This window comes from Capra hircus, chromosome 29, assembly GCF_001704415.2.
Source record: "Capra hircus breed San Clemente chromosome 29, ASM170441v1, whole genome shotgun sequence".
Taxonomy (NCBI): domain Eukaryota; kingdom Metazoa; phylum Chordata; class Mammalia; order Artiodactyla; family Bovidae; genus Capra; species Capra hircus.
In genome coordinates, this window is record NC_030836.1 from 31,043,291 (window position 1) to 31,331,648 (window position 288,358).

The following is a 288,358-nucleotide window of genomic DNA, read 5'->3' on the forward strand; positions in this document are numbered from 1 at the left end:
GAGAAAAGAAAGAAAAGCAAGAACAGATTCTCAGGGAAGACTGGGCCTTGCCCGGAGGTGTACCAGTCACGCACTTAAACCCTTGAACATCAAACCCCTGTTTAACACATGCTAACGCCCAGCTGGATATGATTTTCAACTCCCCACTTAATTTTTCTCAGGTGCTGAACTTGTAAGGACCCAACTGCATGGAGCTCTTGTCATGGTTAAACCGTCCAACTCTATGCTGAATCACAGAGGCATTTATTGCAATGGTGAATTATGAAGGACACCGTCTTACTTTGGTTAGGGACAGCAGGCAGCTTGCATTATTGGGGGGAAATGTACTGGAATGAGTGATGATCAGCCTTCCAGCATTCACAAACTAGCTGTGCCGCCCAACAGGGCACCCCGATTCTCTAGACTTCACCGATAAAGGGGGAGCTTGGACCTGGTAAGCTCTGAAGTGATGAGTCTGTGCTGTTTTCCTGAAATGAAGATGCTGCAAAACTACCAGACAGCTTCTTTTCTATTTGTATTCTTAGGTGGCTCTGTGAGAAAGAGAGAAGGAAAAAAAAAAAGCAAAACCCCAGAAATCTTTAATTGATATGGAAGAAGTTACAGAATCAGCAGAGAAAGGCAAAAAGATGAATCTATTCTCAAATTACTTTTTACTAAACCTGCTTCTGGGAGCTGTGGAAAAGGAGCATCATTTTAAGAGTTTATTTTTACTTCTTGCTGAGATCTGTGTGACTGAAATTCAGCCTTGTGTTTTTTTTAATCCTCCTGCTGTTTTTCTGTTTATTCAGAACTAAGCATTTGAGAGATATTTCAACTCAAAAAAATAATAATAATAATAAACAAAATACAGAGTAAAGTTCCATGTCTGGACATTTTTCTTATAAATTCTTCTCTCTTCTTTTTTTTGTGTGCATATTTGAGGAACTTCAAAGCATGTGTTGTTAATCAGTCTATCAGCATTTCATTATGTTTGTAATTCTGACTTATTAAATCTAAATGAAATCCTTATTGTAGACATTTAGTATATAGCTCAATATGCTATGAGTAGAGTAAGATTTCCAAAAGGATGGAGAAAATTAATTTCCATGAGTGTCTTTCAGAGTAACTTTCTTTTCCAGAAGATCCTCCAAGAGTAGAAAACACCATTATTAGTTGTTTGTTTTTCCACAACATAGATACTTCCCCTGTAATTAACTTGTTTGGAGATAAGGTTGTTTTGATTAGAGATACTGTTGTTGTTTAATCAAAATCTGACTCTTTCGCGACCCCATGAACTGTAGCCTTCCAGGTTCCTCTGCCCATGGGATTTCCCAGACAAGAATACTGGAGTGGGTTGCCGTTTCCTTCTCCACAGGATCTTCCTGATACAGGGATTAAACCCAGGTCTCCTGCATTGGCAGGCAAGTTCTTTACCAATGAACCACCAGGGAAGCCTGATTAGAGATACTAAATGGGCCATAAAATGACTGCTCAATCCTCACTGTCCAGAAAGGAAAGCTGAACAATCAAGGGTATGTGATTGCCAAAGGTCACACAGGTGGTAAATGCCATAGTCATACATTCTGATTTCTGGCCCTTGGTTCATCCACTACATAAACTAAATGATAATGACTTTTGAAAGTTCCACCCTGGATTTTCAGTGTTGCCTTAGGCCCCACAACCATTTGATCATCACCGTTTTTCTGTTTGTTTTGTGTCTTAATTTTCCAATAACTTGGAGCTTCCCAGGTGGTGCTAGTGGTAAAGAATCTGCCTACCAATGTGGGAAACGCAAGAGACATAGGTTCAATCCCTAGATTGGGAAGACCCGCTGGAGTAGGAAATGGCAAAAGTCTATTTTGGGTGCTAGTCTCCATATATGTATGCAGAGCATATGTTTCTGTATCAGAAAAGAAGAAATCACATTGACTTTCTCAGAGGGCATTGCAGGGAAATTTTTTCTAAGAACTGAAAGTCTTTTTGGAAGAAATTCTTTCCAAAAGTTTCATAGCCTATATCCAGAAGTATTTCTGCACTTGGAGCATACACTTATGAAAATTCATAAACCAATGGTACTCAGTACATACAACAGAGTTAACAATTACACTAGTGAAAAATTTCCCAAATGTTGTTCCATGGAAAACAGTACTGAGATGGAAAAGAAGATTGTGGCTCAAAATGCTTAAAGTGAAGTCGCTCGGTCGTGTCCGACTCTTTGTGACCCCATAGACTGTAGCCCACCAGGCTCCTTCCTCCATGGGACTCTCCAGGCAAGAGTACTGGAGTGGGTTGCCATTTCCTTCTCCAGGGGATCTTCCCAACCCAGGGATCGAACCCGGGTCTCCCGCATTCCAGGCAGACGCTTTAACCTCGGAAGCCTCAAATCCTGTATCCTTCCTTTGGAAACTGGCTGTATATAAAAACCTATTATATAATCTGGAGGGGCTTCCCCAGTGGCCCAGTAGTAAAGAATCCACTTGCAATGCAGGAATCACAGGAGATGCAAGTTTGATTCCTGGGTCAGGAAGATCCCCTGGAAAAGGAAATGGCAACCCACTCCAGTATTCTTGCCTGAATCCCATGGCCAAAGGACACTGGCAAGCTATAGTCCATGGGGTCACAAAGAGTTGGACACGACTGAAGCAACTTAGCATGCAAATACTCTGGAAAATCCTACGAAAGCAATAACAACAAGCAATAGCTGTTTAGTTCATTTGACCACAAAAGTCTTCATTTCCAAAAATACCTTATCATGTCTTGAAGTACACTAACGTTTCCATAAAACAAACACTGAAAAATTTACTCACTGCTTGTTGAACATTACCAGTAATTCTGAATTCTCTGGCATACCCAAACTGGATGACAGATGGAGAAGGTCAAATAACACCAGGTTATGTAGGAAAGTTTATAGGCACTTGATTGGGGAGATTAGTCTGGAAAAGAGAAGACCTGGAATCTTTTGATCCCTCACTGATTGCTGTCTTCAAAGGTTTCCATTACTATCACAAGAGCTAGAGGTATCAAAAGAGTTCCTTTAGGTAAAACTTTCTGATTGGCTTATTTCAGCTGAAACACATTTTTTAAAATTATGGTGAAAATTCACATAACATTTACCATCTTGACCATTTTTAAGTGAACAGTTCAACGGCATTAAGCACTCTCACACTGCTATGTAGCCATCACCATTATCACCAGAAAATTTTTATCTTCCCAAGCTGAAACGCCAAACCCGTTAAACAATAACTCCCCACCCCTTCCTTCCCCAGCCCCTGGAAACCACCATTCTACTTTTTGTCTCTATGAATTTGACTACACCAGGGTACCTCATGTACTCCAAATCATACATGTGCCTTTTGTGACTGGCTTACCTCACTCACCATAATGTCCCTAATTTCATCTACACTGTTGTTCAATTTCTAAGTTGTGTCCAACTCTTTTCGACCCCATGGACTGCAGCATGCCAAGCTTCCTTGTCCTTCACTACCTCCTGGAGCTTGATCAGACTCATGTCCGTTGAGTCGGTGATGCCATCCAATCATCTTGTGCTCTGTCAGCCCCTTTTCCTGCCTTCAATCTTTCCCAGCACCAGGGTCTTTTCCAATGAGTCAGCTCTACGCATCAGTTAGCCAAAGTATTGGAGCCTTAGCTTCAGCATCAGTCCTTTCAGTGAATATTCAGGGTTGATTTCCTTTAGGATGGACTGGTTGGATCTCCTTGCAGTCCAAGGGACTCTCAAGAGTCTTCTCCAATACCACAGTTCAAAAGCATCAATTCTTTGGCACTCAGCTTTCTTTATGGTAGAACTCACATTCGTACATGTGCAAAAACCACAGCTTTGACTAGAATGGACCTTTGTTGGCAAAATGATGTCTCTGCTTTTTAATACAGTGTTTAACTTTGGACTCTACTGACTTAAGCTCCAGATGTAAACATCCAGCTGCCCTCTCGACATGCCATGGATGTCCCAGAGGATGTCAGGTCAGAAGCTGACTTCCCTGATCACACCCCAACCCCCACCACCCCATCCCATATGGAGAAGGCGATGGCACCCCACTCCAGTGCTCTTGCCTGGAAAAGCCCATGGACGGAGGAGCCTGGTGGGCTGCAGTCCATGGGGTTGCGAAGAGTTGGACACGACTGAGTGACTTCACTTTCATTTTTCACTTTCCACTTTCCTGCACTGGAGAAGGAAATGGCAACCCACTCCAGTGTTCTTGCCTGGAGAATTCCAGGGACGAGAGAGCCTGGTGGGCTGCCATCTATGGGGTCGCACAAAGTCAGACACGACTGAAGCAACTTAGCAGCAGCAACAGCAGCCACCTCATATTTATTGCTGATCCCACTATCCCTGTCTTAACAAACAACACTATAATTCAAACCATCATGCAGCAGGCCAGACAGAAAGTTGTTCAGAGAAAGACTCTTTTTTAAAAAATTAAAGTGTAGGTGATTTACAACATTGTGTGAATTACTGCTGTACAGCACAGTGATTCAGTTATATATATATACACATACGTATATATATATATATATATATATATACACATTCTTTTTCATAATCTTTTCATCATGGTTTATCACAGGATATTAAATATATTTCCCTATGCTATAGAGTAGGACCTTGTTGTTTATCCATCCTATAAAACCTTACATCTGCTAACCCCAACCTCCCACTCCATTCTTCCCCCAATCCCATCCCCCTTGGCAACCACCAGTGTGTGAAAGAAAGAATCTTGCAACAACTAAAACATTACTGGAAACAGAGAAAATCCACATCCAACAGATTCCCCAGACAGAGATGTCAAACACACCTTTTTGAGTAGAAGGTAAGGTAAGTTCTCCAAACAAAACTAGTCGAAAAAGATGCTCACAGAATGTCCTTCCAAAGAGGGATAGTTGCTTAATAGCTGTCTTTTTTTTCTTAGTTTGGCTGGGATAAAATGGTTTGAAGCCATAAGTGACCTGCTTAGGACAGTAGAGGAAAAGCATTCATGAGGTTCCCTACTTCTCCACTCAGTGCAGAGTTGTGTAAATAAATTACAACTGTTGGTCGCTCAGTCAGTCTCTCCCATCAGGAAGCTTCCATAAGCTTCTTATCCTTCTCCATCAGAGGGCAGACCGACTGGAAACCACAATCACAGAAAACTAACCAATCTAATCACATGGACCACAGCCTTGTCTAACTCAATGAAACTATGAGCCATGCCATGTAGGGCCACCCAAGACGGATAGGACATGGTGGAGAGTTCTGACAAAATGTGGTCCACTGGAGAAGGAACTGGCAAACCACTTCAGTGTTCTTGCCTTAAGAACCCCATGAATAGTATGAAAAGGCAAAAAGATAGGACACTGAAAGATGAACTCCCCAGGTCAGTAGGTGCCCAACATGTTATTGGAGATCAGTGGAGAAATAACTCCAGAAAGAATGAAGAGACAGAGCCAAAGCAAAAACTACACCCAGTTGTGCATGTGACTGGTGATGGAAGCAAGGTCCGATGCTATAAAGAGCAATATTGCATAGGAACCTGGAATGTTAGGTCCCTGAATCAAAGCAAATTGGAAGTGGTCAAACAGGAGATGGCAAGAGTGAACGTTGACATTTTAGGAATCAGCAAACTAAAATGGACTGGAATGGGTGAATTTAATTCAGATGACCGTTATATTTACTACCATTATATCTACTACAGGGGGCAAGAATCCCTTAGAAGAAATGGAGCAGCCATCATAGTCAATAAAAGAACCCAAAATGCAGTTCTTGGATGCAATCTCAAAAATGACAGAATGATCTCTGTTCATTTACAAAGCAAACCATTCAATATCATAGTAATCCAAATCTATGCCCCAACCAGTAATGCTGAAGAAGTTGAAGTTGAATGGTTCTATGAAGACCTACAAGACCTGTTAGAACTAACATCCAAAAAAGATGTCCTTTTCATTATAGGGGACTGGAATGCAAAAGTAGGAAATCAAGAAACACCTGGAGTAACAGGCAAACTTGGCCTTGGAGTATAGAATGAAGCAGGGCAAAGACTAACAGAGTTTTATGCAGTGGTCATAGCAAACACCCTCTTCCAACAACACAAAAGAAGACTCTACACATGGACATCACCACATGGTCAATATCCAAATCAGATTGATAATATTCTTTGCAGCCAAATATGGAGAAGCTCTATACAGTCAGCAAAAACAAGACTGGGAGCTGACTGTGGCTCAGATCATGAACTCCTTATAGCCAAACTGAGGCTTAAAGAAAGTAGGGAAAACCTCTAGACCATTCAGGTATGACCTAAATCAAATCCCTTATGATTATACAGTGGAAGTGAGAAATAGATTTAAGGGACTAGATCTGATAGACAGAGTGCCTGATGAACTATGGATGGAGGTTTGTGACATTGTACAGGAAACAGGGACCAAAACTATCCCCAAGAAAAAGAACTGCAAAAAAAGCAAAATGGCTGTTTTAGGGTGCCCTACAAATAGCTGTGAAAAGAAGTGAAAAGCAAAGGAGAAAAGGGAAGATATACTCATCTGAGTGCAGAGTTCCAAAAAATACCAAGGAGAGATGAGAAAGCCTTCCTCAGTGATCAGTGCAAAGAAATAGAGGGAAACAACAGAATGGGAAAGACTAGAGATCTCTTCAAGAAAATTAGAGGTACCAAGGGAACATTTCATGCAAAGATGGGCACAATAAAGGACAGAAATGGTATGGACCTAACAGAAGCAGAAGATATTAAGAAGAGGTGGCAAGAATACACAGAAGAACTGTACAAAAAAGATCTTCATGACCCAGATAATCATGATGGTGTGATCACTCACCTAGAACCAGACATCCTGGAATGTGAAGTCAAGTGGGCCTTAGAAAGCATCTCTATGAACAAAGCTAGTGGAGGTGTAGGAATTCCAGTGGAGCTATTTCAAATCCTAAAAGATGATACTGTGAGTGTTGCACTCAATATGCCAGCAAATTTGGAAAACTCAGCAGTGGCCACAGGCCTAGAAACGGTCAGTTTTCACTCCAACCCCAAAGAAAGGCAATGCCAAAGAATGCTCAAACTACCACACAATTGCACTCATCTCACATGCTAGTAAAGTAATGCTCAAAATTCTCCAAGCCAGGCTTCAGCAATACGTGAACTGTGAACTTCCAGATGTTCAAGCTAGTTTTAGAAATGGCAGAGGAACCAAAGATCAAATTGCCAACATCCGCTGGATCATGGAAAAAGCAAGAGAGTTCCAGAAAAACATCTATTTCTGCTTCATTGACTATGTTAAAGCCTTTGACTGTGGATCACAGTCAACTGCGGAAAATTCTTTCAGAGATGGGAATACCAGACCACCTGACCTCCCTCTTGAGAAATCTGTATGCAGGTCAGGAAGCAACAGTTAGAACTGGACATGGAACAAGAGACTGGTTCCAAATAGGAAAAGGAGTACGTTAAGGTTGTATATTGTTACCCTGCTTATTTAACTTACATGCAGAGTACATCATGAGGAATGCTGGGCTGGATGAAGCACAAGGTAGAATCAAGATTGCTGGGAGAAATATCAATAACCTCAGATATGCAGATGACACCCCCCTTATGGCAGAAAGCATGAAGAACTAAACAGCCTCTTGATGAAGGTCAAAGAGGAGAGTGAAAAAGTTGGCTTCAAGTTCAACATTCAGAAAACTAAGATCATGGCATCTGGTCCCATCACTTCATGGGAAATAGATGGGTGAACAGTGGAAATAGTGTCAGACTTTATTTTGGGGGCTCCAAAATCACTGCAGATGGTGACTGCAGCTATGAAATTAAGAGACACTTACTCCTTGGAAGGAAAGTTATGACCAACCTAAACAGCATATTAAAAAGCAGAGACATTGCTTTGCCAACAAAGGTATATCTAGTCAAGGCTATGGTTTTTCCAATAGTCATATACGGATAGGAGAATTGGACTATAAAGAAAGCTGAGCATCAAAGAATTGATGCTTTTGAACTGTGGTGTTGGAGAAGACTCTTGAGAGTCCCTCAGACTGCAAGGAGATCCAACCAGTCCATCCTAAAGGAGATCAGTCCTGGGTGTTCATTGGAAGGACTGATGTTGAAGCTGAAACTCCAATATTTTGGCCACCTCATGCGAAGAGCTGACTCATTGGAAAAGACCCTGATTCTGGGAAAGATTGAAGGTGGGAGGAGAAGGGGACAACAGAGGATGAGATGGTTGGATGGCATCACTGACTCAATGGACATGAGTTTGAGTAAACTCTGGGAGTTGGTGATAGACAGGGAGGCCTGGCATGCTGCAGTCCATGGAGTCACAAAGAGTCAGACACGACTGAGTGACTTAACTGACTGATCGAATTGAACTGCTGGTTACTCAGGGGTGTCCGACTTTTTGCAAACCTATGAACTGTACCTCGCCAGGCTCCTCTGTCTGTGGAATCATCCAGGCAAGAATACTGAAGTGGGCAGCCATTCCCTTCTCCAGGGGATTGTCCCAACCCAGGCATCAAACCTGGGTCTCCTGCATTGCAGGCAGATTCTTTACAATCTGAGCCACCAGGGAAGCCCCCCCCACCAATAAATACCAAAAAATTGATCTGTTTGACAGGGTGCTATCTTATTCAGCACTGGAGACATCCAGTTATAACAGTCTGAATTCAGTTCAGTTCAGTTCAGTTGCTCAGTCATTTCCAACTCTTTGTGACCCCGTGGACTTCAGCATGCCAGGCCTCTCTGTCCATCACCAACTCCCAGAGTTTACTCAAACTCATGTCCATTGAGTCAGTGATGCCATCCAACCATCTCATCCTCTGTTGTCCCCTTCTCCTCCCACCTTCAATCTTTCCCAGCATCAGGGTCTTTTCCAATGAGTCAGCTCTTCGCATGAGGTGGCCAAAGTATTGGAGTTTCAGCTTCAACATCAGTCCTTCCAATGAACACCCAGGACTGATCTCCTTTAGGATGGACTGGTTGGATCTCCTTGCAGTCTGAGGGACTCTCAAGAGTCTTCTCCAACACCACAGTTCAAAAGCATCAATTCTTCAGTGTTCAGCTTTCTTTATAGTCCAACTCTCACATCCATACATGACTACTGGAAAAACCATAGCTTTGACTAGACAGACCTTTGTTGGCAAAATAATGTCTCTGCTTTTTAATATGCTGTCTAGGTTGGTCACAGTTTTTCTTCCAAGGAGTAAGTTTCTTTTAATTTCATAGCTGCAGTCACCATCTGCAGTGATTTTAGAGCCCCCCAAAATAAAGTCTGCCAGTGTTTCCACTGTTTCCCAATTTATTTGCCATTTACCATTTACCATTTACCATTACCCAGTCACCTAAATAATAGACCTGAGAATGATCTTTTGTCCCCAGTCTGTCAGTCACAACTAAGTCCACCTTTTCAATCTCTTCTAATCCACCCATCAACTCTTCTATCCCCTTAACATGATTTTAGAGCCTCTGTTTCCTGCTTATCTTTCCTACAGACCTTTTGGTAATTCCTTAATCAATTTTCTTTGCCATCAGTATTTTCCCAGTCTCATCTCCTTGCCATCCATACTTCATATAGGAAATGGATTTGGGTGTTCACCCAACCCCACTGCCTTCAAATGCTGTTCTCACTTACACCTGCCCCAGGTAACTCTTTCCTGATCCAAGGGACCCACAAAACTGTCATGTCTAGAAAACCTTCCTTGCACCCCCAGCCTGTATAAGCTGTTGCTCTTCTGTGCATTCACAATTCCGTGTAGCTATCACTATCTTGGAGAAGGCAATGGCACCCCACTCCAGTACTCTTGCCTGGACAATCCCATGGATGGAGGAGCCTGTCGGGCTGCCATCTATGAGGTCACACAGAGTCAAATACGACTGAAGCGACTTAGCAGCAGCAGCAGCATTACTATCTTATGCGCTTCCCAGGTGGCTCAGTGGTAAAGAATCCACCAGCCAATACAGGGGACACAGGAGACAAGGGTTCAATCCCTGGGTTAGGAAGATCTCCTAGAGAAGGAAATGGCGACCTACTTCAGATAGTGTTGCCTGGGTAATCCCATGAACACAGGCGCCTGGCAGGCTACACTCCATGGAACTGCAAAGAGTCGGATACAATTAAACCACCACCATCACGATCTTAAACCCTGTCACATGGTCTTGCAATCTTTTTGTTTGCTTGTTTTCTGTCTTCTCCACTAGACTAAGCTCCTTGAAAGCCAAGGTCACTTCACATTCCTAGAGCCTCAAACAGAGCAATTAAATTAATTAAAATACATCAAGAGGATAGTTGTTCTCACTTTGCGGTATATGTAAAAAGTATTCAATATATTTAAACACTTTAATTTGGAAGATAAGCAAACTGAGTCCTGAAGGGTGATGGGAGCTAAGAGTCAAAGTGAAAGAACAGAAATTGAGGAAATTAAAGGACTCATTGAGATGTTGCTGCGTGTCAGGGGCTGTTGTAGACGTTGACAGAAGAAAACCAACAAAATCTCCTTCCTACTACCTTCATGGAGCTTGCATTCTGGAGAACCTCAAGATTTCTGTGCTTCTAAGATTTTGCACTGTGATACTCTAACTCAGGGATGACACACCTCCAAGTTGCAGAAAGAACAAAAGAAATATATCTTCCAGAGTTATGGAAATGGGAGAATCGAGGAAAAGCTTACTTTGTTTTGGAGAAGCTAAAGGACTTAGGCTTCCTGAATCTGCAGGTTTGTGTTGGTCAGTGAGCCACAGTTCAGAAGAATGAAACACACACCCAAAAACCACAGAGTCCCAGAGATGTTTCTACCAGGACCCCCTGCTCCCTGCTATCCTCTTGGAAGCTTGCCACATTTATGCTGGCATCAGGGCTTTTGTTTATGATTTCTATGTCTCTCTTTTCTATCCAGTCTTCAAAGCTTAGCTCACACCACACCTTCTAGGCAACACCCAAGTCATTCTGAAGCCTCAGTGATGAACTAATTTTTCTCAAAATTCAACACCAAAAATTGCTTTAATGATCTGAGTCCATCACGAACAGGACTCTCTTGCCAAATAACGCTGACGTGTTCTAAAGGAATAAATCATAGCTTCTGCTTCCTTAGAATCTACTACCACCTGGAAGTGTGCGTGGCATATGGAGATGACTATACATGCACTGAATGAATGAATGATTGATGGCTGTATTGCCAGCCATTCCCCATCTGATGCTCTCCCAAGAGAGACGTAAATGCCTCCCCAGGAAAGGGCCACTCTCAGGACCATGGGTGTGGAGAGCACTCAGCCCCAAAGCTGTTGGCCACAAATCGGTTCTTCTGAAGGGAACTTCAAAGGGGAAGGTAAGACAGGCCTGGCACACAGAAGCCAGCCTCTCACTTGCTCCCAGTTCCTTAGACAGCAAAGTGCCAGAATGAGTCTCTCTGCTGAGCCATGAGGTTAATGTGGCCATTTATAGATAGAAGGGGGAGATTAGGTTTGTTGAAAGGGGAAGGTTTTTATGCTTTGCTTTTGATCCTGTCTGGCATGCCCCAGAACTGCCATGTGCCCCACACCTGATAAATACTGGTTTATAACAGCAGAGAAGAGACCTAAAGTCATAAATCTATCCCCACCCCCCACCCCCAATTGTGTATGGAGCTAAAGGATAATTGAAGCCATGCCCTTGCTTTGCAAATGAAGCTTCGTCTTTCTGGCAGCCCCCATTACAAATGAACTTGAGGCAGTGTCAGGACAAAGGGCAGCTGTGGGTTGAGGCTGTCCAGTCTGCCAGGGAGCACCCTCTGGCCATGCAGGTCTCAGGGGGTGTGTGCATTCCTCCAGGGCCACTGCTGTGAGTGAGGAGTGCTGCACAGTTCTGCCCAGGCTTTGAACTTGGTTAATGCACCAAGGCTAATGGGGGTCAGTTTACATTTTCATTCTTTTCAGAGGAGGAAAAAGAAAACAAAAACCCTCTCTTCTTTGGGTATCAGCTGCTTCCCCCAAGTTTCAACTTCATTTGATTCTTCATAGACACAGAGTGACTGAGAGAATAAGAATGAATGGATCCGGACTTCCAAAGAAATAATGCAAAATATTATATATAGCCATTAATTGAGTCATTATGAAGGCTATGTAATATCAAAGAAAATGTTTAGGTGGCAGCAGTAGGTGGAAAACACGTAATACAAAGTGTATCTAGACTATGGCAGAAAATTTAAAAACTCATTTCTATGATACATTTTCAGCGCAGCGATCATATGATGAGGGCTTCCCAGGTGGCTCAGTGGTAAAGAATTCGACTGCCAATGAAGGAACCACAGGTGACTCGGGTCCAATCCCTAGGTTGGGAAGATCCCCTGGAGGAAAAAATGGCAACCCACTCCAGTATTCTTGCCTGAAAAATTCCATGGACAGAGAATCCTGGTAGGCTACACAATGGGTTGAAAAGAGTCAGGCAGGACTGAGCACGCACACTGAGCTGATCACATGATAATGTGTGTGCAAGATTGAAATAAAGACATGATAAAAAGGGCTTACAAGGAGAGGCCTCTATTCCATGCACTAGCCCCCTTCTCCGTCCTGGAGCAAACGCTTTTAACTCTTGGGCTGTTTTCTCTTGGGAGTTGGTGCCTTATCTCTAGATAATGTGTTTTACCTCTACTTACTCTTTCTGTACATTATCTTTTGAATTCCAGATACAATAAATTAGCATCTAGCTCACATAATCTCACCCTATCTTCCCCAGCATCCCAATATCTTAATAAATCATGGTATGCCCTAAATTCTTTACCTTTCAAAAAAATTCCTCTTTTTAAAAAATATTATTCGCTTTTACTTTTGACCATGTTGGGTCTTCACTGTGGCGTGGGCTTACCTCCAGTTGTGAAGAGAGAGGGTTACTCTCTAGTTCTGGTGAGAGGGCTTCTCATTACAGTGGCTTCTCTTGTTCCGGAGCACAGGCTTCAGTAGTTGCAGAACATCGGCTCAGTAGTTGCGGTTCCTGGGCTCTAGAGAACAAGCTCAGCAGCTGTGAAGCCCGGGCTTAGGTGTTCCTCAGCAAGTGGGATTCTCCCAGATCAGAGATTGAACCCGTGTCTCCTGCACTGACAGGCAGATTCTTCACCACTGATCCACTAGTGAAGCCCTATTTTTATCTATTTATAACTACTTGCTATTCTTCTCTTGTTTCTTGTTCCACTAACTAAAAGAGAGCATCTATGATTGCTTATCTGGTCCCTCTGTCAGTAAGAATATTAGCATCCCTGATCTTTCCTTGAGCTCTCAGATCTCTACTCCGTCTGCCTTTCCCCCCTTCTCACACGCACACTTCTTTTATACCGTCCGAAGTGATGCTGTTACCTTTCTTCTATAACCAGCTCTCACCGATGGATTGATTCTGGAAGTGAAAGCAACCAACAGTGTATATCTGCGTTTATGACCATGCCAATCCTGGGCACAGCAGAACTAAGCAGCATTTTATGGTTGAAGTCCTTTCTTATAACACTTTTTCTAGAATTTCAAATGCCTATTTTTGCCTTTATCCCAAGAATTTTTATCAAAAATATATGAGGAATCTAAAAAAATGGTATAGATGAAGTTATCTGCAAAGTAGAAATAGAGACACAGATGTAGAAAACAAACATCAGTATCAAGAGGAGATGAGGGGTGGGGTGAGTTGGGAGACTGAGACTGGAATCTGTAGGCTACTACAGATAAAGTAGATAACTAGTGAGAACCAACTGTAGAGCACAGGGGACTCTACTCTTTGTTCTGTGGTGGCCTAAATGGGAAGGGAATCCGAGAAAGAGGGGATATATATATATATATATGCATGGCTGATTCACTTTGCTGTACAGCAAAAACAGACCCAATGTTGTAAAGTAACAATACTCCAATAAAAAAATTAATTTCTCCTTTTATATGGATCTCTCCTACCTAACTCCCTTGGTCATTCTGATCCAATCTAAACCCATGCTCTCTGGACCTTGTGCATTGTTCTTCCTAGGATTTCTCATTTCCTGGATCAGTTCCACCACAACTGTATCCTATCTTCTTTGTTCTTTTAACCTCTGATTTGCTGCTGTTACAATAAACACACATCCCTCCATCTTTCTAATGAAATCTTATTTTTATTCCCACCCTCCTCTTACTAATTCCTATACTTTGTTGAGTTAATCATGTTACTACTTCTCACCTTGCTAATAATCAGTTTAAGAGTGAGCATATACTCCATTCTGCACAATGCAACATGAGGGAAAACTTGCTGAGAGATTTCCAGTGACATCTTTAATTAAAAAACAAAAACAAAAAACCACAGGATAGAATGCTCTTTCTTCCTGTCCTGCATCCATTGTCATGTCCATATGCAATATCTAGAGGCAGAAGTTATCATCTAACACGAAAGGAGCTATCTGAGGACTATGCAGCTCATTGAGCACAACAGAATAGAAAGACATGAAGAACTTATAACTTTGGTAATATATCTGTGAAACAGAGAAGGACCCTCTGGGCCCTTCCCAGGACAGAACCCCCTTCTACCCCATGTCCTCAGCTTGCCTTTTACCCATAGAAAAAAACTTTAGTTGAAGAATAAATTTAGGCAGAGAAATGAGAAAATACATAAATAAAAGCTGTCAAGCAGGACAAAATAATCACAGTTCAGTTATTAAGCAAAGTCAAGGACAGTCAGTTGCTTCTCAGGGGCCATAGATAATATTCTGAACTATATCATCTGGGTTGCTTTACAGATACTGAAACCCCCCTCATCAGGAAGAAGTTAACTACATGATGACCAGACTGTAGCCAGGACATTAGCTGTCACGATTCTAGGAACTGGCCTCAAGGAAATGGGAACAAATCAACCCCAGAACTGAAGATTCTGCGCTGCTGCCAAGTCAGTTCAGTCGTGTCCGACTCTGTGCGACCCCATAGACAACAGCCCACCAGGCTCCCCCGTCCCTGGGATTCTCCAGGCAAGAACACTGGAGTGGGTTGCCATTTGCTTCTCCAATGCATGAAAATGAAAAGTGAAAGTGAGATCGCTCAGTCGTGTCCGACTCTTCGCTATCCCGTGGACTGCAGCCTACCAGGCTTTTCCATCCATGGGATTTTCCAGGCAAGAGTACTGGAGTGGGATGCCACTGCCTTCTCTGGAACTGAAGATTAACTGTACTGAAAACAATCAAGATGTTTGCTGGTCAGACCACCACATGACTAATTTCGAGATGACTGTCAGAGCCAACTGTGCTATTCTGCATGTAGTCTCCTCCCTCCACCTATACAAACTCCCTTTTAAAAGCTTTTGTCCACTGATCAACAGGGGGAAGTTGGCCTTAGGACAGGAGTCCATCTTCTCTCCCAGTTGCTGGTCACTGGAATAAAGCAAATTTTCCTTTCTACCAAAACTTGTCTTTCAAGTACCGAGCAGTCAGACCTTAGTTCTACAACAGTTCAGTTGAGTCAGCATCCACATCTAGATTTCTTGTTATTTGAGATAATACATGTCTTTCTGTATAAGCCAGTTGATTTGGATTTCTTTGATCTGGCACTAAAAGACATTTTATCCAGTAGAAGCATTTCTTCAAGAAACTTCCTAAAAATGAGTGTGTGTGATACATTTTCTTCCTTAAACTGAAAAATTATCTTTATTTTATCAGAACAATTTAGTGTTAGTTTGGTTGGGTATAGAATTCTAGGTTGAAAACTCATTTTCCCTAAGAAGTATACTGCTATTAATGCTATTGCTCCAATATCTTCTATATTGTTTCTATATTGTGAGCTAAATTATTCATTCATTTTCTCTCTTTCCTCTTAAAATCTCTCCTTTTGAACTCATGTTCTGTGATTTCACACGGACATGTTGAAGTACTGCCATCTCTCCATTGATTCTGCTAGATGTTCAGCTGTCATTGTAATTGAGATATATCCTTTAGATCTGGATAGTTAAATGAATTCTTTGATAATTTCCCCTTTATGCATGCAGTTCTCTCTTTCAGGAAACTTGTTCATCAGATGCTGACTTCCTGGATTTATCTGCTACATCTCTGACCTTTTGTCCTCATATTTTCTGTCCCTGCATTTTATTACACACTCTTGAGATTTCTTAGACTTTACTTTCCAATGTGTTTTAAACTTGTTATATAAAATGATATTTTTAAGTAAGGAGAGTTCTTTATTTTCTTTTATCACAGCACTTGTTCTTGTATTGTGCTACATGTCCTCAAGTACTTGCTTTTCCCTATTTAATTTTTAAAAGCCATTTACAAATAACTCTGGGACTTCCATGGAAGTGCACTGGTTAAGACTGTGTCTTCCAATGCAGGGGGTGTGGTTTCCATCCCTGGTTGAAGAGCTAAGAGCCCACATGCCTCATGAGCAAAAAAAAAACACCCTGAAAACAGAAGCAATATTGTAACAAATTCAATAAACAGTTAAAAACAGTCCACATGAAGAACAATCTTTAAAAATAATGATAACCCTGATTGAATGTTCTGAAGACTGCTGATATTCGTATTTGGTTATCAAGCACAAACTGGACATTCCACTGGGGGTCTCCCAAGTTAAAGGATGTTGAAGTCATTTTCATCAGGAATAATTTGCCCTGAAAGGGACATTTGGCAGTGTCTGGAGATGTGCTTCAGTGTCAAGACTGATGAGGAATAAATGTCACTGACATCAGCGGACAAGGCCACGGATGCTACTAATGCATAGGACAACCTGCTGCAAAGAACTCTCCAGCCCTAAGTGCCAAAAGTGCTGAGTTAAGAACTCCTGCAGTAGGTCCATTAACTTTCTTTAGAAAGAAACCCTCCCCACATTTGTTTATTGGTTCTCGTGGAGAAGAAAGCACCTCACTTATATAGGTTACATTCATCTGAGAAGAGAAGAAATTATTCTATACACAAACTGTAAGTTAATTTCTCTGTTGAGCCAGTGTTTCACTCTTGCTCACCACATTTCTAACACCTGAGATCCTCTGTGATCTAAATGGGCCAATAACTGTATCCTCATGCATTTTCACACATATGTATATTCACAGTGGCTCTCTTCCCTGACTCCATCAGTTCTTCCCCTGACATATGCTTTCCATCTTCCAGAGGTTTGGAAGAATCCCTGAAACTTTATTTCTGTTCTCTATCCTTTAAAGTGTTTTATCCTAAGTTTCATATACCCTGATGAAATCAAAGAGACAATCCATGCAACTGGGCCTCTATATTTAAACAAAAGGCTTTCCCTGCTTTAGAAGCTTCCCAAGTGGCACAGTGGTAAAGAATCCACTTACCAGTGCAGGAGACGAAAGAGACACAGGTTCAGTCCCTGGGTCAGGAAGATCTCCTAGAGTAGGAAATGGCAACCCACTCTATTATTCTTGCCTGGGAAAAATAATGGACAAAGGAGCCTGGTGGGCTACAGTCCATGGGGGTAGGTAATAATAACTTTATTTTACAGATGAGTAAACAGGCTTAGAAAGACTAAATGTTTCCAAATTCACACAGCTGGAAAGTAAGAGCCCAGATATTTCTGACTCTGAAGATTTTACTAGTTAGCGCTGCTTCCCTGCCTCCCTCACTTATTTACCCGTGTGTATCCATCCATTCAACAAAGATGTCTTTCCTGCAGCACATCTACTGCCAAACATTCCCTACCAATCTCTCCATTAGCACTTTTGTACTGGTCCACGTGTCCTCACATTTAGTTTAGGACAAATAGCCTACTTGAAAGCAGCTCTAATCAAAGCTTTGGTGTACTCTGATTGGGGTTTTTTTAATTTTTAAATTCAGATTTACTTCTTACGCCAGAACAAGACGATTTCTAGAAGGAGAATCAATTATGACCTATTTTTGAACTCCAATTCCTCATCCTTTATCCATCTGAATATTCTTAAGAAATCAGTTTTTCTACCTTTCTGCTTATTTCTTCATTTACCTCTTTGTCATCACTCTCCCCAGTAAACTATAAGCTCTGTAAGAACAGAGTTCATGGCTCAGATACAATCACCAAGGTACAGATATGCAAGCCATCATATAATAGACCCTCAATAAACATTTATGGTATAAACAAACAGACACATGTATAGTCTCAAAGGGCAACAGGGATATTCTGGTGTTTATTCTGAACCTCACACACAGGACAGAATTTTCCACAGATTTCTACACTTACCAGAGGAGCAACACTGTTAAGGACAGCCTGTCATTCTGGCTCAGCAGGTGCCACCTTTTCAAAGGCCCCTCCCTCCCGTTTTACAGCTTTGTTTGGGTTTGATTTTGTGGGTGTGAAAGGTCTAAATCATTTGGCTTTGCTCACAACAGAGGCCTATCTCAGTGACCCCTGGTGCTCCCCTGCACTCACCCCACCCCCTTATCTGCAGCTCCATGTTTTTGATCTCTGTGATATCGGCTACACTTTCCCAAAACCCACTGGAAAACAGGCTGAGAAAGTGAAAAGTGATCTGAGTGTAGCATGTATCACCCTGATGAACATGGTCGGTGACATCAGACAGCCTGGACTTTCCCTGCCAATTAGCAAGGGTTTACTTTCTGCTCCCCTCACCCTTTCTATGCAGTCTGATTCCCACTCACTCGACACCTTGTCACTGGGTTCCAAACATGTCATGCTCAACTCCATGTTTACATCATCCTCCACTTCGTCTTTTCTTCTCTTGCCAGTGCATTAATTCACACAAAATGTTTATTGATCACCTATGAGTTGCCAGTCACTATACTGGATGCTGAAGTTTTAATAAAAACACACATGGCATCCTTACAGATCTGCCTCAAGCTCCATCTCCTTCAAGCAGCCTCCTCAGATCTCCACAGCCTCTGGCATCTCTAATTACTAAGTGCCACATAGCATTTAATAATAATCTCTTTGACATGGTTAGCCACGGTCTTCATAACTGGATTATCAATTACTTGAGGTCACAGAGTACCTCCCTTATTCCACCGTGTCTCCTTAATAACCACTCATGTAACTGCGGTGGGCTGCCTTATCCCTCCACCCAGTAAGTTTTTGCAGTGAACATGATTTGTTTGTTTCTTTGAAAGCCCTTTGGGGATGAAGTATGAACTGCAGAGTAGGACCAGGAGATGGAAGGAGACTCTCTGCCTCCCTCTCTTTTTATTTTAAACAATTCACCCCTATATATAGGCATGTACCCTCAACCATGACCCAAATGATTAAGTGGGAGGATTAGGGTAACAATTTTGGAAAACGCAGCAGATACAATGCTGGTGTCAAGAAACCTCCCTGGGTTATGACTGCTTGAAGACCTAATGTTTCTAGCAGATTGGATTCCTTGGCTGCCTGTGCATGCTGACATTCCAAGACCCAAAGGTCAGGATGAGCACATGTGGGTAGCAAACAGGCTCTCATTGAGCTACAAGAATGGGCCCGGCCTGGTAAAAGCTAAACGTTCTGGTGCAGGGAGACAGCCTCAGACTCTGATCACAGGACAACTGACAGGGACCCGCAGAGTGTGGATAGAGATGAGAGAGAGGCCTCGGAGGCTGGGAAGAGAAGAGGAGGTCTCCCTGTCTTGACCTGGTGTGGGAACCAAGGTGAAAGGGGAGATTGCTGGGTCAAAGCAGTGACCCAGAAGGTTTAGCCAGAAGTAAAAACACGTGTGAAACAGAAGCTGTCAGTGTCCTGTGGGCCACAGGAGTCAGCCCTGAAGGAGATGACCCCAATGAAGATGCTTCACTGAGTCAGCTTCACTGAGCCAGCACTTGGCAATTAGGCTGGAGAGCCATGGGCTTGAAGAACCGACCAGAACACACAAGACACTTTGTCTTTCTCAATCAGCAGGGAGGGGAAGATACCCTATATGAGCCTGGAAGAGCAACCTCCTTCCCAGTAACTCATTCATTTGACATATATATGCTGTGCTTATTATTGGTTCAAGATCACGGGGACTCTGGAATTATAAGACATGGTATTTATCCTCAGGTTATTTATTAATCAGCCATGCCAGTGACAATAGAAGAACTCAAAACTGCTGCCTCTTGCCTGAGAATAATATAGAAAACTGCATCTGAGGGGTGTGAGGGCTGTGCAGGGGAGAATTGGTGAGGTCTGACCACAGATCTAGAAGGTCCTATAATTTATATAGCTTGATCACAGATCAGAAACTCAGTCTTATTTCTAGGTGTAGTAAAGCATTGGCTTACATCTTTAAAAAAAAATTGAACACAACCCTTCCATTCCTGATTTTCCTCCTACACCAACCCTGGGCCAGCTCACTCTGGACCCAAAGTTCCGTCTATAAGAAAATCCAGAGATCCTGACTTTCTGTTGGTGACCTGCATTTTCTCTCTGGAAAGTGTTAGAATCTTTTATTCATTTCTAAGTTCTAAATTTCTTAGTGTTGAGCTTTGGAGTGGATCTATTTTCATTCAGTCATGCTGAGTACTTGTGAAAAACCTTTCAATCTAGAAACTCAGATCTATCAGTCCTTGGAACATTTAATGTCAATTTTTTTTTTAAGTAATGAACTCATTTTCTGCCTGTTTCCCCCACGGACTACCTATTAGACCTCTTAAGCTATTAGACTTCCTAGACTGAGCCTCTAATTTCTTATTTATTGTCTCGTATGCTTATCTCTGTTGTAATCTACTTTTCAGAAGACTATTTCAAGTTTATACCAACTGACACATTGGACACAAGGTGAGAGAGAAAGAGGGGTTGTGATGGCTTTGAACATCAGGGAGAAGGAGCCCACCTTTTCCTGATGTGAGGGACTGGGGGGGAGGAAAAGCTGCAAGGGCGAGCCCCACCTTAGTCACAGCTGAAATGGTGGTAGACATGTACGTGAATATGCAGTGAGTCTGAAGTTCCTAGGAAACTTAGGATACTATAAAAATGGATATATTCAGAAAATGAGATTGCAGCATACGGTACTTCGTAAACTGCTTTTTTTTAACTTAACAATATATTGTGGAAAAAAAAAAGAAAGGCCAGAGATTACTACAATTACTCTCAGGATGCATGCCAACAGGACCCCCAGGAGACATCCCAACTCTCAGGCCAAAATCCGCCAAATACTCTCCATCTGGGATTTAGAGGAATTTAGGGCTGAAGTCCCACTTTCAGCAATCATTAAGATTTAATGAGTGCTTTATTTAGAATTTTAAATATGTGTTTCAAATCCACTATTTCACATGATGGTCATGCTATGGTATTACTATCCCTGTTACACAGAAGAGGAAACTAAAGTAAAGGAAAGTAAAACAATGTACCCCATAAAGAGGTGGCAAAGTTAATTCTAAAATCTAGATCAAAGGTCCTTCTAGGCCTCCATTCTTCTGCACAAATCATTCCCTCCAGTCATGGTTTCCTCTTTTGTCCTAGCTGACACTGGCTAATCCCAGCTTGAATACCCAGGGTAAATGTCACCTTTGCAAAAACTTGCTCAACTTTTCCTCCAAAGACCTGTTTCTACTTTTAGATCTGCACCCTTATTGGTTTAAAGTATACTGGCTAATTTGCAGATGACATGATTTTATATATAGAAAACCCTAAAGACTCCACAAAAAAAAAAAAAAAGAACTATTAAAGTGACAGGATGCAAAAATCAATGTACAAAAATCTGCTTTATTTCTATATACTAACAATGTGCTAGCAGAAAGAGAAACTTTAAAAAAAAAAACACCTCATATACAATCACAACAAGAGAATAATATACTGAGGAATAAGTTTAACCAAGAAGGCAGAAGAACCTGTACACTAAAAACTGTAAGACATTATTGAAAGAAATTGAAGAAGACACAAATAAATGGAAAAATATTCCACACTCGTGAACTGGAAGGATTAACACTGTCAAAATGTCCATATTATCTAAAGCAATCTACAGATACAAGGTAATCTCAAAATCCCAAGGAAATTTTTCACAGAAATAGAAAAAAAAAAGTCAAAAATGTACATGGAACAACAAAAGACCCCAAACAGAAAAAGTAATCCCGAGAAGAAATAACAAAGCTGGAAGCATCATAATTCCTGGCTTGAAATTATATTACAAAGACATAGTAATCAAAACAGTATGGTATTGGCAGAAAAACAAATACATAGACCAATGGAACAGAACTGAGAGTCCAGAAATAAACCCACACATATACGGACAATTGATTTATGACAAAGGAGCAAAGAACTTACAACTGAGACAGGATGGTCACTTCAGGAGATAGTGTTTGGAAACTGGGTAGTTTTATGCCAAAAAAAAAAAAAATTGAAACTAGACGACTATCTCACATAACATTCACAAAAATGAACTCAAAATGGATTAGAGAACTGAATTGTTAGGCCTGAAACCATAAAACTCCTAGGAGGAGTAAAAAAAAAAAGAACACAGGCAGTGTGTCTTGGACATCAGTCTTAGCAACATCATTCTGGATGTGTCTCCTCAAGCAAGAGAAATAAGGGAAAAATAAATGGAGTGAAATTAAATCAAACTTAAAAATGTCTCCATAGCAAAAGAAACCATCAGTAAAATGAAAAGGCAACCTACCAAATGGGAGAAGATTTTTATCAGATAAGGGGTTAATATCTGAAATGTATCAGATAAGGGGTTAATATCCAAAATACACAAATAATTCATATAACTCAACAAAAGTGAAAGTGTCAGTCATTCAATAGTGTCTGACTCTTTTCGACCCCATGCGCTGTAGCCCGACAGGCTCCTCTGTCCATGGGATTCTCCAGGCAAGAATACTAGAGTGGGTAGACATTCCCTTCTCCGGGGATCTTTCCAACCCAGGGATTGAACTTGGGTCTCCTGCATTGCAGGTAGATTCTTTACCATCTGAGCCACCAGGGAAGCCCTAACTCAACAACAAAAAACACATAATCTTAGTGCAAAAAGGGCGGAGGAGTCGATTAGCTATTTTCCCAAAGAAGACATGCAGAAGGCCAACAGACACATGAAAAGATGCTCAACATCACTAATTGTGAGGGGAGTTCAAATCAAAACCACAATGAAAGGTCACCTCACACCTGTCAGGATGGCTATGATCATAAAGACAAGAAATAACAAGTGTTAATGAGGATGCGGAGAAAATGGAAACCTCATACATGATTAGTAGGAATGTAAATTGGTGCAGCCACTATGGAAAACAGTATGGAGACTGTTCAGAAATTAACAGTAGAACTACCATATGATCCTGCAATCCCACTTCTGCATGTTTGTTTAAGGAAGAAAACAATAATTTGAAAAGAAATATGCATCCCTATGTTCATTGCAGCATTGTTTACATTTGTCAAGATATGGAGACAACCTAAGTGCCCATCAATGAATGAATGAATGAATAAGATGTGGGAAACGGAATACTACTTATCATAAAAAATGTGAAATCTTGCCATTTGTCACAACACGAACGGAACTTAAGGGTACTATGCTAAGTGAGATAAGTCAGATGGAGAAAGACAAGCATCTTAAGATTTCACTCATACATAGAAAATAAAAACCTAATAAACAAACAAAAGAAACAGATAAACAAAATAAATAAATGAACCAAACCAAACAAAAACACATTGATACAAAGAACAAACACATAGATAGAGAGAACAGAGTTCTGGTTACCAGAGAGGAAGGCTGAAAAGTGAAAGCGTTAGTCGATCCGTCTATCTGTCTCCTTTCCACATTCCTTTCCACCCCCTGGACTGTTGCCCTTCTGGCTCCTCTGTCCATGGAATCCCCAGGCAAGAATACTGAAGTGATAGCCATTCCCTTCTCCAAGGTATTTTCCTGACCCAGGGATGGAACTAGGGATGCATTGCAGGCAGATTCTTTACCATCCAAACCACCAGGGAAGCCAGAGGAGAGCTGGAGGGAGGGCAAAACCCGAGCTTAGAGTGACATATGGAAATGAAATTTTTGAAGGTGAGCCCTCTGTAAGGTACACAGTAGAAATGTAATACTGTATACTCGAAACACATAATGTTATAAATCAATTTTTTCACACAATCATGCATTTTCCTGCTGTAAATTTTCTGAGAATTTTGGCTTCATTTTATCTATCCTGGTGTCTACCTCTGGTTGACACATAATAGGTGCTTAATACGTGTTTGTTGAATCCACATCTTTCTGGCTCCAAATTCCAGGTTCTTTTCACAACAGAAAACTCTGTCCCTACTCCTGAAGGGAAAGCAGAGAGAGTTTCACCCAGAGAGTATATTCAACCTATTCCTTCTAATCAGCTCAACAGATTAAGGGGCCTGAGTAATAACCTCCCCCAGGCTCTCTTTTACCATTTGGGGACCTTGGGCAATCATGTAAATATAGAGCAACACATCATAAATTTAAATATTCAGACGTAAGGCATCGAACGAACTGATGGCCCATCCTTCTATCCATCACATTTACCCTCATAACAGCCTACAAAAGCTGGATTAGCTTGAGTTCTCAGCTTCCTCGAACGTCTGCACCCGGACCTGGAAGCAGGAATAGAGTCCACCTCCGGTTCACGCAGGAATTCCCAGGTGGCTCAGTGGTTAAAGAATCCGCCTTTAACCACTGGGAGTCCCATCTCTCATCTGGATCACGCGGGTTCCATCCCTGGGTTGGGAAGAGCCCCTGCAGGAGGAAATGGCCACCAACTCCAGTTTTCTTGCCTGGAGAATCTCATGGACACGGGGTCTGGCAGGGTACAGCCTGGGCGGTCACAGAGAGGATTGAATGAGCACGTGCACAGCACAGCACGCTCATGCATACGCTGGTTCACACCCTTCTTTTCCCTCCCCTTTCTCTATCCTCTGGCAAGGAAGCTCAGCCTCCATCTGCATCGCCACAAAGGGCTACACATTGCTTGCTTAAGATATACACGACGTCCATCTTTCAGAGAACACAGCCAAGCAAGAGGCCCAGAAAAAACCTCTTCTAAGCAAGCTAAAGGCTATTTTGGCAAGGAATCCCAGGGCTGTGAATATTCCAAGTGTAGCCCAGAGAGGTAGTGTGAGTTCAAGGTACAGGGCCAGAGCAGAAGTCTTCTAAACAGGTCCTAGAGTCTACACTGGAGTGATGCTGAGTTCCCTTTCCCATGAATGTATTAATATATCCCCCAAAAGTCCATTTCTCTTGGAAATGATCCACACAGAGTATGGATCACATTCCTGCTCCATTTCGGGCAGAGCTGAATTCCTGGAAAAGTCCTGTTTCTGCCCCAAATTGGAGGGAGAGCTCCCCTCCTTGTCCTGGGGGCAGGCTGAAATGAATTCTGGTTAGTGAAGTCGCTCACTCATGTCTGACTCTTTGCGACCCCATGGACTGTAGCCTACAGGCTCCTCCGTCCGTGAGATTTTCCAGGCAAGCATACTGGAGTGGGTTGCCATTTCCTTCTCCAGGAATTCTGGTTAGGTTTACGTTATCTAAACCATTTTTGTTGCTGTGATAATAGGTCTGAATAGAGAGGGAATGTCAAGAGCTAACAGCCTGGGCATACAATCTGTTTTTCCAGTGTTTTTCCTGATTTAAAAAAAAAAAAAAAAAGACGTGGAAAAAGAATAAATGCTTCATGTCATTGCCAGTGACTTTCCATTGGATTTGGGGAGCAGGGGGGAGGCAAAGAAAAGTTGATGAACTCAATCAGCAATGTGGTAAAAACCAGCTGTCTACTGCCTTAGAGGCACTTTAGAGTTGCTACCAATTAAAAAAAAAAAAGAAAAGCGAAAAAATTAATAAAGGGCCGAAAGTAAGTCATGATAGAAATTGAAATGCTGGAGAACAAGCCTGCAGGCACCCTGCCCCCGCCTACACTTCTCAGGGGTAAACGGGGTCAACCAGGGCAGGGAGGGGACGTGGGTGGCCTGAGTACAACTCAGCTTTATCAGAAACCGAGCGAGAATTTGAACCATACTCTTGGCTCCCCCCAAAAAGTGTGTTTCCTGAACAATTCTCTATAAATACCAGAACACCCTACTGAATTTCAGTGGTTCTGTTGGACTCACTTGAATTTTGAGAATATTTTGAAGGACTCATCGCCAAGCTCCAAAGCCTTGCCAGGCCATGAGTCACTTCTGGTTATATTATCATTATCCATATTTTAGAGATCATAACTATTATAGAGAAGAGGAAGAGACTGAATGTTTACTACAGTTTCCTGGTGGCTAATATAGAATTCGCCTGCAATACAGGAGACCCAGTTTCAATCCCTGGGTCAGGAAGATCCTTTGGAGAAAAGAATGGCAACCCACTCCTGTATTCTTGCCTAGAGAATTCCATGGAAGAGGAGCTGGTGGACTACAGCCCAAGGGGTTGCAAAGAGCTGGACATGACTGAGCGACTAAGCATGCATTTCACAGTATCTACCAACTCCCAAAATCCTTTAAATCAGTTCAGACGTCACAAGAGAAAAGCAGCATGATTAATTACTTGGCAGAATAGTTTTAGTTTTTTTTCATTTTTTCCGTTTTCAGTTATTTGGTTTGTTGTCCTGTTGTTATAAGGGGCTTCTCTGGTGATTCAGTAGTAAAGAACCCACCTGCGATGCAGAAGATGCAGGTTTGATCCCTTGGTCAGGAAGATCCTCTGGAGTAAGAAATGGCAACCCACTCCAGTATTCCAGAATTCTTGCCTGGGAAATCTCATGGACAGAGGAGCCTGGCAGGCTACAGTCCATGGGGTCACGAAAAGTTGGACACAATGACTTAACCAGTAAGCAACAATAACAACAATAAACCTGTTGGCACAAAATGAGTGAATTCTCACTTGTCAGTTCCCTGTGAAAGAGGCCAATGGTGGGACTCCATATATTTTAACACTTTGTTCTTCACATTCTTTTTTTTTTTCCCAGCTTTTTACTTTATATTGGAGTATAGTTGATTAACAATGTTGTGATAGTTTCAGACGGACAGTAAAGGTACTCACCCATACATATACATGTATCTTCATGTCCTTCTCTAATTTACCTGTCTGGGGCTTCCTTGGTCACTCAGATGGTAAAGAATCTGCCTGCAACATGGGAGACCTGGGTTCAGTCCCTGCGTCGGAAAGATCCCCTGAAGAAGGGAATGGCTACACACTTCAGTATTATTGCCTAGACAATACACGGACAGAGGAGCCTAGTGGGTTACAGTCCATGGGGTCGCAAAGAGTCAGGCACGACTGAGCGACTAACACTCTCACTGCCATTTGCACTGCTGATCCGTATGGTACCAATGGGCTTGTTGAGAGAGGGCCATGTGTCACAAACACATACTGTTCTGCTTTTTTCTTCTGCTTGTTCGGTTGATACTCAAGAGATGCTAATAGCAGAGAAGGCTTCATGCTTCCATCAAAGCTTTCACTCTCTGACTTGATAAGAAGAAGGACAAGGGAGAAAATGATAGAAGAACCCAGAGTGGGGTTATTGGCAAGTTATGAAAGGTCTCAAGCCAGTTTGGGGGTCAGTGGAATATTTTTGACAGAAATTAACTTCCAGAACCATTTATAAGACTGATTTCATTCACTCCTAAAATATGTATCATGACTACATTAGGTAATAGAGCTACAAAAGGAGAGAAGGCTTGAGAGAGGATCTTTGAGCTGGGAGTGGACGTGTGAGTCAGATTTCTAAAGTTGGAAGAGAGAATTCCAGCCAGAAGAAATAGCTGAAGCCTGGAGGCATGGAGGCTCCAATGTTCTTGGCATTTAAAGAAATATTGAATAGCATTAAGAGGGGAATTACCTGGGTAGTTGTGAAATTCAGAGGCCCCTGACTTTGGTTCAGAAAGAAGAATAGTTATAGGGGTGATATTTTTGCTCCTTGTAGAGCCCCTCTCATCCCAGCCAAGAAAATAAAGAAGTCCCTTTTCATTCCTTCAGCCCTTGTGGATTATCTCCCTTCCAAAACTGTTTATGTGCAACGTGTGTGTGTGCGTGCCTAAATACACGCACGTACACACATCACCATGTACTATTAACCTGCCCGACGTACAAAGCTTTGTTGTTGTGTAAGAGAGACGTTCTGGAAGACAGAAGCCAGTAACCATCTCTCATTCAACTGTAAACTCTACAGTCCCAAGCAGCTTGAAGCACAAGCATACACTTCATAAATATTTGGTGAGTTGAAGTGAATGAGATCAGCTGGCAGGATAAGATGTTGTATATGCAGAGCCGTCCCTCGGGCTTCCTATATTTGTATTCATGACTTTGTTCCCAAATACACAGAAGATGGGTGGGAAGCCTGTGTAATCTTTTGTCTTAGTTCAAAGGCAAAAGAAGGAAACTAATAAATATTGAGTGTCTTCTAAATATTTTACTTGCACTCGTTTCACTTTATTTACCTAGAATTTTCCCCTTGTGATAGTCCAGAAAACTGAAGTTCATGAAGATAAAGCCACATTAAGGCTGCACAGCTGGTCTGCAACAGAAAAAGGATTTACATGCACATCTGCAGGATTCCAAGGACCCTTGTTGCCTTGGGCTTTGCACCTTCCTCCAGGGCTTCTTGGGAACCTAAGCAGCCTTTCATTTTACTAAAATGAAATTCCTATAGTTCCCTTTTCCAATGAGCATTTTTTATCTCCATTCACAAAAAGGAAAAAAAAAAAGAAAGAAAGAAAACTTCCTCTGACCAATGGAAAAAATAATCCATTGCTTTGCTTACTGGCATAAAGCCTGATCATTTGGGCCAGGCTGTGAAAGAGAGGGACGGCGATTCTCATGGAAAGGGAGCACTCCACCCACTCATGTTTGTGTTTCTCTGAGGTTAACCCAGCCCCCCACCCCCACCCCCACTGCCCGGTACATCCCTCTGGTGACGGTTCCCACCACCAACATCCAGATAGCATGGAGCGCTGAGGCATTAGAATCTTATCGTCCCTATTAAAAGATAAACCTGAAAATTCAATCCTTATCACTCTAAGCTTCACACACTCTGCCCAGCGCTTTCAAGGAAAACGGACAAAACATTTCTGTTTGCAGTTCAAGTTAGACCAGGCAGCATCTGCATTGCCTAGTGCAGCCTTGAAAAGGGTAATTAAAAACAGAGTAGAGTGCTTTGTTTTGATACTGGCCAGGCCTTCTCTTTAGGAAATATATGGTAATAAAATGGATGAAATAGGGAGTTGAGAGAATGAAATCAACATCCTCTCTCAAAGTCAACCAAATGCTGTGTGAAAATCCATGTTTCTTCCACGTGGATTGTTCAGTTAAGTTTGATTCCAGCCCCGTGGAGCTCTTCAGTCCACGCAGCTTCATCCATCTCTCCAGTGTTCTTGCTGCACTCCTCATGGAAACAGAAATAGGAATAAAGCAAGAGTTTTCTCTTAGAGGAGCAGATAAGTGATATAAGCAAATAATTATTTTGGAGTGAATCTCAGTCAGCCTCTCCAGCTTTAACCCATAACACAATGAGCTTGTGCTCAGTCGCGTCAGACTCTCTGCGACCCCATGGACTATAGCCCGCCAGACTCCTCTGTCCATGGGGGTTCTTCAGGCAAGAATACTGGAGTGGGTTGCTATTCCCTTCTCTAGGGGATCTTCCTGACCCAGGGATCAAACCCACATCTCCTGCATTGCAGGCTGATTCTTTACCCGTGAGCTACCTGGGAACCCCTTGTTTATTCATATTTCTGCTTAGTTCCAACAACATAGGTAATGATGGAATTTATTTTTTTAGCTTTGTTTAGGCTCCACCCTGAAGCAGATCAAGAGATATGCATGCTTCAAAAAAATCTTCAGAGGTATTTCCATGCAGAGAAAAGGATCTTCACACATAATTCCACACAAGAAAACAGAACTACCTAAGTAAATTGGGTCCATGAGAACACACTTTCTGAATCCATCGTCCTCTCATTTGTCTTCACAGATGTGTTAGTTACTTTAAAAGGATGGGTCTTGGGTCTTGCAAAATGACAGCTTTTTCTCTTGCTTACTCTTTGTTCTCCAGCTGGGCTTTAACACAACCTATTTGATATTTTAAGAGGCTGAGAGAGACAGACTACCAAGGTCAGAGCAAGCAAATGTCATCTTGGGAACTGAAAGATGGATGCATGTCCAAGGCAGATGTGATTCTTTTTCTCGTGTTGGGGAAGAGCCGCTAGACAAACAAACCTTCAGAGCAAGTGCAGAGGTGCTGGACTGGGCACCTTCTGCTAATGTGCTGATCACTGATGGACATCAGCCAGCTGGCAGGCAAACGCTGCAGTCTAAAGGGAATATCTTACACTCCGTCCTTCTCAACAGAGACTGCCAGCCTCTTGTACAGTCAAGGATTCAGCTAATTAAATTTTCCTCTGCAGATTAAAGCTAAGCTTTAAACAAATCTCTCACTATCACTTATTCACCCAACCCACACTTAGGACTGTGTGATAAACTTGTGTGTCATGCTCAGTCGCTCAGTCGTGTCTGACTGTGACCCCGTCAACTGTAGCCCACTATGCTGCTCTGTCCATGGGATTTTCCAGGCAAGAATACTGGAGTGGGTTGCCATTTCTTCCCTTAGGGGATCTTCCCAACCAGGGATCAATCCCCATGTCCTGCATCTCCTGCAATGGCAAGCAGATTCTTTACCACTGAGCCACCTGGGAAGCTCTTGATATACTTGTAATTGTCCATAATTCTTAACTTCAATGAGGACAAATGATTGTAGGGGTTTACTAAGAATTAAACTGAGGAGACTCCGATGCCTTGGTTGCAAACCAAAACCTAAGCCTGAGCCAATTCCTATAAGTGCCCTTCTATCTGAAAAATTGAAATTTAAACAATGACCAATAACAAACAGCCAAATAAGACAACCATTTAAGCTGCAGCCAATCAGACGATCTCCTTGCTTTGCTTCCGCTCTGCTCTGTAAAGGCTTCCCTTAGCTCCTGTTGGTGGAGTGCTACTAACTACCCCTGGTTAGGCACTACCCAATTCAAATCGATGTTTTCTCAAATAAGCCTCGAAGATTTTAATGTACCTCAATTTATCTTTACTGTATAATATTCTTTACAGGGACCATCAGAGAAATGCCAATCAAAACCTCGATGAGATACCTCTTCACACCTACTAGCATGGCTAGAGTCAAAACTACAGATAACTATCCAGTGCTGGTGAGAATGTAGAGAAGATGTATCCTTTGTCCATTGCTGACAAGAGTGTAAAATTGTATAGCTGCTTTGAAAAACTCTGAAAGGTCCTTAGAAGTTTAAATGTAGTTAACGAACTACCCAGAAATTCTACTCCTAGGCATATAACTACAGAAACAAGAACAAGTGTCCACACAAAAACTTGTACAAGAATATTCATAGAAGCATGATCCACAATGACCAGAAAGTACCTAAATGTTTCATCAACTGAAGAATGGGTACATATAATGTGATATATCCATAGAATGGAACATTATGCAGATATAAGATAAATGAAGTACTGATGAAACTTGAAAACATTATGCTAAGTGAAAGAAACTAGTCACAGAAGACCACGTAAGATTCCATATACAGGAAAGTTCAGTATAGGCAAATTTGTGATGACAGAGGTTACGTTACTAACTGCCTAGCCTGAGGGGAGAGAGTATATGGGAAGTGATTGCCAATATATACAGGGTTTCTGCAGTGGGGGATCATAAAAATGCTTTAAAACTGATTGGCATGATGGTTGTACAACTCGGTGAATATACTGAAAAAACACTGAACTGTAGACTTAAAAAAATAAATTAAATGAGTTATGAATCAAAAAATAATAAAAAGGTTGCTGCTGCTGCTAAGTCACTTCAGTCGTGCCTGACTCTGTGCGACCCCACAGACGGCAGCCCACCAGGCTCCTCCGTCCATGGGATTCTCCAGGCAAGAACACTGGAGTGGGTTGCCATTTCCTTCTCCAATGCATGAAAGTGAAAAGTGAAAGTGAAGTCGCTCAGCCGTGTGTCTGACTCTTTGAGACCCCATGGACTGCAGCCTATCAGGCTCTTCCGTCCATGGGAGTTTCCAGGCATGAGTACTAAAGTGGGGTGCCATTGCCTTCTCCGAAAAAAGTAGCAACAGAATATTTAAGTTCAGCTCGGTGGATAAAGCAAGGCTCATAGAGAATCATGACAATGATATTGACCCCTACCCCCGCCCTCCCCCTTTTGGTCAGCCTTCACGATGCAACATCAGATCTCAACAGCACTGCCTCCAGCCAGATGTTTCTTCAACAATACACACAAGAAGAGGAAAAACTTTTCATTTTGAGAAAACTCAGTGATAATAGTCCAACAGCCACCTGTCAATCAGCACAGATTCCATGCAATTAGAATTGAAACCCAACCAATCAAAACTTCCATGTTGTCAAGTGCATGGCCGCTAAATATCAGTTCTGGAAATAAGATTGATTTCTCATCAAGAGTGGACATTTTTAGAGTAAATGCTATTTATCTCTTGGAACAATATTCATCTTTTATGCACCTTGAGATTATTAAGAATATTTGAAATTGTATTCCTTTGTATTGTTAACTTGCCACTACGGAGTTATGGCAAGTGATCCACAGTGGAGACCAGATGAATAGATAAAGTAGATGTGGTATACATATATGTATATGCACACACACACGCGCACACACACATACAACGCACACACACATACACAATGAAATACTTCTTAGCCATAAAAAATGAAATGTTGCCTTTGTGGTAACATAAATGGGCTTGGAGGGTATTACGCTAAGTGACATAAGTCAGAGAAAGACAAATGATACCACTTATATGTGAAATCTAAAAAATAAAACGAATGTAACAACAAAAAAGCAGACTCACAGATATAAATAACAAACTAGTAGTTACCAGAGGAAAGAGGAAGGGAGGGGGTCAACAGAGATACGGGATTAAGTACAAACAATTATATATAAAATAAATAAACTGCAAGAATGTATTGTACAATGCAGAGAATATAGTCAATATTTTAATAACTATAAATGGAATATAACCTTTAAAAGTTGTGAATCACTATGTTAAACACCTGTAACTTATATAATGTTGTATATAAACTGTATCTCAATTTTTAAAAAATGTTCTGCTTTGGATAGTGGATTACAAAATAGTTGTCCTAGCCATACGGAGTATATTTACTCATTTACAGTCAGCATTTAGAGAGCCACTTTCACACATGGCCCTGTGGTCAGGGCTTATCAGAAGTTATTAGCTACAGTTAGCTTCATTTTATCAGTCATTGTATTCTAGAAGAACTCAAAACCTGTCAGCATCCTCAGATTAACTACAAAGTAGACACTGGGTGGCTTCTGGAATTATTTAGCCTCCCTCCTTTACTCACATTATCTATGAAATGGGAATAATTGCTTCAATCCTGCTACACCAGGTAACAAATAATAGTCTAGCAAATAATGAGGCTTAGGAACTGGGTAGAAATTGAACAAAATGCTTAAGTGCTAATTAGCAATATAGATTAGCAGATTGTAGTTGATGGAAGTCCAAATCCATACAAAGTGAATGTCAGCTTGTTGCTCAACTTGTTTTAATTGTATATATGTATATATACATATGATATATTATATATAATACATAAATGCATATATATATATATTTATTTAATGAGGAGGGCATGGCAACCCACTCCATATTCTTGCCTGGAGAATCCCATGGATAGAGAAGCCTGGCAAGCTACAGTCCATAGAGTCACAAAGAGTTGGACAGGACTGAAACAGCTTAGCACATGCATATATTTAATCATAAATATATATATCTTCTAAGCATCTTCTCTTTAGAAATGACCAATGCTGAATCAGCTGGGCCAGATGCTGTATTTTTTCCATGCTTTGCTGGGTGGGCATCTGTTGACCTTAAAATTAAAAAGTGTTAGAATGGACAAAGTGATTTCATACCATTGTGAATATGATTTTGTCTATGTGAAATACCATAGAAAGCCCCTAAACTTTTAAATCAAATATGTTTATGCATGAGGTTTGAGCGAAGAACAGTTATTGTGTTCTTGGGTTGTGTCAAGCAGGCTTCATGCTTCTGACGTGTTTTCCAAATAAGATGTAGAATCAGCCCGCGTTTGTCAAGTGCCTGCTCTGTTTCAGAGTATGGACTAGACAAATGGTTATGTCTTTAAATCCTCATTAAAATTCTGTGTGGTGAATATTCTGATTCTATTTTTGCAGATGAGCCTGATAAAACTTAACAAGAAGGTAAATACTTCACCTAAAGTTACAGAAATAAAAAAGGATATATAAATTTAAACTCAGATCTTTCTTCTAACTTCAAGACTCCTCTACAACATGCGGCTGACAACAGTGTTGCCAAGAGGAGCAGATGACTGAGGATGGAGATGTATATTTTCCATGTTGAAATAGTTAAACCTCTTGCTACAAGAATGGCATATAAATAATAAAAAGCTTTTTCTCGGCATACTCCTCTAGTGCAGATCCTTAGAAGTCCAGATTCTATTTTTAATTCTTATGTTTTTCTGGTTACTGAATTCCTGTGCAATTAAAAAAAGAAAAGCAAAGGGGTGGGGATGGGGGAAGGAAAAAATGCTTTGGAATTTCTTTCATGCTCTGTTCCCAGCCGGCGTGTGTATTTCTTAGTGTGTTTTTAAAAGGTTGCATTGACTCAGCAACAGGATAGCCAGCTACATGACAGTTCATCTCTGGTTTCTATTACCCTTGATTAATGCCAGGGATCGTGTTTATACTCGGAGTCTACACACCAGTTAGGGGCTTGGGGAATTTAGTTCCAGCTCTGATAAAAAAAAAAAAAATGTGCCGAGGTGGGGTGTGTGGGCAGTATGGGGCCGAGCAGCTAGACAGAGAGCTGCAGGCCTTTCACTGGCCTTGGGGGTGAGAGGTGATGGGCATAGGAAGGAGCAACCCACGGATCCTGGATTCTCAATGACACCGGCCTGTTTTTGATGACTGCCAGACTCTATTCAGGGACACTCTTAGGGGAAGATGATGGAAGTCAGAGTTGAAAGCTGTGTCCTTGTCAGATTAGAGGAGTTGTAACCACTGTGCCATTAATGAAGGAGCCCCTCCACCAGCCAGGAGTTCATTACAGCCAAAACTCAGGAGTCAGGGCGGGGCACTGGGGGATAAATGAATTGTTGAGAGGCTCATGTTTGTTCTCTGGGCACCGGCTCTTTCGCTGGTTATAGAATAACCCTACCTCAGGGTTGATACAGACCGTGAAGGTCACCTAGCCCAGTCTGCACTTCATGCCTGAATGTATCATGTCTCACCAAAGATCGTATCTGGATAGTTCCAGAAACAAAGAAGCCCAGCCCCATTTTGAGGCACTCTTACTGCTTTAAAAACCATTATTCATATTCATTTAACACATATTTATTGAGACAACTGCGTGTTCAAGTTCTATTTTAGACACTAGAGAAAACCTGTAAACAAGCAAACAAACCAAAATAAAGTCTCAACCCCAGTGGACTTGGCTTTCCTTACATTAAGTCATAAATTGGTTAAACCTCTTTCCCACTGGGCTGCTTATAACCCTCGAGGTCCTCTTTTTTTGGATAGAAAAAGTTTAATTATTTCTCTTTTAAATATTTAAAGACAATGATAGTATCTCCATTTGGTTGTTTTTTAATATATAATTTTATTTATTTGTTTTTGACTGTGCCGGGTCTTCACTGCTGCCTGGGCCTTCTCCAGTTGCAGAGAGCAGGGGCTACTCTCTAGTTGTGGTGGGCAAGCTTCTCATTGTGGTGACTTCTCTTGTTGCAGAGCATAGGGCTCTAGGGCACATGAGCTTCAGCAGTTGCAGTTCCCTGGCTCTAAAACACAGGCTCCATAGCTGTGGCACACCAGCTTACTTGCTCCTGGGCATGGGGGATCTTCCCAGGCCAGGCACCGAACCCATGTCTCCTGTATTGGGAGGCAGATTCTTTACCACTGAGTCACGAGAGAAGCCCTCCATTTGGTTTTGTCCACTTCTCTCAACTATCCCTAGTTATGGAGTTCCAAGATTCTTTGCTATCTGGTTCCAAATTTCTGAACTGGTTCTGGTTTGTCAACGGTCCTTTTAAAGTGTGGTGCTCAGAAATAATTAAGATACTCGCTTGGAGTTCTGACCAGCATGGGATGTAGCAAGCACAGCACTTCTTTGTTCTAGTTCCCAGATGCCCATCATTATGATGAGTTTACATTGCCATTTTTGATACCATATCTTACTTCTGACTCATATGAAACTCAGCTAATTTTTTAAACCCTGTTATTACGCCAGGGTACTTATCTGCATTGGAAATTGGTCCTGTTTTCATTACTAACCAGCAGAGATCAACCCACACAATGAGATGTGCCTAAAAAACAAGATTGAGGCCCGTCAAAGATGTCTACACTAGATTTTCAGGAAGTCTGAGAACCGCAACGATGCCCTGGTGCCAGAATTCTCCTCTACTGAGTGAGAAGTTGCAGATCCTACTTATAAACGTCAAGTCTAAACCTCAGCTGAAGTGTCTGGAAGTGATGGAGCAAGAGTGGCTGTAACTTGGCATAGCTTTTATGATAATGCAAGTTAATGCACTTTGAGCCCAGCAAGTATCATTTCATTTAATCGTCACAACTACCTTTTGAGGGGGGTACTGATTTTACCAATACCCTGATTTATAGATGAGAAAACTGAGACACTGAAATTAATAACTTGCCCCAAGTTTAGACAAATTTTAAGGGAGAAAAAACACAGACTGTTTGACTCCAAAACTCATCCACCTGATTGCTATAATCACGTGCCTTCTCAAGTCCATTGCTGGCTGCCCAGGAATGTTCCTTGAGAAGGAAAAAGATATATCTGCCCTAACACATTATTCTTAAATTCTCCTGTAAAAATTAATCATCGAAAAGAGAAAGAGTGAGAGAAATAAAGAAAGAGAGGGGAGGGAGAGAGAGGAAGAAAGAGGGAGAGAAGAAGGCAAGGAAGGAAGAAAAAAGGGATGGATGAGAAAGAAAGAAAAAGAGGGAAAAGATTAACTTCTCCCACAGGATCAGATTAGCAGGGACATTCTCTGGGATCCTTTTATGAAAATCCTGATCCCAACCTGATAAATCACTACAATCTCCATTTCAGATGTCAAATAGGGACTGTGCTTGGCAATAAATAGCACTTTGTTTGTTTCTGCATCTTTTCCCATCCTTCCCAACAGGAGTTCACTACATTTTATCTGATGGTCTGACTCAGAGGATGAGCTCTAGGTTATGTGGTTCACACCCAGACAGTGAGCTGGCAGAAAAGTTCTGCATGGCAGTCTGCTGGGCTGGACCACACAGCCTGACTGTGTCTTGCCCAGGCAGCAGTAAGGCTGTTACTCTCGCCACCTTCAGGAATCCCAGGCCTCGAGGAGGGACCTGTCATAGACTGGAAAGAAACCTGCATTAATCAGTGGTGAGGAAGAGACTATCTCGGATTCTAGCCCAGTGAGGACACAATTCCCTAGTGTAAAGAATCCTTTCTCCCATGCTCTCCCCTCTTGTTTCATAAGGAAATTTGTTTTTTTTTATGTTTCCACCTATATAAAAGGATTCATTTTTTTCTTTTTATTTTGTCTGTGTTGCTTCTCTCTGTGTGCCTTCTTTCTGTATTCACTATGTACCTCCGAAGGAAATAACCAAACCATGTAACAATAAAATTGGAATTATTAGTTTGCTGGAACTTTCCTGTTTCATTTACCGAGATGACTGATGGTCAAATAATTGAGAAGCAATCTATGTAATAACAAAAGTAGGAAACAACAGTACATCTCTTATTTTTATTTGTTTCTGGCCTTTCCGCCTGTGGGATCCTAGTTCCTGGACAAAGAATCAAACCCATGCCCCCTGTATTGGGAATTTGGAGTCTTAACCTCTGGACTGCCAGGGAAATTCAACAGTACACTTCTTAAGCATTTAGAGAGAGTTTAGATGTAATTTTCACCTCATTTTTCTTCCATTTAAACTGGAATTCAAGGTCTTTTCTCACAAAAGAGCCCCAGTTTGCTAAACTTTGTTACCAGTTGAGATCCCAAAGTGTTGATACCACATAGACTGACTTGTTCTTTCAATAACTTTGCTTTTGTTCCTATACAGAAGTTACTAGATAAAATGTCCTAATCTTACAGATTCAGTATAGCGTAAAGTCAGATAAAAATAAACGGGTTAAATACAGTCCTTACAAAGATTTCCAATCACAGACCCAAAATTGCACTCAGAGAAAACTGAAGTATCTTTTCCCTTGAAAATCCTTCCAACTTATTTGGTAAAAATTCTATGAATATCTAAAACAGCAATGTTGGGACTTCCCTGGCCATCCAGTGGTCAAGACCCTGTGCTTCTAATGCAGGGGGTGCAGGTTCGGTCCCTGGTTGGGGAACTAAGATCCCACATGCCAAAGAGAAGAAAAAAGAAATTAAAATAGCGTGCTTTAAGTCATCTTTTCCGGTACTGATCACAGAGTAGTATTTCCCTGTGAGGGGAGATTCCTCATGGGGGATGAGAAAGTCACAGGGAACTCTTTTCAGACTCTAAAACCTAGCTAGTTCTTGGAAGGACCTTTTCATCCCAGAGGTATTGCAGCTGACATAAGAGTTTTCCTACTTTAGGGGTGGGTAGTTCTAACAACCCCAGTGGAATGCAAGATGTTGCAGGAAAATATGGTCCACGGTGACAGCAGTGAGGAGTGAGAAGGCAAACGACCTATGTGAGATTCTTCAGTCTCAATCTTTGCTATTTGACCCTTGATCCAAAGACACAGGGTTTGTGCCACTTGATCCAGGAGATAAATTTGTTCAACTCCAGTCTGTGTTCTATTAGCCCCTGAATTTGGTTCCTTAGAAATGCTGCTGACTGTCACTTTATAGATGCTTCGGCTCATTCAAATGGTGGATTGATGGTCTCTGAGCTTTGGGTGACTCTGTTCATAGAATGTGCTCAGACTCACAAATAACCCTGATGGTGATGGAGATAAAATAATCTGAGTGCAGCTTATGTATGAACCCCACTCTCCAGAGCCAGCAACAAGATATCTCTGATCTCAGGTGTGGCTTCACCCTTCATCCCGAGGAGGATTCTCCCATAGCTGCTTAACTCCTAATCCATGACGGCACGGGCTCCTTTGTACACTTTTCCTGTGTCTCAATGGTTTTAAAAGATCTTTAGTTAATTTAATCAGAGAAAGGGGGCAAACAAGAAAAACAGATCCAGTGGAAGAGAATTCTCAGGAGGGAAATGCCAAAAGCTGCTTCAAATGTCAAAAGAGAAGCAGTTCAGATTTATATTTGTATATTCTTTCATTCGATCTATCCAGCGGGCCTGAAACAAATTATTCTTCTATAGATGAGAAAATGGATGTTCAAAGTAAACAAACAACTTCTGACCCTCAAACCAGTATCTTTCCACTGACTTTCCCATCCGCTGAAGAACTGACAAGGAAGATGTGAGCGTGGCATTGATCTCTCCAGACTCTTTTCTGGGGGATGCAAAGGGCTGATTTCTCTTTGTCGGTCCTCTCTGATTTTCTCCATCTTTATACTCTCCTCCTACCTTCCCCACTCCCCACTAGATATTGGCTCAGAAACACGTTATCAAGGGAGCATAGCATTTCTACTGCGTAATCGGCTTCCTAAGCAAGTACTGCAGATGGTGACTGCAGCCATGAAATTAAAAGACGCTTACTCCTTGGAAGAAAAGTTATGACCAACCTAGATAGCATATTCAAAAGCAGAGACATTACTTTGCCGACTAAGGTCCGTCTAGTCAAGGCTATGGTTTTTCCTGTGGTCATGTATGGATGTGAGAGTTGGACTGTGAAGAAGGCTGAGCACCAAGGAATTGATGCGTTTGAACTGTGGTGTTGGAGAAGACTCTTGAGGGTCCCTTGGACTGCAAGGAGATCCAACCAGTCCATTCTGAAGGAGCTCAACCCTGGGATTTCTTTGGAAGGAATGATGCTAAAGCTGAAGCTCCAATACTTTGGACACCTCATGCAAAGAGTTGACTCATTGGAAAAGACTCTGATGCTGGGAGAGATTGGGGGCAGGAGGAGAAGGGGACGGCCCAGGATGAGATGGCTGGATGGCATCACGGACTTGATGGACGTGAGTCTGAGTGAACTCCGGGAGATGGTGGTGGACAGGGAGGCCTGGTGTGCTGTGATTCATGGGGTCGCAAAGAGTCGGACACGACTGAGTGACTGAACTGAACTGAACTGAACTGAACTGAAGCAAGTACCCTAAGAAACACTCTATACTGTTGCACTTTGGCTCCTTTGTACTTTCTAGTTGTTCTTTCTTTCTTTCTTTTTTAGTTTTTTATTTTTTTAATTTTAAAATCTCTAATTCTTACATGCGTTCCCAAACATGAACCCCCTTCCCACCTCCCTCCCCATAACATCTCTGTGGGTCATCCCCATGCACCAGCCCCAAGCATGCTGTATCCTGCGTCAGACATAGACTGACGATTCAATTCTTACATGATAGTATACATGTTAGAATGCCATTCTCCCAAATCATCCCACCCTCTCGCTCTCCCTCCGAGTCCAAAAGTCCGTTATACACATCTGTGTCTTTTTTTCCTGTCTTGCATACAGGGTCGTCATTGCCATCTTTCTAAATTCCATATATATGTGTTAGTACACTGTATTGATGTTTTTCTTTCTGGCTTACTTCACTCTGTATAATCGGCTCCAGTTTCATCCATCTCATCAGAACTGATTCAAATGAATTCTTTTTAATGGCTGAGTAATACTCCATTGTGTATATGTACCACAGCTTTCTTATCCATTCATCTGCTGATGGACATCTAGGTTGTTTCCATGTCCTGGCTATTATAAACAGTGCTGCGATGAACATTGGGGTACATGTGTCTCTTTCAATTCTGGTTTCCTTGGTGTGTATGCCCAGCAGTGGGATTGCAAATAGAACTACCTTATGACCTAGCTGTTCTTTCAATCAACAAACATGAATGAAACCAGTATTTACTGGATAAAAAAAAAAAACCTTGTGCTACATGTGACAAGGATGCAATGATATCATCCCAGCCTAAGGTAATATCAGCCTACCAAGGTAGATTTAGTAATCCATTCCACAACCTTGCATTGAGCATGTTATTGACTTCTTAATCTAGGCACTGCCAGCTGCTGAGTTAGAAAGAATAAGCATCTGAAATGGATCTTGACTGTATAGCACAGGGAACTCTTCTCAGTGCTCCGTGGTGACCTAAACGAGAAGGAAATCCAAAAAAGAGGGGATGTATGTATATGTATTGTTGATTCACTTTGCTGTACAGCAGAAACCAACACAATGTTGTAAAGCAACTAAACTCCAATAAAAAAAATTTTTATAAGTTGATGAAATGGATCCTGAAGGATAAGCTGGATGTCAACATAGGGTGTGATATACTCCATATGGAAAGTGACTAGAATCAGGAACTTGGGGACTTTTCAGGGCATCTAAGATGATCTATGCAATTGAAACATGTGTAGATGAGGAAGGGGAGTAAGAAGATGATGGAACCGAGGAAAGAACCACTTTGGACATCAAGTTAAAGTATTTGGATTATGTAAGTGTGATTTTTGAAGATCTTCCTGTATAAGTAAATAAAAGGATCAGACATTTATTTCTTATGCCTCTTACTAGATTATAAGCTACCAGAATAAAGTGAGTGGCTCAGATAGCTAAGCCACTTCTCCCACGCCTGCCAGTCACTAAGAGAAAGAGACCCCTGTGCAATGTCTAATGTTATCTGGTCCCTTTAAAAAATGAGCCTAGAATAACCACGACTCCTCCCTCCTAGGGAAGCCCTCCTGGCACTATTTTAACCGGGTAATGAATTAAGCCCTGCTGAACTGCTCTCATAAATCAACTTGGAACTTTGGGACAGAATATGGAGTCAGACATGGGGGCTCTGAAAGTCACCTAAAAAGACAAGAGGGGAAAGAAAGAGGAATCAGTGTTGAGCCTCAGAAAGGATTCAGAGTTGAGTTGGCCACAAAAATGGAAGAAGCATAGAAGCTTCTCTCTCTTGGAGCCTAGTTATTGTTGGCAAGCACTAGAGATTCTGCTGCAAGGACCTCCCATGGTGTCCAGCACAAAAAATAAAAAAAGATGAGTCTGTGCTGGTGTTTTCCTTTTAATTAGGGTTATTTATAGAGCAGAGAATGCTGTGCTTATGCATTGCATGTTTTCTTTCTCAGTGCTCATCGTCAGCTTTTTCTGGACTTCTCACTACAGGAACAGAGAGGCAACCGACCGCTTCTGGTTAGTGCCCATCTGAGACTTGGTCGGCACATGGAGGGGAGAGTCCAGAAACCTCTGCTGAGTCAGGTGGAGATTGAGCTGAGTCTTAAGAAGCGCAAGTTCTTGAGGTCCTGCCGCTTCTGTTCCAGAGAAGATGGGAACTGCTGACATGCACTGGATGCCCCTGGGAAGGGACTCTCTGGGATTAGCCGGGGCTATGACCCAGGAACCTCAGGAGACAAGGAGAAGAAATTGCAGATAAATTCCCCATGAAGAAGCTGACGGCTCTGAGAACTGAAGGAAACAACTGGCATATCTGTCCCCCGACAGCTCCAGGGTTTACAGAAGGGGGTGAGTGGCCCTAAGTGTATTGCTGTTGACTGAAAAGAGTCCTGGACAAGGAATCAGGAATTAAAATGCTAGTCCTGGCTCTACCATTAAAAAGGAATCCTGGATCAGTCACTTGCCCATCACTTCTGGTCCTCAATTTCTCTTTCTGTAAAACGAAGAGGCTTAGAAACTATGACCTATGGGAGTCTGAGCTACTTTCACATCTTATGCATCTGGAAGTTCTCTGAGAGGAGGTCAGATTCACTCCCTATCTCTTCAAAGCATCTTGGCCAGAGCATTGCATTTCCCAGCATGCACTTGCCCAGAAGCGTGTGAAATGGTACCTACTTCAGACAAAAGGGAAAGAGACATAGTGGATGAGAACTGCCCGCGTGACACCGGGTATATAGAGATGCGTTAACAGATATGTCATGAATACACACCCCTGGAATGCCTTACCCTATTGTTTGATATGAATAATTCTTTATCTCTCTGAAGAGAGAAGTGCGTGTGCTTCCAAAGGTAAGAAAAGTAACATAATTACCCAGTAAACAATCACACAAATGTAAGAGCATAACGGCAAAAAACTGAAAGGAAAGTTGATGTCCACCAAGCCCCTCGTGGTCTCCACGTCATGGTGGTGTTCCGTTGCCTCCCCACACCACATCCCAACTCTCCTGCTCATTAAATGGCCTCTACGCACACTTTGCCTTTGCCTCGGGCACTGGTGGGGAAAAGAACAAAGGTAAAAGGTCACAGGAGAAGATTCTTGAGAATGAATGACCAGCTAAACAAGAAGGGGAGGAGAAAGAAGGGAAGGGGAGGAGAGACAAGAGACCAGAGGGAATATTGCCTAAGGTGGACAGGACAGAAGAGGTAAGCTTGGCCTGTGCAGACTACCTTTGATGTGCAGGCTGAGCTCAGCAACAGCCCTTCCCTCCTTTCCCCGAGCAGAGGAACCCACCCTTGGTACCCTTCCTTCCTGCTCCCATGGCTGTCCCATAACCTCCACCCGCATCTCATATTCTGTTTCTGAGCAGCCACTCTCGGAAGTGAATAGCATCGTTCCCATATTCTCACACAGATGTAAACAGTTCTCACTGTCATGCTGACTGTGGGCAGACCTCCTTCTGTCTGCCTCCTTCAGTCTCTGCTGAAGATAAAGACCAAAAGAACGGTGGGAAACTGTTTTTCCAGGGACCCAGGCACCAAAGACCAAATCTCCGATTTGGAGCACGGCTGAGAAAGGTAGAAGAAAGATTGGCAAGGCTGTAAATGAGCTTAGAGAATCTGGTAGATACGCTTGCTTATAGGAGAGTTCCAGCGATTCACTGTGTTTTACCTAGGAGCTTGCTCCTGCCGGTCAGTCTGCTTTAAGACCTTTGTAACTTCTGTAGCTATCCTTTAAGAGGGAACTGCGAGCCTTTCCTCAAATTGTACTATCATCGATTTGCAAAACCGAAGCCCATCTCTGCTCAACCAAGTTTCATCTGACCCCAAACAATTTAGGGACTGCTGCTGGTCACCGGCATGGCATTTAGAATTCCCAAAAGAAATATGAAAAGAAGTACTCATCCTTGAAAGACTGGTTCCAACAACCTCACAGCAATTTTTCAATTCTGTTAGCCCACAGAAGGCTTACAGATCTCTTCTGACACTAGAACACAAACCAGGATTGATATATGTGATAGAAATGGCCCGAAGGAGTTCAGTATCGAAGCTCTGGAATTTCACCCGAATTCAAAAACATCACAGCCTGATTTCTTTGTAGTCAAGTCTAATGTTTTTCTATCTCTTCTTCTTACCAACTTTGAAACAATAGGCCTGACGGTAGAATAGTTTCTTTGTTTAGCTCACAAGTGGGGAGAGGGCATAGCCTTACCACAAGAAGCAAAGACACTTACAGTACAGCAACAGGTTTAGACACACCTGTTCTCACACCAAGGCTCTGCTGCTGCTGCTGCTGCTGCTGCTGCTAAGTCGCGTCAGTCGTATCCAACTCTGTGCGACCCCATAGATGGCAGCCCACACAACCCTAAAGTCTAAACCCTTCCATAACTTCCTCACCAGAAACATTCTGAACTGGAGACTTTTGCACACAGAAGAGCAAGGATCATCTGTACATTTCTCTCCACGTGGACCAGCACTAAGGGGCCTCTCATCTAGGCCTTCTTACATCTCTTAAGATTTCCAACTTACATTTTCTACATTTTTGATTCTTAGGAAGCTGGGGCTCCATTCAACCTCTTCCTACTCCTGAGAAACACATCTATCCATTAATACACATTCTTTCCTTTTTTTTTTTTTCTTAGTCCAAAACGTCCTATATTTCTGAATCAGCAGCTATACACAGTTGGCATACCTGAGACTTTTTTTTTTTTTTCATTTGACAATTCCTAGCTTTTTTCTCCAGTTTTACTGAGATACAATTTACATATAGCATTCTATTAGTGGGCTTCCCTGGTGGCTCAGACAGTAAAGAATCTGCCTGCAATGCGGGAGACTCCGGTTCGATCTCTGGGTCACGAAGATCCCCTAGAAAAGGGAATGGCAACCCACTCCAGTAAATTTGCCTGGGAAATCCCATGGACAGAGGAGCCTGGCAGGCTATATAGTCCATGGGGTCACAAAAAGTCAACATGACTAAGCAACTCTGAGAGAGATTCTGTTAGTACAAGATGCGAAACGCAATGACTTGTTATGTGTATATATTTGTAAAATGATCACAGTAAGTACAGTTAATACCCATCATCTCACATAACTATATTTTTTTCTGTGAGATGACAGATTCTGCCAGTTAGAGCCTTACCCCTAATTTTTTTCTGCCATTGCTCCAGTAAAGAAAAGCTTAGGAAGGTATTGTGAAGTCACCATTGCTAATCCTGATTCAGTAGAAGATCCACTCTATGGTTTAAACTCCTTCCAGCCTCTCCCTGTAACACTTCTTTCTGATTCTTCAGTTTCCCTTAGAAAGGAGTCTTTAGTTTCATCTCGATGTTGTTGGGATACTAATATTTTTCAGTCGTTAACTTTCTCCCTACAATGTCAGCTGCAAAAGTTCTTGATTTGTACCCTTATCTCCACGGTAGGTTTTGATCTGTTAATAATCTGGAAAATGGTGAGGTGAAAAGACTTGACAGCAAGGCGCTTCCCTGGTGGCTCAGTGGTAAAGAATCCAGCAGTCAGTGCAAGGCACGTGGGTTTGATCCCTGATCCAGGAAGATCCCACATGCCTCGGAGCAACGAAGCACATGGGCCACAACTATTGAGCCTATGCTCTGGATCCCATGGGCCACAACAAAAAAAGCCACCATAGTGAGAAGTCCACACACCGCAACTAGAGCAAAAGCCCACGCAGTGACAAAGACCCAGCACAGCCAAGAATAAATAAATAAGTAACAGAGCACCTTAAAAAAAAAAAAAATACTTGACAGCAAAATGAAGAGAATTCGCAGGCTGGTATTTGTATTGCCTTCTGTTCGTTAAAACATTTCTGTCTTCCAAGGAATCTTGATGGCCAAGGAGAATGCAGCCAGGCACCCTGACCTATGATTCAGCAACCCCCCCAACCCCACCCCATGTTTGGTGAAATTACAGCTGAGCTGAGACACTGCACACACATTCTCCTGTTCTTAGTATTATTACATGACTGTTGCTTAGAACTGACCTGACTCCCACCATTGAAAGATAAAAAGTTATTTGAAGAAGAGTGAGTCCGAACCAAAATGAATGGTGATAGTCTTGTTTTGCAGTATGTTAAGTCACAGCCGTTCCCACTAAGCATCAGTTTATCAAACATCTCTGGTGAGCACAGTGATTTCTAATGCCTGCCTAAGGAACCACTTATTTTAAGAAGTATTAAATACATCTACATTCAAGGACATTGTAAAAAACGGACAGACCTTTGAGTTTGTAACGGAATGTTGTCCAAGGGATATATAGTAATCCAGGTAAATTTCCTTTCTTTCTTCTTTCCTTCCTTCCTCAGCTCCTTTCTTCCTTCCTTTCTCTTCTTTCTTTTTCCCTTTGTCTACCATCCCTTGATCCAAATGGCTAGCTTAAAACCAAAAGAATAAAGGCTCTGCTATGACCTACAAGACCTGAAATAATCTGATTCCTGTTACATTTCCAACCTACTCTCCTGTCTCTGTCTCCCCCTCCCCTTAATCAATTTTTTTGATCATATGGCCTGAAATATATCATTTCCTTCCCTGCCAATCTTTCACACACTGTCCCCTCAACTTGGAATGCTCTTTGCCATCTGTAAACTATAACTGACAACCATACAATCTTCAGATCACAAAGATACCATGTCTTTTGAAGAGAAGCCTTCTCTGTTGTCGCCGGACTAATTCATGGTAAACATCGTTGGCTTTTGTGCCCCTGCGTCCATTCAACCTTCTAATAATAAGCCTATCCCATCCTTTTGGGGGCCTAGGCTCTCCTTCAATCATAGACCCCACATCTTATTCTGATGGGGCTCCAACGAGCACAGGCCAAGGCCAAAGCCTAAGCAGTTGCCATGGAAATGGGTTAATTACCCAATCAGACTTTTTTCTGAGAATGTTACTATAAATATCCTCAGCCTTTTCCACTGGCCTTGAAGTTGAGATGTAAGATCTAGAGCCTTCGTATCTACAAGAGCCTTGCATAAGCTGTGCATGGTATGCAGACGATAGAAGCAGAGCTGAGAAACCACATTCGATGGCTTTGGAAACCCTACTGCCTGATATGTCTAAAGACTTCAACTGTTTAATCATGTAAGCAAACAGAATTCTTTTTTTTCCTTAAGCCAACTTGATTTGGACTTTCATTTTCAAGAGAAAGTCCTGTGTTTTCTTGCATTTTGGCAGCTGTGACATGGGCCAGCATTTGTTCAGTGTCTTCCATCAAAATTAGAAATTCTAAGAGAGTTGAAACCCTCTGAATCTTATTTATTGTTGTTTTCCAGTTTCTAGTATGATATGGAGCACACATTCGAGTATCAACATTTTTGATATTGTAAATCAACTATACTTCAATAATAGTTAAATGAATACCAAAAAATAAATTTTTTAAAAGCCCAAGCTTTCCACTTGGGCTACAGAACATTATGATATGATATGCTAAGCTTTAACTTTTCAAACCAGAAATAATTAGTCGTAGATCAAGTACTCATAATTTTGTTCATCTTTCCATGTTGTTTCGAAGCTCTTTTAGAGCCAAAAGAGGAAAATGTTGAAGAAATAGCTTATCCAGAAGTGCAAGAGCTACTCTAGGGTAAATGGCATAACTTAGTTAATCATGTATTTTTAGAAAGAAACTTTAGACGTTGGAGTCTTAAGCTAACAATTTCTCCAACAGAATACTAGACTGTTTTAGGAAATGAAGAAAAAGGAAGGAGAGGTTTTATTATTAAAAGAATATACCATTATTTTAGGAGGACATAAAGAGAAAAACAAAAACAATGGAATCATTGTAAACAGAAATGCTAGTAGAGAATTTGAAATATCTATGTCTCAAAGAGTTGATCTCTAGCAATCCGGCCTGCCTAGGAAATTCAAAAGCAAATGGAATCTTTTGCAAAATGAAAATGCTTTTGAGTCACACAAACAGAATGGGGCAATCAAATATTAATCAAAATTGCCCAAAACCTGGAAAAAATTAGAAGGAAGAGTAGTATTTTCTTTCAATTGTTATTGACTAGGTCTGCTCAAGGACACGTTCATTGCCTTGGGGGAATTTGTGCATATCTGACTTTCCTATTACAATTTGATTAGAGCCCAGATGCTATAAAGTTTCAGGTTAACTAGCACATTTCTGTCTAGTAGAGAAGAAAATCTGAAAGATTACAGTTTTATCGTCCTGGTGGACATTAACTGATTTGGGCCCCATCCTAGAAAGCTTATTCTAACATTCTTTTTTGTTTGTTTGTTTATAAAACATCCAGTTCCTTGAAGCTGTCCCCTCTGAAGCAGCACTACCGTCATACTGATTCTCTCACCGATGAAAACTTACGAATAATGTTGGAGAGGTAATCTTTTTGTATGTGAATGAGACTCATGTTTTTAACATTTTTTTTGAAACTTTGTTATTTAATATTGTTCAAAATGTCTTGTGTGTATGTGCTCAGTCGCTCAGTCATGTCTGACTCTTTGCAATCTCATGGACGATAATCCACCAGGCTCCTCTGTCCATGGGATTTCCCAGGCGAGAATACTGGGGTGGGTTGCCATTTTCTCCTCCAGGGGACCTTCCCCACCCAGGGATTGAACCCAAATCTCCTTCATCTCCTACACTGGCAGGCAGATTCTTCGCCACTAAGAAGAGATTGTTTTTAACTTTTTGAAAATTATTCTTTAACCGTTGTGGAGGTTCCAATGAGATGCCTGCTGCTGCTAAGTCGCTTCAGTCGTGTCCGACTCTGTGCGACCCCATAGACGGCAGCCCACCAGGCTCCCTCCCATCCCTGGGATTCTCCAGGTAAGAACACTGGAGTGGGTTGCCATTTCCTTCTCCAATGCATGAAAGTGAAAAGTGATGCCTACAGAGCTAATTAAACAGAATTGTCTAAATATTCATTTCATGAATTAAGTCCAGGAATGAATTTAAAGTTCATTTCATGGATTAAACTGTCTTTTCTTGGTTCTTAGAGTGATTCTCAAGGGGAATGGCAACTTAACCTGTCCTGACTCCTTTTCTGATCTTTTACCCCTAGATTTTGTGGTTTTTTTGTTTCTATACTTAGTCAGGTTTGGTTGTGGGTCTGTTCTGTGCATGGCTAATGAGTTATTCCCTATAGATGGCTGCAAGATTGGGCATCTAATTTTATCATCTGACCATTTGGTGATTTCCCTTGGATGATGGACACCTATTCTAAGGTGAGAACAGCAGAGAATGTGGTTTGCTAATTTTTGTGTCTTTCTGTCTACTTTTGAGTTCAAATAAAAATTACATATCCTCTGAGAAAGAAAACTAATCTTTTAGATCTAAGGTGGTGAGTTTTTCTGTTTACTTTGACCCATGGCTAAAGCTGTAAAACGGAAGCCAGGGCATCTCTGTGTATAAGGGAGGAAACTATTTACTTCTCAGTGTGTGAATGTAAAATATCTTTCTACCTATAAAATCTATTAAGAAATTAGATAATAATGTATTTTAATTAAAAGAGCTTAAGTTTAGAGAGAATAAATGCTTATATATATCTAACATTTTCCCAGAATTCAGAATATTTTCCTAGAAAATAAAGAAACTCAGCACCTAATATTTTACATATATATATAAATGGAATATAAAGTTATTTTCATAGAAACAGCTAGCCCAGAAGTATTTTTATGTAAAAGTCTAAGTTTACATAATTAGAGTGAATACCATCCTGGTTTGGTCATTTTGTTTGAAAATAACCATATTTTCAAATCCTGGTTTTGTTAGTGTTAGACATATAATATAAGCATATACTTTATTTTTATAAAATTTGACTTTTAACTAAATTAAAATATAATTCCAATAAAGTTTTAACATGTTCTATAATGTTTCAGTTCAAAAATTAGCTGCAAGATTCTTAGTTAACTTTAACTAGACCTGTTATTAAATTAATGATTAATCTCTGTTCCCCTAAATAGCTTCAAAGTAAAATACAATATTAAAACATTGATGATAATATGTATCATAACCTGTATACTTTTGTTTCTGTTATGGAATGACTGTACCTTTGGGTCATATTAATGAATATGTTCATTTTGCCACTGTAAGAAGTTGTAGGACTTCCCTGGAGTTCCAGTGCTTAAGAATCTACCTGCCAATGAAGGGGACACAGGTTCCAACTCTGCTCTGAGAAGATTCCGCATGTGGTGGGGCAGCTAAGCCCATGGGCCACAACCACTGAAGCCTGCATGCCTAGCGTCTGTGCTCTGTGATGAGAGGAGCCACCACAAAGAGAAGCCGGAGAGCCGCAACTAGAGAAATCCCACGTGCAGCAACGAAGACCCAGTGCAGCCAAAAACAATAAATAAAATAAAATAAAAACAACTTTTGAAAAAGTTGTAAAATGGGTGTGTGTGACTGCAAGCAGTTGTACCATGTATATCCTATCCTTGCAATTCTGCTTAAATGCTTGAGAATGGACAAATAATTATCAATCACTTCCCTCCCAGTTTTTCTCCTATGAACCCAGAAGTTAGTTAATTTAGTTACAAGTTGCAGTAAATATGGGTGCTCAATACCGCACCAGCAGAGAGAGAGGCGGGAGAATACAACTGTGTTTGCGTATTGATGGAATGTATTTTGGTTTATCAAGAACATGAGGGTAGGCCAGCAGTGCAGACACCCAGGGAAGAGCCGATGCTGCAGTTCAATCCCACCTATTGGCAGAATTCCCTCTTGTTGAAAAGAGGTCAGGCTTCTGTTCTATTCAAGCCTGCAGCTGATTGGGTACAGCCCACCTCCCATGGTAGAGTGCAATCTGCTTTCCTCAAAATCCACCAATTTAAATGTTAATCTCATCCAGAAACACCCTCACCAGAATATTCAGAATAGCATCTGTCTGGTTATCTGGGCACCTTGGCCCAGCCATTTCTCAGGTACATGTTTTCACACTTGATTCTCAGGTACCTGCGATCCTAGGATAACCCACCGAATCTCCTTTTAGAACTTGTTTGAATTTAAAGAGTATATCCCAAATTTGAGAAAAAGAGAGAAATAACAATTTATTGTACATGCAAAATTATTTTTGAGGTTTCCCAGAAAGGGCTGGCCAGTCACAAAGGTCTGTCCTTTCACCTTCTATAACTACAAATACTATAAATGATTAGATACACTTGGTATGATCTGTACTTCTTAATTAGTTCAGGGATATTTCCCAAGCTATCGGGGAAGAGTTGTTAAGCCAAAGGATAATTTTATGTAGGTAAAATGTCATTAATATAAACGCTTCTGAGATTGCTTAAATTTAATGTTAATTGCTCAGTGGTGTCCAATTCTTTGGGATCCTGTGGACAATAGCCCCCCAGGCTCTGCTGTCCATGAGATTCTCCAGGCAAGATACTGTAGTGGATTGTCATTTCCTTCTCCAGGGGATCTTCCTGACCCAGAGATTGAACCCAGGTCTCCTGCATTACAGGCAGATTCTTTACCATCTGAGCCACCAGGGAAACTATACACTTTATGAATTAGAAATAACCTGGAGATTTATTAATGCCTTCACTCCATATAACATATTCTTATCCTCAGGAGAAACATTTGTCAGACTCTTATGATATGGTTATGTGTTGCCCCCAGTAGAGAATTTTGCACTTCTCCATTTGGCTATTATTGATGACTGTAATGAATTAAGGACACTAACTATTGTTAATTTCATACACACATACTTCCTGCTTTCCTCAGATACTTACATAAAAGCTCACAGCTTTTTGTGTGTGTTCAACAAAGAACAATCTTAGAACTTCAAGCAAATGACTCTACCAAATACTTTTAACTATTGATATTTCAAGGGATAGAAATCCTTACAGACAAGCTTCAGAGCTTAAAGCTGATAATGCTGAGTCAATTGTCACATTATATCTTGGGACTGAGGAGGTTTTTAGTTCAAAAGCAGATGAATTCAGGAACATAGACTGCTGTCCAAAATCCGGCAGCCCTAGAATTAATTTCATGAACAGAATAAATTGATGAGGGATGTTTAGCAATGGCTATTTATTTGGCAGGTGATTTATCTCTGAATGCTTATATTTTGATGGAAATAATGAGGAAAGTCATTCCTTTGCCTTTATAATCTACCTCCAACTTTAAATTTAGTAAGCTACACTCTTGTAAACTAAAATAAAAACATGTTGTAAATGGTAACTGATCCCCAGTGACCACTCAGAACTCAGAAATAGTTTGCAAATGGCTTTGCAGGCCATATGGTCTTGGTTGCAACTACCCAGTTCTGATGAATATATCTAAATAAATAAAGTGATGAATATATCTAAATACTGAAGCATAGATTATATGTAAATAAATAGTGCATTCCACCCATTCATGGATCACAGCCTTGTCTTGGGGAAGGGGTTTGCGTAACCCAATGAAGCTATGAGTCATGCTGTGCAGGGCCACCCAAGACGGACGGGTCATAGTGGAGAGCTCTGACAAAACGTGGTCCACTGGAGGAGGGAATGGCAAACCACCCCAGCTTTTGCCTGGAGAACCCCATGCGCAGTATGAAAAGGCAAAAAGATATGACACTGGAAGATGAGCACCCCCAGATCGGAAGGTGTCCAATTTTCTACTGGGGAAGAGCAGAGGGTAATTACTAATAGCTCCAGAAAGAATGAAGCGGCTGGGCCAAAGCGGAAATGACGCTCAGTTGTGGATGCGTCTGCTAGTGTTGAGCAAACTCCCCAGGAGATAGTGAAGGACGGGGCATCTGGCGTGCTGCAGTCCCTGGAATCCCAGAATGGAATCACAGTCATGAAATCACAGACTTCGCACTGAATGACAACAACAAATTGTGTTCCAATAAAAGTTTGTCTACAAAAACGGGTGATGGACCTGATCTAACCCAGTGAGCTGTAGTTTGTCAACACCTGATCTGGAGTGTCCTCGGATTTCTCCACCCAGGGATCTTAACTATTCCAGTGCCAACCTAATTTTTAAGTCTAAAGTGTTTCAAGCATAAGCTTTCTTTGGTGAATCTCTTTTAGGGCCTTTGTGTTGGTAAGGCTTTTCCTCCACCTCTGTCTAAATGGATGTTTTTATCTCCAATGTGGCAGAAGCTAATAAGTACCAGCACTCTTTCACCCAAGTTGGAATTAATTAAGAGAGAAACACAGGAGTTAGGTAAGGATAAAATCTATTTTGGAGAATGCAGGTGGGGTTTGCAGCCAAGTGAACATGCTAATATCTCATTCTGAATTAGACAGTGACTAACCCAATCACAAGCACATCTGGACACAGACTTCTCCATGGGGACCTATTCCTGCAAAAGTCAGAGTGTAAGTAGCAAAGATGTACACTCTTCAGGGATATCTCTGGAGAGGAGTAAGGAAGGGGCTAAATAATAAATACCCAGGTGTGTATTCCAAATCCTCAATCAGAAAGGTAATTCTTCAGACTTCCTTGGCAGTCCCATGGTCAAGACTCTGCACTTCCACTGCAGAAAGCATGGGCTTGATCCCTGGTTGGGGAATGAAGATCCTGCATCCCAGGTGGTGGGGCAAAAAAAAAAAGAGAAAGAATTTTTCTTTCCCTAATGTTGTCTGTATTAGGGGATTCAGAGACCACGAGTATTTCTGTACTAGAGATTTATCCACAATGAGATAAAAGTGAAAGTGAAAGAGCTTGTCACTCAGTTGTGTCCAACTCTTTTGTGACCCCATGGAGTGTAGCCTGCCAGGCTTCTCTGTCCATGGGATTTCCCAGGCAAGAACACTGGAGTGGGTTGCCATTTCCTTCTCCAGGAGATCTTCCTGACCCAGGGATTGAACCCAGGCCTCCTACATTACAGGTGAATTCTTTACCATCTGAGCCACCACATATAAACTAAAAAGGTTTATTTTAAAAAAGAGTAAACAAACAAAAGTTTTCTCCCATTACCTAAATAACCTTTTATCCTTTCACTTTCTTGATCAAAATGTTCAATGACCCATCTTGCCTTAGAGTGCCAAGACTGAGATCTTGCTCTGGTATGAGAGATGATTAGCTCTCTGGTTATAAGTTGCTGTGGTAATATCACTATTAGCTACCGTCTAGAATCACTCCAGCCAGATTCATCTATTCACAGTTTCTAGAAGATGACATTCATGTTGCTGTCTCCTTTTGTCTCCCTGCGCCATTGCTTCCACCAGTAATGCCCTTTTTGGTCTTCTCTAGCCTCTGAAAATTTCCTTGATGACTGGTTATCAATGACCTCTTTGCCCTTGAGCTCCAAAAGCCTTTAGTGCCTGTCCTGCTCATCCAACATTTGCCTTTATATTGTCAATAAATTTTTCACAGTTATATCCTAGCTCCAAATTTAGACTTTTGGTTCCTTAAAGATCAGGAACATTTAGGGAACAGTCATGAGTTGCAAAGAGTCAGACACAGCTAAGCGGCTAAAACTGCCTTGTCCAAGTAGCCAGCACAGTGATTTCCCCTAGTGTTTATCCTCAGTCGTTTAGTCGTGTCAGACTCTTTGCCACCCATGCACTGTAGCCCACCAGGCTCCTCTGTCCATGGGATTTTCCAGGGAAGAATACGGAAGTGGACTGCCATTTCCTTCTCCAAGAGATATTCCCTAACCAGGGATCAAACCTATGTCTCTTGCATCTTGTGCCTTGGCAGGTGGGTTCTTTACTACTGTGCCACCTGGGAAGCCCCTTTCACCTAATGGAGGTGTTTGAATATTTGCTCATTGATTAAGTACCCTTAAAAATTATTTGTTAAATGTTAAACAGATGTCTAACAGTTAGGATTCTTCACTAATCCAAACTACTTCCATCAGTAAAAATTAATGAGGACTAGCTCTATTCAGAATAAAGTCTCCAGGAAATTTCACAGGTTTTATGCTGATACTGCTGACAAGGCAATGGCACCCCACTCCAGTACTCTTGCCTGGAAAATCCCATGGACCAAGGAGCCTGGTAGGCTGCAGTCCATGGGGTTGTGAAGAGTCAGACACAACTGAGCGACTTCACTTTCACTTTTCACTTTCATGCATTGGAGAAAGAAACGGCAACCCACTCCAGTGTTCTTGCCTGGAGAATCCCAGGACGGGGGCGGCCTGGTAGCGTCTATGGGGTCGCACAGAGTCGGACACGACTGAAGCGACTTAGCAGCATCAGCATCAGCATGCTGATACTGACCGAGAGTCATGAAATGAGTTTTTAGCTGGGCTGTTCCCACTACTGTGGAAATGTGGGCTTGCTGGGCTTCCTGACCACATCCTTCTTGAGAATGGCACAGATACTAAGAGTAGTTGCTTCCAGCGATAGAAATGGTGTATTCAGATTCTTTCTTCTTCAAGAAATCTGTTGAATCCTCTTTTACAATTATACCAATGTAATTTGAAAGTGTTAGAACACTTGTGCAGAAAGCATAGGCCTTTCAAATAACACTGTTTCATGAAACATGAATGTGAATTAGTCAAAGCAATTTTTTTTACACCGGTAGTTCAGTGCAGCTGTGGCTCCACACTGGGGGGAAATAAACAGCCTTAGAAATTGAAAATGAACTTTGCGTTGTCACACTATTGGGAAGAGACAATACTGCCATTTAGTGAGAAAGGGCTAGGGGAGCTAGGTACCCTCCAATACATACAGAGGACATTCTCAGGCCAGGAAAAGTGACCCCACATTCCACATGGTTGGTTTTCAGATGTCCCTTCAGACATTCATGTGGGTGAAAACCTATTTATAATTACCTGAGTCTAATACTTTATTTCATTTACATTTAATACAGAGGACCTGATTTTAGTACAGTTTTAAAACATACTTTGTGCAGTTTGCATTTTCTGTAAGTGCAACTACTATGTAAATCAAGGGAAGACAGTCTTTTTTGTCTTGTATGAAAAATTAACAAATGTTTTAATCATTCTGAAAAGTCACATTGCTAAGGGCAGCACCACCTATAGCATCTGAATATCTGTTGCTACACACTCATCAGATAGAGAACCATCCTCTCAAATATTTTCATACAGCATTTTCCAGAAACTATTTTTTCTCTAGATGTATTTGACTCATTGCTCCTTTTTTCTCTATATGTATTCATTTCTCTAGATGTACTTTACCTTTCTCTCAATAACATTTAAACATCCTCAATTATACTTTTTGATTTGGGCTACAATGTTTTTACATATTCATGTCCCAGCCTTTAAACCGGGAACCATAAGAGCAAAGATTTTCATTCTTACATCTTTAAAATTTTGCATAGTACCCAATATGTAGAAGGCGCTATAAATGTTGAGTGGATATATTGATTGATTTTACATGTTTATAATAAATATTTGCTTAGCATTTACTATGTACAAAACAGGACTAGATGATAAGATTATTTCAGGGGATAAATCAGATATGGTCTCTGACCTCATGGATCTTAAACTCTAATCTGAGGGAAAAAATTATTAACTTCATAATTTTTAACTCTGATACAGTTATCATAAATGCTGCAGTTGGGTAGAAGGTGCTATAAGTATGGGCAAATGGGAGAAGCAGATCTGGGCTAGAAGAGAAACAGGAAGTAATATTGAATTATGGGCTATTTATTGCTACATAACAAAGCAACCCAAAACTTAGTGGCTTAAAGCACCACCATTTATTATTGCTCACAAGTCTGTGGATCAGTTGGAAAGTTCTGTAGATCTGGGCCAGGCTCTGATCTTAACTGGGCCTCCAGCTGAGTTTGTGGTCCCCTTCCAGGTTAGCTGATCTAAGACGGCCTCAGCTGGGATCCGCATGCAGACCGGACCCGGCTCGTTCATACGGTGACAGTGGGCTTCTGAGAGAGCAAGCAGAGGCCTGCAAGGGTGCTGAGGCTCAGGCTCCTCCCTTCTGCAGCATCCTACTGACAGAAGCAAGTTTCAGCTTAGCTAGGATTCCAGAGGTGGGCAAAGAGACTCTGCCCCTCGACGGGAAGTTTCATGGCAAAATGTGCACATGGGGGAGGGGTGGAGAAGGGTAACTATTTGTAATCAGCTGCATCATGTTAAGACCTAAAGAAGTAAGTAGATGTCAATCAGACAAACAGGGAAGAGAACTGTGGTCAGCATGAAAAGACCTTGAGGCAGCAAGAAGCCTGGAACATTCCAGGAAATCCAGAAAAATGTTTAAAGCAGAAGAGGGCATGATCAGAATTTAGTGTGTGTGTGTGTGTGTGTGTGTGTGTGTGTGTGTGTGTGTGTGTGCGGTGGTGGTGGTGGTGGTGGCCCAGCATTAAAGAATCCAACTGCAATGGAGGAGATGTGGGTGGGGAAGATCCCTGGAGAGGGGAACAGCTACAAACTCTAGTATTCTTGCCTGGGAAATCCCATGAACAGAACCAGTGGGCTATAGTCCATGGGCTCGCAAAAGAGTCTGACATGATTGAGTGACTAAACAACAACATATACTGTATATACCTAGCTTCTGCCTGGACCATATCTCAGACAAGTAAAATGAGCCTCTCTGAGACTAGGCACCCGTAGTGGTGAAGTTTTCACAGATGAAACCAAGGTACAGCCAAGCTTGAACCTCTGTCTATCAGAGAAATCAGACTTAAAAAGTTATTATTGCCTGTTGTCCAGGTGAGAGACGACAGTAGCTCAAATTAGTGTGCGTGTTTGTGAATGAATGAATTTGAACCTCAAGGGAGAGGTTTAGGATTTAGAGTAAAACTTCCTTGTCTTAAAGCACAGCTCCGCCACCAATGAGCAAGGTGACCTTGGGCATCTTATTTACTCTCTGAGGCTCAGCATCTTCATTTCCACAAGGAGGGCAGCAGTAACATCTACCTGCACAGTGAGGTGCATAGTGAGGACTCATGAGGTCCTCTTCCCAGGGCACTGAGAACCATGCCTGGCAAATAAGGGGCACTCAGTAGATTTCAGTTGCTGCTACCATCATTGTTACCAGGATGATGTCGTTGGCCACAGCACAGTATCTCATACAGCAGTAGCTTTATCCCCATCAGTCTCCCAAAGGAGACTGGCCTCTAATCGCAGCTCCACTCTGCAGCCCTGACTTAGTTCATGTGATGACGATTAAGTTGAAGGCCGAGTGGGGACCAGATACTGTCCGCCTCTGCTAGGCTTGCCATCCATCCTCCAGCTGCCTCTCCTCGGGTCTGTCTCAGGCACTCTCATCTGGCTTCGTCTCCTCTGGGGGAGGAGAGGGAGAAGCCAGACGGCCGTGAATCTTGCTGTCTGCTGGCGAGTGTCCGCCACCTAGAGAGGACAAACAGGAGTGCCTTGTCAGGGAAACGTATAGCTCAGTAGCAGGGCCATATGCCCTTTAGCTGTACCAGAACTCAGAGTCAGTGGAAATTCTTCCAGAGACCTCAGTGCCCAGCCAGGAAACTGGCTGTACGTAGACTCCTAAGGAACTCATAGGTGATGGGAAGAGGGGAGCCTGAACCCCAGCTGTTCCATGTGTGGAGCTGGGGTCCCAGACAGAGTTCCATTCACAGAAGGAGGTGATCTTGCATCATCAGATGTAAAGAATTTTTCAGCGAAGTTACATATTTTAAGGAGGCCTAGAAAGAAGCCAGATAGCAGAATGGTAATGGTGATTCTCTTGAAGTGGTCAGATTAGCGATGCTGTTATTTCACTTCACTCTTTTCTGCATGCTTTCATTTATTACCCATAAGCCAATATTTTAAGATTGATATTTTGTTATCCCTCCCCATCTTAGTTTTCTTTTTTTGGCCACACTGCACCACATGCGGTATCTTAGTTCCCCAACCAAGGATAGGACCCTTGCCTCCTGCAGTGGAAGCCCAGTCTTAACCACTGCACTGCCAGGGAAGTTCCAGGCCTATATTTTAATAAGTAGAAGAAAAGGAAATTAAAAAGTCAAATGCTAAGTATGTCAAGAATCTCCCCCATGTTCTTAGTGAGTTCGTACATTTTTTGTCATTATTCTATAGTATAGTTCTAGACACAAAAGCTTTCACTTAGAGCTGATCCCAATTTACTCCACTTGGGTGTATTAGATAAACATGAAGCCTAACAAAGTAGACCCACAGTCTGCTCTGCCTATTGCCCTTAAGCCTCCTTTCATCAGCTCTTGCCACTTAAGATTTCTTTCACCCATTCCTCAGGACCTCAGAGCTCAGTTTACGGTGTGAGGTGAGTTGAAGCCGAGTCTGACCCTTCTCTTAGTCTTGTAACCTTGGCTGGGTTACACAACCCAAGCTCATCATCTGTGGAATGAAGATAAAGGTAGAACCTGTATTATAGGCTTTTTGTGAAAGTTCGGTGAGATACCAGATATGAAGTACTTAGCATAGAGCCTGGCCTATGGTGGTGACACTCACAGAAATGTTATCATCACTATTCCAGTCTCTCTGGCCACAGCGTGCTGGGTGTAGATTGCAATCTTTGGGCTCTGGTGTTTTGCCTGATGTGACATATAACAGGAAATAAAAAGGAAGTCAAATAATAAAAAGACAGGCCACTGCTTTTATTACGCCTGCCTTGTCTTGTTGAAATCTGTTAAGCAAGATTGGCAAACACCAAATGTTTCTTAAGGCATCTAAGGAAAGAGGACCCTGCCCCCAAACCTCCACACCTGATAAGATGCCTCTTGGCCTGATATTGGGAGTGGTTAAAAGCAGAGCTTTGACGACAGACCTTGGTCTGCACCCTGTCTTCCCTGCTCAGAGCAGTGGGGCTCGGGCAAGCTGGTCAGAGTGTTTCTCATCTCTCACTGGGGTAACAGTATCAACCTTGGGGAGAACTGGGGTGCAGACCCTAAGATGTGATGTCATCCAGTGCACACCCAGGAGCCACCAGGAGGGCTCACTTCCTCACTTCTTACAGACTATGCTCCAATGGGAACTTACTGAAAGGCTTTCTCTTATCAATCTGTATAGACAGGGGCTCTACTCCTTCAACACAGGCACACCTGGCTCTTTCCAGCCTCCAGTCCTGCATCACTTCCTCCAGTCTTCTCTTTTTTGCATTTATTTTTTAACTGGAGTATAATTGCTTCACAATGTTGTGTTAGTTTCAGCTGTATAGCAACGTGAATACTTATAGCTGTATAAGTATACACATATCCCCTTCTTCTTGTGCCTCCCATTCCCACACTTCCCACCCTCTAGGTCATCACAGAGCACAGGGCTGAGCACTGAAGCTTATGTAGCAGCTTTCCACTAGCTGTTTTACACATGGCGTTGCTGTTGTGAAGTCGAGTCCGACTCTCTGCGACCACGGACTGCAGCACAGCAGGCTTCCCTGTCCTTCACCGTCTACTGGAGTTTGCTGAGACTCATGTCCACTGAGTGGGTGACGCCAATGCTACTCTCAGTTCGTCCCCCTCTCCTTGCCCACTTGGGTCCCTGAGCCTGTCCTCTACATCTGCTTCTGTCCTCCTACTCTGCAAATAGGTCCATCCGTACCATTTTTCTAGATTCCATATATATCCATCGATATACTATATTTGCTTTTCTCTTTCTGACTTACTTCTCTCCAGTCTTCTTACCCCCCTCAACATCTTGCATGTATTTTTTTCTGTCTCCTCTCAGAATTTAGATGCCACAGGACAGGGTGGTTGCATGTTTTCTTCACTGCTTTATGGATACCCGTCAGATAAGTGGCACTCTGCAGCATTTGTAAGATGAACAAGTAAGTGACTGGATTAACTAGCTTGTATTTCAAGCTACAGCAGAGTCCTTGGGAAAGGACATATGAATGACTCAGCTTAATGTGATAAAAAGCCCTAAGACTGGTCTCAGTCAATACTGTATTCGCCAAAGTGACCCTTGGCTAGTAAATTTCTCCCTGAGCCTCAGTTTCCCCATCTCTAAAATGGAGACAGTACTTATTTACTTCAAACAGTGTGTGGGATGATCAGTTTCAACTGTGGAAATATATCCCTCTTGAACACTGTCCATCACCATGTAAAAATGTGATGCATCATTTTTTCAAGTAGCCCATCAGTTCATTTCCTGGGGGGGGCACCTGAAAAGCAAACATCCCAAGCAGAACCGGACGAGGGAGAAGGCATCACTTGAGACCCATGTCTGACTTTAAGCCTTAGTGCCCCTACCTGAGTCCCCCCAGCCCCCGCCACGCCCTCACTGCCCTGGCCCAAGCTCCCAGCCCCCTAGCTCTGCGGAGGGTACGGCTGGAACTGTCCTGGCCAACCTGACCAGCAACACGCCTATGGCACACCCACAGCCCTGGAGCCAGCCCGGCTCAGTAACGGACACCACGCTTGTCGCTGGGCAGAGCAGGGTTTGCGTCAGGAGCTGCCGCTTTCTGTGGTTGCCTGGTGACCCTAATGGAAAATGAACTGTGGGGACTGAACCACAGGAACCACTCCCTGGGCTGGCTGGCGGGCCCGTCGGAAAGCCCGAGTGCTTTGGCAGAGGGAGGGGCCCTCCAGAAGAGCTGTGCCCGGTGTGTAGGTGGGGGCGGGGATGGGCAGAGAAGCATGGAACCGAGGCAAGGCTTGGACCAGGGCCTAGATCTCTTCACAGCCTGGGTTGTTGCTGCCCATAAAGCACAGTCATCAGTGCTGGTCCTGGGCCTGATTTTAGGCAAAAAGCACAGCAAAAATACCCTCCCAACTTCTACACCCACAGCTCCCAAAACTCACAAAGTTCTGAAGTTTCTGCAAGGCACTCACTCAGACTCATTGCATCATTGATTGTAAGAACCATCGAGAGAAGACTTCGGACGCCCAGGGAAGGTGACCCTCACAGAGAAGCAGCTCACACGCACAAGAGAGGCTTGCTGCTCTGGGCTTAAAAGAAAAAACAGTGAGAGGAGAGTGGACCCGGGCTGATCGGAGGATACTTGCTGATCTCCACCTGTGGGAAAGCCAACCAACAGCCTGGTACGCTTAAAAGAAATTGAAGGGAGTGGGAGGAATTGGGAGATTGGGATTGTCACATACATACCAATGATGCTTTGTATGAAACAGACAACTAATGAGAACATCGTGTCTAACACAGGGAGCTCTACTTAATGCACTATAGTGACCTAAATGGGAAGGAAGTCCAAAAGGGAGGGGGTATATGCATATGCATAGCTGGTTCACTTTGCAGTACAGTAAAAACTGATACATTGTGAAGCAGCTATGCGCCAACAGATTGAATACAGAAAGAGAGCCACAGAGTAGCCAGACCTGCTGAAATGCCACCTTGTAAAGTGTGTATAAAGTGTAAAGATGTTTGCTCCTTGGAAGAAAAATTATAACCAACCTAGACAGCATATTAAAAAGCAGAGACATTACTTTCCCAACAAAGGTCCATGTAGTCAAAGCTATGGTTTTTCCGGTAGTCAGGTATGGATGTGAGAGTTGGACTATAAAGAAAGCTGAACACTGAAGAATTAATGCTTTTGAATTATGGTGTTGGAGAAGACTCTTGAGAATCCCTTGGACAGCAAAGAGATCCAACCAGTCCATCCTAAAGGAAATCAGTCCTGAATGTTCATTGGAAGGACTGATGCTGAAGCTGAAACTCCAATACTTTGGCCACCTGATGCAAAGAGTTGACTCATTTGAAAAACCCTGATGCTGGGAAAGATTGAGGGCGGGAGGAGAAGGGGACGACAGAGGATAAGATGGTTGGATGGCATCACTGACTCAATGGACATGGGTTTGGGTGGACTCCGGGAGTTGGTGATGGATAGGGAGGCCTGGTATGCTGCGGTTAATGGGGTCACAAAGAGTTGGACACAACTGAGCGACTGAACTGAGCAACTGATGTGAAGAACTGACTCATTTGAAAAGACCCTGATGCTGGGAAAGATTGAAGTCAGGAGGAGAAGGGGACAACAGAGGATGAGATGGCTGGATAGCATCACTGACTCAATGGACATTAGTTTGAATAAACTCCAGGAGTTGGTAATAGAAAGGGAGGCCTGGCGTGCTGCAGTCCGTGGAGTCACAAAGAGTCGGACATGGCTGAGCAACTGAACTGAACTGAAAGTGTGTGCAGAGGCCCTGGGCTGGACACTATGAGGCTCTGTCCATCCATGCCTCATTTCATCTCAATGTTGCTGTCATATTTGTAGATACTAAAAGTCTTGTTATACATCCTTCTTGGTCATCTGTTTTGTATATACCAATATGTATATGTTAGGGGCTTGCCAGGCAGTGCAGTGGTGAAGACTCTACATGCTAATGCAAAAGACAGGGGTTCAACCCTTTGCTGGGAAGATCCCCTGAAGAAGAGAATGGCAATCCACTCCAGTATTCTTGCCTGGGAAATACCGTGGAAGAGGAACCTGGTGGGCTACAGCCCACGGGGTCTCAAACAGTTGGACATGACTGAGCATGCCTGCACGTGCGTATGTTAATCCTAAACTCTTGATTTGTACCCTCCCCAGCTTTCCCCTTTAGTAACAAGTTTGTTTTCTATGTCTGTGAGTCTCTGTTTTGTAAATAAAGTCATATATATATATATATATATATATATATATATATTTAGATTCTACTTATAAGTGATATTCTATGATACTTGCCTTTCTCTGTCTGGCTTACCTATTTCACTTTGCATGATAAACTCTGGATCCATCAGATATTGTCTTGATTCATGCATTTCGTTTCAGGGGTGAAAAAGATTTTGCTGAAACTATTTCAGTGAATGTGCTCCCAGCACTTGCAGACAGAAGGGGCTGAGTGCAAGGAAGAATGGCTGAGACACAGCTGAGATCCATTCCATTCATGACAGAATGAAACAGAGACTGGCCAGGAGTTCACCCCTCCCTGTCTGCCTCCAGGCCTCTGAGTTTGGAGCAGTCCTCAGGTTTCTGGGTGCTTCAGTTCATCTGTACTTGGCTGAGGACAGTTTCCTGTTTCTAAGAAAAGACTGCTCAGATGACAGCTTGGATGTCTTATGAGGTCCCTCGGACAGTGAGTCCTCCTGGGCCAGCCGGCCGAGGGGTAGAAACAGAGGACAGGGACAGTCCCTGAGGAGTGGTTGTTCCCATTAACCCCCTCCAGTCCTGAGGTGTCCTGGGACTCAGAGAATGAGGCTAGTACAAGTATTTGTCATATTGGCTGAAAAAGGAAGCGACGTTTACGATGGGGCCAAATATGCCTGAGCTCTCCAAAGAACATCTGGGTTTGCTAAGCCTGACCCAGGAGACAGGACATGACAGGGCCCACGGGAGGCCCATGTGTGTAACACCTTTGAGCCCTGGTGTGCAAGCTGCCCCTCCACCTCCCCTGGAGCTCCTTCCAGCCCCCTCGCCTCCCTCCATCCTGCTCGGTAGCCCCGCAAATCGCTTTTCCAGGGACATCACAGGCTGTTGCTATGGAGGCAGCTGTTATGGCAAAACAGAAGTGGCCGATCCTCACCCCATGGCTCAAACCCTGAGGCAGAGCATGGAGGGCAGCTGTCCCGTGACCACAGGCCTCGGTGGAACGCTTGGTACAAACACAGACAGAAGCCCGGGACCGGCTCTGATGGGAAAGGAGACCCTGTGATGAGATGAGAACTCTCCCTGCCCCCACCTGGGAGCATGGAGGGAGCCCCAAGCTGTGGCCAGACTGGCCATCTAGGCCAAATGCGAGGAACAGCTGCCTGGTCTCTTCCACCACCAGCTCAGCCCCGCCCCGGCTGGACCGTTCTCCACATCCCCTCTTCCTGCATCCACTGGTCAGTCACAATGAACAGCATCGCTCAGAGTGGCTGACAAAGCCTTTGGGGAAGAAAAGCAGTCTCCTGAAGGTTGATGAAGCTTCCCAGGCTCCTTTCCTGGCCTTCCACTCACCATTGTAGGACCTGGCAAAAGTCACTCAATGTCCCCAAAAGCCTCAGTTTCCCAATTAAGATGATAACCCATCATCTGTCACCAAGTTGTTATGATAATCAGTTGAGATAATAGTTTCTTTCTAACAGATCTCCTGATTCCTCTCTTGCCTCATTCTGATGCTTATCAACCAGCGGCCAGTGCTCTCTCTTGTGAAAAGATGCATCAGATACCAATGCTTTGCTTCCAAAGCCTCTATGGGTTTCCAACAGGATCTTCATCGTGGTCCACAAGGCCACAACCACTGGAGGCCTCACGAAGCTCATCTCCTGCCCCAGACCCATGCCCAGACCACCTCCAACCTCTCAGCCCTCTTCTGGTCCTTACATTCGCTTCTGCCTCAGTGTACCCGAGCAGGATCTCAGAGGGCCTTCCCTCATACCCTCTGCTTTACCTCCCCTCTGAAGTATCTAGCTAATAGTATTTGATGCACATTTCCTGAGTTGTTTTGCAGATGTAAGCCGCCTCCTTGCCATGGAAGATATTAACTACCAAAGGACCATGAGCACACAGCCCCGGGCCTCCAGGAGCCTAAGAACTGCTAATGTTCACCCTGTGATACCACCCTGTTCCCTCACCATCAACGGGTCAGAATTATGCACAATCTGATCACAGACCCTGTGAACCCCCTCCTTCACGTGGCTTTCAAAAATGCCTTCCCAAAACCCTTCCGGGAGCTCCAGGCTTTCTAAGGCATGAGCCACCTCATCTCTCTGTGCATGGCATAGCAATAAACCTTTCTCTCCAAACCCCGATCTTTCCATTTGTGTGGCTTCACTATGCATCAGGCACATGAACTTGAATTAACATCAGGACCTTTATACATGGCTGTTCTCTCCCAGGAACAACTGCCCCCCATAAGATACCCCCACTCATATAGCTGGCTCCATCCTCACCTTTCCCAGATCCAGCACATCCATCAATTCTTCGGAAGGCAACCATCCATATGAAACTGTTATATGTGTCCTCAGAGACTCCCTGTCCCATTTCCTATATTATTCACTTCATAGTGCTCATTAACGTCCAAAACGGTCATTACCTTCGTATAATTGTTTACCGTCTGTCTTTACTAAGAGAACACAAACCCCGGGAGAGCTAGGATCTCATTTTCAACTGAATTGCCAGTTCCTAGGACAATGCCTGGCACTTCTTGCTTCTGCGAGCTCCGCGGCCTCTTCCCTGGCCTCCTTTCTGGCCTCCACAGAAGCCACCACAGCCTTTCATTCCAGGGCCCCTGGGGCCCCTGGGCCCTCCCACAGCACTGGCATCAGCTGCCATTTGGTGTTTTTATGGAGAAGACGAGGCTTGGCATCTAAATGCCCAAAATAAATATGTGTTTTACTAAAATGAATAAAAATATTTAACGCAGTGTCTGTTAGATAAATACTAACTGCTTATATTATGAACTGATAACAGAATGAACACATATCTTTAACTAATAATATACCGCTTATTTGGGTAGTCATAACAGTCATCTCTTACTCAGTAATAGTCCTAATGGATGGTCAGGACCTGTTGGCACTCGGGCCTCATTTGAGTCTCAGCTAAACTATGACACGGCCAGCACTGCTCTTGCTTATAGATGGGCTTTGAGAAGACTTGGCCACTTGTTAGACTCAAAACCTAGGGCTCTGAACTGCAAGAGAGAAGTTGTTTGAACCACTAAATGAGCAGCCTTCAGATAACATGCGTCTCAAACCAGGCAGCGGGAAGACCCTGAGGCCATCTCTGGAGCTCCAGCTGTGCTGTCTTCTTGGCAGACAAGCCTCCCAGCACCCATTGTCCGAGGCGGATTCCCTCCAGGCCCCAGATCCTGCCTCCCACCCATGTTCTAGTGAAGGCAGTTGAAAGAGATGCAAATCACACGTGGAGAGAGCCTCCTGTGGGCTCCAGGCAGAGAATACAGAGCTTGTGTAAAGGTCACAGCAGCGGGAAAAGGGCTTGCAACCCACCCACTCACTCACTTCCTTATCCTCTCCCCAAAATGTCAACAGGGGCTTCGCCATCAAAGTGTGGAGCATCAGGGCCAAAGGAAGAGAGGAGGCCCAGGGGCCACAGCTTCTGTGCAGACTGTGGAAAGGGAGCACCTCCTTGTCCAAAGTGTGGGAGGATCCAAGTGCCTCTGGCTGAGCTGGCTGATCTCAGCACATTCCCCTTGGTCAGTCCAGACCTGGCACATCCATCACCATTTTCCATCATGGGAGCGTTTTCCTTCTCTCCATCACATCAAACTACTAGGGAAAAGTGGGAGAGATGGAATCACCTGTCTGCTTCTCACCTTTGCTTTGGATTTGCTCAAAGAATGTTGCAGTCTGACATTTCCAGGAATGCTGATATTCCTTCCCACATTTCCAGTGGGTACCAATAACCATGTCCACCCTTTTCCCTTCTCACTCATATTCAGACACCGAAATGGAATTAGCATGAGTATTAGAACCACAGACATTGTCAGTAGTGATTCCCAGGAAGAGGGAAGGAGAGAGGTACTTTACATCCCAGTCCTGGAGACCTGTCTGCTTAGCACTCCGAGTATCAGTTGTGTTGACTATTTAGATCAGCCAAGGGATGTTAAGTGACGCTCTAAGCATGTGCTGGGATACATGTTGATTTAAGCCCAAGCTCCCAGTTCCCAGAGAATCAGCAGACACAATAAAGGAAAATATAGAATCTGCAGTCAGTCAGCCTAGGTACAAATAATCAGCACCTATCAGTTGTATGAAGGGCTTTCCAGGTGGTACAGAGGTAAAGAATCTGCCTGCCAATGCACTAGGTGCAAGAGATACACGTTCGATCCCTGGGTCTCTAAGATCCCCTGGAATAGGAAATGACAAACTGCTCCGGTATCCTTGCCTGGGAAATCCTATGGACAGAGAAGCCTGGCAGGCTACAGTCCATGGAGTCACAAAGAGTCGGACACCACGGAGCACACACATCAGTTGTGTGAATTTGGGCAGGTGGTTTAACATCTCTCCCTGAGTCTCAGTTTTCTCATATGCAAAGTGGAGTAATAAGAGTAATTTCCTCAGCATTGTTGTGACAGATAATATGGGTTAGGCCGAGTGACTGGCACAGTGCCTGGAACATAGTAAGAACTCAACTAATAGGCTGCATTCTCTGCTGAATCCAAACATGCTTGTGCATTTCTGCCCAATTCATAGTTGAGGTCATCTAAAAAAAATCTTTCATTTTACTAGCTCTGTGGAGTCTCTGGGAAAGAATTCATTCTAAGAAAAGCTGAAGCTAGGTACAGGTATTGTGAACTGTCCCAGGAGCAAAGCTTTAGCTAAACAAACTGTGGGGAAATTCCCAGATGTTGCTATAAACAGAATCAGGAAGGTCTCTTGAATGGAATTTTGTGCTGTTGTTTATAGAAGGGAGTGGGTTATCTGTTCAGCTCAGTTCAGATACTCAAACTCTCTCCCTATTGCTCTTGGGCTGTGATATTAGTCATGTCCCTCTTAGCATGAATTCCACCAGACTATTGCCTCTCCTTAGTAGGAGCATTGAAAAAAAAATTTAAATGGAGGTCTGTGGTAAACACTGAGGAAAGCCAGAGGTTCTTCTCAGAGTCCTAAAAAATTAAATTAGAATGGTATTTGTGCAATGGGAACCTTTTGTCCTAGGTTGTCAGGAATGGTCTCAATTTTAAATCATCTTATCTATTATTCTCATAAACCAGCCACATTTTCTGGAAACTACATTTCCCAGGCTTTTTTTCACACCTGAATATGTTACAGGTATCCTTTTTCATGCATGTGAGTCTCAAATTAGGCTGTTTAAGTGGGCTGAGTCACTCAAGGGAAGAACCCTAGACAGAGGACCAGTCACTCTAGGACTTTGATGGACTGGTAAGTGGAAGAGACCACAGATAATGCTGAATGAAGGGACTTCTCTGGTGGTCCAGGGATTAACATTTCACCTTCCACTGCAGGGAGTGAAGGTTCAATCCCTGGTTGGAGAGCTAAGATCCCATATGCCCTTTGGCCAAAAAACTAAGACATCAAACAGAAGTGATACTCTAGCAAATTCAATAAAGACTCTAAAAATGATCCATGACCAAAAAATCTTTTTAAAAAAATATTAAATCAAACATTATATCACAAAGGCCCACCCCAGATGATTTCAAGGCCTTCAGAAGTCCTGAAGTTCCAAGGAAAACCTACCCCATGAATGATGGAGCTCATAATAGAGAATTATTATTAACGCCATCTCTTGAGAATCTCCAAGTAAAATCAAATTATTTCTAATACAGCATCACCTGAATTCTCAAGGCTCATGAAACCAAGGCCTGGAGGCTAAATGACCTACACGAAGTTTCCGTGTCTGTGAGAGAGGTCAGACCAGAACCTGATTATCTTCATATGTTCATCTGTGACTTTCTTAGCCTATGGAGACTTATGTCCTAACCTGGCTTTCATTGAATATGGATGCAAAATAGCTTAATTGTAGAAAGCAGCTTAAATGTTAAAGGCAACACTGTTCTAGAGAGACTAAGAGATTCCAGCCCTCAAGAGATCCCAGGAGCTGGCATTTCCTACTACTTAATTTTTATGGGCTCACAGTCTCCCTTGCCTTGCTCTGTTCCCACTTGGCCACAATTCCCTCGTCATCTGGGCGTGATCTCCCTCCCCCCCCCCCGTTCACTTCCCTGTGAAGTCTGTGGGCGGCAAGTGAAGAGCAGGAGCTTGGGCTCAGACCAGGCTCCGCAGAGACTTTCTCATGGAAGGACACCCTTGTCCTTAGCTATACGGGGCCAGGGAGTGTGGACAAGACTGCCGAGCTTCAGCCAATTAGAGGTTTTGCCTGCCGAAAGTGGCAAGCAAGGGTCTGAGCCGTCCCTGGATGCATGCACACACATGAACACCACCCTCTGCCCCTCACTCCCTACTCACTATGCAGAGAAGCAACAGGACACAGAGACATCCCAGGCCAGCTTTCTTTACCAGTCCTCGCCACCCTCCCTGGATTGGGCTTTTTCCAGTGAAAAATGAGCCCCAAAGCCCTGGAGCCTTCTCGGTGATTTACCGAGAACCTTACCTCTGCATGGGCTTTCCGGCTGCAGCCAACCCCAAGAGTCAGAGGGAGGAAGAGGGAGAAAATCATAAATGGATAGAAAGATGAGAAACAGATGTCTGGAGCCTTCACTGGCTGGGAACTCTCCCCCTCGACCCCCTCTCTTCGTGAGATTAGAAGGGCTTAGTCCCTGAAAGCAGACTCTTCCACTACCCGCTTTGACCTCCCTCCCTCCGTACCCCACCAACCCCTCCCATCTGTCAAGGCTCACCCTGGAGACCTGCCACATGGGTGTCTACCTTGTTGGTCATTTCTTCCTAACTTTAGCCAAAATAAATGAGTAGGCTAGACAGAACACAGACAAAACTCAAAAGATAACAAGTGTTGGCAAGGATGTGAAGGAATTGGAACCCTGGTACACTGTTGGTGGGACTCTATAATGATGTTCAGTTCAGTTCAGTCTCTCAGTCATGTCCAACTCTTTGAACCCCATGAATTGCAGCACACCAGGCCTCCCTGTCCATCACCAACTCCTGGAGTTCACTCAAACTCACGTCCATCGAGTCAGTGATGCCACCCAGCCATCTCATCCTCTGTCGTCCCCTTCTCCTCCTGCCCCCAATCCCTCCCAGCATCAGAGTCTTTTCCAATGAGTCAACCTTTGTGCAAAACTGTAGGGAGTTTCCTCAGAACTTAAAAATAGAACACCCATATGACCTAACAATCCCATTTTTAGGTATATATTCAAAAGAATTGAAATCAGTGTCTCAAAGAGGTAACTACAACCTCATGTTCATTGTAGCATTGTTTACAACCAAAATGTGGAAACAACACAGATATCCGTTGACAGACAAATAGATTAAAAAAATATAGTGTATACGTATTATGGGATATTACTCAGCCTTAAAAAAGAAGGAAATTCTACTGTTTATGACAATGTGGATGGATCTGAAAGACATCATACTAAGTGAAATAGCTCATTCCCAGAAGAACATATACAGCACATGGGTCTGAAAGAGATTTTAAAAAGTATTTATTTATTTTTATTTATTTGGTTGTGCTGGGTCTTAGCTATGACTCCTGGGATCTAGTTCCCTGACCAGGGATTGAACCCAGGCCTCCTGCATTAGGAGTGCAGAGTCTTAGCCACTGGACCACCAGGGAAGTCCCTGAAAAAAATTTTTAAATGACCCCCCCAAAAAAGTAGATGGAACAGAATACCAAAATATTACCCGTATTACTGATAAAGCTGACTTAATAGTGAGGGGCTTGCACCTATGGATAGATAAGTGGACAAAAAGCTTCCTAAAGACTCAGAATTTAGCTAACTTACCCTCTGACACACAGGCTCAGATGGACGGGTCAGACTTCCCCATTGGAAGATTTGTGGGATGGGGTAAGAGAAGAGAATATGAATCCCTTATGAACAGGACTAATAAATTCTTTCAAAATTTACCAATCAAATATATCACTCCTTAGCACAGAGCTTGTAAGGCTCAGAGAAAGGCTCAGAGTGTTAGGCTAATGGAACTCCTTCCACATTAAAGGAAACACCAGGAGGAGAGAAGAAAATGGCCTGTTCCTTTCCTTATGCACACATTATAACTCTCCATCCATTTATATGATGTTTTATTTTCTTTTTTGCCTCTCCATGAGATTAAATATACTCGTAGTCAAGAAATATGCCTTTTCATCCTATACTTTCAATCTGTACAAGTCAAACACTCATGGTTAGCACCAAATAAGTTCAACCTATTTGTTAAAAGTCCTTGAAGAGAGAAGAGCCAAAGTGTCACAGGTTCACTTATGAAAGAATAGCTGTCACAGCAGAAGAGGAAGAGAAGGGAAAATTGAGGCAGGAGACTCCAAAATAGAGGAGGGACTTCCCTGGTGGTCCAGTGGGTAAGAATCCGCCTTCCAATGCAGGGGACTCAGGTTCTGCCCCTGAGAGGGGAACTAAGATCCTGCATGCTGCACGGCAACTGAACCCACGTGCTACAATTACTGAGCATGTGTGCTCTAGAGCTCTAGCTTGTAAACATGCTCCTCAACATGCTTCTCTTTCCTAGAGAAAGCCCATGAAGCACAAGGAAGACCCAGCAGAGCCAAATGGATTAATGAATTAATTTTTAATAAAAGAGGAAATAATAGAGCTGGACTTTGGGGAACGAGCAGACTCCAACTACACAGAAAAGTCAAAGGCAACAGTTGCATAAACCCAGAGGCATGAGATGGTACAGCAAATCCCTGGATGTAAAAAAAAACCCTTCACAAATGTAGCACAGAATATGGGAGATGAGAGAGGAGGGAGATGAGGCAGTCCTTCACTCTGGAATACTTAATAGAAAGACCCAAATACCTAACAGCCGAAAGAGTGACTCTCTCCTTGAGTTCACTGTTTTTCTTTGAGTTGAACTTTAGCCATTGGCGCAGTGTGTATGCTCAGCCATGTCCGACTCTTCATGGCTCCGTGAACTGTAGCACACCAGACTCCTCTCTGTCTATGGAATTTTTCCAGGTGAGAATACTAGAGTGGGTTGCCATTTCCTCCTCCAGGGGATCTTCCTGATCCAGGGTTAGAACCCTCGGCTCTTGCGTCTCCTGTATCGGCCGGCAGATTCTTTAGCAGTGCGCCACCTGGGAAACCCCAGTGGTTCGTGCACTAAGGGACAGCATCCTAAGCCATAGGGAAGTCTCCTCTAGACCTGTCGGCTTACTCTGTGGCATCCAAAATCAACACGTTTTAAGGGAAATAAGAGGCTCTGGGCTCACGTCTGGGAAAGCCCAGAATGCTGATATCACCCCAATGGCATGGAGCAGCAAGGAATTGAAGGCCAGCAACCTTGGCATCAGGGGAATTCCATGCCACACGCCTGGATAATGAAAAATGAGGGTCTGAAAAGGCTGCTGTTGGCTGGTGCTGTGAGTTTTCTACTTAAATGAAAACCAAGAAAATGGGACGATGTTTCCTTTCATTGCACATTCAGTACTTTTTATTTTTTTCATGAAAATAATTATAGAAATATATCCAGCTTAATGTTAAGGAGACCCATATCTGAACCTAACTTCACTGACAATGTATGGAACATATCCCAAATTCTGACTTTAGATAACACTTAAAGCTCTTTCCATAAAATTTCACGGACTCATGTGAAGGCCAGCTATAGAATTTTCCTCCCAGACTGTTTTCTGGGAACAACACCCCCCACCCCTAGGGCTGATAACCTCTCATATTTCTGCTGTGTGACTCTGACCTCTAGCTGTATGTAACTGTTCAGAAATAGGAACGCGATCCACTCAGACTTTGGAATTGGGACTGAAATATATAGTCCATCCTCCTATGGGCCTTAGACTGTAAAATCTAAACTTGGGGGGCTGAGAATCTGCCATTTATTGCCTTCATATGGTCTGAATAACAGAGATAGATAGGTGGGCAGATCAGAAAGAAAGATGTCAACACGGATGGCCAAAAACTTGGCAAAAGATTGGATACAGCAAAAGAGGGAAAACAAGTCCAGGTTGATGTCTCCAGTTCCGGCCACAAATATTATGACTTAGAAGAACAGTTAGGAAGAGGCAGTAGATGTTGAAGATTGTTCTTACAAAAGTACTAAATGAAATCATGAAAGTTTGTGAACTCCCTAAGAGGGGTCGCTCCTAAGATCCTAAGTTTAGATCCTTAAGCCCTCCCCAAAATTAAGGGCAGAAGCAAAGAAGACTCCGGTAAAGGATTGAGTTGAAAATACAAGAGACATGCTCCATGTTCAGGAAAAGACTTAACATTAGATATTCCCTCTCCAATATTTTATTTACCTAAGTTGAATGTTATATTTGCAAAACTTAGATGCTGTGGAACAGACAAATGAGTGGTTCACTTATTTATTTTTATGGCTCATATTTTACATTTTTATTTGATTGGAGTCTAGTTGGCTTACAATGTTGTGTTAGGTTCAGGTGTGCAGTAAAGTGTTTCAGTGATGCATAGATTCATTTTTTCCAGGTCTTCATCCATGTAGGTTACTAAAGAGTATTGAGCAGAGCTCCCTCTGCTACACAGTCCACCCTTCTTTGGTTATCTATTTTATGTATGGTAATGTGTATATGTCAATCCCAAGCTCTTAATTTATACCCCCCTTCTTCCTCATTGGTAGTCATAAATTCGTTTTTGAAATCTCTGAGTCTGTTTCTGTTCTACAAATAAATTCATTTGTATCATTTTTCAATTAGATTCCACATGTGACTGACATATGGTGCTTGTCTTTCTCTGACTTACTTCACTTAGTGGGATAATAGCTAGGTCCATCCACGCAAATGGTGTTATTCCATTCTGTTAATTTGATTCAGAGAGTGTTGCTCATATACATGGAGAAGGCAATGGCCCCCCACTCCAGCACTCTTGCCTGGAAAATCCCATGGACGGAGGAGCCTGGGGGGCTGCAGTCCATGTGGTCGCGAAGAGTCGGATACCACTGAGCGATTTCACTTTCAATGTTCACTTTCATGCATTAGAGAAGGAAATGGCAACCCACTCTAGTGTTCTTGGCTGGAGAATCCCAGGGACGGGGGAGCCTGGTGGGCTGCTGTCTATGGGGTCGCACAGAGTCGGACACGACTGAAGCGACTTAGAGCAGCAGCAGCAGCAGCAGCAGCTCATATATACTCTTTGTGGGAATGTAAGCTGTTTGAAGGAATTAAAATAGTCACATACACAAACTTTGACCCAGTAAAGTGGAAACACTGAGTTGCCTGCTCATTGGACCCGCCCACCCTAGCGGAGGTCCCAGCTAGAGGGAGACTTAGCCATTGTGTAGCTAATGTTCAGGGGATAAGCGTGTGACTCATGCTGGGCCACCTCTCTCATTATAGGGTTATTGAGTTTAACAGTCATTTCAAAGAACCATCTCTTTATTTCATGGATTTTCTTTATTGCTTTTCTGCTTCTAATTTGTTGACTTTGACTTATCTTCTTGCATCTGTTTTACTTTCTTTACTTTTATTTGCTTTTCTTTTCTAGTTCATTAAGGCGGAAGTAGAGTTCATTGATTTAGACCTTTTTTTCTTTTCTACTGTAAGGCATTTGGGGCTATAGATGTTCTCTTAAGTACTGCTTGAAACCACTTATTTTAGTGTTGGGTTTTCATTTTCATTCAGTTTATGTGTGTGCTACGTCACTTCAGTTGTGTCCCACTCTGTGCAACCCTACAGACTGTAGTCTGCCAGGCTCCTCTGTCCATAAGCTTCCACAGGCAAGAATACTGGAGTGGATTGCCGTGGCCTCCTCCAGAGAATCTTCTTGACCTAGGGATGGAATTTGGGTCTCCCTCATTGCAGGCAGATTCTTTATGGTCTGAGCCACTGAGGAAGCCCCTTTATTCAGTTTAACAATTTAAAATTTTCTCTTTGGATTTATCTATAACCTATGAGTTATTTATGAATATTAGCTTGGAGTGCTTAGAGGTTTCCAGCTATTTTCCTGATATTAATTTATAATTTAATACCATGTAGTTATAGAACTGATTTTATATGACTTGACTCTTTTACGTTTATTAGGATTTGTTTTATTATAATACATCATCTACCTTGGTAAATGTTTCATTGATTTTTGAAAGTGTATTCTGCCATTGTTGGATATAGTATTCTAAAATTGTCAATTAAGTTAATTTGATTAACAGTGTTATGCAAATCTTCTAGATACTTTCTGTCCACATTTTCTATCAATTATTAAAATCTCTGACTTTATAATAAGTGTGGATTTGTTTTTCTCCTCTCACCTTATCACTTTTTGTCTCATGTATAATGAAGCTCAATTATCTGTTACATAAACATTTAAGATTGTTATATTGGTGAATTGACCACTTTATCACTTGGTGAATTGACCACTTTATCATTATTAAATGACTCTCCCTATGACTGGTAGTATTTTTTTGTTATAAAATCTACATTTTCTGATATTAATATAGCCATTCTAACTTAATCTTCACTAACCCTAACTAATTAACATTGTATATAATTTTCCATTTTAATTTCACCGATTTGTTTGATACATATTCTTATAGCTGGGTATGATCTTCTCATATCAGCTCAGCTGATAAAGAATCCACCCACAATGCAGGAGACCCCAGTTCGATTCCTGGGTTGGGAAGATTCCCTGGAGCAGGGATAGGCTACCCACTCCAGTATTCTGGCCTGGAGAATTCCATGTACTGTATAGTCCACAGGGTCACAAAGAGCCGGACACGACTGAACCACTTTCACTTCACTTCATTTCATAGCTGGGTATATGATGTATATTCATACAGCTGGATTTTTCTCTTTATCACCATAATAGTGCTATCTTTTAATTGGGATAATTAAACTATTTCTAATTTGTATGGTGATTTAAAATTTACCAGCTGACTTTTTTATTTATTCCATCCATCTTTTGTTCTCTTTCCCCTTTCTTTATGCTCTCTTTTGAATTAATTGCATATCTTTTTATTTTTCCATTTTATCTCTTTTGTTGTATTATTTTAATGGTTGAATTAGGTTCATAAACTATGCCTTTGACTTATCGTAATCAGTATTCAAGTAATATTATACCACTTTACATATATTAAAAGACTTTTACAACAATATACTTCCATTATCTGCCTCCTGAATTTTAACTACTGTTATCACACAGTTTATTTCTACCCGTGTAATAAGCCTCACATTACGCTGCTCGTTTGCTTGCTTTAAACAATAAATTTTCTTCCAAAGAAATTTAAATAATAAGAAAAAAATATATTTTCCATTTCTCCACATAGTTACCATTTCTAGGCTCTTAATTCCATTGTGAGATCCAGATCTCCACCTGGTATTGTTTTCCTTCTTCTTGAGGAATATTCTTTACAATTTCTTATAGTGCTATTCTGTTGGTAACAAAAATCCTTCAGTATTTTATATCTGAAAAAGTCCTTGCTTTGCCTTTGCTTTTTAAAGATGTATTCACTAAGTATAGAATTCTAGATTGATTGATTTTTTTCCTTTCAGTACGTTAAAGATGTTGTATACTGTGTTATTGCTTACATTGCTTTTGATGAGAAATATGCTATTATTCTCGCTTTTGTCCTTTTTTTGGTAATGTGTCTTTCTTTTCTAATTAATTTTAAGGTTTCTTTGGTATCACTGGTTGTAAATAATTTGATCCTGATGTGCTTTACTGTATTTTTTTCAATTTTCATGTGCATAGAGTTTGTTGGGCTTCTGTGTCTTACAGCTGTACATTGATAGTTTTAATCAAATTTGGAACAATTTCAGTCATTAATCCTTCTTTTAAAAATGTATTTTTTAATCACACTTCCTGGCCATTTGGAGACTCTGGTTGCATGTTTACACAGACGCTTAGATTTGTCCAACAGCTCGCTAACAGTCTGTTCATTTTCTTTTCAGTCTTTCTTTCCTATATGCTTAGTTTGACATAGTTTCTATTGCTATGATTTTAAGTTCATCATTTTTTCCTTCTGCAGTGTTAAGTGTGTCATTAATACCATCCACAGTATCTTTCATCTCGTACATTATAGCCATCTCAAGAAGCTTAACTTGGGTCATTTTAAAAATATGTTTCATATCTCTGTGTATCATGTTCTCATAGCTCTTTGAACATGTGAAATCATTACTCTCTTTTAATATCTTTGTGTACTAATTCTAATATCTGTGTCATTCCTGGGAAATATTCAACTGATTTTTTTCCTCATTTGGGGTCATATTTTCTTGTGTTTTTGAATGCCTGGTAATTTTTTATTGGATGCCAGACATTGTGGATTTGCTGGGTATTTTTGTATTCCTAAAAATATTCTTGAGCTAAGTGACTTGGAAATAGTTTCACCCTTTTGAGTCTTACTTTTCAGCTTTATTAGGCAGAAGTACAACAGTATTTAGTCAAGGGCTAATTTTATTTCAGGGCTGATGCAAAACCTTTCTCAGTACTCCACCTAATGCCCCATGAATTATGAAGTTCAAGAACTGGCAAAACCAACTTATGGTAATAGAAACTAGAATAGTGAACACCCACAGGGTATAGAGATGGGAACTTTCTGGATGTGCTGCTTATACAAATTTGTCAAAGAGACAATTAAGATCTGCGCCCATCACTGTAGATAAATTTTTCGTGAATAAAAAAGCATGTTTAGTATCAAATGCATGTGCATATGTATAAATTCTGAAAGAATATACACCAAAATTTCAATAGTGAAGACTCTGAGGTGTTTTTAAGTTATCTTCCGAGTATTTTTCAGTTATCTGAATTTTTAATAAATATACTACCTTTTTAGAAAATGTAAAATTAATATCAAAAAAGAATGAAAGTATTCTGGGGGAATTCTCTACCTTACAGAATGAATGAAGGAAAGGAAACTAATGCTTATTGAGTACTTGCTATATGTCAGGTCTCTTAAAAGTTACTTTATTATATTATTCCATTTGATTGATATAATAACTCTATTGTGTGCTAAGTTGCTTCAATCATGTCTGACTCTTTGTGACCCTATGAATTGCAGCCTGACAAGCTCCTCTGTCCATGGGATTCTCCAGGCAAGAGTACTGGAGTGGGTTGCCATGCCCTCCTCCAGAGAATCTTCCAGACCCAGGAATCAAACCCAAGTCTCTTACATCTCCTGCGTTGGCAGGCAGGTTCTTTAAGTTGGTATTATCCAATTTGCCTCCCTGGTGGCTCAGAGGTTAAAGCGTCTGCCTGCAACGCGGGAGACCTGGGTTCGATCCCTGGGTTGGGAAGATCCCCTGGAGAAGGAAATGGCAACCCACTCCAGTATTCTTGCTTGGAGAATCCCATGGACGGAGGAGCCTGGTGGGCTACAGTCCACGGGTCTCCCAGAGTCAGACAGGACTGAGCGACTTCACTTTCACTTTCTTTATCCAATTTGCAAAAGAAGAAATGATGCTGCAGAAGGGTTGTCATGTGTCAAATGTCCCACTTGATCTTAAGGCTGCCTACTTCTGAAGTCCTTGTTTTGGACTTTAGAGAATTAAGCTGCTGAGATGGATTTTTTGAAATTCAGAAAGTAAAGAGTACTGAGAAGGATAGAAAAGTCCCAGAAGTTTATCACTGACTGCAGGCTTGGGAGCTGACACAGTAGCCTCTAGGAGTTCCCTTTTAAAAAGACAAAGCAAATTTTTTCATGAAGGCAGAGTTACAAATCAAGCATAGTTCATCTGAAACTCAAGAAAGTTTGGCCTGAGAAAGAAAAAGAAGTGGGTGGCTCAGGGAAAATCCATGAGCTCCAGATCCTGGGTGGCAGGCAGAAGGAGAGGGAAGGAAGGAGTTCTTCCTTCCAACCTATGGGCAGCTTAGTAGGACAAAGGCAGCTTTGTCCCCAGATGAAGTACTGCCCACCGCACCCCCCGCAAGAGGCCAAGGGTCATGGCTGTCAGGTTACAGGAAGAGGTGTATTCTCTGTATCAGCTGCCTCCTGCCCAGGCAAGCCTGACTCACAGGTTGGTCACCTGTCTGGAATGGATGGCAGGAGAGCTCACTGCTGAGGTCACCCACAGAGCAGTGGACCGGAACAGCTTCTGTGTCAACCGCTCAGGTCACAGCAGCTCCCTCCACCTTTGGTTGGAGGCTGTTTCTGTGTGAAGTGAATCTCTTCCAATATCTACATCACACTTGGAACGCTGGCCTTGAATCACCTCATTTGCTCTTTCTTGCATCACCCGGTTTAGGATTGTGAATGAAACACTCACGGATCATTCTCTGAGACTTTGACATGGAGTCTCTGACTCCTCGTAAAGTTCTCCCAGGTTCAGTTACAATGGGATGGAAGAGCTGGGACTCAGACTTGAGCGTGAAGCTCTTTGAGAATGGGGGTCTGAGGGGGTAAGAGGTGTCCATGTGTCCATGTTGGTCAATGTTCTCTCAAAGCTGGCATTTGGCTTTTATGTGCTCATCCAGATCCTAGTTCAAGAAACAGTTATGGGTGGAGAGGAAGATGGCGGCTCTCACCCTTTTATGGCTCCACCATCCTTCATCTTGCATCCTCATGTGCTAAATGAGAGCTGGGAAAATGAACCAGGACTGAGCCTCACTCCCCACCCTACCCCCACTCCCTGCCGCTTCTGTAACACAGCTGGGTGGTGCCTGATCCTCCGCCAAAGGCCAGGGGCCCAGGCTAGGTGGGGTTTTCTCCATATCCATGGCTCACTCACTTTTGAGATCTGTGGCTGAGCTGCATCATGGGGGGCTAATTACTGCCAATTACAGCACTGTTGAGCTCTATTTTCTGATGTAGAGAAATGGTCTGCTGGGAACTCAACTAAAACCAATAGAGGACCACTTATTGCACACTTGTTAGGAAGCCACCAGGAAGGGCCTCCCCAGGCTTGTTTTTAAACACAGACACACTCAAATCTCTCCTCTTACAGCCAAGAACAGCCAGTCATGTATTGAAAACCGCAAGCTCACTTTCTCAGTCACAAGCAAATGTTCCCTGAGGGTCAGAGTGGGATTTTGGAAAGTGAGCTCCATTTCATTATGAACTCTCTGATCTTCCCCAGCTCTAGAAGAAGCAAGGGGAAGACCAAGGAAAGGAGAAGCATCCCTGAGCGCTTCTTATATGTTAAGTACTTCTGAGGAAGAGGCAGCAGGTGGCTCTAGTGGTAAAGAATCCACCTGCCAATGCAGGAGACGAGACCTGGGTCCGATCCTTGGATTGGGAAGATCCCCTGGAGAAGGGAATGGCTACCCACACCAGTTCCTTGCCAGGGAAATCCCATGGACAGAGGAACCTGTTGGGCTACAGTCCAGGGGGGCCAAAAAGAGCCGGACACTACTGAGAGACACACACACACAAACTTGTGCAATTAATATAAATTATTATATTGACCCTCAAAATGGACCTGCAAGATGACTGGCATTATTATGATTTTGTGGAAACTGAGACTCAAAGATACTGAGGAGTTTATTGAGTCATGGAGTCAGAATTTAAACCCTGATTTTAACTGATTGCAAATGAGCTTTCTCCATCAAAAGCAGAAAAATTGCCAGCTCACAGAAAATACTCCTTTATAGCCGTTATCTCAAAAATTTTCTGACCCTATACCCCCATCAGCAAAGATTCTTTGAGCAGCACTGCCAACATACGCATATTTATTTATGGATTAGATGTACTAGCTAATGTCTATTAGTATTGATTGATAATAATATGAGTGCCCAGGCACTGTTTATTAACGACAATGGATTTACATCTATATTTAATATAGTGTTGATAATTTGGAAAACATTTTTGCCAAATATAATTAAATTATTGTCTTAACCTCGGCATATGCCTAACAAATAATTTGTTCCAGGAGTTAAAGACATAATCCCTTTTTTTTTTTTTTTTGTCTTTGTGTGCCTGACCTGTTCCTATCATCTAGAATCCAGTTTCATTGCAGGAAACATTTTAAGCCACTTGTCTCTTTTGTGAGGGCTGTTTGGTTAAAATTAGATATTCTGGGTTGTAAATTTGCTCACTGCGTTCATGTAAACCTTAAAACATTATAATTTTCTGGAAGCAAAAAAAGAAAGAACAGTAGTGGTGTAGACCCCCTTCTGTGTTACATGATCCATGCTTGGCCTACAGTGCTTTTTAAAAAATATTTATTTGTTTATTTGGCTGCATCGAGTCTTAGGTTCTGCCTGAAGGATCTTTGCTGCCTCACGTGGGATCTTTTGTGGCAGGGCACCAACCCTCCAATTGTGGTGAGCAGGCTCAGCTGCTCCATGGCACGCGGGATCTTAGTTCTGGGAACAGGGATTGAACCTCAGTCCCCTGAGTTGCCAAATGGATTCTTAACCACTGGACCACCAGGGACGTCCCCTTACAGTGCTTTGAGTACATGCCCAGGAGCGGAAGAAGGCTGACCAAAAGCACTGAGATGGATAAGGGTATTCCATAGTAATAAATAAAAATGTGTCTCCTGTTTTTAGAGTGAAAATAAATGGGAGTCAAAGTCCTCCCATAGTCCATGTCTTATTGTGTGATCCCCAGAGTGTGCACATCCGCCCATGAGATAGTCCTGAGTCGGGCCCCGCTGAAGGCCGAGGGCCTGGAGGAGAGAAGCAGCCGGTGAAGACCGGGGGGCGCGGGCGGTGGGGGAACGGGAAGGCACCCACTCTGGACGAGCGAGTCAGTGCTCAGTCACTTGTAGGAGGAAAGCTCCAGGGCTTGAAGTTCATAGATTCGGGACCAAGCCTGGAAGACCCCATCCTGGGAGGGCCCCGTGGGCCCTGGCAGCCTGGGGTTTAAACTGCATCCTTTCAGAAGCCTCCCTGGTGAACTTGACTCCTGGGACAAATGGAGACGCTCTCTGCAGCTCAGAGATCCTTTAAGGTTTGTTTTCCGAGCTGGAAAACAAAGGTATTTCAGCCTTTCCACAGATAAAAATAACTCGCCGTTGATTTTGAAATCCCTTGCATTTGTCTCCCACAGACCGCCCTGTACAATGGCACTTTGTGAGCAAGAGAGCCTTGTGCAGGGGCTGCCAGCCCGGGGCCCTCCGCTGCCAACGGGAGGGCTCAGAGCGGGCCCAGCGTTGCTGTTGGACGTCATTCAGGAGCCCCTACTCGGCATGGGGAGCTCAGCGAGGAAAACAAACAGAGCGAGGAGTAGTGGAAAACGCTGAGTCCTGGAGCTGGCCGGAACAACGTCCGCCTTTCCAAGCCCGGAGCCAGCGCTCTGCCCACCTGCAGCTGCGGCAGCGAGCTGGCTGTGCCAGGCAGGGGGCCTTGGCACCAGAACCTTCCCTTCCGAGGCCTGGGAGGGCGGAGCAGACACTCCAGGCTCTGCAGACAGACCCTTCAGAGACTTTACCCTAAAAGCCCAAGACTTCTCCTTGTCCCATGAATCCAGGGGGAAAAATGGTTCTCCCAGGAGGGAAAGAAAAGCTTTCTTGAGCTGTAGCTTCTCATTTATTACTAGCTCTAGTGGCTCAGTGGTAAACAATCTGCCTGCCAAGCAGGACACTCGGGTTCAATCCCTGGAGAAGGAGATGGCAACCCATGCCAGTATTCTTGCCTGGAGAATTCCATAGACAGAGGAGCCTGGCAGGCTACAGTCCATGGGGTCACAAAAAAGTTGGACACGACTTAGCAACTAAACAAACAAAAAACCCTTACATATCACTTACTATGTGTCAAGTTTCAAGATATATTAAACAGTAAACACTACATCAATCCTGTGAGGTTATTTCATGGATGAAGAAATTGAGATACAGAGAGGTTATTCATCTTTGTTTCATGGATGAAGAAATTGAGACACAGAGAGGTTAATTAACTTGCCCAAAGTCACACAGCCCCAAAGTGGCATCAGAGTCCATACTCTTTAAATGTCGCACTGCCTTTCATCTCCAGTCTATGACATTTCCCCTCTAGATATGTAAGATAAGAGAGACAGAGAGAGGAAATTCAGATGGAGAATAAAGGGAACAGGTGAGAAAAAGAGGGAGTCACAAAGAACTGGGATAATCGATTTTTTTCAAAAAAGCAGGAGGCTGTCAATCTCAGAGGAGAGGTGTGAGACCAAGATTTAGAGATGGCAAGAAGTGCTGGCTGGGGAAGGGAAGCTGTCACAGAGCTGATCCAAGAGATACCAGCTCTTTCTTCTGCCCCAAACAAGGTCCTGGGAATAATGCTAAGTGATGCTCAGCAAGTGGGGCTGAGACAGTTCCCGGGGGCGTGGGGAGGGAGGTGAGTGGTTGGGGAGGGGGGGAGGCCCGAGAGGGACTGCTGGAGCAGAGGAAGTAACACCTCCTCTTTCTCTTCAATTACAGCCTGGGATGGAGGCCCGTGTCCTGGGCTCCATGGAGACTGCCATGATGAGAGGAGACAGTCTCTGTCAGTCACACAGGGAGACCTGTCATAGCCATCTGAAAGCTGAATAGCTCTTGTTTCCAGCTGGAAGGGAGGGTAGGAAGGAGAGAAGGAAAGGAGTTAGGGAGGGAGGGAAGAGATGGACTATTTCTCACCTGTGTTGGAGGGACAGACCTTCATTGGATACATAGGTATGGCCTTAGAATCAGCAGAGCTAAGACCTGTCACCTCTGTCACCAGTTAGCTATGTGACCTCACACAAGTCAACTACACGATGCAGGAACTGGACTTTATCGCTAAGGTTCTTTCCAGACCTAACATGCGTGCCCTGGGGACATGCTGACTGAGCACAAGGACTGTGATAGTCATCCTTGGGCACCACCCAAACCCCAGTGCTCGCACAACGGCCCTACTCCCCTGGCCCATCCACACCAACCAACCACCTGGTCCTGGAAATTTCATCTCTTAAGCACCTTGCTGATCCACTCATGGCTGACTCTCTGGAAGGCTTCTCTCCCAAACAAATGAAACTGTTTTCCGGCTGGTCTCTCTGACCCCGTCCTTGTCCCCTCTGATCCCTCCTTACTCTACAGCCAGAATAATCTTTCTGAGCGTAGATCGGGTCAAATGACTTGGCCTTGGGAAGATCTTTGGGGCCCCACCTTACTCTTACCTGGCCCACAAGGCCCTGAGCCGTCTCCTCTGTTTCCCCATCCTCACCTGTCACCACAACTTCTCTCATCCTGCACTATGGGGTCCCAGAACAACTTCCAGACTCTATAGGTCCATGCACTTTCTCCCTTCTAGACCTGAATGTCCTTCGCTCTCCACCCAGCTAACTGCTACTCCCCATTAGGACATAAATTCTTCCAGGTTCGGTGTTTCTCCTGACATCAAAGCACCCCATTATTCCACTGGATAGGAATTCTTCCAGTTACTTGTCTACAACCTGTCATTCACTAGAAGCAGAGCAAAGGGGAAACTGCATCTATATTTCCCTTCTGGTTTCCCTAATACTGGGCACACTGAGAACTACACAACAGTGGTTCAGTGACCGTCTTTTACCTGAATAAATTTGGGTGGTAGTGTCATCATGTAGGGGTACCTTCCAGATAGAACATCCTGTAACCCCATGAACTGTGATCTACAAGACCCCGTGTTTTTAGTTTCTGAAAACCAGGAGATAAAAGCCTTCTGCCACCCCAGAACCCAACCTGAACATCAGCACTGAGCAGACTGTTGGAATCCATTAGAACTAATAGAAATTGTGTGTGTGTGTGCTTAGTCACTCAGTCGTGTCCTACTCTTTGGGACCCCATGGACCATAGCCCGTCAGGCTTCTCTGTCCATGAGGATTCTCCAGGTAAGAATGCAGGAGTGGGTTGCCATGGTCTCCTCCAAGGGATCTTCCCAACCCAGGGATTGAACCCGGGTCTCCAGCACTGCAGGGAGATTCTTTACCGTCTGAGCCACCAGGGAGTCAACTGGCATCAACTTTAAACTAGGATGTGTTACTTGGGAAATGGATGAGAGTCAGAGTAGAGAAAGGGGACTGGAGCTGGGAGGAAAGGGCATAAGAGTCATGATTAAATTTCAGGATTTGCCTGTAGAAAAGTTAAAGACAGCCTGCTCCTGGCAGGGCAGTGTCTTGGGCTGGCAATGTGGAATGGGCAGGGAGAAAGTGGCTGTCAAATGACTGCTGTAGGTCCCCTAAGTGGCTGCTGACAGCCTCGTTTCTCCACGTGCTGTCACATGGCAGGACCAGAGCTGACCTGACATCATAGCTCTGAAAGATGCTATGGCTGAGAGCCCACTAGAACCCGGATGGCAGGAAAGGTGAGATGCAGGACTAGGCTTTGGGGATTGCCCAGCAGGTGCTGAGCCCCCAGGGCTGCTCCAGGCAGACGGTCATCACTGTCATCACCTTGGGCGTCAGCACATTGAGGTACACCCGGCAATCAAATGAAACCGGCTTTTCCAGGATAGAAATATTTTCCAGGAAAATGGGGGGAAAAAAAGAAAAGGTCTGGGACATTCAGTAAAGCAGGAAATGTCACTGACCAAGAGGCAGAGAAGCCACAGCCCCCCTCCTCAGCTAATTTGGAGTTCTCAATTCCCAATCAATGTTCTATTTCCCCCTCAATTTCAAGCCTTTTAACATTTTCACTGGTCAATCAACAGCTGCTTTTATCAGACTTTGTTAAACCCCTGCCTCCTTGCAAGAGGAGCCTTAAAAAGACCTTTTCTCTTCTGCTACTCATTGTTCTTTGGGGAGGATTCTCCTAACTGGGAGTAATCTCAAGGACCAGAAGATAATCTGCGGTATGCTGAGCAATAAACCCATTAAAGGGCAGAGGCCAGTCCTTGGAGGGTCAAGAAGCCCTGCATCTGAGCTACAGAAAGGTTTCTGTGCAACTGGCATTTCCACCACAAACCACAGCCCAGAGAAGCGCTGGGGAGAAGCGGGGCTTGGGAAGGGTGTGGGACTGGAAAAGCTTCCTTACTGAAAGAAGACTGTCCTTGTCCCCTTTGGGTGTATGAAGCATCTCTCTTAGTAACCAGGGCTGTGGTTCCCAGGGAGGGTGAGCCACCAGCAGCAGCATCAAAAGGGACCTTTCAGAGTTCCTGGGTGGCAACATGGCTTCACAGAAACAACAAGGGCTTAGAAGCAGCTGGTTCTGATGAACTCGATGACCTCTTGTGCTCTTCCACGGTAGGTTTCCAGAATAACGTGAAGTTTCACGCCAAGAACGCATGGGAGATGGAGAGATGGTCACAGGGCTGGCAAACTCAAATTCTACAGGGACGAGGCAGGAGTGTAATGTGGGGCTGAGCCACTGGAGACAAGACAGGAGATTCATTTGCATTTTGAAGGGGCAGCCTCCACTCAGCCAGTTCATGGGCTGGGCGGGCGGGGGGGGGGGGGGTGTGGGGTGGGGTGGGGCAGGTGTTACTCTGCAGGATTCCGAGACAAGCCCATGGTCTTACTGCCAGACACCTGAGCTGCAGAGGCGAGTCCTGACACCGTCAAGGACACGCTGAGCAACTCTGCGCTATAGACCCAGCCCACAGACAACCTGTGTGTGCTCTGTAGTCCCCACTGCCTGGCTCATTTCACTCACAATCCTCTTCCTTCTTTAGGTTAAAATAGTTACACTTCATTATACGGGTAAGCTCTTTCGCTCAATTTTTGGTCACGAGGTATTCATTTATTTTTGGCATGGGTGCTGTAGGTTGCCCCAAGGTCATAGCAGTGTGGAGCTAGACTAGCCTTGGGCAATAACTCTATCTTACAACTGCCCAAAGCCTGTCAAAACCTGTAGATGTCTGACCATCAGCTTCGTTTTTCAAAATTTTTCATATATGGTTTATTTTAAAATTATCTTTATTAAAAAAGCAAACAAAACATTTGTAAATAATGTGAAAAGAAAAGAAATGAAAAATCATTGCAACCCAGAGACTGCCATGTTTAACACTGTTATAGGCAGCTCTTGCTGTATAATACCCACTCTAACACTGGGAAGTTTAAAAGAATCATTTAAACTCACTATATGCCCCTCAGCCAGCTTGGGATGAAATGATCTAGGGTGAACCAGGCTGAGTTTGATTCCAAACTCAGGATGGTGGTTTGGATGGACAGTGCTCCTCTCATTCTCACTGGAGCAGGGGGGAAATTGAGGCACAATCTTCTCATTGCATGTGCAGAGGTGCAAGAGAACACACGATCAGGCAAGCACAATTCAAGTCTTTGCTTGTATTATTTCTTCTAACAACTCATGGGTCAAAGTTAATCATATGGCCAACTCTAAACTCAACGTGACAGTGAAATAAACATACTAGGTCCATAGAGGGAAGGGTAGGAGAAGTGAAGATACCAGGTGTTTTTAAATGATTCCTTTTTCCCCTGTACCACCTTCTATTCTATCCAGACCCGGTTCCCCCAAGTCTGGAGGGAGTTTTAGAAGATACTGTCCCTCCCCCATCACCCCAGCTTCTATATGGTGGTCTCAGCAGGATCATCGAGATGACTAAAGCCTAGGTGTCTGAGAATTCCCCAGCCAAACGCCAGCTCTTAGTTTGAGCAATAGAGGTCTAAGCTGATTCATTCAAGTGTATCTGGTATCTTTTAACCTAGCCAGCATGAAATAACATACTCTGTAGGAATAACAGCATCTTGACAGTGATGGAAAGCTCTCTGACCAGATCCCTGACTGAGATGAAGTCCTGGTGTCTATATTCTGTGGATTCAGGGGGAGAAGAGCTCAGATGTGGCCTTAGGTTGGCTCTGGAGTTGTGGTTTTGCCCACGTTGGCAACTGAAAGACTAAAACATATAAGGACCTCCAGCCATCTCACCACGGTCCCCCAGTGAGTGGTGATGGCTTAACTGGGAGGTAGACCTGGAACCCTCCTCTCGGCAAGTCGGGCTCCCTGACCACTGGACCACACAGTCAGTGTTTAATGTGCACGCAGGAAACCTCAAGCTCCAGGCTGGAAGAAACCGATTTTCCAAAAACAGAGCTCTCTTTGTGACCAATTCAGCAAAAATTCTCTTTCCAGCTGTGAGTCGGGATTCATGTTGTGAATGCTGGTGTTAATTAAAAACATCCACCTTCTGCAGTTTTAACAAGAGAAGAGGCACCATGCAGCATGTGTTCCTAAATACGGTTGCATTTATGACTGCTGAGGGCTTGGATGCTACCATTCCCCATTTTCAGCCCCCCCCCAAAAGAGTTGGGGCCAACATTCATGCGATGGGTCTGAATCAGCACAGGACAAAATGAGTGTAAGAAGGAGGGGGAAGAGTGCTGTTCCCAAGTGTGGACCAAAGATATTCAACGTCCTGTGTCAGTATCAGGAACTTTACCTAGCTGAAATCAAATGCTTATCTGTTGAGTCATTAAAATGTTTCTTCATGTGCCTCTTAGTCCTCAGACACGATCAAAATGCGGTATGATGAGGTGGGGACATTCCACAAAGGATGACTCCATCTTCAGTAACAAGGATGTCAGATGACACTTCCCCATATCCCTATGTTAGTTCTCACTTTATTAGGAAATCTTTATCTGAAATGGTGCAGAGCTCGTGAGATCAGATGAAGTTGCATTCCTTCCTGTGCTTGTCTCTGGTTGGCTAATGTGTCCTCCTTTCACACATGAACCAGACAGGAAAGAACGGAGCCAAACCCACATCGTTATGAATGAATTTCTTTGCTTTTAATCTCACACAGTTTAAAATACAATATGAAATCAGGCTACAGTATATAAAAAATTCTCCAGCAAAATGATGTGCCAGCATCAGCTACTAAAATAAACGAACAAAAAACTCCCCCATAAGAAATTTTTTTTGCATTAAAAAAAAAAAAACACATAGACACTTACATCGCTACATCTCTAAGCTACCTCAGTTCTGATTTTTTAAAAAGCACCTGCTTTTCCTTTTTTTTATCTTGCTTTTAAATTTTCAGCTCTTAAAAAATATAAATTATATGAAAATACAAGTTGGAAAATAGTCAAACACAATATAACATCTTTTTCACCCCTATACTTCTCATCTTAAAAAAAAAGTATTCTAAAAAAAAGTTCAATAACTGAGGCAGTATTCCTGATAGAGATAAATTTCATTTTAATATATATATTTAATATATGTATATGTATACATATATTTATGGTTCCTCGAAACTTCTTTGGAATGTAGATTAAGAGTTCAACCCATTTATATAGACCCCAACAGAGACAGCAGCATGCACAGCATGACGAGGATAGAGAAGGTGTCGTTTTCACCATGAAGATTAGGCAGGTTAATGCTCTAAAACCCAGAGTGTTCAGCCCCAAAGTGAGGAAAAGCATATCTGATCTCTGAATGTTACCTCTAATCTCCATAGCCAAAAAACCAGGGCTTTGTGTAGGGAAGTCCCTCCCCTGAAAGCGAAAGGGGACCAAAGTGACTCTGAACCCTACAGCCCAAACCAACATGGGTTAACAGATGCATCTCCAGGAAAACAGAGTTTCACCCAACTCAACCAGATTTGCCCATCCTTCCTCTGAAGTTAACATGTGTTTTTTTGTTTTTTTTTAAAGCAGAAATCCAACAATTCTGCTCCATTTCCAGTGTATAAACCACCCACCACTCTTCCTGGGATGGTCTCTGGACAGAAGGAGGAAAAAAAAAAAAGCATCTGGCCAGATTGACGAAGCTGTTTGAACTAACACGCTATCTACAAATACTGGAAACAGTGGACTGGGAGAGAGAGCAGGGCGGGGGAGGGGGGTGCATCTTGGCAAACAAGCGGCTGAAGAGCGTGAGGAGGCACTTGTTTACGTGAATTATGGCAGGAGTCAGACATACACAGGGAGGGCGTCTCAGCATCGATTGAAACGGAAAGGGCTGTTGAGCTGAGAAAGTGATATGCCTGGTGGCAAAGAAGCAAGGACCGGAGTCTGGCCTTGGTTCTACTCTCACCCATCACTGAAATGTGGAAAGACATCATGAGAAAGCCCCAGCATTCTCTCAGCTGCAGTTCTGCACGTCTGCAAACACACACAGAGACACACACGCGCACGCGCACACACATCTTTGCCAGTGCCCAACAAAGATCACATAATCTAAGAGAAGACAATGTAGTCCAAACAGTTCTGCCTAACACTCCCTGAGCAGCTCCTAAAATATGTCGAGAGCTTCATTAAGGCACCTGCGTCCGGAAGAAGATCGCAATACACAGCTGGGCGAAATGCTGCCTCTGCTTTCCAAGCGGATGCTCCGATTTCTCGGTATGAGGAAGCGCGTGAATCACAGAGTTAAGTTCCTGATAATCCGGGGTCTGCAAGAAGACCTGGGAGAAAACAATCCACTTTCTTGAAGCTATGCTAGAAGGTAGTTAGTAGACTTCCAGTTTCTCAGCTGAAGCCCAACAAGGGCCAACCCCGAGAAGCCCGTCCTGAGGGTTTCTTCCCCTTCCTCGCTGAAAGCCATCCCTCTGTCACCCTCCTTTTCAAATCCGGCACCTGTTGAGCTGAGGAAGAGAGGATTCTAATTGTATTAGGCACTTTTCCTTAGTAGTCAGATGTTGGTCCCCTCTCCCCAAACTCCATTTTCAGATGACCCTTGACAATGACCTCGGTTGATGATGTTTGTAGTTCAACTCCAGGAGAAGTAAAAGTAGATTTGAATCTCATGGACCACCTTATTGCTACACCCAAGCTCCTTTCCTTATAGTTCCTATGCCTTCAAGCTTCCTTCCTTTGCAATTACCAACCTTCCCTTATCCTGCGCCAGGACAACAGATCCAAGCCCGGGACCCTTATAGCATCTGCTCTGTGCACCTCTGCCTGCCCACCCAGTCTCACCTGACACCCGACACAGCTGCCTTAAACCCTTCAAAGGAAAGCCTTGCACTTTTCCCAAAGACAGCCGAGCCACATTTTATTCCTAGGCTCCCTCAGTTTCCATGGCTTCTAAAACCCAGGACATCTAAATGGCTTTTATCAGACACTCTCCAACTCATGACACGTCTGCGGCTACTCTTTCACTCACCCAAGAGAAAGCTGTACATTTCCTTCTACTGAACAACAGAGTGGGGAAAAGTGATAAATGTGGGATGCTAGGAAAATAAGACACAAAGGACAAAGTACAGAGTGTTAGTTGGGAAGGACATGCATTCAGGACTTATTTCCTAAGACCTGAGGGGTAATGCCCGTGCATACAGATTTTATTCCAAGTCATGTATGTTACAAGTCTAAAAAACCAGTAGAGAACCAGGTCAATCTTCTCCCTTCACTCCCTCTTTCATAAGACTTCTACAGTGCTCCTACATTTACTATTGTCCAAAGCAGGGCTGCAAAATACATTCAGTTCAAAGACTTAATGCTTCTTAGCTCAATGTTAAGTCCAAACTCTGAGAATACACTCATGACAAATAAGTAGAGGGGTGCGATCATAATTTTTAAAAATTAAAGGAGAAATTCACATGCACAGTTCCCTTGTACCCAAATTAGCATCATTTTTTCCCTTCACACATCAGTCACATGAACTTGGGATCCCCAAATCTCAGTGATGGCGCTTTGTCTTTCCAGTGGGGTCTATATAAACAGTTTCCTTTCACTGTGTCAGAATCCTCAGTTGGCAAATAAAAACAAAATTGCATGATACCGCAATACTGAGACCACCTTAGAGCTTAAGACGATTTTTAAGGAAAAAAAAAAAATACTGGCACAAAATTTAATAGAATAAATTTTAACACAAAAACAGTTTCAGCCCCTCCCCACTGAAGTCCATCTTTGTTTCAAAAGTAGAACAAAAAGGTCAATAGTCCGTGATTTTCTATTGCACCCCCAAACTAAAGGCTTTATCCTACCTCCCTCTTTTTTGCCCTCCCAGACCTAAAGACAAAAGGAAATTAATTGCCTTTCATTAGTTTCAAGACTCCTGGCGCATCAATTTCTTTTGCTAATAGGTCCATAACTCAAGACATTTTTTTTGTGGATGACTTTTTTTTTTTAATAACTGGACGTGTTAGTCTCTTCCTCCCTTAAGCCAGATTCTTCAAGCTTCTAAGAAGGCCCTTGTCTCCTGAAAATCCACTCCAGAATTTCTTGTCCCACCCACCCCACCAGTCCTGGCTCTCCTTCAACGGCACACAATGGATTATAGCTGCAGCTCACTTAGCTCCCACCCCTGAATGTAAAAAAAATGAGTTCTGGAAAATTAAAAATAGAATAACAATTAAAAAATTAAGAGTCCGACCGACATGGTTGTTCTCTGAAATGTCTCAGCAGGGTTTCCCCGGCCCCTCAGCGTCCATCACTCGTCGGCGTCGGGCTTGACATCCAGCATGGCATGGAGCTCCTCGGGCGTGTACCCCAGCAGGCTTTGCAGGTCACACACAAAACGGTACACGTAGCGTTTACCCGCTGTCTTGTGGATGATGTTTTTGTCATAATAGTAGCGAAGGCCACGGCTCAGTTTCTCATAATTCATCTTAGGCTTGTTTTTCCTTTTTCCCCATCTCCTGGCCACCTGAAATTTAATTTTTAAAAAAGAAGAGGGGTGAACACTTCCAGAATAAGCCCACGATACATGTTAATATGCCTGCACTCACTGGTGATGACCCATGATGTTCAAAAGATGGCTAGAGATTCATCGACAAAGAAGTTACTTTTCTGAATTCCAAGTTTTGAGGGCTAGGCCAGGTTGGCAGTGAAGTTGACTCTTTAAGCTGATGAAAATGCAGTGACCCTGAACTTCTATGGAATGGGAGTTAAAGCATTTGATATTTAAAAAAGTCTTTTTTAACAGGAGACACTATAGAGTCTCCTCTTACCCTGTATTATTAATAGAACATCTTTGCTTTGAAAGCATGAAATCTGATGTGAGGGATGATGGACTGAGTTACAGTCACACCTGTCTTTCATCAACAGGAAGCATCTTTTTTTTTTTTTTTTGAGGCCCAGGGTTTCTCACTTCAGCCGGAACAGAGGGCCTCTCTCTTGTTCATTGCTCTGCATCCTCCGAATTTGGGCGTGTCACAGAGCAACCACTCCCTATTTGTGTTTTTGTTTTCTTATTGGTGTATAATTGATTTACAATGTTGTGTTAGTTTCCGGTGTATAGCAACGTGATTCACTTCTACATACATATATTTTCAGATCTTTTCCCCTTATAGATTATCACAGAATATTGACTAGAGTTCCCTGTGCTAGACGGTAGGTCCTTGCTGGTTGTCGACTCTCTGTGACCCCATGGACTATACACATCCATGGAATTCTCCAGGCCAGAATACTGGAGTGGGTATCTTTTCCCTTCTCCAAGGGATCTTTGCAACCCAGGGATCAAACCAAGGTCTCCTGCATTACAGGCAGATTCTTTACCAGCTGAGCCACAAGGGAAGGCCAAGAATACTGGAGTGGGTAGCCTATCCCTTCTCCAGTGGATCTTCCCAATCCAGTGATTGAACCGGGGTCTCCTGCATTGCAGGTGGATTCTTTACCAACTGAGCAATCAGGGAAGCCCACGGGCAATGTGTACATGTTCATCTCAGACTCAGTGCATTCCTCCTCCCCTCACTGTTTGTTGATGGAAAAACAAAATGATGAGCAAATCTCACCAAACGCTGCAGGCCTCTCAAATTGTCAGATGCCTTCCATATTCACAGAGCCACAAGGCCAACAAGGGAACAAAGTCAGAGAAGGCAACTTCTGTTTTTGTTGCTAAGTCGTTTCCAACACTTTTTGCAACCCCATGGACTGCAGCCCACCAGGTTCTGGTCCATAGCATTTTCTAGGCAAGAATATAGGAGTGGGTTGCCATTTCCTTCTCCAGGGGATCTTCCCAACCAAGGGACTGAACCTGAGTATCCTGTACTGGCAGGTGGGTTCTTTACCACTGAGCCACCAGGGAAGCCCAACTTGTGTTTACAAAAGGCCTAGCAATGTGACAGGCACTGTAGGCATGTCCTATCCATTAAGCTGAAAAACAAACGGGCAACCTAGGTCTTTTCTGTGTTTTCCAAATGATGCAACTCAGGCTCAGAAGAGGTCCCCCAAGTAGCAGGTGGCAGAGCTGGGATTCAAACCCTAGAAAACACCATCAAGCCCCACACAACCCATCCCCAGAGCTCTCTCACCATCCCTGGACACAACACTCTCAAGTCACTCCCTCCTTACCTCATCTGGGTCAGAAAGCTTGAATTCCCAGCCATCTCCTGTCCAGCTGATGAAAGACTGACAGGACTTATCCGTGAGTAATTCCAGAAGAAACTGCCACAGCTGGATCGGTCCGCTGCCTGGAGACACAAGCCACAGTGAATCACTGTCCCAGATGTGCCACACGCTCAGCAGCGAACCCCAGCCCCTTCCCTCCCAGCCCATCCGCCAGGGGAAAACAAGGAATACCCAGAGCACAAGAGTCACAGGAACTGGTGGAACAGACCGGAACGGTGAAGAATCCCCACCAAAACTGCCTTTAGGATGGAGTATCAATTGCCTTATTTAGATCGATTTAAAAGTCAGTCCATCTTTTATGGCTAAGCAAATTCTAGAAAGAAAATCCTGGATTGCTCCTTTGAGATATTCTAAGGCAACATGGTCAGCTTGGCCTTCAAAAACAAAGTCATTATTTCTGCCTTATGAAGTACTCAAGGTATGAACCGAGGAGTGTCTTTGTCAGCTCCAAGCAGAAGTCAAAAGCCCATAAACAAAGTCTACAGTAAGGACCCTTTGGTCCCTGGTTTTCGAGGGAGAAGAATCATTACCTTAGGGCGATCTAACAAGGGAAGAGAAGTTAGATGTTCTCTTGGTCGTAATAGTCCTCTCTACCACAATCCAGTCCCCCAAGATGCCTACAGGCAAGCATCCAAACTAAGAAAGGGAGGAAATTAACTTGCCAGCTATGAAATCCTCAAAGGTCAGGTTAGCACTGTCTCAGAAATTCACCACAGTAAAGCAAACTCTAATTCACATACATACATACATACACACACACACACACACACACACACACACACACTTCTCATCTTAGTCATTAACACTGCCAACGTCTTAGTTCTGGAAGCCCTGACATACTCTGTTTGTTAGTTTATCTTATACTAAAAGAGTCTGTGCTACATAGATTTCCTTCTAGGATAGTTTTCTATTCAGAAATGACAATGATGCCAGAGATTCCTATCTGATTTATGGGTGTAGCTAGAGAGACAGATATGGGCTCAATAGTCCACACTGCTTGTTACACATCTACGCTGTGTAGATGTGTAGGCCTTGTTAACACCATCTCAGAAGCGATCTGGACACAGTGCAGCTGGAGACAGCCAGTCCGTGTAGACAAAGAAAGCCTGGCATGCTCTGACTCAGGTAAGAAAACTTGAGTTTGTTAGGCTCTAATCCTTAACCTGAGTTCCACATGTGTCTGATCCTAAGTAAACTGAGATGCAGTAGGAAACAAGCTTGCCTTGCCTCTCGATCTAATAAGGAAATGCCCTTCAAGATCTAGGAAGGCAATCTCTTGTCATGTCTTGGACACACCTACAAGACATTTTCACGTTCATCATTTTGCTTATTCCTAAAACCCACTCCCCAATCTCCTTAAAGGCTTGGCAGACTGGGCTGACTGCCTCCATTCTACTGGTGCAGAGTAAGGTGCTCAGGAAAAATGACGTCACGTTGGTCTAGGCACAGTTAGAAAACAGTGGGCCAATCCCCAGACCTTCACTCCAGGCCCCAGGGTAATCCTGATGGACGCCTATGAGCAAACAGCAGCTGGTGCTCGTCATCACTGGTGGGACACCCCAAGGAAGCCTTGGCTATAGTAATAGCATCCCAGTGGTCCCTCCTCAGCCCAGCCCAAGCTCAGCAAGGAAAATGAAATACCTCTACCTCACCCTTCTATGAATGAACCCCGAGTAGTTTAAAACCATCTTGCAAGAAATACCTTACACATATTCTAGAATTAAACAATTCAGCCAATGCCTGCAAAGTATATTAACATTTGAAGAAACAGTCCCAGGAATGACACTGGTAAAGGCTTACCCACTTCTCTGTTTCTACCCCAATGGAAAAAAAAAAAAAATTTCTAGACAGCTCAGACACATTTGCAGTTTCCTTGACAGCCAAGTAGTCACCAGCTACCACCCTCGGCCAGAAGGAATGTCCTGTTGTGATTTCCTATGAGGAATCCATTGAGAAGCCATCCGGATGGGCAGGAGGAAGAAAACAAATTTCTATTAAGAAATGCTATAGAATTAGTTACAATAGCTCTTGTGACATAATAGGTATCCTGAAGAAGTATAGAATAGATACCCACTGAACCACTGAAATGAGACATGAAAGGAAAAACCAACTATCCCAAAATTATGAAAATAAGCCAGGGAGTTCGTGGTCCTCTTTTGGGTCAAGACCACAGACCATAGACATGGTGGAGAGAGGTCTGCTTTCAGACACCTGGTAAAGGAAAACAGTAACAGAAGCCAGGATTTATTGTGCACCTACTATGTACCACAGTAATATGTCATGTTTTAGAGCATCTTATTGGGTTCCCCAAAATGTTCATTCGGGTTTTTCTGTAACATAGGGAAAAATCCGAATGATCTTTTTGCCCAACCCAGTATTTATCCCTCACAATAACTCCCTGAGTAGATACTACTGTTATCACATTTGTTTCTCCCACTGTACGGCAAAGAAAACTGACCCACTGTGTGTCCTGTCCAAGGTTGTGCAGGTCAGAAGTGGTATGGCTAGAACCCAGGCAGCCTGCCTGACCCCCTAAATCTCTCTCTCAAGCCATGGACTTGCCCCCAGGCAAGTCCAACCCAGAGCTGGCATTTAACCTGCCCGCTGGCTGCAATGGTCCTTGGGGTAAAAGGACCTTGCATTTGAAATATAGCTCTTCCTCATGGCTCAAAGCAAGCAGTCCAGGACACCAGATGGCCAGTGGTTCCCCAGTCAGTCTGACCACTGGGGACCTTGGTGTCCTCTACACAGGTGACACTTCCAGCTCCATCTGCACCCCTCATGGTCACCATTAGGCCATGTAATTTCATTACTTCTCACCCCCACTGTGTGTGTGTGCACACGTGTGCACGCACGCTCAGTCATGGCCAACTCTTCGTGATCCTATGAAGCCTGCTAGGCTCCCCGTCCATGGGATTTTTCAGGCAAGAACACTGGAGTGGGTTGCCATTTCCTTCTCCAAGGGAGCTTTCTGGCCCAGGGAGCGAACCTGAGTCTTCTGCATCTCCTGCATTGGCAGCCAGATTTTTCACCGCTGAGCCACGGGGTATGCCCCTCTTTCATTCCACTTGTCTTAAAGTCCCTTTACGGATAAGGGCTCTAATCATACCAGGTTGAGGAAAGAGGCAGAATTATGGTGATTCTTTGCCCTGGGAAGTTGTGGTCAATGGCAGGGAGAAGCAAGCACCTCCAGATTCCCAGGGAGGGGGGTGCAAGAGCCACCTCGGGCCCCCACCCTTCAGATGTGCAGCCATAGAGTGGGGACGGGGCTTGGATTAGCATCACAGGGACCAGCTCATGAGGGAGGAACGTCAGACAGAACTATTCCCACTGCTCCTGCTGCCACTTCAGAGCCGCACCCCACTGTCTGTGTACATCTGATCCCTGGGGTCTGTGGATGTGGCCCGAGACGGGGTGAGTCCTTGCATGTGGGTGTTTTTTCCCCCTCCGTGTGAGCTGTCCTTTGTTCATAAGGAACACAAAACTGAAATTCGGGAACTGGGAACCCAAGTCCTAGGTGTGGTGCCTCTTTTTTTCCCTATTTACTGAAGGGAAGAGGGAGGGTAAATAGGAAAACCAGATGCCGAGAGAAAGGACAGGGCGCAGGATGGGGAGGCAGGGAGGAACGTGTCTCCAGGGCTGCACAAGAACGAAGTCATAGCAGCAGTGATGTCAGCGCGAATTTCCTTCCCTTATTCTTGAGGAGAGATCCTGCCAGCCTAGCCCCGCCAACGGCACACACGGCGCTCCCACCTGGGGCATTCTGGAAGCCGCTGCTAGCCTTTCAGAAAGCCCGCAATGTGACCCTGAATAAAAAGGATCCATGACGCTTCCCAGAAATTCCTCTCTTGTACATTTCTGCTGACACCCCAACCCTCTTTTAGGTTGTGCGGGCATCAGAGATAGAACAGACATGGGTTTCTTTTCCCTGCCAGACAGTCCGGAATGTGGGCGTCGGGGTGGCTGGTGCCCAGGCTGGACCAGTGGAGAGTCCCACGCTGGAGCCTGTTTCCATGACAATGTATCCATCCTCCCCTTGGGTCTGGGAGGGAAGATGGGGACCTCTCAGGGTGGCCCACTCCCAAAGGTGGCTCTGGGGTCACTGGCAACTCTGACCTGCTGGTAGCACCCAAGTCCAGACCCAAAGGAAGTTCTCAAGCCCCAGACTTGCCCACATGCTGGCTGAGGCTGGCCTGCTCGATCTGAGTTCTCGCAGAGGCTGTTTCTGCATCACTCGGGGTCAGTCTGCCCAAATCTGCCGGGCCAGGGCTCCGTCCCTGCCCCCCTCCCTCCAGCGCATCTTCATGTGGAAAAGCCTTCTCTCGCCTCCATTCCACTCACACCTCCTCTCGGCCCTGGGCCCAGCCCCCGCCACCCACCCAACCGGACTCTGGTCCCAGTGACCTTTGTCCCAGGAGCAGAGAATGGTACTAATAATAGTGCCAGTCATGGGCAGGGGAGCTCACACACCGAGTGTGACTCACAATGCTGTCCCTGTCCAGGGGCCCAGGGCAGTCAACGGAGGCCTTCACCAGGCCGCCCCGGGGTGTCAGACGTCAGGAATCCAGTGGCATCACTGGGAAACTATGCTTCTCAAGTCGAAGCTCTGAGCTACAACAACAGAGGGTCCCTGTTTGAAGGAAGTCTCTCTCGCAGGCGGGGCGGGGAGGTGGGGGGGACGCCCCCCCTCCGCGGCTGCAGTGGGGAATTTCCTCTGACTGCTTTGTTCTTCTCGGCTTCTGGGGAAGAGGAAAATTCTCAGTACCACACTGACAGCCCCAATCTGAAAATGGTGACAAGGCCTCCGGACCAACAACATAGGGTGGGTACCTGGAGGGACCCCAGGATAGCAAAGCAAGTCGCAGGAGGATACCTCCCTCCAGGGGGACCCCTAAAGCCTGTCAAATCCAAGGCTATAATCTCTCTCTCTTTTTTCTTTTTAGGCAAAACTTCAAGTGAATTTCTACTCATTGAGTTGATTACACCCCTTCTCTTTGTCTAGGGACTAGAAGGTCCCCATCTATCTAGATGAGAGGTAGTTATTTAAAAGCCCTGCTTTTTTTTCCCCTCCGTTATTCTGAGGCTAAGATGGGAGCTACTTAGGTAAAAGGAAAGGCACAGGCTAGGACGGGAGGTTATTTAGCAAGGTGTTCCCGATGCTCTGGATCATAATCCCTCTCCATGTGGCCACATGTGGGTATCTTTTCTTCCCATTTTCTAGACGTGGGGGTTGCCAGCCATAGCAATGATCTCACTGCTCGCGAACCGCGGTCAGAGGGGGACTTCAGCTTTTCTAGTTCAGCTGCACGTTCTCGCTCCGTCACCTGTGCCCAGCGCAAGGCTAACACAGAAGAGTCAGGGCCCGGGTAGCCAGCGTCTCGTCTCGGGCAGCCTCCCGTCATGCTCTGCTCTCAGCAGGGCCAGCCCTGACAACTGGCTCTCCCTGCGTCTCTCTCATCCCTAGAACACATGCTCCAGGGGCAGGGCCCGTGTGTTTCTACTGCTATAACCCAAAGCCTGGGATGGTGCCTCACCAACAAACACCAGCTATCAAAAAACCTGCTTGCTGTTAAATGATCCAGCTGTCAGCTCCCTGGGAGCCTGGGTTGCATCTGATTGACCCTTACAGGCATAGTCAGTGCCTGGCCTGGGACCCGGTCTTGGACAGATGAGCTCTGTAAACATTTACTGAACTGTCTTACTCAAACAATCCTCCTGTGCGGAAAGGTATCAGGGTTTTGAAAAGGTGACCCAAACTGCTTCTCTCTATTAAACTATATTTGGGGCCAAACAATATGGGGGACTCCCAGGCTACATTTCATCAACATGCACCCCAAAATAAAAACGACCACACCTCAGGTCCTTTGGGGATTCATCTGCTACTTTGAGAATCTAATCTCTGTAGCTCGACTCTCAAAGTCAAATCAAACACCTCAGTGTGGGCAGGACACCGCATTTATTTTAACCTATGAAACTCTCATGGTTGGTCACCCTTGCAGCAGGGTTTACTTGGCTCCAACAGCACACATCTGACAGGTGGTCCTAAAACAGAGGAACGGGACCAAGCGGCCCCGCCCTCTCACCCAGGTGTCTCTACCCACAGCCAAACGATGGTGGCAAAAACAGAACACTCGAATCCAGAAATGACCCATCTGTTCACAAGTCTATCTTTCTTACAAACTACTGCAGGATGGCATCACTGACTCAGTGGACATGAGGTTGAGCAAACTCCGGGAGAGGGTGAAGGACAGGGCGCCTGGCGTGCGGTAGGTAGACCATGAGGTTGCAGAGAGCTGGACAAGACTGAACGACTGAACACAGCAACTGCAGGAGCGCCCACCTCTGGGGGCTGGTGGGCGACCCCAGCATCTAAACGTCACCCGCTTCTTGTCAACCCCATTCTAAATTATCATTCATAGATGATCCCAAAGTCCCTCTTTCTCCTTTCAGTTCTTGTGACATGACGTTTAATGAGAAACTGAACAGAAAGCATCCTGACAGTGTCTTGACCTCTGGGCCAAATTCAACAGGAAGCTGCACTGTCCTCTGCCTAAGGATGAAGGAGTCGGTACCAGGGCACCAGGAAGATTTTCAAAAGATGGAAGAGCGGAGACTGCATGGTACTTTGGCTTGTTTTTATACCTGAAAGAGCCTTTCCCCGTTTCTTCTGAGTTATGTCCCTCCTTTTCTCCCAACTCAACCCAATCTCATCTCATCTCCACCACAATCCACACACAATCCATTCTGTAACTGGCTGAGATGCCTTGGTTCAACAAATCACTCTAAACCATTATGTTCTAGACACTTGTTCTCTATCAATGGCTAGCAACTCAAGGGCAGCAATCCAGGATCTAAGTTCCTATAACTCAACGCATAACCACAAACAACATTCTAGCAGGTGCTTGAAAAACATCCCTCGTGAATATCATGAAAGACCACAGGTTCATGCCCTTGCATTTATGGATGCTGGAATAGCCAGTATCGAGCAATGGAAACAATTAAGAAAACAAAACCAGCCTTTAATGTCAAGTCCACGTCTCTGAAACAGTAGACCAAAAGAAAGGAGGAAGCGTTTCAAAAAATTTAAACGAACAAATATGTCGGACATTGGGCATACTGACTGAGATGACAGCAGATGGTATCCTATAAAATGAAAATATATACATGATGGTGGGAAATGCCCAAAATAGGGAGTCAAGTGTCTAGAGCCTTGACCCCACTTCTTCCCTGATTCATTGAGTGATCTCATACAGCTCATTTAACCTCTCTGGGTTTTAGTTTATCCATCTCTAAAATGCAAGTAGTTATCACAGCTCCTTCCTGCTTAAGAGCTGACTACAGTGTAGAACAGTTTGGGAACATAAACCATAACAGTAGAATTAAACAGAAGAATTTGACAACAGAAAAAATATTTTTAAAAGCAGACTTTTCTGAAGAAAAACAAGGAAAAATAAGATGGAATAGAAAAACAAAATAGCAAAAGCACTAAATAAAATTCAATTATTCTTCCAAGAATTCAATTGGCCTTTTATACGGCAATTTTGAAAGAGGACAAAGTTAGAAGGAAAAGCAAAATGATTAACATATATAAACGTAAAATGTTTTAAACACTGTAGATGAAAAGATAGTTAAGGTTTTTTCAAGTGAAGGATAACTCTGAAGTTCCTGCTCTAATTCAAAGTAGGCAGGCACAGAAAGAGCAGATGCAAACTGCTTTGCAAGTGAAAGTATAGCCGACATTTCTGGTTTGGGGAAATCTTGGCCACAGACAGACTTAGATCCTCTTTCCCCCAATGTACTTTTTTTTTTTCCCTAATCATTTATACTCCACAGCAAGCCCACTCCACCTAATAATTACATAGGGCTGAGCTACAGTGAGTCCAGCATTCCCCACAAATGTCTGCAGTTTGGCCCAAGAGACAGATCCCATTAGTATTAATCGAAGGAAGAGCAGAAAGTCTTGTCCAGAGATCAATGTCCAAGACCGTCCTGGCAGGAAGCCTCGTTGGAGGGCCTTAGCTCAGCCAGACTCCCCTATTTGGGGCAGACTTAACTGAGACTCACTTGGGTCTGCCTGGGGCCTGAGCACAAGACAGTTACACACTTGAGTGTCTGGAGGAAAGGCCCTTGTTTTTGCTTGCGCTCCTCACACCTGCAAGTGTTCAAGGACACACGTGTAGGGGTGGCTGCAGGGAAAAGAGACGGTTCCTCTCTTAAAGGGGCAGCCTGTCCTCCAAGACAGGCACCTTCCCTCCAAACTCAAGAACTCTGTCTAATCAAGTTCACCCTGCCACTCAGACACACTCCTGGACAGCAAGCTGGCAAAGCGCAAGCCAGGAAGTGGCTTTCTTCAGAGCTTTTCCTCCCAATGTCTTCTAGGTAACTGATTGTTTTAAGAAGTCACCAGAAATGAGTGAGGTCTGGATTTGAGGGTATAGAGTGAAAACTGATGCTGAAGCTCCAATACTTTGGCCACCTGATGAGAAAAGTAGACTCTCTGGAAAAGACCCCAATGCTGGGAAAGACTCAGGGCAGGAGGAGAAGGGGGTGACAGAGGATGAGATGGTTGGATGGCATCACCAACTCAATGGACATGAGCTTAAGCAAACTCCAGGAAATGGTGAAGGACAGGGAAGGTGGCGTGCTGCAGTCCATGGGGTTGCAAAGAGTCAGACATGACTGGGTGACTGAACAGTAACAGTGCAAACTGTGTTCAGAAATAAAAGATGCTTTAGATAGTTAATACAAATATCCAAAGGATGTACGTATATTCACGGCTGATTCCCATTGCTATATGGCAGAAACCAACACTGTAAAAATTAGGAAAACAATACTTTTTTTAAAAGATGAATATATATATATATATATATATCCTCAGTTCAGTCGCTCAGTCGTATCCGACTCTTTGTGACCCCATGAACTGCAGCACGCCAGGCCTCTCTGTCCATCACCAACTCCCAGAGTTCACCCAAACTCATGTCCATCGAGTCGGTGCAAGCCATCCAGCCATGCCTACAGGCAATTAGAAAAAAAAAAAAAAGGAAATGCCTCCTTAAGCATCTAGGTCATAAGAAGAAAGATGGCTGCACTGCTTAGGACTAGAGAATAAGACTTGAGAGCTCTGAAGCCTGGACCTTTCCTAGTAGATTTTCCATGCAATCTCTGAGCTTTATTTTATCCTAGGAGTAAAGTTTCCCCCTTGTACCAAAGCTGAGAGAAATGACTAGTTAACGTATTCAAATTCTTGGGGTGGTGAACTATATCTTAAACCATCATTGGAGCACACAACTTTTCAAGCCTTTATCCAATAAATAATTTCTGAGCACCCCTCAGATGTAAAGCGTGGTAGCCAGCCTGGGTGGAATAAGAGAAGAGAGTATTAAGAGCAGCAAGGAGGCAGCAGAAGAAAACACGTCTGTTCCACTGTAATGGGATAAGCTGAAAAGGGACTGCCCACGCCTTTAAAGAAGAAAGGACCGAGAATCCAGCCTGGAGGGGCCCTCACGAGAAATTGCACCCATCTTGGCTCTGAAGGTCAACACCCCCTCAGAGCCCAGCCTTGAGAGCACCTCTCTGGCAAAGCAGGTCCCAGCCTCCACACCGAGTGCAAACTTTCACATTCACCCACCTTAGGACAACTTTCACTCTCATTATCGCTCAAGGAGAGGTGAGTCACAGAGCAAACAAATGCAGTTGGGTAAGTCAATGTCAACAGCAGGCACTGAATCCAGAAGCCAGTCCCGGGCCACCAGGAGCGTTGGGATCGTGGTCCAGCGCCCTGCTGTATGACCCGCCGGACACCACACTGATCAGTCAGGGCTGCCGGGGCCACGGCCACATGAGGCTCCACCCTCTGGCCACAGGGAGCATCTGTGATTCCATCCACAGGTCCCCACCAAGAACATGTTTCCTGGGGCTGCTGCGGCCAGGGACTGGGCATGGAGGTCACACGGGGCCACTCCTGCCAGGCGGGGAGCTCCCCCACTGGGCAACTTTGACTGAAATTCCCAGGAGCCTGGACACCCCCTTCCTTGGAGCTGCTGTGCCCTTGGAGTTTCTTCTCACAAGTCTCTTTCCTTCCTGTCTGCCATCGGGCCTGAAAGGTCCCCGCCTTCTCTTTGAAAGCCCTCCACCTTCTCTCGCTCTCTGCCACCCTGTACTTCAGACGTCCCCCCGCCGCCCTGGGACATTTCTTACAAGTCCAATCATGTCTCGACATCTGCTGCTCAGCAGACCCAAACCAACATGCTACTAATGTTGGCTATTTTCCTCCCAATTGTCTGACGTTGTGCAAAACTGTGAAAGGCCTCTTCTTTGTTGTCTGCTGTGTGACTCCGAGCTAGACCTCTTCCCTCCCTGGGAACCTTAATTCCCTCCTTCATAAAGTGAGGATAACAGATTTTTCTTCATGTGGTTGTTGGTGACAGTTTTCAAAAATATGAACGCATATGAAAGAATCTGGCACACAGTGAGAGCTCAGCACACATGTGGGTTGAGCTGAAAAGCTGAAGTGACCTAGGTGGTAGTGGTGCGCGCATGCTGGGTTGCGTCTGCCTCTTTGCGACCCCATGGACTGTAGCCCGCCAGGTTCCTCTGTCCATGGAATTCTCCAGACAAGAATAATGGAGTGGGTTGCCATTTTCTCCTCCAGGATATCTTCCCAACCCAGGGATCGAACCCACGTCTCCTGTATTGGCTGGCAGGTATTTCACACAGCTGAGCCACCAGGGAGACTTTATGAAGTGACCTAAACTGAAATTAAGTATCAGCTGTGCTCCCCAAGGCACTGCCAGGAATGACTGGAATTCTCTAAGTTAAACCCATCACCCTCTGACCAGAAGGAATGTAGAACTGTACTGGAAAAACAAAAGATCTGGAGAATAATATGAAACAGAGGTAACAGTTAGCACCTAAAGAGGGTTTCCTATGGACCTAGCACTGTGCTGAGTGCCTTCCATAAGCTATTCATGCAATTCCTACCACAATCCGAGGAGACAGAAACTGCTATTGTGACCATTTTGCAGATAAGAATACCAAGGCACAGTGAGGTCAGCTTGCCCACAGCCATGCAGCTCTGGTCAGTGGCAAAACCAGGACACACTTTGGCTGCCTGGCTCCAGAGCCCCCACTCTCAACTCTGACACAATGAAGCCTCTGCCACGTAGCCCAAGGTCAAACAGCCTCTCACCTCTCATGTGTTTAAGCTGAACCTAAACCTGAAGGCATAAGAATAGCAGGTGGGGTGATTATCATCTGTAAGCATCCCAAGAAAGTCGCTTTAGGGGGAAGAGGACAGGGAGAGATACACAGAGGCCCTTGAACAACACAGGTTTGAGCTTCACAGATCTACTTATACATGGATTTCTTTTTAATATAAACATATTAAAAAATCCTTTTTATAGATTTGCAGCAATTTGAAAAAAGAAAAAAAAATCAGACAAACTGCGTAGCCTAGAAATACGAAAACATTAAGAGAAAAAAAGGGAGGTCAGGAATGCATAAAATACATATAGATGTACATAAAACACAGAATATGTGTAAGTGGACTGTTTATGCTAGCAGGTCAACAGTAGGCTAGTAGCTAAGTTTGGGGATTATACTCAGATTTCTGACTGCACAGGGGTCGGTGCCCCTCACCACGTGTGTTCAAGGGTGGACTGTAGCGTCTATTCAGTGGAAGGAGTCTCCATGCATCTGCTGAATGGAATGAGTCTCCATGCTGAGGACCCACTCACTGGTCTGACAGCACCCAAGCTGGGAAGGCAACTGGGAAACCAGGAGATGTCAAGGGGCGCAATCAAGGGACCGACTGGAAGAGCCCTTGGCAGCTGAGGCCATGGGATTTTCCAGGCCAGCTGCTCGCGACCAACAGGACCTGCGTGGTTGCCTCAGCAACACACGGGCTGGATTCTGCTCAGGGGAAACATCGGCTTCAAAGACACAAAGGTGGTGCTTCCAAGAGGAGACAGAGTGGCATTCCAGCAGGGTCACCACCCAGTTCCACCACATGGAGTTAAGAGTTTGTTAAAGAAACAGCCACCCAGAAAATGGAAGAACCAGAGACGCCTCGAAAGCAGGTGGTTGGCAGGGGAAGGGGGGTGCTGTGTCCCCTAAAAAGATGGGCCCCTTGTGAGTTTCCTGACTCCAAATCCAGGCACCCGCAGGCTTCAGGTGGTTTAAACACCAGGATCTGCTATCTGTTTTGAACAGCATAAAGGGGTCTCTCTGCCCTAAAGGCAGCTTCCTGGAGCTACTGGAGCTGCGTCCAGTCCCCAGGGTGGCTCAACCAGCTGCGGTCTTCAAAGGCGACTGACAAAAACAGGGAACCTCCCTGTCCACACCTTCAAAGCCGTTTAGAAGGGAAAAAACGAACAACGAGGCCGAGTCCTCCCACTATGTGATTTTTTCCACGGGTGGCAGATGTCTAAGACCAACTGTTCCCATGCAAACCAGTCAGGAGGCAGAGGCAGTGGAACCTCCATGCAGGCAACAATACTAAGGGGCTTCTGATCCCTCCAGCTCGGAGCTGCCGGGGACCCCCGCCCCCTGAGCTCCAACGTACTTCCCCAGCAGTCTCGTAACTGAGGAGCGTGTCAACTCACTGTTCCACTGAGATCCCACTCACATTCCATGCGCGCCCTGAGGACCCACCGCCAAACACAGCGCAGAGAATGAGAATTCCCCGGCTTCTGAGATGCTGGCTGGTAGCTAGGCTCCATGTAGGCTGAGGGGGTTTGTCTGGTTTCCTACAACCCGTCACGCACAGGGGCCTCTGAGGAGGAAAGGGCAGATGCTGTTTCTGCCTCTCTCACTGCCAAACTTTTCTCCTCCCAGCCATCCAGGCGCTACCCACGGACGCTCTACCCTGAGACAGTGATGCTCCCTGTAAGCCTGAGGCCAAGTCCAGCTTTGCCTGGGCTGAAAACCTCAGGACTCTTGTAAATGGCAGGACTGCACGAAAAGAGCACTAGGGTTGTACGCTTATGTCAGGAAAGACTGTAGTCAACTCACAACCTTACAGCCACAGTACTGACATGGAGAGACTGTATTCCAGAACCTGGCTTAGGGAATATTCCCTCCACCCTCAACTATAAAACTCCAAGTTGTTCCTAATAACATCTCCATGGGCGTGTAGGCTAGAATTAGAATCTCCTGCACCAATTCACACCACAGTCTTCTCCTGCTCTGGGGACCCCCTCTCCTTTCCTCATCAGTGACTGAGGCTCACATGAGAAGCTTCCCCTGGGGGTCGTACCTGAGAACACTTAGATGATTTTGCAATCCAGCTTTCCTTCAGAAAACCATGATTTCAGGTGATGCCGCCCAAGCTCACGTTTCATTCTGAAATGAAGGGCTTGGAAGCCCTTCCTTTTGCAGGGACGTTGTTTATTTTCAAAAACATGTCTTAGCAGTACCTTTATGTTTCTGAACCCTACAACTCAATGACCAGTCAAACGCCCAGGTTTTGGGTGTGGCCCTTGGACTTTGTTACTGTGTGAGGGTAGACGGGCTCCAATTTATCCACAAAATGAGAAGAAAGTTTATCTCGGGCAAAAACCAATGGATGCTAAAGCATCTATTTCTGCTTTACTGACTATGCCAAAGCCTTTGACTGTGTGGATCACAATAAACTGTGGAAAATTCTGAAAGAGATGGGAATACCAGACCACCTGACCTGCCTCTTGAGAAACCTATATGCAGGTCAGGAAGCAACAGTTAGAACTGGACATGGAACAACACACTGGTTCCAAATAGGAAAAGGAGTACATTAAGGCTGTATATTGTCACCTTGCTTGTTTAACTTATATGCAGAGTACATCATGAGAAACGCTGGGCTGGAGGAAGCACAAGCTGGAATCAAGATTGCTGGGAGAAATATCAATAACCTCAGATATGCAGATGACACCATCCTTATGGCAGAAAGTGAAGAGGAACTAAAAAGACTCTTGATGAAAGTGAAAAAGTTGGCTTAAAGCTCAACATTCAGAAAACGAGGATCATGGCATCTGGTCCCATCACTTCATGGGAAATAGATGGGCAAATAGTGGAAACAGTGTCAGACTTTATTTCTGGGGGCTCCAAAATCACCGCAGATGGTGACTGCAGCCATGAAATTAAAAGACGCTTACTCCTTGGAAGGAAAGTTATGACAAACCTAGATAGCATATTAAAAGGCAGAGACATTACTTTGCCAACAAAGGTCCGTCTAGTCAAGGCTATGGTTTTTCCAGTGGTCACGTATGGATGTGAGAGTTGGACTGTGAAGAAAGCTGAGCACCGAAGGATTGATGCTTTTGAACTGCGGCGTTGGAGAAGACTCTTGAGAGTCCCTTGGACTGCAAGGAGATCCAACTAGTCCATTTTAAAGGAGATCAGTCCTGGGTGTTCACTGGAAGGGCTGATGCTAAAGCTGAAACTCCAACACTTTGGCCACCTCATGCAAAGAGTTGACTCACTGGAAAAGACCCTGATGCTGGGAGGGATTGGGGGCAGGAGGAGAAGGGGACGACAGAGGATGAGATGGCTGGATGGCATCACCGACTCGATGGATATGAGTTTGGGTAAACTCCAGGAGTTGGTGATAGACAGGGAGGCCTGGCGTGCTGCGATTCATGGGGTCGCAAAGAGTCGGACATGGCTGAACAACTGAACCGACTCAACTGAAAAGCAATGGGGGATTGTCTAGGGCTTCCGTTTCTACAAGGCTGGTACCCCTTTGTGCAATGTCTCACTCAAAAATACTTGCAAGTTGAATTCCTGATGATCTCAAATGTAGTCTTTCAGAGGCTGAAGGATCAGCTATTCGTAAGTCTACACAGCATAGTAAATCATAATTTCATTACAGGTAATGAATCGCTTGGAGCTTAGCCTTTTCCCAGGCTCCATGATAAAGAGGAGACCCTGAGCACTTCATACAACAATTGCAACACAAAGCTGGGGCCACACCTACACACTGACAACACAACTATTACCAGCAGGACTGCTCCACACCAACTGCAGGAGTGACAGGAAAGAATTCCTTATCTGTATCAACTAAAGTCTGGCAATCTGGAGTGAAGCTATATGAAGGCTGTTTAGAGACCATAGCTCCACCCCCTCCAGCATGTCACGCCCCATCCCCCTGCATAGTGTTAATGAGTGACAAGCAAGGCACAAGGCCCTGAATGTACTCTAATGGGAGTAACTGAGATAACCAATGAGTGTTCTCATTCTTTAAGAGAGAAAGATTTCATACTCAGGTGAGACATCCAGCACTTAAGGTTCAGTTCAAGAGCCACCTTCCTGCAGAAGGCTTGGAATAAGTCATTTTTTTGTGTCTCAGTTTTGTCATTGATAAAAGGAGCCTGAAGGGACAGAGAAGGGAAAGGATCAGCACTCTGAAAATAGAGCATATTACTCTACACCTACTGAAATGGGGGAAAAAAAAAAACCAGGGATGCCTATGTTTGTCAAGGATCTAGAGAGCATTTTGTTTAGGTCCATCAAATACACAGAAAACACTGGGCCACTTCTCTCAGATGGTTTTGTAATCAGATGGGGTTCATAAGGTATCTTCAAACAAAAGAAAATGGAGCTTTCTGATTGTATCAGTTTGATAATCATAAGCAGTCCCAGCAAGGTAAGAAGGTGCATTCTGGCGGAAGCCAGTGTTGCATTTGATGTATTCTCAACTCAGCTAACAGGCAGGCTTTCAAGCCATGTTATCTGCCCCCACATCTTGACCTAATTTAACAAGTTGCCATGGGAGCCCAATGAAGGTTGATGCAATTTTCTTATCTTGGGAGGAAGAATGCAACTGTGCAACAGAATGTGAAAATTCAGTTTCTAACTGATTTCCACACTTACAGTGCAGTAATTAAGACAGCATCAGAAGTAAAATGTATTCCTTTGAGGGTGTAATGGACAGAGAACTGGGCTCCCAGAGACAGGAAAATGGATTCACGTCCCAGTTCAGGGAATCTATACAGACATCCTTTAGTTCAGGTGACATAAAAGGTATACATGTGCTCCTACTGTGTGGCCACACATACCCTGGAGGTAAGCAAATATAAAGGAAACAGATTTTTTTTTTTAAAAAAGAGCATATAACTTGAGATGGAAAATAGGTGTGATGTTTATGAGCAATGAAGAGTTTTGCCAACACTTATACAATGATTTCCACTTTCCAAAGTACTTTTCTGTTTTCTGGGCTATTGAACTTCAGGTCATCTTGGCATGTCTGCATAGACTCAGAGACTCATTTATAAGAACTCCAGTCACTGCACACTTCCCAGGTGGTGGAAGGGCCTAGGGAAGCATGTTCCGCTCGCTGGCCCGTTCCCCAGGATGTATCTGAGATGATGAGGGGTCATAATGAGGGGCAAGATATAGTTTTCACTGTGGACAAGAGATATTTACCAGACAGTGAACATGGGCCGGGGTGGGGGGGGCGGGGCGGAGGTGGGAGGGCCTGGGGGTTGGGGAAGAAAGCCACCCAAATTTGGACCACTCCCCATACACCAACTATGGGGTGGCAGGGAGTCGGACATGACTGAGGGACTAACACCACATGCCAAATAAATCCTGACTTTCATCAAACCACAGCAGTAAGAAAATCCAGTTCAAGTCTAAGGACAATGACAATATCTTGAATTCGTCAAGATAGTGAACCTTCCAGGCCTACGAGCACTTATCTGTACTCAACATGTGCTCAGAAACATCTGCTGAAATAATTGATTTGTTACGATTGAGCTTTCTCTCCTGCGTCTAGCAACTTGTCTGGCACTCATTTGTCTCATTAACTGAGTTAGTTCAATTACATGCTCACAGATCTCCTACCAAGAGAGGGAGGGACACTTCCACTTCGCTAAAAGTAGAAGAGGGTACAAGGTAAATTTGCCTAAAATCACACAGTGTGTGAGGGCTGGGCGGGGAGCATGGAGGACTTCTGTTTTCTGGGCTATTGTTTGCACCTCTATTTGAGATGGCTTGAAAAGTAAAATCCCCAGTTACAAAGAAGAAAAAGCTGAATGGTAAGATACTTTAAAAATTGTATTTTAGTTCAAATGACCACTGGAGTTTTTGAGATCATTAACTGATAATCATCTTCTCCTCTGTCCCATTCAATGAATATTCTACTCCCTTAGAGACAGAGAGAGAGAGAGAGAGGAAACAAGAGCAAGGAAAAAAAGGATGGAAGGAATGATGGAGGAAGAAGCAATCATTAGAACAATCCACCCAAAGAAGTCTATGCGTGCTCAGTCGTGTCCAACGCCTCTGCAACCCCATGGACTGAATCCCTCTGTCCATGGGATTCTCCAGGCAAAAACATTGGAGTGGGTACCCATTTCCTTCTCCAGGGGATCTTCCTGATCCAGGGATCGAACCCACATCTCCTCACTGGCAGGTGAATTCTTTACCACTGAGCCACCACTGGGAAGCCCGAATAAGGGATGACATCAAACATAACTCAGACTTCCAGGACATTCCTGGAAGAAAAGTTGTCCTGAAAAGAGCTTTAGATGTTCTGATCTGTTTGGCTTTGGATGAGGTGTGGGCTCTCCTGATGGCTGTCTTCATGTCCAAATTCGTACTCCTAGGTCTTAACATTCCACTTCATCCTTTTCCTTCTCTCCTTGAAACTACGACACTTGGAGACATTTCCAATTCTCAGATGACTCTTGTTAAGATCATCTTAGCTGAGACTCTTCAAATCACTCATAGAGTATGAGCTCTGCAGGCTTCTCCCATCAGGGACTCCAATAACTTATACAAAGTGCCCTTTTCAGAAGAGTTTCTATTTGAGGTAGAGATCAGGCTTTCACCATTTCTAGAAACTTCTAAACTTTGTGTAGAGTAGCCACGATTCCTTACCAGAATCTTACCCCCTGCAGGTTGACCTAAATCATAAGGCTTTCTCTGGCCATAACCCAAACTTTAGAACTTAAAAGTCACTATACTTAATGTGATTATCCACAAAACCACCTTAAACTAGCAAAATTTTCAGAACTGCACACCAAACGAAAAGAAAATGATGAAAACTGTTAAAGGAGAAGAATTATGATCATGCCTGCTGACAGTGGTCATGGTAGAGATTATGTCAGAGGGAATAAGGCAAGACTTTTAATAAGGAGAAGCTACATTGAGGATTTGGTCCTGAAAGTCCGGGTGGCAGGGGGAGGAGAGGTGGCAGCCTTTACTCTTGGGCAAATGACAGCACTTGCATCACAAGAAGAGAGGCAAACACAGCCACTCAGAGATGCCTGCCACCTCCACAGCCCAAATTCACTTCATAGCCACCTCTGCCTCTCCCCCTCCTAACTACGCAATCTCTTCCTCCTCCTCCATCGGTGTACCCAGCTGGAGTCCAGTTCTCAAAATACCTAAGTGTTACTATATGGGGTTTTCCAGGGGTCGCAGGGGTAAAGAACCCTCCTGCCAATGCAGGAGATGCAAAAGATGCAGGTTCGATCCCTGGGTCGGGAAGATCCCCTGAAGAAGGAAATGATGGCCCACTCCAGGATTCTTGGCTGGAAAATCCCATGGGCAGAGGCGCTTGGCAGGCTACAAGTCCATGGGGTCGCAAAGAGTCGGACACGACTGAGTACACACAGCACTCTCATACATCCTGAAAGACACTTTACATACTTTCTGTATTCCAAATGTCATTAATAGAAAGGCACAAACTTTCTACTGTCTGCTGCCCAGAGGGAAGGGACTGACCCCCTTGCAGAACAGCGATTTCCCAATACTCATGATGCTCAAGCAAGGACTTGGGGAATATTGTAGAAAGAAAAAAGTAGGTGACTATTAAGCTCCTTTCTGGCCCACGACTCTGTATATAGTTCTGGTTACTACTTCAAAATCCAAACATGACTCCTGAGCACCTATGCATGCACTGAACTACACAACAAGCTGGAGAGATGCAACGTAAGGGACACAACCCTGATCCATGGAGGAGGAGGAACTTTTCCAAGCATGTGAGTTGTTCTCAAAGGTCAGCTGAGTTTCCTTGAGTTTTCCCTCACACGAAAACAGGGATAGAGCTCAGTCTTAAGATCAGATAGACACCTCTCTAGAAATGCAGATTGAGGTGTCTGTCTTCATCCACACAAAGGGTCTTCACATAATGACTCGCCCAGGGTGGATAAATTGCAAGAGGCCAAGACCACCGCTGCGCATTCGAAGCTTAAAACAAGCTCCACTCACAACACAATTTCTGAATTTTAGAAAACACTATGATCTTACAGGCTTCCCTGGTGGCTCTGCAGTAAAGAATCTGCCTGCAATGCAGGAGCTGCAGGAGACGTGGGTTTGATTCCTGGGTCAGGAAGTCCCCCTGAAGGAGGGCATAGCAACCCACTCTGGTATTCTTGCCTGGAGAATCCCATGGACAGAGGAGCCAGGTGGGCTACAGTCCATGGGTTGCAAAGTGCTGGACTGAAGAAATTGAGCAGGCACAACCTTACAGAAAAGATCTGATCATTAATATATTCCTACTCCTCACGTAGATCTCAGATACACTCTTCAAACCTTCCCAAGGACAATGAATTCAGATTCTTGGACCAGATTCTCAATCAAAGCCCAAGCTCTCAACATACACCTTCCTTTCCCTATGATCTTTCTTTTGTTCAACATGACTACAAGTTTCACTCCTGGGGGGAAAAAGGCAATAATAAAGCTCAGTGAGAAGAAAGGTTTCCTCTAGAGGCCAGGATCTAGCCTGAGTGTAGGGTGACTGAGGGCACTTTTCCCACTTCCACTCCTGCCTGATAATGAGGATTCTACTGCCGATGAGTCCAGGGAGTAGACCCAATCAGTGATGGCTTTCCGCATCGCTGCTGCTGGCTCTGTGTTCAAAGAGCCCTCCAAGAGCAGGTAAGAAGCAGCCCCTTGATGCTAGGCCGGGAAGGCAGAATTTCCAGAAGTACCAGATGGACAGAATTCCCTTCCCCTAGTTACAGATTCAAAATATCAGTTTTCCTACCACTCTTGGAAAGAATCCCTTGAAACAGAATGATACAATTTGCTTCCAAAACCCAATGGCTATCTGCAGAGTGACCTGAGAGGCTAACCCAACCTCTCAAGAGTCTAGTTGTCCCCTAGAAAGGGGGTAACCTTAGGGGCTGGGGACAGCACAGAAGTGTCCAAGGAGCCCACCCCAGAGGGCGGGAGGAGGCCAGGCGTCCTACCTGTGTAGCCGGCCAGGGCCGCAGCAGGAATGACGGGCTTGTCCTTATTGAGGTCAGCGCGGTCACGCACATAGTCCTTGAAGGTGCCCTTGGGCTTGTGGTTGGGCAAGGCGGCTGGATAGTCCTCGGAGTCGAAGCTGTCGTAGGAAGGGACGCGCTGCAGGCTGTTGAAAGACGACTGGCTGCTCCAGGACTGGGTGAGGCGGTCACAGCTGTCGTAGCTCTCTATGCTCTCGAAGGAGTCCTGGCCCCCGAGCTTACCTGGAGGAGGAGGAGGAGGAGGAGGAGGGCGGGGAGGAGGGATGGGAAGAGACACTGTGAAACCCTCTCGGTGAGGATGTGCAGGAGGGATACAGAGAGGGAGCGGCCAGCGGGGATGGAGGTGCGTGCATTTGCTCCAGGGAAGAGGGGCTGCCTGGACCCAGCCTGAGAGCCCCCTGCATGGTTCGATCTTGCTCCAGAGCCCCTAGGGCCAATACTCAGAGTCGGGTGCTGCTACTCATCTCTGCCAGGGGGAGACAGCAGTGTTTGGAATAACAAGAATTCCACAACCAGAAACCTACAGGCTGAGAAACACGTCTGTTATGACGACATTTCTGGCCGATGAGTTAGACCCAATGAGTGGATGAAGAAATCTGAGCTGCATCAGGCTCAACTCACCCTCTACCCTAACTCAAGCCAGGGAGATGATTTCAAAAGGCCCCATTTGGCAAAATATTTTGGTCATAAGAAAAAAAAATTCCATTACACTAGGAGAGGATTGACCTTCCTTGACCTTGGAACTAAAACACTATTTTTTAGCCTTTTTTCCAAACACTCTTTGAAATGTACATCGTACCGCCTCTATGCCTTCTCAAATAGAAAAAGAAGTCATGAGATGTTTTTTTTGCCAGGAGGTTAAAAAAGAAAACATTATCATTCTTCTAAATAGAAATCCATATTCTTTACCGAGCACTATCTGTACTTGAAATTTGTGCTTTATTAGGGAAACGAAGGCAATTAAAAAAAAAAACAAAGAAGTTGATTAAAGAGTTAAGGTCCGTAGCAATGGCAGAAATCCTTTACTCTGTGAGTTGCTTAAGGCATTCTTAACTGACCACAAGATCATGCAAGTTCATTAATTTTCCAAACCAGGTTATAAACAGCTGCTATGATTGCACAATAGCTCCTAGAGAAATTTCCATTGGCAAAAAATGCCATTTAAAAGGAGGCTGAAAACGGGGGGTGGGGGAGGGGACAGAACCAAATGCAGCTAACTGCTGAAAAGGCTCACAGGAATATTTCTTATGTTTTATTTCCAGATACTTTCCAGGCAACCTCAATTAAATCACGGGAGATTAAATGGCTGATTGAGTCCAGCAAAGTCAAGAGGCCAGAGGCTGTGACAGACGTGCAGGCAGAAATACCTGCGAGTCAAGGCTGGCCAGCCTACTCTGACGTCTAAATCCCAGAGGAAAGTTGGTATATACAAAGTAACGCTAGTGAGTTTCTGGTGTATCCTCCCCTTCACAACAGAGGAAATTCGTTAAGACAATGAAATTCAAATATTTAATGTTGGTGTCCAAACCAACATTAAATATACAGTAATTAGGAAGGAAGATATATCGCTTCCAAAAAAGATTTTTAACCCCAGATAAAAGAAGTTAAATATGTAATTTCTGCATTATCTACTCTTGTAAATTTCCTGAGCCTCTTATCCCTTCCAACACTGCTTGGAACAAAAATACAGTTAGTTATCTGCTTCGTCTCATTCCTTCTTCCAACTACTCATTCAAAGAACGGCAATCCCCAGAAAGCCTTGGAGCTGTCGGCCCCATCTGCCAAGTCCACGGTCACATTTGCAACTTTTTATTATTATCATTATTATCATCTAGTTAATACTCTGTAACGACCTACATGGGAAAAGAATAAGAGTGGATATATGTATATATAAACTGATTCTCTTTGCTGTACACCTGAAACTCACACAACATTATAAAACACTACACTCCCCCAAAATGTTGTAAATAAAAAAACTTTAAAAAGAAGGGACTGTCCCTTCCAGAAATTCACATTAAAAGTCTCAAGAAAACAGACCCCAACCAAGAACGCAGCAGCCTCTTTTCAACAGAACAGGAAATTTTGTGGCCTCCCATAAAAAGGTGTTTGCCCATTCCAGCTGTCCATCTTAAACATACCAAAAGCCTAAGAAAGAGTTTATATTTTCATGAGGACACCCCACCAAGTCCCTTGCATTTACACTCAGAAGTCCCTGAGATGATTCCGTCAGTCATTTTTATACTGGGAGGGCGTGGAGACTGGAATTTCCACTCGCTGGACAGCTGAGGTTCCAAGGAACCCCAGTAAGCAGGGACACTGAACGAGGCCATAACCGCCCCCTGGCAGCCTCTCAAACATAAGCCAAATGCAACTCTGTTGAGAGCTGTGGTTTATAGCAGGAGGCTGCTTTCATTTCAGCTCTCTTTCACAATCCTAGAGCTGGGAACCTTCATTTACGGGTATTTTTCTCCCAAAATGGGTTGGTTCCAACTAGATGAGTCGCTCAGTTAGGCTACTGTGTTCAGGGGCGGGGAAGCTCGTGTCCTCTAAGACATCCATCAACTGGCTTTCCTGAGAAACATCTCGGCGAGGTCCTTGCAAAGCTCCCTGACCCCACCACACAGACCTCAGGGCACCCAAAGCAAGAGGTGGGGGAGCCCCATGGCAGCCCACTCAACAGACCAGCACAAAGAAGACAGCTCTCTGAGTCCAAGGAAGTGGAATAGAAACACACTGTCTACCCTAATGCAGTCCGGGAACACTGCGATTATTGTTCATCATCTTCAACTAACAGTGATGCCTTCAGTCTACCCCAACCCTGCCATGGCAGAGTCAATCACCCCGCTGGAATACGTCCTGTTTGCAGCACTTCTCACTCGTAAAAAAGCAACCATGAACAAAACAGTCTGCCCCCAAGTTTGTGTGGTGAGATGCTTGGTGTGAGCAAAGGAGAACGAGGCCAGAGAGCAAGCCTTCCTGTTTCTCTGTGCAGTTCACCGTGTGGCCCACCATCATTCTTCTGGGGTCGCAGGAACCAAGAGAAGGAGAGGGAAGAGGCCAGCTACACAAAGCAAAGCCAGACGCAAGTGGAAAACAAACGGCAACAGTCCTGCCCAAAGTGACAGCACGCTGGGCCCCCCCCACCACACACGCGCGCGCACGCGCATGCACAGCCTCACTGCACACTCACAGAAAACCCCGTGAGAAAGACAGGCGTTCTGTTGCTGTGACCCGCCTGAGAAAAAAGGTACACATGTGAGTGTAAGTATTTAAATAGACCTGCATCCAAAAATAAAGAAGGGGAAGGTAACGCTGGTCCCACCCATCCCCTTCTGTCTGAAACACAAACACCCCGTGGCCCCAAGGAGGCAGATTACAGGCTCCGATTCTGCTGGGACTTTCCCTCCGCAGGCCTGCTGGGAGGAAGTGGGAGCCTGGACACTCGAAGGAGCTGACAGTGTGAGGCCCATGAGGCCGTGGCCTCAGGACAGGGAGCGGGGTCAGCACTGAGCAGACATCACTGCGAGGCTGGCCACTTGGAAAGACTCCCTCCTGCTCCTTTCCTGTCTGTAACTCTTTCCAGTTTATCCATCAGAAGAGTCAAGCTAGTTCTCCTGTTGAGTGATCTGTAGCATCATTTCAAATATTTGGCAGGAAAGTAGATTATAGGACTGGCAGGAACCTGGGTAAGCTTGGATTAGAAAATTTCAGGACACTTAAACTCAAAAAAATAATAATAATAATAATGTGTCACCTAACATTTCTGGGCTTCTGTTCCCTTTTCTCTGAAACCTAATTTACTCTCATTTTAGGAAGAGTTCTATAATATCTGAAATCATGTCTTATTTCTGTTTCATTTTGCATAAAAGGTAACATCCAGAATATTTAAAAAAAAAAAAAATCAGCTAGTTCCTCTCCCATGAGCAAGTCTGTCTTTATACAGGACTGTCCTTCTATCAGAGCGAAGAGTCTGGACAGGTCACAAGATGGGTTGTGTCTCTGAGTGTTTAGGTCCTGATCTTTAAAGTTGAGGGTATTTAACCTTTTTTGGCTTTGTAAGGTCAGTCAGCTCTATTCAGAACCATGCAGTTCACTGTCAGTGAATATGTTACCTTTGTCCTAAGAGTCACGGCAATGTGAGAGAGTATCTAGTTTTGGAAGCTTCTGGCCACCTCTTTCCCTGGTCCTCTAGCTAAATACACACTTAGACCACACTGCTGATGACTGGTTCCAAATAAGCTGTTGGTTAACCATCTTCTATCTTCCCAAACCAAAGAAGTCACAGGAGCTTGGGAAGCCCAGGCTGAGAAGCAGAGGTCATCAGACACCAAGCCAGGAGGGGCAGTCCGACTCGGGAATATTCAAACACCAGGACGACGTGGAGATCCATTCTCTCCGGGAGGGTTATCAGAATCATTTTTATGTGACTGTGTCCTCCTTAAGCAAAATCCTCTCAAGGAAAATAAAGCACGCATGCACCTAAAATTATTATCTGGTGAAATATCGTACCTAACTAAGAAACACGACTGGTCTTCCTGCCGGATTTCAATTCCACCGTGGATCCACAGTCTCGGTCATCATGAAAGCCTCGGCTAAGACTTCATGATACAAAGTTCTTAACAGCTAGCCATTTTAAGACGGAAAAGCAAAAACTCAGGAATGCCCATGGCTAAGAGTGAGGAGGGAAAAAAAAATGGAACCTAGGAAATGCACCAAGCAAGGCAATTCTTAGAAACTTCTAGAGCAGAAATGTGACCTACCACGACTGGCCCTCCCCATGCACATGTTGTCTGGGGTCACCACTTCTTGTTTGATGGCAAAGTAGTCAGTCTGCAAGGCGTCCGTCTGCAGAGGGTCCCGGAGGATGACCGAGGGGTAGTCGTTCTCATATTTGAGGGAGAGGAGCTCCTCCGAGCTGATGGGGTGGAGAGTCTGGTAGGACTCTGTGATGAAGCTGGGCTCGGAGAACTCCGAGGGAGGGACGCACTGGGCGTGCTCGATACCATAGCCTGGAAACGGAGTGTGCGATTGGAGAGAGGAGAGGTGAGTACTGAAAATAGGCTATTCCCTCCCCATTTACAACAGCCCCATGATGTTAACCAAGCTGACTACCTCAGGGAATAAAAGACAAACACTTGAAGTCAAAAGGGCCTGGGTTTTCAAGCTTGCTCCTCTACTTAAGGGCCATGGCCCTTGACAGGCACTTCCCTTTTCTGACTGAATTCTCTCATCTCTAAAACAGGGATGATGGCAATCTTCCCCAGGGCATTGTGACGAAGATCCAAGGACAGCACACAACCAACCTTTCTAGCACACAATAAACTCACTGTTGCTGTGAGTATACAGATCATAATAAAGTAACACGATAAAGCGAAAACAAACCTACTTAAGATACCCTTTGAAAGCAAAGCCATCAGGTAAGCACAGCCCTACACTAATTCTCTTCCTCCGGCCATTCCTGCAACCTGGTGAGGGATCAGGCACCAGGAGGACAAGGCTTTCTGCTCAGAGACAGAACCCGAAGCTGCAGAGCATGCCCTGAAGGAAAGATTTCAAAGGGAATGCTGTTGCATGTACTAGCAAAAAGGAAAGAACAAGATCAAAATCCCTGACCTGAACCTCTGTTGGCCACCACATGGCCCAGGGTCAAACAGGACCACTGGAGGGAAGCAAACAGCAGTCTCTCTGTGACTATCTGTCACGCTGAGGATATCAGCGAGACCCCAGTGTAGAAGCACGCAGGTGAATAAAACATGCAAGAGGTTGAAACCTTGTGCTTTGCAGGAATAACAAAGCAAATAAGCAAGTGTCTACATGTTTTCTAAGTTTTTTTAAAAAAAAATATGGGCCTTCAAGACTTTATTGAATTTGTTACAATATTTCTTCTGCTTTATGTTTTGGTTTTCTGGCCACGAGGCACATGGCATCTTAGCTTCCCAACCGGGCATCAAACCTGCACCCCCTGCATTGGATGGTGATGAAGTCTTAACCTTTGGGCCACCAGGGAAGTCCCCAAGAGTCTACATGTCCAAAGCTATTATTTTCTGTAGAATTGCCAGGCAGGAGCCTGAGATGGCCTAGGACAGGGTTCCTTTCCTAAGTGAGCAGGAAGTTCCATCACAGTGAGCAGGAAGAGAGAAGAGGAGCCAAAAGGAACTTACTAATGAAGTAATCCGAGGTATAGCGGGACTCTGGGTAGGGAGGGTTGACTCCATTAACTTGGTATGGCTTCACATCCTCTGCAACAGACCAGGAAGGAAGGGAACAAAGAGGTCAGCATGCAAGCAGTGCTCAGCAGAAGAGGACCCTGGAGGCGAGGACCACAGTGATCTCAGTCCCGCTGAGAGAAAATCTGCATGTTCCCTAACTGAGCTAGTGTCTGAGCCTCCCCTGACTGGAGCCTTGTCTACGGATGAGCTCACCAAAGTATGGCTAAGTTTATGATTTCAGTAGCTGGAAAAGGGGATTTAATATCTTGGAAAGCACGCCCATGAGTAATCTCGAAGGGCTGGGAAGGCATCCACCCTCTTTCTGATGCAAGCGTGTGCCGCCAGCCTCCAGGGCTTGAAGACATCTTATTGTTGTTGTTGTTTAGTCACTCAGTCGTGTCCGACTCTTTGCGACCCCATGGACTGGAGCCCGTCAAGCTCTTCTGTCCATGGGATTTCCCAGGCAAGAATACTGGAGTGGGTTGCGATTTCTTTCTCCAGTGGATCTTCCCGACACCTTGGGAGTTTACCAAAATCAGTCGCCAACATTCAAACAGATCAGGTCCAAAGTTTTTCAGAAACATAGGACAATCTTTTTAGGCAGGAAGATTTTAATTTTCTTATTATTATTGCTATTTTATTTATTTCTGGCCATGCTGTACCGCACGGGGGATCTCAGTTCCCTAACCAGGGACTGAATCCCTGCTCCCTGCACCAGAAGTGTGGAGTCCCAACCACTGAGCCACCAGGGAAGTGTAAGCGGGTAGATTTCAGAGCCTCCACTTCTTCCAGCAGATATTTGGTGTTTGGTGTTTTTTCCGTTGCCCTCAGATTTCAAGTTCAGGCCCAGATAAGACACTAGTAAGGTGATTCTACTTGGTGAAATATGACAGAAGAGCCACATAACCAAAGTTCTGTCCTGGTGCCAAGCTCCATAGGAATAAGAGTAGGACGCAGATGAAAGTAACCAAGCAGAGAAACTTCTCCACTGAACCAAAGTGAACCTGTAGATCTCCTGATGACCCTGGAATCTGGTGGTAGCCCCTGACTGCTGTATGCAACAGTCGGATTACATTTCACTGTAAGAATCAGATGTAGACAGAGGGGGCTGGTTTGGGTTTTTCCTCAGGTATCTGATAGCTTGTTGGGAGCAGAGACTGCTGGGAAAACAAGTTCATGCCTGCACAGAAAAACAGTTCCCAGCTGAGATAAAATGATTAAACTCTGCTTCAGCAGCTTATCAGATTGAAACATCCCCTGTACCTTTGGCCTGCCACCCCACCCAGAACAGCTATGTTTTTTTCAGCACTGGGTTGCCTTACTTTAATCACAGAACAAAAGCTGTAGCCTCAATACAAACATCTCGCTCAGCTCTTGGAGGATCTGAAGAAGCACAGTCCTCCATCTCCCTTGAAAATGGGTGAGATGTTCTCAAACTCACTCCATTACTCTCTCATTTTCCTAAATTCACTGGTATGATTCCTCTGCAGGAACGTAAACAGCCGATTCACTGGAAAAGACCCTGATGCTGGGAGAGATTGAAGGCAGAAGGAGAAGGAGACGACAGAGGATGAGATGGTTGGATGGCTTCACCGATTCAATGACAGGAACTTGGGCAAGCTCTGGGAGGTGATGCGGGGCAGGGAAACCTGGCGTGCTGCAGTCCATGGGGTCACAAAGAGTCGGACGTTACTTGGTGGCTGAATAACAACAAAGCCAGAAGCTCCCCGCCATGAGTCCATATCACTACACAAAGAACATAGGACGGGAAGTTTGGCTGAAAAGACCCAGGTGTAAGGAAACAAGTGATGTTGAAGAACCACCTGACCTGTCCTCATTTTACAGAAAGGACTCACTGTAAGAGGACATGCCCTTCCTGTGTCCCACGGTTGCTTTGAGAATCCAAATGGACTGGTTCACAGTGCAAACTTTTCTGTCTATTCATCCTATTAATTTTTGAGAGTTTGATATTGAAACTCCAACTAAAAATCTTAATTTATCTACTTAAAAAATAATTATGTAATGGAGCTATATGTACCTTTGTTCTATATTTTCCAAAACTTCTGTAAATGTGTTACCATAATTTCATAATTTAAAAAAAGGAAAACTTATTTCCAGGCCCTTCGGAAACAAGGAAATGCTGTATAGATGAGATGTAACCGATCAGAGCCGACTGACACTGCAGACCACCTGGCTGCCCTGGGGTGCTTTGGCAGCATATATCTGGGTGACACAGTCTGATAGAGTCCACTGCCGTGTTTATAAGCCAATGCTTGCATCAGACCTGCTCTGAGCCTGCCGTATCCTTTCCCTCTATAAACAGGCGCTCACGTCAACACGTTATGAGTGGTTTGTGTGCAGTTATACAGAGATCACGGCGTGGCTTCGGGGAAGCCGGTACCACCTCCCAGCAGTCCTGGGCCAGATTCACCTACTTCTCAATTCTGCTTATTTATTTATTTTTCAGCTATAGCTGAGGAGAAAGGGGGAGAGAAAAAAAAGTAACACTTCTGTGCCCAGAGGAGTCTAATTTGGGTCTCTCCTGGGCATTGCAGAATGGAAAATATCCTTAAACAAAGGAAGGTATTATATGGAATAAAAAGTGCTAAGCCTGAGCTCTGCTCCCTGCCTCCCGCGTCTGCACCAGGGGTTGGAGCTGGTGACCACAGGGAAAGGGTGGGCCTGGGTCAGAGAGGGCAACGGGCTTCTAGGCTTACAGTCAGCTGGAGGGCACTGCTGACTGCTGGTAACTGCAATTTATTTTAAGAAGAAATTCAGAAAAATAAGCGCAAAAACACCCAAGTTTGCCGCCTGCTGCTGTTTCTATACTCAGCCCGGACTGTGGTGCATGAGTCACTCGATCAGAAAAGGTTGGAAGAGGCTGGTAGGAGAGGCCATGTCATTACAAGGTTGCAACACGACGTCCCGACATAACCCTGGCTTCTGCTTCAGATGGAAAAGGTGTACCTTGCGACTGCAATTCCAGTCCCGTTAGTGGGCAGAGAAGACTGCTTATTAAGAAGCTCTGAAACACTGAGCTTGGATGTGGCCATGGGTCAAGGGGGTGTGTTTCACGATTGCAAAAAAAAAAAAAAAAAAAAAAGAGAGGAAAGAAATACTCTTTTGCTAGTTGTGGGCACTGCTTGTTCAAGCAGTATATGAGTTTAAGATAAGGACTGAGATTAGAACTTTGCAAACCAAGAAGCTTTAGGAGGTAAAGATGAAAAGTGGAGCCATACATATATACACTAACATATGTAAATAGATAGCCAATGGGAATTTGCTATAGGATTCTGGGAACTCAAACTGGGGCTCTGGAATAATCTAGAGGGGTGGGAATGGGCGGGAGGTGGGAGGGAGACTCAAGAGGGAGGGGACGTGTGTACATCTAGGGTTAATTCATGTTGATGTGTGACAAAAATCAAGCCAATATTGTAAACCAAGAATCAATCAATTAAAAATAAATAAACATTAAAAAAAAAAAGGTAGAGTATCCAGTACATAGAAGACAAAGAAACTAATGTTTATGGAGCACCCGCTCCCTACCAGGCACCATACGGCAAGTCTCTGCAGACCGTATGTGCTGTGGCTGGACACTCAGATGACGACCTCAATGTGGCACCCCGCTCCCCAGTCGACTCTGGAAGCTGCCCCGTGCAGGCCCCACCTCCCTCACCCCACCCCGTCCTCAGGCATTTACCTTTCTGCAGGATCTCCAGGTGTTCCCACAAGATGTCCCCAACGAAGTCTGGGGCCAGCTCGAGAAAGCAGTCTTTCCCCAGTGCGCAGAGGGCTGCCCCGTTCATACAGAACTTCTGGAAGTCCACACCCTTCAGGCTGAACTCATTGACAGCCCACATCACCCAGTCCCGAACGTGGGTCTCTGTCCACTGCCGGGGGTCTGCAGGGAGAGATCAGATGATGTCCCAGCAGATCAGGGTCTCAACTCTTCCCCGAGCCTCGGAGACTACACAAAAGCACCTGATCTTCGCTGAGACATTCTCAGATTCACGGAATGAGGAAGGCCTAATGGAGTATCTTCCATAACCCTCCTCCCTGCATCCAGGTCAGCCCCATCTTCTCCCTCCCACCAGTCAGCTGATCACTGCCATCAGCCAAAAAGTAACAAAGAGTATTCTCCACCCATGGAACCTTCCAACAGGTTCCAAGAGTCTCCTCTCTCACTGCCTTATTTCCATCAGACTTTATTAAAGCCTGGGACCAGGGAACAAATGACTCCTTTAACGGCAATAATGACAAAGTCAAGTGTGCTCTGGACGTTGCACTCACCTCTCCCTGCACTTACTCATGTAATTTACTTGTGGCCATTATGCTTAATTATTCTTATCTTAGTTAATGATGGTTAGTATAATTGTCCTTGCATATCTAATGTGATTGGTTTCAGGACCCCCCCAGATACCAAAATCTGGGGAGATACATGTTCCCTTATATATACAAAAGGGTGGGGCACACTCAGCCCTCTGTGTATGTGGGTTCTCGCATCCCCAGATTCAGCCAACAGAATCAGATCTGTGGTTGTCTGAATCTGCCAATATGGAACCCTTGGATGAGGAGGGCCAACTATAGTAATCACAGCAATTAGTAGCAGTACGCCATTCAAGTGATACTTAGTAGTAACATTATTGTGTGTGTGTCAGTCTGACTGCTCAGTCGTGTCCAACTGTTTGCAATCCCATGGACTATAGCCCACCAGGGTCCTCTGCCCATGGGATTTCCCAGGCAAGAATACTGGAGTGGGTAGCCATTTCCTTCTCCAGGGGATCTTCTCAACCCAGGGACTGAACCCAGGTCTCTTGCATTGCAGGCAGATTCTTTACCACTGAGCCACCAGGGAAGTCCAACAATGTTATTAGGTACCTGTATTATACCAGATAACCTGCAAAACGAATACATAAGACAGGCCCTGCATTGAGGAGCCATGTAGAACAGACGATACATAACCTTCATGTGCGGCCCTGGTTTAACATGACTACACCAGCTCATGACACTGACCGAGCTCAGGTGATAGCAGGGTGTGGTGCCTACAGCCCACCTCCTACCTCCTCTCAGTGTTATCCCCTTCGGTCTAGAAGATGACTTTATAAGATGATGGAAAAGTGGATGGTCAGAACTCACTTTATTCTGCTTTATGACTGGGCTCTGCTGTCAGCGGAGGTTTGTGGAAAAGCAGAGTATGTGAAAAGGTAGCCAGATTCATTCACGGAATCTCCCTGAGGCCTGCGTCTGGCAGGGTGGCAGCCGCTCGCTCCCGTAGCAGTAGCACTGGCTGGGTGCAAAGGCAGCCTCTATTTCTCTTACTCAACAGAAACGTGTTCCTTCCGCTCTCAGTTCTCGGGAAGTGCCGCCTGGTCAAGGCTTAAGTCTTCCCCAGTCATTTTTCCTTTCTGACCACTCAAGTCACTTCCCTTTACATTCCCGAATAAACCCTTTCAGAGGAGAATGCGTGTGTGCTAAGTCGCTTCAGTTATGTCTGACTCTTTGCAGACTGACTCTGCAGACCACAGCCCACCGGGCTTCTCTGTCCATGGGATTCTCCAAGACAAGAATATTGGAGTGGGTTGCCATGCCCTCCTCCGACCCAGGGACGTCTCCTGCATTGGCAAGCACGTTCTCTACCACTAGCGTCACCTGGAATGCCCTCAGAGGAGAATACCCAAGTATAAACACATTTCACCAAAGGACGTGGAAAAGAGTAAATCCCAGAACTGTAGCTCATGGAGTTCATCTAATGGCAGCCCAGAACGATACCAAGACCATGCCTTCCAAACTTGTCTGTACAACAGAGTCACTTGAGCTTTACAATTACTGATGCTACAGGCAATTGTGACTTAATTGGTCTGGGATCTGGCCTGGACTGTGGAATTTTCTAACGATCCACTGTTTAATGTTCGAACAAGTTTGGGCACCACTGCCCTAAGACCAAGATGGCAGGGACAAGCCTGGAAGATGAGGGAGCATCAGCATGTGTCTACGCTTGTTCCAACAGACGTCTGTCCCAATCTGTGGCTGCTGATTGAGGGTGGTGAGTAAGTCAATCTCCACCAGCAGGTGAGAAAACCAACTATATCTCAAAGTCTGGTCCATCCTCTCTCCTTCCAACTACAAAACCTACCTTTTGGAATTCCCAGACGTTGCTGCTCTTTAGAGAAACCACTGAAAGTAGCTTTCAAGGCTTGAGACATCATTTCTTTGCTGCTAGGAGTTAAGAGCGGGACATCTGCACATTCCATATCTGCAAGGCAAAAAATATCATATGAATACAAACAAAAATGAAAAAGGTGACGGAGGTCAGCTAGACTGATGGCGGTGATCGTTTGCAATATACGCAAATATCAAATCATTATGCTGTGCACCTGAAAGTAATAAATACATGTCAGTTATACCTCAATTTTAAAAATGAAACTAAATAGGTAATTAACCACCCATAAAATATAATAAGAGCATGAATGGGCTGAAGGAGGCAAGCTGAGAAATAACTGTAGTAGCATCATCACCAGGGCAGGTAAAATTTGGGGGGCTTTCCATAGTGTGGTAGGGTCTGTAAAAAAAAAAAAAAAAATTCCCGACTCTTGCCTTGAATGTCTGTATCTCTGACAAAACATGTCAATTCTTTCTGAATAGCTCTACCAGTTCCCCACAGACTCTATTCATCCTTCACATTCACTGAAAACATTCATGTTTCTGCACACTTGCTGTTACCTCTGAAAAGGAAATAACAGCATTCATTCAATAAGTAATTATTTAGCCCTTGCTACATGCAAGAGATTACAGAAAGAACCGTGAACAAGACAGAAACGATTCCCACCCTGATGGAGCTGGGTATCAGGTTCCAGCAGGGAAATCAGTTAGTAAAAATCTATTTGCACAATTAAACTTCAAATATAACGTCAACAAGGGCTTCACAGGAGTAGGAGATGAAGTGTTAACCTATAATAGAGTGTCCTATAGGTCTGGAGGAATCAGCAAAAGCCTCCTTCAGAAGACAGATGTTCGACCTGAGATCTGAAGGACAGAGGATACGGGAGTTTAAGGAAATTACTCCAGACCAGTGGTTCTCAACGTGTGGTCCCCAGACCAGCCATACCAGCATCACCTGGGAACTCAGCCCCACCCAGACCTCCTGAATTACAACCTCTGAGGGGGCGGAGCCCAGAAATCCATTTTCAACACAGAATCCAGGTAACCCTTATGAGCACTGATATTAGAGGACGGATATCCTAAGTGAAGGGACTAGCATAGCTGGAGATTCTGAGATGGGCGGAGAGGAGAACCTCGGTTGCTTTAGTATCGAAATGGTCAGCGCAGCTGCGGCGCAGTGACTGGGGGACAGCAGCTTGAGAGGAGGCTGGAGAGGTAAGTAAGGAGGGTGTGCAGGAATTTATAACAGTACCCTAAGCAAGACAGACAGGCACTGAGGGTTGCTTGCAGAGGAATGACATGATTATATTTTGTCTGAAGATCACCTTGCAGTAATTGCTCTTTTTTTCCCCCCCGTCTCACTGTACAGCACACGGGATCTTAGTTTCCCAACCAGGGATTGAACCTGCTCCCCATGCACTCGAAGTACGGAGTCTTTATCACTGGACCACCAGGGAACTCCCTATGGTCATTCTATTTTTCATTTTTCAAGGAGCTGCCATCCTGTTTTCCTCACAGTGGCTGTTATGATTTTACCCCACCACAGTGCACATCGGGCTTCCCAGGTGGTCTGGTGGGTGGTAAAGAAGCCACCTACCAGTGCAGGAGACGCAAGAGTTACAGGTTCAATCCCTGGGTTTGGAAGACTCCCTGGAGGAGGAAATGACAACCCATTCCAGTATTCTTGCCTGGAGAATTCCATGCACAGAGGAGCCTGGCGGGCTACAGTCCATGGGGTCACAGAGAGTCAGACACGACTGAGCAACTAAGCAATAATCCAGCACACAACAGTTCCGCCTCCCTGCCAGCCCTCAGCAGCCAGTGCATACACCCAGTGGCATCACACGGTAGCTGTGATGTGCGTCTCCTTAATGACTAGTGGTGTTGAGCATCTTTCCATCCGCTTACTGGCCATCTGTGTATCTTCTTTGGAGAAATGTCTATTCAAGCATTTTGATCATTTTTAATGGAGTTATTTGCCCTTTTTTGTCGAGTTTTAGGCATTCTCTATATCCCTCGTAACTCAGTCAGTAAAGAATCTGCCTGCAGTGAAGGAGACTCAAGTTCGATTCCTGGGTGAGGAAGATCCCCTGGAGATGGAAATGGCAACCCACTCCAGTATTTTTGCCTAGAAAATCCCATGGACAGAGGAGCCTGGCAGGCTACAGTCCATGGGGTTGCAGGAGTCAGATACAACTTAGCAACTAAACCATCATATACCTAGAAAAGTTGACAGCAGAGTCTTGAAGACATATTTGTATACCTATGTTCATAGCAGCATTATTCACAAGAACTAAAATGTGGAGGCAGTCAGCTGTCCATCAACAGATGAAAGGATAAGCAAAATGCACCAATAGTATATACATATGATGCGATATGATTCCGCCTTAGAAAGGAAGGAAATTCTAACACACATTGCAACATGGATGAGACTTCCCATTATGGTAAATGAAATAAGTCAGTCATGAAAAAGACATATTATATGAGGTACAAATTTAAAGAGTCAACAAGCAGGTTGATTGGTAGCTGCCAGGGCCTGGGAGGAGGAGGGAATGGGGTGGGGCGGGGTGGGGAGTTGTGTCTTGGGAACAGAGTTTCAGTTCTATGGATGAAAACAGTTCTGGAGGTGGATTGTGGTGATGGCAACATGGATGTATTTAATTCCACTAAACTGGAATTTGGGCTTCCCAGATGGCGCTAGTGGTAAAGAACCCACCTGCCAATGCAAGAGACGTAAGAGACATGGGTTTGATTCCTTGGTCAGAAGATCCCCTGGAAGAGGGCCTGGCAACCCACTTTAGCATTCTCGCCTGGAGAATGCCATGGCCAGAGGAGCCTGGCGGGCTCCAGTCCATGGGGTCTCAAAAAATCAGACACAAATGAAGTGACTTAGCAAGCACCCACAAACTGTAACTTAAAAATGGTTGAGTTGGTTTAAGTTTTACGTTATATTCATTTTTACCACAATTTTTTAAAATGGGGGAAAAAGCTCATTTTTAGCTGCCCTATATGGTTTAGGAGGTATTTCTGAATGGGTGAAGGAAGACTTGTTAAAAAAGCTCTTGCATTAGTTGTGGTGAGAAGTGATGGTGGCTTTGCCTAGGAAGGTGGCTCTGCAGAAAAATTCAAGTGGGCAGATGTGAAGTGCAGAGAAGAGACAATAGCTATAAACCTGATTTGTGTAGGTGGTGCAGAAGAGTGAGATGTCAATATCTGTAGAGTCACAAAGGGGTCCTCGGCCACTGTCGCAGGTACCTCCATCTCTGCTGTATCCAATCCCTCTTGTACCTGCAGACCATGTTCAAAGCCAAGACATGTAGCTATGGTTCAAGTGAAAAGTCCTCCAAATCCACCTCAGGCACAATTTCCAACAAAAAGTGAAAAAGAAATGACTTCAGAATTCCTACGAGCTGTCCTGTGACCGTTAGACATCAATGCACTTCACTGCAGTCATTTACAGAAGCCCTCCTACTCCCCCATGTTTCATGTGAAACAGACAAAAAATGGCTGAGTTCCAGGCCGGGCCACTGAGAAGTTCCTCCACCAGCCATCTCTAAAACCTGATGGTTAAAAAGTTCCCAATGGGCTAAGTCACTTCAGTCGTGTCTTTGCAACCCCATGGACTGTAGCCCACCAAGCTCCTCTGTCCATGGGATTCTCCAGGCAAGAATACTGGAGGGGGTTGCCATGCCCTCCTCCAGGGGATCTTCCCCATCCAGGGATCGAACCTGTGACTCTTAGGTCTCCTGCACTGGTAGGCAAGTTCTTTACCACTAGAGCCACCTGGGAAGTCCAAAAGTTCCCTGGATATACACAATGTGTTATTGGCTGAATAAAATGGAAACAAAGGAGGGACAAAAAAATGAAAACTGACGACCTCTGAAAAAAGAAGCAAGTCTACTGCTTCTGAATGCCAAAATGAATGGAACTTGTGAGGTGAGAAAAAAGGGCAGGCAGCACTTTCCCATAGTTTGCTCTGAGCCAGGCTGTCAGGAAACCGCCCAGTGTCAGCCCTCTTGCCCTGGAAGAACAGGAGGGTTCTCAGCCGTGGCTCTCCCAGGCCCTGCACCGAGGGGGATCTGAAGTTCCAGGGAGTAGAGAGTTTGGGTTGCTTTGGGCCATGCCCAAAAAAACCTAGTGGAAAAATCAACATGCCTCCAGGAAGACTGACAAAATGATGGAAAATCCCAGATTGTTACAGGGGGAAAAGTGGGGGGAGGGGATAAAATGTTGATTACATAACATCCAGCCCTTTGAACAATGGAGTAATCATCAAATGAGTCACTAAGAAAGACATTAGTGCCTCCCCCAGCCCCTACTCTCCTCACCCCAGAACAGCTATGGGACAGGCCAGGAATTCTCCCCTCAAGAGTGGAAGTCAGTCTGATTCAGAGAAAAGGACGCTTTATTTAACCAAGAGTATGGCTTCTGACTGAAACACAGGAGTCAATCAACAAAGGCTGGATGAATTCAGTGTCTTCCGAATATGAATCGACTCTCCTTTCCTTCGCCCCCATCCAACATGAATTCATGAACTTGAACTGTGTGGGCTCTGCTGCGTGTGTCTGCTCCTGCTACTGGATTTATAACTCGATGAAAAGGATTCTACGGACGGCAGAAACTGGCCAGGACAGCACATGTGGAAGATGAGAGCCAGGCCAAATGGATGGGCAGTGATGATTCTGTGAACTGCAACTGAAGGATGGGACTGGCGAGAAGGCCCCAGGCAACTTCTAAACAGGAAAGCCTGGGCAGTCAGATGCCAGTATGATGTGCATGCCTCTAGGCTGACAACACCCCACACAGGTTTCTGCTTCCTGTCTGGGAGCTGGCACTTCTGGATTCTGGCTTAATTCTCTCCAAGGGAAGCAGCTGGACTTACTTAGGCCTGCCCACCTTGATGCCATCTTCAAAAGCCTGATCTACATGCCATCAGCTGCAGGTGCACGGCACTCAAGGGCTGCGCCCCTGGGTGGGGATTCAAAGTGCTAGATCTCTTGAAAAGGTGCTCACAGCCCAGCTGGGGAAAGTCAACCCCACACATTCAGGACACCTGCACTTGATGAGCTCAGAGGAAGGTGTATCACTGTACTTGGGCCCAAAGGACTCAAAACAGAAATGTCAGAACTTCATCTATTTTCTTAAAAGTGCAGAATTTGGGGTTAAAAAAAAAATCTAAACTCCTCTGTAAGGGAATGGACAATGCAATGGACAATCAGGCAGGATTGCATTTTTCAGTAGCACAGGGGTTCCATTTAAACGATGATGAATAATCACATTCAAAAGTGGATATTAATATACAATATTAAACTCTTTATTGTGTAGAATATGAATGCAAAAAAGTCCTCTATATTGCTCATTTATGTCCGTGCCAGTTCTGTCAATGATAATCATCAACAATAAAAAGAGCATTACAGGTGGAGAAGGTGACATGGTTTAGCCCAAGCAGGCACCTTTGTTATGCTTACCATACTTTGTCTCATTACCTATTACAATACATTTGCATTAGGTACCAAAAATATTTCTAATGTTAGTAATAGCACCCAGAAAGTAATCAAGGCTCCACAGAAGTTAACTAAATGTATTTTATGGACAAGTACTAAAATTGCCTCTGTGCTGATAATTGTAATTGTGGTGGTGGTTGTTTAGTCACTAAGTCGTGTCTGTTTACAACCTCATGGCCTGTAGGCCACCAGGCTCCTCTGTCCGTGGGATTTCCCAGGCAAGAATACTGGAGTGGGCTGACATTTCCTTCTCTGGGGGATCTTCCTAACCCAAGGATCAAACTCCTGTCCCTTGAATTGGCAGGTGGACTCTTCACCACTAAGTCACCAGAGAAGCCCAATAACTGCAATGTGTGTTGGTTGCTTAGTTGTGTCCAACTTTTTGCAACTCCATGGGCTACAGCCTGCCAGGCTTTTCTGTCCATGGAATTCTCCAGGCAAGAATACTGGAATGGTTTGCCATCTCCTTCTCCAATGGCAAAATCTTAAATTGCAATAACACGTTTGTCTCAAAATGTTAAATGCTTGACCTGGAAATATATATAATAAGATGATACAGTGGAGACTCTAAATACACTTATGAAACAACCATATTACAAGTATATTATATTTCTGCTGTTGTTCAGTCACTAAGTTGTGTCCGACTCTGCAAGTCCATGGACTGCAACAGGCCAAGCTTCCCGGTCCTATATAATCTCCTGGAATTTGCTCAAGCTCATGTACACTGAGGCGATGATGCCATCCAACCATCTCATATCTGTCATCTCCTTCTCCTCCTGTCCTTGATCTTTCTCAGCATCAAGGTTTTTTCCAATGAGCCCCCTCTTCACATTAGGTGGCCGAAATATTGGAGCTTCAGCTTCTGTTCTTCCAATGAATATTCAGGACTGATTTCCTTTAGGATTGACTGGTTTGATCTCCCTGCTGTCCAAGGGACTTGCAAGAGTCTTCTTCAACACCACAGTTTGAAAGCATCAGTTCTTCAGTGTTCAGCCTTCTTTCTGACCCAGGGAATATTCCCTAGGACCCCAAATCTGAGCTAATGTTGGTAAGAATCACCCATGTTTCTGAGAGTAGAGTTGTACAGAAGACGGACAGTAAATAACTGTCCCAAACTCTGTCCAATCAAGACTGCAGAGTACTGGAGTAGAAATGAACAGACAGCTTTCAGTGAATCAGGAGGGACACAAGGAGCTGTGGCCTTTTCAACACGACATCTGCTTGTCGTTCACTGTGACCTTGTCCTAAACAAAAGCTTACACATCTCAAGGAGGTTTTAAGTCAAACAAGGGTTTCATCACTCATACGGAACTCAAAGTTAAGGCCTGCTTAATGTCAAGAACCCAACTCACTTGACTTTTCATATCATTCTTTAAAGTTGCTTGAAACTGAATGGCTCGTATCAACAGTGGTACCCACAATCTAAGCTTGAAGTGGTCTTGATTCCAGAAGTTCAAGACAAATGGCCTTACTGACCTGAGAGGGTCCTCCTCTCCCCCTCCTCACATAAATGGCAGGAAGATGGGAACATCTGGGACCTGAGGGTTAGGTGATGAGTAGAAATCCAAGGTGCATGTTCCATTCGTATGCAGCCACTGGACTGGCCAAAGCAAGGTGGACTACCATGACTACACCACCCATGGGAGGTGGGTACTGTCCCCATCAATAGCAGCAGGAGAGAAACGCTGAGAATGAATGATACGCCTTACATCGGAAAACTGCTACAGTCCACCAGACCCTTCCCTCAGACTATTCCCCAATATCCTTGCCACATGAAGTGGCAAGGGGTGGGGGTAGGGTGGGAAGGAGCAGGGCTAGGAAAGTTTATTACAGGACCTCCACTTCACAGATGAGGAAACCAGGACTGCAGGAGATCAAGATCTTGGCTTAAACTTTCATCTTTAGACTCACATCTACAGTCTTTTCATTCTGTTCTGCTGCTGCTGGAAACTGGAATGAGTGTGGGGTCAGTAGTTGTAGCTTATGGGCTTTAGTTGCTCCAGAAATCCAAGAGAAAATTTTCTGCAGCTAAGACAAAGAAAATGGGACTTCTATTCCTCAATTTGAAAATCTGATACATTGAGGCAGTGGTTAGAAACTCTGCTTTTACCACCAAGGACCTAAGTTCAATCCTTGATCAGGGACTAACAGCCTGCAAGCTGAGGCACAAGCAAGTAAAAAAGAAACTCTGGGGAAGGGAGTAAACTAGGAGACTGGGATGGACATATACACACTACTATATATAAAGCAGCTTACTAATAAGGACCTACTATATAGCACAGGGAAGTCTCCTACCGATACTGTGTAATGACCTATATGGAGAAAGAATCTAAAGGAGAGTGGATGTAACTACAGTGTAACTGATTCACTCTGCTGTATAGCAGAAATCAACCCAACAGTGTCAGCCAACTATATACTAATAAAAGCTCAAAAAAAATTAAATAAAACCATTCCCAGATCAAAGAAATCCTAGATTTCGTATGGCTCACCCCATAAAGACATAAGTAAAAGCTATTTCCAGAACTGTCTGTAATCCTGTCCTTTCTTGGAACTAAGGGTTGTGAGGCTCCCTCCTTTCATACAAAGTGACACACGATAGACGACAACCCGGCCTCCTTCCCTGTCTGCACTCACCCCCTAAGTCACCCTGATGTGCAACTGTGCACATAATATAAGGTTAATTCGTTACACAAAGTCTGGTTGAAAGAGGTTTCTTAAAGTGAAAGGACCAAGAAGAAACCTCATTCAACAGGAGAAGAAAAAAGGACAATTGTCACAAATGGAAAGAAGATCCTTAAGACGGAGAACAGACATGGTAGGACATGCACCGGGCTTGCCTTGGCTTGTTGGTCAAAATCTATGGGTTCTCAGTTTTGCCACTGGTATAATCACACTGGGTAAAGTCACTCAACTGATGCACTGCTCAAAAGAGGTCTGTGGGTAGGGAGTGTCTACCCCTCATAGCGTTTATTTGTTTTTAATTTTTATTCATTTTTGGCTGTGCTGGGTCTTCATTGCTGCACAGATTTTTCTCTAGCTGTGACAAGCAGGGGCTGCTTGCCAGGTATGGGGCACAGGCTTCTCATTGCGGCGGCTTCTCTTGTTGTAAAGCATGGGCTCTAGGGTGCGTGGGCTCAGAAGTCGTGGCTCACGGCTTTAGTTGCTCCAAGGCATGTGGGATCTTCCCAGACCAGGGATAGAACCCACGTCTCCTGCCATCGTGGCAGGCGAATTCTATCAATGAGCCATTAGGGAAGCCCCTACGGTTTATTTTTAAACATAGACCAAGGCAGAGAGAATAGTGTAATAAATCCCTATTGAAAATCCATCAACACTATCAAGTTTTTACTTCATCTCCCCTACACACACACACACACACACACACACACACAGGAGAACTGTAAGGCTAATCCTAGGCAACATGCCATTTCACCCACAAATATTTTATCATCATGAGGATATTTCTGAGATAAAGGAGGATCATACTATGAAAGCTTACAAGAAACAGATAAGCTCACGGAAAAAGAAAAGAAGGCTTCAGATTACTTTCCACAGTGCTTAAATCCAGGTCTACATTTCATCATTGGCCCACTAGAACCACAGGGCTTCTTTTAAAAAGCAACCCAACCATGATCTGGAGAGTGATGAGGCTGGATCAGAGAGGGATGGCTGCAAAGTTCAGCGGGCAGCCATCACCTTTTCCACCCCCCGTCCTCCAAGCAGAAGACTGCAGAGATAATCTTTCCTGACTGCTAATGTCCTCACGAACGTACTAGGAGTGACTAGGAGTGGGCAGAAAAGGCTGAGGATTCTGGCCAGCACCCAAAGGGCAGATGTCAGACTGCCTGGAACAACAGAGGAGGAGCCTTTAGTCCTTCAGGGTAACAGAGACAGCAAAATAGGGTTGCTAGTGACTATCTCTGGAGTCACTTGTCCCTGGAAAATCCTTACTGGCCCCTAAGAAAACTTACCCTATCAAGATGCTAATATCTCAGAAGACTTGAACAAGGTATCTTGCTCAAATTCTCTCTCATTGATGGAAGGATGGGTTGGAGCTAGGAAGGAAGGGTCCCCTTTGTCCTATACTCCTAATTGTTACAGGCACTAGAAACTTGGCAAGCCAGGACTTCCTGCTGAGGGAGTCGGTAGAATCCACAAAGCTGCTGGCTGAGGTTAATGCAAAGAAGGGAACCATGTCCCGCCTCTGTCCCTCGGCCCCATTTTCACAAGCCTAATGAAGTGACAAAGCAATGAGAGACAGGCGGGATTCCTGGCTACAGCAAAAAGCAAGAAGAGCCTGGCGTGTCCCGGGGATGGGCCGACGATCCCAACCAGGCAGTCCATCACTGTCCCAAACAATGGGACACCCTGTCCCCAAAACAGTTTCCTTATCAGTTAGAAAAAAATCAACTGGGCTTTTATCAACACCCTTGAAGCCACCAACTAGTTTTTTTTGTTTTTTTTTTTTTAAAGGAAGGAAGAAAGCAGCTGCACAGAAAATTCCCAATTCATCCTCCAATGACCTGACTGAACAAAACTGTCCTGCCGCCTCAGGGAATACTGACACTGCTAGGGTGCAGTGCGCCAACCCCAAAGGCCGATGCCTTTTCCTGGAGAGACGCTATCCTAGGACAAGAGGGCTGGTCCTCTGAGAGGCGAAGCAGCCTGCAGACTGCACTGGGGAAGCCCGGCCTGGGAACCAAGGCTGCAGAGACAGCCAAGCATCAGAACATCTGTAGGAAGTGACTTCAGTCCCTCCCTTCTCCCCTCGCCCACTCCCACCCTCCCCATCCCCCAAAAGGAGTTTTAACACATGATTACCGCTGAAGTCCTGAGGATCTGGTGACTCACCAGACTCACACATGGTTCCAATGAGCCCTTGACCATTACATGGTAGGAGAGCAGGGAAGACAAATGAAGCGGTTGTAATTCGGCAGCGCGGAGCTCAGACCTGCCAGACAAAAGGGACTGCGGGCGTGTTCCCCAATTCGTTCAGGCACCTGACACACACAAGCTATTTTTAATCACTGGATTTACTCCCCCCACCCCACCCCCACTCCCCTTCTCCGTCCTCCACCTCAGCAAATGTTTCCATGTCAAAGCAAACCCCAAATCAATCCCAGGTGTTCAGGGAAACCCAGAGAGGCACTTCCGCTCCAGGAGCTGGGCCAGAAAGCTGAACCATCCCCTGGGTCCCGCAGCTACGTTTTCTTGTTCTTTCCTTACTTAGCACAGTTCAGATCGCCCACCCCAAACACTGGGCACAGGGCCTGAAAGGAGAAATACTTGAATGAGCGTGCCCTGCTGGAACGGCTCCTGATTCTGTGCTTTCTCCAGCAGCCCTGGAGAGAGAGGGTGCCTGGGACAGGCCTCAAGGATCACTAAGAGCTCAAGAGCATCCTTTACTCGTTAGGATTCTCCACCTGCCTGGCAGCAAGGAGTAAATTAAACGTGTGAAAATTCCAAAGCCTGTTGTTTAGTCGCTCAGTCCTTTCCAACTCTTTGTGACTCCATGGGGCTATAGCCCACCAGGCTTTTCTGTCCATGGAATTCTCCAAGCAAATATATCGGAGTAGGTTGCCCTTTCCTTCTCCAGGGGATTGTCTCAACCCAGCAATCACACCTGCGTCTCCTGCATTGGCAGATGGATTCTTTACCACTTGAGCCATTGGGTGTGCAAAGCCCAGTAAGTGCTCAATAAATTACTGGTGACTTACACTGAACTGAAACGTGTCTTATAAAATAGAAAGACATACACACACACACACACACACACACACACACACACATATATATGGTAAAATAGAAATGGCCTTGTAAAATAGAAAAACACATACATATACACATACGGTTCAGATGGTAAAGAATCTGCCTGTAGTGCGGGAGACCTGAGTTCAATCGTTGGGTTGGAAAGATCCCCTGGCGAAGGGCATGGCAACCCACTCCAGTATTCTTGCCTGAAGAATCCCCATGGACAATGGAGTCTGGCCTCTACAGTGTATGGGGTTGCAAAGAGTCAGACATGACTGAGCAACTACGTACACACATACACAATTTTATTTCCCAAAGCTTAGAGAGGCAGCCAGGAGGAGGAGCATGGAGATTTCCCCAAGTACAACCAAGCAACTGAGAAAATGAAGGCAAAAATCAGATTCTGAGATATACGTGGAAACTGACAACCCCCGAATCTTTATCTCAAAAAAACTCCTTACCTATTCTGCATCCTCCCATCTGCTAGGGGGAAATATTTTTTGTAGCAATCATCATCTATGTATTTTGCCATGACAACACCTCATGGCTCCAGGAGCCAGAAGACCTAAGGCATCTTTTGGTTTTAAAAACTTCCTACGAATGCCAGCTTAGAGTCAGTAAGGCACAAAACAAAACTAATCTTGTGCTAAAAACTTTTTTCCATGTTTGTCATTTGCCAGAACCCAAACTGCATTTTACCCGAGTCATGCATGCGCCCTTAAATGAACAGCATGCTCACAATTTAAAAGAATGTTTTCATTATTGAGATTAAGATTCCTGCATAGAAGGAAGGCTGCCTAACCCAGGCCTCCTGCATTGCAGCCAGATTCTTTACCATCTGAGCCACCAGGGAACCCTACTTTAAAGAATACATTTCCTAAACAATCATTCAAAGCCATTTACAGAGCAGATCACAGGTTCAAATCATTTCCTATATAGACAGTTACACTTGACTCCACACCAGGCATTTTATAAGCCCTAAACGTCTCAGAATAGAGTCACTCCTTTTGTCACGGAAAACACATGAGGCGAGGTCTCCATATTACTCAGGAGGAAAGCCCTCATTGGGCCCTTTGAGCTCCAAAGTTTGCAGACAGCCAAACTGGTGCAACACAGGGCTTCCCTGGTGGCTCAGAGGGTAAAGAATCCGCCTGCAAAGCAGGAGACCTGGGTTTCATCCCTGGGTCAAAAAGATGCCTTGGAGAAGGGAACCGTAACAACAAGTATTCTTGCCTGGAGAATTCCACGGACAGAGGAGGCTGGCAGGCTACAGTCCATGGGGTCACAAACAGTCAGACATGACTGGGTGACTAACACTTTCGCTTCACTTTCACATGGTGCATGCACCCCACTAGTTCTTACCTATCTTAGACTTCTGGGCCAGTGCAAACTCCTGCCCTGCCTTCAACTAAATAAAATACTCATGACAAGGTCAGAAGGCTTTGGCAACAACGTGGCAAAGGTTAACCCCACTCAAGAAGACAAGGGAAAATATTGGAGATCCTACATCTCGCTATTGTCCCAGCTTGCGCTCTTTCAGTGTACACACGACTCTGATGCTCCACTCTGGGAGGCCCTTGAGATGCTGGCTCATCAGGCTGCCCAATTCGTTTCCACATCACCTGATTCCCACCTATCATTTTCGGTGCTGCTATCTGAGAAGAGGTTTACATTTTGGAAAATGTATTCTTCCCTATGCTACTATGAGCCTGAAAACAATCAAGTGTCCAGTATTCTCTGCACTACATAGGTGAGAGGGTGGAGGCTCACAAAGGGTCCTTAAGTGACTGAACCAGGGTGACCAGCCCAGTCGAGTGACTTCACCAGCACTCAGACTCCATGTTCAGACACAAAAGCTGGGTACTTTCCACCTATTAATAAAAGTTAAGAGCAGGGGAGGCAGACATGATGGACACAAGAACATCTCCTTTCATTTTCTCCATCATTCTCATTACAGAGGAAGTTCTTTCTGGAAGTGCCTCAATTCCTGGGCCACTCGGACGACAGCAGCTGCAACACCAGAGCTTGAGTCTCCAAGACCCATCCCACCCAGAACCCCTAGTCAGAGGCTCAAGACTTCTCTATACGTGGTCTGGGGAAAAGATGGGCACGGAGGGGCTATCTGAGCATCACCGGAAGTCTGGGCTGGTCAAGGTGGAAGACGGGCAGTTTTCTCCGTGGGCAAAGGAAAAATCTGGACAAACAACGGAGTGGGGCCCATTTATTTAGGCTGGAAGAGGTAGAGTTTTTCTGCACTTTTGAACTGTTTTCTCAAGGCCGGCCTCTCCCTCCCACGCAGGAAACAAACACAGAGACAGGCTTATTCCAGTGAGGGCTCCGGTCACTGAGAGCTACCCGGGCAAAGCAGAAGGAAGAGGGGCTGGGGAGCAAGGCAGGAGGAGTCGGGGGCAGGGGGCAGACAGGGAGGAGCTGGGAGAGGAGAGGAGAGACAGTGCGGGCCGTGAAGACGGGGAAGGATGGATGGCGGAGAAGGGAGCAGAGGGCAAGAAAGGGAAAAGCAGGAGAAGCCAATACTGAAACATTTTAAACCAGAATAAAGGGACAGATGGCTGAGTGGAACTGGGCTGGGAAGAGTCAGAGACTTAGTCCCAATTAATGATGTTCAAAAAAACAGCATTTTTCCATAAATTTCGAAAGGAAATTCTCTCTTTCTTATTTATTTATACATTATATAAATACATTTTCAAACCAAAAAAAAAGGACGGGGGCTGTTTTTTTCCAATGGGAAAAAAAAAAGCCTTGTTGGAGATGAAAGCCAGTCTTCAAAAACCCCTCGGAGGAAGCTAAAACCCCACATGTCTCGGTGCTGCAGAAAGAAAAACAAAGTGGACATTCTTCCTGTGTTCTAAGGCTTTTTTATGCAGATGTGTTTTTCTTTTAATAAATAAATCTGGACAGAGAAGGGAAAAGCATACTCCTAGACATTCACACAGTGCAACTGTCTGTTTTCAACCCAGAGAAACCACAATGAAAAAATAAGAATATTTAAGTCCATTTTCCCAGTGCAGAGACAAATGGTCTCAAAATGCCAACCGTTCTCAAAATGCCAACCACAGGCACTGAGGCAATAAGCCCTGTGTGCACCCCCAAGCTTCCCAACCAAAAAGGCTTATCTGCAATGAGTAATGACAAGCAGAGAAAGGCAGGACCTGGGGCAGGGTGGCCATACTCCCTAGAAAGGCCCAGCGCGGTTCTCACAACATTCAGCCACTCCACACTTTTTGAGCCATTGCATTTCACTTTAGGACTGCAATAATTATTTTAAAACACATGTACACGCTGAGTTTAAAATCTGCCTTCTTATGTCCACCCATCGGCCTGAGCACTGTTGGTTGAAATGACACAGTACAATTTTCATCTTTTTTCATCTATCAGCTTTTCAGTACTTTTACTCACCCCTGTGTCATCAGTTCCACCCAGGTATTAAAATTCCTTGGCTCCTTCATCCACTGGTGATGTCCTGGTTTGGCCATGCCCCCACCGGAAGCCTTCCTGTATGCCCACATCCCTTTAGAGCATTGCAAACATTCTCGGGGGAACCAGACTTCTCAGGAGACAAATGAGAAGGTGGAGATGACCAGCCTACTCCTGCAATTCTGTTGGTGCAGACCAACCTCAATCATTCTAAAGGCCACACTGCAAAAACCGCTCTAAGTGCCCTGCGAGACCTCCTCCCCATAGGTTCCGAGGCTGAGCCCGTTCTGCACCTGTTGCATCCGTGTATGTTAAGTCGCTTCAGCTGTGTCCGCCTCTTTGTGACCCCATTTCCTTCTCCAGGGGAATCTTCCCGACCCACGGGTTGAACCCACGTCTCTTTAGTCTCCTGCACTAGCAGGCAGATTCTTTATCATTAGCATCACCTGAGAAGCCCCTGCATCTGTTGACTAAGTTTTATTAACCTCAGGCAAAGATTACGTTTATCCATACTAAACTTCACCTTGTTCAGATCCACATTTCCATACACAGAGCTCTTTTTTAGACCATGAATCTGTCCTCATCCTATTCGAATTGGCCCATTTGAAATTTATTAAGTAGACTTTCTGCATCTTTCTCTCATCTGAGCCCCCAATATAAATGTTGGAAAGTCAACAACCAAGTTCTGTGACCCATAGCATAACACCAGAGATAACGCCAGTTTGATACTGACGTGCTGATCAAACACCCTTTGGGTCTAGCTGCTCAACCAATTACACATCCTCTTGCCTTTACTGTCATTGGATCCACAGGTACTCATTCTGGCCACAAATATATAACAGAAAGAGCTGGACAAAATCTTCAGTGGACTCTGTTTATCTACCCATTGGGGAGCTTCAGACAAGTTCAAAGGCAGCTGAGGAAATGCAGAAGCTGGGACTCAGACACCTGCACAATGAAAGAAAGATGGAAAATGGGAGGAAGGGGGTGGGGAGGGAGACAGGAGGGGGAGGGAAAGGAGGAGAGAGAGAGAGAGAGCAGAGCCTAAGACTGCAGTGCTCCCGCCACTCTGCTTCCAGAAACAATGGGCACTTAGAGAACAATGGCTGCAGACAAAGTCTTGGTCTATTTTTATCTGCCACTGTGAGTCCCAGACAGGAGGAACTGGATTTCTGCCCTGTGCACGCAGCTCCAACTGGATCTGGGCTGGGAGGAAGATGAGGTCACCGAGAACGCTGCCTGCTTAGAAATAGGCTCCGTTGTTTTGTTTTGTTTTTTTTTTTTTTTTTGCTCGCAGAGTAGTTCCTTCTTAGCCTAAAGGCTCTCTTTAGCCAAGTGAAGAAGTGTGCGTGCCCACTGCTAAAAGCACAGCCATGTGGAGAAGGGGTGGGTCCAGACTGCAACTGCCGCTCAGCCCAGCCCAGAGCAAGGAAGGGAAGTGGGGAGGATGCCCCGGGAAGCCTGACCACTGGACAGTCAGCTCTACCGTTCCTAAGGTGACAGCCCCGACAGGCTTGCTCACCACACCTGGCTGGAGTCCTCCTAAGAGAGACGCTCCAGGGCAAAGCTCCCTCCTCGATTCTCTGGAGCATAAAGAAGTTGAGGGCTGATCTTCATGGATACGTGTACCTCATGTCTCAATAAAGGCCTCAGACTGCCCTTTGCTTCATCCTCTTTGAACAGTTTCTCTCTTTTCTGGAAATGCCATCTTCAGCTCTGACAGAGCTTTGGAGTGACAATTTTAATCCTTCCCATCTGTGTTACTTATAGTCTTAATCCTTCAAGAGGCTTTCTAACAAGGACCAGCAATGGTGGTATAAGCCTGTGACAGACACCAGACTGAAGAAAACCAGCCGAGTCTGGGCCAGGGAGTCCCAGGAGTGAGTCCCAGGAGTGAGTCCCAGGAGTGAGTCCGGTCGGCAGCCCTCCTGTAACCCACAGAATCGGTAACTGCTCCCTTGGATCCAGTCCAGCCCTACAGCCTTCTGAATCCTAAATGCAAAGATGGAACGTCCCAAAGGCAAGAATTCGTCTTGCCATGGATTCATCTAGTTGCGCTCCCCCCAAGGAAAAACCTCCCCTACTCATGCCTCCAAGTTCTTGCCACCAACCTTCTTGCTCCTGAAAAACCAACAGGTAGAAAAGAAGCTGAATAAGATCGTTTTCCTTTCATTTAAATAGCTCAGGGTGTTTTTCATGGAGAATATCCCAAGTAATGTCACCGCGGGCTTCCTTGGTGGCTCAGAGGTAAAGAACCCACCTCCCAATGAAGGAGACAGGTTCAATCCCTGGGTCAAGAAGATCTCCTGGAGAAGGGAGTGGCAACCCACTCCAGTATTCTTGCCTGGGAAATCCCGTGGACAGAGCACCCTGGCTCCATGGGCTACAGTCCACGCGGTTGCAAGAGCTGAATATGACTTAGCAACTAAACGACAACAAGGTCACAGAAGGCAGAGGGAGCTGGAGGTAGGCACTTAAATGTCTTATCATTTAAAAGCTTAAGCACAGAGCAGACAAGTAGTGCCCAGGGCTAGGGCCAGTGAGCTCAGGGCTGGGGCCACTATAACCACAGAATGGTTAGAAGTCATGCACTGGGTTACTTCCCTGGCCCACACTCTCTCTGTTGACTTCAGAAGTACCAGGCGCATTATTGCATTCAGCATAGTAAACATCTGTGATAAACTGAGTATTAGTTCTAATCTTCCTTTTGACTTTGGGAGCCCAAAATAAAGGAAGTGATACTTTTTTTTAAAAAGTCCAGGGGTCCAGACGTTCATGTCAGACCATCTGTAGAGTGGTCTCATGAACTTGAAATACCAGCACCACCTATAAGGCCATGACATGCAAACATTTCTGTCTTAAGCAGATGGTGGAGACTGAAACCAAGGTGAAACATCTGACCCCCTAAAATGCACTAAACTAAACTAAGAGGGTGCCAGGGTCACTGAAGCTGGTCCAGAACTCATTCATGGATAGTCCGTGGAATTCTTCAGGCCAGAATACTGGAGTAGGTAGCCTTTCCCTTCTCCAGGGATCGTCCCAACCCTGGGATCAAACCCCAGATCTCCTGCACTGCAGGCGGATTCTTTACCAGCTGAACCACAAGGGAAACTCCTTCTCCTCCAAGGGCCCTGCTGAATCATCCCAGTGTCATTCAAGAGAACCACGTGGGAGCCACGTGGCAGGAACAGGAAGAAGGCAGAGGACCGCCTGTTCCCACCCCGAAGAGACTGATATCAGAGAAGAGGCAGAACTTCCCACCCATAGTGTATCTGGCAAGCGTGTGAGACAGCCCTTCTCTGGACCTATCACATCTTCCAAGATGCCTGCTAAAGCCACCAAAACGCACATCAGCTAAATGCACCCCAAACCCACAGGAAAGCCCAGCGTGGAGTATCTGGAATTCACAGCATCAGGCTTTATGATGTTCAACCACTCATGAAATAATGGCCCCGGTCAGCTCAGGAAATCTAAATGTCTGTCCCTAATGAGGAATCAGAAATCATGTTGCTTTAAGGGGTTTAGGGACTAATCTCAGCGTCCCGGCTCAGGTTTCCTGAGCTGCTAAGAAGCTACTTAGGACCCTGAGAGAGAGCTTTAAGGAATCTGGGTCCTCTCCCTAAACCACCAGGTTCCCTGTTAGACCCAGCATCTCAGGCTGCTCCCAGGTCTGTTTATTCCTGATTTAGAATTTCGGCCCTGAGATCTATTCTGCTTTGGCCTTCTCCACAGCCCTGGGCAGGAACGGGCACCCCATGCACCCTACTGGCAGCTTCACACTTTTCCTCACCTCTGTTTCCTCTCTCTTGCCCTCCCTGTGGTTATCTGATGCTCACAGCTCATCCAGGAACAAAAAGGGACAAGAGGAATTCACAGAATTCGCTATAAAGCTTTAACAAGCCCTTGGAGGGATGTTCCCCCTTCCAGGGAACTCAACGTAATTATAAGATGAATGAAAGGAAGCAGTTGGAGGCATCAGGGGCGGGTGAGCACAGGCATTGGTCAGGAGGCCCACAAGACCCAGTTCCCAGAACACGCTGGGATAGAGGGGGCTTCAGACATCACCCGGGGAAAACAAAGCTCAGGAAGGTGACATGGTCACGTCGTTACTAACTCTAGCCCTCCTGGCTTCCTGGCCAGCATTTTCCATCCTCTGCTCTGTTCGCTTTGCACAGTGGATTGGGAGGGAGACCCTGGTCATCATTCTCAACAAACTCTCCTCCTCCCCAGGTTTACACTGACCACAGAGGAACAAGCCACTCAAAAGTCTAACAGATGTGACTTGGGATATAACTGGCCCCTGATGGGATCGGCTCCTCCTGCGTGTTATGTTTTCAGCCACAATGGTCAGACTCCCCTGGAAAAGATCTCCCTTCCAGCAGGGATCTCAGCTGAATGCCCGGGACCACAAAGCAAGAATCTCCAACACCCAACTTCAGCTACACCAAATCTCTACGCACAACAGTTCTAAAATCTGCAGTCCTATTCCTATCGATCCAGAAGGAGTGAAGGTGGCAGTTAACTTCAGTGATCCAGAGACCTCCTTCTAAAAAGCACTGAATGAAGAGATCACCACCTGGTCCATTCCAGTCCCGATGGTACAGGAAGGAAGGCATGGTGACAGCGTTGAGATGCTACAACCCATCTCCACTGAAAAGGCAGAGCATAAAATCAGGGGCGTTAAGCCTCAACGTTGAACCTGATGCTTCTATTTAATGAGGCCATAGGTCTAACTCAAAAAGGCCAGGACCCGGAGCAATACAAGCATGTCGCTTTCTAACGGAAAATGCACTCAGTGCAGAGAGCTAAGGGTTGTGCTGTGGTCTCTTGTAACCTCTACATTTTTTTTTTCTCTCCTTTGAGAATGAGGCCCCAAACACCCAGCCCTGGGCGTTCTGACAGCCCCTCGGTGGCCCTGGAGGCCCATGTCGGCCCAGAGCAGAAAACCTCTGAGGCCTCTCGCAGGGGCAAACCCAAGAGGTTGAAAAGTCGCCAGGCAGACCTCCATCTCCAGATCAATGGGCCCAATAGGCCAATGGATGGAGAGCAGAGGAGCTGGGATCAATGCGAAGGGGAGGGAGCAGAAGCTGCTCTCCATCCGAGGCCTCAGGTGGGACAGAGAGAGATGGAAGTGGGACGAGGGATGCGCAGCCTTCTTCCGCTCCTGGTAAGTGGCTCGGCCGCATCAGGAAGCCATTAGGAAACTGCAGCCACCACAGCCCCAAGTCGGACAATGGAAGCAGCCCTGCTGCTAGTGAAAGGGCTCACTATCTGCCCAGACACCAGCTCCCTGCCTGGCGGAGCCACAGCCGGCAAGCTCCTAGCTCTCCTGGGCGTGTGGCTGTGTGCTTGCTCGCAGGATCAGGGAAAAACAGCAGGGGCTCTCAACAGGAGACGCGGGGCCACATTCCCCTGGGCCCTGCTGGCCAGCATGGCCAGCACACCTTTATTCCAAGAGTCACTGACAGTTGATGGGCATGGGGCTTCTATCAGGGTGATGATCGGCGACGGCTGCCCAACTCTGTGAATGGAATAAAACCCCCTGGGCTGTACACCTGCACATGAAGAATCTCATATTATGCGAATTATTAAAAAAACAGTATTTCTCAATTTAAAACAGTTTTTTTTTTTTCAAAGAGCTAACAATCCGCCTGCTATGAGCCAAGCAGTGGGAATAACTTGATGACGGGGAGACAGGGATGCTGCCCTGGGAGCTTCCCTGCAGTGGGAATACCTCAATAATGGGGAGACAGGGACCCTCCCCCAGGAGTTTCCCTGCAGTGGGAATACCTTGATGATGGGGAGACGGGGACCCTCCCCCAGGAGTTTCCCTGCAGTGGGAATACCTTGATGATGGGGAGATGGGGACCCTCCCCCAGGAGTTTCCCTGCAGTGGGAATACCTCGATAATGGGGAGACAGGGACCCTCCCCCAGGAGCTTCCCTGCAGTGGGAATACCTCGGGGACCGGGAGACAGGCACCCTGCCCTGGGAGCTTCCCTGCAGTGGGAATACCTCGGGGACCGGGAGACAGGCACCCTGCCCTGGGAGCTTCCCTCTAGTGGGATAAGCAAACCCCACAGAAGCACACAGAAAGCAGCTCCACACTTACTGCTCAGGACGAGCTGTGGGGGTGACAGAGGGTGTGTAGGGGGCGACGAAGGAGAGGGGGCCAACGTGTCAAGGGCAACTCCAAGGCTGGGTGGGTGGCATCCATGAGAGCGACAAACGTGGATGTGACCTCAGCCCCAGGAAAGCCTCAGGAGACGGCAGACGGGCCCACTCACGGGAGACAGGAGACACTCAGGAGGCGGACGCCTGGGGTCTACAACTCCTGGGAGCATTTACACGAGGACCAAGAGAGAGGCCACAGCCTCCAGGAGATAAGCAGAGATCCCCCCAAGTTCTCCTCACCCCAAGCTATCTCCAGAAGAGGCTGCCTGAGTGCTCACTGAAGGTGACAGGAGCATTTGTACATTTAAGGCTTTCAGGAGATGTCTCCATCAGACTGGCTCTTTCTGGAGGTTTCTCTCCCAATCCCAAGAAGGGTAGGGGGGTGAGAAAAGGAAGGGCAGATAGAAAAGGGTTCAGGCAAACAAACACGGGACCAGGCTCCCAAACCAAGAGACATGCAGTCACAACAATTGTGACCAAAAGGGACCTTTTGGAAAATTCTTTTCCAGGAGGGATCTTGAGTTTGGGCCCCTGGAATGCCCCAGAGCAATTCTGATTGGTTCCCTGGACCCTGACTCAGACTGCGCACCGGCTCCGCTCCACCCTCGGCTCCACCCTCGGATGAGTAAATAAACTGACCCAGGGACTGACTGGAGGGAGGGAGCCAGGAGGGGAGGGAGGGGGCAGGAGCAGCATGGGAACCGAGAGAACGCAAGAGCTGACTCTGGTGCAGGGGACAGACAGATGAGAAGTCCAGTCTGCTCCAGAGACTGGTGGGGTGGCGGAATTCAAGAAATAATGCTCTGAGCCTTACACACCACTCCAGTTGGATCCAGCCCTGCCCTGGCAGCCTGCTCTTTGCTGCTTTATAATACACTGAATTAGTCACTGGCTTAGCAAGCACATTTAAACACACTGCAGCCCAGCTGTTTAAAGACACAGGATTCCTCTTCCAGCTGCCAGATTCTGCCTGTAAATCAACCATGACAATTGGCAACGGGCAGACTCCAGAGGTGCAGGGTACTGAAGGCATCTTCAAGGGCAAAGCGCTTTAGTGGAAAAGACTCCTAGTGCTGGCGGAGGGGTGAGGTCTGCCGGGCATTTGCTGGGGGACAGTGGGGACATGGGTATGGAGAAGAAAGCACAGCCAGTGGGGCTTTTTCTGATCTGATATTTATTAGCTTTAGGAGGCTGCCAAGTGGATTCACTGACCTGGCCCTTCCCAACAGCAGGCTCACCCCTGGAGGGCAGCCTGGAGGAGGCAGTTCTACTCTGGGCCGCCTACACTGACAGGTTTGTAGAGGTTTCCTCCTAAACCTCACATACTTACTCACTCCCGGGAAAGAGGAGGAGGACAATTAAAATAATTCAATATCCTGATAACGACAATTCCAAGAACCGGCCCTGCAGACCTGGCCAGGGCCTGAACATGCTGCTTTAGAGCTGGACCCGTGGGACCTGAGGCCTGGCTCGAGTTTGGTTAAGTGTGCGTGAGAGAAAGAAAACACTACCAGCAGCCACAGGGACTGCTCTGGCCCCCCTCGGTTATGGGGGTGTCGAGTGGAAAATTTTCTGTAACCAGGTTCTCAGTAACCACAGTCCTAACAACCACCAAAGCAGCAACAGCACTGTCAGCAAAGAACATCTGAACGGACAGGGCAGCCTGAGAGACAGAGGATAACACCACCATTCACGAGACCCTCTGTCAGCGGACAGGCGTCCTACAGGAATTCTCTCAAACCCTTACAAGAGCCCTGAAAGCTCCTTAGGATGACCTCCTTTGTAAGGTTTATAAAAGGAAGGCTCCGGGAAGTTAAACACTTTCCCTAAGGGCACATTAGCAAGCAGAAAATTCGAACACAGGGCTGTCTCACCTCCAAACCCTGCTCTTTCCAGGGCAGGGCAGTGGCTGCAGGGAGAAACCACATCACAACCAACGTCATGTGTGAAAGGCCGTGGGATTCACGGATGAAGAAGACTTTCTGTGGAGCCACCCAACGATAGGTCCCTCCCCTGCAACGATCAGGTCTCCTCTACCAAATGGGAACAGAATGCATCTGTATCTTAAGACGATGCTAAGAAACCTTCGGCCTAAACAGACCATCTGGTGAATATAAGAACCGAACACGTGACTAAAAGGGTGGACTGCATGTAGACTCCGTTACAACAGGAATTTGCAGAAGATTCTCAAATAGAGTCGTGGGGTTGTTTGTGTGGGAGGGGTCTCCTGTGTATCGTGCACCATCTTTTGGAAATTCAAACACTAATTCCTTAAAACTGATTTGCCCATAAAAACACTGATAGTCTTTTCTTACAAAGCAGGTGGCTGGGGACCCGGGACACTGGACTCACCTGTGGTCTCCCCTTGCTGTCTGCAGTCAATGCCTGTGAGCAACGCAGGCTGGACCCAACCCTGTGAAGCCAGAAACAAGTTGCCAGGACCCCATCTCATCTAAAACATGAAACTGCTGTTTTGTTCATCCAAGGCTGCAAACCGTTCAGAGACACTGCAGCCAGCCTGGACATTTCACATTTCTCCTATCAGTCCATCCATCACAGGTGAGGGCATGGAAAAGCCACAAGGCTTCCCTAAGAGAGGCCTTCAGAAATCCAGAAATAAAGAGATACTTTATTTTTAAAAAAATCTCCAACTGAATCAGAGGTGAACGCCAGGTCCATCATGTAGACACTGATTCATTCCATGCATGTGTTTATTCTTTTTACAAACATTCCTGTTGCATCAAGTGCACTCAAGAGTTAGACGTGTGCCTCTGAATATCCGCTGCCTTGAGGATTCTCAGGCGCGGGGGTGGGGGGGGGGGCTATCTTTATTCCTTGGTTTCCCAATCTGGAAAATGGAGGCCGATGCCCCATCTCTCCTTATACAGGTTCAGTAAATTTAGGTACCCACGCTTCATTTGTCCACTTTTGAAAATGCACGTGGAAGTGATGGGCACTATGTTTTTGGCTTCCTCTCTATTTCACAGCCCAGAGGTCTATATTTATAGATAGATTGGATGTTTTCTTCCTTAGCCTGAGCTTAATGAGGAGCCCAAAAGAGCACACGGCTGAGAAGGATGCGTCAAGAATCAAAGCCTCTGATGAGAATGTTAGGAAATTTTCTCTCCAAACAGATTCTAAGTTGGTAGAACTTTGTAATTAGGAAGATCTAAGTTTAAATGTATGACTTGAAAGCTCTATGGGCTTGGGGAAATTATGACAGCCTTTCTGGAGCTCCATTTCTTACCTTCATAAAGGAGGTTAAACCACCAATCTTGGTACAAACTCTTATGTATAAAACAAGGGACGAGGAGATACTGTACACAGAGCATACAGCCCACCTTTTATAATTATCAATGACTTTTGACCTTAAAAAATTATGAACCACTATGCTGTGCACCCATAACTTATATAATATTGTACATCAACCATACTTCAATAAAAACAATTTTCAAGAAAAATTTTTAAAAAATAAAAATAAGATACTAACTTCCTAGGGTTATTTAAAGAATGTAGCTATTTGTGCAAACATTTTGCAAGTGCCTGACACATAGTAGGTACTGCAAAACTGTTAGTTTCACTTCTCTCATGCCCCCAAACTGAGGCACAGATACATACAGAGACCAAAAACAAGCATCTGGCAGCACGTTTGGTTCCCATTAGGAGGGCAAGGCAGGCGTAAGACTGACCTCGTGATCTGATGTGAAATCAAGGATGCACTTCCTGTACACACACACGATTCACCCTCAGAGAGTTCCTAGGTATTCAGCATGGCCACGCCGTATCAACTCTTCTAGTGATTTAATATGTTCCTTGCATCACCCATGCCTCCAGAGTCTGTAAACGTGAGCTCATTAATGCTCCCAGTCTCTCCAAGCAAAGGCAGCTCGCTCCCCAGGAACGCCCTGCTTCCAGGGAACGAGGAGCTGATAGCTAACACAGACAGGAGGCTCAACCCTGCAGCTCAAAGCAAATCGGGTGTCCTGACTCTCATGCCAGGCAGTAAAAGGTAAAAGAGGATGAGCCCCTATCTGGGTACACCTGTCAGGTTGTCAGCACAGAAAATGCTCAACCAGGGAAAGGGATGACTGAGGATTCCGCAGGTCTAGCCAAAATGACTCAGAAGTGGAGGCCTGTACCCCATTTGGAAGAGGTGACACCCTCGGCAGTCACACGAACATTTGCTTTGCAAGACTAAACCTTCCTGACAAGACTGAAGTTAGCACCCAAGTTCAAAAATGCCAAATAACCCCACTGTTTCCTACAATCAGGTATACCAGGCTCTACATCCACTGCCCGCTCCTCGTCCCTGAGAATCCAGACCCTGCCTCAAACCCTGGCCAGCTGGCCATTCAGGATTAAACTCACTCCCAAGGAAACAGCAACATGCCAAGGGGCTATTTTCCCCGCGTAGTATCTGGTCTTGGAATGCTCTGGCTTCCAGAATGACCAAAACAGGGAGAGAGAGATCACTTATTTTTCTTGCTAAGGAACAACACTTTGCTTTAAGGGGACAATCTAATATAACTTCAGTCAACTCCAAGTGTATATATACCTAGTGCCAGAGCAAATGACCCTGTCCCAAGTAGAAACTAATGGGGAAGAAAATCGAAAATGTAAATCTTGTACGTCTCTTTGGCACAGTTCTTTGCCTCTCCTACTGTGTGTTGTGGGAAAGTGTTATTTTTTATTTTTTATCTTGAAGTGTTCCTCTGGCTACCTGAAATTCATGCCCGTCATTAAAATGGACCTAATTTGCTAAAAAGGGTAAACTGAGGCTTAGAAGACCAAAGCAATTGTGCATATATTTCAACCTAGCGAAACAGAGGTTGGACAGAAATTCTTTCCCAACTCCTTAGACTTAAAAAAAAAAGTCTATTTCTCAAAGTCCAAGGTTCACACTACCCCTAGAGGAGAACTGCATATTTGTCTAGAAGTCTGTGAGGTAACTCACCTTTTTTTTTTTAACTTCTTGAGAAAGAACTAACTAACCTACCATCCTACTTAGTTTGTCCAGTGTTTGCATCATGGAAAGCTGGGCAAATTTTCCAGATCCCAAGACAGTAATCTGTGCCACCTACTCAAAGCTCAGTAATTAGCCGACTATGGACAGCCGATCCACTAAGCACATAGAAAATACACAATGAAATTTCTCTAGCAAAAGAGCAGAGAATGTTCTCTTAACATCTCTACCTCCAGCTAATCTTTAGCAGCCGTAGCAGTAATGTGAATATTATTATATCATGTTCTCATCAATTCAAGAAAAGATTTAAAATGCGTGTGGCCAAATGGAAATGTCAAGGGGTTTGGACTGTGCCCCTTACTCACCAAGTCACCTTGGGAAAGAAACCTGCCATCACAAATGGGCATCAGTTTCCCCACTTGCAACACAATGGTAACTCCAGGGATGACCTGAACCTCAAAGAGGGTGAAGTCACGTGTCAAACTGCAAAATGCTATGGGATCAGGACCAAGGAAGAAGTGAAATAGTAAATAATATGCACAAACAGACCTTAGCATCTCCCCAAAGTAAACAAACACCCAAATATTTTTGAGAAGGGTGACCTCTGGCATGAACTCCAGCTGGGCTTAAATCTAAACTCCACTCACCCACTGTATGGCTGTGGGCACATTGTTTAGCCTCACAGATGCTTCATCTAGGAGACAGGAATAATACTCAGCTATTAGAGATGCCATAAAAGAATGAGATTCTTGGCACATTAGTAAGCTGGCATCCAACAACTAACAGAAAAGAAAAAAAGAAATAGATAAAAACGAGATGAGAGATGCCTACACAAGTACACATGGATCAACTCTGCCCTCTTATCAGTTTTTCCCCCAAACTTGCACACTGATCTAAGGTCCCTGCTCCTGAAAGAAAAGGGCACCTGGATCAGGCCCAAAATGCAGCAATAACATCAAGAACTTGATTTTCAGATAACAGCTATATACAGGCGCCATTCCTCCACTGCCATTGAAAGGCCAGCAGCCTACGCTCACCACACCCCAGCACATACTCGCAGCTTCCTGGACCTGGGGAAACCAGAGCAGCTGGGATCCCCAGGCAGCCAGCCCTGTAGGAAGGCCAGACCCCCATCCCTGAGCGCCCAGCAGCCAGGGACCAGGCCCCTCCTGGGTACAAACAGGAGACTGGGGCCTCACTGGAGTGGCTTTGAACAGAACACGTTCCTGCTGCAGGAGGCGACTGTTTATACCCAGAGCAGTGCTCTGAGAAGGGCAGCCGAGATAAAGCAGCTCTGGCTCAGTTCACAGTCTCAGTTAGCCCTGGGGATGCAGCTGGGACCATGGACCTGCAGAGGACCCACCTTCCTCCAGAGCAGACCACACCCCCACCCCACACCCGCCAGACTGGAGCTGCTTCCCGCTGCAGAGGTAGCAAAGGTTGATGGAAATAGGAAGCTGTTTCATGAATGGGGACCAAGAGGGAGGCGTCATGCCTGGTCCAGCATCACCCCAGACATGCGTTTCTTCAACTGTAAGCAAGGCCTGGGACAACCCCCAATGCCTCTCTCGGTGAACGGTAATCTTTGCAGATGTATTCAAACTCATCTCAAGGACGGAACTGTGATTAACAGAATCTGGGGATCCAGAGAAAAATATCCCCGTTTTTGCTCACCTCTTGAATGACATTTCATGCTCTCTCACAGCCTGAGTTATTTCAAATACTATTTAGAGTCATAAACTATCTGGGTTAAGAGAAACCTTACAGGTCGTCTTCTCCATTGAGTTTTATTTCACCAGTGAAGAGTCTGAGGTCCAGAGAAAGGAAATTACTTGCTCAAGGCCATATAGACAAATGGTTGCAAAACCCTAGCTAGAATCCAGGCTTCCTGGCTCTCCAGGCAGTGATGGGTCCCCCAGAGTGGACATGTGACTTAGTTAGAACACAAAATGTAATCCTAGGAGGCTGAGAGGTCTCCCTTTATCATTCATAAATCCTCATTGCATTCCAGGCATTTAATTAGCATTGTAATGAAATAAGATAACCAATGCATAATGTATAAAACAAACAAACAAACAAAAAACCCTAGGCAGGGAACCTCAAATAGATAGGAGAAAGAAAAATTAATATTAAAAGTATAAAAGTCAACACATGGAAACTTTCCCACAGAAAATTCCCTGTAGTGGATTTTCTGAAAGGTATTTGAACATCAGACTCAATCACACACTCTCATGGATAATCATAGTGATTATCCAAGTACAAAACTGTAATTGCACAAAAATATCTTTAACTGAGTGCATGTATAATACCAGCACATAGTAGGAGTTTCTAAATACACACTTCAAAAACCATGTATCTACAAACACTCACCAGGGTTAGGAACCCTTGGCCTGACCTAGATTCTTATTTTCCATTTGAACCTTGAAAATATGTACCTGATTGATTCTGTCATCTTCTCTGAGGTTTAACGCTTATTCTGATAAACTGATATAGAGGTTTTAACAACTAACAGTATGAGTGGGAAGTAATGCTACCAAAAAAAAAAAAAAAAGACAACAGCTCTCTCATAAGCCTTTTTAATAACACTGCTCTTTTCTTAAAATCTCCCTATTTTCAAAGGCAAAATTCATCCTGAGATGCAAAAGGTTCTTGCGCGGGTCCTGACGTCACACTTCTCTCTTCTCTTTCTACAATCAAGGTATTCTTCATATTTATGTAAGCCTTTCTTTTCCTCCAAACTTTCAGCATTCTCCCCACACTACTCTATTTAAAATAATCCTCTCCATGTTTTTAGCACCTCTTTCAAATGCTTTTGAAATACCCATGTTCTCCCTGAAGCTGACCCAGGAAATTACTCTAGCCTAGAAGTGTTGCCCAACAGACAGAAAATATAAACAATCACCAACCCCCACGTACTTCTACAAGTTCAAGTAATGGTCCTCTTGCACTATTGGCCATGAAAGCACCTGGAGCACAGGGACTGTTCCATCTGGGTTGCCCTGACTTGTGCAGGATATAAAGTATTCAGAAAAGATGACACAGAGTGGAAACAGCAGATCCAAGACTACCCACCCAGCCACTTGGACCGGAATTCCTACCCAAGCGCCATGTTTGGTCCACATGGGAGTTTTCCCAAAAGTCTATAAAATATCACTTAAATCCTTTAATTTTTTTATGCTATTTCCTTTCATTCTTTCATTACTCCTTTCATAATTTCTTACTCTTTTCTCCCTCACCTCTCTTCTTTTTTTAGAGAAGAGATACTATGGTTAAATGCACCAATTCCTTTCCTCCCATCCTAAAAAATGAAGGGCTTACATTTTTACCCCTTGTTTTTACCCCTGTTAACGGTAAAAAAAAAAAAAGAAAAAAGAAAAAAAACACCACACACTTTTTTTGTGTGTGTGTGCCCCTTTTGATCCCAATGTAAAACTTCTCATCTCGGATAAACATTACACAAAAAAATGTCATCGTCTTCACATGTGTAAATGAAATAAACAGGGGGAAATATTGGCATTTCCCCCTACTCAGAAGTTCATTTTCACACACACACACCCTACATGCTTAAAGCTTACAGTTCCTCTGCAGAACCGTGCAAAGCAGAAATCAACAGCTCAGCAGAGCTCCCCAAAGCTACCAAGAGGTTTCAAATGCTTAGATTGAACGCGTTTGAGGTTGATTTTTAGCTGTTTCCCAGGCTCTGAGAAATATTCTGTGTCAAAAACACATTTAAAAATATAACTCACAGTTGGGGGAAACCACACAGAACTTGAATTTCTTCAAACTCTGACTCTTATCCTTTTAACTTACTCTGGATGGCCTAAAACCCTAAAATTAGCAACTTAGAGCAGATATCATAAAAATACTATTGTCCAAAATCAGTGTCTATGGGGTGTGCACCCGGTTTCCGGGGAGAGTCCTACTCTACGTTTACCTCTCATTCTGGTATAATCCCTAAACAACCCTTATACTCTGAAAAGTGTCCCAGTTTGGATGGTAAATTTTAAGCACACACCATCAAGATCTGAAGTCCAACAGCCTACAACTTTCCAACGCTGCACTGGGTCTTAAAGCACCATCCGGGCCAGTGTCTTACAGTTCTCAGAGACAGAATGAATCGCTACAGAAAAAGGACAATGGAGACCAGCTGATGGGCAGTAAGAAGCCACCTTTCCAGTGCCGAGTGACAAGCCTGGTCCCAAGCAGCAGAAACTGGAAAGAACATGGGAAATATAAAGAACCTGGCCAAATAATCAATAAACACTTATGGCTCAAACAGCAATATTTTGAGTGTTTCTGTAAGCATGGCTCCCTGCCAATGAAATTGGATCTGCTGTAACCTACCCTACAGGCCAATTTCTTTCTGTATCTGCATGGAGACTATAAACTACACAACTAAAAAGAAAACAGTAACACAGATAGGCATAGGGCTTCAGAGAAGTGGCCAAGTAGAAATAGGCTGTTTCTGCAACTTGAAAAACGTGTACTAATGTTCTGGAAAAAGATCTCTTCAACCCAACTCCAGCAAAATGGAGCTGTAGATACATGACAAAGAAGCATGACAGATTGGGGGACTGTCTTGACACTCCGAACCCTGAGTTAAGAAGAGCTTAATAGCTGTAAGTAAAAAAACCAAGAATGCTGAGAGTTGTTTTAATCACTAAGTCATGTCCAACTCTTGGCAACTCCATGAACTGAGAAGAGCTCCCCAGGCTCTTCTGTCCATGGGATTCTCCAGGCAAGAATACTAGACGGGGTTGCCATTTCCTTCTCTAGGGCATCTTCCCAGATCAGGGATTGAACCTACTTCTCCCGCACTGGCAGGCGGATTCTTTACCGCTGAGCCACCAGGGATGCCCAGAATGCTGTGAATAGGGTGGTAAATCCCATCAGAGATTCCGTCTGAGCAAGGGGATCAATTTTTCATTCTAGAGCAGCCGGATAAAAAAAAAGGGGACAAACTGCTCTCTGTGATAACTGTGGGAGCCCAGGGGTACTGTATGGAGAAAATGCTCCCCATAAGGCAATGACTGAGGAACCAAGATCTCACCCATGGATAAGCTTCCAGGGCGTCTGTCGGTTTCCCTCTGAGCTGTGGGCCGTGCAGGGTAAGCAGGTCTCACGTAGCATCCTGTGGCTCAACTTTCTTCCTTGTACCAGAATACACCCAAGATTAAAGGTAAAAGGGTAAGGGGTGGCAGAGAATGAGATGGTTACATAGCGTCATCCACTCGATGGACATGAGTTTGTGCAAACTCTGGGAGACAGTGGAGGACAGGGAAGCCTGGTGTGCTGCAATCCCTGGGGTTGCAAAGAGTCAAACACAACTTAGCGACTGAACAACAAAAACAGCATGCCCTGACCCATGACATGGGCTTGAAAACTCTACACTTTAGGCAGAAAAAAAAGTAAAATGTATTTGCTGCACAGACAACTAACGCAGGTACCTCTGGCCTCCTTACAAGAAGAAAAATTAAATTACATCTGTAACCAAGAAAACAAGCTAGTTACTGATCTATGTCTCTCATCCCTCTGTTTGTGAGTGAGATCCATGCAGAGCTGCATCCATGATGAAAGAGGTAAAACAGGCTGAATGGGGAAGCTCCGGGAAGGATGCAACCTTGGAAGTAAACACAATCCCGTCCTCACCTGTGAGAAAAGGATCTCCGTCTGGAAAGCACTGGAAAAAAAAGAAGCCTGGTTCTCTGCTTGGTGATCTCAGGCAAGTGTTACTGGAATCTTTACGCATCTTCTTAAAGCAACTCACCTGGACTGCTGGCCCTGGAGAGAGTTCACAGGACAGACAGGCCCTTGCCCCCTAACTCAGAGGAGCCATGCAGGGTGACCGGGAAACCTTGACCCCCTGAACTCCCAAAGCACCGCCCCCGCCCCCGCAAGTGCGGCCTCTTTTAATTCCCTGGCTTTCTGTGAATAACATGGTGTTTTACCTAATGTATAAAATGCTCCGCAAGGCTTATCAATTTGTAAATTTCTAACCTTGAGCTTTGAGGAAATTATGCATATCTTGGAATATCCTCCTCCACATCTAAACAAGGGATATGATAATACATTCCCTACCCCGGAGTCGGGGTGTGACATGGGAAAGACCCTGATTCAAAACGCAGGTTCAATACATGTTTCAGAAATACCCCCTACAACTTGGGAATGGCAGGAATCTACCTTCATTGAACTCAGGGAATGCCACCACAGCCCTGGGTGATTAATTCTGCAAACCAGCAACGACTGTAATTACTCTGTCGCTGTCACAGAGTTATCTGTGCTCTTTGCAATAGGGAGCCTGGCTTTCCTGGAATATCCTGACCTACGCTAACCAGCTCTCGGTTCGGCACAGAGTTTGATGGAGCCCAGAGCAAGCTGAGCTCTGGTAGGGTAGATCTCAGGCTGGTCTGTCTCCTAGGAGGAGGTGATCCCCCTACAGGGTGGTCTGGTCTCTTTAAGAAAGAAAAAAAGTTACAGAGACAAAAAAAAAAAAAAAAAAAAACCCAGCAATACAAACCAACCAAAAATGCCAGGAATGCAAGCTCTGCCAACCAAATAAATAAATAAGATGTGAGATACTTTATAATAACTGGACATGATGCTTTTCTCAACCCTGCATAACTGAAAATCTCTGCATTTCCATCAACCCTACAAATGTGCCCTGGCCTCTGCTCCCAGGCAGCACTGACAACCTCCATCACCCACAGTAACTGAGTCTCTGAGCCTGTAACTGACAATCAAGCTCCAGAGATGCCCTGAGCCTCTGAGCGTCCCCTGGTTCACTGAGTTTGCTGTCGGGGACACAGACTAGAGTGTGAGATCTCAGTGAGGCAGGTGAAAAGGTCCTCTCTAACCTCACTCTTCTTTCCCTCTCAACTAAGAGATTAGTGGAGGTACGTAAGACGGCTGTAGCCCCTATAAAACACTTCAAGCTACCCCCCCTCCACCCACCCAATTCTACAGTCAGCAAGGTCATTCTGTGCTGTTATTACAGATCAGCACTGTTTAAAGATATGCATACAGTAATATTTCCATCAACCCTATGAGGCAGAACGGTAACCATACTCATCCGACAGCTGCAGGAGCTGGAACACAGAGAGATTTGTTCAAAGTCACAAAACTAGTAAGTGGCACAACCGAGATTCAAAATTAGACGGGCTGGCTCCAGAGACCCTGCTCGGAAAGGAGAATGGTCCGTGGGGGTCTGGAAACACAGTGAATAAGTGATCCTACGAGCGCGGCAGCTCTGCGTTTTTTGTCTGCATAGTTGAAGTTACAAAGACTGACCGAAGGTGCTGGGAGAAGACGGAGCTTCCTCCTGTCTCCTAAGGCAATACAGGTCAGAGGGATGGACAGCCTTTTCTAGGGTTGGAAGGGGGCTGATGCTTTCAATCTTGTAAAAGACCAAACATTCAGAATCAGAATTCCTGCTCTTCACTGAGCATTACTGCTCACCTCACCAAGAAGGTGAAGTGGGAAAGGAGAGAAAAAATTAAGCGGCTGGGATGTATTTGCTTTGGCACCCAGCCTCCACCCCTTCTCAGCAAACTCCACACCAGGTGGGAACGCCACAGACTCTCTGTGGTCGCATTTGTTTTAACCCATTTAAGCTCCGAGAACCAGGCAATCATGTATTACAATCAAAGTGATATATGCAACTTTACACTTACAAAGGAAGTTCAACGCCAATGTTATTTCCAAGTATATGTTCATTTGGCCCTAAAAGCTGTCAAAACTCCAATGAGGCCTCAATCCAGAATAAAAGTGAATAAATGTTCTTGATGAGACCCTAGCCACTGAGATTGGCAAATAACCCTGGGCTCCTGCTGGGACACCCACCTCCCTCCTGCCTCTCTCTCCAGCTCTCATACATTTGCGGGGGGGGGGGGGGGTGCGGGGGAGGTTGCAGAGGTGATAGCTGGTCTAATTAATGAAACCAGTTCAGTTCCCCCAAATAGTTGTCTCCACACATAAGAAACTAAACAAGCCAAAGAATCATTCTGGCAAACATTTAAGTCACAGCTGTAGACATGCTATGAGACGTTAAACTTTTAAAATGTCCTGTATGGTCTTACAGGCAAAGCAAATCCCCACTTTGCCAGTGAGTGTCTTTTCCCACCAACAAAAGCCAGCAGCCCTGGCCAGTGCTTCCTGCACCCCTGCACCTGCAAGTTCAAGTCTCAACTGAAGTTTCTCTGCCAAGCTTTACAGAAGCAACTTGCAGTATGACTCAAGGCAACTGTACACTGAGAAGGTAGCAACGGGGATATATTGCACTTGAGCTGCTGGCTCACCAGACGTTCTTAGGTAAGCAACCTACCTTCTCTGTGCCTCTATTTCCCTTTCTGAGCTATGAGTATAACAGTCACATATATGCTACTAACTCTCCCGAAAAAAAACGACCTCAAACTTAGATATTATATTCGCTCTGTACTTTCAAGATTCTCTATTTAGTTTTCCCAAGATAGCACCAGAAATCAAATCTCATTACAATGAATGGCTGAAGACTTCCCAATTTCTTTGATCAGCTGAAATTTTGTTGTACTGAAGGCTGTTGACAAAATCAGATCAGAGGCATGTAAACCATTTTGCAAAGGAAGGACACTGTAAATTTGGTTATTATAATGGTGATGACTGCAGCATTAGGCCTCACTGTCCCCATCTTACAGATGGGAAAGCTAAGAATAGTTACTTGCTCAGGATTTATTTTTATCAATAACCAACAGAACAGCATCATCTACTTAAAACCTCTAATATTTACTAAAACACTCCCCCAAAATGCTTCCGCTGTTTACTGTGATCTAAAACATGTGTTGCTAGGGGGCCCTTTTTCCTTCCCAGCACACCAAATCCACTGTAGGTTTCTGAACTGACAGATCCACACGCTATTTCCCAGACAACCAAATCTGTCTCTTCCCCATAAACACATATAAACAAGCCATACTTAAGAAAAGGAGGCATTAGTTGAGATCTGTCTTTACTGGGAATTCTCCTTTCACTTCCTCTATAAATGGTTAGCATCAATTGGGACTAAGAGAATTTATTCTGGCTTCTTTAACAACGCCCACCCCCCAGCCCCCAAGGCCACCATCACACCAGCATCATTTCTAAACTGTAGCTCTCTGTGCCTGAAATGTCTCCAAGGTTCTAGTTCATCTCAGCACCTCTGTGACAACAGTCTTAGTCTTTCTGTACCTCCCAGGGAGCAACCCAGAAACCCTGGGCTTGAGTGTTAGGGGGTCTAAGAGAAATCACCACCCACTGCTGTGTCTTCATTAAGGTCTCTGAAAGATCTTCAAATAACAAAATTCAGCCTGGCTTGTGTTAAAAGTTTAAACAGATTAAGAAAGGGTTAAAATAAGCAACTAATTACAGTGGAGGCAAAAAAACTGTTAACCACCGCACTGGCTGAACTTATTGATCATCAGATACAACAGAGCTGCCTGTTACTGTGATTAATTATTTTCCAAAAGCATCAGCTTGTCCTTTTACATCTTTCTATATACCTTTACCTCCAAAATCATGAAGCTCTTAAGGACAGCTGGCAGTTCCTATCCTGAAAGAAAGCATCTTTTCTTCTCAAACTGCTTTATTCCAGAAATTCTAGAGTGCCAGAGTCCATTAAGCTGCTCAGCACCAAAAACTGTGTCTAAGACAGACTGAAATTTCTTTCCTATCCCTTTCTTCTGCAAATTCAAGAGCTGGATAACACACCAACCAAAGACCCAAAATCACATTTGGTGTTGGGAGGTTTTCCCATAGATCTTAGGTAGCAAGGGAAAAATTAATGGCAGATTAGAAAGATGGATGAAGTAACCTGCATAAACAGAATGGGGATGTTTTCCCTAGTTAAGATGATCATTTCAGCTCTGCATCCATCTCCACACCCTCAACCCCGAAAAGAGACACTAGACAGCAAAAAAACGTGACAGGCGAGCTCAGGAAGGCAGGACATTTGAAAATGCGCTTGAAGGCCAGCCAGTTAGACACCCTTTGGGCTCTTACTCCCCAGGGCTCTCCATCTAGCTCCAACTCTGGGCGATGTCGGCAGGGTCAGAGGATGATGTCCTAGGCGGCAGTGTCCACCCTCACTAACGTTAAGGAATAAGGCCAGAGGGTTCCCGCTCATTTGGAAAAATAAGAAAACAGGAATGGGGGTGCTGGACATTCTAAAAGCTTTTTCCCACTACTCACAAAAACACAGCTGTGAAAATAAATACCACCACCACCACCCCCAACAAAGGTATCGGGCCACCAACAGTCCAGCTCTTCCTCCTGTCTACATCTTTCCAGCTGCCACCAGCATCGCCTGCTTAGCAGCTGGGGCAGAAACGCACCACTTGCCTGGAAGGGAAGATCACAGGGGGAGAAGTGGAGGGGACCCAGGCCAGAGGCCGAGGGCTGGGGTTGGGGGGCCTCGGCAGTCACCACTCACCCGGGGAGGGGAAAAGCTCCATATCCACTTTTTCCGTCTTGATGATGGTGAGAGTCGGTTTGAGATCGACGGCCGCCTTCATGGTGCCAGGAGTGGGGAGGGGGGACAGACGGGGCTAGAGCGAGTTTGCTGTTATTCTTGTTTTTCTTTTTAATGGGAATGAGTAACAGGGGAAAGGGGACGGGGGAATCGGACCTTCTTCTTTAAAATCTCAAATTTCCGCTGACTTTGTCCCGAGCCCAGAAGGTGAGCGCCCGGAACTCTCTCCGGGGTAGTTGGCACTTTGCGGGAAAGTGCGCGCGCGCCGGGTCCCCGCCTCGCCTGCGCCCCGCCGGCTCCCTCCTCGTCCGCGCCCGGCTCCCTCCTCTCCGCGGGCAGCCGCCTGCGCTCGCCCTCGCTCTCCAGAGCCGACTCCCTCCCTCGCCCGCGCGCTCTCCCCTCCTCTTTGGGGCGTAGCTCGCGGCGCCGGGCCCGGGCCGTGGGTCTGCGCGCCCGGCCCCCACCCCCAGGATCTCTGCCGGGCGGGAGGGGGGTGTCGGGGGGACTCAAGGGCGGGGCGACGAGGGGCGGGGCGACGAGAGGCGGGCGCGGCCGGGAGGCGGGGCCCGGGACCCTCGGCCAATCGCCGGCCACGGCCCAAACCGAAAGGAAGCGGGGCGGAGCTCGGGGCCCTCCGCGCCCACCGCGCCCTCGGCTTCTCGCGCCTTGCAGCCGGGTCGCCTGGGAGCCGCGCGCAGAGCCGGCGGGCCGCGAAGCCCCCTACTTGGGGGAGAAGAGCCCGGAGCGAGCGGGCTGGCTAGTGCCCGGGCCACCCCGGCAGTTTGGGAAAGTCCATCTGATTCTCCACGCATTCTTGAGGACTTGGTCACCCGCTCCCGCCCCCTCCCGGGAGCGGCATAGTTTTCCAAGTGCGTGTCCATCATTCATTCACAAAGACTGACACACAGGACGTGAGGCAGCGGATGGAGGGGCGTGCGTGCGAGCAAGGGGCTCCGAGCCAGTGTCCTCAAAGGGCTCTGGGAATGCTGGACTCCGGCCGCTTAGTGACTCAGGGATCGGGGCTGTATTGCTGGAGGAGCCTTCGGTTTTCCCAGAGCCCACCCGCGTCATCGTTAAGAAATCAATTAAGAAGTGAGCTGCCCTTGATAAGAATCTAGCTGCCACTGGTAAGGATGGAGCCCAAGGCTGCCTCCTGGAGACCCCAAAACAAAGGCCCAACGACTTCTATAGTATAGTATTAGTAAAGTCAAGAACCGGGGCCCCAAACTGGAATCCAGCCCTGGGCTTCCTTGAACTTCCAGTTTCCCTACAGCAGTGGTTCTCTTACTCTAATTATATCACCATTGGCCAAAGTTTTGTCTTTTCTTTCACAAATTCTCTACTAGATAAACCTGACGACCCTCCTATTGCCACTGTCTAAAACATGATGCACAGCTCTGTGGTTTGAAATTTCTGGAGTATATCATTCACAACCATGACAGAAACACAGTTTCAGCCCCCTTTTCCATTTGGGAAGCCCAGACACTTAGGATACGCTAACATGACCCCTGCGTAATTAATAGTTTGCCACTGGCGCATTGGTTATAAACGGAGAGAGTTGGTCCTAATTAACAAATCAAGCAGTAGACCCAGAGGTGCACACCTAGACACAGGTACAGATATCGGGAGCCAGGCATTGATACCTATCTTTGATGAACTAAAAGAGTAAACATAAATCTCTCTGAACAACCTCAGAGGAAGCTATTTTTAATCCTGTTTCCTGATTTCTAAGCATATGTTGAACTCCCACCACATGGTTATAACTGTAACCTCAGCCTCTGATAAGTCTTAACACACCTGCTTACCTCATCTAACTCCAGTTTTGTCCTCTTGAAGTATAGTAATTTACAGGTTTCCCACAGCCAGGGAGGGAAGGAGCCAGGAAGAGAAGATAAATCTGAAATCTCGGGCTCCTGGTTCAAACTTCAGGTTATGCTCGTCTTCTAGTGACTCTGTAAAGTATTTGTACGGGGGTAAGCCTGATAGACGAAGGATTGTTGTCATCCAGCTGTGTTTCCAAAAGGTATGAGAAAACAGCGCTGGCCCCCAGATGACAAGAACAGACCCATCAGATCCTGGGAAAAGCTGGGAGAAACAACGCATGAATGAATTGTGCATTTGCACATTCAAATGAGCAGCCAAGAAAGAGATCTTGAACCAATCCTGCCTTACCCACTGTGAATACATCAGCAAAAAGAACTGTGCAAATCAGGAGTTGCTTTTATCAATGTTATGTTAAGGAAATGCTGGCATTTTTTTTAATCCAGGTATGAGTATTCTATGTCAAATGCAGCTTTCTCAGAGCAAGTCCTGTCTCTCTCCCTCAGTCCTTTTCTCAGCTTTCTTTCCAGGCTAGCCTAAACACTGCTAACCACCCCCATCCCTGCAGATTAGACACTCAAAGAGCCTCCTATGATAGATCCAAAAACATTGTCCACTCCAGCACTGGGGGAAGTTTATTCCCTCAGTTCCTCAATGATGACAGCTCAACTTGTCAGTCATCCTTTATAACCCAGTCCTGAAGCACAGAAGCTTGAAAGGTTTGACTGTACAAATCAGGGAATGGGGTTTGGGAGATAGCCAGGGGCCACCACCGACTGTAGGAAAGTTACCCTGCAGGAGGCCAGTTGTGAATAATGATGTTAGCAGAAGTTATACATCCAACCTCCCATCTGGGTGAAACTTCCCTAAAGACAAGGAGCACTTAATATGGACAGAGTTATAGTATTTTTTACATATTTGGGATTTGAGGAACCCAATCAGGCCTGCAATGATCGCACATGGTTAATCTGATAATTTCGATAAATGAAATCTTTATTCTCTGTAGGACACAAGCAGATTTTTTTCTAAATATTCCTATGGACTTGAGATGATATTTGTATCATGTGTGCTGTGCTTAGTCACTCAGTTGTGTCTGACTCTTTTCGACCTCATGGACTGTAGCCTGCCTGGCTCCTCTGTCCATGGGGATTCTCCAGGCAGGAAAACTGAAGTGGGTTGCCATGCCCTCCACTTTGTATCTTACTATATCCTAAAAAACAGTGCCTTGCATGGTGCCTGACACATTGTAGACACTCAATAAATATTCACTGAATTGTGAACTATCAGGCTGCCCAGGTGGCTCAGGTGGTAAAGAATTCGCCTGTCGATGCAGGAGCCGCAGGAGACATGGGTTCAATCCCTGGGTAGGGAAGATCTCCTGGGGGAGGAAATGGCAACCCACTCCAGTATTCTTGCCAGGATAATCCAATGGACAGAGGAGGAACATGGAGGGTTACATTCCATGGGGATGCAAAGAGTCAAACACACACACACACAAAAGCCTGAGCACACACGTAAGTAAGTAAGCAGTGAACTATCACCTCCCTAGTCACTAGGGACTTTTACTTTGCCACCAAAGCTTCTCAATACAAAGGTTGAGTGAGTTTGATACTTAGGGCTTGTGAAAATGAGCTAAACAAATGCAGACCTGCCTCTAGGTCTGACCTTTGGCTTGGCTGATCATAAGCTCTATTCCCCAGCACTCCTGTCCACTCTGGTTCATTAGTGCCTCAGTTTTCCCATTAATAAAACAAGGTCAGCTGAGCTTTGCCTTCCAGCCCCTTGGGCAGGTTGTTTCAAGACCCTATCTGCTTTTTAAGGCACTCAAGAGAAATCAACCAGGAATGACTTTGTTTTTGCTTGTAATGCAGCAGTCTGTTCTTCCTACACCTGAGAGAAAACAGAATTGTATCTTCAAACATTCCCAAGACTTAGGGAATTACACCCAGCAAGCGCTGAAATTCCTCAGACTAGAGACATCATGTCAGAAGGGTTCAGAACAGACATCAGGCGTTGAGGGGCAGGGGTGTGGAGTCACACATTAATGACACCAAGAAAACTGTCACTTTTTGTAAGAACTCCCTCAAAAACACGGAGTATGTAAAACACAAAAAGTTTCTCTTTTATCCTCCTCCCTCCACTGTACTGCAGTATCAGTAAAAAAGAAATATAAAAATACACCTAATTTTAGACAATCCTGGAAGATCCTGAAGACTGTCCCTCTCCAGAAGTGTAGTGGAATAAATTGTCTATTTCTCGCATCTTGACCAAAAACTGAAGAATCTCAGAGTTGTAAGCTAAAATACACTTTATTAAAGGTAGGTGCGAAAACATCCAGACCGCTAACGGCTAATCCAGAGCAAGTTTATGACTCACAGACGATTTACTGGTTTAAATGTAAGAAGAAAAAAAAAAAAGTTTTCAATTAACAACCTTCCCGCTTTGCGTTTGTGGTTGTCTTTCTCTGAGAATAAAAGGCAACAGTCACCCTGTCACACACAGAAACAGGCTTCTAAAGCTTAACTCTAAAGCAAGTAGTTTCTCTGTGATAAGTTGAGTCACTGAAAAGCACCCTGCAGGGAGAAAGATGCCTGGGGCTTCCATATCTACCGTTATCAAGCTGCCATAAAATGGAAAACTGGAGAAAATTAAAAGAACTCTCTTAATTAAACTCGGATGCCCAAAGGCCTTAGGGTCAGTTCAGGAACCCAAGCGGGGGACTCAAGCTGGGCTGTCGCTGACTGCAGGCTGGCTCTGTGACCTCACCGAAGCCACTTAACCTTTTTGTGTCACAACCTCATCCCTGTTTCAGGGAATAAAAATCACCCCTGGCTCTCCCCTGACCGTGTAATACAGACTCATTAACTATTGTTTAGAAGGTACAATAAACAATGAGCGATAAGTAAGGGGGGAAGCTGGGAGGAGAGGGCGGGCTGCGGAGATGGGAGGACTTGGGGCCTGTTTGCCCTGGGAAAGTTCTCCAGGATAAAACCAAGAGGAGCCTGAGTAGCCTAAACTCTGGAATAAGACTCAGACTGAAATTCCAGCTTGAGCCACTGACGAGCTGAATTACTCCACAGAAGTCCTTTAAACAATCCCAAACCTAGTCCTTCCCTGTTGAAAGCGAGGTTGCTTGGAGGATTTACGTGAGATAATGCAGGAAAGAATTAGCACAGTGTCCAGGTCAGGAAAAAGAGCTCAAATAAAGTTTAATCACTGTTACTGCTTTTAAGAGCCAACAGACAGTGGGATGGGCTTCCCAGATCACGCAGTGGTAAGGAATCTGCCTGCTAATGCAGGAGGTGTGTGTTCAATTCCTGGGTAGGGAAGATCCCCGTGGAGCAGGAAATGGCAACCAGCTCCAGTATTCTTGCCTGCGACAGCCCAGAGGAGCCTGGTGGGCTACAGTCCACAGGGTCTCAAAGAGTCAGACATAACTGAGCTACTGAGCATACACGCACGTAGATGGTAGGACGTAGGAGAAATCACAAAAAAAAATCTTCTCCATGGCCACCCCCCTTGCAGAGTAAGGTGGACCCTCTATTTACCCGAACTGTCTTATGAATAGATTAGGAGAACAATCATATCTGATTTTTAAAAATCTCTCCAACCCACTCCCTCAGAACCTGCCCAGCTTGGACCTCCCTTCAGATATTCTGGTACTGCCTGGGTTGGGAGAGGAAACTGCAGACTTGTATTTAAAAGTCATGGCAAAAGAATAAAAAATAAAAGTCATGGCAAAGCTGTATGTCAGGTTCAGAAAGAATATGCTTGCGGTGCCTCTTTGGAGACAAAACCTTAGGTCTTGGCTTTGTCACATGTTATAGTTAGATGGACTCTCTTAGAGATAAAGTTCAGCCCTGCTATCTCCAGAGGAAAAAATGACTCTGAGCGAATAAGTCATTCTGCCCAAGGCCAAACAGCTGAGAAAAGACTGTCATTTCACAGCTTGGGCGTCTCCTTGGGTTTACAGATACCACACTGCTGGGCAAGTCACTCACTGTCATTCGGTTTGGTCTGTTCCCAGGCACCCTTGCGAAACGAAGCAGGATACAGCATACATAGGAACAGAGAGATGCTCAGACTCGATTTCTGGAAATCTAACAGTCTCCTCTGCCCTGGATGGGTTGACTTCGGGCACGCACGCTGCAGGGTAACCACACTAGCATTCCCTGCGGGAGACAGTTTGGCATGGGCTTAAGGAGAGAAAGGGTCTGGGCTGGCTCATCGCTGGCTCATCGCTGTCTGCCGTTTCTTTAGGCTGTAATTACGACCCATTCAGCTGCATCTGCAGCCCCAACAATGTGGGATGGATGGGCCTCATCCACAGACCGGGCGACATTTGAAAATCCACCAGTTCAGACAGCACGTACTTCTCTCGCAGCAGCTCAGACTTCTGCTCACACAGAAGGTGGTGAGGAGCTGCCAATCAAGGCTACAGGATCTGAGGTTCCCTCCACACCACAGTTCCTTTCCTTGAGATGAACTGAGCACCTGTCTTGGAATTTTGGCCCCATCCGGGCCTGGGTCATGCGGAATGCAGGCTACCCTGGAGCCACTGGGTTCATGTAGTTTAAGTGTGAATTCTAATGTAAACTGTCCTAAATTGGTCCCTGGAGGATGGAGAGGGACAATGGCATGTGCAAAAATGGTGGAAGAATCAGTGTTCTTTGATATCATGGCTGGAGCAGAGAACCAGGCTCCTGGTGGGGAGCTCAGAACCCCAGGAGAACAGGATCCTGAGCCCCCCCAACCAGACTGCAGGTAGTTTCATCTGGTGGAAGGCTAAGGGCCCCCCATCTGATCTCATCCTGCTTTTCTCTTGGCTTACAAAGACAACACCAGGCTTCAAAACAGATGTTCTCTGCAGTTGTAGTCTGAACCTTAAATTAAGATAATTTTATTGTGGCATCTTTCCTTTTCTTTTCCCCCTTTCATTGGGAAATGCCAAGTCAATTACCCCAAAGGACTAACCTTTACCACCCTAGAGATGAAGGAGAGGAGGTAGGGTGGAGAATTTCTTCATTCTGTTCTCGATGCTGCAAGTTAGGCAGAGGAAGCAGGTGGCAGTGGAACAAGACTAGCTCTAAGAGGAAAAGGGGAGATGCCACCAGAGGAAGCAGGGGAGGGCACCTTTCTGACAACAATGGGAGGATGGGCGAGGGGGAACACAGAAAGGCACCGTCACAGCATTTCTATGTCCTTGTCATTCTGGGACTTAAATCTCCAAGTTTCCAAAATGAAACTGAGGCCTGGTCTTGTATCTGGTACCTTGCCTGCATTGATTTCATTGACCTGCGTGGCCAACAGTCAAGGAATAACAATCAAAGAAATCAGTGGTGGTCCAAGCTGGAAAAGGATTCAGACCAGAAGGGAGGAAGCTGCACAGAAGATGCAGTGGATGGTCAAGAGGAAAACCAAACACAGAAGGCATTTCTCAGTCTTTCTCAGACATGGGCACTTTCTTTATACAAAGAATTTTCCACCCCACCCCCACGAGGTGCCCCCTGGTGCCCAGAACACCCCAAGGGAATATTTCAATATGTACATCTGCCTCCTACACTCCCTAAAGACAGCAATTAGTTGGTCATCACCGCCAGTGCTCAGCTGAATAAATGTCACCGATTATTTAATTAACAAACAACTTCCTAAAATTTCAAATACCGATCTCTGAACTCAAATATCGGTCTTCTTTTTTCAGTCTAAAGTGAGACTCAAAGTTCCCCAATGATTAAGATAAAGAGGTAAACAGGTGACTCTTTTTAACTGAAAAGGTCTTTATCAAGTTTAACTCTCCTGTTCTCATCGCCTGCCTCTGATGCCCTTAAAGGAAAATATTGCTAAGGTCACCATATTCACTTTATTTTTCATAGGCGTATTCATGGATATAGTTGTTTGTGAAAAAATAAATGGCGTTTGGCTTAACCACAAAAACAAACCAGTCATTTTGTCGTCATCAGTCTGAACTTATACACAGCATACTGTTCATTTTGTCAGAAACAGTCTTCAGAAATTCCTGAACTTAAGTTGCATCTTTATTTCACTGATTATCATAAAGGTAAGATTCAGAGTCCCTGGATCCATTACTCAGCTAAGAGAATACATGAGATGAACCCAATTTTCTCCATCTTTGTGAGGAAGAAGAGCTAGACACTTCATAGGGAGTCCAATGTCATTCCCTTCACCTTCTCAAATTTACTATAATTTGTCAGGTCCCCAGAAACAATGCATTTTTTAAAAATTGTTTGACCATACTATAGGCACCCTCTATAGGGGATATGTTGGGAGGAGATGAGGAAGGACAAGATAGGGAAAGTCAACTGAGCTGTTACCACCTAGCAGGTGGCATAAAGACACAGAGAGAACACCTGACCTCTCTGGCTGGCTGGACCATGGCTGAGGACACCTCCTTGCACTAAATTAGTTATGTCTCCTGATGGGTCATGACTATGCTGTCAAGGAAAAGCAGGCTGATTTTCAACCATAGAAATCAAGGAAAAAATGGGTTTGGTAGGGGTCCACCATTGCCTTTTAGCTGCCATGAGAATTAGGAACACACATCATTTTATATCACTTCCTCCAAGCTAATTACACAAAATTGGCCCCAGAAAAAAATGAAGTGTGTTATACGGAGAACATCTTACTAGTCAGGAAACAGAACATTCTTTGAAGCTGTCACCTATAAATATCTCACTCAGGCATCTACTCCTCTCTCCACTTCAGCATCCTCCACTTCACCACATCACTGGGTTATAATGAATTTATACAAGCCCTCCCTTAGCTGATGGATTTCCCTGGCGGCTCAGATGGTAAAGCGTCTGTCTACAATGCGGGAGACCTGGATTCGATCCCTGGGTCGGGAAGATTCCCTGGAGAAGGAAATGGCAACCCACTCCAGTACTCTCGCCTAGAAAATCCCATGGACGGAGGAGCCTGGTGCAGGATACTGCCCGTGGGGTCGCAAAGACCCGGACACGACTGAGCGACTTCACTTTCCCTTAGCTGATGCTGAACCTAGTAGCAGAGAAAGTGGAACGCAGAGCCCTAATTCAAGTCTCTTGCTGTTTAAAGTCTCTTTTTGCATGTGTACTGTTCCCCAGAACACGTGCACAGAATCTGAGTTTCATGAATACACAGGACCATATATCCATAAAAACAAATCTAGGGTATCCAGTGTCATTATTCACATTTACAATGTACTGAGCACCAAATATGCCACTGATAAAGAGTTGACAGTTGAAAAACCGCCTCAAGAAGGGATATGTCAACTCTTCTCTGGGATCACAGCTCCCTTTTAATTCTCTGCTCTTCAGGGCCAAAGAGACGACGCCTATTTAACTTACAAAGAGCCAGCTGGGCTCACTCGGCACACTGCGTCACCCAGAGTGAAGGAGTCGGAAGGGAGCGGATGGTCCTGGTGATGACGCATGAGATGGAAGAGACCCGGCTCACATCTCATCTATCTGGATTGGCTCCTGTACAATGAAAACCCTTCTCCCTTTGCCTTGATGAAGAGGGGAGAGGCTAAGCCGGTGTGTGTAATGTACAAGAAGGCGACATTTAATCAGTCAGGTCCGAGAAGTACTTTCAAGTGTTGGGGGCTCTGAGATGATAGGGAAGGTGGAGAAGGAAGAAAAGTGGAAACCAGAGAAGTTATTCCTTAATGGAAGTGTATTTCATCAGACTGATCAGAAACACGTGTTTTCCCCAGACGGGGAAACCATCTTGAAAGACTTCATCACACAAAGGCTTTGGGTGGAAGCAAGCGCCACCAGGGACCGCTGGGGATGGGGAGGGAGCAGGGAGGAGGGAGGGAGCGGGGAGGGGGGCGTGCAGCTGGTTGGGGAGCTGGCAGGGGACGTGGGAGGAAAGCGCAACCGGCAGGCCGGTTCTCTTGTGGCAGGTTCCCAGGAGAGGTCCCTTTCCAGGAATTAAAAATTCTAAATAATGTTCAGAATTTTGAAAAATCAAAAAGATTATGGACTATTCTTTCAGGGAATTCCACAGCCTTGAAAGAGACCAGATGGCTGGCAACCACCAACCCAGACCCAGGAAAGACCTAGCATCCACATACACTCCCGTTTCAGTGAGCAAACATTTTCTCTCCAGGAGAGTATTTTTTTTTTTTTTTAATTGAATGTGATGGAGCTGAGGTGTGGAGGTAAGGGACAATTCCAAACAACCCACATGGCCTCGCGCCCAAAAAACCAAAGCATAAAACATAAACCAGAAGCAATGCTATAACAAATTCAATAAAGACTTAAGAAAAACGTGGTCTTCATTAAAAAATATATATATATATTTATATATATATATATATATATATATATCCCATACAAAGACCTGTAGTTTTTTTTGCCAAATTAGCTATCAGGCTTTGGTTTTCTAACTATAAGGAATGCATTTAATCTCTAAAAGAACTGAAGAGGCAAGGGGTAGAGTGGTTAAGGGCACAAGCTTGGCTTCAGGTGGACAAGAGTTTGTGTCAGCTTGGCCTTTCTACAGCTCTCAGTCCCTTGGCCTTAGCCTCAGTCTCTTCACCTGTAAAACAGGTGATCACAGTGCCCATTGACAGAGTTTGAATTTGTGCCAAGTCATTTGCACTGTATCTACCACAGAATAAGCACCCAACGACATTTTGCTGCTATTATTCATCTTAAAAAATCAAGATGTTGACTTTGGATTTGGTGACCATAAAATTTTCATGGAAGTTAATCCAAGAGATGGGGACATAGTGGTCCCGTCAAAGTCATGAGAAGTTAAAGTGAAAGTGAAGTCGCTCAGTTGCATCTGACTCTTTGAGACCCCATGGACTGTAGCCTACCAGGTTCCTCCATCCATAGGATTTTCCAGGCAAGAATACTGGAGTGGGTTGCCATTTCCTTCTCCAGGAATTAAAGTCATGATATAGTATTAAAATAAATATAATTTTAAGTCTGAGTATGTAAATCACACAGATCCAGACACCAACCCCTTTGGATGAAAGGGGGTTGACTGCCATTACACAGATGTGAAATATGATTCTGGGAGTTCTAAATGTATGGTCGCAGCTACGTTACATACTAGCCATGCAGAGAGGAATAAACACCCTCTAAAGTAAACACCTTGGAATCCTGGGTTCTCCCTGCTCCAGGTTGTATGTTTGATACCCATTCAGTGATTTCATACAAACTGAGCATAATAAGATCCCAAGCAAATGGCCTCACTATTTGGCTTTTGGGCTGGTCACCAAGTTAGCAGAATCTTACACACACGCTTCAGGTCATGCCCTGTGTCTTGCTGCTTGAGCTCTCCCCAAACTAGTGCCCAGTATACCACTGCATTCACTTCTCAGAAGTCTTTTCTTGTGTTATCCCATCTTCTTTCTGACAGCCAGAAGTTTCCTAACAACTTGTGCTGTAAACCTGGACTTCTGTCTCTGACTATGCGTGTTTGCGTGCTCAGTTGCTCAGTCATGCCTAACTCTTTGCAACCGCATGGACTGTAGCCCGCCAGGCTCCTCTGTCCATGGGATTTCCCATGGACAATGGGATTTCCCAATGGAGTGGGTTGCAATTTCCTACTCCAGGGGATCTTCCTAACTCAGGAATCAACCTCATAGCTTCCACTGGCAGGCAAATTCTTTACCACTGAGCCATCAGGGAAGCCCAACTGCGCTGTACTCATGCAGATTTAGTTACATAATTCTGGACCCTCGAAGCCGCCCCCCAACCCCCACCCGAGCTCCGATTTGCCTCCTGGAATTCAGATGAAGTGTTGTGTGTGCTGTGTCACCACTTGTGCTGACCAGCTGAACCTAAGGAAAGACATTCCACCTTGCCCCTCACGCCACCAGTCAGCAGCAGCACAGACTCTGTTATTTAGGGGCATCCACTACAAAATTTGTATTCTCGCACCGCCCGTGCCTGGCATCTGGCCGGCAAAGGCTGGCAGCATGGAACACAACAGTCTCCTCGCGACTTGCCTGCTCCATTTGGCAAGATGAACGCCGTATCACTGGGAAAGTGGACTTAATTGGATTTCTGAGAGTGTTAAGTCATCCCACCTCAGCTCCAAGCTGATTAAAGTGTAGCCCTGCCCTTTCCAACAACCAGAGCAAACAAATGACGAAGAAATACTTTAAAATGCACAAGGCTGGGTCCTCTCACTTACTCTCTCTTTTTTTTCTTAGTGACTTTGGGGAGGTTTGGGCATGGATCCTGCACACACAATACTGTTCTTGTTCTTCTTTTCTCTACAGGGCAGCCTTGAATGGCTCTGTCTAAAATTATAAGCAGGGCAGCCCTGGGCTCCAAGAGATCAGAGCCCTCATGCTGTGTCTGAACAAAGACCCTGCTTTTCCCCAACAATTAGGCCTGCAGAAAAGGACATCTATCTGCCTCTATTAAAACCACCACGTGCCTTCAAGTCAGCCCATTGTAAAGCTAATTAAATAACACGCCTCTCTCCCCATGCAGGTCTCCTGATTAGCTTTCCTCTGCCCGGAACGTCTGCAAAGTGCCTAGAGATACACAGCTAATGTTCCACTTCTCTGACTTTCCCCCCGACACCAATTGCTGGCCTTCAAAAAAGCCACCTTGTCACTATTGTCGTGTTTGCTCAGGCGACATGCTCATCCAGAGCTCACACATGAGTTCTCCAACTTAAAGGAAGAGACAAATTTTATATTGCTTTAAAAATAAGGGACTTCCCCGGTGATCCAGTAGTTAAGACTCCACACTTCCACTTCCACTTCAGGGAGCATAGGTTCAAATCCCTGGTTGGGGAACTAAGATCTCATGTGCCATGCAGCCAAAAAAAAAAAAAAAAAAAAAAGTACTTTGGAAAAGCAACATTTCTGTCATAATGCAAACTCTTTGGTGGAAATCCACCATTATCACATTCTGCAACTGCTACCCCAGCAGTGTAACGTTCCTGAAGGACTTTTCATAGAAGTCGAGGAGACTGGATAAGACGCAGCCAGGACTGTACAAGCGGCCCTCCAGCTCAGACCTGCATGAAACAGAAGCACAGACTTCTCGGAAAGACACTGTAGAGGAATGCTGATATATGGCAGAGGCCAACACAATACTGTAAAGCAATTATCCTTCAGTTAAAAAAAAAAACACAATTTAAAGGACACTGTAGAGTAAAACAGAGATATAAGAAAACATTTCAACCCATTTTTTAAAAAACATGCTGTAGAAATAACAAATTCCTTCCAAGACTCTTTAGTGCTACGCAGATAAAATCGAAGCATTGCCTAAAGGGCTCGCATTAGCCCCCACCCATTTCTCAACCCTGCTTCTCTTTCTTTCCCTGCTCTCTGACAGCCCTAGACTTGCTGGTATCCCTTGAACGTGCCCCAGTGCTTCACTGTTTTACGTGCTTTTCAGACCTTTCTGGAAAGCCCTGCTCCACCCTTCCCACTCACCCACCTGGAAACAGCAGCAAACATCACCAACACCCCAGCGCCACCCCCTGAAGGTTTCCTGGGCCTCTGGGATAAAACCAGGCACTTCCTCCTTTGCACCTCCTAACAAACTGCCTTCAAGTCAGTGTTACAGGCTTCTGATTGAGTGCTCGCTACCTGGCTTAAAATAACCTCAATCCAAGGACTTTTCTGGTGGTCCAGTGGTTAAAAACCTTCCTGATAGTGTGGGGGACAAGGCTTCCAGCCCGAGTTGGGGAACTAGGATCCCACATACTGGGCAGCAACCAGGCCTGCATGTATGCCGCAACTAGAAAGCCCATGTGTTGCAATGAAAGATGACGCAGCTAAGACCAGATTCAGCCGAGTAAACAAAACAAATAAATAAATACAATCTCCACCCTTCTAGGGCATGAGCCATATTCTAATCGAATTTTAAATTCCACAAAGCTTAAAACACAGTGACTTGGACCTCTTGATATAGTAAATGCTGCTTAATAAATGTTGAAAGAATAATTAAATAAATGGAGGACTGAATAAAACAGCCATTTGGTATTAAAAGTGATCTGAGATGGTAATGGTAAAATCAGGCCCATTTCCAGCTTCACCATAGACAGCCCTGCATGCTTGGAAAAGGGCATTATTATCTTATGACACGGTTCTCTCCATTTGAAACTGTCTAGTCTAATATACCGGAGAAGGCAATGGCACCCCACTCCAGTACTCTTGCCTGGAAAATCCCATGGATGGAGGAGCCTGGTGGGCTGCAGTCCATGGGATCGAGAAGATTCGGACACGACTGAGCGACTTCACTTTCACTTTTCACTTTCATGCACTGGAGAAGGAAATGGCAACCCACTCCAGTGTTCTTGCCTGGAGAATCCCAGGGATGGCAGAGCCTGGTGGGCTGCCGTCTATGGGGTCGCACAGAGTCGGACACAACTGAAGCGACTTAGCAGCAGCAGCAGCAGCAGTCTAATATACACACATACACACTTTTCAGATACAAAAATGTTTGATAATAAAATGAAAGGAGACCAGCTCTTTTCTAAGTCTATTTAATAGTTATAGAGATTAACTTTTGAAATCAGCTCCAGTCTTTGAGGACTATAGCTCATTTAATCATCAGACCATACCAACCTTTCCTTCTAAGTATTTTTAAGAAGACTCACCAATCTTCTCGAATGTCCTATACAGATGAATGGATAGCTAAATTATAAAGCAATCCCATATGCAATTTAAGTTTCCCATGAAATACTCATGGACCTCAAAATTAGCAGGAAAAAAAAAAAGCACTTGGCGAAACAGATTTTGAACTCTGCCAAATCCACAAACATTTAAATACAGCCAAAGTCACTGAATGATTCCCATCCTTAAAACATAAAGCCTTATAGCAAAAGTCACTCCCTGACGGTTCTCTTATGAATTCACTTCCATGCACAATGCCATCTGGAGTCAGTTCTTCCCTTGTCATTTTACCATCACGATCTCAACTTCTAGAAAGTTGTGCTTTTCTAATATTTGAGGGTGCCTTCTATAGAGAGAGAGAAAGCAAGGGATAAAGACATAGAGAAAGAGTCCACAATCTTACAACAGTAAGTAATCATATCAACAAAGGAGTATAGAGCCTCCAGCCTGAGACCCACAGAGGAAACACTACCATTCCTTTGGTAGTCACTTTGTTCTGGCAAGCCTCCTACTTGCTAAACGGAATGCCCACTTTATAATGATCATTATGGATTGAAAGCCATAAAATTAGATTCTGGCTAGCAATAGCTCTTTATTACTCTCCTTTACCACCGTGCGACTTCATGCTCAGATCTTGCCTTAAGGAAGACTCATCCACAACCTCTCAGATATGGATAAAGTAGGAGAAGAAACAAAGACAAATCAACCTGCATTTTCATTGCGATCTTTTTCCTCAAAGTATCATTTGGTAGGACTACAAAGCAGCCAGTTAGTGTTGAGCTCACTGTTATTTTATCAAGGACAGATTATATAAACTACATGGCAGGAATAAATGGTTAACCACAAAAATAAATTAAAAACATGGTAGAAAGAGAAGAAATGAAGGTAGAAGAGAGGAAATGAATGCCACATGTACGTATGTGTATGTGCTCAGGAGCTCTGCTGCTGCTGCTGCTGCTAAGTCGCTTCAGTCATGTCCGACTCTGTGCGACCCCATAGACGGCAGCCCATCAGGCTCCCTCGTCCCTGGGATTCTCCAGGCAAGAACACTGGAGTGGGTTGCCATTTCCTTCTCCAAAGCATAAAAGTGAAAAGTGAAAGTGAAGTAGCTCAGTCGTGCCCGACTCTCAGCAACCCCATGGACTGCAGCCCACCAGGCTTCTCTGTCCATGGGATTGTCCAGACAAGAGTACTGGAGTGGGGTGCCATTGCCTTCTCTGCTCAGCAGCTCAGTTGTGTCTGACTCTTTGTGACCACATGGACTATAGCCGATGAGGCTCTGCTGTCCATGGTATTTTCCAGGCAAGAAGACTGGAATTGGGTTGCCATTTCCTCTTCCAGGGGATATTCCCAACCCAGGGATGGAACCCATGTCTCTTGCATTGGCTGACAGATTCTTTACCACCAGTGTGAATGCCATAGCATTCATCAAGTAGAACTATCAGAGGAATATAATCAATACACTCGAATCAAAGAACAGGAACATAAAGACAAGAAATATGTACTGTGAATGAATACTCTCATGAAGACATTGGGTACAAAAACTAAGTACAGTGGAGTAAACACAGTATGATTAAAGTCTTAGCAAATAGCATACATTATGTGTGATACCCATAGCCCTTTTCTAAATCCAATTATGGTTTGGAGCAATATTAGAAAGCATAATATAGACAAAGCAAGACACACAAGAAACCTCTTATTAGGAGCAGGAAGAGCTTGGAATGGACTGTAGGGAGCTGTTGTGTTGATAGTTCATGTCAATATATTTCAGTTAGCAGGTTATTTAAGCAATGACTTCAGGGTAAGCTGCCATATGATTCTGAGCAATTAGGAGACACCCCTTTCACACCATTCACAGAGTTTGGGTCATTTTAAGTTCTTTATGTGCCAGATCTCAGAACCAAAATTGAGTTGGCATGGCTTGTCTCATCTGACAGAAATAACAGCAAAGTATTACCTTCTGTTGCACACAATTAAGTGACTATCTTTCACTTTCTTTCATGACCTTCTGTAGCCTGGAAGGTCACTTCCATCAGCACTTCCCAGCAGAGGTGGGAGAGGTGTCCAGGAGGAGGGAGGCATTTAGGCTCTCAGCACAGAGCATCTGCCCAGGGTATAGAGACTTTCCAAGTTTGCATGACTCTGACCCAAGTCAGCGTGCAAAATACTGAAGGCGCAGTTGCACATTCATTCAACTCTTTTAGATGATTCCTGGGTCCCAAGTTACTCTCCTCTATCACCCGGAGACTTTCAAATGTGGTTTTCTCCTGCCAAGTCTTGGGTTATCATTTCTCAAATTTCTTGTTCGACATTTTATCACTTACACATCACAAAGCGAGTCATCATTTTCCCACCAAGAAAGCATGGGCTGAAGGAGGGAAGGCATAGGGCAGCAAAGAGAAGATGATTCAGGCATTAATTCCTACCCATGAAAGTGAAAGTGACACTCACTCAGTCGTGTCCAACTCTTCGTGACCCATGGTCCTACCTATCTCTACTCGAATGAGAACCAAGCAAAGCCGCCTTGGAAGGAGGACACAATAGGGCCCCAAGTGATGCGTCTGCCAGAGCTCAAGGATAAACCAGAGGAGTCAAGTCTGGATTAGGGATGAAGGGGAAGGGGAGGAAGGCGTCAGTTCCCTTCCCATGGGGACACAAGGGTGAGGGAGACTGAGGTGAAGAGGAGGACTCCTGCTTGGACGCCTCGCGTCTCCTCGCAGCTGCTGCAGGAAAATGTGCAGACGGAGCAGCAATAAGAGCTGCTGCTGCTGCTGCTGCTGAGTCGCTGCAGTCGTGTCCGACTCTGTGCGACCCCATAGACGGCAGCCCACCAGGCTCCCCCGTCCCTGGGATTCTCCCGGCAAGAACACTGGAGTGGGTTGCCATTTCCTTCTCCAATGCATGAAAGTGAAAAGTGAAAGTGAAGTCGCTCAGTCACGTCCGACTCTTCGCGACCCCATGGACTGCAGCCCACCAGGCTCCTCCATCCATGGGATTTCCCAGGCGAGAGTACTGGAGTGGGGTGCCATTGCCTTCAAGCTGGTCACAAAACTCATCTTTCTGATACTCCTCCCCCCAGTTATATATGTTCATTGAGATTTTATAATAATATGTTCCAGTAGAGACTTCATGACAAGTAGAACATGGCATTCAGTTCAGTTCAGTCACTCAGTCGTGTCTGACTCTTTGTGACCCCATGAATCCCAGCACGCCAGGCCTCCCTGTCCATCACCATATCCCGGAGTTCACTCAGACTCACGTCCATCGAGTCGGTGATGCCATCCAGCCATCTCATCCTCGGTCGTCCCCTTCTCCTCCTGCCCCCAATCCCTCCCAGCATCAGAGTCTTTTCCAATGAGTCAAATCTTCACATGAGGTGGCCAAAGTACTGGAGCTTCAGCTTTAGCATCATTCCTTCCAAAGAAATATCAGGGCTGATCTCCTTCAGAATGGACTGATTGGATCTCCTTGCAGTCCAAGGGACTCTCAAGAGTCTTCTCCAACACCACAGTTCAAAAGCATCAATTCTTCGGCACTCAGCCTTCTTCACAGTCCAACTCTCACATCCATACATGACCACAGGAAAAACCATGGCCTTGACTAGACGAACCTTAGTCGGCAAAGTAATGTCTTTGCTTTTGAATATACTATCTAGGTTGGTCATAACTTTTCTTCCAAGTAGTACATACAAAGAATACATTCTGGGAAATGTTCCATCATTGTAAAGTCACAGACCCCAAATTCTTCACCAAATGCAAGTGAACACTGGAAAGAAGGAAGAAAAGAGAAGAGCGATAGGGAAGAGGACATGGGGGGGGCGCGGTGATTTCAGGGCTTCTGTGTGTTGACACCTTCAATATTACAGGCGTTTTTACTTCCCTTGGGTTCACAATGGTTATTCCTTCAAGACACCCAACCTGAACATACTAATTTTATTAAAAGTCTTTCGTGTGGTCAACTCTGTAAGCTTGGGGTGTTTTCCAGACAACTGTTAATGACTTTTTTTGAAACTTATCAAATATAAAACCAAAAGGATGAAAAAAGAAATATGGATTTCTTGGCAAACACACTTGCATTAAGTTGAGATTTATACAAGCAGTGGATAAAACCATGATGACTTTTTCCTTAAAGAGTCTGCTGAATTTTTTTTTTTCTTCTTGGAGTTAAAATACACTGAAGTAGCTTCAAAATTAAATATTTGGTTTGTCTTGGTTTAATTGTAATAGAGAAGGTCAGGGGAAGGTATTATGTTCCTAGAGATGTGAACATTGATCATCATTTAACATAACTAGACTTTCAGATTTTGCATTCTTCACAAATTGCACACATAGTGGTCGTTTCCTGGTTTTATTCCTGGTTATTATTTCACATAGCTTGTCCAAGTCCCAGCTGCTGCTGCTAAGTTGCTTCAGTCTTGTCTGACTCTGTGCGACCCCATAGACGGCAGCCCACCAGGCTCCCCCGTCCCTGGGATTCTCCAGGCAAGAATACTGGAGAGGGTTGCCATTTCCTTCACCAATGCATGAAAGTGAAAAGTCAAAGGGAAGTTGCTCAGTCGTGTCTGGCTTTTTGCGACCCCATGGACTGCGGCCTACCAGGCTCCTCCATCCATGGGATTTTCCAGACAAGAGTACTGGAGTGGGTTGCCATGGCCTCCTCCACCAAGTCCCAGCACAATGTTTAATACTAAGCTACAGAATCAGGCTGACCTGAGCTGAAGTCTGTAACTTAGTAATGGTGTTCAACTACATAAAGCTCAGCTTTCTCGACTATGAAATTGAGCTAATAATAACTCAGGATATTCTGGTCAGATTTAAATAAGATAATATATGTAAAATATTCAACAGTATCTGGCTCAAAATAAATAATAAATGGCAATTTGGGGATATTTTCAGGTTAAAAATATCACATTCCAAACCAGACTTAGAACTCAGATATCTGCAACCCACTAAGTTCACTAGAAATAAAAAAATACTCATTTATTGCAGTGAACAATGTTGAATGACCACTTAATACAAGTTATTATTTATGCCATAGATTAAGAAGACAGTTCATAAACATAAGTGGCCTATGTATTTAAAAATATCTATTTATAAAAGGGCCAAGACAAAGAAAGAAAAGTCTTTTTAACAAATAGTGCTGGGACAATAAGATATACATATGCAAAAGAAAAAAATTTGCTCCCTTATTCACACTATACACAAAAATTAACTCAAAATGATCCTCAATCTGAACCTAAGAGCTAAAGCTACAAGATTCTTACAAGAAAGCATAAACCTCCACAACATTGCTTTAGGCAATGATTTTTTACATATGACACCAAAAGCACAAACAACAATAAAAAACAAAATGAACAAACAAAAGAGATACATTGGGCTAATCATAACTAAAAACTTTTATGCTGCATAATATAACATCAAGAACCTAAAAGAGCAACTCATATTAGCAGAGAAAATATTTAGTTCCAAATCACACACACACACACACACACACACACACACACACACACACACGGTACAGTGGTAAAGAATCTGCCTGCCAATGCAGGAGACACAAGAGATGGTGGGTTCCATCCCTGGATCTGGAAGATCCCCTGGAGAAGGAAATGGCAACCCACTCCAGTATTCTTGCCTGGAGAATTCCATGGACAGAGGAGACTGGTGGGCTACAGTCCATGGGGTTGCAAAGAGTCAGACATGACTGAGGGACTGAACACACACACACGTATGGAACTAAAATGGGTGAAATAACCAAATGGGTAAATATTCAAATAGATATTTCTGCAAAGAAGATATACAAATGGTCAATAAGCATATGAACAAATGTTCCTAATCATTAATCATTAAGGAAGCACAAATTAAAATCACAATGAGATACTACTTCACAACCTCTATGAGATCTATCAAAAAGAAAGACACTAACAAGTCTAGGTGAGGATAGGTAGTGATTGGAACACTTGCTGGCAGAAATGTCAAATGGTGCGGCCAGTTTGGAAATCGGTCTGTCAGTTCCACAAATAGTTAAACATCAAGTTACCATATGACCAGCAATTCCACTTCTAGGCATAAACCCAAGAAAAATGGAAACATGTTAACACAAAAACATACACATGAATGCTCATAGCAGGATTATTTCTAACAGATACTAAGTGCAAACAAATGTCCATCAAATGATGGACACAGAAGTTGGGACATATCCATATAACAGAACGGTATTCTGCGATTTAAAAAGGATGAGCTACCGATACATGCTACAACATGAATGAACCTTGAAAATAGTGAAAGAATCAGTCACAAAAGCCCCCATATTGTATGACTCCGTTTATAAGAGAAGTCCAGAAAGGGCAAATGTATAAATACAAAATTAGGCTAGTGGCTCCTAGGGCATAGGGCTGGGTGTGGGGGAGGGGGAAGAAGACTAGGTTTGACTGTTAATGAGGATGACATTCCTTTTAGGAGGGACAAAAATGTTTTAGAATTAAATCATGGCGATGGTTGCACGACACTGTGAATATTTTTAAAACTCTTCAACTCGTACACTCTAAATGGGTGAATTATACCATATATGAATTATATCTCAATAAAGCTTATTTAAAAAAAAAAAAAAACACTGCTTTTCCAGAGGTGAAGCAAGACAAACTAAAGAGAAAAAGAATTTTCAGTCTTCACGGTTGCCCAGAAGAGTCTGTGAAAATCATCCCAAGACCGTTTGCTTAACCAAAGTTCAGTGGAAAAACATCTAACATTTCTGTGACCTTCTTTTCTAAACTTTCTAAGTGGCTTAAAGAGAGGCTGCCCGGGAAACTCCGAATGGAACCTAAAAATATTATCTCCTGGCTTTATAAACACTGGCAACGCTAATGAAGTGAGGAGCCGCAGACCCCAGTGATGGGACGTCTCACTCAGGTTGGAAGCCCGGGTGGTGTGTAAACTCACCCGAAGACAGGCAGATTTGGGCCAGGGAGGTGAACATCAACACGGTGGAATGGAGGAAAGACGAACGAGGAACCAGGATACATAAAGCAGAGCAGGGGTGGCCACTGTTCTAAACATCAGTAAAACAACCTCTTTTCAAATCAAGCTCCCTGTCCCATTCTGCTGACCAAGTTTGGACAAATGAATGAAACTCAAAACCAACTCCCCCTGCCCACCTTTCTTTCCACACAGTTTTGAAAGAGGACATGGGGAGCCCTGCTGTGTTTATCACTCCTTACCGGGTCTAAAGCAGAAATATTGTCTTTATCATCCCTACTCTCCAGGGCTCACCCAACTGTCCAGGCGTAGTCATGTCCTCCTTAGGTCCCCACCAAGGTTCTGTGGATGCTTCCTGAGAAAAAGGATGCCATTCTACTTTGTGGCCCCAATACCCTGTGCAGAGTAAGAGCTCACTATGTACATGCTGATAGATGAAGGACAGGTCAAAAGAGCTCTAAACAAGGTACGGCTTCCCAGGTGGCGCAGTGGTAAAGAACCTACCTGCCAATGCAGGAGATGCAGGAGACACAGGTTCGATCCCTGGGTCGGGAAGATCCCCTGGAGGAAGAAATGGCAACCTACTCCAGCATTCTTGCCTGGGAAATCCCATGGACAGAGGAGCATGGTGGGCTACAGTCCAGGTGGTTGCAACAAGTAGGATATGGTTGAGCATGCACAACCAAGGTAAACTGAAATCCTAAACCAGCGCAATTTTTAAAGAGATGGGAAGAGCAGACCACCTTGCCAGCCTCCTGAGAAGCCTGTATGCAGGTCAAGAAGCAACAGTTAGAAGCAGACATGGAACAACAGACTGGTTCCAAATTAGGAAAGGAGTATGTAAAGGTTATATATTGTCACCCTGCTTATTTAACTTATATGCAGAGTACATCATGCCAAATGCCAGGCTGGATGAAGGACAAGCTGGAATTAAGATTGCCAAAAGAAATATCAACAACCTCAGACATGCAGATGATACCACTCTAATGGCAGAAAGTGAAGAACTAAAGAACCTCTTAATGAAGGTAAAAGAAGAGAGTGAAAAAGCTGGCTTAAAACTCAACATTCAAAAAAATGAAGATCATAGCATCCAGTCCCATCACGAAAAAGGAAGACAAGTTAGGGACTGCAATGTACTTATGATGGTCTCTACAATACAGGGACTCAACTCTGGGGCCTGAAGGCATTGACAGCAACCGTAAGAAAAGGTGGGATAGATACAGGAGCTGTTGTGACTAAGCTAAATCTGAGGGATAAACGGTCATCTCTCGAGAAGTTCCTCCTCTTTTGCCAGTACAGGATCCCCTGGGAGGGAGAGGGAGAGGAGAGAGAGGAAGAAGGGGGTCAGGAAGAGGAGAGAGAGGAGGAGAAAGGGGATGAATTGACAAGGTGACTTGATTTCTTAGTTCCACAGGCTGACTTTACTACCGGACTTCTCAGTTCTATAACTCAATGAATCTCCTGCTAAAACAGCCAGTTGAGCCAGGTTTCTGCCACTTGCTAACAAAAAGAGCCTTGACCAACACAGGGGTTAAGGCATAAAGCAGGGAGTGTATAAGAAACTCCCTGCTTTCCAGCCTGGGGACGTTGGAATAGACGGTAAAGGTAAGTTTCCTACAGAGGCAGGGGAGCAAGTGAAGAGCTCAGGGCTACTGAGATGTCCCTGTGATATCCAGGGGAGGTCTTCACAGAAAAATATACAGAAGCGACTTCAACATGTTAACCATTAGTGATATAACTAAACTGCTTCCCCCCGCAGCACCAACATTCTTACTATGCTTTAATTTACACATTTTCTTTTTTTTTTTTAATTGGAGTATAACCAGTTTACAATATTGTGTTGGTTCCTGCTATACAACAAAGAATCAGGATATAGATAGGTGTATATATATATCCCCTCCCTGTTGAACCTCCCTTCCACCCCACTCTTCAATTGACACATTTTCTTTAAAGAGATGTATTATTTTTATAGTGATTATTACAAAGAAGTAAACAAAGCCTGGTATATACGTACACATGGCAGAGTACATAAAAGATCCGGCTTCTCAAAGCAACTAAAACAGCACAGATTCTCTCTTGCCTTTCCAGCAGGTCTTTCCATCTGTTACAGGGAGGAAAGAATGCTTAACTTTCATCTGCCCATTCTGCCCAGTATCCTTGCCTGGAGAATCCCAGGGACAGAGGAGCCTGGTGGGCTGCCATCTATGGGATCACACAGAGTCGGACACGACTGAAGCGACTTAGCATCAGCAGCAGCAGCCCATTCTGTCATAGACACTGGGAAACTTGAGAAAGGAAGAGAGTAACTGATCGAAACGGGAGAACTTCAGAATCACATTTCAAACTTTGTATCCTTTGCCCCCAAATCTTAGGGGTTCTCACGCCAGCACACCTAGTAATAGCAGTTAGTCACTCAGTTGTGTCCAACTCTTTGCAACCCCATGGACTGTAGCCCACCAGGCTCCTCAGTCCATGGAATTCTCCAGGCAAAAGCACTGGAGTGGGTTGCCATGCTAGCGTGTCTAGCCTGAGTCCAGTTTTTGCTTCACCAGCTGAAGCAGAAGCAAAAGATTAGTCTCGAAGTCAATAGATTTATTTTCCTATCCAACCTGCTCTTTCCCTTTGGACAGTGTCCTTAAACATTCCCTTGAAATTCTCTTAAAAGGCTTAAAAATTTTGTCTCCTGTGATAGAAGCAAAAGTGTAATGAAAAACAAAAATTACTTAGACTACTTCTGAAATATCTTGAAAGGTATTTGAAGGGAGAAGCAATTCGCAAAGTCCCTTAATAATGGATTTCAGAGTTAAATTTCACCATGGCTAATCTAAATCCCTCCTTTTCCCATTTTTGTTCTGTTTTTTTCTTGATCTTCAGTAGATCTAAAGAACAGCTGGTAACTCCTCAGTGATACTTTAAGAAGAGTTAAGACTACACTAGTATTTAATCTTAATCGATTTTATACTTAGTTGCAACTCATTGCTTACCTGAAGCCTGATGTCTATGGAAGGCCATGAAGAGGCCATTTGGCAGGAAATGTTATTCAAGCAAGGGGAGATGAGTAGTGCACCCCATGGAGCACTTTATGTTCTAACAGTAAGGTCAAATATGTTCTAATTGTCCAACTTGCTGTCAGTGTTAGAAGAAAGCTGCTTTCTTTGTGTCTTTTACAACTTAAAGTTTCTAAATCCTCCTTGATACAAAAATAGGTAGAGGGCAAAACAAGGTTCCTTCCATGCCATTAAAAACTTGCGAGATCAGGAAGGAATTTTGAAAGGGCAGATGGAAAAGTGATTAATTGTTACTAAAAAAACTAGACGGAATTTCCCTCCTCCAGAGCCCAGCAAGTAGGGCTGGGAGATGAGGTGGCCCTGGGGAAATGTGGATGGATGTAGGGAGGCTGGAGGCCTGGTCCCAGGGCCCCTCACCCCTGCCTTTCCCAGTCCTGCTTGGAGACATTTCAATCCCATTCTTCTCCCAGGCTCTCCCTCTCAGCTTCTCAGCAGCAGTCCCACATCACATTGAGTTTAAAATAAAGAAATGCTTTTCCTAAAGAATCCGCACACAAATAATCTCATTACCCCAGTGCTGAGGTTTATACAGCAGACGTCTTCTGCCAGAGGGGAAAAAAAAAAAAATGCTCTCTCCGCTCACTCACATGGAACAGCTGTGAGGAGAGAAATGGTATTTAATTCATTGTGAAATATTCAACAATGGCTCCGCTGCACTTTTAAAAGCCTTTTGATAGTAAAAACCCACAGAGAACAGCCCATCCTGTGTGCTGAAAAGCAGCCTCCCCACAATTAGTCCCTCTATTCAGCGGTCGGAGAGTCTGTGTAAACTTCAGCACGTGCTGCCCACATTGTGGAGAGCTTCAAGGGGATAAACCTTTCAGGAACTTCTCAGGGTGGAGTCAGGTTCAGTGACTCGGGTTGGTGGAGAAGCGGGAAGGGGCACAGGGAGGGCCAAACTTTGGTGACAGACCCTAAGCGAATGCCAGAGAAAGACACCATCCTCCACGGCAGCTTTACGAATGGCCTTGCCCTTCCATGCCCTTGAGGAACCACTGCTGGACCAAAAGAAACCAGAGAAGGGTCCAAAATGTAGACTGCAGACATCCTTTTCCTCCGGCAAGGTTTTTAGGAGTTTCCAGTTTGCAGGGAAACTAGGAAAGCGTATATTATCTCACTCTACAGGGTGGACATCAGCCACCAGGACTGAGGTGACAATGAAGAAATGTTTGGGGACTTGCCTGGTGGTCTAGTGGTTAAGAATCCACCTTCCATAATCCACCTGCCAATCCAGGAGTGAGTGTTCGCTCAGTCGTGTCCGACCCTTTTCGGACCCCATGGACTGTATCCCACCAGGCTCCTCTGTCCAGGGGATTCTCCAGGCAAGAATGCTGTGAGTGGGTTGCCATTTCCTTCTTCAAGGGATCTTCCCAACCCAGGGACCAAACCTGGGTCTCCCATATTGCAGGGAGATTCTTCACCACTGGCGCCACCAGGGAAGCCAATCCAGGAGACGCGGGTTTGATCCCTGGTCTGGGAAGATCCCACATGCTGTAGAGCAACTTTGCCCATGTCCCACGACTACTGAAGCCTAAGCACCTAGAAGCTGTGCTCTGCAACAAGAGAAGCCACCGCAGTGAGACACCTGCCCATCAACACTAGAGAGTAGCCTTCAGTCAACTGCCGCTAGAGAAAGCCCACACAGTAATGAAAACCCAGCACAGACATAAATAGATAAATATCCGTAATTGAAAAAAATACTGGGCAGCGTAGTTTGTATTATGATTAAAAGCATAGGCTTTGGAGGAAGATCTCAGTTTAACTGACCCTCTTCCCACCTCCCAGAAGCACAGTTAGACTTATTGAGGGAAGTGACTTGACCTCTCTGAGCCTCATTCATCTCATCTGTAAAATGGGAATAATATTGCCCTTCTAAGAAATATTGTAAGAGTCAAAAAGACCACACTTGTGTGATCCTAAGCAGACGGAAAGTATTTAATGAATACTACCTCTGCCTCTCAAATTGGTCTAGAAAAAAGGCAGGCCTTTTCCTGGATGTCCTATTGTTGTTCAGTCCCTCAGTCATGTCTGACTCTTTGAAAGCCCGTGGACTGCAGCACACCAGGCTTCCCTGTCCTTCACCATCTCCCGGAGCCTACCCAAACTCATGCCCATCGAGTCGGGGATGCCATCCAAACATCTCATCCTCTGTTGTCCCCTTCTCCTCCTGCCTTCAATCTTTCCCAGCATCAGGGTCTTTTCCAATGAGTCGGCTCGTCACAACAGGTGGCCAAAGTATAGGAGCTTCGGCTTCAGCATCAGTCCCTTCAAAGAATACTCAGGATTGATTTTCTTTAGGATTGACTGGTTGGATCTCCTTGCAGTCCAAGGGACTCTCAAGAGTCTTCTCCAACACCACAGTTCAAAAGCATCAATTCTTCAGCGCTCAGCCTTCTTTATGGCCCGATTTTCACATGGACCATACATGACTACTGGAAAAACTATAGCTTTGACTATACAGACCTTTGTAGGCAAAGTAATGTCTCTGCTTTTTAATATACTGTCTAGGTTTGTCATTGTTGGACTTCCTCCAATAAGATTATTTGAAATTGAAGCAGAATGAGACAGAAACTATTTTTACTCTTCATTCTAAATTTTTAAATTGATCAGCAGAAAAGCAACAAGGAAGAGAGATAAGCATAGATATCTCATTGAAAAATCTGAGGGATCTGGACCATGTCGAAAACAATACAAAAATATCACTAAATGTCAACCAAACTTTGCATCATGGTAGGTTGATTTTGCTGTTCAGGTACTTTAATTGTGTAAAGCAAATAACACTGATGAAATGTCTATTTCACAACAACTTTTCTATTATTTCCAGTCTTGTCTCAACAGACCAGGAACAGGATACAGGCAGTTCAGCCACTTTCATTATAAAACCCAATGTTCTGTCTATCAGCGGGATGCAGGCTGTCTGTCGGTCCTGCTTGGTGAAAAATGTCCATCTGGGCTGACCAACGAGGAAACGCCGAGCTGTCTCGGCTGCTCCAAGTTGGTGACCAGGGTGGGGCAATTGGAGACCCTGAAAGTGGTCTCCACTTGTTTAAGTTAGTTTGCGGCAGCGGATGTAACAGCCAATGGTTCCACCAGAAGGCAAAGAACAAATTAGCGTGAAGATGCTAAAGGGCAGCCAGGATCGGAGGCAGTGACTGAGAAGTGAAGGACCTCTATGTGCCATCCTAGTTCCTGTATCTGTTGTGGGACGAGGTGTTGGCTCAGGATTTCCACCCCTTTTCAGAGGCCCCGTTCCTCCAGCTCATTTTTCCCCACTGCATGAGACAGCGATGCTGAGAAAATCTCCCATGCACTGGCTAGTCCTTGAGAAACAAACAGATCAGAGTGTGACGCCCCTACAGAGTCATCCTAAGGGCTCTGACCCATCCCACCTGCAGCTCCCAGGAGAGACCACAGGTCCTACTTCATGGGTACTTGGAAAGATCACTCTAAGGAACATGTAGTAAAAGGGGAGTGTTTAAAAGGAAACAGGAGAGAAGTGGCTGGAATTCAGGCATAGCATCCATGCCCAGTGTTTCCAAGACCATAGGATAGAAACCATTTCCAGATTTAAAGACAGTCTCTTGGGACTGACCAGAGTGGTGAGAAGGGGTTGATAGGAAGGAAGCTTTAGCAGGGAATTCAAGTGAGTTCAACAAAGTGTGCTTGGCACACTTGCCAAGTACAACAAGGTAAGTGCTGCTGGGGCTACAAAAGTACCTTTTCCCTTGGCAATTCTTAACCTCCCTGGGGAGGTCAGATCACTTTTGAGAATCCAAGGAAAGCTACAGATCCTTAGAAACACCCTTGCACGCAACTTCAGAGGGACCCTGTGTTTCTGAGACATCTGCAGCAAGCACCCTTGCTCTATTAGACTCTGCAGGCTTAAGACTCAGCATAAGTTGTTAGGATTGATTTTTTTTAAAAGCATGTATGAAGCAGGTAAGAAATCACACAACAGCTGCAAAGGCAACTAGAACCCTGGTTCTGTAGATACTGAAAATCACTGCCTCTGTTTCTCAAGGTTTAGATTAGCAAGTCTGAGGAGGTACAGGAAAGACCCGTAGGACAACCTCAGGCATTGGGAGTTTTGAATTTTGGTTTTTTTAATGTCACCTTCAAGGATGAACACAAATCCTAAAGATCTGCAAGAAAGTCCAAAAGAGTCAAACAGGTGGTGAATGACTCTAACTGGGGCTGTTGGGGAACCCAGTGGGGAAGGCACCCACCACTCCTCATTCTCACAGTGATGGGGTGGAGGGAACGGTCAGCTCACTGGGCCACTGTAGGCGGGGCAGAGACCGAACCAGAGCGGATGGGCCTTTTCCACGGGCAGCCTGAGAGCGAGCCAAAGGTTGCCCTCTACATCAGTGGGAAGGTAATTTCTCTCAGAGTGCAATTAGGTCTCATGTTTGACCTATGACCTCTGGCCCATGAGATATTTACGATCTCCAGACAGCCAGCCTAGGGGTCAAGTGAGTGAAGATGGAAGCTGAAGGCATTTAATAGGTGGAGGAGGGAGGGGGGAAGAGAGGGAGAGAGAAAGGAAGCAAAGCGGGAGGGAGGAAGGCCTTGGTCAGTCTGAAGTCATCTATGAAATCATGAATTGACAGCCGTTCTTTGGTGCGCACCATGTCTGCCTTCAATTCGGTTTTCTGTTCCCCACCATTATTCTATCACATATGAGGACACTGAAGCTCAGAAGGGGTCAGTGATGTGGCCAGGGTCGCACAGCTGGTAGGTGGCGAGGCTAGAACCTGGGCCCAGGCCAGTCTTAACTCCCTTGTTCATTTCCCAACCGAATCAGTGCGCACGTGCACTCCTCAGAGCATTCGCCCCCTTACCCATCCCGCCATCTAGAACTCCCTCCAGCCTCTTGCAAAACTGAATCTACGCCCACAATCTCTTCTGTTCCAACGGTCTTTCTCAAGCCGGGTTCGGGGCAGTCGTGCTTCCCCCATCAAATGCAGTGGCCTGGCTGAGGCCGCGCGCTCTTCTCTCCGCTCCCGGAGCCGCTTCTCGCAACATGTCCCGACGCCCTGCCTCCCTCCGGGCGGATTCTGCGTGCGCCCGCCTCGCTGGCAGCGCCGGGGTTAACCCACCGGCCTGCGGAGCAATGATTTCTGTTTTATTTCAGCAGGGGAAGTGTGTGCCGGCCTGATTAGCCTGATGGTTTCCTCTTTTCCCATAACCTCCAGACCCCCACGGCCCAAGTGTTTACTCTCTGAAATAAAAAATCTGCTGGTGTTTTTCTTTTTGTGTGCTCGTGTATTTTGGGAGGATTGCAGAGGAGGAAGGCGGGGTGGGGGGTTGAGGGACGCGGAGGCGGGGGCGGTGGGGAGGGGCGCCTCCCCTCGTCCCTGCCCCCCAGCGCGCCTCTCCCAGCTGCAGCCTTGAGCTGAGACCCCTGGCCACAGCGCAGGAAAGAAACTTATTAATGAAGGAGCTGGGTCTCTTGCTTCAGCAGCTATAAACACAGCGAACATCTGGAGAGAGTAAGTCTCCAGGCGGCCAGACGCTGAGAACAACAGGCTGCCTCCGCGCATCCCTCCCCCGCCCGGTCCCCTCCCCCCGCCGGCCTGCAGCCCCCGCACATTCACCCACCAGCACTTCATTCACCGAGGGCGGAGGGGTGCGGAGAGGAGGGCTGACGCCAGGCGGCCTCCACCGGGGTCCCCAGCCCCCGCTCCCCCCACCGAGTTCCCGAAGAGGGGTCAGACAGCTTGAATCCAATAAGAACTCCGTGCCCCAGGGACCTTTTCCCAACTCGGACCAAATATTTGTGGTTTGAAAAAGTTAAGAGAACTTTTTTCTCCCCAGCCCCCTGGGACTCCCAGTGCAATGCTGTTACTTCCTAGGATTTTTGAGAAGAGGCCTTGGAGGACTGCCAAAGAGCGCACGCATCCCCGCTGTAATTCACTAACCCCGGCCCAGGTTTCTCCCACTCGGTTCCCTTCTCTTCAGAGGAACTGCAGGGGTGTTTTACATTTAGGAAGGTCTTTACAGTCCTTCCTGCCCTGGGCTGCTGGACTCTGGCACGTAGCTTCTCTTTCTGGTCCTCACCAGGCTGCCTTCTCATTTCTCTGTAAACTGGGGACACAAGGGAAGGAAAAATTGGCAGGTGTCAGAAAACCAGTCTGGGGCTGGATGAATGTGGGCAAGACTCAGGACTTAAGGGTCGGGCACCAGGTTTCTTTGGGTCACTTAAATTCACATTGAGATTGTGGTGTAAGGAAAAGGTAGCGTCTGTTGATCACATACTATAACACCTCCTGAAGTAGAAATATAGCACTCTACGTAATAGCACAAGACTGTTCAAAGTGAGTGTAATGATCGGACCTGTTAAAGGTTAGAGAACAAGATCCCAGGTGTATTCTTGCTCTTGCCACCAAGCCCCCTAACCCAGGGGTCCCAAACTCTGGGATCTAATGCTTGAAGATCTGAGGTGGAGCTGATGTAGTATTAATAGAAATAAAGTACACACAAAAAAGTGTAATGCGCTTCAATCATCCTGAAACCATCCCCCAACCCCCAGTCGAAGGAAAAATTGTCTTTCATGAAACTGGTCCCTAGTGCCAAAAGGTTGGAGACGGCTGCCCTAACACTTTGTTAGGACTCAATACTTTTCAGCTTATACTCAAAAACTTAAACTGAAAGTGATGGTACTCTGAATATGATACAGCACAAGCTGGAAGAGCTACCAAGGTGATGGGGTTGGGGGTGAATAAGATGGATGGGGCAATGTAACACTGGCAAATAGGAGCAAATTCAATCCATAGCCAGAGAAATACCTTTCAGTTATGGAGAAGAGGTTCAGGCATGGGTAAAAACCTCATGATCAGAAGAACAAAGTGATAGAGCGAGAGTGTAGGCTAGTTTTTGCATATGGATGCTCTTCCTAATTCTCTCCTAGCTGGAGGCAGACCTGCTGCTCTTTCCCCAAGCCTCTCCTAGCCATTTTTGGTCCTCTCAGAGATGGGATGCAGGTGGGGAGAGGGTTTCCTGCATCAAGCTTCTGGCAGTGCTCTTCCCTGGAAGCAGTTTGTCCAGCAGCTTGGCCCCAACTGTAGCCCCTTCCGCGAAAGACTAAAACCTGAGTCAGGCTTACAGCTTCCCTCTTCCAGACACAACTACCAAGTCGGATTCTGAGGTCAAAATTTTCCCTGAGAGGAATGGTCCATATTACTACATCCCAGACAAATGTACGCATGCACACCCACACACACAGGATCAGAACTGTTTTGAAGAACAAAGAACCTAGAACAGCTCCTTTCAAAAAAGAAAACATACCCTGAATGAGGAAAGAACAGATATGTGCAGCAGATAGAGTTTAAAATATCATTTTTTTTTAACCACAGGGCCATCTGATCAGCTGAAAGAACAAGACTGCTAGGAGAATAAACATTTCAGAGCAAGGTGAATCTCCATTTAACAAGTCTCTCTGGCATTCCCTCGATATTCTCAACACTTAAAAGCCAAGTCAGAGGCATCTGTTTTTCCTGCTGAAACTTCCCACCTGGTTGTCGATAGCCCTTTCCAAACACTGGTCCAGGTTTGATCTTTCCCAGCCGCCTGGCCGTCTGGCTCGGAAGGGACCGTGAACTCAGACTTTCAGTACAGTCTCCCACTTGAACTTCCGAAGTTTATTTGGGAAAGACACTCTTTTATTCAACCCTTTTGCTAGTAAATGTATTTTAGAAATTTTAAATACTGTGGCAAGATTCAAAGTCACACACTTAATGGTTAACCTTTATCTCATAAATGTGATATTTCATCTAGGGGTCATTCTTCACATCACATAAATGTAGTCTCATATACAAATTTGGATAAAAGTTGCTGAGAGACAAGGCATGAGTCTTCCCCTCTCTCTCTTCTCAGTTTCCAGGGCATGGCACTGGCTACCAAAAATGTTCATCCCATCACTGGGTCACTTTCTGACTCAACAATACCCACACTTTTCTGGATGCTTGGGCACTTCAGGACAAAGAGTTACAGTGGCAAACATTCATATCGTGTTTGCTTAGTGACGGCACTGCTTTACTCTTGTCATATATTAACTTGGTGGTTCCCAAAGTGTAGTCTTCAGGCCAGTAACAGCCGTAGCACCACCTGAGGCTTTGAGAGAAATGCAAATTTTGAGCCCTACTCTAGACTCACTGAATCAGAAACCCTAGGGATAGAACCCCCACAACCTGCATTTTAACAAGCCCTCCGGGTGACTCTGAAACACTTTGAAAACACTGGTTTAGATGAGGAAGTGGAAATATCAAATAAGTTGTCTGAGGCAACACATTTAGGAAGGGCTGATGGGCAGGTCCAAGCAATCCTGTTCTAGAGGTTGGAGTCTTCACCTCTCTCCTCAAGAATGAGAAATAAGACTGGGTAGATGAGGTTTTTACTATGACCCAGGGCCAAAAACATTGCAAATTGCATGATCCAAAAAGAAAAACAAAAGCATTGTCTCTCATCAAATCAAAGACCACGGTAATGAGGCCATAGGTATATTCCCATGAGGTAAGTTGGATTTACTGTGTTCTGAACCTGCAGATGCTTTCCAACTCAAAACAACTATTTTGCAAAAGTGAACTTTGGTCAAAGAACACCTATGTAAGTTTAGCTAATTCAAGACAGACCCATCCCTGAAATGAAAAATGCTGTGATAATATGTCGCTCTGAAAGTGTGTCATAGTTTCTGATACACATTATTATCATTCACGATCATCGGAGCTATGAGGTTCAAGTCAAACATGGACAGCTATCAGCGGATGGGAGGGACCGCGGTCCTGTGGCCTGGGTGCTCAGTTGGGTCTCTGATGTCACTATTCTCGTTCCCAGTGGAAAACAGGCATTGCATGACTCCAGCTGGGTCTGGGCACCACTCTGAGCTCACTGTCTGTGTCTAAAAATAGTTTGCCATTTCATCTCCATCCCTTCCGTGGGGCCATGGATGGGAGCTGGTCATGACAGTAAGAGGCAGTGAAGTGTTAGTGAGTTCTCAGCAACGCGGAACACGAGACTGACATTTACAAAAATGCTTCTTGCTACGATGATTGAGAGAAAGGGCTGAGGTGGGGGGACAACATAGAAGAAGGGAACAGAGGGAAGGCAGAGCCAGTGGGCTCCACTCCAGTCAGACTATAAACAGCAACAGACATTTCAGCCGTGTCTCGTGTAAGGGGCTCCATTGATTCACCAGGCTCCCCGACAGAGGGATGAGGAGAGGCTAAGATAGAAAGAGCCCATTCATTCATGCAGAACCTCACTCTCTGTCCCTATTGGCTGTCGCTAATGGCTTCAGGCTGATGGGAAGGAGGGGGAAGAGGCCAGCGGGAGGAGGAGGTAGAAATGAAAGAAAATGATGACTACAAGATTGTCATGAAGAGATGTACAGCTGCACAGGCAATTGCATGCAAATGTGGCTTCCCTTTTTAGCTGTAGAGTTAATGTCCTCAGATTCATCTCTTTTTCTCTTTCATGCCATCTGCCCCTCCCCTTCTTTTCCCTTCCCATTCATCTTTCAGTCTCCTGGCCTAGAGTTCCTCTGTCTCTCTACTGACACCCACTTTTCTATTTCCACACACCTCTTCTTTCTTCCCCTTTCACCAGCTATTCTGTCCAACTAATTCGTGACTAGTCTGGATTGCTGAGCATTCTGTTCCCATCACCTGATAACCTCTCCCCTGCTCATATTTTCTCTCACCTTTATTCTCTCCCCCTCCTCCCTCTCTCCACTTCTCCTCCCTCTGGGCCTCAGTCCCTTCGGGGAATAGGAACAACATTCAGAGGAAGGACCCTCATGGGTCCTCGATGGCCCCTCCTGCCGGGCAGCCCAGGCATTGACAGCTGCATAGTCCTGGCAGAAGAAGAGCCTACATCCCTTCTCAGAGCACGAATGTGCAATGGAAGCAGGGCTGGGGAGTGGCTAGGAGGACGGGAAGGAAACTGAAGTTATAAATAGGATAAAAGAAGATGAAAAAAAATGGAGAGTATTTTTCTCTCTTTTTTTCTTAGTCAACACATCTCCAAGGAAATGCGCTGCAGCTGGAGAAACCATCGATTGCTCCATGTCTTCATCTCCCTTCCTTGTAACCCCAAGATCTCCTTCCAAAGGGCACCTATCACTGAGGAGGGCTGGACCACTGCCCAGAAATAATCACTGCAACCCCTTCCTTTATCTGGACAGCTCAGAAGGCAAAGGAGGGGCTGGGAAGGCTCAGGGGTTTGGCCAGATATTTCCATCGGAAGAAGCCTAGGATACAGGGAACTACAGATATCACGTTCGCCACCAAAGCACCACTGCCTCATAGAAGCGGGCTAGAGTTTCTGAGCTGCAGCTGGAGACAATCCAGGTCATTTTAAGATTGGTTATCATATGCCCTTATCTTCCCATCCTACCCAAGAGCCACCAGTCTAGGTGACTCCAGCTTCCTTCTTAAAGAGGTAGACTGTGGGAAGTAGCTTCTATGACACGACTATCAGTCCTAGCATTTTTAAAACAACTTCCCCCTAGGCAACCTCAGTGTCCACCAACAGAGGAATGGATAAAGAAGACGTGGTCCAGATATACAACGGAGTATTACTCAGCCATTTGTTGTCCAGTTTCTCAGTCATGTCTGATTCTTTTCGTCTTTGTGACCCCTGCTCTGCAGCAGGCCAGGCTTCCCTGTCCTTCACTATCTCCCAGAGTTTGTTCCAACTCATGTCCATTGAGTCGATGATGCCATTCAACCGTGTCATCCTCTGTCGCTCTCTTCTCCTCCAGCCTTCAATCCTTCTTAGCATCAGGGTCTTTTCCAATGACCCTTAGCCATTAAAAAGAATGAATTAATGTCATTTGAACAACATGGGTGGACCTAGAGATTGTCATACTGAGTGAAGTCGGACAGAGAAGGAGAAGTATCATATGACATCCCTTATATGTGGAATTTAAAAAGAAAGGAGATAAATGAACTTACAAAAGAGACTCACAGACTTAGAGAAGGAATTTACAGTTGTCGGGGGGAAGAATGGGGGTAAGGGGTAAGTTAGGGATTTAGGATGGACATGTACACACTGTTGTATTTAAAATGGATAGCCAACAAAGACCTACAGTATAGCACGGAGAAGTCTGCTCAGTAATATGTGGCAGCCTGAATAGGAGGGAAGTTTGGGGGCGAATGGATACATGTATATATACGGCTGAGTCCCTTCACTGTTCACCTGAAATATCAAAGCATTGTTGAATTAGCTAAACCCCAATACAAAATAAAAAGTTTAAAAAAATAAAATAAAGAAGCTTCCTCCTGAGGTTCTTAAAAATCTTCACAGACATTATCTCATTGGCCCTGAAGTAAAAACTCTTACCTTTGAGAAACTTGACAAGGAGAAGATTGAAAAATCATCTTCACTTATTTACGTACTTCTTAGCTAAGAAAAAGATGGGCCGTGTCTTTTTTTGATGAAAATGAGGTATTCTGATTTTAAGCTGCAAGTGAGTGTGGAGATGACCTCAACTACTAAGAAGATGTATTAAGTAAATGTAATAAAGTGTAAATTGGTAGCACACAGAAGCACCATCCAGCGCTGAAAGCGTTAAGGCAAGGCAGCTTTACTCTCCGTTACATAGGGAGATAAAAGACTTCAACGCCTAGTGGCGTGAATAGGATTGAAGAATTATACAAATATAGACAAAACCATTTTGATCTTTTGCTTACACAAACAAAATCTTTTTTTCTTTTTTTGGTTTAGATGTTTAAAGGATCACTTTTTCTCATCTCTTAAAACTTTAAGTCCTTAAGTCTAACCTGTGAACAACTATAAAATCCTCTGTGCCACCTCACGAAATGGGTGAACAGCCAAGACCTGCGTTTATCCTTGGGGGGAACTGAGATGCCAAGCAGAAAGTGATGACACAAATGCTATCCTGTCTGAGATCTGAGGTAGTGCCAAAGAACACCTCCAAGATCAAGGGCTGTTGAGTCAAGACAGGGAACACACCGTCAACTTTCACCCTGCCCAGGAGGAGAACCTGGCAACTGCAGACCAGCTCCCATCCTTCTCAGCCCCCATCAAGTGTTCCCAGTCTCACTCTGTGTCTGTCGGTGTATTTCAGGTGAAAGATACAATGTAGGCAACAAAACAAACATTTCCTTTATTTCTCCACTTTTATAAAAATAGCTTGTCATATAACAGTGTTCTCAGGTAAAGAGATACGGAACAAAAAAGTTGCATTTAAGTTAGTTTCCAGGGGCTTTTCACCTATGCACTTCATCAGAACAGAGGATGAAAAATCTGCCTGCAATACGGAAGACACAGGAGACATAGGTTCTATCCCTGGGTTAGGAAGATCCCCTGGAGGAGGAAGTCACAAAACCCACTCCAGTATTCTTGCCTGAAAAATCCCATGGACAGAGGCACCTGGCGGGCTACAGTCCAAAGGATCGCAAAGAGTCGGACATGACTGAAGTGACTTAGCAGAGCACTAAATACATACACACAACATGTAAGCATCATGAAATTTCTTATGCTAAGAATTCGTCCTGGGAGAAAACAAATGCGGCTTTTTGGTATCTGGATATATTATCATAATCTGATCTCCTGAAAAATTGAACTTACCGTCAGGACCAATCACTTCAGGATCCCTAAATTAAGGTTTTACCTTTTGTATCAAAAATAAACAAACGAAAAAGTTAGCAGGTTAGCAAGGACCAATGGAATTTGGGAGAAACACAATGACTCCGGCACAATAGAACTGGGGTATGGACTTTGAACTTGTCTGCTCCTTGGGAGAGTGGATCCTGTTCAGCAGAGGGCAGCACTGTGAGCAGCAAGTCAGGACTGAAAGGGATTCTGAGAGGAGCTTCTGTGAGGAAGAGCTGAGGAGAGAGGCAACAGATGAGGAGAAAGAAGCCAAATGCGGAGCAGGGCAGAACAGAAGAGGATGATGGAAAGAGAAGACAAATGAAAGAAATTACACCTTGTAAGAAGACTGACTATAGAGAACAAACGTATGGCCACCAAGGAGCGAAAGGAGGGTGGGATAAATTGGGTGACTGGGACCGATATATATATATATATACACTGTTGATACTATGTATGAACTAGGTAGCTCAGGTGGTGAAGAATGCCTGCCATGCAGGAGATCCTGGTTCCATTCCTGGGTTGGGAGGATCTGCTGGAGAAGGGAGCCCACGCCAGTATTCTGGCTGGCAGAATGCCATGGACTGTATAGAATTCCATGGAGTCATGAAGAGTCGGACACAACTGAGCAACTTCCTTTCACTTCACTTCATGAAATAAGTAACTAACGAGAACCTGCTCTATAACTCAGGGAATTCTTCTACACAGTGCTCTGCGGTAACCTAAATGGGAAGGAAATTCAAAAAGGAGGGGATAGGTGGATATATATGGCTGATTGACGTTGCTATATGATCGGGCTTCCCACGTGGTAAAGAATCCACCTGCCGATGTAGTTGGATTCCTGGGTTGGGACTATCCCCTGGAGGAGGGCATAGTCACCACTCGAGTATTCTTGCCTGAAGAATCCCAGGGACAGAGGAGCCTGGTGGACTGCAGTCCATAGGTCACAGAGAGTTGGACACAACTTAGCACGCATGCACACACACATACACACACACACGCACAGAAACTAATGCAACACGAAAACAACCGTGCTCCAATAAAAACTAAAACAACAACAAAGGCTGACTAGTCCACACACCCTCTGTCCATCTGGCTCACACTTCATAATTAAAAACCTTCTAGGTCCTTTGTTAACAGCCAGGTTTTAGGGGTTAAAACTCCAGACAGGCAAAGTGGAGAGAACTATATACAAAATGAAGATGTAAGTAAAGAAACCTCGCGTGGGCCCTTTCCTAGAGTTTAGTCTTTCTGTCACTGGAGAATAAAGTCACTCAAAATGACTGAAAAGTTCTGGGACTTCCCACAGAACAAGAACATCCAGCACCCACGTAAGCCAGGGCCGCTGTGATGGCAACTGATGCAGGATGCATCCCACATCCAGTTGCCTTGGGCCCTCAACTCCATCCTCAGTCTCAGCCTCCATTTATGTTCCTACCTGAGCCATAGTGTTCAAGGCCGGTGGGCACTTCCTGAGTAGCTGTCTCTTCCCAGAACGGGTAACAAGCTCTTGGTGGATGATAGGCCGACTGGAAACCACAGGCCATTCGGGGATCTTCGTAAGAGTTGAGAGGTCCCTGCCTCTGTGGCCAGGAAACAAAAGGAAATATATTAAGATTCCCTAATGGAACAGTAACTATCATCCATAAGTAAGAATTATTCATGGATAACAAAAGACTATTTTTAAACTAACTTTTATTGGAGTATAGTTGCTTTACAATGTTGTATTAGCTTCTACTGTGCACCAAAATGAATCCGGCCTATGAATACATATATTCCCTTCCCTTTTGGATTTTCTTTTCATTCAGGTCACCACAGAGCATTGACAAGAGTTCCCTGTGCAGTACACTATGTAGAACCAAATATTGATCACTACCCTTCCCCATCCGAAAAACAAAGACAGGAATGGGAAAGGTTTCTGACTTGGACTGCTGCTGCTGCTGCTGCTGCGTCACGTCAGTCGTGTCCGACTCTGTGCGACCCCATAGACGGCAGCCCACCAGGCTCCCCCGTCCCTGGGATTCTCCAGGCAAGAACACTGGAGTGGGGTGCCATTTCCTTCTCCAATGCATGAAAGTGAAAACTGAAAGGGAAGTCACTCAGTCGTGTCCGACTCTTCGCGACCCCATGGACTGCACCCTTCCAGGCTCCTCCGCCCACGGGATTTTCCAGGCAAGAGTACTGGAGTGGGGTGCCATTGCTTTCTTCATGACTTGGACTATGTATACATTTATTTTCATGCATTTCCTCAACCATTTGAAGAATTTTTTAAATTTTCAAATAAAGATGCATGGTAACTGCAAGGCAGAACCTTGGTCATCTTTATATAGTCCTGGCTTTTGTCTTTTATTTTTTTTAATGTTACCTTAGTCTATAAAAACACCATGAAAGATATTCTTATAAGACATTGCAGTATCCCACAAACAATAGGTAACAAAAGCCAAAGAAAAACAAAATATGTATTTACCTAATAAAATTGCTCTTTTTCAGTTAATCAATGTGCATAAGTTTTCTTTCGTCCTTTTTAAAATATTTATTTGGCTGTGTCAGGTCTTAGTTGAGGCACGTGGGATTTTCCATTGCTGTGCACAGGCTTCTCTGGCTGCAGCACATGGACTCATGTGGGATCTCATTTCCCCGACCAGGGACTTGAACCTGCATCCCCCGCACTGAAAGGCAGATCCTTAACCACTAGACCACCAGGGAAGTTCCGTGCCTAAGTTTTAATCATAGTGATAGCTGGATTAGAATTTTCATTTTTCCCATTTGGGCACTTGTTCAATTCTCTTATTAGTTTTTGTAAAATCCATAAAATATACTCTCTACCCAGTACTCTCTAAGAAGGACAAATACAGTATGTGGGAGACCATGGTTTGCAGTGCTTATGGGCCCGTTCTTTGAAGCCACAGATACGTGGATTCAAATCCTGGCTCCATCACTTACTAACAGGGACCTAGGCCTGTTCTTTTATCTAAACCTCAGTTTACTCAACTAAAAGATGGGAAAAATAATACCTTCCTCATAAGATAGGAGGAGTGAATGAAATAATACGTGTAAGAAAACAATACTGGATAAAGTTTACTCCAGGGCTGTTCTTCTTCCAAGTGGGTTAAAGGTGCTGAGAATGGAATAAGACCCTGGGACTGAACGGGTTCACACCGACTTGCTATATGTGTGGGTGCTAAGTCGCTTCAGTCGTGTCCGACTCTTTGTGACCCTGTGGACTGTAGCCCACCAGGCTCCTCTGTCCATGGGGATTCTCCAGGCTAGAATACTGGATTTGTAGGCAGGTTCTTTACCTCTAGCACCACCTGAGAAGCTCCAAGTTACTGTATATCAAAGGCTCATGTCCTTGGCTTCTGTTACCAGGCAGCTCTTGTGAGAGCCACGTGAATATAAACAGAGCAATGGAGTTTGGGACCAAGACTGAGGAAAATCATCAGCAAGAACACTCAACTGAGCTTCCAGTCAGCCAAAACCATTTTGCTGACATCGTATTTTAACACTGCAAGCTCTTGCAGCAACTACAGTAAGGTTTTCTTTTGAACCCCAAGGATAAGCAGGTCTTCAACAATTCTTTACAAGAGAATCAACTTCACATTTTCTAAATGAGCTGTGTGTTCTCGAAATCCATCCCCATTTTTTCATATTTCTCTAGAGTCTTTCTCAAAATTCAGTTTCAAGTATCAGAGTTTTGGAAACAGGGTCTAGGTGGGGAAATTGTGTCACTAAGTGGTATAAGGGAGGACTCTAAGTGACCTGGCCCTGTCCTCTTTAGGAGCAGTGTGTGCATGGTTTGCCTAAACCAGAAAGTCCTTGTAAGAAGGCAATGGGTGGTTCCAGTAGGATCTTTGTAGAGAGGCTGTGGGTGGTTTGGTCCAGGCCCTGCTAAAGTGGTGGGAACAAGAGGAGAACTTGGACTCAAGTGTCAAAGTTAAGGTTTTCTCTGCTAAGGAAAGACCCCAGAAAGTGAGGCATGGTTTGCAAAGAGGCATTGAAGGAAAACGATGAGTGCCCTATAGAGGGAAGATGGAGGGCAGGGGTAGGTGGCGAGTTATGGGTAAGCAAGACGATACTGGATTCTAGACCTGGGCCATCACCACGTGGCTGTATGGTGAGTCAGCCTGCAGCCTTGACAAACAACAACGTACAGCAGCTCCTTGAGTTTCGTGATTGGCTTTATTTTTAGTGGAGTGCCTCCTGCCCCCACACCAGGTTCCTTGTTGTCAGGGAGGGTTCATTTATTATTTGATACAGGAAAGTCTATTTTTAAGATATATTTCCTCCTTAACTGTCCTCAGCGGTGCCAGGGGACCCTATTTTTAAGAACGAGAAGGAGATAATGCATCAAACCTACCAAGAACCACAAACATCTTTGCTCACAGAGACTCCTGGGAGCATCATGACCCTTGTTACCTAGACACCTGCCTTTTTGTTCGATATTTCACAAACTGACTTAATACCTATTTCACAGAGTATGAGAATGGCATTTTTACTCAAGAGAACCACAGACCCAGTTCCAATTCATTATGAAACCTTCTCAGTTGAGGAGAAAGAAGCAGGTTATCAACAGGTCAGAAATCTGGGCAGCAAAGCCCCACTTCCATGCTTGAAAAAGGGCACCACCCGAAACAAGTTCAAGTCCACACCTTCCTCCTGGCTCCTGGTGAATGGAGGTGAGTTCAGGAGATGCCAGCCACCCTCCTGACCCTGTCATAGTTTAGAGAACCCATGTGATGGGTCCTCAGTCATTCATCCCACAAGTGACTACTGAAAGGAAATAATGTAGGTCCCACACTGCTCCATGCTGATCGGTGAGCTAAACGTGGTGAAGAGACGGTCACATTTAATCTTCAAAGCTGTGAGAGATTCACGTTTTTATCTCCATTTCACGGAAGAAAAAAACTGAGGTTTTTCAGAGAGCAAGTAAACATTCAAAGGCCACATAGCTAGTGAAATAATGGAGATAGAATTCCCTGATGGTCCAGTGCTAAGATTCTGTGCCCCCTCTGCCTGGGGTCCGGATTCGATGCTGCAACAAAAATCAAAGATCCAAAAAAAAAAAGAAAAGAAAAGAAAATCCAATGTGTCGGAACTAAGACCCGGCACACCCAAATAAATAAATAAACAGACTTTTTTTTTTTTTTTTTAAGAGAGAGTTCTAGCTGAGACCTACTTGATCTCAGGCTGTGCGCCGTGAATCTTCTGTGGCCTGGATGGCTCGGGAAGGGAGGCCGCTGTCCCATGACAAAGTACTAAATGGATTATGACAATGGACGGTCATGAAACAAATCTGTATCACACAACCGGTCTATGCTAAGTATTATGTTAGATGCTAAGAATGAAGTATGAGCAAGACATGAACTTTACCCTCTGAAGTGCACACACCAGTAAACAGGAAATTACAGTGAGGGGATGTGACAGAGTGAGGCACCGATGTGTATGGGCGGGGAGAGTGGCAGCAGGTAAGACTTCCTGGAGGAAGCAGATTAAGGTAGTAACGGAAAAGTCAAGTAAGACTTAGCCTAGAATATTTGGTGAAGGGTCTAGAGGACAAAAGATGACATTCCTAAAAGTCCCAAGGAACACCTACACCTATGTAAGGAAGAATAAGGAAGACTCAGAATGGTGACAGAGAAAGACGTGGTAGTGAGAAGTATGAGGGGAAAGCATGCTCTTGGCAATGATAACACCTGCAATGGAGGGCAGTTAGTAACAATGAAAGCTGGAGGGACAGAGTTGAGGGTCATGAAAACCAGACCAGAATCTGGCTGCAGGAGGTGCTAAAGGTAGTGGCATGCTGAGTCAAGATGTTCTAGAAGGATGCATTTGATAGGGCTAAGTAGGACAGAGTGAGCAGGAGCAGGCGAGGAGGCTGACAAGGCAGCAGCTGTGCCCTGCAGAGCCATACTGGGGCCTCGGTACAAAGGAAGAAATCAGTATTACTGATCCTAACTGTATTTAAGTTTTTTATTTCTTATAATGATTTTTGCATTGATTTTGACGGTCAGAAATATTACATTCAGGGAATATTAATCAGAGAGAGTGCAATCTCAGAGGTCCACAGATCAACACCAAGACCTGGCTCTACCAACCGCCTGCTGATTCCACGGCTGGAAACCTCAGGCCAAACAAATAGTGAGACAGGAACACAGTCCCACCCATCAAAAAAAAAAAAAAGAAATATTACATTCAGATTTGTTTAGCTTGAGTACTGAGTCTGGGGGCAGCCCTTAGGCTTTGGCCCCATGTGAAATGAGTGGTAAGCCAGTTATACAGTCAAATGCTCTATCACTGATCTCCACCCCCACCAGTCTAGTTATGAAGAGTTGAACTAGGGTCATGAGTGTAGAGGTGAAGAGGAAACAAGAAATATAAGATATGTTTTGAAGAAAGAGTCAACATGATTTTATGACTCAGAGGAGATGAAGGAAAGTGGTGAGCGGCAACCATCCAAAAAAATGCTTAGATTGCTTGCTTCTATAATAGGGAAAATGGTGAATAGGTAAGAGGTTGGAAGAAAATTTCACTCTTGGTTGTGCTCAGATGGAGAGACGGCAGAGCGACTAGGGGGAGGTTCCCTTGGTGGCTGCATGACCGAAGACAGGAAAGGATAGAGGTGGATCTATAAACATCAAGGATCTAGTTAAAGTGTAGAGTCAGGGAAAATGGAAGTTAAAATAAAAACAGAAAGGGTCAGAGTTGGCTCTGGCACACCATCCAGCAGTTCTATTTCTGTGTACTTATCCAAAGAAAACAAAAACACTCATCTGAAAAGATATGTACATCCCAATGTTTAATACCACATTGTTTATAATAATCAAGATATGAAAGCAACTTAACTGCACATTGATGGATGAATGGGTAAGAATCATACACACACGCACATATACATACACTGGAGTATTATTCAGTCATAGAAAAAGAATGGAATCTTGCCATTTGCAACAACAGGAAGGGACCCAAAGGATATTTGCTGATTGCAACAAATCAGACAGAGAAATACAAATACTGAGTGATTCTACTTATATGTGGGACCTAAAAAAAGAAACGACACACAACAAATAAGTAGTAACAGAACAGAAAGAGACTCACGGATGCAGAAAACAAACTGGTGGTCGCCAGAGGGGTGGGGAGAGAGGAGTGAGATAAGTGAAGGGGACTCAGAGCAATTATCAGATAACAAGTCAGGAGAATATAAAGTGCAGCCAAGGGAATACACTCCACAACATTGTAATATCTTTATATGGGAATGGTTATTAGACTTACTGTGGTGACCTTTTCATGTGTAATGTATAAAAATATCAAATCACTATATTTACTTGAAATTAGCATTATACTGTAATTCAATTATACTTCAATTTTGAAAAAAATGGGTCTATAGAGTTGCCGGCCATTGGGAGGAGAAATGAACAGGAAATAACAAAGAAGGGTCAGTTGAAGACACAGGAGGAAAAACACGAAAGTGTTCAGTGAAAAGGGCAGAGCTTCAGAAAGCGGACACTAAGAAGAGGGTGGTATCCAGGCAGCCTTAAATGGCCATGTGCTCCTGCCCCGCTCTGTAGCAATCTATAATGAGCACCCTCCCCCAGCCCCAGTAATCCTTGTGGAGGCTTCAGAGGATATGAGCCTGCAACCTAAGTGCTTCACTTTTCTGATCCTGGAAAGAAGCAGCATGAAGTTCTGAAGTCTGGAGTCTACTAGGATGACGGACACACACTTGTTCCTGCTCCAAGATGAACAACCCCTGACGCCACCACCATAGTGACCACCGCCCCCTTCTGAAGTCAGGGCTTCATCTACTGTATTCCATCACCCTCACCCCCTACGCTTCTATCAGGGACCTGTCTCTCCTCCCCACTCACCTAGTTCCCTCCCTATGGCTGCTCTCCACCCACCTCCCAGCCCTGCCAAACCTCACAGCATTGCTTCTGCTCAGAGTCTTCCTCCCCTCGGCCCCCAAAGATCCCTACAGTTAGGAAAGAGGGAAAACGGAAGTAGATTTTCAATACTAAATCAAAAATGGAGGCTGCGTGTCTATAGGAGTTTGTTTCTGTCTTGAGCCAAGCAGCCTTCATGGTCCAGGTGTTTGCTCCTCAAACCCTTCCTGATCTTTCTCGTGTGTGTGCGTGTGTGTGTGTGTGTGTGTTACAAAAAATTCTGTCAGAGTAAATCTATCTTTTCTCTAACAAACTACACAATCCTGGGATTTAACCTTAGTAGTATACCATAAGCATACAAGACACAAAAATACTTCTAGATACTGCAACTTAAAAAAACATGTGTATTCCCAGAGGCAAAGCTGACTTAACGCTGAATGGATGGGTAAGGGAGTCTACAATCCACAGGAGTAAATCTGTATCATTCTAGGCCTGGCATTGATGTTCATATGCTCCAGAAAGAAGATGAGAGACTGGAAATCAGGAAGCCTGGGTTTGAGTCCTGCTCTGGGCTTCCCTGGTGGCTCAACTGGTAAAGAATCTGCCTGCAATGCAGGAGACCTGGGTTCAATTCCTGAGTTGGGAAGGTCCCCTGGAGAAGGGAACAGCTATCCACTCCAGTATTCTGGCCTGGAGAATTCCATGGACTGTATAGTCCATGAGGTTGTAAAGAGTTGGACACTACTGAGTGACTTTCATTTTCACTTTCTGGTCGATATAATCAAAGCTATGGTTTTTCCAGGAATTATGTATGGATATGAGAGTTGGACCATAAAGAAGGCTCAGCGCTGAAGAACTGATGCTTTCAAACTGTGATGCTGGAGAAGACTTTTGAGAGTCTTGGACTGCAAGGAGATCAAACCAGTCAATCCTAAAGGGAATCAATCATGAATATTCATTGGAAGGACAGAAGCCAAAGCTGAAGCTTCAGTACCTTGGCCACTTGATGTGAAGAGTTGACTCAGTGGAAAAGACACTGATGCTGGGAAAGATTGAAGGCAGGAGGAGACGCGGACAACAGAGGATGAGATGGTTGGATGGCATCACCATGAGTTTGAGCAAACTCTGGGAGATGGTGAAGGACAGGAAGCCTGGAGTGCTGAGCCCATGGGGTTGCAAAGAGTTGGACACGGCTTAGTGACTGAACAAAGACTGCCCCTAAGGAGGTGGTTAGTCTCCAGCCTGTTTCTTAACCTTCTTAGGCCTCTGTTTCCTGAGGACACTGGCCCCAATGATCGCCAAGTTCCTTTGCAAATACAAGTCTCATTTTTGCTGATCCGTCCACATTCTTTCTCCTGACCTTGTGACGGACAACCTTCATTTGATAAGTAACGACGCCAGGGTGGGAAAACCTAGAGCACCAGAATTCATCATCATTTAGATTCATGCCAGGCCACGTCCCCTTCAAATGCATGACCACCTTCAAGTCGTTCGTCTTCATTCTTCCCTGGAATATGCTCACACACCATTTTGCCCCCACATCCCTTGTTTTTTCAGTAGAGAAAAATGAGGTTAGGAAGTACCTAGCTGCTGAGCTGTCCAGGGGCTCTCACATACTAGGTGCAAATTTGTGCAGTAAGTGGGGAATTTCTCATCCTAAACCCTTTCACTTTGTTGCAGGCAGATGCCCACCCTGAAGCCAGCCTGACCAACTCCACAGACATCTCATTGCATCTGAGACTCCTCATCTTCAGAGGATGTCAGACCAGCCAGCACCTCTTTTTACTCACGGAGAAGTGCTTTCAGCCACCCTGGGGAGCGGTTTGGGGCAAATTGTATCTGGCCCTCAGAAGAACGTGGGCCTCTGCTTCAGTGGGACACGTGGGACCTGCTCCCTGGAGAAGGGAAGGAGGCAACACAGAAACGCCCCCCACCTTCGGCTCTCCCACCAGAGGGGAGAGGGCCAGGGTGGTGTAGCCGCAGGAGAGGCAGAAACAGACAAAATAGGAAACTCTCAAAGGGCAATTTAATTTTAGATTCAAGGCCAGGAAATTGTTTTGAAAACAATAAGAGCGATGGGCTTGGGTCTTGGCAAAAGGGCAGGTCGGACCACTGCAGATTCCTGAGAGAGAAACAAATCTGAAGCACAGAAAGAGCAGAGATGGGACTGTCAGATTCCGTTCTCCATGAGAAGCTGTGCTCAGCCTCCAAACGGGCCACCTGGACCACAGCTAAAGCCGTCTTGAGATGCCCCCCGCCCTGGGGCTGCAGATCAAGTCGGGGAGGGGGACAGTGACCAAGGGTGAAGCTCCTCACACCAGTCTGAAACCACAGTCCCCTCCACTCAAAAGACATTCTCTTGCTGAGAGGTAGCGGGTGAAATCCTGTGTTATCCATCAACTTCTACTCATTAACGGGAAGCCTTGACACTCCCAGTGACTCCATGAGGTGCCAGCCTCAGGCATCCAGCCCAGAGCTTGGAGGTGAAGGGTGGGCCTGACTCAGAGCCTCCTCAGAGAGGGGGCGAACCTCCCATGGAGAAAAACCTGGACAGGAATTTCAATTTGCTCAGAGGTCTACAAAATTGAGTTCTGTCTTTTTTTTCCCCTAAACCAAGGAGGGTAAATTCACCATGAATAAAGCATACAGATACATCAGTTCAGTTCTCACTCAGTAGCGTCCGACCCCATGGACTGCAGCATACCAGGCCTCCCTGTCCATCACCAACTCCCAGAGCTTACTCAAACTCATGTCCATCAAGTTGGTGATGCCATCCAACCATCTCATCCTCTGTCGTCCCCCTCTCCTCCCGCCTTCAGTCTTCAATCATAAGGATGCATTAGTTGGCATAAGTTCTTATTCATCCCCACATTTCTTAAAAATGGTCAAGACAGGGACTTCCCAGGAATTCCCTGGTGGCCCAGTGGTTAAGGTTCTACTTCTGCGGGGAGTCTGAGCTCAATTTCTGGTCGGGGAACTAAGATCCCGAGTGCTGTGTAGCAAGGCCAAAAATAAATTAAATTTTATTTTATTTTTTTAAAGATGGGGACTTCCCTGGTGGTCCAGTGGTTAAGACTTCACCTTTCAACACAGGGGTGCAAGTTTGATCTGCAGTCAGGAAGCTAAGATCCCACATGCCTCATGGCCAAAAACCCAAAACATAAAGCAGAAGCAATATTGTAACAAATTCAATAAAGACTTTAAAAATGCTTCACATTAAAAAAATCTTTAAAAAATATGATCAAGATGCTCTTAATGATAAGGAGTGTCCCAAGCCAGGAGCCGGAAGATCCAGACCACACTCCATCCTTTACCAGCCTGTAAACTTGGGCAACTTCATTTACTCTCTTAGGTCCTGAATTTCCTGATGCTGGGAGACAGTCTCAAGGTTATGGTCTGGCTCTGAAATTCTCTAGCTTATGCTGACTGAACCCCATATCTTAGAAAATCACTGCTTTCTAAGATGCTGGAAAAATCTTTTTTCCTTCACTTCTTCTGACTATCACTAAGAGTTATGGTTATAGATTATTTCTTAAACATCATGTTCCAGCAACCCCCCCGGAGGTAAAGCCAACACCACCCCAAGCAACGAGAGAAAAAAGAAAATGCTTTTCTGATTTCCATTTACATTCTAAATTTCTTTTTCTGTCTTCTCACTTCTCTAATCCAAGAGAAGGAAATGGCAACCCACTCCAATATTCTTGCCTGGAGAATCCCGTGGACAGAGGAGCCTGGTAGGCCGCTGTCCATGGGGTTGCACAGAGTCGGACATGACCAAAGCGACTTAGCAGCAGCAGCGGCGGCGTTTCTCTAATCAGGGATTCCTTATCCATTGCTCTCCAGGATCCCCAGGAAGAAGGGAAAGGTGTATATGCTAGCTTCATAGAAATAAGAATCAGCCCTTCCCAGCTTCCCAGAACTTCAGGGACAACACAGACGTCCCTGTGAACACATTCTAAGGCATGTGGGGTGGAGGTGAAGAGTGCCAACAGCAAAGGCTAAGAAGAGAATTGCTTCCCAAGGAAGCCCAATTAAACTGCAATTACTCGAGATAAGAGAACCAAGTCTGTTTACACAATGGGGCTGTAAACCACCAGCCCATTACAAGAGAACTTTGATCTGGGGGCAGGGGAGCTATTTCTGGTCCAGGGTAGAGAGGAAGCAGGGAGGTTTCTCAATAAGAGAAATAAGAATGGCTCCACTCAACCCAAAGCCCTCTTGTTCTGGCCGCACCCTCATAAGGACAAAATTGGTGAAATCACCTCCACCTCCCTGTGTTCATCTCACACAATCGAAAAGTCCAGAGAAAAACAGAGAAGAGATGGTAAACACAGGGAAAGGGAATTAACTGAGGTCATATTTCTGGCTGGTGTCACAGCGACTTGACATGGTAAGTATACCCTGTGCCTGTTTTACAGATGAGAATACTGAGGTTCAGAGGAGGTCATGTGCCCAAGGTCACGTGGCTGAGGAGTAATAAACAGACCAGAATTTAACTCAGGTCTTTCTGACTCCAAAGCCTAAGTGCTTTCCATGTTATTGGATTGGCAAAAAAGTTCCTTCGGGTTTGTTCATAAGCTGTTATGGAAAAACCCGAAGGAACTTTTTGGTCAACCCAATGTGTGGCCAGGCTATGTTCCACAGCTGTCTGGTCCAAGCCATAAGGCTCAGGGCCTTCCATGTAGTCTGACGCTCTGAACAGTCACCCTTGCCTGGCATATTACTATAGAGTAAGTCCCCGACATAGGAACCTTCAAGTTGTGAACTTTCAAAGACACGAATGTGCATCCCATCACCAGGCGTGAGTGACATTACAGCTTGCTCCCCCCGACCCTGTCTCCTACTGCCATCTCCCCACTCCCCTCCATCCTCCAGGTAGTGACTCTTCCTGCCTGTTCACTTGATGCCAGCCCTCGGATGTCAGCTGTTGTATGATACTGCTGTACTTTCCAGGGTACTGCATTGTAAGATTAAAAAGGTTTTCTTTTTTGTGTTTGTGTTTTATGTATTAACTGTATGAGAAGTATTATAAACCTATTACAACACAGTACCACAGCGTGGATTGTCTTAGTTGGGTACCTGGGCTAACTTTGTTGGACATATACATAAATTGGACTTATAAACGCGCTCTCAGAACAGAACTCATTCGTATGTTGAGATACTTACTGCATTCCCAAAGGCCTGAGCTCCGAGAGTAGGTGTGTGGGCAGTTGTCTATTCCTTCCCTCTGAACAGTTCAAGGTGCTTCCTAAGCTCGAGTGACCCAAGGACCTCCTCCACACGCTGGTGAGGGAACCAAGGACAGGGACATGCTTGGTCCAAACCAGGGGCAGCCCGCCCCGCCCATTCCTGCCCTGCCTGCCGCCCTGAAAGCTCAGCAATGTGAAGAGGAGGATGACGCAGGAGAGGACCAGGGGTGCGAGGGACTTCCAGGAGCAAGGCAGCAAGCTCTCCAACCAGCATAACAGGAAGGAGTGCTTCCTCCCGCTGGATGAAAGGGTCCCTGACACACAGCCCATATAAGTACCTGCAAACGTCACCCCCTCCCACACAATGGCCAGACAACTTCCAGAAGTGTCGTTTCCCTGCCTCCCCCGCTGTGACATCACTTCTTTCATGAAGGTCTTCCAGGAGGCTGACCTTCCAAAGGGGAGAACTGTGTCCTGCTTTGCACAAAGGGGCCCCAAGGCAGATAATGTGTGTTCTGCATACAACGGCCCTTACCCGAGGGATGGGATGAATTTTGCAGCTGTTGCTGTGATCATTTTAAGCCTTCTCCTGGCACAGCAAATAATCAAAGCATACTAATGCCAGCTCCAGTTCTCAGTCAAGGACTCTGAGACTGAGTGGTCTTTAAGGGTCTAGAAAATATTTATGTCTTGGTTTAGAAGATTGTTTCTTGGACAACTAAAGCAGTCTGTTTAGCAGAAACCCTCGTTTCTGCTGAATATAGTCTCACTTTTTTTTTTTTTTCTAAGATTTCCCTTTCAAACCCAAGGAGTTACACTCAGTACCAGGCTTCCCAGGTGGTTCAGTGGTAAAGAATCTTCCTGCCAATGCAGGAGATGCGGGTTCAATCCCTGGGTCAAAAAGATACCCTGGAGAAGAAATGGCAATCCACTCCAGTATTCTTGCTTGGAGAATCCCAAGGACAGAGGAGCCTGGAAGCTACAGTCCCTGGTCAGACACAACTTAGCAACTAAACACCAACACACAGTACTACCCCTCCTTCAAACCCAATCTTGTGTCCATTCTAGAGCACACCTTCTCAACCTTGGCGATACTGACAGTTGAGGCTAGACAATTCTTTGTCATGGGGAATTGTACTGTGTAGTGTAGAATGCTTAGTTGCAACCCAGACCTCTCTCCTCTGGATGCCAGCAGCATCCCCACTCCCCAAATTCTGACCATCAAAGATATCACCAACAAAATCATCCCTAGATTTAAAAAATCCACTGGTTTTCCTTTTACCCCTCAAACTTCCCATTCCGGGATAGCTTCTCTTCCTGGTGGGCCAGGCTAACTAATGCAGAGATCGGGGCGCCAGGCAGGAGGACTTGGTTGATTGGATTAAGTACAACTGATTGAGCCCCAGACGACAAGACTCCAACAGAACTGAGAAGATTCAGGTGCCTGGGACGTTCACGTTCTCGTCTGGGAAAGTTCATGAAGCTGGGCTCAGTGCTCCAGGAGATCTCAGATTGAGATTGAAAGTATGAAGTTTGCTGGTTTTCCTGCTAATGCCTGGAGCTTATATTCTATAGGTGATTTACAAATTCTTTCACTGTCATAGCCCAGCCTGAAGTTGAAGATTATCTGTCAGAACTAGTACACTGAACTTGAGCTTGGATCCATCAACTTTATTTATCTAATTTTTTAAATAAAGAAGAAATAGACGAAGAAGGCAGAGGACTTCCTGGTTGCTCAGTGATTCTGAGAAATTTGCCCAACTAGCTCCAGTGGTGGAGAAACCGAGCCCCATAAAGAAGTTGTGAGCGCTAGTACTGTAACAATAAACATAGCAATTCGCTTACGCAACTTTCTACTTTTACCCAAGCAACTCTGAAATATCGTATTGAAAAGGATCCCAAGGGTTGATAATGTTTTTCAGATATGGCTATTGGGGGTGGGGATAAATGAGTTCTTTGTTTTGAAACCAGTGGAAACAATTCAAAATGCATTAAAAATACCAAGTGTATTCAGTTGAGGGTGGGGTCTTTAGTTGAAAATCACACTGAAGAGTTGTTTTTTAGTTTTTTTCAATCTCATACAATTTCCAGATGCCCTGTCTAGGATAACTTAATGTTATACCTGCAACTTATGTACTTGTACTGCGATTTATTTCAGTGCCTAAAATATAATAAACACAAATTTGCATGGCATTGCTGAACAAGTTATTAATCTTATTTAATTGGATTACAGTATTGGCAAAGAGAATTAACATAAGCTGCTTTTAAATCCACTTTTCCAAGTCAATGACACAGTATGCCCTGGAATCACAGTATCCTTATGTAACAAATCTTCACACTATCATCTTTAAGAAAGATTTAGTGTCATTTGTGCTGACCTTAGATGATAACTTCTTTGTGAGAAGCAGAAGCAGTCTTTTCCCTGGCCAAGTCTCCAGCCATATGGACCTTAACAAGTCCCTTGGCAATTTCTACTAAGCAGAATGGAGTGATTTTTGGTCTGAACTTGTGTGTGTGTGTGTGTTTTAAATATATTTCTGATGTAAATTGTACTCTAAACATTTCTCTGATTCTAATTTTTAAAATATAATGAATGGTGCTTATATGGAAACAGAAGCCACTTAAAAAAGAAGAAATATGTGTCACAGAACAGTCAGGGAAGAAAGATGTATCCATCGTTCCTTGAATGTGGAATAGCTTTTTAAGTAATTATTTTCCTAATATTACAGATAAAAACACATCAAATCTTTTGACAATTATAGTGAAAAGTCATGGAAAACTGAAGGGCTTTCAGTTAAAACCAAGGTTAAAAACTCTGCAGAGGAGGCAGAAAAGCACTCTGGTCAACTGGTGTCTATTTAGACCGACAAATGTATTTGGAAGGATTAACGCTAAACTTATCTGTCCATTTACAGAGTAAGTAATAAATGATGGCCACCCCTGTAAAAATACACACAGAATTTAGAATCAACAATTAATGATTCATCAGCTGCTATTAAAAGTTCACTTAACAGTGGAATTGATGAATGATGGCATTTTGGGATCTCTCACACATCAAATTTATAAGGAATTTAGCTAAATATTTCTACAGATCAGCATGTAACTTGGGTAAAAGCCTTCTTCCCTAAGAGCAAAAAAAAACTTTATTTAAAAAGGAATTTTAAAATTCCTCTTACCCCTCTTTTTCTAGGACTCAGGAACTTTCCCTATCAACTTGTCACACTTTATTTCCAGTTTCAAATTCTATGATTAGAAAAACTTGTATATTTTAGCTTTTATGTGTGAGGACCAAAACAAGCTAAATTATGCTAAGAATAGGTCTAAGGTACATCAATGTGCCAAAAATCTTCCGCAACTGAACTGAGCTGTGAAAAATCACCTGGCTTTAACCATTATTCAAGTTTGAGTCGTCTTCTCTGCAACACAAGCATGCTAAAAAATCTTCCTTAGCAAATCCATCAGTCTTGGATGTTTCACTTTATATGGTGATGAAAAGACAGATTATCTGGCAATGTAGTCCCTCCAAAAGATGTAAAGCTGATTCCAGCTTGGAGTTGGGTTCTGGCTGCTTCTAAGAGAGATCAGAGAGCAGGAGAGCCAGGGAGGGGAGGGTGGGGCCTGGGAAGGGCCGGGGAGGAGTCCTCCTTACCAGCACTGCAGGTCGAGCCGCTGAATAGGTGGCAGGGCCACTCACTGCAGAATCCACAAAGTAGCTCATCACGCCGTCAGCACCTGCGTGGGAAAAAGCACTCACTGAGCTGCTGGGCAAAGAACAAGTATGGATGAGAAACCAAAGAAGGCCTCAGATCAGATCTCCTTAGAAGCATCAAGGTCACTTGCTTGTGTTACGGAGAAAGGAATGAAAATGTAGAAAAACAAAGAGGGGTTTCCCTGGTGGTCCAGTGGCTAAGAATCTGCCTTCCAAAGTAGGGGAAGCTGGTTCGATCCCTGGTCGGGAAACGAAGATCCCATATGCTTCGGGGCAGCTAAGCCAAGGCACCACAGCTAACTGAGCCCGAGAGCTGCAGCCAAACAATGAAATGAAGCCAAACAAACAAAGACATATTTCAAAAGATAATCACAGAAATCCAAAGCGACCAACAGGGAGCAAGGCCGACTCCCGACTGCAAGAGAGCCTGAATGGTGATGTCTGCCGCAGACAGCTAGCGCTCAGAGACCACAGAAAGACCCTTTAGAGGGTTTCTGGGCAGGAATAGGTCTTTTAAAGTCACATTCCCATTCCTGTATCTCACTCCCTCCACGGCCGACCCCGGCCTGGCCCTCCACGTGCAGCGTGGCATTTATCAACTGGTGAGAGACCAAATAGAGAAAGGGTAAGAGAGAGGAGGGGTGGAAAACCTTTACTGAGAAGGCATGGCAACCAGGACCCTGAGCCAGATAAACAGAGAGAAGCCCCAGAGGGGAATGCATGTTACCCATCCTCACAAAGAAGAAGGGCTATTATTAAATAACTCTTGTTGAGAGCCATTATCTCCATTCAAAGTCTGAATGACCATCACACTTGAGGAGTGTTCTGGCTAAAGGGATTTTACAGCTAGCTGTCAGTCATCAGGAAAATCATTTATATATAGCAAGCATTTCTGTGGATCCAAACACTCTCTAAAGTACACTAGTCCATACGCTTTCATGAGTCCAATATTACACATTTTAAAAAATGTCTTTCTTGAATGATTTAGAAGATTAAATTCCTCGGTATGTCATTCAGAGGCCAAATTCCTATTGTTAGGGAGTGACATTTGAGTTTCAACTCAGCTCCATTCCACTTTATATCTGTCCGTCCTTTCCCTTTATTCTTGAGGACAATTAAAGCCACTGACCTCCTTTCAAGAAATATCAAGAATAATGTAGGTCTTATGCTCAATTTGCAACTCTGTTCACCATACAGCTTGACAACCAATGAGCATATACATCTTCTTTCATATGAAGTGTCTTTAAATAACATTGATAAAGTTCTCCATTACAAAATTGTACTGACCAAGGCCTACCATCACACAGCAACTACTTGCACACAGTTGAGAAAAAAGTTAAAAATCTTCTGAAGACATAACTTATCCCAAAACTGTGCTTATTGTGTTTAACTAAAACATCACCTTTAAATGACATCTTTTCTCCCAAAAAGTAGGATGCAATCTAAATAATATTAATTTAAAAAATGTAAAATAGCTAAGGGTAACCATGTTCATCAAGCTTCCCTGGTGGCTCAGTGGTAAAGAATGTGCCTGCTGGTGCAGGAGGCATGGGTTTGACCCCTGGAGAAGGCAATGGCAACCCACTCCAGTATTCTTGCCCGGGAAACCCCATGGACAGAGGAGCCTAGTGGGCTGCAATCCATGGGATCGCGTAGAGTCAGACACGACGTAGCAACCAAACAACAATTATGTTCATCAAGATGTTGTTTTCTAGTTTTTTCAGGGACTTGATTGCAAAAAAAAATGGCTCCCAGGAGGATCTCCCAGGTGGTAGAGCTGAAGAGTTGGAAAAGATTGAAGTACTCTAGTCCAAGGACACTGTTCCCACCTGGAGCTGGAGCTGTGGTCCCCTATTCAGTGTTTGCTTCTGGCTGCTGCTGCTGCTGCTCCTGCTAAGTCGCTTCAGTCGTGTCCGACTCTGTGCAACCCCATGGAGCAGCCCACCAGGCTCCTCCATCCCTGGGATTCTCCAGGCAAGAACACTGGAGTGGGTTGCCATTTCCTTCTCCAGCGCATGAAAGTGAAAAGGGAAAGTGAAGTCACTCAGTCGAGTCCGATTCTTAGCGACCCCATGGACTACAGCCTACCAGGCTCCTCCATCCATGGGATTTTCCAGGCAAGAGTGCTGGAGTGGGGTGCCATTGCCTTCTCCGTCTAAAAACAGTGAGCAGCTACCAAATATCAGATTCTGCACTAGAGAAGAGGGCCTGGTCAGCGTGGACATGACCCATATAGTGTACAGAGTGCTCCTGCTTTTTGCCTCAAAATCAAATTCCTAATAAGTCATCAATCACCCTCACTTCAAAGTTTTATATCTACTCATAGACGAGATTTAAAAGTTGACAACACAGATTGTGTCTTACTGATAATGGCTTAACCAAGATCTGATTCCTTAGGGAAAAGTTGCCCCATCCCTCCAGGGCCCCACAGGGCAACCTAAAACTTAGGAGAATGTCCAGACGTGGAGAGCGCTGCTTTGTGTAAGCCATCTAGCCCTCGATTTCCTGCAGAAAGCCCCCGGGGTCCCCCGAGTCATCACAGATCTCAATTATTTATTCAACAGGCACATCAAGGCTTCCTCTGCCAGGAACTTGTTAATCATTCAGTAAATAGCGACTTTGTTCCTCCTGTGTGCTCAAGACACAGGTAAACAAAGACCTCTCCCTCGTGGACCTTACGTTCTATCCATTTCGGGGTAAAGCTGAGAAGGATGGATCTCCATCTGCAGGCAGTGGAGAAGACAGACTCACGGAGAACTGAAATACAAGATGACGAGGAGTTTGCCTACAATACCGAAAACAGTTCTGCCAAAGCCTGGGGTATAGGAAGCCGTGGAAGACTGCACAGCGTACTTGGCCTTATGGATGGTCCCTAGACTCCACAAGCAGGCCCAAGTCTTTGCCCTTCTGAATTCTTGCTAGACTTAGACATTTGTAAAAGAAATGCTTTTGGGATCAGCCGCCTTGTCCTGAAGCCTAGCTCAATGGCATCAAAAGCAACACTCTTCCTCCTACCAACCTTCCACGTAGCTGGGAAAAAGGTTTAATGGAAATGTGTTTTCTCTTTCCGATGGAGAGAGAGAGTGAGTAACGCTCTGGCCCCACACAGGGTCCAGCCTGAGCTGGGCTGAATTCATGAAGCTTCACTCTCTGTGACTGACACTCCCTTGGGTAGAAGCCCTTTGCCCACAGAGGAAGCTGGAAAGAGGGAGTTGCCAGGGCTCTGGAGGGCTCTCATCTCAGGAAATAACTCTGGGACAGAAATGGATGACCGCTTCATTATTTTTTGGAGAAAGAAAAAAAGAACCCTCCCTGTTTCCACTTGTAGATGGTGACAGAGACCAGCTGCTGTAGACGTAAATCCTTTCAGAAAAAGCACAAGGACTGTTTGGGTAAAAAAAAAAAAAAAAAGACACGTTGGCCAAGGAGAATTCCCTCCTACATGACAACTATTTGGATATCGGCTGAACCAACGTTTTTGTCTTGGCGTTATAAACGTTTCTGCCTAAACACAAAACAACTGTGTAAATTCAGCTTTATTCCCCAGCCTAGAGGCATCCATGGGCTTGTCTGAATGCAGAAATGGTTTGAATTCTTGGTAACATAGGGCAGAGAAGAGCTGAGCTCACTTCCTTGAATTGGAGCCGCAGTGCTCAAGCAGCCAAGCAAAAGTATCTGCAGCGACTTTGTGCTCAGGAGGCAGTGGGCTCCCAGCTTTGGTCCACCCCAGCCTAGAGGTCCACTGCAGCCCCGTTGCTCACCACCCCACCGCCCTAGCCCACCACCAGCCGACCAGCCACCTCGCCTGTCCATCCTCACCGCCCTGGGCTTTCAGGATGAAAATGGGCACACCATGCGGAGGGGGGGAAAATGCAGCAGTTTGGTTTATGTGGGCATCTTGCGTCCAGTAAAATGTTTTGGGATCCTGGGAGCCCTTGCTTCTTCCTAAAGCATGTGATGGCCTCTGGAGTCCCGCCCTCCACAAGTCCTGGACACAGGTTGGGATCTACAGGCTGACACTTGCTTCCATTTGGGTCTCTCCAGGTGCAAGCTGAGTGACACACAGAAGGAAGGGAGGCAAGGGACTCAGAGGGGTGTTTCAGGCCAAGGCAGCAGAAGAGCAGGGAACCCCGGGGAGACCAGGCTCAGTGGAGGCTGAAACCAGTTCCCCTCAACTCTGTCCCCTGCTCTGCTCCGCTTCTAGGTGATAACTGTGATGTCACTTATGAGTTTTCATTTGGATTATTATTCTGTTGTTGCTGTTGTCTTTGCAACCCCATGGACCACAGCACACCAGGCTCTCCTGTCCTTCACTATCTCCTACCCATGGACTGCAGCACACCAGGCTACCCTGTTCATCACTATCCCCCAGAGGTTGCTCAAATTCATCTCCATTGAGTCAGTGAAGCTATCTAACTATCTCATCCTCTGCTGTCTCATTCTCCTCCTGACCTCTGTCTTTCCCAGCATCAGGGTCTTTTCCAACGAGTCAGCTCTTCACATCAGATGGACAAGGTATTGGAGCTTCAGCTTCAGCATTAGTCCTTCCAATAAGTATTCAGGGTTGATAGCCTTTAGGATTGACTGGTTTGATCTCCTTGCAGTCCAAGGGAGTCTCAAGAATCTTTCCAGTACCACAATTTGAAAGCATCAGTTCTTCAGCCTCAGCCTTCTTTATGGTACAACTCTCACATCCGTACATGATTACTGGAAAAATCATAGCTTTGACTATATGGACCTCTGTCAGCAAAGTGATGTTTCTGTTTTTTAATATACTTTTTAAAAGCCAAAATTACAGTGCTACCAACAAACCCACTGTGATTTAAATTTGACCTTGCTCTCTGGTCTTTGTGTTAGTATTCTAGATCAAGAATTATGGCTATAACATACCCAGGGTAAGAAGACTACACATGGTAAATACAGAAGCATAAGAAAGCTGTCACAGAAAATATAGATGGTGCAGATTTTTCCTTTTTCTTTTCTTTTGCAAGTTGTGCATAATTTAAATAGATTTGCAATAAATGTTTCTCTTAATATCAACAATTTAGAGTTCCTATAAATTCATATTCCAAGCATACCCTGGAAGCAAGAGAAAAAGAATTTGGCTTCCAATAGGATTAGTCATTCAAAAGATACTTTCCCTAAAGAACAGCACCTTTGCCAAACTAAGGGTTTCCCAGGTGGCTCAGTCGGCAAAGAATTCTCCTGAAGGGCAAGAGACCCAGGAGACGTGGGTTCGATCCCTGGGTCGGGAAGATCCTCTGGAGAAGGAAATGGCAACCCACTGCAGTATTGTTGCCTGGGAAACTCCATAGACAGAGGAGACTGGAGGGGTACAGTCCATGGGGTTGCAAAGAGTTGGACATGACTGAGAAAATGAGCATGCTCACACATGCCAAACTAGAGACAACACTCTCACCCATGTCATCGAAGCAACATCTTTCATTTACAATAGAGAGAGTTTGATTGTCTTCTTTCTGAATATAAATCTGTGTTTTAAAGACTCAGACCGAGTGTTACCTCTTCTAGGGAGCATTCTCTAAATCTTGTCAATTAGATGGACGTTCTCGATCCTCAGGTTTGGGATTCACTTTCACAATGAATGTACCTAACAAAGTTCAGAGTACTTCCTGCATCGTAAGTTTCTGATCCTGCGTCATAAGTTGCTAGAGGGTAAGGAACTGTGTCTTTTTAGCTGACACGTTGTATTAACAGATGTGCGATATGCTTGCCGACTAAATGAAGAAAAGACCTGTGTGTGAATACAGTTAACATATGCAGGAGTTACGTCTCAGTGCCTGAGTATCCAAGACAGCAAAGATATCTCTGAGACAAAGGAAAAAAGGGACATCACCTGTGATGATGTGTCCATATGCAATTCTGAGGTTAGATTTCTGTATTAACTGCGAGCAGGACCATATTCTTCTCTGAACTAATGGAGATAGCCCATTGATGAGTGTACTGTCTCCCATTATTTTCTTTCTAATTCTCATGAGAAGTCCATTTGTAGTTTTCAAACCATTTAAGACGTTCTCTTCCTTGATCTACCAGTATAACAAAAGCTATCACGTCTTAATTCTCCAAGAACTCCCAATTCTTTACGAACCTGATTTTCTTGACTGAGTATTCCAACTGATGGGAATAAATATTCCGTCTTATTTCAAGAGCCAGAACCGCCCCATAAAGACCATGTTCTGATCCATGGGTTACTGGCTTCTGCATCTTAAAGTCAATTCACCGACCCTTTCACTAAGTTCACGAACCATCAAGTCACAGATTAATGAACATGTCAGTCTTGCTTCTCCCCAACTTCACTGCTAATGAGTCCCCCAACTCTTACTTGAACACAGGCTTGAAAATGACTCATATCCATCTCCTATTTCTCTGAACAAGTCTCACCTTCTAATTAACCATAACGCTCTCAGGTTCTGTATGAACTGACACAGCTCAACCAATCTGTCTTAGAATACTAAACATAGACTCCTGTTATTATAATATTACAAAAGTCATTCACTAACATCTCCCAAAAGGAACAGAGAATATAAGATGGTTTTTGTCTGCTGAGCTGTGATAATCAGGGGCTAATAGTGCCTTGTAGACCATTTTATGTTTCCTCCTCCTGGAAACAAATATCTCTCCATTACTCTGCTGGGATGGTGCTGTCAACAGAGGCAGAAGGGGGCATCTCTCGTAAACCTCAAGGGAGTATGTTAAAACCTGCCCGCTCTTCTGTGTCTAGGAATTTTACGAGCACAATGCCCATTTTAAGTCTCTGAAACTTTCCGGAAACTAAGGCTCTGCTCTTTCTAGTATGGGAACATCCTCTGCAAAACTAAAGGTGACATTCAATCAGCAGTCTGGCAATAAAAGTGCCTACAGCCTTGTCCTCAAATGGCATTCCTCATCTTCTATTGAATCCTGAAATTCAGAAAATAACCATGGTTGTTCTTCGACATACTCCAGCGCCATGCGTGTAGTAGGCACTTAATAAACAACTAAATAAAAAATTGGGATTTGCATCACTCAGAACCCTGTGGCAAAATGAGGGTTTGGCTAACAGAATCAGATCAAGGTAGGCTCAAGGATAATTACAGGCAAGATATTCACAGTGAAATGTTCTTCTTCATAGCTTTTACTTTTGGGGTGGAATCTAAGCAATTACACTGGAAAGACTGATACTGAATCTGAAGCTCCGATATTTTGGCCCTTGATGCGAAGAGCTGACTCACTGGAAAAGACCCTGATGCTGGGAAAGATTAAAGGCAGGAGGAGAAGGGGACAACAGAGGTGGTGGGATGGCATTACCGACTGAATGGACAAGAGTTTCGGCAAACTCTGAGAGACGGTAAAGGACAGGGAAGCCTGGTGTGCTCCAGTCCGTGGGGTCGCAAAGAGTCGGACACAACTTAGTGACTAAACAACTACAAAAGCAACTACACGGAAAATCTACATTATAAGAGCAAGGAAACTATTATAGTAAATTTGGGAAAGAATAAATGTGTGAAATATTATCAGGACCAAATTATATTTCCTACTATTGATGTTAATTATGTGCAAGAGAAAGTTATGAGTGACAGCTGTTTCTTTTTGTCTCCAAATTTACATGCATGCGTGTCTGTGGCCATACCACCCTGAACGTGCCCGAGCTCATCAAATTTACACGCATGCCTCCAAAATTACATGAATAACAAACATTTTTAGATTAGTCCTAAACTTTGAATGAATATGAATCTCAAATATGGCAAAAAAAAAAAAAATGGGATTTGATCTAGTTAGCTAGTATTGCCCAGCTGCATAGCCCTGTATTAGATGCTATGGTAATTCCCAGGCTGAGACTAAATCACTTTTCTTTTTTATATAGTTATTTTTCTAGTTGATGAGACAATTATAAGAGACAATGAGACAATTATAAGAGTCTTGCTACTCAGCAGTACAGTGGTTCCTCTCAGATCAGTAGCATGGACAAGCACTCGGGGGTTAGCAGAACTAAAGAGCTCAGGTTCCATTCCAAAATGATCAAGAACATTAAAGTTTGAGAAATGCTGGTGTGACTGATATATTATGGGAACATAAAAGATGAAGAGATGACTTCTGCAAGGATGCTGAAGGAAAACTTCAAGAGGAATTGGCATTGAAACGGGCCTTGAAAAATGGGTAGCTAGAAGTATGCACAAAGACTCAGAAATAAGAAAACAGTAGATAAGAGAACAAAAAATAACCCAATAGTCAAATTGATTGTAGGGAAGTGGGAGGTGAAATTGAAAGACGCTCTAGGACGGATTACCAAACTAAAAGCTTGGACTTTTTTCAGTATAGCTATAGATTTAAATAGCAATAGTAGTAATAATAAACTTTACAATGATATATTATCAAAATTAAAGTCATAACTGGTATATCACATAGTGGAATATTACATAGCAGTGTAAAGGAAAGAACTATTGATACACTGAGCCGCATGAGTGAATCTAAAATAAAGTAAGCCAAATGAAAGAAGATTACCTACTATATGATTCCATTTATATGATATTCTTGAAAAAGAAAAACCAAAGGGTCAAAGAACATGGCCTGGAGGTGAGAAGAGGATTTGACTATAAAAAAGCATAAGGAAATTTTTTTTTGAATGATGGAACTGTTTATCTTGATTGTAATACATTGATTTATACATTATAAATACTTGATTTATACATTAGCCAAAATTTGTAGAACTATACCCTAAAAAGGGTGATTTTTACTGTTTGCCAATTATACTTTAATTTTTAAAAAAGTGTGCTGGGGGAAATATAACATTATAGTACTAAAAAATTAGATTTTTTTTTCCTAAGAAACTGGAAACAAAAATGAGTAAGCTGGAGAAATGATGTGAAGCATCTTGGCTTCAAGGACAGCTATAGCAGAGGTCATGGTATATGAGATTTTTGGCCACATTGAACCCAGAGAGAGCTTCAAGCTAAAATGTCAACTCTAACCCCATAGTGACTGCCAAAAAAACCCCCAAGGAGCATAGAAGTTTAAAGAACTACTTTTCAACCTACAGCGTGTGATGTCAGATATAATCTAGAATTTAGATATGGCTTTGGCTCTCCAGAAGCTCTCAACAAAACTGAGAAATGCTGTAAATATACAGATAGCTATTGGGAGAACAATAAATGAATGGAGTTCGGAGAGTTTTAATAATGCCTTTTAACACCGAACGAAGCACACCAGCTGCCTTCAATCTCTCAGATCCAGCGAGCAACTTCTTGGACTATATCTGATGGTTTTATTTGTTCTATTGCCCAAATTGTAAGTTTCAAATTTCTCAGCATACTGCTAAACAGCTTCCTGGCATGCTTATATAAAGAGGGATTTGGTAAAGTCAATGAATTTTAGAGTTGGAAAAAAATCTCATCAAATCTGTCCATTTTTTATTTGAATGAACTGAACCCAGAGAGGTGAAGTGTTCAGCAGAGTGATAAAGATAGATAGACTATGGTTGACCGGGACCTCCTTACCGAGTGTGCGTGTGCATGTGTGCTAAGTTGCTTCAGTTGGGTCTCTTTGCAACCCTATGGACTGTAGCCCACCAGGCTTCTCTGTCCATGGGATTCTCCAAGCGAGAAAACTGGAGTGGGTTGCCATGCCCTACTCCAGGGGATCTTTCTCACCCAGGGATCGAACCCATGCCTCTTCCATTGGCAGGCGGATTCTTTACCACTAGCGCCACCTGGGAAGCCCTTACTGAGTGTGAAGACAAATTTCTTCATCTCACAAAGTCTTTATTTCCTCAACTGTAAAATGGAAAAAAATAATACCAACCCTTTCAAGATTATTGAGGAGGGTTATATAAAATGAAACCATTTTACACATGATAAAATGGTCAATAAATAGTGGCTATAATTATTATCACTGTTTTATCACAGTGCCTGGCACTAGTAAGCATTGACTAATTAATAGTAATTGTGGATTTTACTGCAGAAGTTATTCATTCAGATATTAGAAGCAGAACCCAGATGGCCAATATACCTTATCTCTTTCTAAAAAGACTTGGATTTAAATAATCAAAATAGGAAGCCCTCCCATAATCACAGGTTGAGTAGCCTTAGCCAAGAATTTCACAAGAGAAAAGCGCCACAATTTCAGTTGAATGGCAGTCTGCTTGTACCATTGTTATGCATAAAACCAAGAAGTAAGCAGTTTTCTTACCTTAGGGGAACAAACAGGCTGAAAGCTGTTTCAGGAGGGAAATATCCAGCTTCCTTTGATAGAAATGTGAATCTTATGTGGCCTTACACTTTGGCAACGAGATATAAATATAATCAAGTTGTAAGCTGCTGTGAGAATCACTGCAAGAGTTTTTGTTTGTTCTGTTTTTTACAACTTTTTTGTTTTTGTTTTTGCTTTTAAACCATACTTTCCAAACTGATTTACATAGCAATCACCTAGGAATCACCTGAGAATCAGGTTTCAAGGTACAGCCAGACGGTCTGCATTTCTGCCAAGATCCCCTGCGATGCTCATTTTGAGCAACGAGGCAGTGTCCGGACTCCCTTAGTTAAATTCAGGAGTGGTTACGAGGTGTTTGGAAGGCAGAGCCCACTGAGGTACAGGCAAGAAGAGTCTGGGCCACAAGCTGAGCAGAGGATTAGTTGTTATCTTAGCTGCCTTGCAAGCCCAGCCAGGAGAAGGTACAGCCCGGGAGCCGAGCCTCCGTCCTAAGCCCTGTGCCAGATGAGGACTAGGGCAGCATCTGACAGGGCTTCCTGCCTTTCCTAAGAAGCCAGGGTCTGAGTTACTTCGCCTCAAATGTCAAGAAACTGATCACTGCTCTTCCTCTACCCAGAGGAATCCTTTTGGCTTAATGATCACTAGGAGCTCCAAAGGGCACTATATTTATCATATTTTAAAAGTATTTATTTATTTATTTGACTGCACTGGGTTGCAGCATGTGGGATCTAGTTTCCCGACCAGGGATAGCACCCAGGCATTGGGAACTCTGAGTCTTAGCCACTGGACCACCAGGGAAGTCTTATTTTATGCACGCTGGACTTAAATCTTATGGAAATTCTTTGCTCTATGTTTTGCAACTCTTTGAAGTTCCATCAAAATTTGTCCCAAGAAATTCCATCAAAATTTGTCCCAAGAGGGATCAAGAGAGAGATTTACTGATCTTGTCAACTAGAACTTGTAGCATTTCTTCAGAGTCAGTGTCTTCCTAACAATGAATCATTAATTCATAGATTCTCCTTTGGAAAAGAAGCGTAAGCCATGGTATTCTCCCAGATAAATCAACCATTGGGCTAAGCAGAAAAATTTAGCCTGAATTTGTATAAGTGCCTCAGAGTTACTAGGTTCCTATGAGACGTGACTCTAGCCACAGCTCTGCACCCATATGGTTTGGATCCTTATAAAAAAAACTATTGGAGTATAGTTGCTTAACGATGTTGTGTTAACTTCTACTATAGAGCAAAGTGAATCAGTATACGTATGTATGCCTTTGGTTATAATCAGGTCTCACCACCAACCAAATCATTCTGAGTACCAGCCTCAGAGTCCTCATCTGCTAAATGGGAACAAGCGTGCCCACCTCACGGACTTCATTGTAGGTTAAAGAAGCAGCCCAGCCTGTGCAGGGCACAAGGGCCCCAGGACATGCCAAGTGCTCAGGAAACTTCAGGGGTGATCATCCTTCCTCTAGTGAAGTGGAGAAGACAAGTATTACACCCAGAGAATCAACAGGATTGAAAGGCTGAGTTCCCTACAGCTGCATTTGCAGTAGAGCGGGGACAAAGGAGATGCCAGGGCAAATAAATGAGTGGTCTTCGTATCTGGGTTGGCCCAGGAATGAAGGTTCCCCTCAAATGTCACTAAATAGCTGTCCACAACACTTATTGTGCTCAAACGCTAAGTATGTTTTCATTTCCGAAAAAAAGGGGAGAGAAAAAGAGAGAGAGGAGGAAGGTGGGGCTGGGGGGAGAAGGAGGGAGAGGAAGAGGGAAAGGATATCCCAGCTCCCTTCTGCTGTTTGATGCAGAAATGGGAGTTTTGAGTGGGCAATTAGAGGAGAATTGCTGTAAGAAACTGTTCTGTTCACCAATCAATAAAACCAGGAGATATAGCAGAGCCTGAATTATCAGTAAGAAATCAAGCAACACTTTGATGCCATCACTGGGGGACCTGGCAGTGCCAACAATGTGTTTCCGGAGCATTTGTCTGCCCTCTGACTCACCCTCCCTGGGGACCTGGCACCCACACACCCAATCTGTTCCAAGGCTACTTCAGACTCTCCCTCAAGCTTATTGGCACTATTTTCATTCTTCAAAGCTCTAGGCTGTTTACTTCTATTCTCATGAAGTAGGTGGAGCACAAATCATTAGTCCCAGTTTTTTCATTAGTCGCAGTTTTTTCAGTATTCCCATTCTAGAGAGGAAGAAAAGAAAGCACTTCAAATTACTTGTTCTCAGTTCCAAAGCCAATCTCTAACAGACCAAAGGCTGCACTGGTGCCAGCTCTGACCCCTTCACCTTTGAACTGCAGTATCATCTGAGGCCGGCAGTTGGCCCAGATCCATGCTTTCAACGCGTCCTCCAAGGTCACAGGTGACCCCATGTTGAAGGGTTACACCCTGCTACCCAGCCTCCCCGAGGCTCTGCTCTGGGACCTCCCTGCACCTCTAATAACCGGCACCTCCGTGTAAGCAGCTCTCTCTGGAATCAGGCTTCCCACATCCTCAGCGGCGGAACCAGAACGGAAGAGACTGCCTGGCTGCCTTCGCTGTTTGTTTTTTCACTCCTGGAGTTGGCAAGGATGGGAGTTGTTGATTTACAATTAGGAGCAGCGTGCTTCTTCAAATATTAATATTAATAACGACGGTGCTGAACACATGAAAAGGCCTTTTCATCTTCAAAGCACTTTGCAGACATTAACTCATTAGCTCTCTCTCCCCTCCGCTCAGAAACAACAGGTAAGGAAGAATCTCCAGTCCCCCCGCCCCTGCCCGGCCCATGCCTGCAGAAGCAAAGAGGTTTCTCTTAGATAAAAAGAAGGTGTTGCCGTCCAGACTTAACAGCTGTCGAAAGAGTCAGAGTGCCAGGCATTTTACAAATCAAATGGAGCTGCCAGAGTTGCCATTTCAGAACCTGGATTTCCCGTTGTTTAACAAATATCTCCCTTTTCAGTTGCACAGGAATGGTATGAAGTAGGAGGGGAAATGGCCTTGTGATTTAAAAAAAAAAAAATCTTACCCGAAAGGTGATTAGGAAAACCTGCAATCAAATGCCTTGGTCTCGGTAACCTAGCATCTTTTGAACAGTTCGCCTACATGAAACACAACTTTAAAAGGGGGTGACAGAGATGTTTTCATAACAGATGAAAAGCCCCAAACAAAATGAGATTGCCAGATAATAAAAATCACCAATGGAAGAGGGTGGCCATCCACATCCCCTGCTGTGCGCAAAGCTGCCCAGGGATTCAAGCTCTACGAAATACCCACCTTGACTTTCAAACTCCTGCCACAAGTACAGTCCAAAAGATGTACAGTCCCTTGGAAAACTGAGTCACGAAACAGGTAAAAAAACACCAAAAAGCCTAGTCAGATTTGCAAGACTCAAACCTGTAACAATTTTCTCACAATGTAAGCAATTCATGAAGCTGCTGAGCTTAAAAGAAAATTTTTCCAAAATTTCAGAAGCAAAACAATGGCACACTAGGAGTGAAAGAGAAAAAAGGAAAAAAATGTCTACATTCAGCTACAGCTTTATTTCTTTGGAAGCGCTCCAAGATGTGAAGAAAATTCAGTTTCTGACAAGTAATCGGCGAGTGTCTAAAATGTGCGTGATTTTACTCTTATGAAACAGGAGAAAAGGGGAGACAGTCTTGATTTCAGACTATTCTAGCAAGGTTAGGGAGTATTTTTGAAAATGGTTCTTAAGCAGTTGAATGAAAAATATAGAAAAATGTGAAAAGAGAAACAGAAAGCCGCTTGTATCCTGAAAGTCCCCATCAATTTACCGGTTAATTCCACCAAATGAACATACACACACAAGAAAAAGGAAAATGGACCTCAAAGTTTTAGGCAGAAGCTCACACCCCACTCACTTACTACTTTGCAGGCGAGACTGGGTGAAGAATGGGTCCAGAGTGAGCTCCCTCAAAGTCTACGGTCTCTTCCCAACTACCTGCGGGAATCCTCTGCTCGGAGGCTAAAGAGGATGCAGGGACCATAATCTTCCTAATAGAGTGGCCTCCTTAAACTGGGGGGTGTGGTCAAGCCCAGAAAAGCTGGAAAAAAGGCAGTGTTCCACGGGCCCCTTACTCCAGGAAGGCAGCCACTAAGGTTAGGCTCTGCGATCTGAAAGGAAGAGCAAATCATATTACTTATTGAGATAACACCAGATCACACCTTAACTCATACCATTGGAATTGCCCTTCAATTAAATGTAATTCAGCCGTGGAGAGTAGCCGGGAGAGATGTGAACTACAGAGAACTCCAGCAATGGGATAACTCTCTGAGTTTGCTCTAGCTTTAGATTTAGTCTCTACTGAATATGTGAATATTCATGACTCACATTTCTTGACTTTCTCAATGGAGACCCCATTTAACTTAGACTAGGGGTCAGGAGAGAGTTGTAAGGGTCAGGGCAGACTGGCAGAGAGCAGACTGTCTACCACCCCATCACCAGCTGAGCTTATCTCTAGGAACCAGGCTTTATCTGTAGTAACCTGATGTGAAATGTGATGTTTCCTAAGGAAATGAAAATAACTCTATGGAAGCTAGCAGACCAAATTGAGAATAGGGTATTCTGAAACTAAGCTGTTACCCTCCATGTAAGAGTGGTTTTAGGAGATCTCTAAAATAGATTAGTTGCAGTGACTCTGACTCCTAGTCCATGGTTCAGGAATAAAAAGGCAGAAATATTGATATATTCCTCATTTAGAGAACATCTAAACAGTGTGAAACTCTTCTTTTAGGTGAAAATACACAGATTCAGAAAAATATTACAGTGTAATATCATTTCTCTGATAGGATTATTTCATTACAGATTTTTTTTTTAAGTCAGTATTTGGCTGCCTAATTTAAGGCTTTTATCCTAAAAATTTCCATTTACTTTGAGGAATGGATGGGAGTTAAAGTGTGCCATGGTCGACTCCTTGCCGTTTCTAAGGAAGACACAAATGCTCAAGTTTGAAAACTATGAAAATATAGTAAATGTCCTTCCTAGGGCAACATCATCTTTATCCTTTGTTGTGCAAAGTCAGCAGTGCAATGAAGATGGTGTTGTCAGGAAAACAAGATTTTACTGCTTATCGTGTGCCTTTGCACATTCAGAGATTTAGAGGAGAGAAGAGATAGTGGTACTGGTTCAGTTTTAATAACTATCTGTGCTAGGCACTGTGATAGGCATGGGTGAAAAAAGTCAAGTTCACACTGGAGTGGGAAGACAGCCACATAAATTGATCATCTCAATCAAGTGGAACACATGCTATGAGAGCATCTGTGAAGAGAGCTACAGAAGCTTCAGCCTGTGCCCTCGAGCTCGGTCAGCTCCAGCACACTGCCCTGTATCAAAAGCCCATGGCCAACTGAACCAGTCACAACCAGTTTTAATTGTATTCACTATATTTGCAAGAGAGATTTAAAAGAGAAAACAGTGTAGAGAAGACCTGGATTCTTGCCTTACATGGGTGTACACTGTGATTTTCGAAGAGCTCTGGAGTCTACACAGAGTCCACATAGACATCAACCCTTCAGAACCTTAGGGCCATCCTCTGTCCCTGTGTATCAGGGTGGCCAAGAGCATAAGCTAGAAATCTAAAGAGCGGAAAATAAGCCTCACACCTGCCGAAGATGGCCTCGAGATCACCGAGGAGAGCAGCAAGTGTTACCAAACAAGAGTTACAAACTGATGCTAGAGCATCAGATGAATATATGCAGCAAAGGAGTGAAGGGAGACCCTTCCCTTCCCCTCGATGGAAAAATTAACTCAAAGTGGATCAAAGCCCTAAATAAAAGTAAAACTATAGAATTATTAAAGGAAAACATAGACGGAAACTTCATGACATTGGGTTTGGTAATGACTTATCAGAATCACACCAAAGGTACAGACAAAAAAAAGAAATGATAGACAAGTTGGACTTCATCAAAGTTAAAAACATTGGTATTGATACATAAAAGAACACCATTAACAAAGTGAACAGGCAACCCACAGAATGAGAAAAAAATTTCAAATCCCTTACAATTTGGATTACAGAATATATAAGGAACACTTGCAACACGATGACAGCAAGAAATGACTCCATTAAAAAGTGAGCAGAGGACTTGAATAGATAGTTTTCTAAAGACTTACAAATGGCCAATAAGCACTTGAAGAGACAGTTAACATCACTAATCACTAAGGAAATGCAAAGCAGAACCACAATGAGATACCATTTCACACCTATAAGGATGTGAAATTTGATATATTTCACACCTGTATCAAAACAACAATAAAATAAATGACAAGCATGGGTGACAAAGCAGAGAAATTGGAAGGTTTGTTCATTGCTGAACAGTGCAGCCACTATGGAAAACAGTATGGTGGTTCCTTATAAAATGAAACACAGAATTGCCATTGGATCTAGAATTCTAACTCTAGGAATATACTCAAAAGAGTTGAAAGCAGGGACTCAAATAGATATTTGTACACTGATATACATGTCTAGTCAAGGCTATGGCTTTTTCAGTGGTCATGTATGGATATGAGAGTTGGACTGTGAAGAAAGCTGAGCGCCAAAGAATTGACGCTTTTGAACTGTGGTGTTGGAGAAGACTCTTGAGAGTCCCTTGGACTGCAAGGAGATCCAACCAGTCCATCCTAAAGGAAATCAGTCCTGGGTGTTCATTAGAAGGACTGATGTTGAAGCTGAAACTCCAATCATCTGGCCACCTCATGCGAAGAGTTGACTCATTGGAAAAGACTCTGATGCTGGGAGGGATTGGGGGCAGGAGGAGAAGGGGACGACAGAGGATGAGATGGCTGGATGGCATCACTGACTCAATGGACATGGGTTTGGGTGAACTCCGGGAGTCGGTGATGGACAGGGAGGCCTGGCGTGCTGCAATTCATGGGGTCACAAAGAGTCAGACACAACCGAGCAACTGAACTGAACTGATGCATAGCAGGATTAATAGCCAAAATGTAGAAGCCACCCAAATGTCCTTTGACAGATGAATGGATAAACAAAATGTCTACACGAACAATGGAATGTTATTCAGCCTTGAAAAGGAATAAAATTCTTCAACCTGCTACAACATGCATGAACCTTGAGGACAGCCTACTAAATGAAATAAGACAGACACAAAAGCAGAAACATGGTATGATTCCACTTATAAGAGGTATCTAAAATAATCAAATTCATAAAGACAAAAAGTAGAATAGAGGTTACCAGAGTCTGAGGGAAAGGGGGACTGGGGAGTTAGAGTTTAACAGAGACAGAGTCTCCAGTCAGGATGATGAACCTGGACCTGGAAGACGAGGCTAGTTAATGCCGCCAAACCGTGCACTTAAAATGGAACATTTTAAATTATGTATATTTAAAACCAAAGAAAAAATATATTAATATATATTCTGTCCTGAAGGAAAAATGTATAGCATTAGGGTTAAGAAGGCCTCCACAGAGAAAAGGTGTTCTCTGCCACATGGACGGTACAGGGCAAAGGTGAGTGACCCTCAAAAGAAGAGGGTCTTGGCTCACAGGAGGAGCACAGCTCACCCTACACAGAGTCCCCAGCTTCATCCTCAGTCCAACGGGAGCTAATGACACCCGCCCAACTGCATGCACGAGATTGTTGAGATTACTGTATTATTGGATGATTATTGAAACAGTAGGACTTCCCTGGCGGCTCAGAGGGTAAAGCGTCTGTCTGCAATGCAGGAGACCCGGGTTCGATCCCTGGGTCAGGAAGAGCCCCTGGAGAAGGAAATGGCAACCCGCTCCAGTACTACTGCCTGGAAAATTGCATGGACGGAGGAGCCTAGCAGGCTACAGTCCATAGCGTCGCTGAAAAAGCAATATTGGTTGTTCTTTTCCACGCTCTGCAATATTACATTCTACAGAGAAGGACCTCGGTTGAGATGATTATATGGTTTAAAATCTTAAAGAAAAAAATTAAAGCCCGGGACCTCGGGGACATGTATCCATTTTGGCTCCCCTGTGAAACATTTATATTAAAAGAATCATTTACTCAGAAATGGACTCACAGACACAGAGAACAGGTTTGCCAAGCGGAGGGGGAGGGATGGATCAGAGTTTGGGGTTAGCAGATGCAAGCTGTTACATAGAGAAAGGATAAACAAGGTCCTCTGTATAGCAGTGTGTGCACGTGCCCAGACTCTCAGTCTTGTTCGACTCTTTTGCCACCCCACAGACTGTAGCCCGTCAGGCTCCTCTGTCCATGGGATTTCCCAGGCAAGAATACTGGAGTGGGTTGTCATGCCTTACTCCAGGGGATCTCCCTAACCCAGGAATCGAACCTGCGTCTCCTGTCTATCCTGCATTATAGGCAGAATCTTTACCCACTGAGCCACCTGGGAAGTCCATAAAGCACAGGGACCTATACTCAATATCTTGTGATAAACCATATGGAAAAGAATGTGAAAAACAAAATATATATGTTTTTATAACTGAATCACTTTGCTGCACAGCAAAAATGAACACAACATTGTAAATCAACTATAAAGACAAAAATTGTTAACTTCTCTGAAAGAGTATCTTCATACCCTGATCTGAAAGATGGTTGATTCAATATCATTTAGACACAGTTGGAATACAGACTGAATGAATCTAGAATAATTACCACCAAGCTCTTTACTGTTTTTACTGTGAAGAAATCTTTTTTCTTTTTCTCAGCATGACAAACCACCCTGCAAATTGAAAGTGAAAGTCAAGTTCAACTCTTTGCCACCCCAGGAATTATGCAGCCCATGGAATTCTCCAGGCCAGAATACTGGAGTGAGCAGCCTTTCCCTTCTGCAGGGGATCTTCCCAACCCAGGGATGGAACCCAGGTCTCCTGCATCGCAGGCGGATTCGTTACCAACTGAGCCACAAGGGAAGCCCAAGAATACTGGAGTGGGTAGCCTATCCCTTCTCCAACGGAACCCTGCAAGTTAGTATCTCCTAAGAGGGAAAATGTGGATTTAAATTCTGAGAAACTTAGACTTCCCAGGATGTTCAACGCTTCCACCATCAACCTTCCCACCCTTCCACTCCAGCCCCCAATTGCAGGAAGCCCTTCACAGTGACCTACTTCGTTTCTTTTTAAAATTTTATATTGGAGCGTAGGTGATTAGCAACATTGCGCTAGTTTCAGGCGAACAGCAAAGTGATTCATAAAGATGTATCTATTCTTTTTCAAGTTCTTTTCCCCTTTAGGTTGTTACAGAGTATTGAGCAGAGTTCCCGGTGCTATATTGTTGGTTATCTATTTTAAATATAGTAGTTTGTGCATGTCATATACAGTGAGTCTTTATACCCACTATCAGCACATAAAAAGGAGTAAGTTCTGAATTGAACAATGGCGTTCAGTTTAATGAGAAACAAAATGAAATCACCCTTTATTGCCTTCACATGCTATCTCTTCTTTCCTTCCAGCTCCCTTAGAAAAACTTCTGATGCTTCAGAAGGCTCCATATATGCAAGGAAGCAGTATCTAAATGAATTATGAAAACTGAGGAGGCGTAAAACCCAGAGACCCGTACTAGCGCAGTCGTCACCAAAGACGGAGGAGGCCGCAGACTCTAAGATTAAAGGGAAGCGAAGAGCAGAGAACCCTTGTCTATTCACACCCCAGCTCTGGGACTCCTTATCCTGTACTCTGTAATGAATCGATCTCCTTTCCAGGATCAGCCGCCAAGCCTTTGTCTTGCGCCAGACAGATCAGCAGTGGCCCACGTACGTGTGAGCGCACATCTGGCTCCCAGGTGCAGGGCCTTCAGTGGGCCAGGGAGCCTGTGGAGAGGCTGGGGTTCTTGGCAGAGTAATATTAGGGTGGGCCGCTCTATTAGGGCTTGAACCAGCTTTCTGTTGCTTTCTAGCTCTCGACAAGGTACTTGACATTTTGCGGGTGGGAGAGGAGCCCCAGAGGGACACCCTGCAAAGTAGCTCAGACAAACCTGTGGAACATGCTTCGCGTTCTGGTTCTCTTGGACCCACCAAACCTCCTTTAGATTCTGAATTCACCAAGAGCCAGCATGGATGGTTGCAGGATACACTAGAGCCCACTGAAAACCCATCTCTAGCCACCTCCTTCGACTCTGTTCCTTGCTCTGTAATTTTGTCACTCGGCCCCCATTCCCTTCTCCCTCAAAATACCTTTACTTTGTCCCTCTGCCAATCAAACTCCTACCAGGTCATTTTAAAATCTGCTTTTAATCACAAAATTGGTATGTGGTCCTAACTTATTCACACATTACAGGAGAGGATGACTTAAAACCTGAAATTCACCTAGAAGCCCTGCCCCCTTCCACCCAAACTCGTATCGAAAAGTTAACTACTGTTCACAGTTTGCTGTGCAGCCCTCTAGAATTGTTTCCTGCATCTTTTCCATGGGACTTTATCCTAGGTATTTTCCCTCAGCGTGCTGTCAAGCACTTGGCAGCGCATTTACTAGGGGCAGCTTTCTGTGTCGGCCCCATCTGAGCGACTTCATTCATTTCAGCAAGTCCTGACCCTTCCTCGTATTTCATCAGTTCCAACTCGAGTGCTTTTTCCTCTGTGTCTCCTCGATGCCCCAGGCTTCTCTTCCTTCTCTTTACCGCAAAGGCATCATCTTGCTCGTATGTTGTCACAAGGTGCTGTGGATGCGCTCATCTCTCCCTCTTAGGTCCTCCTGCTTATCTCCCCAACTAGAATGTGATTCTGGGAGGACAGCCATTATCATATCATGTAAAGGGCCTCGTCAGCATACTCCCTCAACATAATGCACGTTCATGTGGACTGGATGAGTGTATAGAGTTATGGCTTGACAGGTTAAAACACAGAAAGAGCAAGATGACATCTTTTTTTTTTTTTTTTTAAGATCTAAATGCACAGATCACTTAAGTATTAAGTAGTCTTTTCTGGTGGCATGGGAGGCTTTTTTTTTTTATTTTATTCATTATACGTCTGAGTTTTCTGATTCTCATACAATGTCCTCTTCCATTCAGGTGAAGGAAGGAAGGGCATTTTATTTTTAAATATGTGACTTTATTGGCCTAAGATGACAAGAAAGCACAGACTGATAGCATAGACTCTGAGGTTCAGCTCAGTTCAGTTCAGGCGCTCAGTTCAGTTCAGGCGCTCAGTCGTGTCTGACTCTTTGCGACCCCATGGACTACAGCATACCAGACTTCCCTGTCCATCACCAGTTTCCTGAGTTTACTCAAACTCACGTGCATTGAGTTGGTGATGCCATCCAACCGTCTCATCCTCTGTCATCCCTTTCTTCTCCTGCCTTCAATCTTTCCCAGCATCAGGGTCTTTTCCAATGAGTCAGTTCTTCTCATCAGGTGGCCAAAGTATTGGAGTTTCAGCTTCAGCATGAGTTCTTCCAATGAATATTCAGGACTGATTTCCTTTAGGATAGACTGGTTGCATCTCCTTGCAGTCCAAGGGACTCTCAAGAGTCTTCTCCAACACCGCAGTTCAGAATCATCAGTTCTTCAGTGCTCAGCTTTCTTTATAGTCCAACTCTCACATCCATACATGACTACTGGAAAAACCATAGCTTTGACTAGATGGACCTTTGTGAGCAAAGTAAGGTCTCTGCTTTTTAATATGCTGTCTATGTTGGTCATAGCTTTTCTTCCAAGGAGAAAGCATCTTTCAATTTCATGGCTGCAGCCACCATCTGCAGTGATTTTGAAGCCCCCCAAAATAAGTCTGTCACTGTTTCCATTGTTTCCCCATCTATTTGCCATGAAGTGATGGGACCAGATGCCATGATCTTAGTTTTCAGAATGTTGAACTTTAAGCCAACTTTTTCACTCTCTTCTTACGCTTTCATCAAGAGGCTCTTTGGATCTTCTTTGCGTTCTGCCATAAGGGTGGTGTCTTCTGCCTATATGAGGTGATTGATATTTCTCCTGGTAATCTTGATTCCAGCTTGTGCTTCATCCAGCCCAGCATTTTGCATGATGTACTCTACATAGGATACTGAAAGAGGAACTCCCCAGGTCAGTAGGTGCCCAATATGCTACTGGAGATCAGTGGAGAAATAACTCCAGAAAGAATGAAGGGATGGAGCCAAAGCAAAAACAATACCCAGTTGTGGATGTGACTGATGATAGAAGCAAGGTCAGATGCTGTAAAGAGCAATATTGCACAGGAACCTGGAATGTTAGGTCCATGAATCAAGGTGAATTGAAAGTGGTCAAACAGGTGATGGCAAGAGTGAACGTTGACATTCTAGGAACTAGCGAACTGAAATGGACTGGAATGGATAAACTTAACTCAGATGACCATTATATCTACCACTATGGGCAGGATTCCCTTACAAGAAATGGAATAGCTATCAAGGTCAATAAAAGAGTCCAAAATGCAGTACTTGGATGCAATCTCAAAAATGACAGAATGATCTCTGTTTCCAAGGCAAACCATTCAGTATCACAGTAATCCAGGTCTATGCCCCCACCAGTAACACTGAAGAGGCTGAAGTTGAACGGTTCTATGAAGACCTACAAGACCTTTTAGAACTAACACCCAAAAAAGATATCCTTTTCATTATAGAGGACTGGAATGCAAAAGTAAGAAGTCAAGAAACACCTCGGGTAACAGGTAAATTTGACCTTGGAATATGGAATGAAGCAGGGCAAAAGCTAATAGAGTTCTGCCAAGAGAATCCACTGGTCATAGCAAACACCCTCTTCCAACAACACAAGAGAAGACTTTACACATGGATATCACCAGATGGTCAACATCGAAATCAGACTGATTATATTCTTTGCAGCCAAAGATGGAGAAGCTCTATACAGTCAACAAAAACAAGACCAGGAGCTGACTGTGGCTCAGATCATGAACTCCTTATTGCCAAATTCAGACTTAAATTGAAGAAAGTAGGGAAAACCATTAGACTATTCAGGTATGACCTAAATCAAATCCCTTATGATTATACAGGGGAAGTGAGAAATAGATTTAAGGGACTAGATCTGATAGATAAGAGTGCCTGATGAACTATGGACGGAGGTTTGTGACATTGTATAGGAGACAGGGATCAAGAACATCCCCATGGAAAAGAAACGGAAAAAAAGAAAAATGGCTGTCTGGGGAGGCCTTACAAATAGCTGTGAAAAGAAGAGAGGTGAAAAGCAAAGGAGAAAAGGAAAGATATAAGCATCTGAGTGCAGAGTTCCAAAGAATAGCAAGGAGAGATAAGAAAGCCTTCCTCAGCGATCAATACAAAGAAATAGAGGGAAACAACAGAATGGGAAAGACGAGATCTCTTCAAGAAAACTAGAGATACCAAGGGAACATTTCACACAAAGATGGGCTCGATAAAGGACAGAAATGTTATTTATGGACCTAACAGAAGCAGAAGATATTAAGAAGAGGTGGCAAGAATACACAGAAGAACTGCACAAAAAAGATCTGCAGGACCAAGATAATCACAATGGTGTGATCACTCACCTAGAGCTAAACATCCTGGAGTGTGAAGTCAAGTGGGCCTTGGGAAGCATCACTACGAACAAAGCTAGTGGAGGTGATGGAATTCCAGTTGAGCTGTTTCAAATCCTGAAAGATGATGCTGTGAAAGTGCTGCACTCAATATGCCAGCAATTTTGGAAAACTCAGCAGTGGCCACAGGACCAGGAAAGGTCAGTTTTCATTCCAATCCCACAGAAAGGCAATGCCAAAGAATGCTCTAACTACTGCACAACTGCACTCATCTCACACACTGGTAAAGTAATGCTCAAAATTCTCCAAGCCAGGCCTCAGCAATATGTGAACTGTGAACTTCCAGATGCTCAAGCTGGTTTTAGAAAAGGCAGAGGAACCAGAGATCAAATTGCCAACATTCGCTGGATCATCGAAAAAGCAAGACAGTTCCAGAAAAACATTTATTTCTGCTTTATTGACTATGCCAAAGCTTTTGACTGTGTGGATCACAATAAACTGTGGAAAATTCTGAAAGAGATGGGAATACCAGACCACCTGACCTGCCTCTTGAGAAATCTGTATGCAGGTCAGGAAGCAACAGTTAGAACTGGACATGGAACAACAGACTGGTTCCAAATAGGAAAAGGAGTATATTGTCACCCTGCTTATTTAACTTCTATGCAGAGTACATCATGAGAAACGCTGGACTGGAGGAAGCACAAGCTGGAATCAAGATTGCCGGGGGAAATATCAATAACCTCAGATATGCAGATGACACCACCCTTATGACAGAAAGTGAAGAAGAACTAAAAAGCCTCTTGATGAAAGTGAAAGAGGAGAGTGAAAAAGTTGGCTTCAAGTTCAATATTCAGAAAACGAAGATCATGGCGTCTGGTCCCATCACTTCATGGGAAATAGATGGGGAAACAGTGGAAACAGTGTCAGACTTTCTTTTGGGGGGCTCCAAAATCACTGCAGATGGTGATTGCAGCCAAGAAATTAAAAGACGCTTTCTCCTTGGAAGAAAAGCTATGACCAACCTAGATAGCATATTCAAAAGCAGAGACATTATTTTGCCAACAAAGGTCCATCTAGTCAAGGCTATGTTTTTTCCAGTGGTCATGTATGGAAGTGAGAGTTGGACCGTGAAGAAAGCTGAGCACCAAAGAACTGATGCTTTTGAACTGTGGTGTTGGAGAAGGCTATTGCGAGTCCCTTGGACTACAAGGAGATCCAACCAATCCATCCTAAAGGAGACCAGTCCTGGGTGTTCATTGGAAGGACTGATGCTGAGAGTGAAACTCCAATCCTTTGGCCACCTCATGAGAAGAGTTGACTCATTGGAAAAGACCCTGATGCTGGGAGGGATTGGGGGCAGGAGGAGAAGGGGATGACAGAAGATCAGATGGCTGGATGGCATCACTGACTCTATGGACATGAGTTTGGGTGAACTCTGGAAGTTGGTGATGGACAGTGAGGCCTGGCGTCTTGCAAAGAGTCGGACACGACTGAGCAACTGAACTGAACTGAACTCTGCATATAAGTTAAGTAAGCAGGGTCACAATATACAGCCTTGACTACTCCTTTCCCAATTTGCAACCAGTTTATTGTGCCTGTCCGGTTCTAACTATTGCTTCTTGACCTGCATACAGATTTCTCAGGAGGCAGGTAAGATGGTCTGGTATTCCCATCTCTTGAAGACTCTGAGGTTGAATCCCAGCCCTGCTTCCTTTTGTGTTACCCTGGGCATTTCTTAAAAAAATTTCTGGTCTTTGTTTTCCTCGTATGGAAAATGAGGACAGTGATGTGTGCATCTCAGGGTAATGAGTGCTCAGCACTGTTTGTACTCAATAAATATTTTATTAAGTAATTTTATTTATTTATTTATCGCTGTGCTGGGTCTTGCTGCTGCGGGGGCTCTTCTCTGGTTGCAGAGAGCAGGGGCTACTCTCTCGGGGCAGGGCCCGGGGTTCTCATTGCGGTGGTGTCTCTTGTAGTGGAGCTCGGGCTCTGGGGCATGCACGCTTCAGTCGTCGCTGTGGGTGGGCTCAGTAGTGGTGGCTTTTGGGCTCTAGAGCACGGGCTCAATCGGGCACATGGGCCCAGTTGCTCTGTGGTAGCCTGTGGGCTCTTTTGGGACCAGGGATTGAACCTGTGTCTCCAGCATTGGCAGATGGATTCTTCACTACTGAGCCACCAGGGAAGCCCTGTACTCAATATTTCTTACACGTTTACCTGTTTGTTTTCAATTGGAGGGTAATTGCCTTAGCATGTTATATTGTGATCTTATTGTTCAGTCTGACTCTTTGTGACCCCATGGGCTGCAGTATGCCAGGATTCCTTGTCCTTCACTGTCTCCCTTAGTTTACGCAAACTCATGTCCATTGAGTCAGTGATGTTATCTAACCATCTCATCATCTGTCATCCCTTCCTCCTCCTGCCTTCAATATTTCCCAGCATCAGGGTCTTTTCCAATGAGTCAGCTCTTCACATCAAGGGCCAAAATATTGGAGCTTCAGCATCAGTCCTTTCAGTGACTTTTTCAGGGTAGCTTTCCCTTAGGATTGACTGGTTTGATCTTGTTGTCCAAGGGTCTCTCAAGAGTCTTCTCCAGCACGACAATTCACAAGCAACAATTCTTTGGTGCTCAGCCTTCTTTATGGTACTCAACAGATAGTAACCATCAACAGCATGGCCAGAGCTAGACTCTCGCCTACTATTTCTCAGCCCAGCACCATCCTCCCTACACTCCACAAGCCCTCAGAGGAGAGCCCAGGGGCTGATCGTCCCTCCTGGCTGCAGTGCTGCCTGTTGATCAGGAAGAGACTGATGCAGCCACCGCTAGTGCAGCAAGATGCCTGCTGAGAGAGGAGGAGTCCTCCTGAGTCTGTAGAAGCAGCAGCTGCGCTTGGTGAGTCACACCAAGTAACACTGACTGCATTAATGTGTCCCTTTGAAACTGCATTGATTACAGACGGAGGCCAGTCTTGGAGTCGGACCTACCTCCCAAAGACTATAGCAAGGCTATCCTCTGAAGCTTCCAATCACATTTTCTAGTCTTAATTTAGTAGGCAAACCAATTTCTTTCTTTCTTTTTTTTTTAATTGAATGAAGGATTCTTTGAATTCTATAGTATTTTACAATTTTCAAAAGTTTCACACATAAGATTTCATATAATCCCATAATAACACTAACAGGCTAATTTGAAAAGATACATGAACTCATTCATAGCAGCATTATTTACAGTTATCAAGACATGGAAGCAACCTAATCCAGTATCAATTGCTCAGACAAGATATGCTTCCTTGAACCAGACCATCATGATCTACTATTCTAGAAGCCATAAGATCGTGAGCTGGAAAGAGTCTTTAGGGATTTTGCAGCTTCATTGCCATTTTAGATAAGCAGACAGAATCACAGAGATCAACCTCTTGGTTAAGAGAATGTTAATAGGTAAATTTCCCATACATCTTCAAAGCTAAATGATTAGACTGTCTGTAGGAACCATTGTCAGTTGTGTATGAAGTATCCTGGGTGAGCTGAAGTCTTTGTTTGCAGCTAGAGGAACCAGGACTGAAGGAGCAAAATTCAGATTAATTGAACTGTTGATGGATTAATTCTCTCATTTTCACATCAAGTGCCTGGGGATTCAGTTGATAGCTCAGCCCCCAGTAAGCCGGGAAGAGGAAAGAGCGATCCAGATACCACAAAAGATCATCATGAATTTTGCTGTTTCAAAACATACTTAGGACCAAAAGTTCAATAACCACAGTCAGCCACAGTCATAAAGGCATTGAGAGATTTATGGAAAGCAACATCATCAGTGGGTAATGTACTCTTTATTTTGGCCAGGTGCTCATGAATGATTAGCAGTAGACTCGTTTGTTTTTGAGGTTTTTTGGAATATCATTTCAATCAAATGCCGGGATTGCTGCTGACATGTTTATCCTGGATACTTCCCTTTCTTCTTCAAGATAGCCAAGATGGTCCCTGAGTTCAGGGGCCAAAGAGACAAGCTAGGAAGACCCAGATGTCCCAGACACTCATCTACATCTGGTTTCGACCCGAATTCTACCTCTGCAAAGAGACTTTCTCTGAACACCCTTGTCTCTTCTCTCACTGGACTGTGTCATCTCATTATGTTTTAATAGTACATGGCTTTCTCTTTTGTAGCATAAATTATACTGTAATTATTTGCATAATGTCCATCTCCTTTGTTTACTGTAAGATCATAGGGGCAAGAAATGGATCAACCTCATTCACCATTGTCCCCGTCACTCGTATCACTGTTCCAGAAAACTGAAGACTATCTGAGGGTCTGATGGGGGAGATGGATGAGTGGATAGATGGATGGATGGATGGATGAGTGGATGAACAGAAGGGATAACAAGTGCATGAATGAATGACCGGATGGATGAACAGATGGATGGATGTACCTTTGCATGTCGGCTCTATATTATCTAATTAACTCACAATTTCTTATCTTGGTTCTTTGGCCTTCCATCTTTCTCCCATTGCTCCTGCTGTTGTCCCATAACACGACATCAAATTCTGGCACTCAGCTCTCTCTAGAGTACACATCACACCACTGTTCCAACATGAGCTTTTTTTCTTTCAATCAACACAAAAATAAGCATGTCAGAAGAATAATTTATCGTTTACATAGCACAAAGTGAAAAACTGACAATTAACCAGAAGATTCAGGCTGTGTAAACAGAGAGAATGAGTCACCACTTTGCACCAGATTTCTTTTGTCTGTTATCTGGGTAATTCAGTCTACAGCTGGTGTGTTTTTCCCTTACCGCTTGAGTAGTTGCCACAATGCATCTTTCATCTTATTTTTCCTTAAGGATAAGCAAAATGGAAGCAATTGACTTGTGATTGCTGGACTGAGAATCTAGAGTTTGGATTTTTTTTTTTTTCCACTCCTAATTTGTTTTCTAAGAGTTGCAAGTCTGAAAAATTCCTGAAATATCTCACTCATTCTTATCCATGGTTATTGGCCACAGAAAACTCCTCACAGCATAGAGGTGTGTAGAAATGGGATCTCAGTACTAATTTGGAATGGGGCCAGCATGACGAATGGAAAGAAACATTTTGGTTGACAATCCAGTATTCTAACTCCCCAATAAGCACACTAACTAGTTATTTACAGCACCATTTGTTTTTTCAAAGAGGCAATGAAGGAAATCAGAAAAGCTTAAACTCAGCCTTTGCACCATCCAGAGAGTGGAACAGCTAAGATGTTGACCTTGCCCCAGGGAGAGAGAAGCTTGTGACCAGAGAGAATCAGATTCATTATCTAATAAAGTTGAACTCCCAATTAGGGCTGTTTCTTGCAATGTGCTTCACAGTCCATCCTTGGTCAGAGTACAGCAGGATATAGCCCACCACTCTTTATCTTACTTTTGTGGCATTTCAAAAGTGAGTTTTTAGAAATTTTGGGTGTTCAGATAACAGATACTTCCAAAGAGGTCCAAAAGAAGCAAAAAATAAATAAAAGTAAAAAAGGCATTGTTACTTCTAACTTAGAGTAGGGCAAAATCCTGTGATGGGTCAGAGGTACAGAAGGGCTGGTGCTTATCCAGACAATAGAGGTCAGCTCTCTAGTCTTGCAAAATCCAAGGAAGCTAAAATAATTTATACTGAAGTTATACTCTTACTCTTAAATCATGCTCCAAGATTCACATTCAAGGATTTTAACCTTGACTCCAAGAACAATTCGTCCTTCTGTCTCTTTTTCCAAGTACTTATTATCCTTTTTACTCCAAAAGTAATCCATGTTTGTTGTTTAAAAATTGAGAAATATGGAAAAAATAAAAACAGATTAAATTTATCTATAATCACTTCCCCATCCAGAGATGGTAATAACTGGATGGTAAATATTTCCATGGATAATTTCTTTCCAGTCTTTCTATGTAGATAGGTATTTTTATTTTTTATTTTATATAAAATAAAAATTAATAGATATTACACATGGTATTTAGCCGGGTTTTTTTTTTTAATTTATATATCCTAAACCTACTTTTCATGCCACTAAAAGGTTGCCCTTACAGTATTTTATCTGGTACACTCACATGTATTTCTAAAAACATCTAGAAATTTAGTATAAGATTGAACTTTGATTTTATACTGACTCTTTAAGCAATGAGAAAAATCATAAGACAGGGATTCAATTCCTAGTTCCACTAAGTAGTTGTGTGTTTGGAGGAAAGTTCTCTGGGCCCTGGTTTTCTTATCCATGAGATAAGATTATATAGTTAATCTCTAGAAAGTCCCAGAAGAGGACTTCCAATACAAAAGTCATAAAACGGACCATTTAACTGCTCCTCATTGCCTATTATGGACACTCCATATGAGAGGGGTTTCCCCTTTCCCTTCATTCTGTGATTTGCCTTTCCTTTATTTTCCCATTTCCTTTCCCCTGAAACAATGAAATATGATGCCTTTGATCTGCTCCCCAGAAGATGGGTGGCTGGCCTCTTCCCAGCTTCTGCAAACTCAGCACCAGTCTCCCGCTGTGAGGTACAAGGTCTGTTTTGAGCCCCAAGCTTAAGGCAGGTACTTCCATGTGTATACTGGGGGCTCATCTGAGCTCTGAGCCCCTGGGGTAGAAACTGACTCCCAGAGCTTGAAGTCTCTGCTTTCTTGAAGACTCCAGCCAGAGAGAGACTATGAGAAAATGTTAAAGACGCATTCATTTTCTTTGGACCAGAAATGGAAACACAAGTATCTTCCTCTTTTAAAGGAGCCAGTAAAGATTCTGTGTTTCACATCCAAAGGAAGCAAGGAAGAGACAATGTTTTCCACTGTAGAAGATGAAGATGGATGGGGGATCTGATTCGTCAGTAATTTGGAATTCAAAGGAATCCCTGAGGTCTGATAATAGTAGTTCACAGTTGTGCCAGGTTTCCTGAGTTCCACATACGATCCTGCACTACTGAGTTCTTAAGGTGTTTCTCATGCCCGTGGCCTGAAAGAAAGGACACCCCTCTTTTCTTCCCCACCCTTCGAATCTAACCAAGCTTCTCATGCAGCTGGCCCAAGACCAACAAAGATCAAGAGATGGAATACACACTTGAGTTTTATCTCTGCCTATTTTCTTGAGCCTGTCAATTTGGATATCTCAAGAAGAGCCAAACATCTCATCAGAGAGCCTTTGCAGCACATCTAGAGAAGATATGATGGAGCTTCTGATGTTTTGCTTTTATCATGAATGCCATTGACCCCAGAGACTTGAGATTCCGGTATGAAATAGGAGCAGAGCAAGAAATAGCCCTGGTGCATTACATATCTCAGGAGGCACTGGTATTCCTGCATATCAGCAAGCAGGATTCCAAAGCATGGAGGCATCAAATCACTGAGCACCCTCTGAGATGTTTCCTTCTTGATTCCTCTCCCATCCTTGTCCTTGATATTAAACATATCAATAATCTTCATGGAAGTAGACATCTCTCCTTGCTGTTGCCTACACTCCTAGCAGGTCTTTCCTCATTGAGATGTTGAAAAATAAAATGAGATAATAGAGAAAATTCTTTGGAAGTGAACTGCTTTGCATATGAAAGGGACTGGATATTTTGTTTGTGATAGCTCCAATGAATCCTCCCTTGTCTCCCTGCAGCAGACTGTCATAATATTTCATTGTGGGAATTGAAATTGCCTCATAATAGACAAGTGTCACAGAACTTGAATCTGTAGATAAATATTACAGAGAAGCATATTTCAGATCAAAATGATGGAGTGCTTTTGAGTGTTTGGAGAGCTTTTAAAGATGTGGAGCCATTCAAATGAGAAATGAGAGCCTGGAAAAGCTTTGGATTTGGAGGGCCAACCAGCAGGGAGGCTGTAGAGACATTTCTTCCACAGGGCTAGATGACAGCCAGGGTTCCATCCAGCTCTAAGAATCTGTAATTCCACTATTTTTGATGAGCTCTAGTGCTATTTCTAAATATATAAAGGGCTGTCATGTGGAAAAGGAAGTAGTTCATTTCAAATGCATCACATCAGGCCCTGTTGATAGAATTTATAGGAAGATGAACTTTCACACCACAGAGGAACAACATTCAAACATTTGGATATGCTACACAATTAATTGTTTCAAAGTCAAGTAGATGTGAAGACCCAGTTTGTTGGAAAAGACCCTGATGCTGGGAGAGATTGAGGGCAGGAGGAGAAGGGGGCAGCAGAGGATGAGATGGTTGGATGGCATCACCGACTCTATAGACATGGGTTTGAGCAAGTTCTGGGAGGTGGTGAAGGACAGGGAAGCCTGGCATGCTGTAGTCAGTCCATGGGGTGGCAGAGAGTCAGACATGACTGACAACAACAACAGCAACAAGTAGATGTAACTGTGGGAGAGTAAGGTGACCAAAGCTACCCTGCCCGTGTTAGACCACAAACTCCTGATGTTTAATCCAGCTCCAGTTTTTCCGTTTCATATGTCTCCTCCAATCCAAGGCCATACACACGGTGTTTTAAAAATCAGAAGAAAGCCATGTGTAGTGACCATTTGCTTAAAGTCCTCCTCTGGTCCTGCTACCTTATAACTCCTTTTCTTAGGCTTTCTTTTTTGGGAGAAAAATAAAGATAATTAGCTTGGTGGCTCAGACGGAAAAGCGTCTGCCCACAATGCGGGAGACCTGGGTTCGATCCCTGGGTCGGGAAGATCCCCTGGAGAAGGAAATGGCAACCCACTCCAGTACTCTTGCCTGGAAAATTCCATGGACAGAGGAACCTTGTAAACTACAGTCCATGGGTTCGCAAAGAGTCGGGCACAACTGAGCGACGTCACTTCACTTCACTTCACTTCACTCTTAGATCTATAGAAATTAAATTGAATTGAATAAAAATTCTTGATGGGAATGTTGTATTTGTTGTTGGGTATCGCATATGGTTGCTGCCATTCAGACTGCTCTCCTCTGCCTTCCCCTTAGCAAAATCTTATTCAGTCTTCATCTCCTCTCCTCTCTGAATCTATCCTGACAGATTTACCCTTGCATCAGTAACATCACTACAAGATCAGGTATTCACATTCCTGGTTACCTTGTCCATAAATCCAGTAAGTGTTTGCTGCCTTGGGTCAGTTGCTCAGTTGTGTCCGACGGTTTGGGATCTCGTGGACTGTCACACTGTCACAGCTGCCAGGCTCCTCTGTCCATAGGATTTCCCAGGCAAAGAAGGGTACCATTCCCTTCTCCAGAGGATCGTCACAGGCCCTGAGCCCTGGTCTCTCACATTGCAGGCAGATTCTTTACCATCTGAGCCACCAAGGAAGCCCCTTACTTACTGGTTGCTTGTTTACACTGAGGGCTCATTTATCTTTGTATCTCCAGCATCTCACTTGGTGCCTGGCCCTTAGGAGCTTCTCAGTATACCTTTATTTGGTTGAAAACATGCATAGGTTTTTCATTTATTTTAGAGCCTAGGAAGTTAGTTGCAAATCCTCTGACAGCCTTCAATGCAACAAAACATGAGTACAAACTTTAAGATATGTTTATGAATCCCCCAAATGCCTTTCTGGGCTAAGATAGAAAGGGATTAGAGAGCAAGGAATGTCTACTGCAAGGCATTTGCACTTGCTTTTTTGGCTGCGGTTCCATGAAGTTCCCTTCCTTGCTTCACACATATCACGTGAAGATGGCTTTTCAGTGGAATTCTTGCTTGACTCTTCTATAAAACAAAACCATCCATTCCAACTCTCAGTACTTCCGATCTACATTCATCTGCTTTCATTTTTTCCATAGTAATTTCTATCTAATGTACTGTGTATCTTTGTTTCTTCTTTGCCTCCTCTCTCATCAAAAGGAAAGATACTTTGCAAGTTTTGTTCATTGTTTTACTCCCTAGAAGAATGTCTGGCATGTACCAAAGTTTCAACAAACATTTACTAGACAAGTAAATGATCAGTAAGTGAATAAATGAATTGTTTAAAACGTGAAAAGGTGGAGAGAAACAGGAGTGCTAATTTCCTTCTTTCATATGGCATAAGGTCATCAGTTAGGTTCAGTTCAGTCGCTCAGTCGTGTCTGACTCTTTGTGACCCCATGGATCGCAGCACACCAGGCCTCCCTGTCCATCACCAACTCCTGGAGTTTACTTAAACTCATGTCCATCGAGTCGGTGATGCCATCCAGCCATCTCATCCTCTGTCATCCCCTTCTCCTCCTGCCCCCAGTCCCTCCCAGCATCAGAGTCTTTTCCAATGAGTCAACTCTTCACATGAGGTGGCCAAAGGATTGAAGTTTCAGCCTCAGCATCAGTCCTTCCAATGAACACCCTGGGCTGGTCTCCTTTAGGATGGACTGGTTGGATCTCCTTGCAGTCCAAGGGACTCGCAAGGGTCTTCTCCAACACCACAGTTCAAAAGCATCAATTCTTTGGTGCTCAGCTTTCTTCACAATCCAACTCTCACATCCATACATGACCACTGAAAAACTATAGCCTTGACTAGATGGACCTTTGTTGGCAAAGTAATGTCTCTGCATTTTAATATGCTATCTAGGTTGGTCATGGAGAAGGCAATGGCAACCCACTCCAGGACTCTTGTCTGGAAGATCCCATGGGTGGAGGAGCCTGGTAGGCTGTAGTCCATGGGGTCGTGAAGAGTAGGACACGACTGAGCGTTCACTTTCACTTTTCACTTTCATGCATTGGAGAAGGAAATGGCAATCCACTCCAGTGTTCTTGCCTGGAGAATCCCAGGGACAGGGGAGCCTGGTGGGCTGCCGTCTATGTGGTTGCACAGAGTCGGACACAGCTGAAGCAACTTAGCAGCAGCAGCAGGTTGGTCATAACTTTCCTTCCAAGGAGTAAGCGTCTTTTAATTTCATGGCTGCAGTCACCATCTGCAGTGATTTTGGAGCCCCCCAAAATAAAGTCTGACATTGCTTCCACTGTTTCCCCATGTATTTGCCATGAAGTGATGGGACCAGATGCCATGATCTTCGTTTTCTGAATGTTGAGCTTTAAGCCAACTTTTTCACTCTCCTCTTTCACTTTCATCAAGAGGCTCTTTAGCTCCTCTTCACTTTCTGCCATAAGGGTGGTGTCATCTGCATATCCGAGGTTATTGAGATTTCTCCTGGAAATCTTGATTCCAGCTTGTGCTTCCTCCAGTCCAGCGTTTCTCATGATGTATTCTGCATATAAGTTAAATAAGCAGGGTGACAATATACAGCCTTGACATATTCCTTTTCCTATTTGGAACCAGTGTGTTGTTCCATGTCCAAATCTAAGTGTTGCTTCCTGACCTGCATACAGATTTCTCAAGAGGCAGGTCAGGTGGTCTGGTATTCCCATCTCTTTCAGAATTTTCCACAGTTTATTGTGATCCACACAGTCAAAAGATTTGGCATAGTCAATAAAGCAGAAATAGATGTTTTTCTGGAACTCTCTTGCTTTTTCGATGATCCAACGGATGTTGGCAATTTGATCTCTGGTTCCTCTGCCTTTTCTAAAACCAGCTTGAACATCTGGAAGTTCACGGTTCACATATTGCTGAAGCCTGGCTTGGAGAGTTTTAAGCATTACCTTAAACAAGGTCATAGATGTTGTCTAAAGATGATGAATCAAGGAATTAAAAGTTGAGGTATATTATTCAAAGTTATGACGTTAACTGAAAGAAAATAAAAACCTAAAAGATTTAAGCATTGGGAAACTGATGGGGTTGGGTGTAGTGTAAGTGAGTGACATATTTTGTTTTATATTGATGGTCAACTGGTATTTTTAAAGTGATTAAGCCAAGAAATAGCAGTAGAAGAGTATTCCATATAATACGGAATTAGCTAGCAAAAAGCTGAAAATATGAATAGTTGTTACCTCTATGGGGTGTGACTGGCTGTGGGATGAGACTATGGACTTTCACATTGTATTTCATAATATTTTGTTAAGTTGGACTTTTCAGTATCACATGAATATATTATTTTTATACTTAAAACAGAAACAACAACAACAACAAAAAACCCTCCGACTTTTAAAAGAGAAGACCATTTGTAGTGGGAGATGCTGGCCTGTAACCATGTCCCTTATGACATTTGGTGTGTCAGGATGAGAAAAATCTCTTACCAAGAAAATTCTAAAAATAAAAATTTGCTTTATTTCTCTCTAACTTGGAGTTTAAGGAAGTTATGAGGACCTTTGAAAGACTGTAGAATTTGGAATCAAAAGAAACAGTAATCCTAGAAAAATCTTTTAACACATTTATATGCTTCCATCTTCTAACTCTTCAATGGTGACTTTGCCCATAACATTCTATTCCTTTATTCAGGGTTCTAAGGAGATGAGATGTGCAAACTCTAAGCTATCAGAAACTCTGACAGCATTTTTCTCAGACTTAAAGAGCCAGAAACTGTGGAGAAGAAACGGCTAGTTCTCTTGAATTTCAGATATGCAAATGAATGTGCCAAACTTTGTTTATAGGTTGTTGTTGTTGCTCAGTCACTAAGTTGTGTCCAACCTTTTACAACCCCAAGGACTGCAGCACACCAGGCTCTCTTGTCCTCCAATGTCTCCCAGAGTTTGCTCAAATTCATCGTCCAATGAGTCGGTGATGCTATCTAACCATCTCATGCAGCCCCCTTCTTTTGCCTTCACTCTTTCCCAGCATCAGGATCTTTTCCAAAGAGTTGGCTCTTCACATCAGGTGGCCAAAGTATTGGAGCTTCAGCAACAGTCCTTCCAATGAATATTCAGGGTTGATTTCCTTTAGGGTTGACTGGTTTGATCTCCTTGCAATCTAACGGACTCTCAAGAGTCTTCTCCAGCATCACAGTTGGAAAGCATCTGTTCTTTGACAGTTAACCTTCTTTTGGGTTTAACTCTCACATCCACATATGGCTACTGGAAAAACTGTAGCTTTGTTTAAAGGACTCAGTACGATTTCTGAGTCACCAGCCCCAAAGATCTCACTGCATGAAGATCTTCTGAGGAAGGTATTGATGTATGGAACATGCTACAGCCACCCACGCAATTCAGAGTACACCTGGGAAACAAGCAGTGGGAGGGGAGTGGACGGCAGACAGGTTCACAGGAACCTGCCGCCGGCCTCATTCTCTTCTTTAAGACTCGGGGTAGTCTTTCTTAAAGACTTTGTTAAAGACTGTTCTTTCTTAAAGCCTCATTCTAGTGCCCTGGGCTCTAAAGACAGTAAAGTTGCCCTTTAGGACCTCTCCCCCACTCTTCTAAACAAAGGACTGTCCGGTTCCCCTCCCTGGAGTGACGGCCATTCCACGGGGGTGTGCTGAAATATACACGGGCCGGGGGGGGGGGGGGGGGGGGGGGCGAGGGGTGGGGGACGGGGGGGAGGCGGGGGGTGGGGCGGGCAAGAAATATACAGAAAAAAAAAAAGACTTCTGCAAATCCTCCTCGCAGAAGCCTACATTCCGGGTCGCCTGCATATAATATTAAGGGGGAAATTACAAGTAAGGCAGTCAATGAGTTAGTATGAATCAGATCTTTGTTCCTTGGCAAACCCTGCCTGGAACCCTGAGTGCAGGCTTCTCATTGACTTGCAGCATTGATTTTTATAGAAAATGGCTTTGAAATGTGTCTGACACCCCTTCTCTTCCCACCAGGCCAGAAAGTGTAAGAGAAGGTGACCCCATGGCTGGATCCCCTTTGGTCAGGCTTATGAAAGGAGCAACCTCTATGCAGTGTCTATGCATTCCTCCCGAATTGGGAAGGAGGTGAGAAATGGTCCCTGGAGGGACCTGGGAACAGAGGAAGGCAGCCAACAGGAGCAATTGTTCTGGCTCCATCATGTGCCACCCACATCCGCGGGCTGGATACTGTGAGGTCAAACCAGCCATCCCCAGTCACCCTGCAGCCAAATGGAGCTGAAGCAGGCACCTGGAACATTCCACAGTTCAGACAAACAAAAGAAACAAGACCTCGGGGTTGGAAGAGAGGGAGGAGAATCATTTCAGCTGGGTGTTGATTCTTTTCCAAGTTCAAAGTGCTTACACCTTTTTTTATGGCTTGATTTCTTTTTTTAATTTTTAACACCAAAAATATTTTGTATCAGGGTATAGCCAATTTAAAATGTTGTGATAGTTTCAGGTGAACAATGAAGGGACTCCAACAAAAATCTACTGTATAGCATGTGGAATTCTGCTCAATGTTATGTGGCAGCCTGGATGGGACGGGGGTTTAGGGGAGAATGGATACACGTATATGTAGAGCTGAGTCCCTTCACTGTTCACCTAAAACTATCAAAGTGCTTACACTTTTAATTCATTTGTCCTCCAGGTAAATTTTGAAGGCAAGATTGTATTTTCTCCATTTAATAAATAATGACATCAAAGCTCAGATTTTATTCAGATCATGGCCGGTTTGCCCAGACAGGACTGCACTCTGTTTCTTGACTGGCTTGTTTTCTGGTCTTTTCCCAAGGCCACATTACCAGTAGATGTCATTATCCGACTAGCAGACAAGTGCTTGACAATAGAAATTCCAACCACTTGGCTGGAAGCTAAGGTTTGGGGACGATGTTCACTAGAAGGGAAAGACTTGAACCCCATCTTCCCCACACAGAGTTGGGGGAATAGACTTCATATCAACTCCCACCAATATGACTGCATCTTTTTTTTTTTTTTTTTAAATACTCAATGAATGAATGGCCTCAGCACCATTCAGATCTTCTACTTCTCTGAAGCCCCGCCACCAAAACGGGGGAGGTATGGACTACATGTTTTCCTTGAAGATCTAAAATATAATCCCAAGGGGTATATTTTTATATTATTATTATTGTTGCCATTATTACTATTATTTGTTGTTACTTATCCCTTCTGGTTGTGAGTCAACGACACATCCTAGAACAGGTGGGTTCCAACACCTTCCATTCTAACTTTAATTTCCACACTAACAATAAACATGGTGGCCTTGACTCCTTATTTTCCTATGCTGATGGAAATTAAAACTCAACCTTTTTCACACTGGACAGCTCGCTGTTTTGTGGCTCCTGCCACTGCTAATATGGAGCCGTCACAGCATTTAGTCATGGAAAGACCCATTAGCTCATCTGATCCCATCTCCCTGCCAGAACAGGATATAGGCCCTAAAAAATGCTTCCTGGTCTAATGACTGCTTAGGAGGGTATTTACCCGAGGTTACAGCAAACGTGGCTTCCAAAAACAGGAAACAAGACCTCACCTCAGCTAATTATGATACCAGTTATAACAATGCAGTGAAGACTCTATGGAAGCCAAGCCTGCACTCTCAGGCAAGGCTCCTGGAACGTCACTAGCTGTCAAGGACCTGAAGTTGCAGCTCTGACCATCCTCTGCAGGGTCTCGGGAGTATTGTGTATTGCTACTTTCACATCCTGTCAGATGGGCGCCTGATCAGAAATAAAAAAAATTGTATCAGCTAGTGAAGTTCCTAAATTGGTCCCAATCACAGAACCCCTTATGGGCAAGTCCCTTGTCTCATTTGCCTTTTATTGTTACCAAAACTTAAAATACTCAACAGAATTTTAATTAAGACTAGATGAAAAGGAGTGCACATTTATCAGACAGGAGGGAGAGGGGAAAAGGACACAAAGATTCTGGGTTCATTCATCTGGGGAGTGTCTAGGTGAGTAAGAGCTCAAATTGAAACAGAATTTCTCCTCCTAATAACTACCTGGTTGATATTAGTAACCAATGGTGTGATTACTCACCCAGAGCCAGACATCCTGGAATGTGAAGTCAAGTGGGCCTTAGAAAGCATCATTACAAACAAAGCTAGTAGAGGTGGTGGAGCTCCAGTTGAGCTATTTCAAATCCTGAAAGATGATGCTGTGAAAGTGCTGCACTCAATATGCCAGCAATTTTGGAAAACTCAGCAGTGGCCACAGGACTGGGAAAGGTCAGTTTTCATTCCAATCCCAAAGAAAAGCAGTGCCAAAGAATGCAAAAACTACCGCACAATTGCACTCATCTCACACGCTAGTAAAGTAATGCTCAAAATTCTCCAAGCCAGGCTTCAGCAATATGTGAACCGTGAACTTCCAGATGTTCAAGCTGGTTTTAGAAAAGGCAGAGGAACCAGAGTTCAAATTGCCAACATTCGCTGGACCATCGAAAAAGAAGGAGAATTCCAGAAAAACATCAATTTCTGCCTTATTGACTATGCCAAAGCCTTTGACTGTGTGGATCACAATAAACTGTGGAAAATTCTGAAAGAGATGGGAATACCAGACCACCTGACCTGCCTCTTGAGAAACCTGTATGCAGGTCAGGAAGCAACAGTTAGAATTGGACATGAAACAACAGACCAGTTCCAAAAAGGAAAAGGAGTACGTTAAGGTTGTATATTGTTACCCTGCTTATTTAACTTATATGCAGAGTACATCATGAGAAACGCTGGACTGGAGGAAGCACAAGCTGGAATCAAGGTTGCCGGGAGAAATATCAATAACCTCAGATATGCAGATGACACCACCCTTATGGCAGAAAGTGAAGAGGAACTAAAAAGCCTCTTGATGAAAGTGGAAGAGGAGAGTGAAAAAGTTGGCTTAAAGCTCAACATTCAAAAAATGAAGATCATGGCATCTGGTCCCATCACTTCATGCGAAATAGATGCGGAAACAGTGGAAACAGTGTCAGACTTTATTTTGGGGGGCTCCAAAATCACTGCAGATGGTGACTGCAGCCATGAAATTAAAAGACGCTTACTCCTTGGAAGGAAAGTTATGACCAACCTACATAGCATATTCAAAAGCAGAGATATTACTTTGCCAACAAAGGTCCGTCTAGTCAAGGCTATGGTTTTTCCAGTGGTCATGTACGGATGTGAGAATTGGACTATGAAGAAAACTGAGCACCAAAGAATTGATGCCTTTGAACTGTGGTGTTGGAGAAGACTCTTGAGCGTCCCTCGGACTGCAAGGAGATCCAACCAGTCCATCCTAAAGGAGACCAGTCCTGAGTGTTCATTGGAAAGACTGATGCTGAGGCAGAAACTCCAATCCTTTGGCCACCTGATGCGAAGAGTTGACTCATTGGAAAAGACCCTGATGCTGGGGGGATTGGGGGCAGGAGGAGAAGGGGACGACAGGATGAGATGGCTGGATGGCATCACCGACTCAATGCACATGAGTTTGGGTGAACTCCAGGAGTTGGTGATGAACAGGGAGGCCTGATGCGCTGCAATTCAGGGGGTGGCAAAGAGTTGGACGCCTCTGAGCGACTGAACTGAACTGAATACTTTGCATACTTCCTACTTGTTCTGTCCTAAGCTAAGCATTTTTTAAAATATTTACTTGTTTGGTTGTACCAGGTCTCAGTTTCGGCAGACAAATTCTTAGTTGCAGCTTGTGGGATCTAGTTCCCTGACCAGGGCTGGAACCCAGGCTCCCTGCATTTGGAGCACAGAGTCTTAGCCACTACTCTAACAGGGAAGGCCCCTGAGCTAAACATTTGACCTGTATTATCTCATTTAACAGTCCTTCAGGGAGGGCGTATTATTATTCTCATTTTGCTGAAAGAAAAAAAAAAATGAGTCTCCAAGAGGTTCAATAATTTGCTTAAAGTCACATCCAAGCAAATGTGAATTCAAATTCAAGTTAGTCTGACTCTTCAGCCCATATTATTGACCACAGTATGGTACTGCCTTTCTGCTTCTGGTTTATTTTTGGAGAAGCAGTGCTTTCAGAGAAGAGAAGTGAGAGATAGTATCATTGTTGTTATCCATCAGGTAATTTTAACTCAACCCTCACTTCTGAGAGGCACCTGTCCTCGTTTCCCATCACCTTGGTCCTTATCTGACCCTCACCGTGATTTTCATTGCTCCACTCTCTCTTTTTTAGCTTCTTTTCTATCAAAACCCTAAATAATGGGTGAGCTAGAAGCATGGCCATGGTCAATGACCTTGATAAATCACTTTCTTTCCATCCCTGCCTCAAACTCGGAAGAAGAAATAATCCTCTGGACACTAACTTTTGTGAATTAGAGTTTAATTCAATTTTTGTGTTCACTTCATTTTTACCATCTTGTTGGATGGTAAGAACAATCATTTAAATTAAGCTAGGCAGGATCGTGTCCAACTCCTTGCGACCCTATGGACTGTAGCTTGCCAGGCTCCACTATCTGTGGGATTGTCCAGGCAAGAATACTGGAGCAGGTTGCCATTTCCTACTCCAAGGTGGGATTATTAACCTATTTTACAGATAACAAAACTGAAGGTCAAAAATAAAATACAGTTGGGACTGTTTTATTTAAGATTTTTTTTTTTCGGTGTGGACCATTTTTAAGGTTTAATTGAATTTGTTGCAATCTTGCTTCTGTTTTATGTTTTGATTTCTTGACTGTGAGGCACGTGGGATTTTAACTCCTCGACCAAGGAGCTAATCGGCATCCTCTGCATTAGAAGATCAAATGTTAACCACCAGGGAAGTCCCCACAGTTGGGATTTGAGTCTAATCTGCTTCCAGATCTCATTGGTTCTCTACAAAACTACAAGAGCCTTTAAGCAGAATCAGTGCCTGACCACTGACGCCATCCTGACGCAACAGTCCACTTCCACTGGTGGACTTCCAGATTCACTCCCTGGAGCACTGGTGTCATTTGAGCTGGTGAAGAGGTTTCTGTGAGATTCTCGTGTTTATGTTGGGCACAGGATTATTCTTTTCCTTGCACGTAAACAACGTTTTTTCATTTCCTTTAGTCATTTCTGCATTGCTTTAAACATTATCTTGATATAAAGGGGAAAATACAACATCTCAGGTATCACTGTAAAGTTAATCAAAAGTCCATACAGAAATATGCATCTATAAATAGAGAGTATGAAAAGCAGTGAAATGTGATTCCAAAGATCTGGATTCGAGCCTAGATTTCCCAGTGATTGCTAGGAAGCCTCGGGAGGGTCATCTAAGCTCGCTAAACCTCAGTTTCTGCAAAGAAAACAACAGTGGTGGGCTGGTGGGTCCCTCCAGAGCCCTCTCAGCTTTAAAATCTCAGCGTTTGAAAGAGCTCTGGCCATGCTGACTCTGATGCGAGCAGAGGAAGAAGGTTTGTTCTGGATAATTGCCGTTGCAGGAACAATAGAAAAGGAAGGTGTTTTCTTCCTGGAGTAGCTAGGTGAGAGGTGGAGGTAAGAAGATGGCCAAGGAACAGAAGGTGTGCTGCAGGGCTGATGTGAGAGAGCTGGTCTGCGGGAGAAAGGACAGAAATGCAGAGACCCTTCTCCTAAGAAAGACTCCTTGCAGCCCATGACTCGCTGTGGGTGGTCCTCAACTCTTCCTTATAAGAAACCTGTGACACCATGGGCTCTGCATGATTAATTCACCCGAACAACAAGTGGGCTCCAGATATTTTATAAGAACTGAAAATAAAAGATAAAGTCAGATCTGTTCTTAGAGCTTGACATTTATCAGAGGGATGAGTGAGAACCACTGGAGGCTTGTATGGAGTTAGAGGAAGGAAGAATTAGGGATGCCAAATCTGATCTTCTTGGAGGATGCTCTCATTTTCAAATTTTGTAAAATTGCTTTTTCTATTTGAACATCTTATTATCTAGGGCATTTTTAATAGATCAGAATATAATGAAATAGATGAATTATAATATAATTTAATAAATTGTAGTTGATATATTCAATAAATAACAGACATAGTGGATAAAAATAAAATATAAAAATTTTATAATATAAAAATGTGATAATAAATTTAATAGCTCAGGAGAATTTTTATTCTCCTCATTTTCTTTCTAGGGGTCTGAAACAATGTATCTAAAACCCTACTATTCCCCCCAACTCTGTCAGTTCAGTTCAGTTCAGTCGCTCAGTCGTGTCTGACTCTTTGCTACCCCATGAATCGCAGCACGCCAGGCCTCCCTGTCCATCACCAACTCCCGGAGTTCACTCAGATTCACGTTCATCGAGTCAGTGATGCCATCCAGCCATCTCATCCTCTGTCGTCCCCTTCTCCTCCTGCCTCCAATCCTTCCCAGCATAAAAGTCTTTTCCAATGAGTCAACTCTTCGCATGAGGTGGCCAAAGTACTGGAGTTTCAGCTTTAGCATCATTCCTTCCAAAGAAATCCCAGGGCTGATCTCCTTCAGAATGGACTGGTTGGATCTCCTTGCAGTCCAAGGGACTCTTAAGAGTCTTCTCCAACACCACAGTTCAAAAGCATCAATTCTTCGGCACTCAGCTTTCTTCACAGTCTAACTCTCACATCCATACATGACTACTGGAAAAACCATAGCCTTGACTAGATGGACCTTAGTCTGCAAAATAATGTCTCTGCTTTCGAATATGCTATGTAGGTTGGTCATAACTTTTCTTCCAAGGAGTAAGTGTCTTTTAATTTTATGGCTGCAATCACCATCTGCAGTGATTTTGGAACCCCAAAAAATAGTCTGACACTGTTTCCACTGTTTCCCCATCTATTTCCCATGAAGTGATGGGACCAGATGCCATGATCTTCGTTTTCTGAATGTTGAGCTTTAAGCCAACTTTTTCACTCTCCTCTTTCACTTTCATCAAGAGGCTTTTTAGTTCCTCTTCACTTTCTGCCATAAGGGTGGTGTCATCTGCATATCTGAGGTTATTGATATTTCTCCTGGAAATCTTGATTCCAGCTTGTGTTTCTTCCAGTCCAGCGTTTCTCATGATGTACTCTGCATATAAGTTAAATAAGCGGGGTGACAATATACAGCCTTGACATACTCCTTTTCCTATTTGGAACCAGTCTGTTGTTCCATGTTCAGTTCTAACTGTTGCTTCCTGACCTGCATACAGGTTTCTCAAGAGGCAGGTCAGGTGGTCTGGTATTCCCATCTCTTTCAGAATTTTCCACAGTTTATTGTGATCCACACAATAACAACCCTGTAGTTTGGCAGGATATATTATTTTATTAATATACCAACTCATAATGTCCTTTAACTATTTGATGTATGGTAAGTCCTAGTTCCTCAGCTCCATGTAAAGCTTCTGAAGGCAGGACTGGGAGTTTGTTCAACAATACCTAACTTGAAATTAAGTGTGTCCAATTTTCTTGGGGGCAATATAGTTGCTTTACAATGTTGTGTTAATTCTGCTGTAAACGAAGTGAATCAGCCATATGTATACATATATACCCTCCCTCTTGGACCTCCCATCCACCCTGCTGTTCCACTCTGCCCTTCTCGGTCATCACAGAGCTCCAACTGAGTTCCCTGAGCCATACGACAGCTTCTCACTAGCTATCTGTTTTACACTTGTCAGCAGCACCTCCAGTTTATTCACCAGATAAAGCTGGCTTTTCTTCCTCAGTGTAGCGTGTGGTAGAAGCTCACTTCCCGGCGCCCTTGACGTTGGGAGTGGTCTTAGGACTTGCTGTCAGTGATGAAATTGGAGCTCTTCTGGCAGAAACTTGGAGAACCCACGAAGAGACTCAACCATTCTTTTTCTCTTGGGCATGTGTCAGGTGACAGCTGCTGAGTAGCCCATGGCCCTGGGTGACTCAAATGCCATGGCACAAAGCCCCTGCCAACCTGCCATGCTCGAATAGCCTGAGTAGCAAGTGTAGCTTGAGGCGCTGAGGTTTGGCGCTTGCCACCACCACGTCTCCTAGCCTGGCCCGGCTGGTACAGAAGTGTTGGACAAGTATTCCCTGAGCTCTATACCAACGGCTGGATTGTAGCCGATTTAAGTAGGAGGTGAATACATTAGGTTGGCAACGCCTTGGGGAAAGCTACCGCCACTGGGAAAGACTTTGCTAGGTCTGTCTAATACATTCTTGTTCTGTTTCTAGAAAAGAGCCTTTCAAAGCCGCCGACATTTCATATTTTTCCGCATATCTTACGCTTTGAGGCTATTTTCTTTAGCAGGGAGGGTCTCTGTCTTTGCCTGCAGAATTTAAAAGTCAGAGTAAAGAAATGCCATAAGTTGTCCTAGAACATGGCAGAGAACTCTGGGAAGAGTTAGAAAGAGAGAGATTGTCTGAGGGAGTACGCGCAGACCAAGAAGGGAAGGAGGTTCCACTAGAGAGCTTGCCGGGGCCTCAGTCAGAATCCACTGGGACACTGAACTCCATGGTGTCAGCCCAACCTGACCTTGAGTTCCAGCACTTCATTCAGCCCCTGGGTGACTCTGGGCAAGTTTCTTCAAGCTCTCTACCCTCTCAGGTTTTCTCATCTGGAAAATGGGGGTAAGAATAGAATTCAGTTCTTAAGGTTATTGAAGATGTAAGAAGGTAATGTTCCTTACTAATAAGGAAAAAAATGTTATGTGCTTTTTAAAAAGTCTTAAATAAAGATAAATGACATCATTTTCTAGTGCACTTAGCATAGTAACTAGCTACAGCATAGTTAGCATTCAAAAAAAGGGTCTAAGGAAATAAAAGGATATGGAAACATTCACCCAGGGCCCTGGAACACGACAGGGAGCTCTGCCCAGGCCCAGCTTCCAGAAAACTCGAACACTCTTGCCCAGAGCTCACTGATGTGGCCTTTGGCCCACTCACAGGCAATGATGATGCTTTTTCCAGATAGCAGATCTTACCTCCACTTCCACCAGCTAAAAGCTGGGAAGTACTCGATAAGGTCTTCAGAAATGAGGGAGACAATGATGACTGATGGGATTAAATCAAGGGAGAACCTCATTTTCCCCGGGCTGAGTTCCAGGACATTCCAGAAAGTTAGGAGCCGTTACCCTTTGTTCTGTTCACCTGACTTTGAAACACTGGCCAGAGGCCTCGGGACAAGTGAGAACGTGAAAGGTCATTTGTTCCTCATCTGGGGCTATACTTGTCTTCCTGTTCCAGCTGGAAATGGCCCTAGAAAAGCAGGAGGAAAAGTCTGCTTTAGTTTCCCGGCCTCCCTTTTCATTACCCTTTCAAGGGCTCCTACCTGGACCCAGGCATCCAAGGCTGTCTTAAATATGACTCTCTACATAGAGTAGAGAAAACAAAAAGGCTTTAATTAAATATCTAAAGCTGAGTGATCTCACGTCAGCTCTTTTGTTTATTGTCCCAAAGCCTGTCTCCTGGAAATTGTAATAACCACTTCAAAGTATAATAATTACTTGATTACGTTATAGTAGTAACAGATTTTGGGTTGATTTGAACAGCAAAGAAAAACAAAAACAAAACAAAAAACTAAAAAACCCAAGCAAACTTCATTTCTGCTCCTATAGGTTAAATAAAACCTTTCCAACTGGATGAAATTCCCTAACTTGCTCAATCCCTTTATTCTTCATCAGTCCCTTCTCTCAGGAAACATTTATTCTGTGACTGTTATTGAACTAAACAGTGCTAAATGCTGAGGACGCAATGATAATTAAAACAGAGTCCCCCAACTTCATCGAGCTGACAGCCTGAGAAAGGAGCCAGATACATAAATAAATTGTAAAGCAAGGCAGTACATGCAGTGTTTGAAATATGGTCTGTGTATCTCAGAGGAGGTCTAGCAATCCACCCTGGAGAGTTCAGGGAAGACTTCCTGGAAGAGGAGGCTCCTGGCCTGAGTGTAAATGATGCCTTAGACTGAAATAGGTAAAAGACGCAGAAGAGAAAAGGAAGCAGGGATGGGATGAGAGAAGGAAAGATTACTTCAGGCAAAGAGAGACAAGAAAACAAAGTGGCAAGGAAAAAGACATTTCTATGTAGCATCAAGCAGGTGGGGAAAGATGGAAAATAGAGATTTTCCTTGCACTCAGTAAACTTTCATTTTAGAAAGGAAACTGTAAAGTGCACAACTCCTTCCTGGAACCTCCTCTGTATCCTGTCCTCCATGGATTCCCACGTACATTTAATTCATGGTGAAAATGGCAGAAAAAATAAAATGCGATGGTCTAAATGTTCAAAGCTCTCTTCACCTCTCTCTCTCTCTCCCGTTTTCTGTTCCTTTTGTGAGCACCAAACCCCCAATGGTAGGAAGCATTAGTCTAAAAATAACCTCTCTCAAAGACCCAATTTTTTCTGAGTTTCATAAAACATCTGCTGAACAGTTTCCTATAACTGTTTTTGGCCATTAAATCAAAGCCGGGAGAAACAATGTCCTGTTTCTGCCTTGAAAGCAGAGAACTGCCATGAGGCCTTCCTCTCAGACCCGACGACAATGGAGCCAGAAATAGCCGCGGAGGCTTTGAAACACCTTAAGGCTCCAGTCAGAGCAGAGTTACTGGGGTCTTGTTTTTCTTTCTTTTTAAAGAAGCTGTTCACCTCCCAAGAGCAGAAAAGAAACTCAGATAGACAAAACCTCATGGGAGAGGGTACACCCCGCCATGCAAATTGCCACCTGCAGGACCAGAGATGGCAAACGTTTGGTGCTGGGTTGGCAGAAACAGCCACTTGGGGAGCCAGGGGTGGGGGGAGATGGCGTCTGACTGTGCGGTCGGGCTTGGCTGTGGGTTCTCAGTAGTTGCAGGGTGCCCACCAGTTCGTGTTACACAGATGTGGGGCTTTGCTGGTCCACGGGAAAACTGGGGGAAGCTCACAGACAGAAGGTCTAAAGACACAGTAGCCACTGTCCAAACGATGCTGCAATTAGCCCAGGGTCCCAGGCAAGACATTTCTCCCCTCTGAGGTGTAGGCCACCCTAACATGAACAAGCATTGATGTGAAAGCTTCTGGGACTGGCAACCACGGCAGATGGAGGAGGAGGAAGAGGAGGAGGCCTGGGGTGATGTGGTCTGGGAAGCCGCCTAGGACCAGACTGGCCCATTCCAGCAGTTGGGAGGTCAGGGTCAAGTGCAGCTCACCCCTGGAGGGCTGCTGAGGGGCTGATCAGGGCAGAGCTGACCTCACCAGCTTGTCCTGGGCACTGAGACGTCGGAGCTCCTGTACAAGATCCAGCTGGGGCTGAGGGCACAGAGAGCTGGATCCGGTTCCCTGGGGAAGAGGAGGCGGAAGTGGGGTCGGGGAGAGGGGGCTTTGGAGGGGGAAAACTCCTCTCTCTCGGATGGGCCTGCAGGCTCTGCAGCTGAGTCAAGGATCAGGCAAAAAAGTTCAAGTCAACCTCCTGGTGCCAAGGAGCAGTCAGGACAATAGATGAGAGGACCAGAGCACAGAGGGTTCACCTATGAGGTGTCCGCTGACCTCCCTTAGCGCATGCTTCTGGCCTCAAAACGTAATGCTGCCTTAAACAGGCAGTACTGTGTCACTGTCAGGCAGCTCGGGGCGGAGATGGCCCGGGGACCCAGCTGCAGGCACAGGTGTGGATGCGTGGGCCTGGGCGGAGCCCAGTGTGCCAGGCTGATGGGGGTGGGGCTGGAGGTGTTGAGCTGTGGCCAACCCCCTCCTCGGGATCCAGTTCCCTGTGGGTCTGTGTGAGATCTCCCCTTTCTCCTAGAATGGCCTTAGCAGGTTTGTGTGGACCCTGGATTCCACGTTCTGCGTTCACCATCTGTAGACTACGTTCACCATCTTCTGACTGGCTTGGAAGACCAGGAAGGCCGACTAATCTCTGTGGGCACAGCTGGTGGATGCCAGGTCTGGGGTCTTGGAAGCAAAACCAGGAGCTGGAGCTGTGTGCCCTCATCATGGTTTGTGGGCTTGCCCTGAGCACAGAACAGAGCCAAAGAGACGCCGAGATCATTTTCTTCCTGTTTTCTTTCTTTCCTTCTTTCTCTCGTCTCTTCTCTCCTACTTGCTCTCTCCCACCCGCCTTCCTTCCTTCTCTCCCTCTCAGTAGATGCCGGTTGCTATCAGCATTCTGAGAAGAGTTTCATAAAAATGACATCGATTAAGACTTTATCCCCTAAATCTTTTTCGGGGCCAGGTTGTGGGCACCGGGTCAGGAGCGTGCCCCCCAGTCTCTCTGGGTCACGGGTCAGGACATCCTGCCCTTGGCCGGCGAGGGCAGCCGGGTCCTCCCGGCTTCTGAAGCGCCTGCAGAAAAGAGCAGCGGATCCTCGTGGGACGCAGCTGTGGGCCTGACACCTGCTGTGGGCGGCAGGCTCAGGGACCGTTGGGCGCTCTCAGCTGTGCCCCTGAGGGCTCGCCTCACGGAGCAGGGGCAGCTGCTGCTGCTTGACTGCGGGGTCTGGACACGATGGACCCTGCAGTGGGAGGGGCCTCAGGTGACCGCCTGTGCCCCGCATGCTCCAGCCTCCGGGCTGGACCTGTGCTCTGTGTCCAAGGACACGGAACTTCTGGTCGTTCGTCCCCTGGGAGGCCCTGGGCTTGATGGAGCTGAGAGGGCCACAGGTAGTCATGGGGCCTCACTGGGCTGGGCACCAGGGCCTCCAAAATAGGCTTCTTGAGAAAGAACCCTAAAGAGGAGGGAAGGAGTCTCTCCCGCCAGCATTTGCTGTGCTGGGGTCAGTGGAGAAGCCAGCTGTGGATAGACCACTACACGGGATGCAGGTGCCTGCACAGTGTGGCACTGGGGACAAAAACACAGACACTCATGTATGCATACACACACACACATACACAGACACACACAGAGAGACATAGATATACACACAGACACACACACGCACAGACCCACACACACACTCATAGACAGACACACACAGACACAAATATACACAGACACACACAGACACACACAAATATACACAGACACACACAGAGAGACATGGACACACACAGACATAGAGACACACACACAGACATAGAGACACACACACATACACACAGAGATACACACAGACATAGACACACACACACCTACAGACACACACACACAAACACACGCAGAAACACACAGAGAGAAATAGATACACACAGATACACAGACACACACACACACACAGACAGAGATACAGACACACACAGAGAGACATAGACACACACACACACAAACACACATATACACACAGAGATACACAGACCCACACTCATAGACATGCACACACAGACACACACAGACAAATATACACAGACACACACACACAGACATAGACAGACACACAGACATACAGACACACACACACAGATACATACACAGACACACACACACAGACATAGACAGACACACAGACATACAGACACACACACACAGATACATACACAGACACACACACACAGACATAGACAGACACACAGACATACAGACACACACACACAGATACATACACAGACACACACACACAGACATAGACAGAAACACAGACATACAGACACACACACACAAACATGCACATACACACACAGAAACACATAGAGAGACAGACACACACTGAGACATACAGACACACACACACACAAACACACACACACACACAGAGACACAGACACATGCTCATAGACATATACGCACACAGACACTCAGAGACACACAGACACAGACAAATATACAGACACACACACAGAGACACAGACACACACACAGAGACACAGACACACACACACGTACAAACACATACACACACACAGAGACACAGACACACATTCATAGACATACACGCACACAGACACTCAGAGACACACAGACACAGATAAATATACACAGACACACACACAGACACACACAGACATACACGCATGTCAGGCAGACCCAGGTTCAAGCCTGGCTCCGCCACCTGGTTCTGTCTGTGGGCCAAATACACAGCCTCTCTAAACCTCATATCAAGTAAGATAATACACAGAGTGTGTATTCACAGTATTCAACCAAAACGGATCAAGAGTCCACTCTCCGCAGGCCTCTGCCAGGGCTGTGAACACCGCAGAGAACAAAGCCGACACGCTGGAACAGGGTCACAGCTGGGGAGACAGACAACAAGCAAGTGAGCAGACAGACGAATGTCAACTTACAAGTTGTGACGATGGGCCTGAAGGAGAGGCCTGGCAGCCAGCGCGGGAGGGCAGGGTGGGGAGGCACTGCCAGGTCAGGGGTGCTGCCTCAGGAGGTGCGGTTCAGGTCAGATCTGCAGGTGAGAGGAGGCCAGCCTCCAAAAACAGCAAAGCTCCGTCCATTGCAGAGCCCCTGGGATGCCTTGCTAAGTTCTAGAGGCTGGGAGACAAAGGTGCCGCCCCACCTGGGGAAGGAGGGAGGTGGTGAAGGCCCTTGGCAGCAACATGGATGCCACGAGAGATGATCACACTAGTGAAGTAAGTCAAACAGAGAAAGACAAATACTATAAAGACAAATACTATAGACTGTCACTTATATATGAAAGCTAAACTATGACACACATGAGCCAGAGTCAGAAACAGACTCACAGACAGACTGTGGCTGCCAAGGCGGGATGGGGGGATGGGGGGAATGGAACGGGGGCTAGCAGATATCAGCTTTTCATGTAGAATGGATGAATAGCAAAGTCCTATTGTATAGCACAGAGAACTACAGTCACTATCCTAGGATAACTTCTAATGGAAAAGAATAGTTTAAAAAGAATATATATGGAGGTATAACCAAATCCCTTTGCTGTACAGCAAATGTTAATACAACATTTTAAATCAACTATGCTGCTGTTGCTGCTGCTAAGTCGCTTCAGTCGTGTCCGACTCTGTGCGACCCCATAGATGGCAGCCCACTAGGCTCCCCCGTCCCTGGGATTCTCCAGGCAAGAACACAACTATACTTCAATTTTTTAAAAAAGACAATTTGATTGAAAAGAAAAATGAAATAAAATTTTCTTTAGAAAATTATAATGACCTAAGCACCCTGGGGACAGAATAGAGCAGATGGTAGAGATGGGTGGGCTGGCGGCCGGGGGAAGGGAGTGCTGCCAGTTCCCATAGAAAGGTCAGGGCAGCTGTACTGTGGAGGCAACATTTGGGCGAAGACTGGAGGAGCGTGAGGCAGGAAGGGCACCCAGGTCTGTCCAATCCAGCTTCTGCAATGCCAACATCGGGGCCCGAGTAGGGAGTTGGGAGGAGGCTCCAGGCAGGAGGGGCTCAGCCCAGGAGCACCTCCATGGAGGGGGGACTCAGAGCAGTGGAGCCCCAGATAGAGCTTAAGAGCAGAGCCAGCAGGACTTGCTGACCAACAGCTGAATGTGGGTCAGGAAAACAGAAGTGTTAAGCAAGATTCCGAGGATCTCAGCCTCAGACATGGAAGCCAGGAGAAGCTGTGTTGGGAGACCCAGCACCCAGCTGAGGCCACAGGAATCCTGAGATGTTCATGTTGTGAGGTCCATGTGTGTCTGGAGTCAGAGGAATTATCAGGGTGAGGTTGCCAGCTCTATATGCTCCCCAAACTGTGAGCCTGGCTGGGTTCAACCAAGGAGAAGAGGGTTAAAAGGAGAGCTGGGGATCCTCCAACGTCAAGAGGAAGCTCAGAAAGGGCTGAATGGAGACCAGTGAGACAAGAGGAGGCCCAGAGGGAGGGCGTCCTCATGGTCCAGGGAGGAAAGCACAGCAAGGAGGAAAGGAGGGAAGGATGGTGTCCCACGGCACTTAGGGTATGTGCGTGCATGCTCAGTCATGTCCAACTCTCTGTGACCACATGGACGGTAGCCCACCAGTTTCTTCTGTCCATGGGATTTTCCAGGCAATAATACTGGAGTGCGTTGCCGTTTCAAGTGGAAAACAAAAACAAGGTCATTCTTTTCCCAGAGTCACCTGAAAACCTCCAAACCTCTTCCCCCGAACAATTGCCTGTTCTTGGTGGTACCCTCCCCACCCCTACCTGACAACTGCAGCACAGAAGACCCACAGCACAGAACAAGGACGGGTGTTATCTCCAGGCACCACTAATGGAAGGTCAAGTTCCAGAACTGCAGCCAGCCTTCGCCTGTGGACTCGCAAGTTCACAAATGCAAGAGAAGGATCGCAAGGAAGTGGAAAAAAGCCTGAGGGAAGGGGGCGGCTGGCAGGAGCATCACAATAGGGATGGATGGAGAGAGGAGACAGCCCTCCACACTTGCTCTTTCAAACAATTTTGAAACTTCCATCCAGTGCCTAAGCACCTCTCAGCTAAGGAGAGGAAGAAGAAAGGAAAACTAGAGGAAGCCCTGCATCAGCCTCAGATAGGCAGCACCTGAGGTCAAGGAGGCGGAGGGAGCACGTAGCCCCGGGAGTGATTTTCCTGACCCGCTCCAGGCTGTTTATGGGTAGGAAGTCAACGGGCTGGACCGCAGAGAAGAAAGTCAAAGCCCCGCCTGCTCACTGCTGATAAGTGATTCTGCAAGACAAGCAGAAGGAGTCCAGACGTAAATCTAAGAAGATCCAGATGCTGGCACAGGGGCCAGTTCCTGAGCTATGACAGCTTCTGGGGAGAGGGGCCCTGACCCCCCAGCTCAGAGCCAGCCCCCTAGGGAGAGGAGGGGACTGTGTCTGCAACCTGATCCCCCCCCCAATACTGGCTGCTTCTTCGCTACACCCCCAAAGGCATGGCCCAGGCTCTGTACAATTTGCAGAATCAAGTGTGAGGGGTTCAGTAAATGCTTAATAATTGAAATGAGGGGAGTGCGTCTGGCAACTGAATGGGTGTTTTAGGTACCTTCATAGAGTCCATCCTCACACACAACCTAGGGAGTCATTATTAGTCTGTTTTCATTTGACCAAGGACAAAATGGGGCTCAGAAGGATGAAATAACTTTCCCAAGGTTGCCCAGCTAATTAATGGCCACACTGTGGTTCCTGCTATTTCCATGGTACCCCCAGGCTTACTACCTTAGCCAGCCACTGAGCTTAGATCCCTTGATATTCAGGGGAGAAGGACCACTCAGATATTACATGTCATTTTTCTACTCTTCAAGTATTTTGCATGAAGAAAGGACGGGAGAGAGGATTTAACAAAGCTAGGTACTACTTACCAGAAAGCACAGTCCAGATGTTCCTGGATCCTCCCATCTCCGAGTCTTCTCTTCTTCAGCAAAAGAAAAATAAATTACCCAGTTCCTTCTCCCACGAGTTTCACAGAACAAAGACAATAAGACAAAAACGGGCAATGATGAAGTCAGAGGCACAGAACTGTGGCAAATCAACTTGACCCATATCAAAAAGGCGATAATTGAAACAAGATCTCTCCACGTGCCTGAAAAAAAACCCAAATTGCTCTAGCAGAAAGGCTCTCCTTCATATCTTGTGACCACTTGTCATCCCGCAAGACAGACAGGACAGAAACACCAGGAGGAGAGAAAGAGCAAAGGAATGGAGTGGTGGAGAATGAGGAGACACAGAGAGAGGGAAAGGCTGGGGGAGGGGGATAAAGATGAAGATCAAAGGACTGGGTACATTTATCTTTAAGCTCACTTCCAACCTTCCAAGTGTGTGAGATTTAGTGACTTGGGGGGATGACCCTGAACATGGGACTCCAGGGCTTTCATTGGAATAAGCCAAATGATAATGAAAAGGAAAGCTTTGAGGTTTTCAAACTTCTTGATAAATAGGAAACAAAGACCTAAAAAGACCAAAGACTAGCAGAGAGAGAACTTAGCAGAAAATTGGGATGTAAATATATGAGATTGAATTAGAGATGAGAAAAGAAAGAAAAGTTATTGAAAGACAGAACAATCCTTGGGTGGAGTGGAAGAAGGGAAGCAAGATGAATCTGGTCACCTTAGACGTATCTCATACTGACCTTCAAAGTTCAAAGCAGAGGCCACACATTTCCCCACCCTGAACCCTGTTGTTCCTTCCAGGTCTTAACTCATGTAACTCATGATCTGTTGACTTGCTGAGGGCTCTGGCATCCCCAATAGACTGTGAGATCCGTGAGAACACAAGGCATGGTGGGCACTCAGTAAACACTAGTTGGAAAGTTGCATGGATAGATGGATGGATGGGTATATACAATGGAGCTTTTTTACCCAACATGACTGATGCTCTGCAGCTATATCTCAGACACCAGCCTTGACCCCCAGGCTCCAAGCTGTTTTTCCCAGGACTGTGCTCCTGTTCAGGCGACTGGTTCTCACCCCTTCCTGATTTCCAGCTCTGCCTCTCCCAGTACTTGGTGTGAGGAGTCTCCTACAGATCCCGAAGACAGAAAGGGAACTGGCCCAGAGATTCGAGGGGAGGACTAACAGAAGCGTTGTCTTCTGTGTCCATTCACCTGCCAGCTTGCAGTCTGTGCCAGGGCTGGGGGAGATCGGGACATGAGGAGGGGAACTTTGCCATGGATATTTAGAGGAGTGGAAAATTTGAGCCAAAGCCAGACTTTCTGTTGCAAGGACTGAGAGAAAACACAGGAGGGCGAGAACATCCCCTCCAAGCTAATTCTTGGCTCAACACAAGGCAAAAGGCAAACAAGCTCACAGTGTGTTTGGAAGGATATACCCTTGGGTCCTGGACCAATTGGCCTCTGACTTCCAAGTCACGTCCACAGCACATCTTGTGTAGATTTCAATCAAGAGCTTCTGCCCTGGGCCTGACACTGTGTGTTCTCAGCGCTAGGGACAAAGCAGAAAATAATACCAGCTAGGACCTCATCCAAATGGTGCATAGGGCCACTGGGGGAAAGTGTGTAAACAAGGCACTAAGCACATGGTTGCACGTGTGCAAAATGCTGTGGAAGAAAAGCACAGGATGCTCTGAAAGCAAGTATCAGTGGGATCTGACCCAGTAGGGTAAGTGCTCCCCAGGAAGTGACTTCTAGCATCCCCCAGGGATAAGGAGGGTGAGTAGGAGTGACCCAGCCCAAGACAGCAGGAAGGGAGGTGGAGTGGGAAGGCCCTGGCTGGAGGCAGCCTGGCCCTCCGAGAGATGAAGAGGCCAGAGTGGCCCCAGTGTAGCGAATAAGAGCGTGCCCAGCGGGCTCCGCTGAGAAAGGAAAATAGAAAGCCTGGAGGACTCCCCTGGTGGCCCAGTGCTAAAGAATCTGCCTGCCAATACAGGGGATCTGGGGTTCGATCCCTGGTCCAGGAAGATCCCACATGCGGTGGAGCAACTAAGGCGGGCGCCACAACTACCGAGCCACACTTGATAACCCGGGAGCCACAGCAAGAGAAGCCACCACAACGAGAAGCCGGCGAACCACAACTAGAGAAAGTCCAGTCACCAAAGACCCAGCACAGCCAAAAAATTAAAAAAAAGAAAGGCTGGGGGCATGATGACACTCCTGCTAGTGGCATCAAGGTGGAGGATGCTGGAACTAATCCAAAGCAGCAATAGACAAATTGAGGCCTGACCACCCCCCCCCCGGCCCTGCCCCCGGGAGACTGTGGCTCAGAAACAAGGCTAGTGGGCCCAAGTGGCCCATTGTTCCTTGGTGAGGGGTGGGGGCAGGAGAGAGGGCCAGCTCCATGGAGCCAGAGGCTGGAGGGCCTCCCAGCTAGTGGCTGGGAGCTGCATGTGTGGCATCAGGGCCCAGGCCAGGCTTGGGGATAAGCTGTGTGTAAACAAATACTAAACTATGCAAGGCAGACTGGAGAGACTGCAAGGATTTGCAAAAATCCTTAGGCTGAAATAAATAGGGGCATCTTGGAGAAGCACATAGAGAAGGTTAACTTTAAAAGAAAAAGATGGGCAAATCTGGGGGAGTTCTAAAGAGTGGGGCACATTCCTGGGTTGAAAGGGGGGAGGACTGAAGGAGGTCTATATCTCAAAAGGGGAGGACCAGATAGAGAGATGGGTCAGACCGCTGGGGCACCCACCCAAGGCCTTTTGACTTCAGGTCAGAAGATTTCCATGAGAGGCACTGGAGGTTTCGAAAGGTGGGCACCCGCATAAGTGTAGGTGAAAGAGATTTTGTCAGACAGTGTTGGAGAAGACTTTTGAGGGTCCCTTGAACTGCAAAGAGATCCAACCAGTCCATTCCGAAGGAGATCAGTCCTGGGTGTTCTTTGGAAGGACTGATGCTAAAGCTGAAACTCCAATACTTTGGCTACCTCATGCAAAGAGTTGACTCATTGGAAAAGACTTTGATGCTGGGAGGGATTGGAGGCAGGAGGAGGAGGGGACGACAGAGGATGAGATGGCTGGATGGCATCACTGACTTGATGGACGTGAGTTTGGATGAACTCCGGGAGTTGGTGATGCACAGGGAGGCCTGGCGTGCTGCGATTCATGGGGTCGCAAAGAGTCGGACACGACTGAGAGACTGAACTGAACTGAACTGAACATAAACAGAGCAGGAGAGGTGAGAGAGGCTAGTTAGATGGCACAGCCATCTAGGTCCTAATAGGCGGCGCGGGGTGGGGGGGCGAGGCAAGGGCCAAGGGTCCTGGACCACAGGAGGTGGGCAAGAAAGTGCTGAACCCCAGAAGCATTTCCGCAGCAACAGGCAGGATCCATGGACTTTATCCAGGTGGCTCACTGGTAAAGAACCTGTCTACCAATGCAGGAGATGCCAGAGGTATGGGTTAGATCTCTTGGTCGGGAAGATCCTCTGGAGCAGGAAATGGCAACCACTCCAGTATTTTTGCCTGGGAAATCCCACGGACAGAAGAGCCTGGTGGGTCATAGTCCATGGGGTCTCAAAGAGTCGGACACGACTGAGCAACTGAGCAGGCCGCATGCGTGCAGGCGGGATCTGGTGTAGGCAGGAACCACGCTCCTCCCATGCTCTTAGATCTGGGTCTGCACACTGGGAGGACGGCTGAAACACTGAAGGAAAGGAGGAGGGGTGGTGGGGAGCAGAAAGGGGTGGGGCACTCTAACTAGGGATATTTTAAATTTCATCAAAGACAGTTTCAACCCAAAGTCAATGGTTGGCTTTTTTTTTTTTTTAAAGCGGCCGAAAAAAATCTTAGGAGGAAACTTTATACATAAAATATGAGTTTGGCCAAAAAGTTCACTCTGTGTTTCCTGTAACATCTTCTGAACAAACCCAGAGGAATTTTTTGGCCAACCCACTAGATCAAAGGGAGATGTGCTAGACTGAAGCTAGGCGGGCCCCCAAATGTTAGCCCCTCCACACCCCCTCCCCACACCTCAGATCCCAAGGAGCCCTCAGAGGAATGTTGGTACCCACCGCTGGGGGCAGTTGAACAGACTGATCAGACTTGGTTGAGATTAGAGTCAGAGATGAAGATTTGGGGTTCCCAGCACAGAACTGGTGACTAAAGACATTTAGGACATTACTGAGGGAGATGGAGTCCAGTGCTGAGCGTGGGACATTGCCATTTAGGGACAAAGGGAGCAGAGATGACCCTCAGCCAAGTGTCCAGCCTGTGTCACCATTTCAAAGCTAAATGTCATGTCCGTGCAGTAGACACATCTTCCCTCCAGGACTCTCTCTCCCTCCCTCTCCCCACTCTGAGCCCAGGCTCTGACCCCACCCCTCCCTCTCCTTGTGTGGTCTCCTCTCCCCTCCTCCTCCTCCCTTCTCCTCTTTCTCGCCTTCCCCCAGCGCCACTGCCACCCCGCCCTCTCCCCCGTCCCCACCCCCGCCCCTTGCCGGGGTCTTTTTGGTCACCGTTTATTTTTAGCTCCTCTGCCATCCTGAGGATGTGAACCGTATTCCTGAGTCATGGTTTTTGCAAGGAAGCAGGGACAGACGGCTCCCCCCACTTCTCTGAAGATCACTTATCAACCACTAACCAGACCAGCAGGGGCGAGAGCGTAATCTGCCAGTTCCTCTTCTGGTTGGAGCCCCCAGTGTCCACTCTGCCTCCCCGGACCTCTCCCAGCCTCAGCTTTACCTATGCTGATACAGAAGAATCACACCGAGTCACAGATGTATCCACTTGCCGGGGACTCGGGCTGACAGTGTGAAGTCAGGGTGTCAGCAGCTCATGCTGATGAGGGAGTGGGAGGCCCTTCTCCCTCCGGACAATAACGGAGCAGATGCCATGTTTGTCTGGCAGTGGGGACGAGCCCCCGGGTTAGCGACGACCAGTTAAACAAGTACACACATCACATCCCCTACTGGTCAATATCCCCAAATGGGGGAGAAAGAAATTGCGTTTCTGTGACAGTGTGTCACCCAGTCCTACAACGTAAACATCCACAGTGGTACCCCGTGGTGTCAAATGTGACAGGACTGTTGTTCTGTTGCCAAGTCGAGTCCTACTCTATGTGACCCCACGGACTGCAGCACGCCAGGCTCCTCCGTCCTTCACCATCTCCCGGAGTTTGCTCAGACTCATGGTGATGCCATCTAACACCTCATCCTCTGCTTCCCCTCCTCCTCCTGCCTTCAGTCTTTCCCAGTATCAGGATCTTTTCCAACGAGTCAGCTGTTCTCATCAGGTGGCCAAAATACTGAAGTTTCTGCTTCAGCATCAGTCCTTCCAATGACTATTCACAGCTGATTTCCTTTAGGATTGACTGGACCATTCGTTATAATATTATATAACATTATATAATATTACATTTATTATATATATTATTATATAACATTATATAATAATATACCCGTGGTGGATTCATGTTGATGTATGGCAAAACCAATACAATATTGTAAAGTAATTAACCTCCAATTAAAATACATTTATATTTAAAAAAGAAAAAATATATAACATTATATAATATATAGAACATTATATAATAATATAATCTCAGCATTATAATGCTAAGACGAGACTCAGCCTCTCCTTGGCCATTTCACTTCTTTCTGTGTTGTCTCTCTGTTTCTCTCTCTCCTTTTTTCTCCAGCACCACTCCCTTCCCTTCATCCAACATTTTTATACCTTTGCCTGAAGCTTGAGAATCTCTGTGTGCCTTTCAGGGGCTTTGGGATTTCCCAACAGAAGATATAAAATGATGTGTAAACACACGGCTGGGTGAGAGGTGGGAAAGAGAATTTAAAGTCCTCAATCTGTTCTTCTGTGACTAGTTTCTTCCAGATGGACACGGATGGTCCCAGGGGTTTTGCTCTAAGAGGGGCTGATTTACTGACCTCAGTGCGAGTCCTAGGACCCGGAGGATCCCTGTAGGATATTAGTCACTCTATAAAACCTCCAGGCCAGTTTCCCAGGCTGTGGGGGCCTATAGAAAATTTCCCATAGGGTTCCAGAGCCTGAGAACATATGCATCTCACGGCTTGGCCATGGGTTCGTGTTGCATCGGATGTGATCTGTCTCTTAAAACATGACTTCGAAAATGTCCCCAGACAAAACTGCAAAGTTTCTCGACTTCTCTCCCACCCAGTCACCCTCCTCTGGGCCACAAAGCACAGCAGAGCCCGGAGGAGTCTGGAGTCCTTGATGCATGCTTGTTTCCAAGATGGCACACGGGGAGGCTGGGGATGGCGGTGGGGCAGAGAGAGCTGGGGGAAGCAAGTCTGCTCTCCCCTAGCAGGGAGCAGTGCTCAGAGATTATCCAGCAGGAATCCTTCCCACCACCTCCCTTTCTTGGATTTATTTCTTGGATCTTGGTTTCAAATCCCCCTTTCTCTCCCCAGAAGTCAGCTTCACCTGTGAAGCCCTTTCCAGGTTATGACATTTTTAGTTGCTTAGTCCAGCTCTTTGCCATCCTGCAGACTGTAGCCTGCAGAGTCTGCTGCCCATGGGATTCTCCAGGCAAGAATACCAGAGTGGGCTGCCGTTCCTTCTTCAAGGGATTTTCCTAACCCAGGGAACGAACTCATATCTCCTACTTTGGCAGGCAGATTCCTCACTGCTGAGCCACCTGGGAAGCCCTCTGCAGCTGATCATCAAATGCAAGGGAAGTGCCAGCCACATCTCGGTGACAACCAGCAAGATAACACATTTATTCTCTATGTTCCCTCTCTCAGACCTCTAGGCCACTCATTTCCACAGAAAGGAATTCTGATCCAGAAGAGGCGAAGAGATCAGAGTGGATGGAAGTTAGAAGATGAGGAAGACAGAGGGCATGTATGCCTGCAGCAGACCAGGGGGGAGAAGTCTTATGCCCGTTAGATGTGTGGGCTGCACCCTGTCACCTGACCCGGGGGAGATGATCCAGGCTCAGCCTGCGCGTCTGACGCAGGATGCTCTTGTCCTGACGTGAACACAGGCTGCAGGCGTGACCCCCTGGTCTTGTTCTTTTCTTCCTGCCCTGATCAGCAGCAGCCTGAGTCATCATGTCTGTATCTTGATCTACCCCCCAAATAGCAGCTTAGAACAAAGTGAAAAGCATTCCTCCTAAAAAGCACGACTGGTATTTTTAGAGTATCTTTACTCCTAATGGTGAAATACATGGATGTATCACTTTGGTCCTGAGGCTGCTGTTTGGACCAAAAAACACACAAGCACCCCTAGGTTCTAGGATCTGAGACCTTATCCTCCATCTGTGGGCAGAGCAAGAAGTCTTTAAACCCCTGGGCTGGGCTCAGCCTCCCTGCCACTGTCTCTTCCTCCAGGTCTCAACCAAGAAGCCGAGAGTGAGGACAGGAAGAAACACCTAGGCTTCTGGAAGAGGCAAAAACACACCAAACTTGCCAAGTTTTACACCAACTTTCTGAGCGCTAATGAGATCTAAGCTTCTGGGTTTGGGGCTGACTTACACCAGCCTGGGGTGACTTCCTGTTTTTGAAGAACCAAGGTGGGTAGACACTCAGAGCTGTGATCTGGGCACCAGGCAACTTTGACACCACTGTTAACCGCCAACGTCAGCGTCACTGGAGCTGACACTGTTGGTGAGATGCCGTTAGCCCCAGACAAGAGGTTTCTAAAGCCAGGTGGCCATGGGCTTTCTTTGAGATGGGAGGAGGCCAAGACAGGGTCAGGCTTTGGGCCTCCCTTGAGCTCCTGGCTGATGGCTGGGGAACAAAGAAAGCAGTGCTGAAAGAGACAGGTCAGAGACACACACTCATGCTGGGAGCTGCTGTCTCACTAATCACAGGAAAAGATCTAAGGGAGGATGAGGATACCTGAACAGGGGCCTTGGGACTAAAGGGCACCATCGGGTCACCAGGACAACACATCTACTGGATTTCCTGGGCAAGAGCCACTTTCAATTTGCTGTCTGAATGGTCCGTATGCAGAACCAACTGGCAGACCACAGGTCCTCCTGCCACAGCAGAGGGGAGCGCCAGGCCCAGGGGCTGCACTGGTGGTCAGCTTGGACCTGGCTGTGGGTCATTGATGCCCCACTCTGTGAGGCTTCCCAACGGCTCCTTGGAGAACGGTGTGAGCTCCACAGGCGCTCCCCGCTCTCCAGCCCCTCGTGCGCAACAGCCACTGCCACCACCCGACGTGATGCCGTGTGGGTCTTCCCCCCACCTCACCCCCAAAGATAGTAAGGCATTCACTCAATAGCGGTTAAAGGAATAAGTCTGTGTGCGTGCATGATAAGTCACTTCCGCTGTGTCTGACTCTTTGTGACCCTATGGACCATACCCCCCAGGCTCCTCTGTCCATGGGATTCTCCAGGCAAGAATACTGGAGTGGGTAGTCATTCCCTTCTTCAGGGAACCTTCCCGACCCAGGGATCGAACCTGCATCTCTTACGTCTCCTGCAATGGTAGGCGGCTTCTTTACCACTAGCGCTACCTTATCCCTCCCCAGCCTAAGCTCAAGAATGGGGCCTGCAGCTTACAACTGTGTACCTCCCAGTGGCTTGCACACAGTAGGTGCTCTAATGAGCAAACACGGGTTGATTCTAGTGGATTCTAGCCCTGGAAGAAGGGAGAGGAATAAAGAACAGGAGCCAAGCAGGCAGGAATCATGCTGCGTCCTTCCAAGAATGCACCCACCTTCATACCCCTCACTCAGCAGCCCTCAACCAGAGTCCAGTCTGACCCCAGCTCAGAGCAACCGAGGGCTGTGTGTTCCCCTCCCCCACCAAATTCCAACCCCCTTCCCCCAACACTCCACTTACATAAGTCTTTCCACCCTTCACTCAGTATTACCTGGTCTCCAGAGTACCTGAACATCAGTTCAGTTCAGTTCAGTCGCTCAGTCGTGTCCGACTCTTTGTGACTCCATGGACTGCAGCACGCCAGGCTTCCCTATCAATCACCAGCTCCCAGAGCTTGCTCAAACTCATGTCCATTGAGTTGGGGATGCCATCCAACCATCTCATCCTCTGTCATCCCCTTCTTCTCCTTCCTTCAATCTTTCCCAGCATCCAGGTCTTTTCCAATGAGTCCATTCTTCACATCGGGTGGCCAAAGTATTGGAGTTTCAGCTTCAGCATCAGTCCTTCCAATGAATATTCAGGATTGATTTCCTTTAGGATGGACTGGTTGGATCTCCTTGCAGTCCAAGGGACTCTCAAGAGTCCTCTCCAACACCACAGTTCAAAAGCATCAATTCTTCAGCACTCAGCTTTCTTTATGGTCCAACTCTCCCATCCATACATGACTACTGGAAAAACCATAGCTTTGACTAGACTGACCATTGTTGGCAAAGTAGTATCTCTGCTTTTTAATGTGCTGTGTAGGTTGGTCATAGCTTTTCTTCCAAGGAGCAAGCATTTTTCAATTTCATGGCTGCAATCACCATCTGCAGTGATTTTGGAGCCCCCAAAATTAAAGTCTGTCACTGTTTCCATTGTTTCCCCATCTATTTGCAAAGAAATGACGGCACTGGATGCCATGATCTTAAGTTTTCTGAATGTTGAGTTTTAAGCCAACTTTTTCATTCTCCTCCTTCACTTTCTTCAAGAGGCTCTTTAGTTCTTCTTTGCTTTCTGCCATAAGGGTGGTGTCATCTGTGTATCTGAGGTTATTGATATTTCTCCTGGCAATCTTGATTCCAGCTTGTGCTTCATCCAGCCCAGCATTTCATGTGATGTACTCTGCATATAAGTTAAATGAGCAGGGTGACAATATACAGCCTTGACGTACTCCTTTCCCGATTTGGAAACAGTCTGTTGTTTCATGTCCAGTTTTAACTGGACATCAACCATCACAATCCATGAATCCACTCCTGCCTGATCAACATCTAAAGACACAAAAGCCTGGTTTTAACCAGCAATCCAGACTCACTGCACCCCTTTCCCCAGGAATGAGCTTCTCTGAGCAGAAAGCATGATACATTTGGGCTGGGATAGGAACTGACAGTGGGAACGGGGTAAAAGCCGTCTGGAGCTTACTCTCTTCTGATGCTGAACAATGGCAATCATTTTCTGATGAACTTGTTTTGCACTTAGCAGCCATCCTGAGCACTGCATGCTAACACTTCTATCTCATTCTCAGGATTGGAAGGTCAAGGGCTCACATGAGACCCCACCTGGGGCCCAGGTTCTCTCAGCCTTGGAGTCCCGTGCCGGTGCCTAGGGGCACCACAAAAACACCCAGACTTTGGGCTCAGAGAGACTTGAGTCTGAACTCCACATTTGCTAACAGTGTGACCTTGAAAAGGAATTAAACTCACTAAGCTTCAGTCAATCTTGTGTGAAAACAAGAAAATAAGATGTAACTCCCTGGGTGGGTGTGATATTTCAGTGAGAGAGCAAACAGAAGGTGCCTAGTCGGTGTCAAGGCATGGAAGAGATTTGATAATGCAAAAGTCAGCACGGCAACCTTTCTTTTGTTTTTGTTTTTTTTTGGTAGAATGCCAGGTATCTTAGAGGTCCCAGTGGAGATTTCAAAGATAATTTTATAAGCTACCAAGAAAAGGGAGACATGAAGAGGAAGACAAAGAGGTAGAAAGAGAAAAAGAAAAGAGCACTGACCAGTGTATCTGGGTTGAAATGATAAGAACAGTAGTCAGCCAGCAGCTTTGTGCAAGGTGAAAATTGGTAGCCACGAGCAAGGCTGCAAGGCTGTCGCACAGTGAAAACTAAAGCAGGTCTTTATGGACGAGGAAGAATCCAGCAGGAAAAAGGAAAGGTATTTCAGGCAGAAGGGATCACACGTGCCAAACGCCAAGGCGGGATCCCTGGTCTCGGGTGGCCTGTATCGTGGTCTATAGAGGGAAAGCCACAAGAAATAGAAGAGAGTCATGCCATACTGTGATGGGCCCAACTTGCCTGAGCAATGGGACTTTAATTCAAGTCCTCAGAGACTTCTGGTGGGGGAATAGGGGAGACAGTTGCAATTCACTCCAGTATTCTTGTCTGAAAATGCCTTGGACAAAGGGAGCCTGGCAGGCTCTATAGCTTGTGGGTCGAAGAGTTGGAAAGACTTAGCGCTTAAACAATATCAATGGGGCAATAGGGGAACAGGACCAGATTTGCTTCAGAAAGATGACTCGGCTCAGTGGAGGGGATGTGATGTGCGGGGTGGGGGTGGGGGGGGGCGGGAGGATAGGAAGGGGTCCCAGGGGAGGGGAAGCAGGGGCAGAGGGAGTTAGCAGCCTTTCTTAAAAGGAAACCACACAGGCTGATGGCCTCATGTAGTCAATGAGTATAATCCACAAAGCCAAAGGTGAGTTCCAGACTGGCTAAAAATCTCCAGTATGACTTGGGTTTCTTGGTGTGGCCGGTTTCTCCTGCCCTCCTATCTCTGCTTCCCAGCTGCTTTCTAATCCCAGAGATAAACGTGAGTAATCCAAAGGAAAGGGCCCCCAAAACCAAAGGGAATATTTATTTTAAGTAGATTGACGTCTGTAGGAAGGGAAAAAAAATAAAAACCTACCAAGGCCTGAATGGGGAACCATGACATTCACACAGCCAGGCCATTGTGTAAAGAGAAAAATTCCTCAAGATTGTGTTTGTCCAAGAAATCAGACAGTTTACGGTCCCTGAGTCAAAACACTCAAAGATTGGAAGCTAGGGTTTCCTGGGCTGAACCCAGTTACTAAATAAAATGAAAAGGAAGGAGCAATTAGATGCCGCGGATTGTTGGGAAGTGGGTGGGGTCAGTTCCAAGGCTTGAATTCAGCAGATGTGACAGAAGAAATGCAGGGAGGAGGCCCTTGGGTTTGCCAACACCCCCCCCCCACCCAAATGGGTGCTGCTGTGCCCCACAGCTAGACTTTCTGGGGGCTGGAGGTGTCCTGGCCCCGTGGAGGCTCTGAGCCTGGCCAGGTCTTAAGAGGCAGCCAGGCTCATTGCAGAAATCAAAAGACACTGGCTCTCTTCTCGTTCACTTGAGGAGTGGTCTTCGCCGGTGTCCTGCAAAGAATGGCCCCCATGGGGAGTCTGTCTGTCTTCTTCCAACCTTCCAGAAATGTTGGGAGAGTGGGGATCAGGGACTCTATCATCTATGAGGAAAGGGATTCATGGCAAAAGTCACCAGGTGGGAAGAGTGGGAAAGAAAGAGGGACAGAGAGAGAGCAGGACCATGAGGAGGCTGCCCGGTAACATCGGGGGCTTCTGCCCTCCTTCCTCCTCCCCTAGGCCCGCACCCCATGAGCTCAGACGCCACACTGCGCTCATGGCAGCAGGGTGACTTTCAGGACCATCCTGGCCGAACACTAAGGGAAGAAAGGGGCCGGGCGAGCACAGGACATGTCTGTGCCCCTGGTCACTGACTATGAGCTGCTAGTAGGAAGTGAGAGTCCAGCTGCCTCCTGCCTGGGGGGAAAAGATACCAGCCACACGGAGCCTGGCTATGTGTGTTTGGGGTTGCCCAGTGACCTGGCTGTTGCTCAGATGATCTCCAGAGGATCACACCTCAGTGATCTCCAGAGGGTGCCCTTTCTGGGTTGGGGTTACTGATGGAGCAGTGAGGTATAGACCTTTGAAGATTCTCCAGGACTGAAGTCCAAAAGATGGACTTGGAGAGCTCCTCCAAGGGTTTTCTTAAGCTGAATTGAGGACAAGGTTTAGTCCAGTGCTTCAAGTAATGGCAAATTCAGAGGGGATGTGAAATTTCTTCCCAAAGGTGAGGAGCAGAAACATTTCATAAACAAATGAAAGAGGGGAAAAAAAAAACAAAAACCCACCGAAGCCTGTAAAAGATTAACTGTGTCTCTGATTTCTATTTTTACTCTAAAGTCCTTTCAAAGGAAAGCTTCATTTTTACAACTGACCCTTCCAGGAACAGAATTAAGTGGTTTCTAGAGTTGAATTTGATTTTCTGTGTCCCTGAGGAGTGTTTCACGGTCACCCACACCGCAGGGCGGAAAAGAGAATGTACTGTCAGACCTCATTGATGCCTTCAAAGGGCTTAGGGGGCGCACCACTAATACTCAGGTCTGTCTCCACCTTTCTCTGCTGACTTGGGTGGGTGCGGATGGCGACGTTGTTTTGAAATAGTGTAGATGGCCTGGATTGAAGCACAGCTCAAATCACCGAGGTGGACTGGGGACCCATCCTCAAGACGAGGCTCTACTAAAGGCTCTTCAGTGCCTTGGTCCTCGTTCCTCTTCCTTCCACTTCGCACTCCTAATTTTTGTCAGCAAAGGAGCTGTAAGCTAGTATCACACAAAGATGTTAGGGATGAAGTCATTCATCCCTTATGGAAGCATCTGCATTTTACAGAGCGAAAGTCGTGCCAGGGCTGCCTGAGATGGACGTGAACATGAAGCCAGGAAAGCTGAGGCCAGGATCAGGGCCCCGGGGGTGACCTGCAGAGGCCTCTGTGTGCACACTAGACTCCGCCAGATGGGCCCCGATGGCTCTGCCCAAAGGGAGGAACTTTGGATAAAGGTGAACTTTGGAGGGTGAGGGAAGGCATGAGTTGGGGGATGGGGCAGGGGGAGACAGAGGGAAGAGATCTTAACAGCCCGATCCTGGAAAGCCCTGCAAGAAGAGAGGAGAGAGCCAGTGAAGCTGAGTGATCTGTCTTCAGCTAAGATCTGGGCATTAAAGTCTCCTGGACTTACATCAGAGGACCTAGAACCTCCCCAAACCCTCATAGCTGAGTGGCATTCTGGCCACCTTATCCCTCTGTACCATTTTACAGGGTATAGAGATTATTTACAGGGTACAGAGATGGTCACAGATTGTTGGCAGAGACAAAACGGCCTAATGTAGAGGTCCCCAACCTTTTTTGCACCAGAGACTGGTTTTGTGGAAAACAGTTTTTCCATGGATGGTGGCTGGGGGAGTGGTGGAGAGAAGTGATGGTTTGGGGATGATTCAAGAGCACCACATTCACTGTGCCCTTTATTTCTAACCTAATGCTGCTGCTGATCTGACAGGAGGTATCCGTCTGGGGCCTGGAGGTTGGGGACCCCTGGTCTAATGCATTTGAAGGTGTCTCCATTCAGAGCTGGGCAGAAAATGCTTGTCAATCATGTCCAGGAGCAGTGGGATTGGAACTGTTTTCTCTGGAGCCGGGAGCTCTTCCACACTTAGCCTATGCCTGGGGGGAGAGAGAAATAGTAATCCTATGAACATGAACCATTTATGGGATAAAAGGGTAATTATGGGGACTGTGACAAGTCTCCAGGAGGCTGCTGGCAGGGGCCGGCATCAGGGGTCAGTCCAGGGAGCGGGAGGGTGGGCGTGTTAATGCCCCAGGTGAGCACAGTCGGTTCTTGGAGCATCCGGACACTTGGCCTTTCTCGTTGAAAGCTTCCAGAGAAGCCACCCGGTTCAGCACTTCAGGTTTGGCAAATAAGCAAAGGGTAAATTGCTCTCAATTATTTTGCAGGACTCCCATTCTCTCTGACGGGTTAGATTCCTGTTAGCATTAACCAGAGACAAACATTTGTCTTTTCTCTCCGTGGTCAGCCAGGCTAAGACTCCATCCTTGACAAGGTTAAGGCTGCAGAGTCTGACACTGTTTCCAGAGGGGTGTGTGCGTGTGTGTATGTGTGTGTGTGTGTGTGTGTGTGTGTGTGTGTGTGTGTGTTTTAAGGTATCTTTATCCTTTTTAAAGTCCTTGGAGCAAAGAAAACAACACACGTTGTAATAACCTTCACTTCTGAAAAGTCCCCTTCTTCCTGCAAGGGGGCAATTTTGTTTTTGTAAGAGCTGCTTGTCATAAAGACAAAAGTCTTAGCAGTTGGGATTTCAGCCTGAGTTTCCTTTTCCTTTCCTCCTGTGTAATTTCCGAGGTCCCTTGGCCTAAACTGGGTGAATGTAGCTCAATGGTGCCCTCTGAAGGCTAATAGGAAGGAGTGCAGCAAGAGTGAGGAACTTGCAGGAACCAGCCTGGAAAGACAGGGTCTCTGCAGGAAGGTAGAATCAGTAAAAAACACTCCTTTCCAGGTCGCTTCTTTCCTTCTCAGCTCTGTGGTCACCCAGCTGGCTATGCAGGTCAGAAAGAGGCTGGGCTTTGCATAAAGCAGCCTTGGATGAAATTCCAGCAAAATCAGTTGCTTAATCTCTCTGACTCCACTTTCTTTTCTGCATAACATGGATGCAAATAACATTTTTGGATGGCTTACTGTGCAGCAGGCTGTAAGTGTTTGGCATGTGTTAACCCATTTCATACTCCCCCAAACCCTATGATTTCTGTGTTATTGTTATCCACTTCACACCAATGAGAAAACTGAGGCCCAGAGTGAGTCAGAAACCTTCACAGCTGGTAACTGGCAGAACCAGGTTGGAAGCTGGGTGGTGTGGTTGGGAGCCTAGACTCATCCCACCGCCCTGCAAACTTCCAGGCAGGACCCCTGGAACACTGGCAAAAGAAATGAGAACTGCTTCACTCTGAGCCTGGCACAGGGTAAATGCTCAATAAATAGAAGACAGGTTTAATAATTATTAGGTTATATATCAGTTCAGTTCAGTTCAGTCGCTCAGTCGTGTCTGACTCTTTGTGACCCCATGAATCACAGCACGTTATATATAATAGATATATATTATAATAATATAATATTAGATTCCCTAATATTAGATTCCCATTTTTAGTCAACTCAATTTCTTCATCTGGAGAATTCTCATAGAATCTACAAGACAAAACTATGTCACCTCTCAGGATATCTCCTGATCAATGAAAAGAAGTGATGAGTGGTCCTTAAGAATACCTCGGGTTCACCCCTAGGTAATTCATGTCGATGTAAGGCAAAAACCACCACAATATTGTAAAGAAATTATCCTCCAATTAAAATAAATAAATTTTTAAAAAAGGTTATATAAAATTTTCCAAATTTCCAAAAAAAAGAGATAGATGGCATTAAGGAGATGGTTACTCACCTAGGAGGGTTCATATCTGGGTTCTTACAAGCCAAAGTCTTAGAAGAACAGAGACCAGCAGCATCCTGAACCCAAATAGGCATACAGAAGTGATTGTTCTTCCAGATGTATAAAATGACAATTTTCATCTTTCCGATTACAGGTACCACAATATTTCACCTTGTAAACACCTGTCAATATAACTGGCAGAAGTTATTATAAGGTCTCATAGTTTCATTAACCCATTAAGATAGTTAAAAAATCCTGACTTCTTTAAAAAAAAAAAAAAAAGAATGCCACAGGTTCAGTGACATCTGAGCCTTCTGTTGACTCTAGAGAGTGACGCAATGCATCACGTCTACAGACATGAAAGCCAAGACCCGTGGGTTCTCCCCTCAGCTCTGCCTTTGCTCAGGGTTCTCGGACCTTTTGTAACAGGAAGGCTGGTTAGGCGTCCTCATGACGTGATGAGAACGCAGGCTTAGAGAGAGGGTGGTGCAGGGGCTCACTGGTGTCCTGACGCCCTGGGCACATGGGTCCACCCTGCAAGACAGACTCAAGGCTCTCTACCAGCCTCACCTCAACTGGACGTGGCTTCAGGGGAAGAACGGTCTCGTTAGCTGGATCAAGCTCCTCTTCCCACTCTTAAGCGGGAGACAGAACCTAAAACGAGTTAACACTCAGCAATAACAGTTACCAGTCATGCAGGGAACTGGTAAAAAAAAAAAAAAGGGTAAATAAGAAGATGCTTGGGCTTCCCTGGGGCCTCTGTGGTAAATAATCCACCTGCCAAAGCAGGAGACACAAGTTCGATCCCTGGGTTGGAAAGACTCCCTGGAGAAGGAAATGGCAACCCACACCGATATTCTTGCCTAGGAAATCCCATGCGCAGAAGCACCTGGCAGACTACAGTCCATGGGGTCGCAAAGTGTCAGACACGACTGAACAACTATCACTTTTTTTTTTTTCCAACTCCTGCATGACTGGCTTATTTTACTTAGCACACTGTCCTCCACTTTCATCCACGGTGTCAAATGGCATCTTTTTCAGGTTGAATAGTATCCTATTGTATACACAGACGTACTACATTTTCCTTATCCACTTAGCTGTCAAAGGACCTTTAAAGTGAAAGTCAAACTCACTTAGTTATGTCCGACTCTTTGCAACCCCATCAACCCCTATAAGTCCATGGAATTCTCCAGGCCAGAG

At 44.9% G+C, this 288,358-nt stretch overlaps 1 protein-coding gene and 1 long non-coding RNA gene across 5 annotated transcripts; one reads left to right on the top strand and one right to left on the bottom strand.

Annotated features, from left to right (window-relative positions):
• LOC106503726 lies at positions 48,784 to 50,093 on the top strand. Of its 2 annotated transcripts, none has more exons than XR_001917463.1 (3): positions 48,784 to 48,804; positions 49,124 to 49,202; positions 50,074 to 50,093. It is a non-coding gene; the product is annotated as an uncharacterized LOC106503726 (long non-coding RNA). The 2 variants fall into 2 exon arrangements; XR_001297436.2 differs by having other exon boundaries at positions 50,071 to 50,090.
• On the bottom strand, positions 88,768 to 231,184 carry ETS1 (ETS proto-oncogene 1, transcription factor). 3 transcript variants are annotated; one of them, XM_018042658.1, is made up of 10 exons: positions 231,098 to 231,184; positions 216,961 to 217,043; positions 201,681 to 201,825; positions 126,844 to 126,963; positions 124,411 to 124,611; positions 120,663 to 120,740; positions 119,262 to 119,510; positions 114,463 to 114,723; positions 94,235 to 94,353; positions 88,768 to 92,588 (listed from the first exon to the last, which is right to left on the bottom strand). In XM_018042658.1, exons 2-10 carry the CDS (start codon positions 217,027 to 217,029, stop codon positions 92,373 to 92,375), a joined length of 1,458 nt encoding a protein of 485 aa, XP_017898147.1. In that variant the 5' UTR covers positions 217,030 to 217,043; positions 231,098 to 231,184; the 3' UTR covers positions 88,768 to 92,372.

What these genes read in the sequence shown, in the direction of transcription:
- ETS1 (XM_018042658.1), bottom strand. Translation starts at nt 217,029, where the DNA reads ATGAGCTACTTTGTGGATTCTGCAGTGAGTGGCCCTGCCACCTATTCA. An exon ending in CCTTGAACACTATGGCTCAG is followed by an intron (nt 126,964 to 201,680) that starts GTAGGAACATAA and finishes TTTGCCTTGCAG; the next exon opens with ATATGGAATGTGCAGATGTC. An exon ending in TACCTCGGATTACTTCATTA is followed by an intron (nt 119,511 to 120,662) that starts GTAAGTTCCTTT and finishes CTCCGTTTCCAG; the next exon opens with GCTATGGTATCGAGCACGCC.